At 44.1% G+C, this 254,519-nt stretch overlaps 3 protein-coding genes across 25 annotated transcripts in view; 1 reads left to right on the forward strand and 2 right to left on the reverse strand.

Annotated features, from left to right (window-relative positions):
* Positions 1 to 85,292: 85,292 nt before the first annotated feature.
* DHCR7 (7-dehydrocholesterol reductase) lies at positions 85,293 to 185,885 on the reverse strand. Of its 9 annotated transcripts, none has more exons than XM_056527927.1 (9): positions 185,739 to 185,885; positions 177,448 to 177,594; positions 96,143 to 96,245; positions 94,587 to 94,809; positions 92,349 to 92,439; positions 89,880 to 90,093; positions 87,743 to 87,947; positions 87,397 to 87,528; positions 85,293 to 86,278 (listed from the first exon to the last, which is right to left on the reverse strand). In XM_056527927.1, the coding sequence occupies exons 2-9, from the start codon at positions 177,482 to 177,484 to the stop codon at positions 85,814 to 85,816; spliced, it is 1,470 nt and encodes a 489-aa protein (XP_056383902.1). In that variant the 5' UTR covers positions 177,485 to 177,594; positions 185,739 to 185,885; the 3' UTR covers positions 85,293 to 85,813. The 9 variants fall into 9 exon arrangements, with proteins under 9 accessions (XP_056383902.1, XP_056383908.1, XP_056383907.1 ...); XM_056527933.1 differs by lacking the exon at positions 185,739 to 185,885 and adding an exon at positions 184,958 to 184,976; XM_056527932.1 differs by lacking the exon at positions 185,739 to 185,885 and adding an exon at positions 184,816 to 184,832.
* Positions 185,886 to 186,036: 151 nt separating this feature from the next.
* On the forward strand, positions 186,037 to 242,083 carry BTBD10 (BTB domain containing 10). 4 transcript variants are annotated; one of them, XM_056527938.1, is made up of 9 exons: positions 186,038 to 186,233; positions 206,566 to 206,712; positions 224,169 to 224,368; positions 231,352 to 231,637; positions 233,093 to 233,195; positions 237,536 to 237,656; positions 237,915 to 238,112; positions 240,615 to 240,725; positions 241,111 to 242,082. In XM_056527938.1, exons 2-9 carry the CDS (start codon positions 206,612 to 206,614, stop codon positions 241,419 to 241,421), a joined length of 1,431 nt encoding a protein of 476 aa, XP_056383913.1. In that variant the 5' UTR covers positions 186,038 to 186,233; positions 206,566 to 206,611; the 3' UTR covers positions 241,422 to 242,082. The 4 variants fall into 4 exon arrangements, with proteins under 4 accessions (XP_056383914.1, XP_056383913.1, XP_056383915.1 ...); XM_056527940.1 differs by lacking the exon at positions 186,038 to 186,233 and adding an exon at positions 212,220 to 212,290 and having other exon boundaries at positions 206,649 to 206,712; positions 241,111 to 242,083; XM_056527939.1 differs by lacking the exon at positions 206,566 to 206,712 and having other exon boundaries at positions 186,037 to 186,233; positions 241,111 to 242,083.
* A 6,496-nt stretch (positions 242,084 to 248,579) lies between these two features.
* The window catches only part of BMAL1 (basic helix-loop-helix ARNT like 1), a 143,813-nt gene continuing 137,873 nt past the window's right edge, over positions 248,580 to 254,519 (reverse strand). For 11 of the 12 annotated variants that reach the window (XM_056527958.1, XM_056527952.1, XM_056527954.1 and 8 more), the window contains 4 exons: positions 252,179 to 252,287; positions 251,520 to 251,613; positions 250,222 to 250,324; positions 248,580 to 249,305 (listed from right to left, as the gene is read on the reverse strand). In XM_056527958.1, the coding sequence (XP_056383933.1) occupies positions 249,145 to 249,305; positions 250,222 to 250,324; positions 251,520 to 251,613; positions 252,179 to 252,287 (467 nt within the window). In that variant the 3' untranslated portion in view covers positions 248,580 to 249,144. The remainder of the gene's footprint in view (positions 249,306 to 250,221; positions 250,325 to 251,519; positions 251,614 to 252,178; positions 252,288 to 254,519) is intronic. The other variant, XM_056527963.1, reaches the window with a different exon arrangement.

Here is a 254,519-nt window from a genome sequence, read left to right on the forward strand (position 1 = left end):
ATCAGACATCTTATGCCCTATTCTTTGGATAGGGGATAAGATGTATAAGGCCGGAATACCCCTTTAAAAGGGTACTCTGGTGGAAAACATTTTTTTTTTAAATCAACTGGTGCCAGAAAGTTAAACAGATTTGTAAATGACTTATATTAAAAAAATCTTTACCATTCCAGTACTTTTTAGCAGCTGTATGCTACAGAGGAAATTCTTATCTTTTTGAATTTCTTTATTGTCTTGCCCAATGTAGCATAGGTTTGCTATGGGGATTTTCTCCTGCTCTGGACAGTCCCTGACACGGACAGAGGTGTCAGCAGAGAGCACTGTGGACAAGACAAAAAAGAAATTCAAAAAGAAAAGAATTTCCTCTGTAGCATACAGCTGCTACAAAATACTGGAAGGGTAAAGATTTGTTTTAATAGAAGTAATTTACAAATCTGTTTAACTTTCTGGCACCAGTTGATTTAAAAAAAAATGTGGTCTATATGGCGGTTATATGTTTTCTCCTCCAGTTTATTCTATAATAAACCCTTCTGCCCTTTCTTGGACCTCATCTTATTACAACTCAGCATTTTTGAAAGATGGAAGTTCCCTTTAAACCTGAAACCATTTTATATTTATATACAAATTTCTCCGGAATAAACCCTTTAAGGATTGACAGGTTCGTTCTGACTGCTGACTTGCTCAGGGTGGCGTGAAAATTGCATCAGATGACGGGGAACATTGACCTTTTCCCTCTGCTCGGTTCCGACATTAATCATAGAATCCGCGTTCCGGGAGCTTTGATCTCCGCACCGGGAGAACCTGTCTGTGAAGGACGACCAATGTCATAAGTCAATTCTGCTCCTGACATAAAAAAAATCCACGTTTTATGAAGTCCTTGTCATTCCTCTGGCGTCAATCACTCAACGGGAAGAAGTTTAGATTTATTAAGTAGAAGGTAGAAGATGGTTTGGACAGTGTGGCGCCATTCTTGTGGCCCTATAAGGTTTGCTAACCTATGTTTCCACGTTCTTGTATTGTCTACATTACACTATATTTTTGTTTGTATACACTGAGAGCAATGCAGAGAACAGGGGGTTAACTTTTGCTAAAGTTAGGTTGCAATTTCTTTTCAGAAAAGAGCACAGAGCATGGTCACATGTCCAGCCCTTAGCCAATCTCAATATTGCTCTTACCCCCTTGCCTGGGATAGGAGGAGGGACTTTTCCTCTAGTCAGTGTAGTGGGATCTGACCTTAACCCCTTAAGGACCGGAGGTTTTTCCGTTTTTGCATTTTCGTTTTTTGCTCCTTGCCTTTAAAAAATCATAACTCTTTCAAATTTACACCTAAAAATCCATATGATGGCTTATTTTTTGCGCCACCAATTCTACTTTGTAATGACGTCAGTCATTTTGCCCAAAAATCTATGGTGAAGCGGGAAAAAAAATCATTGTGCGACAAAATTGAAAAAAAAACGCTGTTTTGTAACTTTTGGGGGCTTCCGTTTCTACGTAGTACATTTTTCGGTAAAAATGACACCTGATATGTATTCTGTAGGTCCATACGATTAAAATGATACCCTACTTATATAGGTTTGATTTTGTCGGACTTCTGGAAAAAATCATAACTACATGCAGGAAAATTAATACGTTTAAAATTGTCATCTTCTGACCCCTATAACTTTTTTATTTTTCCGTGTATGGGGCGGTATTAGGGCTCATTTTTTGCGCCGTGATCTGAAGTTTTTAACGGTACCATTTTTGCATTGATAGGACTTATTGATTTTTAAATGATATAAAAAGTGACCAAAAATGCACTATTTTGGACTTTGGAATTTTTTTGCGCGCACGCCATTGACCGAGCGGTTTAATTAATGATATATTTTTATAATTCGGACATTTCCGCACGCGGTGATACCATATATGTTTATTTTAATTTTTATTTACACTGTGTTTTTTTTTTTATTGGAAAAGGGGGGTGATTCAAACTTTTAATAGGGGAGGAGTTAAATGATCTTTATTCACTTTTTTTTTTCACTTTTTTTGTGCAGTGTTATAGGTCCCATAGGGACCTATAACACTGCACACACTGATCATTGTTATCCCATAGGGACCTATAACACTGCACACACTGATCTTCTATGTTGATCACTGGTTTCTCATAAGAAACCAGTGATCAACGATTCTGCCGGATGACTGCTCATGCCTGGATCTCAGGCACTGAGCAGTCATTCGGCGATCGGACAGCGAGGAGGCAGGAAGGGGCCCTCCCGCTGTCCTGTCAGCTGTTCGGGATGCCGCGATTAGCCGCGGCTATCCCGAACAGCCCGACTGAGCTAGCCGGGAACTTTCACTTTCACTTTTAGCCGCGCGGCTCAGCTTTGAGCGCGCGGCTAAAGGGTTAATAGCGCGCGGCGCCGCGATCGGCGCTGCGCGCTATTAGAGGCGGGTCCCGGCTTCACTATGACGCCGGGCCCGCCATGATATGACGCGGGGTTACTGTGTAACCCCGCGTTATATCAGAAGAGCAGGACCAAGGACGTACCGGTACGTCCTTGGTCCTTAAGGGGTTAAGGAGCACATAGGGGGACATGTATCAATGTTGGTGTAGGTAGACGTCTTTTTTAGATCACTTTGGTCTACCATACTTGTGCAAGGCACATGATAAATTTCGTGCAAAGTTCTAAATGTACACACAGTTCTTTTTGTATACCGGAGCTGCACCTCACAGGAAAAGTGGACACAGGGATTTTGCTCTATTGCTTTGAGGCTCGGATTTCATTGATGTTTTTTGTCCACCTGCAAAAACGCCATAGAAGTGCAGGATCTCCTCCTCTGTGTGTACAGTGTATATAGACATAGAAGTGCAGGATCTCCTCCTCTGTGTACAGTGTATAGAGACATAGAAGTGCAGGATCTCCTCCTCTGTGTACAGTGTATAGAGATATAGAAGTGCAGGATCTCCTCCTCTGTGTACAGTGTATAGAGACATAGAAGTGCAGGATCTCCTCCTCTGTGTGTACAGTGTATAGAGATATAGAAGTGCAGGATCTCCTCCTCTGTGTACAGTGTATAGAGATATAGAAGTGCAGGATCTCCTCCTCTGTGTACAGTGTGTAGAGATATAGAAGTGCAGGATCTCCTCCTCTGTGTACAGTGTATTGAGACATAGAAGCACAGGATCTCCTCCTCTGTGTACAGAGACAGAGAAGTGCAGGATCTCCTCCTCTGTGTACAGTGTATAGAGATATAGAAGTGCAGGATCTCCTCCTCTGTGTACAGTGTATATATATCTAGAATTACAGGATCTCCTCCTCTGTGTACAGTGTATAGAGATATAGAAGTGTAGGATCTCCTCTGTGTACAGTGTATAGAGATATAGAAGTACAGGATCTCCTCCTCTGTGTACAGTGTATAGAGATATAGAAGTGCAGGATCTCCTCCTCTGTGTACAGTGTATAGAGATATAGAAGTGCAGGATCTCCTCCTCTGTGTACAGTGTATAGAGATATAGAAGTGCAGGATCCCCTCCTCTGTGTACAGTGTATAGAGACAAAGAAGTGCAGGATCTCCTCCTCTGTGTGTAGAGTGTATAGACATATAGAAGTACAGGATCTCCTCCTCTGTGTACAGTGTATAGAGACAAAGAAGTGCAAGATCTCCTCCTCTGCGTACAGTGTATAGAGATATAGAAGTGCAGGATCTCCTCCTTTGTGTGTAGAGTGTATAGAGATATAGAAGTACAGGATCTCCTCCTCTGTGTACAGTGTATAGAGATATAGAAGTGCAGAATCTCCTCCTCTTTGTACAGTGTATAGAGACATAGAAGTGCAGGATCTCCTCCTCTGTGTACAGTGTATAGAGATATAGAAGTGCAGGATCTCCTCCTCTGTGTACAGTGTATAGAGATATATAAGTGCAGGATCTCCTCCTCTGTGTACAGTGTATAGAGATATAGAAGTGCAGGATCTCCTCCTCTGTGTACAGTGTATAGAGATATAGAAGTGCAGGATCTCTTCCTCTGTGTACATTGTATAGAGATATAGAAGTACAGGATCTCCTCCTCTGTGTGTACAGTGTATAGACATATAGAAGTGCAGGATCTCCTCCTCTGTGTACAGTGTATAGAGATATAGAAGTGCAGGATCTCTTCCTCTGTGTACAGTGTATAGAGATATAGAAGTACAGGATCTCCTCCTCTGTGTACAGTGTATATATATCTAGAATTACTGGATCTCCTCCTCTGTGTACATTGTATAGAGATATAGAAGTACAGCATCTCCTCCTCTGTGTGTACAGTGTATAGAGATATAGAAGTGCAGGATCTCTTCCTCTGTGTACAGTGTATAGAGATATAGAAGTGCAGGATCTCTTCCTCTGTGTACAGTGTATAGAGATATAGAAGTGCAGGATCTCCTCTGTGTACAGTGTATAGAGATATAGAAGTGCAGGATCTCCTCCTCTGTGTACAGTGTATAGAGATATAGAAGTACAGGATCTCCTCCTCTGTGTACAGTGTATAGAGATATAGAAGTGCAGGATCTCCTCCTCTGTGTACAGTGTATAGAGATATAGAAGTGCAGGATCTCCTCCTCTGTGTGTACAGTGTATAGAGACATAGCAGTGCAGGATCTCTTCCTCTGTGTACAGTGTATAGAGATATAGAAGTGCAGGATCTCTTCCTCTGTGTACAGTGTATAGAGATATAGAAGTGCAGGATCTCCTCCTCTGTGTACAGTGTATAGAGATATAGAAGTGCAGGATCTCCTCCTCTGTGTACAGTGTATAGAGATATAGAAGTACAGGATCTCCTCCTCTGTGTACAGTGTATAGAGATATAGAAGTGCAGGATCTCCTCCTCTGTGTGTACAGTGTATAGAGACATAGAAGTGCAGGATCTCTTCCTCTGTGTACAGTGTATAGAGATATGGAAGGTTTTCTTGAAAGGAATTTTTTACCAAACAGATTATAGAAGTTTCTCTTTGGATTTTCTGCGCCAAATTTGTAACAACTGACAAAATATCTGGATTGTTACAAAATCTCATCCTCTTGTTGTTCCAGTATAAAGTGTCTCCAGCCCGTCCCATTAATTAACAGATATGAATGTATTTGGCGGCAGAGACAAAGGATTAAGTGTTCCTCATTACGCTCGCCTATTTATAAATGCTAATGAATTTACACTGACGGCTGCGCCGCTGATCCGGGGGACGCTTCACATTTTAGGATAAACTGAAATCCAATACTCATTACAAGCTTTCATTTTAAGTCGCAGCGGGGGATTGTTCATCAGAGATCCATCTACGGGGCCGAGACGGAACTGATTATCCCAACCAACCGCGCGCTGACCGCCATTGTTGGGGTGTCGCGTACTGCGCAGAACATTAATAATAACATGCAGCGTCTGCAGTATTGATGAGATTGTTATCAGAGGGTCAGTCTCACTTGACTAACCACCTTTACTATTAGGGTAGCTATAAGGGGTGCCCATAGATCCCCCTGACATATAAATAGACATCAGTATTAGAAATGGCACATGGTAGGTACGGGGCACTGTTACCGATTTTGCATTGGAATCCAGAGGAGAGTTGCACCCCCGCTTCATGTTACAGAACGAGGTCATGACCCCACATATTAGGTCCGTGTTTCCCAATCAACTGTTGCAAAACTACAACTCCCAGCATGCTCAGACACTCAGACAGCATATACTTTTACATGTATTCTGCAGGGGGACACTTGCCCGACCCTTCTCTCCTCTGACATCCAGAGTCAACGAAGGGTGGAGAGGCCATCGTACACACAGAACAGTTTTCCATCTAATGTGCCTCCAACTATTGCAAAACTACAACTCCCAGCATGCCCAGAAATCATATACTCTTACATGTATTCTGCAGGGGGACACTTGCCCAACCCTTCTCTACTCTGACATCCAGAGTCAACAGAGAGTTGAGAGGCCATTGTACATTTAGGTCAGTGTTTTTCAACTAGTGTGCCTCCATCTGTTGAAAAACTACAACTCCCAGCATGCACTTCCCATCCCTGCATACACTAGCACATGTATACTGCAGAGGGACACTTGCCCGACCCTTCTCTCCTCTGACATCCAGAGTCAACAGAGAGTCGAGAGGCCATCATACACATAGATCAGTGGTTCCCAACCAGCATGCTGGGAGTTGTAGTTTCGCAACAGCTGGAGGACTCCTAAAAAGCAGTAGTCATGGTCGCCACTTTGTCCTTGCAACCACTGTAGTGTCTAATGCGCGTTGCAACAATGAAATCAGGCATCGCCGCCCAACTGTGAAAGGCTTTTAACTGGACACAATCTAACAAGCACCGTATCATTTCCACCGCAACATCTCGCTTCGTGTTAGAACCCGAAATGACCTTTACGAGTTTTCCATCCGATTAGGACCTTAAATGGGATGCGCGGAATTCATATTAAAATCCATATTTCTGCCGCTGCGCTTAACCCCCCCCCCCCCCCCCCCCCACTATTATTATTGCGGCTTTTACCGACGGGGTGAAAAAATAATTTATTTTTTTTCCCATTTTGATTTGTTTGCTCTAACACATTTATAGAACATCCATAATTGAATCCCTTTTAGTCAAATGTAATTTCTTGTAATACGGGAAACATGTTTAGTGACCGCGGGCCGCGCTTTCTCCGGTTAACCAAAGTGATTTTAAGTTACGGAAAAAATGTCCTGAAGGTGGAAGACAAAAAAAAATGCCTGCCTCTTAATCTGAATCATCATTGTAATAGATAGAATGGAGGCGACGGGCGCCACGCGTTTTATTAGGACGTAATGACTCAAACGGGAGAAAATAATTGAATTTACGTCCTTGCAAATAAAATGGGAAATAATGTGAATATGTTTAAAATTAGGGGTGAGAAGGGGTCAGTACATTTACCTGCGCAGCTCGGATGGTACCGAAAAAATACATTCAATGCATTCAGAAAGTTTTCGTTTTTTGCTAATTTTTTGTTATGTGGCGCTTTCTCCTCATCGTTCTGCGCTCAATACCCCGTAATGAGAATGGGATAAAAGATTTTTTTTCTATTTATTTAGAAATAAAAAATAAATTAATTAATTATTAAAATGGAAAAACAAAAAATGTGCATATGCATTAAAGGGGTACTCCGGTGCTCCAGCGTTCTGAATATTTTGTTCAGAATGCTCGGAGCCTGATGCCGTGATCGTGAGGTCAGGCCACGCCCCCTCCCTTCATGTCTATGGATGACACGCCCCCTCCCGTAGACATGAATGGAGGGGGCGTGGCGTGACCTCATGAGGGGAGCGTTGCCGTGACGTCACAACCACTGCCGCAGGAACCCCGCGTTTGTTTAGAACGCTGGATGTTGCAGGAGATAGGATATGGGATAAGATGTCTAGCGGCGGAGTACCCCTTTAAGTATTCAGACCCTTTACTATGACATGTGATATTGATCTCTGGCTCCTCCCAGTGTATAACTACAATATATCCTGATCCCATAGAGATAGCAGCAGTATACAGATAGAGCTGGAGGGGAGGTGTATAACTACTATATATCCTGATCCCATAGAGATAGCAGCAGCAGTATACAGATAGAGCTGGAGGGGAGGTGTATAACTACTATATATCCTGATCCCATAGAGATAGCAGCAGCAGTATACAGATAGAGCTGAAGGGGAGGTGTATAACTACTATATATCCTGATCCCATAGAGATAGCAGCAGCAGTATACAGATAGAGCTGGAGGGGAGGTGTATAACTACTATATATCCTGATCCCATAGAGATAGCAGCAGCAGTATACAGATAGAGCTGAAGGGGAGGTGTATAACTACTTTATATCCTGATCCCATAGAGATAGTAGCAGCAGTATACAGATAGAGCTGAAGGGGAGGTGTATAACTACTTTATATCCTGATCCCATAGTTTTAACAGCAGTATACAGATAGAGCTGGAGGGGAGGGTATAACTACTATATATCCTGATCCCATAGAGATAACAGCAGTATACAGATAGAGCTGGAGGGGAGGTGTATAACTACTATATATCCTGATCCCATAGAGATAGCAGCAGCAGTATACAGATAGAGCTGGAGGGGGAGGTGTATAACTACTATGTATCCTGATCCCATAGAGATATCAGCAGCAGTATACAGATAGAGCTGGAGGGGAGGTGTATAACTACTATGTATCCTGATCCCATAGAGATAGCAGCAGTATACAGATAGAGCTGGGAGGGGAGGTATATGACTACTATATATCCCCTTTCTATAGAAATAGCAGCAGCAGTATACAAATAGAGCTGGGATGGAAGGGGTCAGGGAGCGGCCTGGAGGGATCTGATAGGTGACGATGTCATCCTGTAGTTCACGAGAAGTCAGCTGACCCAGGACTGACCACTTCCTGCGACACATTAAGCACTGTGATTTTCTGTAGGTCAGGCTGGTGATCACATGACCCAGTTATAGATGGCTCTGTAGAACTAGTGATGATGAGTTTGCATGATTTGGGCAAAAAAATCAAGCAGTGGTCTCCAACTTGCGGACCTCCAGATGTTGCAAAACTACCACTCCCAGCATGCCCGGACAGCCGTTGGCTGTCCGGGCATGCTGGGAGTTGTAGTTTTGCAACATCTGGAGGTCTGCAGGTTGGAGACCACTACCTGCCTGTACCAACCAGGGAGAAATAACAACCCTAGATGACACTATTACAGATGGCGGGTGGGGGCCCATTTGCAGGTTTTGCGCGCAGCCCCCATACGCCTCTGATGTTTACCTGCGTCATCTCACCTGGTTACAATGTAGCAGGTGAATGTAAGAAATGTGCTGTAGTAAGTGGTGGTGCCGATGCGGGAGCGGGTACATCACCCATCGCTGAGCTTTATTAGGTCTCCTCCGATTTAGTGTTGTGCGGACAAATTGTCTGATGTAACATGTTGTTCTTCCTCCACAGAACACGACATACATCAGTGAACATGAAAAAACTTCACATCCAATTCTCCAACCACCGACACCGCTGCTGCTTTATAACCGGCGCTCGCTCAGGCGGTATTATGTGCCGGCGGTAAACACCGCATGGGAAAGATGCGTATAGTGATAGAACATTTGACAGAATTTGGAGTAATTTTGGAGACATTTTGTCTGTTTTTATTTTTTTATTTGCGTATATAGAGGTTAATATATATTAGAAGAAAATAAAGGTTCTTGTGCATGCTTTGTGCTTACCTGTTGTAGCTCATGTGGCAGGTATGCAATTTCATCCATATTGGTTCCTGTATAAAAGTAGGAATTATAGTTTCATGTTGCCTACATCTCCCATGATTCTTTTGGCTTTGCAGACAGAGGGGGTGGAGTCTCATCACTGCAATTCACATAATGAGATCTACCTAATCACCTGTATAGAGCTGGATGGGGAGGTGTATAACTACTATATATCCGGATCCCATAGAGATAACAGCAGTATACAGAGAGAGCTGGAGGGGAGGTGTATAACTACTATATATCTGGATCCCATAGAGATAGCAGCAGTATACAGAAAGAGCTGGAGGGGAGGTGTATAACTACTATATATCCTGATCACATAGAGATAGCAGCAGTATACAGAGAGAGCTGGAGGGGAGGTGTATAACTACTATATATCCTGATCACATAGAGATAGCAGCAGTATACAGATAGAGCTGGAGGGGAGGTGTATAACTACTATATATCCGGATCCCATAGAGATAGCAGCAGTATACAGCTAGAGCTGGAGAGGAGGAGTATAACTACTATATATCCTGATCGCATAGAGATAGCAGCAGTATACAGATAGAGCTGGAGGGGAGGTGTATAACTACTATATATCTGGATCCCATAGAGATAGCAGCAGTATAAAGATAGAGCTGGGGGGATGGGTATAACTACTATATATCCGGATCCCATAGAGATAGCAGCAGTATACAGAGAGAGCCAGAAGGGAGGTGTATAACTACTATATATCCTGATCCCATAGCAGTATACAGACAGAGCTGGAGGGGGGGTGTATAACTACTATATATCCTGATCCCATAGAGATAGCTGCAGTATACAGACAGAGCTGGAGGTGAAGTGTATAGCTACTATATATCCTGATCCCATAGCAGTAAACAGATAGAGCTGGAGGGGAGGTGTATAACTACTATATATCCTGATCCCATAGAGATAGCAGCAGTATACAGATAGAGCTGGAGGGGAGGTGTATAACTACTATATATCTAGATATCATACAGATGGCAGCAACAGCAGTATACAGATAGAGCTTAAGGGGAGGGGTCTGGGAGCTGCTAGTTCACAGGAAGTTAGCTACATCAGGACTAGCCACTTTCTTTTGACACATTAAGCACTGTGATTTTCTGTGGGTCAGACTGGTGGTGACATGACTCAGTTACAGTAATAAAACACTCGGATGTGGCTGTGCTGGAATAAAACAGATGACGCTGTATGGTTAGTGTCGGTGAGTGTGCAAAAAAAAAAACATTAGAAAATAAAAACAATAACCTAGAGTGCTTCTTTAGGGGAAATGAAAGGATTAGAAGAAAACTAGATAAAAAAAATAGAAAATCACGAGGTTATTACACGAGGCGGTTTGTTACAGTGTGTCACCCCAGTAGTAAGGTGATTGCATGAGGAGGAGGTTTGTTACAGTGTGTCACCCCAGTAGTGAGGAGATTACATGAGGAGGAGGTTTGTTACAGTGTGTCATCCCAGTAGTAAGGAGATTACATAAGGAGGAGGTTTGTTACAGTGTGTCACCCCAGTAGTAAGGTGATTGCATGAGGAGGAGGTTTGTTACAGTGTGTCACCCCAGTAGTAAGGAGATTACATGAGGAGGAAGTTTGTTACAGTGTGTCACCCCTGTAGTAAGGAGATTATATGAGAAAGGCGGTTGTTACAGTGTGTCACCCCCGTAGTAAGGTTGGGCTAGTCAAAGGGTGGAGCCAAGGGGTGGCAATTAGAGATGAGCGAACTTACAGTAAATTCGATTTGTCACAAACTTCTCGGCTCGGCAGTTGATGACTTATCCTGCATAAATTAGTTCTGCTTTCCGGTGCTCCCGTGGGCTGCAAAAGGTGGATACAGTCCTAGGAGACTCTTTCCTAGGACTGTATCCACCTTTTCCAGCCCATCGGAGCACCTGAAAGCTGAACTAATTTATGCAGGATAAGTCATCAACTGCCGAGCCGAGAAGTTTGTGACGAATCGAATTTACTGTAAGTTCGCTCATCTCTAGCGGCAATATTAGCTTTATCCTAGGGGGGTAAAAATCCTTGCACCAGCCCTGAGGTTAATACAGATCAGTGATTCCCATTATATTCAGGTACATTGCACTCGTCCGGCTGTGAGTCACATGAGAAGAAGAAACTTTTTTGAGTAGCTTGATGTTCGCTGCCAATCAGGAGAACAAAGTCCCTTCTCATCAGGACCCCGCTATCTTCAGAGGCTGAAGTGATTGTCATCATCTGAGATGTATAGAGACAATGCTTCTCCTATATACAGCTGATTGGTACTTACCACCACGCTGGGATTTCCTGCTGAGAGAGAGAGAGTGAGAGCCGGATCCTCCCCATCTACAGCCATAGAAACCACTACAACTCCCAATATAGGAGGAAAGACCAGTCAGGGAAATGATCAATCAACGTGGGGTCGGAGAGGATTTATTATTATAACATTATATATATTATTTATTTATGTACGTATATATTTATTTATATGTAATAATCATGTTTGGAAATTTAATTCCTGACAAACTTTAAAAACCAAAAAAAATAATTGATCACAAAAATGTTTTCAAGGGGGTGATAAATAGCAATGAGGAAGCATAGAGACCGGAGATATATAGAGATCCTGCTGGTATTAGCTCGGCTGCTGGTTGGTGCTTTCCTGTACCTGAACTTTCACAAAAATTCTAAAAAAATGCCATGGTTTGGTTACATTAAAGGGGTACTCTGCCCCTAGACATGCTACCCCTATCTTGGCTGCGGCACTCCAGATATCCGGTGCATGGAGCGAACTTCACTCCGTGCCGGATGCATGGCGATGCAGGGCGCAGGCTCGTGACGTCACGGCCGTCACGCCCCCTCCCATAGACTTGCATTGAGGGGGCGTGGCCATGACATCACGAGCAGGGCATGGTGGGACATCACGAGCCTCCGGTGCTGCACCCGACGCTCTAAACGGGTGCAGCAGGGAGATTGCGGGGTCCCCAGCGGCGGGACCCCCACGATCAGACTTCTTATCCCCTATCCTTTGGATAGGAGATAAAAAGTCTAGGGGCAGAGAACCCCTTTAACCCTTCATATTGGGGAAAAGGGGATGTTTGGGTTCTCAATGTCTTTGAGCCCCCTCCATGGTGCACACTGTTTTTTCATTTTCTTTCAATTTCCGGGGTCTGTTTGCCAGCACTACACACACCTGGACTTTCTTTCCTTTACTTTTCTGGTCCATCAGAAAACAGTACCCACTCACAATTCTCCTCCACTCTGCAATGCCATGACATAGTGCTGGAGAAAGCATACTGGATTGCACAGGTTGGCACTGTACTTGGGGATGATTTACAGTATACTACCATGGATGCCATGTGTTTGGGCAGGGGGTTCATTGGGGAATTTGCTTTGTAAGATGCTATAGGAGAAAAACCGAAAACAGCAACAGGATCACAACTGGGCAGAAGTTAAATCATAAAAGCAGCTCTGGTCTAAGCAGTGAACTGCTTCTGATGATGATAATAATAAGCTCTGGACTAAGTGGTGAATGTTGCTGCTGATAAGCTATACAAGGTGCAGCTGGATAAGAGTTGATGGGTGGTCAGAGATGAGAGGGAAGCCTTGTTTTACCTTTCTGGCACAGATTCACAGATTACAAAAGCCGTTACAAAGACCAGTCTCTCTCCCTCTCTCCTGCCCATAGCACAAGTCAAGCCCTGCCCCTAAGTCCTGTAATCCTTCTTGGTGTTTGTCACGATGCCGGCTGGCAGGTAGTGGATCCTCTGTGCCAGAGAGGGATTGGCGTGGACCGTGCTAGTGGATCGGTTCTAAGTCACTACTGGTTTTCACCAGAGCCCGCCGCAAAGCGGGATGGTCTTGCTGCGGCGGTAGTGACCAGGTCGTATCCACTAGCAACGGCTCAACCTCTCTGACTGCTGAAGATAGGCGCGGTACAAGGGAGTAGACAGAAGCAAGGTCGGACGTAGCAGAAGGTCGGGGCAGGCAGCAAGGATCGTAGTCGGGGGCAACGGCAGGAGGTCTGGAACACAGGCTAGGAACACACAAGGAAACGCTTTCACTGGCACAATGGCAACAAGATCCGGCGAGGGAGTGAAGGGGAAGTGAGGTATAAATAGGGAGTGCACAGGTGAACACACTAATTGGAACCACTGCGCCAATCAGCGGCGCAGTGGCCCTTTAAATCGCAGAGACCCGGCGTGCGCGCGCCCTAGGGAGCGGGGCCGCGCGCGCCGGGACAGGACAGACGGAGAGCGAGTCAGGTACGGGAGCCGGGATGCGCATCGCGAGCGGGCGCTACCCGCATCGCGAATCGCATCCCGGCTGGAGACGGTATCGCAGCGCACCGGGTCAGTGGAGCTGCCCGGAGCGCTGCGGTAGCGAGAGAGCAGCGAGCGCTCCGGGGAGGAGCGGGGACCCGGAGCGCTCGGCGTAACAGTACCCCCCCCCTTGGGTCTCCCCCTCTTCTTAGAGCCTGAGAACCTGAGGAGCAGACTTTTGTCTAGGATGTTGTCCTCAGGTTCCCAGGATCTCTCTTCAGGTCCACAGCCCTCCCAATCCACCAAAAAGAACCTTTTTCCTCTGAGCGTCTTGGAGGCCAGTATCTCTTTCACTGAGAAGACGTCAGAAGAACCGGAGACAGGAGTGGGAGAAACTAATTTGGGAGAGAAACGGTTGATGATGAGTGGTTTAAGAAGAGAGACATGAAAGGCATTAGGAATACGGAGAGAAGGAGGAAGAAGAAGTTTGTAAGAGACAGGATTAATTTGGCACAAGACTTTGAAAGGACCAAGATAGCGTGGACCCAGTTTGTAACTGGGGACACGAAAGCGGACATATTTAGCGGAGAGCCATACCCTGTCTCCGGGAGCAAAAATGGGGGGAGCTCTTCTTTTCTTATCGGCAAACTTTTTCATGCGAGATGAAGCCTGTAAAAGAGAATCTTGGGTCTCTTTCCATATGGTGGAAAGATCACGAGTCACTTCATCTACAGCGGGCAAACCAGAGGGCAAGGGAGTAGGGAGGGGGGGAAGAGGGTGACGGCCGTACACCACGAAAAATGGGGATTTGGAGGAAGATTCAGAGACTCTAAAGTTATACGAGAATTCGGCCCATGGTAGAAGATCTGCCCAATCATCCTGGCGGGAGGAAACAAAATGTCGTAAATAATCACCCAAGACCTGGTTAATTCTTTCTACTTGTCCATTGGATTGAGGATGATATGCAGAAGAAAAGTTTAATTTAATCTTGAGTTGTTTACAGAGAGCCCTCCAGAATTTTGACACGAATTGGACGCCTCTATCCGAGACTATCTGTGTGGGCAACCCGTGAAGACGAAAAATGTGTACAAAAAATTGTTTAGCCAACTGAGGCGCTGAAGGAAGACCAGGAAGAGGGATGAAATGTGCCATCTTGGAGAATCGATCAACGACCACCCAAACAACAGTGTTGCCACGGGATGGGGGTAGGTCTGTAATAAAATCCATACCAATCAGAGACCAAGGCTGTTCGGGGACAGGCAGAGGATGAAGAAAACCAGCGGGCTTCTGGCGAGGAGTCTTATCCCGGGCACCGACAGTGCAGGCTCGCACAAAGTCCACGACATCCGTCTCCAGAGTCGGCCACCAATAGAAGCGAGAGATGAGTTGCACAGATTTCTTGATGCCTGCATGACCTGCGAGATGGGAGGAGTGACCCCATTTGAGGATTCCGAGGCGTTGGCGTGGAGAGACGAAGGTCTTTCCTGGAGGAGTTTGCCTGATGGAGGCTGGAGAAGTGGAAATCAGGCAGTCAGGAGGAATGATGTGTTGCGGAGAGAGTTCAACTTCCGAGGCATCCGAGGAACGAGAGAGAGCATCGGCCCTAATGTTCTTATCGGCAGGCCGAAAGTGAATTTCAAAATTAAATCGGGCAAAGAACAGAGACCACCTGGCCTGGCGAGGATTCAGCCGTTGGGCAGACTGGAGATAGGAGAGGTTCTTGTGATCGGTGTAAATAATAACTGGAAATCTTGATCCCTCCAGCAGATGCCTCCATTCCTCAAGTGCTAATTTAATGGCTAGAAGCTCTCGATCCCCGATGGAGTAGTTCCTCTCCGCCGGAGAGAAGGTCCTAGAAAAAAAACCACACGTAACAGCATGCCCGGAAGAATTTTTTTGTAGAAGGACCGCTCCAGCTCCTACAGAGGAGGCATCAACCTCCAATAGGAAGGGTTTAGATGGGTCCGGTCTGGAGAGCACGGGAGCCGAAGAAAAGGCAGACTTGAGCCGTTTAAAGGCGTCTTCCGCTTGAGGAGGCCAAGACTTGGGATTGGCATTTTTTTTGGTTAAAGCCACGATAGGGGCCACAACGGTAGAAAAATGTGGAATAAATTGCCTGTAATAATTGGCGAACCCCAAAAAACGTTGGATAGCACGGAGTCCGGAGGGGCGTGGCCAATCTAAGACGGCAGAGAGTTTGTCTGGATCCATTTGTAGTCCCTGGCCAGAGACCAAGTATCCTAGGAAAGGAAGAGATTGGCATTCAAACAGACATTTCTCTATCTTGGCATAAAGTTGATTGTCACGAAGTCTCTGAAGAACCATACGGACATGCTGGCGGTGTTCTTCTAGATTGGCAGAAAAAATCAGGATATCGTCCAGATATACAACAACACAGGAGTATAAGAGATCACGAAAAATTTCATTAACAAAGTCTTGGAAGATGGCAGGGGCGTTGCACAGGCCAAAGGGCATGACCAGATACTCAAAGTGTCCATCTCTAGTGTTAAATGCCGTTTTCCATTCATCCCCCTCTCTGATGCGGATGAGATTATAAGCACCTCTTAAGTCCAGTTTGGTAAAGATGTGGGCACCTTGGAGGCGATCAAAGAGTTCAGAGATGAGGGGTAGGGGGTAGCGGTTCTTTACCGTGATTTTATTAAGACCGCGGTAGTCAATGCAAGGACGTAGAGAGCCATCTTTTTTGGACACAAAGAAAAATCCGGCTCCGGCAGGAGAGGAGGATTTACGGATAAAGCCTTTTTTTAAATTTTCCTGGATGTACTCCGACATAGCAAGAGTCTCTGGGGCGGACAGAGGATAGATTCTGCCCCGGGGTGGAGTAGTGCCCGGGAGGAGGTCAATAGGACAATCATAAGGCCTGTGAGGAGGTAGAGTCTCAGCTTGTTTTTTGCAAAAAACATCCGCAAAGTCCATATAGGCCTTAGGGAGACCGGTTACAGGGGGAACCACAGAGTCACGGCAAGGGGTACTGGGAACCGGTTTTAGGCAGTCCTTGAAACAAGAGGGCCCCCAACTCTTGATCTCCCCAGAGGACCAATCCAGGGTTGGGGAATGGAGTTGAAGCCAGGGTAGTCCAAGGAGGATTTCGGAAGTGCAATTGGGGAGGACCAAAAATTCAATCTTCTCGTGATGAGGTCCGATGCACATTAGAAGGGACTCCGTGCGGAAACGTATGGTACAGTCCAATCTTTCATTGTTTACACAATTGATGTAGAGGGGTCTGGCGAGACTGGTCACTGGGATGTTGAACCTGTTGACGAGAGAGGCCAAAATAAAATTTCCTGCAGATCCGGAATCCAAGAAGGCCATAGTAGAGAAGGAGAAGGCAGAGGCAGATATCCGCACAGGCACAGTAAGACGTGGAGAGGCAGAGTAGACATCAAGGACTGTCTCACCTTTGTGCGGAGTCAGCGTACGTCTTTCCAGGCGGGGAGGACGGATAGGACAATCCTTCAGGAAGTGTTCGGTACTGGCACAGGACAGGCAGAGATTCTCCATGCGGCGTCGTGTCCTCTCTTGAGGTGTCAGGCGAGACCGGTCGACCTGCATAGCCTCCACGGCGGGAGGCACAGGAACGGATTGCAGGGGACCAGAGGAGAGAGGAGCCGGGGAGAAAAAACGCCTTGTGCGAACAAAGTCCATATCCTGGCGGAGCTCCTGACGCCTTTCGGAAAAACGCCTGTCAATGCGAGTGGCAAGATGGATGAGTTCATGTAGGTTAGCAGGGATTTCTCGTGCGGCCAGAACATCTTTAATGTTGCTGGATAGGCCTTTTTTAAAGGTCGCGCAGAGGGCCTCATTATTCCAGGATAATTCTGAAGCAAGAGTACGGAATTGTACGGCGTACTCGCCAACGGAAGAATTACCCTGGACCAGGTTCAACAGGGCAGTCTCAGCAGAAGAGGCTCGGGCAGGTTCCTCAAAGACACTTCGAATTTCCGAGAAGAAGGAGTGTATAGAGGCAGTGACGGGGTCATTGCGGTCCCAGAGCGGTGTGGCCCATGACAGAGCTTTTCCAGACAGAAGGCTGACTACGAAAGCCACCTTAGACCTTTCAGTAGGAAACTGGTCCGACATCATCTCCAAGTGCAGGGAACATTGGGAAAGAAAGCCACGGCAGAATTTAGAGTCCCCATCAAATTTATCCGGCAAGGATAGTCGTAGACCAGAAGCGGCCACTCGCTGCGGAGGAGGTGCAGGAGCTGGCGGAGGAGATGATTGCTGAAGCTGTGGTAGTAGCTGCTGTAGCATCACGGTCAGTTGAGACAGCTGTTGGCCTTGTTGCGCTATCTGTTGTGACTGCTGGGCGACCACCGTGGTGAGGTCGGCGACAACTGGCAGAGGAACTTCAGCGGGATCCATGGCCGGATCTACTGTCACGATGCCGGCTGGCAGGAGGTGGATCCTCTGTGCCAGAGAGGGATTGGCGTGGACCGTGCTAGTGGATCGGTTCTAAGTCACTACTGGTTTTCACCAGAGCCCGCCGCAAAGCGGGATGGTCTTGCTGCGGCGGTAGTGACCAGGTCGTATCCACTAGCAACGGCTCAACCTCTCTGACTGCTGAAGATAGGCGCGGTACAAGGGAGTAGACAGAAGCAAGGTCGGACGTAGCAGAAGGTCGGGGCAGGCAGCAAGGATCGTAGTTGGGGGCAACGGCAGGAGGTCTGGAACACAGGCTAGGAACACACAAGGAAACGCTTTCACTGGCACAATGGCAACAAGATCCGGCGAGGGAGTGAAGGGGAAGTGAGGTATAAATAGGGAGTGCACAGGTGAACACACTAATTGGAACCACTGCGCCAATCAGCGGCGCAGTGGCCCTTTAAATCGCAGAGACCCGGCGCGCGCGCGCCCTAGGGAGCGGGGCCGCGCGCGCCGGGACAGGACAGACGGAGAGCGAGTCAGGTACGGGAGCCGGGATGCGCATCGCGAGCGGGCGCTACCCGCATCGCGAATCGCATCCCGGCTGGAGACGGTATCGCAGCGCACCGGGTCAGTGGAGCTGCCCGGAGCGCTGCGGTAGCGAGAGAGCAGCGAGCGCTCCGGGGAGGAGCGGGGACCCGGAGCGCTCGGCGTAACAGTGTTTCTGTTATTAAATATGGACTGAGCCTAACAACAGGAAGTGAACTGCAAATTTAGTGGAAGCCTAGTGTCCGAAATTTAATAGGGATCAATATATCCATACACATGAATGGAGGGGGCGTGATGTGATGTCACAAGGGGGCGTGGCATGATGTCACGTCTTTGGCCGCCCAAACCCAGCGTTCTAAACATACTGTTTAGAATGCCGGGTGCTGCACAGAGACCGTGGGTGGGGTCCCAGGGGCCAGGATAGGGGATAAGATTTCTAGGGACGGAGTACCCCTTTAACATCATGCTGGGATTTCCCACTGGGAGAGAGGAGGAGAGAACTGCTTCACACGATTGAGTCGTATAAACGGCTGCTTCACACAATATAGGATGGAATTCTGAAAAGTAGCGAGATAGAGACTTATTTCTCGAAAACCAATCGCGGGCGTCTTAACGGCCTTTTTTTAAATATTTACTTTGTCTTAAAATTGAAAAATGTAAAAAAAAAACGAATAATCATGTCGGCAAATTTAATTCGGAAAAACCTATTGTATGTAAATGTATTTTCTTTATTGAACAACAGGGAGGGAACGTTCCCATATACGGGGACATTGGGGGAGACAGTTTTGCCTGCCGCCATCTGATTGGTTGGAAGTTGTTACATTGTTGTTTGGTGCTTAACATCCTGCTGGGATTTCCAGCTGAGAGAGAGGGGGAGAGAGCTGTTATGTGTATGGGATTTTGGGGGACTATTTGTGTGCATCTATGGACATTTCATGGCACCACATGTGCCTTTATTTTAACTTATTTACCTTCCATCAAAGTTTAGAAAAGGAAAAAAAAAAAAAAAAAAATCTCACAACATAAAAATGTAACAACCTGACAATCGTCTCTACAAAATTCAATTCCCCGAATAATTAAGAAACCCAATTTTATTTGAGAAGGATTGCATTCTTTACCGCGCCTTTCTTGTTACCTGACATGTGACGGGAGGGGGGGAGGCTGCCGGCAGAGTTTTCATTACACAGTCGTGGCACGCGCGCCCATCATTTCTGCTGATTGCGGATCGGAATTAGTCAGACTTGGTAATAAAAATGTCACTGCGCAATACTGAGCGTGGGAAATATGGATACGATACGGCGTACCTGGGGCTTGTCACTTCAAACGCTTCTACCAGCGACAAAGACTCCCAGGAATTACGTTCTGCAAGACGCCGATTAACGAGCTTTCTGCATTTTGATGATTTGTGGGAGTGAAAAATTGATTGTTTTATGGGACTCAAAGCAAAAAAACTAAAATCATATATAAAAAGAGTCAATTACAGGATATCATCAACGATATCATTTAAAGGGGCATTCCAGCTTTATACATCTTATCCCTTATCCAAAGGAAAGAGGATAAGATGTATGATCGTAGGGGTCCCGCCGCTGGGGACCCCCGTTATCTCGGTGCAGCCCCCGACATTGTGCTGAGATGGGGACGTGATGTCACGGTCACGCCCCTCAGTGACATCACGCCACTCCCCTCCATTCATGTCTATGGGAGGGGGCGTGACGGCAGTCACGCCCCCTCCCATAGACATGAATTGAGGGGCGTCACTAGGAGGCGTGGCCGTGATTTCACGTCCCCGTCTCGGAGACATAAGATGTATAAAGCCGAAATACCCCTTTAATGTGCCCCAGAATAAGGGGTAGAACATTTCTAGACCTCTTTTCTGTCACCCTGCAGTCTGGGAGTCCTGCACTTCCTGGCTGAGCAGTACTACTGATCAGTACTACAATTCCCAGAATGAATTGCCTCCCTTCTCGCAACGCTCCTGCCAGTTCCCCACCTAGAACTGTTGCAGAAAATCTCATGTCACAGCCCACTATCACAAAGTCAGTGAGATTGCAGCACCTGCTGGATTCATTCCCTGTCTAATCCTCTGCCTGTGGCATTGTCCAGCACAAGGCAGCATGCTGTTACCACACCTCGTTCTTCCTAAATGTCCCAGTAAAGATATGTATGTATATTACAGGGAGATGGGGATGTAGTTGTAGGGGCTGGGCATAGGTGATGACATCACTCAGGGGGCAGGGCTTGAGCCAAGAGTCAAGAACCAGCCACACCTCCTGATACAGCAGAGAATTATAAGTTATCTCCAGAGAGAAGGAGGAGCCGGTGATCTGCTGAGACAGCACCACACTACAATGAGAGGACTACAAAACTTCCTGTCAGGAGAGACGGAGGGGGTGGGGAGCTGCTGAGACAACACCACACTGAAAATGAGAGGACTACACAACCTCCTGTCAGGAGAGAGAAAGGAGTCAGGGAGCTGTTGATATAACACCCCACTGACAATGAGCATGCTACACAACTTCCTGTCAGGAGAGGGAGAAGACAAGGAGCTGCTTAGACAACACCGACAATGAGGGGACTACACAACTTCCTGTCAGGATAGAGGGAGGAGCCGGGAGCTACTGAGATAACACCACACTGACAACGAGGGGACTCTTATCAGGAGAGAGGGAGGAGCCAGGGAAATGCTGAGAAAACACCACTCTGACAATGAGAGGACTACACAACTTCCTGTCAGGGGTGAATCAAGCAAATACATACTAAAGCCAGTACAATATGTGATAACACCTTACTAGTAAGTTATATATCTTGGGGTCGATAGTTTTATTTTAATAAAATTTTCAGATACCTGAATACCACTGGAAAACGTTGGATAGTAGAGTGGCAAAACTCCCATCCCCCCATGCATTAAAGGGGTACTCCACTGCACCAGCATTTGAAACATTTTGTTCCGAACACTGGGTAAGGATTGCGGGGATGGTGAGCTCATGGACCACGCCCCCTCAATGCAAGTCTATCGGAGGGGGCGTGGCGGCCGCCACGCCCCCTCCCATAGACTTGCATTGAGGGGGCGTGTCGTGACGTCACTATGAGTGTGGCCATGACATCATGACCCCCGCAACCCGCACCGAGCGTTTGGAACAGAATTTTCCGAACGCTGGGGCAGTGGAGTACCCCTTTAAATGTCATCATCACATTACGGGTTGGGAAGGGGTCACCTCCGAGCCACCCCCCTTTTGGCAGCAGATGGCGCCACCTGTGGCTACTAATCATGTAGCTCCCCGACTATTTTGCTTTTTGGGCACAGACCTACTTTTTTCACAGCATAGATAAGAACAGATTTTTTGCTGCAGATTTTAGCGCAGATATTAAATTAATTCTTATAAATATTAAGAGCGAATTGAAGCGCGGCTCTCGAAGGCAACTCAGAAATACAATCTGATCCTCGCCGTCTGCTCCTTAAGATCGTAAATACTCTCGGAGGACATGTGTAAATGAGGTGATTCTTTGTCTTTGTTTAAGTGCCGAACAAGGGATTTTGTGAGTAGTAATTATCACGGCTCTTCCCCTCCCCCACCCCCCTTCGCCGCGCGCCGTATTCATCGGTTAAACCAACATATTTTATCCCGAAATTGTAGTTTTGTTTAATTAGTCATGGCTCGGGGCGCGGTAAATTAAACTTCAGCTAAACAATTGTGAGCATTGTCTTCTGGATGGCCGGAGAACGTTCGGAGAAAAACGCCGACCTTTTACTTTACGAAGACGAGAAAAATTCCGTTATCAGCGCGTGGGGAAGCGAGCGAACCCAACAATGGAAGATGAATTGTGTTACGGTAACAGCAGAAGTCCTAATGCGCTGTATATATACTTGTACTGTATAAGATTATTGTGTGCATTACTAAAACTAGAGAAACAGGGAGGCAGTACTATCTGAGCATGTATTATTTACATGGTGGGACACAGGAGGAGTGCCATCTATATTTGTAATATTTAAAGGAAGGTATAGGGTGTCAGTACTATTTGTGCATGCATTATTTACATGGAGAGACAGGGGGCAGCAGCATCATTATGTGCATTACTTAGACTAGAGAAACAGGGAGGCAGTACTATCTGAGCATGTATTATTTACATAGAGAGACACAGGAGGAGTACCATCTATATATGTATTACTTAAAGGAAGGTATAGGGTGTCAGTACTATCAGTATGTATTATTGACATGGAGAGACAGGGGGCAGCATCATTATGCTCATTACTGAAACTAGAGAAACAGGGAGGCAGTACTATCTGAGAATGTATTATTTACATAGAGAGACACAGGAGGAGTACCATCTATATCTGTATTATTTAAAGGAAGGTATAGGGTGTCAGTACTATCTGAGCATGTATTATTGACATAGACAGGGGACAGTATTATCAATATGTGCATTACTAAACTAGAGAAACAGGGAGGCAGTACTATCTGAGCATGCATTATTTACATGGAGAGAAACAGGAGGAGTACCATCTATATCTGTATTATTTAAAGGAAAGTATAGGGTGTCAGTACAATCTGAGCATGTATTATTGATATAGACAGGGGACAGTATTATCAATATGTGCATTACTAAAACTAGAGAAACATGGAGGCAGTACTATCTGAGCATGTATTATTTATATAGAGATGGGACAGTATTATCAATATGTGCATTACTAAAACTAGAGAACAGAGAGGCAGTACTATCTGAGCATGTATTATTTACATAGAGAAAAACAGGAGGAGTACCATTTATATCTATAACATTTAAAGGAAGGTATAGGGTGTCAGTACTATCTGAGCATGCATTATTGGTGCAGTATCATTATTATGTGCATTGCTAAGACTAGAAAAACAGGGAGGCAGTACTATCTGAACATGTTTTGCAACAGCTGGAGGCACCCTGGTTGGGAAACTCTGCGCTACAGACATGTAGGGAATAGTGAATTATGTCAGAGTGCCAATGGTGTACCATTACTGTGTGCATCGATCAGGCTAGAGAAACAGGGAGGCAGTATTATCTGAGCACGCTTATTTTTTTTTACATGGAGAGACACAGGAGAAGTACTATCCATATCTGTATTATTTAAAGGTAGGTATAGGGTGTCAGTACTATTTGAGCCTGTATTATTGACATAGAGAGACAGGGGGCAGTGTTATCATTATGTGCATTATTAAGACAGTTCAGTGTTTTTCCAACCAGTGTGCCTCCAGCTGTTGCAAAACTACAATTTCCAGTCCGGGCATGCTGGGGGTTGTAGTTTTGCAACAGCTGGAGGCACCCTGGTTGGGAAACACTTGCCTCAGATCTCTACCCTGTTGACCCCTTTACTGTCTAAGAACAAAACCCCTTTAAAAATGCTCCGAGACAGATCGGCCTCTTCGTCGCCATACGTGCAGAATGTGATTTGCGCCATTTATTACCAACTATTCTGTACCTGAAAATAAAAAACATAAAACGCACAATAATGTCTTGGTGAACGCAGTAAACAGCTATCATCCGGGCGCATATTGTGGGGTGAGGATTAGTGCTCGTTCTTGAACAATTCCTTTACCTTTGGGCGAGCGCTCGCGGTTATCGCCAGCACCGGTGTCGTTTTCTCTCTCCAGCTTTAATGTTGCACATAATTAATTTTTTTGCTACCTCCAGCTCCGCCATTAAATTAGTAAATTAAAATTCCCACTCGAACGGCCTTGGAATCGCGCTCCATATGGCATTGGTACATTAAGGTAATTCCGCTTTGTGGAGAAGCATTTGGGCCGCGTACGGCGCCGCTCCTTATTGGTTTAGCCAACCGGATTGGCTCAATGGAAATTTTTCAAAAGTTTACGGAATTGCAAAGGTCCAGAAACTTTTCTTGGCCAGTTAATCTAGAACAGTGTTACCCAACCAGGGTGCTTCCAGCTGTTGCAAAACTACAACTCCCAGCATGCCCGGACAGCCAACGGCTGTCCGGGCATGCTGGGAGTTGTAGTTTTGCAACAGCTGGAGGTGCATTGGTTGGGAAACACTGTACTATCGGACCCTGTCTGTCTGGGCATGCTGGGAGTTGTAGTTTTGCAACAGCTGGAGGCACATTGATTGGGAAACACTGCACTATCAAGACCTTGGCTGTCCGGCATGCTGGGAGTTGTACTTTTGCAACAGCAGGAAGCACATTGATTGGGAAACACTGCACTGCTTGGACCCTGTCTGTCTGGGCCCGCTGGAAGTTGTAGTTCTGCAACAGCTGGAGGCATGCTGGTTGGGAAACACTGCACTACTTGGACCCTGTCTGGGCTTGCTGGGAGTTGTAGTTCTGCAACAGCTGGAGGCACATTGATTGGGAAACACTGAACTACCAGGACCTTGGCTGTCCGGGGATGCTGGGAGTTGTAGTTTTGCAACAGCTGGAGGCACACTGTTTAGGAAGCACTGGACTATCAGGACCCTGGCTGTCTGGGCATGCTGGGAGTTGTAGTTTTGCAACAGCTGGAGGCACATTGATTGGGAAAAACTGCACTAAGAGGACCTTGTCTGTCTGGGCATGCTGGGAGTTGTAGTTTTGCAACAGCTGAAGGCACATTGATTGGGAAACACTGCACTACAAGGACCTTGGCTGTCTGGGCATGCTGGGAGTTTTAGTTTTGCAACAGCTGTAGACACGCCGGTTCGGAAACAATTGATCAATGGCCAGTTAATCTAGAACAGTGTTACCCAACCAGGGTGCCTCCAGCTGTTGCAAAACTACAACTCCCAGCATGCCTGGACAGCCAACGGCTGTCCAGGCCTACTGGAAGTTGTAATTTTGCAACAGCTGGAGGCACACTGGTTGGGAAACACTGCACTATCAAGACTTGGCTGTCCGGCATGCTGGGAGTTGTTCTTTTGCAACAGCAGGAGGCACATTGATTGGGAAACATAGCACCACGAGGACCTTGGCTGTCTGGGCATGCTGGGAGTTTTAGTTTTGCAACAGCTGGAGACACACCGGTTGGGAAACAATTGCTCAAAGGGAAATTTTTCAAAGTTTACGACAATAAGAAAAAAACTTTTTCCCAAAGACGTTCTGGCATTTGTATTCCTTCTCTCGGTGTCAGGTAGATATTTTTGTGTCCTTTGTTGCCTACGAGTCGCCGCGCTGCACATTTACCGATTCCTCGCTATATTATTAAATCCAGTGCAGCATGAAAAGCCGGGACGCGGGCGGCCGCCCTACAATAAACTCACGGAGGTTTTTGACAAATTGCTGGAAAGATCTTAATAAGACGCCTTCAATGACTTAATGATAGGATGTGGGAATGGAGAGGAGAAATCAAAAAATGTTTTTTTTTTTTTTGCTCTCCCCCCCCCGTCCACAGGTAGCGAAGTAATGTGGCAGTATATAAGAATATGTGCCAGCGATGGTGGGGGGCCAGGGGATGGCATCAGCAGGAAGGGCACTGGCCCACATTTATCATTGTCTTTAGACAGTTTTTTGGCCCACATTTATCTTTGTCTTTAGACTGTTTTTGGCCCACATTTATCATTGTCTTTAGACTGTTTTTTGGCCCACATTTATCATTGTCTTTAGACTGTTTATGGCCCACATTTATCATTGTCTTTAGACTGTTTTTGGCCCACATTTATCATTGTCTTTAGACTGTTTTTGGCCCACATTTATCATTGTCTTTAGACTGTTTTTTGACCCACATTTATCATTGTCTTTAGACTGTTTTTGGCTCACATTTATCATTGTCTTTAGACTGTTGTTACGCCCACATTTATCATTGTCCTTAGACTGTTTTTGGCCCACATTTATCATTGTCTTTAGACTGTTTTTGGTCCACATTTATCATTGTCTTTAGACTGTTTTTGGCTCACATTTATCATTGTCTTTAGACTGTTTATGGCCCACATTTATCATTGTCTTTAGACTGTTTTTGGCCCACATTTATCATTGTCTTTAGACTGTTTTTTGACCCACATTTATCATTGTCTTTAGACTGTTTTTGGTCCACATTTATCATTGTCTTTAGACTGTTTTTGGCTCACATTTATCATTGTCTTTAGACTGTTTATGGCCCACATTTATCATTGTCTTTAGACTGTTGTTACGCCCACATTTATCATTGTCCTTAGACTGTTTTTGGCCCACATTTATCATTGTCTTTAGACTGTTTTTTGGTCCACATTTATCATTGTCTTTAGACTGTTTTTGGCTCACATTTATCATTGTCTTTAGACTGTTGTTACGCCCACATTTATCATTGTCTTTAGACTGTTTTTGGCCCACATTTATCATTGTCTTTAGACTGTTTTTTGGTCCACATTTATCATTGTCTTTAGACTGTTTTTGGCTCACATTTATCATTGTCTTTAGACTGTTGTTACGCCCACATTTATCATTGTCTTTAGACTGTTTTTTTGTCGACATTTATCATTGTCTTTAGACTGTTTTTTGGCCCACATTTATCATTGTCTTTAGACTGTTTTTTGACCCACATTTATCATTGTCTTTAGACTGTTTTTTGACCCACATTTATCATTGTCTTTAGACTGTTTTTGGCCCACATTTATCATTGTCTTTAGACTGTTTTTTGGCCCACATTTATCATTGTAGTTAGACTGTTTTTGTGTCTAGAAAAGGCGCGTTTTTGCGCCTTTTGGTTTACACATTTCTGCAGATTTTGAGTTGCCGTCCACTGATTTTGGCAATACACATGATATGGAAGGGTTTAATGAATTAAGATAATTTGGGGAGAAGCATTTGGGCTGCGTACAACGCCGCTTATTATTGGTTTAGCCGACCGGATTACCTCAATGGAAATTTTTAGAAAGTTTACGGAATTGCAAAGGTCCAGAAACTTTTTCTTGGCCAGTTAATCTAGAACAGTGTTACCCAACCAGGGTGCCTTCAGCTGTTGCAAAACTACAAATCCCAGCATGCCCGGACAGCCAATGGCTGTCCGGGCATGCTGGGAGTTGTAGTTTTGCAACAGCTGGAGGCACATTGGTTGGGAAACAATGCACTTTCGGACCCTGTCTGTCTGGGCATGCTGGGAGTTGTACTTTTGCCACAGCAGGGGGCACATTGATTGGGAAACACTGCACTACTTGGACCCTGTCTGTCCGGGCATGCTGGAGGTTGTAGTTTTGCAAATGCTGGAGGCATGCTGGTAGCTAAATAATGCTGCAGTATATTAGAATATGTGCCAGCGGTGGCGGGGGGCCGGGGGATGGCAGCAGCAGTAAGGGCACTGTGTCTGTACTTTAAAGGGGTACTCCACTGGCCAGCATTCGGAACCAAACGTTTCGAACACTATTTTTGCGCTGCAGGGGTCGGCCACGCCTCTCGTGATGTCTAGGCCACACCCCTTCAATGCAAGTCTATGGGAGGGGACATAACGACCGTCACGTCCCCTCCCATAGACATGCATTGAGGGGGCGTGGCCGTGATGTCACAAATACTGACTGGCTTTGATCTTAGCCAAAAGGCTGAGAAGTAGTGTAGGCACAAAGATGAGATATATACAGATACTACTGTTTCCCTATTCCTCTATTTGTGTAAGCAATATATACAGATAGTACTGCATACTTGTTTCTCCCAGTAAATGAATGATAGAGATTAAGACAGTAATGTCTCCACATCCCTCTCTGGATACAATGGAGATACAGATAGTATTGCCTCTCTGTAAATGTCTCCTTGTCTCTTCCTATAAGTTACTGTATAAACAGGCAGATAATAACGGGACTCTGTCACTGTAAGTGATGTATGTAGCTACAGCTAGTACTACCTCCCTGTCTTTTCCTGTAAATGATATAGGCACAGCTAGGACTACTTCCCTGTCTTTTCCTGTAAATGATATAGGCACAGCTAGTACTACTTCCTTGTCTTTTCTTGTAAATTATATAGGCACAGCTAGTACTACCTCTGTGTCTTTTCCTGTAAATTATATAGGCACAGCTAGTACTACCTCCCTGTCTTTTCCTGTAAATTATATAGGCACAGCTAGTACTACCTCCCTGTCTTTTCCTGTAAATGATATTGGCACAGCTAGTACTACTTCCTTGTCTTTTCCTGTAAATTATATAGCCACAGCTAGTACTACCTCTGTGTCTTTTCCTGCAAATGATATAGGCACAGCTAGTACTACCTCCCTGTATTTTCCTGTAAATGACATAGTCACAATTAGTACTACTTCCCTGTCTTTTTCTGTAAATGATATGGGCACAGCTAGTACTACCTCCCTGTCTTTTCCTGTAATTGATATAGGCACAGCTAGTACTACCTCCTCATCTTTTCCTGTAATTGATGTACACACACATGGTACTGCTTCTCTTTTTTCCTGCAAATGGTATAGGTACAGATAGTACTGTCTTACTATCTTTCTTTGCGCCTGCTGGAGACACACATAGTACAGCCTCTCTGTCTCTTCGTGTGAATTATGGGGATACAGATAGAACAACAACCTTGTTTCTCGTTTTCAGTGATACAGATAGTACTTTCTCTCTGTTTTTCCTTGTCCATAATGCATGTTTAGGCTTAGATAGTATAGTCTCTATATGCAAATGACAATACAGATAATACTGCCTATGTCTCTTTTGCAAGTGAGGAAGACACAGATAGTACTGCCACCCTATAACTCCCTATAAGTGATGCAGATTTAGATGGTGCTGCTTTTTTTTCTCACCATGTCAATAATACATGCTAAGATAGTACTGCCTCCCTGTTTCTCTAGTCTCAGTAATGCACATAATGATGGTACATCCCCCTGTCTCTCTATGCCAATAATACATGTTCAGATAGTACTGCCTCCCTGTTTCTCTTGTCTAAGTGGTGCACACAATAAAGGTTCACCATATGCACTCTCACATAATTCACTATCCCCACATGTCTCTAGCGGAGTGTTTCCCAACCAGGGTGCCTACAGCTGTTGCAAAACTACAACTCCCAGCATGCCCGGACAGCCAAAGGCTGTCCGGGCATGCTGGGAATTGTAGTTTTGCAATGGCCGAAGGCACGCTAGTTGGAAAACACAGCACTAGAGACATGTGGTGATATAAAGCCATGGAAACTATTATAAGGTATTTAAAGGGGAACACTCACTAAAATATTGCAGTGACATCCGAGCTCGGAGCCCCGGCTGAGAGAACACATTTATATCCATTGATGAAATATAGATGAGAAGAAAGAAGCTGAAAGCACCGACCTTCCAGGGCCGCTCAAGTCTCCGAGCAGATGGGACGACATTTTTATTATTAATAAATAGCTTTTTGTTTTTTGCTGTTATCTCATCCAGACGACAATAAACAGATCCGCAGCTTCTCCATTATCTTCATTACTGCACCGAGTATAAGGCAACTTCATAATGGGAAAGAGTGAGCGCAGCTCCGAAGTATAATACAGGATATAACTCAGGATCAGTACAGGATAAGTAATGTAATGTATGTACACAGTGACCTCACCAGCAGAATAGTGAGTACAGCTCTGGGGTATAATACAGGATATAACTCAGGATCAGTACAGGATAAGTAATGTAATGTATGTACACAGTGACCTCACCAGCAGAATAGTGAGTACAGCTCTGGAGTATAATACAGGATATAACTCAGGATCAGTACAGGATAAGTAATGTATGTACACAGTGACCTCACCAGCAGAATAGTGAGTACAGCTCTGGGGTATAATACAGGATATAACTCAGGGTCAGTACAGGATAAGTAATGTAATGTATGTACACAGTGACCTCACCAGCAGAATAGTGAGTACAGCTCTGGAGTATAATACAGGATATAACTCAGGATCAGTACAGGATAAGTAATGTAATGTATGTACACAGTGACCTCACCAGCAGAATAGTGAGTACAGCTCTGGGGTATAATACAGGATATAACTCAGGATCAGTACAGGATAAGTAATGTATGTACACAGTGACCCCACCAGCAGAATAGTGAGTACAGCTCTGGAGTATAATACAGGATATAACTCAGGATCAGTACAGGATAAGTAATGTAATGTATGTACACAGTGACCTCACCAGCAGAATAGTGAGTACAGCTCTGGGGTATAATACAGGATATAACTCAGGATCAGTACAGGATAAGTAATGTAATGTATGTACACAGTGATCTCACCAGCAGAATAGTGAGTACAGCTCTGGAGTATAATACAGGATATAACTCAGGGTCAGTACAGGATAAGTAATGTAATGTATGTACACAGTGACCTCACCAGCAGAATAGTGAGTACAGCTCTGGAGTATAATACAGGATATAACTCAGGATCAGTACAGGATAAGTAATGTAATGTATGTACACAGTGATCTCACCAGCAGAATAGTGAGTACAGCTCTGGAGTATAGTACAGGATATAACTCAGGATCAGTACAGGATAAGTAATGTAATGTATGTACACAGTGACCTCACCGGCAGAATAGTGAGTACAGCTCTGGAGTATAATACAGGATATAACTCAGGATCAGTACAGGATAAGTAATGTAATGTATGTACACAGTGACCTCACCAGCAGAATAGTGAGTGCAGCTCTGGAGTATAATACAGGATATAACTCAGGATCAGTACAGGATAAGTAATGTAATGTATGTACACAGTGACCTCACCAGCAGAATAGTGAGTAGAGCTCTGGAGTATAATACAGGGTATAACTCAGGATCAGTACAGGATAAGTAATGTAATGTATGTACACAGTGACCTCACCAGCAGAATAGTGAGTAGAGCTCTGGAGTAAAATACAAGATATTGTGAGAATAAATATGGGGGCAGTGTGGGGGTTTACATCTCTATGGAACAGTGTTGGGGAGGGTCCACAGAGGGGGCCTACTACTTTATGGGGGCAGTATGGGGCCTTCGACTATATGGGGGAACAGAGGGGGCTTAACTACTTAATAGGGGCACTATTACTGTGTGGGGAAATACATATAAGGACTTTATGAAGAGGGTAGCATTGTGCTGGAGAAGGAGCCGAAAATGTTTATCAGGTTTTCGTGAGATAAGTCTTGGCTAGGAGAAATGTTGATGGCGGTCTAGGCCGGATAGTGAAGAAAAAGGATAGTGAGCATCCGACTTCATCTGTGAGTCAGGGGCTATAGGGTGATAAGGAGAGGAGCCGGGGGCCTGAGGAGAGAATATGGAGTAAAGACAAATATGTCACCAATATGGGCGGCTGCCAAGGGGAATTAGTGCAAAAAAAGATCGGGAACCACTGCTCTACAGCGACACCAGGTGGTAGTAAAAGAATATAAAACTTTTTTTTTTTTTTTTTTTTTAACCAAGCAGAAATTTTTTTGACAAACTTTTTATCTAGAATGACTCTCCCTGTAAGCCTTTAAATTCTATTCAAGGGTGAACATACCCTTTAAGCATAGAAAAAGGGAAAAATGGAAATAATTAAAAGGTTCAAGTGACAGTGATAGATTTGCACATTTAAAGGACATAAAAAAGGTTTTGTCCCTGTCACAGTGTTAGCGTTTCAGGATAGATAAGACAGCTATCTGACGGGGAATATTCTGATGGATCCAGCCAATATACATAAATGAATAAAGTACAAGGAAACGGCCCGAGGCGTCTCCCTCCATCAGTGACATTGACATCATGGCCTGTTCTGGTTCTATAATGTGCGCACATATCAATTACACTCCAGAAAAGTTTCTCAAGTGCATTATTTCCCTTCCTAACTTAGTTATCCAGAAAAAGAACATTTCTATAACTTCAAAAGGTTTTACCAGGTTTCGCCGCACTCTATAGTGCACCATAGGTTATTAGAGAATAATGGAGAGGTTCTTGTGTATGCCTTTTGCTCACCTGTTTTGGCTGATGTGGCAGGCGTGAGATTGTCAACCATAGTGCTAAAGTTGTTTCCTAATGCTGCCTACATTTTATTGACTCCTCTGGCTTTGCAGAGAGGGGGTGAAGTCTGATCACTGCACCTGGTCATCTAATTAGGCTGCTGGTACTATATATCCTGATCCCATAGAGATAACAGCAGCAGGGTCAGTTCACATTATGTGAGGTTTTGATCAGTTTCCTTATTTAGAGTGCATTTCATAAATAAATATTGTCATTAGGAGTAAGTGATTTGACCTATCATCACAAAATTCAAACATTTATACAGCATATTGACTATTTTTGATGCCATGTTTTTTTTAGGCATGCAATCTCCACCACAGCACAAAAAGTCAGAGGTCCAGGATAAAGTGGAAAGGCTTCCAAGTTTATTCACATGTTTTTTTTAGATTGCAGTAAAAAATTACATGTTTTTACTACTGTAGGGAATGTATATAACTACTATATATCCTAATCCAACAGCAGCAGTATACAGATAGAGCTGGAGGGGAGGTGTATAACTATTATATATATATATATATATATATATATATATATATATAAATATATATATATATATATATGTCCAGATCCCATATGAATAGCAGCAGTATAGAGATAGAGCTGGAGGGGAGGGGTATGACTACAATATATCCTGATCCCATAGAGGTAGGAGCAGCAGTATACAGATAGAGCTGGAGGGGAGGGGTATAACTACTATATATCCTGATCCCATAGAGATAACAGCAGCAGTATACAGATAGAGATGGAGGGAAGGGGTACAACTAATATTTATCCTGATCCCATAGAGACAGTGGCAGTATACATATAGAGCTGGAAGGGAGGTATATAAATGCCACATATCCTGATCACATTGAGATAACAGCAGCAGTATACAGATAGAGCTGAAGATGAGGGGTTTAACTACTATACATCCTAATCCTATAGCGATAGCAGCAGTATACAGATAGAGCTGGATGTAAGGGGTATAACTACTATACATCCTAATCCTATAGAGATAGCAGCAGTATACAGAAAGAGCTAGATGTAAGGGGTATAACTACTATATATCCTAATCCTAAAGAGATAGCAGCAGTATACAGATAGAGCTGGAGGGTTTGTGTTTAGCTACTATATATTCTGATCCCATAGAGATAGCAGCAGTATACCTATAGAGCAAGAAAGGAGGGGTATAACTACTATATATCCTGATCCCATAGAGATAACAACAGTATACAGATAGAGCTGGAGGGGAGGGGTATAACTACTATATATCCTGATCCCATAGAGATAGCAGCAGTATACAGATAGAGCTGGAGGGGAGGGGTATAACTACTATATATCCTGATCCCATAGAGATAGCAGCAGTATAAAGATGGAGCTGGAGGGGAGGGGTACAACTACTATATATCCTTCCTGATCCCATAGAGAAAGCAGCAGTATACATGTAGGGCACCTAAAAAATGCTTTAATAAAGACATAGCATGAAGACATGGCAGCTTTCTTTCAGAAACAGCGCCGCTTTTATTCATGGGTTGGTTTTTGGTATTACAACTTGGTTGCATACATGTGAACACCAGACTCAGTCCATGGCCATTAGTGATTTCTCCGAGAGAGCAGCCAAAACCTTCTAATTCCATGCGGCCCCTATAAGGACAGGTCATGTGCACAACTACCTTGTTTCTTTATTTGGATGTCGAGTCAGGACTGTCATCAGAAATATTGGGGCCCCTTACAAAGCTCAAGGCCTGGAGCAAATCCCTATAACAAACCTCTCCTGCCCAGGACAGTTCCTAAAATGGACAGAGGTGTCAGCAGAGAGCACTGTGGTCAGACAGAAAGGAAATTCAAAAAGAAAATAACTTCCTATGTATTATTCAGCAGCTGATAAGTACTGGAAGGATTTGGATTTTTTAGTAGAAATAATTTACAAATCTGTTTAACTTTCTGGCACCAGTTGATTTAAAAGAAAATGTTTGGAGTACCCCTTTAAGTACTCCAGTGGAGTACTCCTGCAGCCGGCAGACCGCTGCTCCGAGTCCCTGCTCACTGACCTCCTTTCTTCTTCCTCCGCCACAGCGCTACTGAGGTCACATGGTGCCATTGGCAGCGTACAGAGCGCAGCGACGTACCTCCCGGCGGCCATTGCTGTTTAAAAGACGCAGCGGGCGCCGGCCCCAGAGGTATGTGCTGTGCTGCAGTGTGTGACGGTCTGTTGCTGACTGACTGTACGGAGTATGTGTTGGCCCCAGCGGTCAGCGAGTGAAAGTCACTCACTGATATTAAAGAAAAAAATAAACAGGCCGGGCCCCCTGGGATTTTGGGCCCCTTACGGGGTGTCGGTTGTACCCCCCTGATGGCGACCCTGTGTGTTGTGCAGATGACATCATACCTTCCAGATTTTCTCTATAGAACCGCCATGTATGACACATTCAGCCACGTATCACCGCAGTGAAAAATTACCTTTAATGTTCAAAATGTCACAAGAAACAGCGAACAGCTGCCACCCCGCAATCTGTGAGAATACCCTCAATGTGCTTGATAAATGGCGGTAACATTCTACCGATATGTCAGATCTCACTGTCTCCTGGAAAGGGGTGAACCGTACCGCACAACTACATGTGACAGTGACATTATAGAACCTGTGAGTGTGACTGAACACTGTAACGAACACCACAGCTGTGGATAATATCAACAATAATGGTGTAATGGTCATGTAGGAGCTTCATCTAATGGACATTGTAATGTATGACCGGCCAAGGACTAAGAAATTATGCTATAATACTGCTCCTATATACAAGAATATAACTACTATAATACTGCTCCTATATACAAGAATATAACTACTATAATACTGCCCCCTATATACAAGAATATAACTACTATAATACTGCTCCTATATACAAGAATATAACTACTATAATACTGCTCCTATATACAAGAATATAACTACTATAATACTGCTCCTATATATAAGAATATAACTACTATAATACTGCTCCTATATATAAGAATATATCTACTATAATACTGCTCCTATATACAAGAATATAACTACTATAATACTGCTCCTATATACAAGAATATAACTACTATAATACTGCCTCCTATATACAAGAATATAACTACTATAATACTGCTCCTATATACAAGAATATAACTACTATAATACTGCTCCTATATACAAGAATATAACTACTATAATACTGCTCCTATATACAAGAATATAACTACTATAATGCTGCTCCTATATACAAGAATATAACTACTATAATACTGCTCCTATATACAAGAATATAACTACTATAATACTGCTCCTATATACAAGAATATAACTACTATAATACTGCACCTATATACAAGAATATAAATACTATAATACTGCGCCTATATACAAGAATATAACTACTATAATACTGCCTCCTATATACAAGAATATAACTACTATAATACTGCTCCTATATACAGGAATATAACTACTATAATACTGCTCCTATATACAAGAATATAACTACTATAATACTGCTCCTATATACAAGAATATAACTACTATAATACTGCTCCTATATACAAGAATATAACTGATATAATACTGCCCCTATATACAAGAATATAACTACTATAATACTGTCTCCTACATACAATAATATAACTGATATAATACTGCTCCTATATACAAGAATATAACTACTATAATACTGCTCCTATATACAAGAATTTAACTACTATAATACTGCCTCCTATATACAAGAATATAACTACTATAATACTGCTCCTATATACAAGAATATAACTACTATAATACTGCTCCTATATACAAGAATATAACTACTATAATACTGCCTCCTATATACAAGAATATAACTACTATAATACTGCTCCTATATACAAGAATATAACTACTATAATACTGCTCCTATATACAATAATATAACTACTATAATACTGCCTCCTATATACAATAATATAACTGATTTAATACTGCTCCTATATACAAGAATATAACTGATATAATACTGCCTCCTATATACAAGAATATAACTACTATAATACTGCTCCTATATACAAGAATATAACTACTATAATACTGCTCCTATATACAAGAATATAACTGATATAATACTGCTCCTATATACAAGAATATAACTACTATAATACTGCTCCCTATATACAAGAATATAACTACTATAATACTGCCTCCTATATACAAGAATATAACTACTATAATACTGCTCCCTATATACAAGAATATAACTACTATAATACTGCTCCCTATATACAAGAATATAACTACTATAATACTGCTCCTATATACAAGAATATAACTACTATAATACTGCCTCCTATATACAAGAATATAACTGATATAATACTGCTACTATATACAAGAATATAACTACTATAATACTGCCTCCTATATACAAGAATATAACTACTACAATACTGCTCCTATATACAAGAATATAACTACTATAATACTGCTCCTATATACAAGAATATAACTACTATAATACTGCTCCCTATATACAAGAATATAACTACTATAATACTGTCTCCTATATACAAGAATATAACTACTATAATACTGCCTCCTATATACAAGAATATAACTGATATAATACTGCCCCTATGGATAATATTAAATACTGCAGTTTCTTGCACAATACATAAGATAACCCTATAGTGGATTATACTGTATCTGACCCTGAGGCGCGGTCGCACGGTGAACACAATGTTACCTTTTCGCTCCGTTGGGTAATTTCTTCTCCATTATATCACTATCCGCGCCGTCCTTTCCCTCTGATCCCGCTGACCTAGATAAAAGCTCTAAGTGCAGGCGCGGTTACGTGCTCAGATCTTTGTCGCACTTTGGTGGGATCGGGGAGGGGTTGGGCATCCGATTTATTGAGATGAGATTTCTTGTTACATTGTATATGGTCTGATAGTAGGAGCTCCGGCCGTCACGTGTGCCGCGCTCGTTCTCTATCGCTATCTGTACGCCGCCGTCCTCCATTGTAGGATGTGACCTGTAAAGCTGTAGATGATGCTCGGTGATAGCCTACCCCCACCTTCCATTTTCCAGGGATCCCCACAGGACGCTATTTACAGGTGCAAACTGAGAATGGAGCATGTAAACACTCTCAGAGCCGCGACCCCGGGGATATTACCGTTAACTCCTTCACCATTAAAGTCCTGTATTAGACGCTGTATAGCTGCTTTATGTGGACATTATATAGCAGTATAGTGTGGAGACAATATTGAAGTGCTGTGTAGACACCATGTGGCAGAATTATTTTGGATACAATATAAAGATATTATTTAGACATTGGCTCTAAACAGAAGTATTGTATGGGCATTATGTGGCAGTATTATTTGAGCACTGAAAGGCAGTATTGTGCAGGCATTGTATAGCAGTATTATTTATTTTTATTATTATTATTATTATTTTGCATTGTATGGATGTATTCAAGTGTAAACATTCACGTAAGAAGAAGTACAAGGAAGCCTGTATGGCAGTAGTGTTAGACATTCTATAGTAGTATTATTTGGGCATTAAAAGGCAGTATTGTGTGGGCACTGTGTGGTAGTATTATTTGGGCATTGAATGGCATTATTGTGTAGGCATTGTATAGCAGTATTTGTTTTATATTTTTGCATTGTATGGATGTATTCAAGTATGAACATTTGCATAAGAAATACAAGGGACTCCATATGGCAATAGAATTTAAACATTCTATAGCAGTATTAATTGGACCATTAAAAAGGCAGTATTGTGTGTGCATTGGCTGGCAGTATTATGTGGGTACTGAATGGTACTATAGTGTAGGCATTGTTTGGCAGTATTTTTTATTTTTTTTGCATTGTATGGATATATTTAAGTATGAACATTGACGCAAGACATACAAGGAACCCCGTATGGCGGTAATATTTAGACATTCTATAGCAGTATTAATTGGGTATTAAAAAGGCAGTATTATATAGGCATTGGGTGGCAGTATTTTTTGGACACTGAATGGCACTATTGTAAATGCATTTTATGGATATATTCAAGTATGAACATTCGAGTAATGCACTAGTAGGGGGACACTTGCCCGACTCTTCTCTCCTCTGACATCCAGAGTCAATAGAGAGTTGAGACTGGCCATCCTACACATAGATCAGTGTTTTCCAAACAGTGTGCCTCCATCTGTTGCCAAACTACAACTCCCAGCATACACTTCCCATCCCAACATATACAAGCACATGTATTCTGCAGGGGGGCACTTGCTCGACCCTTATCTCCTCTGACATACAGAGTCAAGAGAGTCAAGAGGCCATCATACATATAGATCAGTGTTTCCCAACCAGGGTGCCTCCAGCTGTTGCCAAACTGCAACTCCCAGCATGCCCGACGGTCCGGGCATGCTGGGAGTTGCAGTTTTGCAACAGCTGGAGGCACCCTGGTTGGGAAACACTGTTTTAGAGAATATATTATTCAATAAGATAACATCAGATCCTTTTGTTGGTGTCCATCAGCTTCTGACTGTTCTTTAGGAACAAAACTAATCCAGTCCATTCAGATGTATTTATAGAGGGAAATATCAATTATGCAAGATGGCAAGGCTGAAACGCGTGGGGAGAGGAGAGAGAGAGAACCCTTCAAACTTCTCCCATCCTCCAAAAAAACAGCTTGTTTCTCAAGTAGCGTAAACTTTCAAACACTTCGCCTCTCGCGAACACTACAGAGATTCGGAATCCTAATCCTCATTACAGATTTAATCCTCTTTTTTTACAGAGGAAATGGGATGTATAAGTGGTTTCCCCACCGAGAGAGCTGGATCCGCCAAAAAACAGTTAGTCAGTCCTAATAGGAGGGGAGCTATTCCCGGAGGTCCCCGGAGCCGCGTTGTCCCCACACGTTACAGTCTGCTTATCTCATTGGGGGGGGGGGGGGCTTCTGAAACAATTGTTCTTCCTTTTTTTTCTAGATGAAAGCCCGACAGACTTCACAGGGTATAGAAAATGTAGAACATCAGCATCAACCTTCCTCAGGAAATAAAAGTTATTTGTTGTTGTTGTTGTTTTGATGCTTTAAAAAAAATAAAAATAAAAAAAAGTATCAAAACTACAAATTTTTCCAAAAAGACAGAACTCCCCCCTCATGCGTTTAATCTGATGCATAAACTGAGGTCTTACACCGAGGGTAAAGGGTTAACAACACAGCATTTGGTGTATAGAGAAGAATGGTGCCTTGGTCACATGATACCCCTAGACAATGATTTACAGGAGAAAAGTCCCTATCCCAGGGAAAGGGGTGAACCTAAACTTGTTAGAAACAGTTAATTAGTCTGGCTCAGGGCAAAGCCCTGATATATATATATATATATATATATATATATATATATATATATATATATACACAGTAGCAGCGTCGTCTGGCATTGCCCAGTTTTTCCTACCTAATCCTTGTGGCTGAGGAAAAGTAAACTAGGAGGAAGCTCTTGTCCTAATATCCCGATCTCATATCCTGTCCTCAAATAACATCCTCATATCCTGACCTCATATCCCGTCCTCCTATCCCATCCTCCTATCCCAACCTCATATCCTGTCCTCATATCCCATCCCTATGTCCCATCCTCAAATCTCATCCTCATATTTTGACCTCGTATCTCAACCTAATTTCCCGTCCTTATGTCCCCTCCTTATGTCCCGTCCTTATGTCCCATCCTCATGTCCTATCCTTATGTCCCATCCTCATGTCCTATCCTTATGTCCCATCCTCATGTCCCATCCTTATGTCCTGTCCTCATGTCCCATCCTTATGTCCCGTCCTCATGCCCCGTCCTTATGTCCCGTCCTTATGTCCCGTCCTCATGTCCCGTCCTCATGTCCCATCCTCATATCCTGATCTCATACCTCGTCCCCATATCCCAACCTCATATCCTTTCCCCATATCCCAACCTCATATCCTTTCCTCATATCCCGACCTCATATCCTTTCCTCATATCCCGTCTTAATATCCTGACCTCATATCCCGTCCTCATATCCCATCTTCCTATTCTGACCTCATATCCTGACCTAATATCCTAACCTCTGATCCTCATATCCCGTCCTCATATCCCGTCCTCATATCCCGTCCTCATATCCCGTCCTCATATCCTGTCCTATTATCCCGTCCTCATATCCTGTCCTATTATCCCGTCCTCATATCCTGTCCTATTATCCCGTCCTCATATCCTGTCCTATTATCCCGTCCTCATATCCTGTCCTATTATCTCGTCCTCATATCCCATCTTTATATCCCATCCTCATATCCTGTCCTCACATCCCATAGACAGCTGTTTGAGTTTCACAGCTGTTTTTTTCAACCATACCACCAATATATATATATATATATATATATACCCTGCTAAAGCTAGCTACACCAACACCTAGGCCACATGTCTAATACCTAGGTCTACAATCAATGTTCGTGTCCCTGCCATGCTGTGAGGATAACCTTCTACAAGATTCCAATCCAAGAGGGAGAACGTCATCTTCGTCAGAGAGGAGAAAGCTGAACAAGGGCTTCTCTAGACAGTAATCTCGTTACCAGCCCACGGTCTAAGTTAGTGCTGCTTGTCTGCCACATCAGGAAAACTTCCCCGGATGAACATTTCCGATTTGCCCCCCACTGAGAGAGTAAGGAGAATTCTACATTTTGCACCCTACACCACAGTGTGCTAAATTGTAAAGATCCCTCTCCGTCAATTTCAGTCACTTGGGAACCAGAGAACATAAACATCTACATTAGACATAAACATCTACATTAGACATTACGCGTAAATTTGCTCAGAAGACCCTCAAGATGACTAAATTCAGAAAACCTGCTATAAATGGATCAGTTAAAGGGACAGTGACCAAATATCCATTCGTCTTCTTTTTCAGAAGTAGGAGACTGGTAAAGAGAAGCAGCAGGATGGAAAATATGTAGAACAATGGTCTCCAAATTGTAGACCTGGAAGCTGTTGCAAAACTACAACCCCCAGCATGCCCGGACAGCCAAAGGCTGTCCGGGCATGCTGGGGGTTGTAGTTTTGCAACAGCTGGAGGTCCACATTTTGGAGACCACTTATATAGGAGGTGAAGAGGAGGCTCCCATATCCAGCAGAAGCCATTATGGCGGTCTGGGCCAGAAGTAACTAACTTACATTGTAAGCGGAGAACTATATGTATCACCTCAGAAACTGTTCTCTGCCTTATATTGGGCATGAAAGCCTCCGGGAACCATGTGATGATGGCGTCGGACTGACCGCGCCAAATTATTATACAGATCTGCAAAAGGAAAAGGTGCAAACCAAACAGAGCGGCCAGGAGTGATAGCAGATATATAGTGCGGGTCATGTGACTGAGGGGACTGCACCAAGGTTGCTTAGCAACAAGTTACTTCAAATGAAAGTGAAAGAGATTATAATAATGTCACCGAATCGGATAAATAATCAAATATTATATATAGTAATGAGACGTGTCATTATCCTGTACCCCAAGTGTTATCCTGTACCCCAAGTGTCATCATCCTGTACCCCAAGTGTCATTATCCTGTACCCCAAGTGTCATCATCCTGTACCCCAAGTGTTATCATCCTGTACCCCAAGTGTTATCATCCTGTACCCCAAGTGTTATCATCCTGTACCCCAAGTATTATCATCCTGTACCCCAAGTGTCATCATCCTGTACCCCAAGTGTTATCATCCTGTACCCCAAGTGTTATCATCCTGTACCCCAAGTATTATCATCCTGTACCCCAAGTGTCATCATCCTGTACCCCAAGTGTTATCATCCTGTACCCCAAGTGTTATCATCCTGTACCCCAAGTGTTATCATCCTGTACCCCAAGTGTTATCATCCTGTACCCCAAGTGTTATCATCCTGTACCCCAAGTATTATCATCCTGTACCCCAAGTGTTATCATCCTGTACCCCAAGTGTTATCATCCTGTACCCCAAGTGTTATCATTCTGTACCCCAAGTGTTATCATCCTGTACCCCAAGTGTTATTATCCTGTACCCCAAGTGTCATTATCCTGTACCCCAAGTGTTATCATCCTGTACCCCAAGTGTCATTATCCTGTACCCCAAGTGTCATTATCCTGTACCCCAAGTGTTATCATCCTGTACCCCAAGTGTTATCATCCTGTACCCCAAGTGTTATCATCCTGTACCCCAAGTGTTATTATTCTGTACCCCAAGTGTTATCATCCTGTACCCCAAGTGTCATTATCCTGTACCCCAAGTGTCATTATCCTGTACCCCAAGTGTTATCATCCTGTACCCCAAGTGTTATCATCCTGTACCCCAAGTGTTATTATTCTGTACCCCAAGTGTTATCATCCTGTACCCCAAGTGTTATCATCCTGTACCCCAAGTGTCATTATCCTGTACCCCAAGTGTTATCATCCTGTACCCCAAGTGTCATTATCCTGTACCCCAAGTGTTATCATCCTGTACCCCAAGTGTCATTATCCTGTACCCCAAGTGTTATCCTGTACCCCAAGTGTCATTATCCTGTACCCCAAGTGTTATCATCCTGTACCCCAAGTGTTATCATCCTGTACCCCAAGTGTTATCATCCTGTACCCCAAGTGTCATTATCCTGTACCCCAAGTGTTATCATCCTGTACCCCAAGTATTATCATCCTGTACCCCAAGTGTTATCATCCTGTACCCCAAGTGTCATTATCCTGTACCCCAAGTGTTATCATCCTGTACCCCAAGTGTCATTATCCTGTACCCCAAGTGTTATCATCCTGTACCCCAAGTGTTATCATCCTGTACCCCAAGTGTTATCATCCTGTACCCCAAGTGTTATCATCCTGTACCTCAAGTATTATCATCCTGTACCCCAAGTGTTATCATCCTGTACCCCAAGTGTCATCATCCTGTACCCCAAGTGTTATCATCCTGTACCTTAAGTGTCATCATCCTGTACCCCAAGTGTTATTATCCTGTACCCCAAGTGTTATCATCCTGTACCCCAAGTGTTATCATCCTGTACCCCAAGTGTTATCATCCTGTACCCCAAGTGTCATTATCCTGTACCCCAAGTGTTATCATCCTGTACCCCAAGTGTTATCATCTTGTACCCCAAATGTTATCATCCTGTACCCCAAGTGTTATAATCCTGTACCCCAAGTGTTATCATCCTGTACCCCAAGTGTTATCATCCTGTACCCCAAGTGTCATTATCCTGTACCCCAAGTGTTATCATCCTGTACCCCAAGTGTTATCATCCTGTACCCCAAGTGTTATCATCCTGTACCCCAAGTGTCATTATCCTGTACCCCAAGTGTTATCATCCTGTACCCCAAGTGTTATCATCCTGTACCCCAAGTGTTATCATCCTGTACCCCAAGTGTTATCATCCTGTACCTCAAGTATTATCATCCTGTACCCCAAGTGTTATCATCCTGTACCCCAAGTGTCATCATCCTGTACCCCAAGTGTTATCATCCTGTACCTTAAGTGTCATCATCCTGTACCCCAAGTGTTATTATCCTGTACCCCAAGTGTTATCATCCTGTACCCCAAGTGTTATCATCCTGTACCCCAAGTGTTATCATCCTGTACCCCAAGTGTTATCATCCTGTACCCCAAGTGTCATTATCCTGTACCCCAAGTGTTATCATCCTGTACCCCAAGTGTTATCATCTTGTACCCCAAATGTTATCATCCTGTACCCCAAGTGTTATAATCCTGTACCCCAAGTGTTATCATCCTGTACCCCAAGTGTCATTATCCTGTACCCCAAGTGTCATTATCCTGTACCCCAAGTGTTATCATCCTGTACCCCAAGTGTTATTATCCTGTACCCCAAGTGTTATTATCCTGTACCCCAAGTGTTACTATCCTGTACCCCAAGTGTTATCATCCTGTACCCCAAGTGTCATTATCCTGTACCCCAAGTGTCATTATCCTGTACCCCAAGTGTTATCATCCTGTACCCCAAGTGTTATTATCCTGTACCCCAAGTGTTATAATCCTGTACCCCAAGTGTTATCATCCTGTACCCCAAGTGTTATCATCCTGTACCTCAAGTATTATCATCCTGTACCCCAAGTGTTATCATCCTGTACCCCAAGTGTCATCATCCTGTACCCCAAGTGTTATCATCCTGTACCTTAAGTGTCATCATCCTGTACCCCAAGTGTTATCATCCTGTACCCCAAGTGTCATTATCCTGTACCCCAAGTGTTATCATCCTGTACTCCAAGTGTCATTATCCTGTACCCCAAGTGTCATCATCCTGTACCCCAAGTGTCATTATCCTGTACCCCAAGTGTTATCATCCTGTACCACAAGTGTTATCATCCTGTACCCCAAGTGTCATTATCCTGTACCCCAAGTGTCATTATCCTGTACCCCAAGTGTCATTATCCTGTACCCCAAGTGTTATCATCCTGTACCCCAAGTGTCATCATCCTGTACCCCAAGTGTCATCATCCTGTACCCCAAGTGTCATCATCCTGTACCCCAAGTGTTATCATCCTGTACCCCAAGTGTCATCATCCTGTACCCCAAGTGTTATCATCCTGTACCCCAAGTGTCATCATCCTGTACCCCAAGTGTTATCATCCTGTACCCCAAGTGTTATCATCCTGTACCCCAAGTGTTATCATCCTGTACCCCAAGTGTTATCATCCTGTACCCCAAGTGTTATTATCCTGTACCCCAAGTGTTATCATCCTGTACCCCAAGTGTCATCATCCTGTACCCCAAGTGTTATCATCCTGTACCCCAAGTGTCATTATCCTGTACCCCAAGTGTCATTATCCTGTACCCCAAGTGTCATTATCCTGTACCCCAAGTGTCATTATCCTGTACCCCAAGTGTTATCATCCTGTACCCCAAGTGTTATCATCCTGTACCCCAAGTGTCATCATCCTGTACCCCAAGTGTCATCATCCTGTACCCCAAGTGTCATTATCCTGTACCCCAAGTGTCATCATCCTGTACCCCAAGTGTCATCATCCTGTACCCTAAGTGTTATCCTGTACCCCAAGTGTCATTATCCTGTACCCCAAATGTTATAATCCTGTACCCCAAGTGTTATCATCCTGTACCCCAAGTGTCATTATCCTGTACCCCAAGTGTCATCATCCTGTAACCCAAGTGTTATCATCCTGTACCCCGAGTGTCATCATCCTGTACCCCGAGTGTCATCATCCTGTACCCCGAGTGTTCTCATCCTGTACCCCAAGTGTCATCATCCTTTACCCCAAGTGTCATCATCCTGTACCCCAAGTGTTATCATCCTGTACCCCGAGTGTCATCATCCTGTACCCCGAGTGTTATCATCCTGTACCCCAAGTGTTATCATCCTGTACCCCAAGTGTCATTATCCTGTACCCCAAGTGTCATCATTCTGTACCCCGAGTGTCATCATCCTGTACCCCGAGTGTCATCATCCTGTACCCCGAGTGTTCTCATCCTGTACCCCAAGTGTCATCATCCTTTACCCCAAGTGTCATCATCCTGTACCCCGAGTGTTATCATCCTGTACCCCGAGTGTCATCATCCTGTACCCCGAGTGTTATCATCCTGTACCCCGAGTGTTATCATCCTGTACCCCGAGTGTCATCATCCTGTACCCCGAGTGTTATCATCCTGTACCCCAAGTGTTATCATCCTGTACCCCAAGTGTTATCATCCTGTACCCCGAGTGTTATCATCCTGTACCCCAAGTGTTATCATCCTGTACCCCAAGTGTTATCATCCTTTACCCCAAGTGTTATTATCCTGTACCCCAAGTGTCAAACTGTGGACCTCCAGATGTTACAAAACTACAACTCACAGCATGCCCAGTCAGCCAATGGCTTTCCGCTTATGCTGTGAGTTGTAATTTTGCAACAGCTGAAGGTCCACAGTTTGATACCACTGGACTAGTATATAACTCTGGGATGTACCTGTGGCCCCTTTGGCACCGTGTGGCCCCGTACTGTACATAACATGAAATCACTAGACATAATGTTGCTGCCGGTAGCAGAGTCCTCCGGTTTCCTATTGTTTCGTTTATAGTAACACAGCGGTCTCCTGTATCGGGCAGCACCGTACAGTATAAAACCTCTGCCGCACATCACTCATTAAAGCGTCACCGGTGAGTCTCGCCCATCGCCCGTCTCTCACCGCTTGGCATTGTGCCCGGCAGAGTATTTGTCTAGGATTCCGCAGTCGTCTCTATGAGAAGCGGCTCCTTGGCGTGACCCCGCGTGACCCCGCGCCGCCCCGGTCCTGACAGCTCGTGTCTTCATTACTGCACAGAACCTGTTTCGGCGTCCTGCGTCTTCTGCCGTATTTCCTCCTTCTCGCTCTATGGTCGCTCTGCTGTCCCGGGCTTCATAGGCTCCGGCTGGAATCTTATTACATCCAAGACATTTCTCATTTCTATCGGTTTCTTAAAATACATTTTCTTACATTCACAGGATCCAGGTTTCTGTAAAGGACACGAACAGGCGACATTTCTTCTCTCCATTCCATGTAACATTGAAGTCAATTAGAAGCGAAGAAATCTCATATTACGTGTAAATAAAGGCCAATCAGTGTACGATGAAAAATTCTCAGGTATGTTACAATTGTATCCAGTCTAGACAATGCTCTGTGAGCTAAACATCCTGGACTCCAGACTAATACATTGTATATAGCTAGTCCTGCTCTCAGCTGAGAAGTGATAATTGTATCCAGTCTAGACAATGCTCTGTGAGCTAAACATTCTGGACTCCAGACTGATACATTGTACATAGCTCGTCCTGCTCTCAGCTGAGAAGTGATACAATTGTAGCCAGTCTAGACAATGCTCTGTGAGCTAAACATCCTGGACTCCAGACTGATACATTGTACATAGCTCGTCCTGCTCTCAGCTGAGAAGTGATACAATTATATCCAGTCTAGACAATGCTCTGTGAGCTAAACATCCTGGACTCCAGACTGATACATTGTACATAGCTAGTCCTGCTCTCAGCTGAGAAGTGATAATTGTATCCAGTCTAGACAATGCTCTGTGAGCTAAACATCCTGGACTCCAGACTAATACATTGTACATAGCTCGTCCTGCTCTCAGCTGAGAAGTGATAATTGTATCCAGTCTAGACAATGCTCTGTGAGCTAAACATCCTGGACTCCAGACTAATACATTGTATATAGCTAGTCCTGCTCTCAGCTGAGAAGTGATAATTGTATCCAGTCTAGACAATGCTCTGTGAGCTAAACATTCTGGACTCCAGACTGATACATTGTACATAGCTCGTCCTGCTCTCAGCTGAGAAGTGATACAATTGTAGCCAGTCTAGACAATGCTCTGTGAGCTAAACATCCTGGACTCCAGACTGATACATTGTACATAGCTCGTCCTGCTCTCAGCTGAGAAGTGATACAATTATATCCAGTCTAGACAATGCTCTGTGAGCTAAACATCCTGGACTCCAGACTGATACATTGTACATAGCTAGTCCTGCTCTCAGCTGAGAAGTGATAATTGTATCCAGTCTAGACAATGCTCTGTGAGCTAAACATCCTGGACTCCAGACTAATACATTGTACATAGCTCGTCCTGCTCTCAGCTGAGAAGTGATAATTGTATCCAGTCTAGACAATGCTCTGTGAGCTAAACATCCTGGACTCCAGACTAATACATTGTATATAGCTAGTCCTGCTCTCAGCTGAGAAGTGATAATTGTATCCAGTCTAGAAAATGCTCTGTGAGCTAAACATCCTGGACTCCAGACTAATACATTGTATATAGCTCGTCCTGCTCTCAGCTGAGAAGTATATACAATTATATCCAGTCTAGACAATGCTCTGTGAGCTAAACATCCTGGACTCCAGACTGATACATTGTACATAGCTAGTCCTGCTCTCAGCTGAGAAGTATATACAATTATATCCAGTCTAGACAATGCTCTGTGAGCTAAACATCCTGGACTCCAGACTGATACATTGTACATAGCTAGTCCAGCTCTCAGCTGAGAAGTGATACAATTGTATCCAGTCTAGACAATGCTCTGTGAGCTAAACATCCTGGACTACAGACTGATACATTGTACATAGCTCGTCCTGCTCTCAGCTGAGAAGTGATACAATTGTATCCAGTCTAGACAATGCTCTGTGAGCTAAACATCCTGGACCCCAGACTGATACATTGTACATAGCTAGTCCTGCTCTCAGCTGAGAAGTGATACAATTGTATCCAGTCTAGACAATGCTCTGTGAGCTAAACATCCTGGCCTCCAGACTGATACATTGTACATAGCTAGTCCTGCTCTCAGCTGAGAAGTGATACAATTGTATCCAGTCTAGACAATGCTCTGTGAGCTAAACATCCTGGACTCCAGACTGATACATGGTATATAGCTAGTCCTGCTCTCAGCTGAGAAGTGATAATTGTATCCAGTCTAGACAATGCTCTGTGAGCTAAACATCCTGGACTCCAGACTAATACATTGTACATAGCTAGTCCTGCTCTCAGCTGAGAAGTGATACAATTGTATCCAGTCTAGACAATGCTCTGTGAGCTAAACATCCTGGACTCCAGACTGATACATTGTACATCGCTAGTCCTGCTCTCAGCTGAGAAGTGATACAATTGTATCCAGTCTAGACAATGCTCTGTGAGCTAAACATCCTGGACTCCAGACTAATACATTGTACATAGCTCGTCCTGCTCTCAGCTGAGAAGTATATACAATTATATCCAGTCTAGACAATGCTCTGTGAGCTAAACATCCTGGACTCCAGACTGATACATTGTACATAGCTAGTCCTGCTCTCAGCTGAGAAGTGATACAATTATATCCAGTCTAGACAATGCTCTGTGAGCTAAACATCCTGGACTCCAGAGTGATACATTGTACATAGCTAGTCCGGCTCTCAGCTGAGAAGTGATACAATTATATCCAGTCTAGACAATGCTCTGTGAGCTAAACATCCTGGACTCCAGACTGATACATTGTACATAGCTAGTCCTGCTCTCAGCTGAGAAGTGATAATTGTATCCAGTCTAGACAATGCTCTGTGAGCTAAACATCCTGGACCCCAGACTGATACATTGTACATAGCTAGTCCTGCTCTCAGCTGATAAGTGATACAATTGTATCCAGTCTAGACAATGCTCTGTGAGCTAAACATCCTGGACCCCAGACTGATACATTGTACATAGCTAGTCCTGCTCTCAGCTGAGAAGTGATACAATTGTATCCAGTCTAGACAATGCTCTGTGAGCTAAACAGCCTGGACCCCAGACTGATACATTGTACATATCTAGTCCTGCTCTCAGCTGAGAAGTATATACAATTGTATCCAGTCTAGACAATGCTCTGTGAGCTAAACATCCTGGACTCCAGACTGATACATTGTACATAGCTCGTCCTGCTCTCAGCTGAGAAGTGATACAATTGTATCCAGTCTAGACAATGCTCCGTGAGCTAAACATCCTGGACTCCAGACTGATACATTGTACATAGCTAGTCCTGCTCTCAGCTGAGAAGTATATACAATTGTATCCAGTCTAGACAATGCTCTGTGAGCTAAACATCCTGGGTTCCTACTCATCTGTTCCTTTAGCCGTTACTGTAGTGTTTCCCACGCAGTGTGCCTCCAGCTGTTGCAAAACTACAACTCCCAGCATGCCCAGACAGCCAACGGCTGTCTGGGCATGCTGGGAGTTGTAGTTTTGCAACAGCTGGAGGCACCCTGCATGGGAAACACTGTGTCACTGACTTGCAAACCCAGCTCTGCGCATTGCCCTCTGCATTACATGTCATGTAGTCCTCCATGCCCATGACCTCCCCGTGTGCCCGCTCTGCCATACCAGCTGCTGCTGCCGCCTTCCGACCCTATAAGTGTTCGTTTTTCTGTCTCATCCGTCACTTTTTTTTTAGCGCATACTTTATATTTAATTACAGACGTGTGAAGACGGCGCTCCGGGTCTGAGAATCACGAAGGTTTTATTTTAATAGGTGAGTGCTAATACAGCGGCTGCCATCTGATGCCCCCCCCGGGGCACCACAGCAAGATCAACATCTGTCCCGCGCATCATTGTAATGCCGTCAGTTTATAGTATTTATTCCATTATTACTATAGCTATTTATTCCTGTTTACCTGCGCAGTTTTAGCGTCTCAGCGTATTAAGGCGTCGAGGTTGTGATGGCTGCCTGGGTGTGATGCATGGCATTAAGGATCTCGTTCTGATGCCACCTTACAAGGTGTACGGCAATCCGGAGCTGAAATCATAGCTCTGCTCCTGTTTACTAGTGTTGAGCGCGAGTATTCGAAATGCGAATTTTCACCGCAAATATTGGCACTTTGCAATTTCGAGAATATTTAGAACATAGATATTTATTTATTCATAATGACGAATATTTTTTATTTTTTTTATTTGAATATGCGAATATGCAAATATTCGCGAATATCGGCGCTTGAAGTCACTTGAGGACACTGATCCCTCCCTTCTTTTAGGTAAAAGATAGAATCGCGCATGCGCACTATGCGAATTTCATTACGAATTTTCGCATTGGAAAAAGAAAAGAGAACGAACATAGCGAATATGCGAATTTCACGAACATAGGGCGAATATTAGTCCATATATTTGCTAAATGTCGCGAATTTGAATATGGCCCCTGCTGCTCATCGCTGTTGTTTACCCCTTATTGATCAGGTAGAGCATTCTGGAATCACTCTGCCTGATCATAGAGAGAACTGTGTGATCATATAGTTACAGCTGCACAGTCCTCTCCATCCCCTCCCTGCACTCCTCTCTATGATCATAGAGAGAACTGTGTGATCATATAGTTACAGCTGCACAGTCCTCTCTATCCCCTCCCTGCACTCCCCTCTATGATCATAGAAAGAACTGTGTGGTCATACAGTTACAGCTGCACAGTCCTCTCTATCCCCTCCCTGCATTCATCTCTATGATCATAGAGAGAACTGTGTGGTCATACAGTTACATCTGCACATTCCTCTCTATCCCCTCCCTGCATTCATCTCTATGATCATAGAGAGAACTGTGTGGTCATACAGTTACAGCTGCACAGTCCTCTCTATCCCCTCCCTGCACTCATCTCTATGATCATAGAGAGAACTGTGTGGTCATATAGTTACAGACGCACAGTCCTCTCTATCCCCTCCCTGCACTCATCTCTATGATCATAGAGACATCTGTGTGGTCATACAGATACAGCTGCACAGTCCTCTCTATCCTCTCCCTGCACTCATCTCTATGATCATAGAGAGAACTGTGTGGTCATACAGATACAGCTGCACAGTCCTCTCTATCCCCTCCCTGCATTCATCTCTATGATCATAGAGAGAACTGTGTGGTCATACAGTCACAGCTGCACAGTCCTCTCTATCCCCTCCCTGCACTCATCTCTATGATCATAGAGAGAACTGTGTGGTCATACAGATACAGCTGCACAGTCCTCTCTATCCCCTCCCTGCATTCATCTCTATGATCATAGAGAGAACTGTGTGGTCATACAGTCACCGCTGCACAGTCCTCTCTATCCCCTCCCTGCACTCAACTCTATGATCATAGAGAACAGTCTGGTCTCATACTGTATCACACGTGATGAGCTTAGATATGGCCCCTCAGCTTACAGTACCATACATGCTAGGCTTAGATACACTGATTTGGAAAACAGTATCATGAATGCTAGGTTTAGATACACCGAGTCAGAAAATTTTTTCACACATGTTAGGCTTAGATACACCAGGAGTGAAAATAGTATCATACATGCTAGGCTTAGATACACTGAGTCTGAAAACAGTATCATACATTCTAGGCTTACATATTGTGATAAGGGCAGATGGGAGTTTTAGTTTTGCAACAGCTGGAGGTACCCTGGTTGGGAAACACTGATCTATATGTATGAAGCGTCTCAGCGGCAGCTTAGATACACTAGTTTAGTAGAATAGACCTGAGTGGTAACATCCAGTTGACATATAATAATGTAACACTGGATAAGTGTATGGCGGTGGCGGCGGCGGTGGCGATGTGAGGACGCTGCCTCATTGCGGCTGTACGGATGAATATTTCATGAGGTGATCGGCGCCGAGCGCGGAGGCCGCAGCAATAGACACAATTAATCCACAATTCACTATTGATCTATTTCACTATTTGGACGGTATCGATCGACGAACCGCCCTGTAATTTGGCAGCGTTCTTGTAACTAAGCAACAAGGCGGGACGGAGCGCGGCCTCAGGACTACACAGGATCTGCGGGGAAAAGTCTGCGGAACTTTCTGGGTAATAGAAAAATCCTGTAAAAGAACTGGAGAGGATGGGAAACAAACAAATGTGAGGAGGCACTGGGGAGGACAATGTGGAACTACAGATCCCAGCAGGTCCTGCAAAGCATTATTCTGCTGGTGAGGTCACTGTGTACATATATTACATTACTTATCCTGTACTGATCCTGAGTTATATCCTGTATTATACTCCAGAGCTGTACTCACTATTCTGCTGGTGAGGTCACTGTGTACATACATTACATTACTTATCCTGTACTGATCCTGAGTTATATCCTGTATTATACTCCAGAGCTGTACTCACTATTCTGCTGGTGAGGTCACTGTGTACATACATTACATTACTTATCCTGTACTGATCCTGAGTTATATCCTGTATTATACTCCAGAGCTGTACTCACTATTCTGCTGGTGAGGTCACTGTGTACATACATTACATTACTTATCCTGTACTGATCCTGAGTTATATCCTATATTATACTCCAGAGCTGTACTCACTATTCTGCTGGTGAGGTCACTGTGTACATACATTACATTACTTATCCTGTACTGATCCTGAGTTATATCCTGTATTATACCCCAGAGATGTACTCACTATTCTGCTGGTGAGGTCACTGTGTACATACATTACATTACTTATCCTGTACTGATCCTGAGTTATATCCTGTATTATACTCCAGAGCTGTACTCACTATTCTGCTGGTGAGGTCACTGTGTATATACATTACATTACTTATCCTGTACTGATCCTGAGTTATATCCTGTATTATACTCCAGAGCTGTACTCACTATTCTGCTGGTGAGGTCACTGTGTATATACATTAAATTACTTATCCTGTACTGATCCTGAGTTATATCCTGTATTATACTCCAGAGCTGTACTCACTATTCTGCTGGTGAGGTCACTGTGTACATACATTACATTACTTATCCTGTACTGATCCTGAGTTATATCCTGTATTATACCCCAGAGCTGTACTCACTATTCTGCTGGTGAGGTCACTGTGTACATACATTACATTACTTATCCTGTACTGATCCTGAGTTATATCCTGTATTATACTCCAGAGCTGTACTCACTATTCTGCTGGTGAGGTCACTGTGTACATACATTACATTACTTATCCTGTACTGATCCTGAGTTATATCCTATATTATACTCCAGAGCTGTACTCACTATTCTGCTGGTGAGGTCACTGTGTACATACATTACATTACTTATCCTGTACTGATCCTGAGTTATATCCTGTATTATACCCCAGAGATGTACTCACTATTCTGCTGGTGAGGTCACTGTGTACATACATTACATTACTTATCCTGTACTGATCCTGAGTTATATCCTGTATTATACTCCAGAGCTGTACTCACTATTCTGCTGGTGAGGTCACTGTGTATATACATTACATTACTTATCCTGTACTGATCCTGAGTTATATCCTGTATTATACTCCAGAGCTGTACTCACTATTCTGCTGGTGAGGTCACTGTGTATATACATTAAATTACTTATCCTGTACTGATCCTGAGTTATATCCTGTATTATACTCCAGAGCTGTACTCACTATTCTGCTGGTGAGGTCACTGTGTACATACATTACATTACTTATCCTGTACTGATCCTGAGTTATATCCTGTATTATACCCCAGAGCTGTACTCACTATTCTGCTGGTGAGGTCACTGTGTACATACATTACATTACTTATCCTGTACTGATCCTGAGTTATATCCTGTATTATACTCCAGAGCTGTACTCACTATTCTGCTGGTGAGATCACTGTGTACATACATTACATTACTTATCCTGTACTGATCCGGAGTTATATCCTGTATTATACCCCAGAGCTGAACTCACTATTCTGCTGGTGAGGTCACTGTGTATATACATTACATTACTTATCCTGTACTGAGCTGCACTCACTATTCTGCTGCTTGCCTCTTGTGAAGATGATCCTTCTCAGAATGAAAATCCAAAGATCTAGCTGTGCAGACCCTGAACAAGCAGTAGGGATTTCAGTTCTGAAGCCAGCAGAATAGTGAGTACATCATGTAAATATAATACAGGCTACAACTCAGGATCAGTATAAGATGATTCAGTAACATATATATATATATATATATATATATATATATATATATATATATATAACAGTAACATTATATGATAAACAGTTTATAGTGTTTTTACGGTTTTAACCCTTTAACAACTCCATTTTGCAGATTAAAGGGGACCGCCAAGTTCTATAGTATATTGGGATTTGGCTCCTCTTGCTATATGTGTGTTGGGCAGAAAGATCATTATTTTAGCCTAAAATGTTGCAGATTTAGAATTAAACAGATTGTGATCGGTCTTATCCGTACGAGAGATGCAGCTGCGGCAATGTGAGCGCTCAGGGACACTCAGGACTACAACACGGGACACGTCTGCCACCTGCTGGTGATTCCATGTATTTATGGGGTCAGTAAAGAAGTAAACAAAGAGGGGGAGATTTATTAAAACCCATCCAGAGGAAAAGTTGCTGAGTTGCCTATAGAAACCAATCAGATTGCTTCTTTCATTTTTAAAGAGGCCTGAGAAAAATGAAAGAAGTGATCTGATTGGTTGCTAGGGGCAACTCAGCAACTTTTTCTCTGGACAGGTTTTGATAAATCTCCCCCATAATGTATTATTACATTATATACAGGACCATATGGCGGTAGATATCAGCTGTACACAGGCTCTGTATACCATATATACGTGATTATATACAGGACCATATGGCAGTAGATATCAGCTGTACACAGGCTCTGTATACCATATAAGTGATTATATACAGGACCATATGGCAGTAGATATCAGCTGTACACAGAATGTGTATACCATATAAGTGATTATATACAGGACCATATGGCGGTAGATATCAGCTGTACACAGTATCTGTACCATATAAGTGATTACAGTTACAGCAAGGGACTCACAATTACGTCTTTTCTAATCGGCGACGTCCTCTTTAATTTTCTTCTCCGTCTGGATCAGACCGCCATGTCGATCTCTTACCATCTGCAGGACAGATATGTTAGACATTTTTCCAGTGCCCTCTCCTCCACTACACAATATTTCCATCTATAAGCCCACAAACTGTTATAAAGCTCTCCTTGGTGTCCTGCACAGTAAAAGGGCAGGTAGGTAGGTAGCCAGCCAGGTAAATAGTTAACTAGGTAGATAGATAAGGAAGCCAGATATGTAGGTAGGTGACTAGCCAGGTAGGTTGGTTGTTAGCTAGGTAGTTTGGCAGTCATGTATGCAGGCCAGGTATGTACATAGTTAGGTAGCCAGGTTTGGTAGTTTGTCCTCATATTAGTTAGGCAGGAACATAGTAGATAGTCCCTCACTTTAGGTGTAGGCAGCAGAGTTACGCTACAGTGGGTGTAGGCAGCAGGGTCCCCTGACAGTAGGTGTAGGAAGCAGGGTTCCCCCACAGTGGGTGTAGGCAGCAGGGTCCCCCCACAGTAGGTGTAGGCAGCAGGATCCCCCTACATTAGGTGTAGGCATCAGGATTCCCCCCACAGGAGGTGTAGGCAGCAGAGTCACCCCCCCCCCCCCACACCAGTAGGTGTAGGCAGCAGAGTTAGAGTCCCCCCCCCAGTAGGTGTAGGCAGCAGAGTTAGAGTCCCCCCCCAGGAGGTGTAGACAGCAGAGTTAGAGTCCCCCCCCCCCCCAGTAGGTGCAGGCAGCAGAGTTTTTCCACCTGCCCTCTTCCAAGGTTGAAAAAAAAAATTATGCTCACCTGATGTCCCACGCAGCAATCTTCTCCTCCGGAGTGCAGCAGGGGCCCGCTTCTTTCTTCCTCCACAGTTCAGGTGCCAATGAGGGATGTCATCGGCACCTGCGCTGCGTGGGGGCGGAGGTCACGTTTCCTCTATGTAGGTCGCAGATACAACTCACACAGAGGGGACGCCTTCTCCTGTATGTGCGTGTACCATACAGGAGAAGGCAGCGCTGTCTGCTGGGGATCCGGGACAAGTGTCCTGGATCCTCAAGAGCAGTGGCGGGCCCTTTACGCAGCTGGGCCCTTGGACCATGTCCGATCGGACCGGCCGGTCAGTCCGCCCCTGACCATACTGATACAGAAGAAAAGCCACTATACACAGACTAATATCCCCCCATACAGTGACCATATAGTGGTGATTACAGCACTGCACAGGCTCTGCAGATCGTATAAGTGCACTGTAATCACTTATATCAGTGCAAAATGTATCAGAGACAGAATAGTCTGGCACTAACAAGACTAGGGTGAAATGGCTACTGGAGAATGGCAACAGTATAATCCAGATAACAGATGGCAAACGGTGGTGCGTTGCCCATATAGATGAAATAGCAGAGTGACTATAGAAACAGGACAGCACTCACCATCCAACTTTAGCTTTTGTCTGTCCCGGCTGTGCTCCCCGCCTCCACCTGGGCACACACCCGATGTCATCACACGCTTGAATAAAAGCTAAAGTTGGATGGTGAGTGCTATCCTGTTTTCTATATTCACTCACTTATATCAGTGGTCTCAAAACTGTGGCTCTCCAGATGTTGCAAAACTTCAACTCCCAGCATGCTCTCTTGTTCTCTTTACCTTTTCTTCTCTATCTGGCTCAGACCACGTGAAGGCTTCATCCAACCGGGGCTCGTCCCCACCGAATCTGCCAAACATCTTAGGCTCCACACTTTTCCAGCCCCCACTACAGTCCCCACTTTTTGCCCCGAGTGGGGAGGTAATCACCATAAGGTAGATGCCCCCAGTTTGTAGACAAGCACCCCCCCCCCCCCCCCAATTAGGTTTGGTCCTCCAATGCCCATTATCTAGTATTTTGTATTTTGGTACTTTAGTCTGTACTGTCTTGTGGTTTGGCATCCCAATCCCTGGTCTCTGGTGACTTTGGTCTCCAGTCCCTGGTGTCAGGGGACTTTGGTCTCCAGTCCCTGGTGTCAGGTGACTTTGGTCTCCAGTCCCTGGTGTCAGGTGACTTTGGTCTCCAGTCCCTGGTCTCAGGTGACTTTGGCCTCCAGTCCCTGGTGTCAGGTGACTTTGGTCTCCAGTCCCTGGTTTCAGGAGACTTTGGTCACCAGTCCCTGGTGTCAGGTGACTTTGGTCTCCAGTGCCTGGTGTCAGGTGACTTTGGTCTCCAGTCCCCGGTGTCAGCTGACTTTGGTCTCCTGTCCCTGGTGTCAGGTGACTTTGGTCTCCAGTCTCTTGTGTCAGGTGACTTTGGTCTCCAGTCCCTTGTGTCAGGTGACTTTGGTTTCCAGTCCCTGGTGTCAGGTGACTTTGGTCTCCAGTCCCTGGTGTCAGGAGACTTTGGTCACCAGTCCCTGGTGTCAGGTGACTTTGGTCTCCAGTCCCTGGTGTCAGGTGACTTTGGTCTCCAGTCCCTGGTGTCAGGTGACTTTGGTCTCCAGTCCCTGGTGTCAGGTGACTTTGGTCTCCAGTGTCTTGTGTCAGGTGACTTTGGTCTCCAGTCCCTGGTGTCAGGTGACTTTGGTCTCCAGTCCCTGGTGTCAGGTGACTTTGGTCTCCAGTCCCTGGTGTCAGGAGACTTTGGTCACCAGTCCCTGGTGTCAGGTGACTTTGGTCTCCAGTCCCTGGTGTCAGGTGACTTTGGTCTCCAGTCCCTGGTGTCAGGTGACTTTGGTCTCCAGTCCCTGGTGTCAGGTGACTTTGGTCGCCTGTCCCTGGTGTCAGGTGACTTTGGTCTCCAATCCCTGGTGTCAGGTGATTTTGGTCTCCAATCCCTGGTGTCAGGTGACTTTGGTCTCCTGTCCCTGGTGTCAGGTGACTTTGGTCTCCTGTCCCTGTTGTCAGGTGACTTACGGTCTCCAGTCGCTGGTGTCAGGTGACTTTGGTCTCCAGTCCCTGGTGTCAGGTGACTTTTACCTCCAGTCCCTGGTGTCAGGTGACTTTGGTCTCCAATCCCTGGTGTCAGGTGACTTTGGTCTCCAATCCCTGCTGTCAGGTGACTTTGGTCTCCAGTCCCTGGTGTCAGGTGACTTTGGTCTCCAATCCCTTGTGTCAGGTGACTTTGATCTCCAGTCCCTGGTGTCAGGTGACTTTGGTCTCCAATCCTTGGTGTCAGGTGACTTTGGTCTATAATCCATGGTGTCAGGTGACTTTGGTCTCCAATCCCTGGTGTCAGGTGACTTTGGTCTCCAGTCCCTGGTGTCAGGTGACTTTGGTCTCCAATCCCTTGTGTCAGGTGACTTTGATCTCCAGTCCCTGGTGTCAGGTGACTTTGGTCTCCAATCCTTGGTGTCAGGTGACTTTGGTCTATAATCCCTGGTGTCAGGTGACTTTGGTCTCCAGTCCCTGGTGTCAGGTGACTTTGGTCTATAATCCATGGTGTCAGGTGACTTTGGTCTCCAATCCCTGGTGTCAGGTGACTTTGGTCTCCAGTCCCTGGTGTCAGGTGACTTTGGTCTCCACTCCCTGGTGTCAGGTGACTTTGGTCTCCAATCCCTGGTGTCAGGTGACTTCGGTCTCCAGTCTCTGGTGTCAGGTGACTTCGGTCTCCAGTCCCTGGTGTCAGGTGACTTTGGTCTCCAGTCCCTGGTGTCAGGTGACTTTGGTCTCCAGTCCCTGGTGTCAGGTGACTTCGGTCTCCAGTCCCTGGTGTCAGGTGACTTTGGTCTCCAGTCCCTGGTGTCATGTGACTTTGGTCTCCAATCCCTGGTGTCATGTGACTTTGGTCTCCAATCCCTGGTGTCAGGTGACTTCGGTCTCTGCTTCAGATAAGAAGGATCTGTAAGAATCAATGGAAACTTCTACCCTGCAAATTAAAAAAAAACAACAACCTCAGCTCTTCTGTCTTTTCATCTCAGGGTAAAACAAGCGGAGAGGAGAAGTGAAGCTGCGAATAATCGATAACGTTCCGGCTAATGAGGGCGGCCGGATCTTTGCCCTACTTTGTGGAGGATAGAAGCTGCGCTGCTGGTCCTGCGAATTATACAGAGTCTTATTTTATTAACCAGTATTATTAATTGCTGCAAAAACGTAAAAATGTATCAAATGTGTTTATTTGTTGTGATCAGCGTTTTTTGTTTCCTCATTAGGAAATAATAGAAAACACGATTAAACAACGGCGCCGCGATTACGATGTGTCTGCGGTTATGAATTACATTGTTTCCCCAAGTTAAAGGGGTACTCTGCTGCCCCAGCTTGGGGTCGTGATGTCACGGCCACGGCACGCCCCCTCAATGCAAGTCTATGGGAGGGGGCGTGGCGGCAGCCACGCCCCCTCCCATAGACTTGCATTGAGGCGGCGTGCCGTCACAAGGGGCCATGGCCACGATGTCACTGTTACGCCTAGCGCTCCGGGTCCCCGCTCCTCCCCGGAGCGCTCACGGCGTCTTTCTCCCTGCAGCGCCCCGGTCAGTCCCGCTGACCGGGAGCGCTGCACTGTCTTGGCCGTTGGGGATGCGATTCGCACAGCGGGACGCGCCCGCTCGCGAATCGCATCCCAGGTCACTTACCCGTCCCGGTCCCCTGCTGTCATGTGCTGGCGCGCGCGGCTCCGCTCTCTAGGGCGCGCGCGCGCCAGCTCTCTGAGACTTAAAGGGCCAGTGCACCAATGATTGGTGCCTGGCCCAATTAGCTTAATTAGCTTCCACCTGGTCCCTGACTATATCTAACCTCCTCCCATGCACTCCCTTGCCGGATCTTGTTGCCTTGTGCCAGTGAAAGCGTTTAGTGTGTCCAAAGCCTGTGTACCTGAAATTCTGCTACCCATCTTGACTACGAACCTTGCCGCCTGCCCCCGACCTTCTGCTACGTCTGACCTTGCCTCTGCCTAGTCCTTCTGTCCCACGCCTTCTCAGCAGTCAGCGAGGTAGAGCCGTTGCTAGTGGATACGACCTGGTTGCTACTGCCGCAGCAAGACCATCCCGCTTTGCGGCGGGCTCTGGTGAAAACCAGTAGCCTCTTAGAACCGGTCCACTAGCACGGTCCACGCCAATCCCTCGCTGACACAGAGGATCCACTACCTGGAAGCCGAATCGTGACAGTCACTTTATCCTCCTTTGTATAAGAAAACTCATCAAAACTGCACATAATGTGAACTGACCCCAACCCGCTTATGTGTCTAATCGTAATCCAGCACAATAATTAGATGACCAGGTTAAGTGATCAGACTCCACACTCCCTCTCTGCAAAGCCAGAGGATTTATGGAAATCTAGGCAAATGTAGGAAGTCATTTCAGTGATGGAATTGCAATCAATATGGCTGAAAACTCTTTGCCTGCCACATCAGCAAAAACAGGTAAGCACAAGGCATACACAAGAACCTGAACTTGAATATCAAACTGGATTCTTTTTTTTTTTTTACCGTTTTCTGCAGGTTGCTCATAGGTGACCTGTTCAGATGGTTGACAAACTATAAATTGCGCAGTCTCCAGCTCCATCCACTCAATTAATATCCGCTTGCACTTTGCTTACCCTGTTTCCGTTTTTCGAACGCTTCCCTAGACGCGCATAAATTTGCGCCACGTACTCTAAAGGCCAAATTAGTTTGTGCAGAATAGAAAAAAAAAAAAAACGGAACGAACAAGCGTCCTGTCATCAGCATAAATCCGGTCCTGCCAGGTCGGCGTGCCGGGCCTATGAGTGTTTGTCAACAGACGGGGGTAGTAGTAAGTAGTCATTATGGTCGGGGAGGTTTAATTTAATGGATAAAGACGGAGTTCTTGCTTATATCAGCAAAGCCGAAGCGCTAGCAGGCAATTTGCTCGGTATTTTTATATTTTTTTTTGTCTCCACCAGCAGCCGATGGAAATAATTACTAAGCGCCCGGCAGACGTATCCGGAGTGATAAATCTGCCGCGTTAATACACGAAGCCTCATACCACATTTTAAGTCAAAATATTTCAATATTTGTTTTTTTAATTGCTACAAAAAAAAAAAAAAAGATTTAAAAAAAATAAATAAAAATAAATATCTTGCGCCAGCAATGAGCAGAAAGTCTAATTGCTCCTCGCAGCTTCACAGAATGGATGGCGGCGGATTCGTCTCTCTTAGGACGCGTCTCATAGGATAGGACGGCGAAGTGCTGGCGATTACTCAGCGGAGTGACGCCGACGGATGGCGCCAATTAAGATGACTAAATGTCCCGCTAGAAATCGGCTGCTCTGAGCGATATTAGATATAGAATATTTGAGGAATTTTATTTCGACATAAAATGGAGCAGAGGAAAATGCAGGGAGGCAAAGTATGTGTCTGGCCGGGGACCGAGGGTTGTCCTGGCTCATCAGGGACTACAAAACAGGCCACTGGTTTATCAGGGATTATACTCTTAAATAGGTAGTAAATAGAACTGAACCCTAGTGAGTGGTGACTAAACCACCAGGTTACCAAAAGACGTGACAGTGTCCACTAGACCAGTGTTTTCCAAACAGTGTGCCTCCAGCTGTTGCAAAACTACAACTCCCAGCATGTCTGATCAGCCGTTGGCTTATGTACTACTGGCTCATCAGGGACTATACAACAGGCCACTGGTTTATCAGGGATTATACTCTTCTGTAGGCCGGAAATAGAACTGAACCCTAGTGAGTGGTGACTAAACCACCAGGTTACCAAAAGACGTGACAGTGTCCACTAGACCAGTGTTTTCCAACCAGGATGCTTCCAGCTGTTGCAAAACTATAACTCCCAGCATGCCTGATCAGCCATTGGTTTATGTACTACTGGCTCATCAGGGACTATACAACAGGCCACTGGTTTATCAGGGATTATACTCTTCTGTAGGCCGGAAATAGAACTGAACCCTAGTGAGTGGTGACTAAACCACCAGGTTACCAAAAGACGTGACAGTGTCCACTAGACCAGTGTTTTCCAAACAGGGTGCCTCCAGCTGTTGCAAAACTACAACTCCCAGCATGCCTGATCAGCCAATGGCTTATGTACTACTGGCTCATCAGGGACTATACAACAGGCCACTGGTTTATCAGGGATTATACTCTTCTGTAGGCCGGAAATAGAACTGAACCCTAGTGAGTGGTGACTAAACCACCAGGTTACCAAAAGACGTGACAGTGTCCATACCAGTGTTTTCCAGCCAGGATGCCTCCAGCTGTTGCAAAACTACAACTCCCAGCATGCCCGGACAGCCAACGGCTGTCCGGGCATGCTGGGAGTTGTAGTTTTGCAACAGCTGGAGGCACCCTGGTTGGGAAACACTGGTCCATACAGTCACCAGGATGTCCTCAAAGGCAGTCAACTCATCATACTGTACCCTCCTGCATCTTAAAGGGAACCTGTCACCTGTATTTACTGCAGACACCATTGTATCTTCTCCCCTACAGGTGATATGCGGTATTGCAGTTCAGTTACAATGACGATGAATATGGTGATGGATCGGAAAGGAAGCCGCCATGTTTTTCTAATTCTGTACACCAGGGGTACACCACTGAAAAAAAAAAAATGTAATCAACTGGTGCCAGAAAGTTAAACAGATTTGAAAATTACTTCTATTAAAAAATCTTAATCCTTCCAGTACTTATCAACTGCTGTTATGATTCTTTTTGAATTTCCATTCTGCCTGACCACAGTGCTCTCTGCTGACACCTCTGTCCATTTTAGGAACTGTCCAGAGTAGGAGAAAATCCCCATAGAAAACCTCTCCTGCTCTGGACAGTTCCTAAAATGGACAGAGGTGTCAGCAGAGAGCACTGTGGTCAGGCAGAATGGAAATTCAAAAAGAAAAGAACTTCCTGTGGGTCAAAACAGCAGCTGATAAGTACTGGAAGGATTTAGATTTTTTTAATAGAAGTAATTTACAAATCTGTTTAACTTTCTGGCACCAGTTGATTTAAAGGGGTTATCCAGGAAAAAACTTTATTATATATATATATATATATATTGTTACGCCGAGCGCTCCGGGTCCCCGCTCCTCCCCGGAGCGCTCGCTACACTCTCCCCGCTGCAGCGCTCCGGTCAGATCCACTGACCCGGGGCGCTGCGATTCCGCTTCCAGCCGGGATGCGATTCGCGATGCGGGTAGCACCCGCTCGCGATGCGCACCCCGGCTCCCGTACCTGACTCGCTCTCCCTCGGTCCTGTCCCGGCGCGCGCGGCCCCGCTCCCTAGGGCGCGCGCGCGCCGGGTCTTTGCGATTTAAAGGGCCACTGCGCCGCTGATTGGCGCAGTGATTCCAATTAGTGTCTTCACCTGTGCACTTCCCTATATCACCTCACTTCCCCTGCACTCCCTTGCCGGATCTTGTTGCCATCGTGCCAGTGAAAGCGTTCCCTTGTGTGTTCCTAGCCTGTGTTCCAGACCTCCTGCCGTTGCCCCTGACTACGATCCTTGCTGCCTGCCCCGACCTTCTGCTACGTCCGACCTTGCTTCTGTCTACTCCCTTGTACCGCGCCTATCTTCAGCAGCCAGAGAGGTGAGCCGTTGCTAGTGGATACGACCTGGTCACTACCGCCGCAGCAAGACCATCCCGCTTTGCGGCGGGCTCTGGTGAAAACCAGTAGTGACTTAGAACCGATCCACTAGCACGGTCCACGCCAATCCCTCTCTGGCACAGAGGATCCACTACCTGCCAGCCGGCATCGTGACAGTAGATCCGGCCATGGATCCCGCTGAAGTTCCTCTGCCAGTTGTCGCTGACCTTACCACGGTGGTCGCCCAGCAGTCACAACAGATAGCGCAACAAGGCCAACAGCTGTCTCAACTGACCGTTATGCTACAGCAGCTACTACCACAGCTTCAGCAATCATCTCCTCCGCCAGCTCCTGCACCTCCTCCGCAGCGAGTGGCCGCTCCTGGTCTACGCCTATCCTTGCCGGATAAATTTGATGGGGACTCTAAGTTTTGCCGTGGCTTTCTTTCCCAATGTTCCCTGCATCTGGAGATGATGTCGGACCTGTTTCCCACTGAAAGGTCTAAGGTGGCTTTCGTAGTCAGCCTTCTGTCTGGAAAAGCCCAGTCTTGGGCCACACCGCTCTGGGACCGCAATGACCCCGTCACTGCCTCTGTACACTCCTTCTTCTCGGAAATCCGAAGTGTCTTTGAGGAACCTGCCCGAGCCTCTTCTGCTGAGACTGCCCTGTTGAACCTGGTCCAGGGTAATTCTTCCGTTGGCGAGTATGCCGTACAATTCCGTACTCTTGCTTCAGAATTATCCTGGAATAATGAGGCCCTCTGCGCGACCTTTAAAAAAGGCCTATCCAGCAACATTAAAGATGTTCTGGCCGCACGAGAAATTCCTGCTAATCTACATGAACTCATTCACCTAGCCACTCGCATTGACATGCGTTTTTCCGAAAGGCGTCAGGAGCTCCGCCAAGATATGGACTCTGTTCGCACGAGGCGTTTCTTCTCCTCGGCTCCTCTCTCCTCTGGTCCCCTGCAATCCGTTCCTGTGCCTCCCGCCGTGGAGGCTATGCAGGTCGACCGGTCTCGCCTGACACCTCAAGAGAGGACACGACGCCGCATGGAGAACCTCTGCTTGTACTGTGCTAGTACCGAACACTTCCTGAAGGATTGTCCTATCCGTCCTCCCCGCCTGGAAAGACGTACGCTGACTCCGCACAAAGGTGAGACAGTCCTTGATGTCTACTCTGCTTCTCCACGTCTTACTGTGCCTGTGCGGATGTCTGCCTCTGCCTTCTCCTTCTCTACTGTGGCCTTCTTGGACTCTGGATCTGCAGGAAATTTTATTTTGGCCTCTCTCGTCAACAAGTTCAACATCCCAGTGACCAGTCTCGCCAGACCCCTTTACATCAATTGTGTAAACAATGAAAGATTGGACTGTACCATACGTTTCCGCACGGAGCCCCTTCTAATGAGCATCGGATCTCATCACGAGAGGATTGAACTTTTGGTCCTCCCCAATTGCACCTCGGAAATTCTCCTTGGACTTCCCTGGCTTCAACTTCATTCCCCAACCCTGGATTGGTCCACTGGGGAGATCAAGAGTTGGGGGCCCTCTTGTTCCAAGGACTGTCTAAAACCGGTTCCCAGTAACCCTTGCCGTGACTCTGTGGTTCCTCCAGTAACCGGTCTCCCTAAGGCCTATATGGACTTCGCGGATGTTTTCTGCAAAAAACAAGCTGAGACTCTACCTCCTCACAGGCCTTATGATTGTCCTATCGACCTCCTCCCGGGCACTACTCCACCCCGGGGCAGAATTTATCCTCTCTCTGCCCCAGAGACTCTTGCCATGTCTGAATACGTCCAGGAAAATTTAAAAAAGGGCTTTATCCGTAAATCCTCCTCTCCTGCCGGAGCCGGATTTTTCTTTGTGTCCAAAAAAGATGGCTCCCTACGTCCTTGCATTGACTACCGCGGTCTTAATAAAATCACGGTTAAGAACCGCTACCCCCTACCCCTCATCTCTGAACTCTTTGATCGCCTCCAAGGTGCCCACATCTTTACTAAACTGGACTTAAGAGGTGCCTATAACCTCATCCGCATCAGAGAGGGGGATGAGTGGAAAACGGCATTTAACACCAGAGATGGACACTTTGAGTATCTGGTCATGCCCTTTGGCCTGTGCAACGCCCCTGCTGTCTTCCAAGACTTTGTTAATGAAATTTTTCGTGATCTCTTATATTCCTGTGTTGTTGTGTATCTGGACGATATCCTAATTTTTTCTGCCAATCTAGAAGAACACCGCCAGCATGTCCGTATGGTTCTTCAGAGACTTCGTGACAATCAACTCTATGCCAAAATTGAGAAATGTCTGTTTGAATGCCAATCTCTTCCTTTTCTAGGATATTTGGTCTCTGGCCAGGGACTACAAATGGATCCAGACAAACTCTCTGCCGTCTTAGATTGGCCACGCCCCTCCGGACTCCGTGCTATCCAACGCTTTTTGGGGTTCGCCAATTATTACAGGCAATTTATTCCACATTTTTCTACCGTTGTGGCTCCTATCGTGGCTTTAACCAAAAAAAATGCCGATCCCAAGTCTTGGCCTCCTCAAGCGGAAGACGCCTTTAAACGACTCAAGTCTGCCTTTTCTTCGGCTCCCGTGCTCTCCAGACCTGACCCTTCCAAACCCTTCCTATTGGAGGTTGATGCCTCCTCAGTGGGAGCTGGAGCTGTTCTTCTACAAAAAAATTCTTCCGGGCATGCTGTCACTTGTGGTTTTTTTTCTAGGACCTTCTCTCCGGCGGAGAGGAACTACTCCATCGGGGATCGAGAGCTTCTAGCCATTAAATTAGCACTTGAGGAATGGAGGCATCTGCTGGAGGGATCAAGATTTCCAGTTATTATTTACACCGACCACAAGAACCTCTCCTACCTCCAGTCGGCCCAACGGCTGAATCCTCGCCAGGCCCGGTGGTCTCTGTTCTTTGCCCGATTTAATTTTGAGATTCACTTTCGTCCTGCCGATAAGAACATTAGGGCCGATGCTCTCTCTCGTTCCTCGGATGCCTCAGAAGTTGAACTCTCTCCGCAACACATCATTCCACCTGACTGCCTGATCTCCACTTCTCCAGCCTCCATCAGGCAAACTCCTCCAGGAAAGACCTTTGTCTCTCCACGCCAACGCCTCGGAATCCTCAAATGGGGTCACTCCTCCCATCTCGCAGGTCATGCGGGCATCAAGAAATCTGTGCAACTCATCTCCCGCTTCTATTGGTGGCCGACTCTGGAGACGGATGTCGTGGACTTTGTGCGAGCCTGCACTATCTGTGCCCGGGATAAGACTCCTCGCCAGAAGCCCGCTGGTTTTCTTCATCCCCTGCCTGTTCCCGAACAGCCTTGGTCTCTGATTGGTATGGATTTTATTACTGATTTACCCCCTTCCCGTGGCAACACTGTTATTTGGGTGGTCGTTGATCGATTCTCCAAAATGGCACATTTCATCCCTCTTCCTGGTCTTCCTTCAGCGCCTCAGTTGGCTAAACAATTTTTTGTACACATTTTTCGTCTTCACGGGTTGCCTACGCAGATCGTCTCGGATAGAGGCGTCCAATTCGTGTCTAAATTCTGGAGGGCTCTCTGTAAACAACTCAAGATTAAATTAAATTTTTCTTCTGCATATCATCCCCAGTCCAATGGACAAGTAGAAAGAATTAACCAGGTCTTGGGTGATTATTTGCGACATTTTGTTTCCTCCCGCCAGGATGACTGGGCAGATCTCCTTCCATGGGCCGAATTCTCGTATAACTTCAGAGTCTCTGAATCTTCCTCCAAATCCCCATTTTTCGTGGTGTACGGCCGTCACCCTCTTCCCCCCCTCCCTACCCCCTTGCCCTCTGGTCTGCCCGCTGTGGATGAAATTTCTCGTGACCTTTCCATCATATGGAGAGAGACCCAAAATTCTCTCTTACAGGCTTCATCACGCATGAAGAAGTTCGCGGATAAGAAAAGAAGAGCTCCTCCCATTTTTTCCCCTGGAGACAAGGTATGGCTCTCCGCTAAATATGTCCGCTTCCGTGTCCCTAGCTACAAGTTGGGACCACGCTATCTTGGTCCTTTCAAAATTTTGTGTCAAATTAATCCTGTCTCTTACAAACTTCTTCTTCCTCCTTCTCTTCGTATCCCTAATGCCTTTCACGTCTCTCTTCTCAAACCACTCATCCTCAACCGTTTTTCTCCCAAATCTGTTCCTCCCACTCCTGTTTCCGGCTCCTCGGACATCTTCTCTGTCAAAGAGATCTTAGCTTCTAAAAAGGTCAGAGGGAAAACTTTTTTTTTTGTGGACTGGGAGGGTTGTGGTCCAGAAGAGAGATCCTGGGAACCTGAGGACAATATCCTAGACAAAAGTCTGCTCCTCAGGTTCTCAGGCTCTAAGAAGAGGGGGAGACCCAAGGGGGGGGGGTACTGTTACGCCGAGCGCTCCGGGTCCCCGCTCCTCCCCGGAGCGCTCGCTACACTCTCCCCGCTGCAGCGCTCCGGTCAGATCCACTGACCCGGGGCGCTGCGATTCCGCTTCCAGCCGGGATGCGATTCGCGATGCGGGTAGCACCCGCTCGCGATGCGCACCCCGGCTCCCGTACCTGACTCGCTCTCCCTCGGTCCTGTCCCGGCGCGCGCGGCCCCGCTCCCTAGGGCGCGCGCGCGCCGGGTCTTTGCGATTTAAAGGGCCACTGCGCCGCTGATTGGCGCAGTGATTCCAATTAGTGTCTTCACCTGTGCACTTCCCTATATCACCTCACTTCCCCTGCACTCCCTTGCCGGATCTTGTTGCCATCGTGCCAGTGAAAGCGTTCCTTGTGTGTTCCTAGCCTGTGTTCCAGACCTCCTGCCGTTGCCCCTGACTACGATCCTTGCTGCCTGCCCCGACCTTCTGCTACGTCCGACCTTGCTTCTGTCTACTCCCTGGTACCGCGCCTATCTTCAGCAGCCAGAGAGGTGAGCCGTTGCTAGTGGATACGACCTGGTCACTACCGCCGCAGCAAGACCATCCCGCTTTGCGGCGGGCTCTGGTGAATACCAGTAGTGACTTAGAACCGATCCACTAGCACGGTCCACGCCAATCCCTCTCTGGCACAGAGGATCCACTACCTGCCAGCCGGCATCGTGACATATATATATATATATATATATATATATATATATCAATTTGCTCCAGAAAGTTTAACAGATTTGTAAATTATTTCTATTAAAAAAAATCAATCCTTTCAGTACTTATGAGCTGCTGAAGTTAAGTTGTTCTTTTCTGTCTAAGTGCTCTCTGATGACACCTGTCTCGGGAACTGTCCAGAGTAGAAGCAAATCCCCATAGCAAACCTCTTCTACTCTGTGCAGTTCCCGAGACAAGCAGAAATGTCAGCAGAGAGCACTGTTGTCAGACAGAAATCAACAACTCAACTTCAGCAGCTGATAATTATTGGAAGGATTACGATTTTTTAATAGAAGTCATTTACAAATCTGTTTCACTTTCTGGAGCCAGTTGATATAAAAAAAATATTTTTTTTCCTGGAATACCCCTCTAAAAAATATTTTACAGTGGAGTACCCCTTTAATTAATAAGACCTGGGGGCTCCCCCGTGTAATCGATGTTACCGCTGATAAAATCCCTTTATTGCCCTTTAAATGTCACATTTTCCGCCATTCTTTTCTTACGTGTAACATGAAATGAAATCTATCGGTTGTGGGAGAAGAAATTCACAAGACAAAGTGAGATGAGGAGCGCGGTGGCGCCGGAGACTCCGCAGATTCGCGCCCCAGACCATACAGTTGGCGTTGCCATTTGATGGTGATTTACGCCTTTTTATGGCGGTGATATATCGATGGGGACCCGGGACGGATAAAAAGAACAGACTTTTCCTTCTCGTCTGGCGGATTATAAATTCATCAGGGGCAATGGCCGTAAATTCTCCCAAAGTTGTCAATCCGGCCATAAAACGCCTCTAACTCCGAACACCAACTGGTGACATTCTCCGGAGCGACGGCGCGGCGCCAGATTATTCTAAAAACGCTGACGGAAATGTTTCCAGCTCAAGGACAAACACACAACATGACTTATGTGGCCGCCGCTCAGGATTCCGGGGCAAAGAAAAGTACTGGGGGTGGGGGGGGGGGGGGGGGCACAAACTTATAGGAAGGAACATTGTGTGATGGCAGTGTGTCCTCTTCTCTCTATATCCTGCCCATTTATAAGTAATTGAACATGTCACCCAGCTTTCCCAAGTTCCTAAATGGCAAATCCTTCATGTTATGCAGTCACACAGTTCTCATCCCTATTTTGCTGCATGACTGGAGGTGTCACTGGTGGTCACCCAGCTTTTCAAGAGAAAGATATAATTAAGAAATAGCTGGTTGGATCTTGGGTGACAGGGATGGAAAATATGATCGTCTTTCCTAGAGACCTGAATGGCAGGACACATCCTTCTGCTCCCATATTACTGGATAATTAGAGAAAGCAAATAATAATCCTACAGTCTATAATAGAAATAGATAAGATAGATATGAGATAGATATGAGATAGATAGATATGAGATAGATATGAGATAGATAGATATGAGATAGATATGAGATAGATAGATATGAGATAGATAGATAGATATGAGATAGATAGATACATATGAGAGAGATAGATAGATAGATAGATAGATAGATATGAGATAGATAGATATGAGATTAATATGAGATCGATAGATAGATAGATATGAGATAGATAAATAGATATGAGATAGATAGATAGATATGAGATAGATATGAGATTAATATGAGATAGATAGATAGATAGATAGATAGATAGATAGATATGAGATAGATAGATAGATAGATATGAGATAGATAGATAGATAGATAGATAGATAGATATGAGATAGATAGATATGAGATAGATAGATAGATAGATAGATATGAGATAGATAGATAGATATGAGAGAGATAGATAGATAGATAGATAGATAGATAGATAGATATGAGATAGATAGATAGATATGAGATAGATAGATAGATAGATATGAGATAGATAGATAGATAGATATGAGATAGATAGATAGATATGAGATAGATAGATATGAGATAGATAGATAGATAGATATGAGATAGATAGATATGAGATAGATAGATAGATATGAGATAGATAGATAGATAGATAGATAGATATGAGATAGATAGATATGAGATAGATAGATAGATAGATAGATAGATATGAGATAGATATGAGATAGATAGATATGAGATAGATAGATAGATATGAGATAGATAGATAGAGATAGATAGGATATAGATATGAGATAGATAGATAGATAGATAGGATATAGATATGAGATAGATAGATAGATAGATAGATAGATATGAGATAGATAGATATGAGATAAATAGATAGATAGATATGAGATAGATAGATAGATAGATAGATAGATAGATAGATATGAGATAGATAGATAGATAGATAGATATGAGATAGATATGAGATAGATAGATATGAGATAGATAGGATATAGATATGAGATAGATAGATAGATATGAGATAAATAGATAGATAGATATGAGATAGATAGATATGAGATAGATAGATAGATATGAGATAGATAGATAGATAGATATGAGATAGATAGATAGATATAAGATAGATAAATAGATATGAGATAGATAGATAGATATGAGATAGATAAATAGATAGATAGATAGATAGATAGATAGATAGATAGATAGATATGAGATAGATAAATAGATAGATAGATAGATAGATAGATATGAGATAGATAGATAGATAGATAGATATGAGATAGATAGATAGATGGATCTCACCAGGAATATAATTGATTAATCAGGAACTGTCTGCCTTTACTGACTCACAAGACGCGTTCACCAGGGATTTATATTTATTTACTTATCTATATTTTTAAATGTTTATTTATATTTATCTATATATTTATTTTTATTTATTATATTGATTTATATATATATATATATATATATACGGTATATAAATAAATACATAAATCAATGTAATAAATAAAGATAAATATATATAATTATTATTATAATTTTATTTTTTGCAACAATACAACTTAAAGGGGTACTCCGGTGAAAACCTTTTTTCTTTTAAATCAACTGGTGGCAGAAAGTTAAACATATTTGTAAATTACTTCTATTAAAAAATCTTAATCCTTCCTGTACTTATTAGCTGCTGAATACAACAGAGGAAATTCTTTTCTTTTTGGAACACAGAGCTCTCTGCTGACATCACGAGCACAGTGCTCTCTGCTGACGTTATTATAATAATAATGCTGTATTTATTGTTGTCCTTAGTGGGATTTGAACCCAAGTCTCCAGCACTGCAAGGCAGCAGTGCTAACCACTGAGCCACCATGCTGCCCTTAGTATACATCTGCTATGCATGGTTGCTAAAATGGACAGAGATGTCAGCAGAGAGCACTGTGCTCGTGATGTCATCACTGTTCCAAAAAGAAAGGAATTTCCTCTGTAGCATTCAGCAGCTAATAAGTACTGGAAGGATTAAGATTTTTTAATAGAAGTAATTTACAAATATGTTTAACTTTCTGCCACCAGTTGATTTAAAAGAGAAAAGATTTTCACCGGAGTACCCCTTTAAGATACATTCACCCCCGATGTGACTGCGATGTGTGAACGCGCCCTCACAGCTCTTACCCAGCTTTCCAATAAAACACAGGTGAACATAAAACCTATAAACCATTTCGCGGACGTGACTTCCATCATTTTAATAATTATTTCTCCTCGGTATAACAAAAACATTACATTAAAAACCGACAAAAAATTGTAGTTGGAAATAAGATTGTAAAAAAAAATGTCCCTTTTAATCACGGACCAAGTACAACGCCGCGATAATGGCGGAAATAAATAACAATGTGAGCAAATGAGCCGCGGGCCGCGCATTTCTGCTGCTATTCGTGTTTTTTTATTGATGGAGAAACAGATAGAAAATACAATTATTACCCCAGGAACACAGAGGAAATTTCTGCTGTAAAAGGTAAAAAATCCCAGCGGGAGGGGGGGGGAGGGGGGTTGGGGTGGTCGGGGGGCAGGGGGGGGGGGGCTAGGGGCTCCGACATTTAGCGTCCTGCAGGGGTTTTTGGTTTCGTAAGGAGAATTATTGATCCTGGAGACATCGGTCATTTTATTATGTAACTTTTTAATTTATTGTTGTTCTACCTAAACCAGCGGTCTTCAAACTGTGGGCCTCCAGATGTTGCAAAACTACAACTCCCAGCATGCCCGGACAGCCAACGGCTGTCCGGGCATGCTGGGAATTGTAGTTCTGCAACATCTGGAGGGCCACAGTTTGAAGACCACTGACCTAAACCTTGTGGAAATTTGGTAATTTCCAGGTTTTTTACACCTTAAAATGAACAATCAGTAATTAACTAATCAATAATTAACTAATCAATAATTAACTAATCAATAATTAAACCAATTCCATTTCAGGAAATACAGAAGTGGTGACATCTGATACTTCTCTACATGTCTCCAATATGGATGTTTCACCAGATAGATATTCTGCACTGTGTACTGTGTGCCACCCAGCTTTCCCAGTCTACTGAAAAGCTTCAATATGGCTGCTTCACCAGATAGATATTATCTACAGGAGACTGGGAATGCTGGGGAAATACTGTAAGCCCTGCACTGTGTACTGTGTGCCACCCAGCTTTCCCAGTCTACTGAAAAGCTTCAATATGGCTGCTTCACCAGACAGATATTCCCTATAGGAGACTGGGAAAGCTGGGGAAATACTGTGAGCCTTGCACTGTGTACTGTGTGCCACCCAGCTTTCCCAGTCTACTGAAAAGCTTCAATATGGCTAGACATATTCTCTATAGGAGACTGGGAAAGCTGGAGGAAGTACAGTACTGTGAGCCCTGCACTATGTACTGTGTGCCACCCAGCTTTCCCAGTCTACTGAAAAGCTTCAATATGGCTAGACAGATATTCTCTATAGGAGACTGGGAAAGCTGGAGGAAGTACAGTACTGTGAGCCCTGCACTATGTACTGTGTGCCACCCAGCTTTCCCAGTCTACTGAAAAGCTCCAATATGGCTACTTCACCAGACAGATATTCTCTATAGGAGACTGAGAAAGCTGGGGAAATACTTTGAGCCCTGCACTGTGTACTGTGTGCCACCCAGCTTTCCTAGTCTACTGAAAAGCTTCAATATGGCTGCTTCACCAGACAGATATTATCTATAGGGGACTGGGAAAGCTGGGGAAATACTGTGAGCCCTGCACTGTGTACTGTGTGCCACCCAGCTTTCCCAGTCTACTGAAAAGCTTCAATATGGCAGCTTTACCAGAGAGATATTCTCTACAGAATTCTGGGGGAGTACTGTGAGATGGTCACTGTGTACTGCCTGCCACCCAGCTTTAACAGTCTCCAAAAGAGCATATCTGGTAAAGCAACCATATTGGAGCTCTTTCGGAGACTTGGAAAGCTGGGTTGCACACAGTATATAGTGAAAGGCTCACAATACTTCCCCAGCATTTCCAGTCTCCTGAAGAGAGTACCTGTCTGGTAATGCAGCCATATTGGAGCTAAACAGACTGGAAAAGTTGGGTTGCACACAGTATACAGTGCAAGGCTCACAGTACTTCCCCAGCTTTCCCAGTCTCCTGTAGAGAATATCTGTCTTTTAAAGCAACCATGTTGGAGCTCTTCAGCGGACTGGGAAAGCTGGATGCCACTTAGTACACAGTGCAGGGGTCAGAGTACTTCCCCAGCTTTCCCAGTCTCCTGAAAATAATATCTGTTTGGTAAAGCAGTCATATTGAAGCTCTTCAGAAGACCTGAAAAGATGGGTGGCATGCATACTGGGTAGTAACCCTAAAGATGCCCTGTGTTACGCCGAGCGCTCCGGGTCCCCGTTCCTCCCCGGAGCGCTCGCCTCATCCTCGTTGTTGCAGCGCCCTGGTCAGATCCACTGACCGGGTGCGCTGCGGTCCCGCCTCCAGCCGGGATGCGATTCGCGATGCGGGTGGCGCCCGCTCGCGATGCGCACCCCGGTCCCCGTACCTGACTCGCTCTCCGTCGGTCCTGTCCCGGCGCGCGCGGCCCCGCTCCCTAGGGCGCGCGCGCGCCGGGTCTCTGCGATTTAAAGGGCCAGTGCACCAATGATGGTGCCTGGCCCAATCTTCCCAATTAGCTTAATTAGTTTCCACCTGTGCACTCCCTACTTATACCTCACTTCCCCTGCACTCCCTTGCCGGATCTTGTTGCCCTTGTGCCTAGTGAAAGCGTTCCCTTGTATGTTCCTAGCCGTGTTCCTGACCTCCTGCCGTTGCCCCTGACTACGATCCTTGCTGCCTGCCCCGACCTTCTGCTACGTCCGACCTTGCTTCTGTCTACTCCCTTGTACCGCGCCTATCTTCAGCAGTCAGAGAGGTTGAGCCGTTGCTAGTGGATACGACCTGGTCACTACCGCCGCAGCAAGACCATCCCGCTTTGCGGCGGGCTCTGGTGAAAACCTGTAGTGACTTAGAACCGGTCCACTAGCACGGTCCTCGCCAATCCCTCTCTGGCACAGAGGATCCACCTCCTACCAGCCGGGATCGTGACAGTAGATCCGGCCATGGATTCCGCTGAGGTGCCGCTGTCAAGTCTTGCCGACATTTTCACGATGATCACCCAACAAAATCACCAGCTGGCATACTTGTCCTCCGTGAAACAGCAACTGAAGTCACAGTTACAGCAGCTGCTGCCACTGACACAGCAGCTGCAACTGCAACAACCATCTCCTCCGCCGGCTCCTGCAACTCCTCCGCAGCAACCGGCCGCTCCTAACCCCTGCTTGTCCCTGCCGGACAATTTTGATGAGGACTCTAGACTCTGCCGTGGTCTCCTTTCTGGAAAGGCCTTGTCTGGGGCCACACCACTCTGGGACCGCAATGATCCTGCCACAGCCACAGTCCAGTCCTTCTTCGCTGAGGTCCGTGGTGTCTTCGAGGAGCCTGCCCGAGCTTCTTCTGCCGAGACTGCCCTGCTGAACCTGGCCCAGGGTGTTTCTTCCGTTGGCGAATACGCCATTCAGTTCCGTGCTCTTGCTTCCGAGTTGTCCTGGAATAGTGAGGCTCTCTGCGCGACCTTTAAAAAAGGCCTATCCAGCTACATTAAAGATGTTCTGGCCGCACGAGAAATCCCTGCTAACCTACATGAACTCATTCATCTTGCCACCCGCATTGACATGCGTTTTTCCGGATGGCGTCAGGAGCTCCGCCTTGATATGGACTTTGTTCGCACGAGGCGTTTTTTCTCCCCGGCTCCTCTCTCCTCTGGTCCTCTGCAAACCGTTCCTGTGCCTCCCGCCGTGGAGGCTATGCAAGTTGACCGGTCTCGCTTGACACCTCAAGAGAGGTCACGACGCCGCATGGAGAATCTTTGCCTGTACTATGCCGGTACCGAACACTTCCTGAAGGATTGTCCTATCCGTCCTCCCCGCCTGGAAAGACGTACGCTGACTCCGCACAAAGGTGACACAGTTCTTGATGTCAACTCTGCTTCTCCACGTCTTACTGTGCCTGTGCGGATATCTGCCTCTACCTTCTCCTTCTCTACTATGGCCTTCTTGGATTCCGGATCTGCAGGAAATTTTTTTTTGGCCTCTCTCGTCAACAGGTTCAACGTCCCTGTGACCAGTCTCGCCAGACCTCTCTACAGCAATTGTGTTGACAATGAAAGATTGGACTGTGCCGTGCGTTACCGCACGGAACCCCTCCTAATGTGCATCGGACCTCATCACGGAAAAATTGAGTTTTTTTTCCTCAGGTTCTTTGGCCCCAAGAAGAGGGGGAGACCCAAGGGGGGGGGGGGGTACTGTTACGCCGAGCGCTCCGGGTCCCCGTTCCTCCCCGGAGCGCTCGCCTCATCCTCGTTGTTGCAGCGCCCCGGTCAGATCCACTGACCGGGTGCGCTGCGGTCCCGCCTCCAGCCGGGATGCGATTCGCGATGCGGGTGGCGCCCGCTCGCGATGCGCACCCCGGTCCCCGTACCTGACTCGCTCTCCGTCGGTCCTGTCCCGGCGCGCGCGGCCCCGCTCCCTAGGGCGCGCGCGCGCCGGGTCTCTGCGATTTAAAGGGCCAGTGCACCAATGATGGTGCCTGGCCCAATCTTCCCAATTAGCTTAATTAGTTTCCACCTGTGCACTCCCTACTTATACCTCACTTCCCCTGCACTCCCTTGCCGGATCTTGTTGCCCTTGTGCCTAGTGAAAGCGTTCCCTTGTTTGTTCCTAGCCGTGTTCCTGACCTCCTGCCGTTGCCCCTGACTACGATCCTTGCTGCCTGCCCCGACCTTCTGCTACGTCCGACCTTGCTTCTGTCTACTCCCTTGTACCGCGCCTATCTTCAGCAGTCAGAGAGGTTGAGCCGTTGCTAGTGGATACGACCTGGTCACTACCGCCGCAGCAAGACCATCCCGCTTTGCGGCGGGCTCTGGTGAAAACCTGTAGTGACTTAGAACCGGTCCACTAGCGCGGTCCTTGCCAATCCCTCTCTGGCACAGAGGATCCACCTCCTACCAGCCGGGATCGTGACACCCTGATCAATGCCGATCATGGCATCTAAAGTTGAAAATGAATGTGGCGGGGGGTTTGGGGTCTTTCGTTGGACCCTTGCAGTGTAATCATGGGGTTCTGATGAGCTATAATGATGTCGGGAGGTCTCCATACCGCTTGATTGGTCCACTTCTGATACAGTCTGCCTAAGACTTCTGTAAAACTACAACTCCCAGCATGCACTCTCCATCTTTGTATACACTAGTACATGTATTCTGCAGGGGGACACTTGGCCGACCCTTCTCTCTTCTGACCTCCAAAGTCAACAGAGAGTCCAGAGGCCATCGTACACATAGATCAGTGTTTCCCAATAAGGGTGCCTCCAGCTGTTGCAAAACTACAACTCCCAGCATGCACTCCCCATCCCCGTATACACTAGCACATGTATTCTGCAGAGGGACACTTGTCCGACCCTTCTCTTCTCTGACATCCAGAATCAACAGAGAGTCTAGAGGCCATCGTACACATAGATCAGTGTTTCCCAATAAGGGTGCCTCAAGCTGTTGCAAAACTACAACTCCCAGCATGCACTCCTCATCCCCGTTTACACTAGCACATGTATTCTGCAGAGGGACACTTGCCCGACCCTTCTCTCCTCTGACGTCCAGAATCAACATAGAGTCCAGAGGCCATTGTACACATAAATCAGTGTGTCCCAACCAGAGTGCCCCCAGCTGTTGCAAAACTACAACTCTCAGCATGCCCGGACAGCGAACGGCTGTCCGGGCATGCTGGGGGTTGAAGTTTTGCAACAGCTGGAGGCACACTGGTTGGGAAACAATGTTTTATAACACCCTGTGACAGTCAAAGAGTGTCAGGATTATGCCCAGGTTTTACATACAGAACTAAACTAATTTGACAATTTCTTTTTTCTATACATTATAATATATATATTTTTTATAAATAAATAACTAAATAATTAATTCATTATTTAATTAATTCTTTAAATATATATTTTTTTTAATGTACTGTTTTATTTTTTTAATTTTTTTATATTTATTATGTTTTACTTTTTATTTGCACCCAAAAAAGCTGGAGAATTTACGTATATCCAAAAATGTAACAACTGTTTCCGTAAAATCTATAAAAAAAAAATAATAATAATAATTTTTTTATTTATTATGTTCATTTTCCTTTAACTGTAATATTTTAATTTCTTTTTTTGTTTTATTATTATTATTATTATAATTATTTTTTCTCATACGTCTTTACAAAGTTCTGATAATTTGCGCACTTTTATTATACTGCAGTTTTTTTTTTCGTTTTGTTTTGTTTTCGTTTTTTGCCCCAAGTGCTAAATACCATTCTTCTCATATTTTTTTTTTGGCGCGGCTGAAACGTTAATTTTTTATCATATTATAAGATGAAAAAGTAATTTCTTCTCGCCTTTGTCAGACAACTTTTGGCGTACATTAAAACTGATGTTGCGTGCGAAAAAATGGCAACTATTTTAATTGGAAAAAAAAAAAAAAACAAATAAGATTAAGGTTAAACGACTTGAAAATAAATTGAAGAGTTCGGCGCCGAGCGAATAAAGAAGTGGAATACTGTAACCTGGCGGAGCCATCCCCCATGATTTACATTGTAACGGCGTAATTTAATAAGAGCGGTTTTATCGGTATAACGGCGGGGGGAGAAAAAAAAAAGAAAGAGAAAGGATAAGAAATAAATTGAATTTTGGATAAAAGTGCTAATTCAGCATCTGGAAATCATGAAAATACCTTGTTTCATGGAATTGATGTAATAAAATGTTATCATCGCCTGAAACGCAGGGGATTGTGGGAAGTGCTGTACGAGCGAAAGATGGTTCATGATAAAGTCTGCTAATACGGGGGTCCGGAGTTGGGGTACATGCGCATGGCAAAGCTGCGTATACAGGACCCTTCCCGGTTAAGCGTGAAGCTCTATGGGGTCTGTGTTATATAGAGCCGCCATAATTCTTCCTGCTAGCGGCCATCTTTAGGGATCGCCAACAAATGCCAGATTAGGGGGGGACCCTCAGCTTTTGGGAGAGCAAAGGTCCAATAACAGGGCTATGGCAATCATAGACTGAAGCTGTCCCATTGACATGAATGGGGAAGGTGACTGGAAGTGCTCTGCGACCTTTTCAGAAATCATTCTATAGGGGAGGGGGAGGCTGAGCAGTGAGCGTCATCTATAAACAGGGAGGGGGGCTGAGCTCCTATTGTCTTCTGTACTAGTGTCACCTTCGCTGTAATGCTGTACAGACCACACGTAAATGCGCTCGCCATTCCCTGCCATTAACCACTTAAGTGCTGTAATGAATAGCGATGGCGGCACTAACCGATCAGGGGCCCCGCCACATGTATGCAGGCGGTCCAATCAGTTTGTTTGAGGTTCCCTAACCGGCTCCGTGCGGGTCCCCGGTAGGATCTGCTAATAGATCCTGCTGGGGCAGACTGTATTAGTAGATCGCCGATAACACCGAGTAACAATATGCAACAGCATAACATTATTCATACATTATTATCTAAAGATTGCATGTAAAAAAAAAAAACGATGGGGACTTAAAAGGTGTAAATAAAATAATTAAAAAAATAATAAAATAAAAAATGTTTTTTGAAAATCCAATACAAATACTAAGAAAAATTAAAATTACCCCATTTTCAAATGGCATAAATGTAAAAATAAATAAATAAATAAATAAAAATAAAATCTAAGTCCAAAATTGATGATTTTTGGTCACATAACATCCAGGGGAAAAAAAAATTCATATTTATGCAAAAGCGCTATCGATTTGGAAAAATAAGAAAGTTCTAGGGGGTCAGAACACAGTTGTATATTTTTTTTAAAATAAGGTCATTTTCTGGCCACACATTCCCCTTTGATATTTCACTTCGCTCAGCGCTCGGTGATGTTTGGATACCCCATAAAGGGTGGACCCCCAGCTGTTGCAAAACCATAACTCCCAGCATGCCCGGACAGCCAACGGCTGTCCGGGTATGCTGGGAGTTGTGGTTTTGCAACAGCTGGAGGTCCACAGTTTGATATCCTGTGCTCTATGCACTTGAATGTTGCTGCCACCTGGTGGTGACATTGTGTTAAGACCCTGTTCTGTCATTTTAATGAAAGGGGTATTTCAGGAAATACCTTTATTTTTATTTTTTATTTATTTTTTTCATATCAACTGGCTCCAGAAAGTTAAACAGATTTGTAAATTACTTCTATTAAAAATCTTAATCATTCCAATAATTATCAGCTGCTGAAGTTGAGTTGTTCTTTTCTGTGCTCTCTGCTGACATCTCTTGTCTCGGGAACTGCACAGAGTAGAAGAGGTTTGCTATGGAAATTTGCTTCTGCTCTGGACAGTTCCCGAGACACGTGTCATCAGAGAGCACTTAGACAGAAAAGAACAACTCAACTTCAGCAGCTCATAAGTACTGAAAGGATTAATATTTTTTAATAGAAGTAATTTACAAATCTGTTTAACTTTCTAGAGCCAGTTTACATACATATATACAAAAAAAAAAAGTATTTTCCTGGATAACCCCTTTAAGCCCATTATCTTATATACATGTACTCATTTACCTGTACATTTAGGTCCTGCTCATCATTCCGACTATAAAGCGAGCGCGGCAGGACCTCGACAGTAACAGCGGACATCAGCGATCATGTACGATCCAAACTGATCCTGGCATCTAAAGTGGTTGTGATGCTTAGATACACTCATCGGACCACAGGCATCGTGATCACGGGGGTCCGATGAGTGAAGATGGCCGCCGGAGGTCTCCTCCCCTGCTCTGTGCTGCTTCGGGGATCTTCTTGGATTAAATGCCCACACAGGCAGTCTATAGCAGTAGATTGCCGATAGCACTGATCAGCGTATGCTTATGTATAGCACTGAACAGTGATAGAAATCTGAAGATCGCTATAAATAGTCTCCTATGGGACTATTTAAAAAACATAAAGAAATAAATAAAAAGTTAAATAAATAGTAAAAAAAATAATAATAATAATAATTCGGGTCTATTCACACGTACTGTATTCTGTGCCTATTTGATGCTGCAGAATTCAGTGTAAACTAAATGTAAGAAAATCTGCGCCATTAAATGCGTGCAGGATACTGTACATATGAATAAACCCTTAAAAATGTTGAATGAGCCCCTCTCCCAATAAAAATGTAAAGAACAAAAAATAATTTCATTCATAATTAATAAACAAACATAATCTGTATAGGAACTAGTGAAATATAATGTTAATGGCCACAATTTCTGATTTGTGGTCACATCACGTCCCAGAAAAAGAAATTAAATAAAATGGGATCCAAAGGGGATCTATGCGCAAAATTAGTAAGGAAAAAAAGACAGATCCTGGCGCAAAAAAATGACCCTCATCCAGCACCGTATACGGAGAAATATCTTTATACTTTTGGAGGGAGTAATGATAATTCAAATACTTTTGTTCTTTTACCTATTAGGTCCTTCACCGCCAAAATTAACGTGAAGGACCACCTCCAAGTCCTTCATCCGGGGAGGGGGGGGGGGGGTCATTCACCGGTAATAGATTATTAAGGTTATTTACTTATGTTGGTCTGATATTTTCCTGAACGTAAATGCTACAGCCCCCCTCCGTAGCCCCCCCCCCCAGTATTCCCCCTACTTTGTGCCCCCCCCTCCCCCCACACACTTAATGTAGTCACATCCACTATAGACCCCGACCACAGAACCAGCAGAAAACATAGCGGCCGCAGTACCATCAGATGTGACTCTGATGCCCCCTAGTGCTGATGTCTTGTATTGCATTCCGGACCTAAAGTTAGATACACAACACTTAGAGTTGGCATTAGAGGGGGGGCAAACAGGGAAATTGCCTGGGCCCCCAACCCTGGGAGGGGTCCCCTGCAGTGTCCATAGAGCCAGTGGGCCGGAGGCAGTAGTTCACGGGCAGCAGCCTGTGGCTAATTCCTGCAGGCCTGTGAGGTTCTCACCACATAGCGGCTGCATTTTCGTCTAAGGCTACGTTCACACAGCGTATCTTGGTTAGACCCGCGTTCATATTGTATTCTATTATCTGTCCTGTTTGGTTCTTGGACTCTGTTCAGACTAATCCGGTTTTCGGTATTTAGTTTTCCTGTTTAGTATCTTGACCTGTATCCTCCATGTTATGGAGTTTGGCTTTTGAAGCTTCTCTTGTATCTGTCTAATGTGAATTGTGTTCTAGTATCCTGACCTGTATGGTATCTGACATCAGTTAACCCGTTCATCCCCTGCATATCCTGGTCCTGTTTAGTCCATGTTATATTTATCCCATTATTCCGTCCTGTTCATATTATCATATCTGCCGTTTGTCTTGTCTCCGGTTCCTGTACTGATTATCGGCATTCTATATCTTGCCTTGATATTTCTGTTTGTTGGTTATTGTGTTAAACGGGTACTCCGACGAAAAACATTTTATCTCCTGTCCAATGGATAGGGCATAAGATGTCTGATCACGGGGGTCCTGCCACTGGGAACCCCCCCACGATCTGTGGGCCGGCAGCAGCGGTATTCAAAACATTGAAGCTTAGAGCTTCCGTGTTCATGATGTCATGCCACGCGCCCTCCATTCATGGCCGCTACTACGTAGCTTTCACGCCTCCTCCCATAGTCATGAATGGAGGGGGCATGGCGGCTGTAGTCGCCAGTCATCCGGCACAGGATGAACTTCGCTCCATGCACGGATGACTAAGGTGTCGTGCCAGAGATTGTGGGGGTCCCTAGTGGTGGGACCCCAGCGATCACACATCTTATCCCTTATCCTTTGGATAGGCGATAAGATGTTTTTTGGCAGAGTACCTCATTAACCCCACGTGCATCCTGACTTTGTACAGTTCAGTTTATTATTTTGACTCGGACGCCCCAGCACATTAGCTCAGTGTATGGACCGTCTTCGTGGTTGTAGATCCGTCGTCTAGGGTGGATATGCAATAGAAGGGGAAATCTTCACTTCTTCCCTGCCTGGCTGAAATTGTTTCTTATTCAAGCTTTTTTGAATAAATTACTATTTAAAAGAAAAAGAAAAAAAAACTTTTCCACATTTATTCAAGAACAAGGGCCAATATATAATACCCAACTTTTCCACATTTATTCAAGAACAAGGGCCAATATATAATACCCAACTGTTTCCAGCCTGACCCAAAAAGTGGATTGGCAAGAAAACAGGTGCCATCCTTGCCATTTTCTCACATTTTCTGCATTTTGAATAAGTAACTGAGGATTTTAAGGGGGTTACTCACCATTGGGCCACTGACCTGGGGGCAGGAATTGAAATAGTAAGAGGCAAGCTCAGGAGCCAGGGAGAAATGGCTGCAATCAGCAGCCAGGACTCACCACTAATGCTGGAAAATCGTGATCATGTCGTTGTCAGCATTAACCCCTAAATTGATTGCGGTGTCTAAAAGTGCTAAAATTTGTTGCCGGTTAGCTCAGGGTGCTGATCGGGATCACTGTGCCAATATTGCAGGGTCCCAATCAGCTGAGAAGACAGGAGGGTCCCAACCTGTTTCCTCTCCGTCTGATCAGCGCTTTAAATGTGCAGGAGGCCTGAGCAGCCTGTAGTAATGGAGCGCCGATAACACTGATCAAAGCTGTGCAATGTACGCAATGGAAAGATTAAAAACAATAGTCTCCTATGGGGAATGTAAAATAATGAAAAAAAAATATTAATAAATGTTTAAGTACATTTTTGTTTACATTATCCTTTTTGAAAACTGGGAAAAAGGTGGCAATTTAAACGTCTATAAGCATGGTTATGCTCCGTCCCTAATAAACATTTTTCCCATTTTTCAAACAGGATAATGTAAACAAAAATTTACTTAAACATTTTTTATATATAAATATCTATATATATATATTTTTTTTTTTTATGGTTAATGGTGTAAACGTTAAAAACAAAAAAAAATCCAGAATAGCAAATTTTTGGTCACTTCATATACCAGAAATTTTTTTATAAAAACTGATCAAAAAGTCCCATCACAACAATGGTACCAATAAATACTACAAAATAACTATCATACATCCCTGTATACGGGAAAAATAAAACAAATTAAAGGGGTCAGAAGAGGACAATTTTAAGCATACTCGTTTTCTTACTGTAAAAGCAGTAAAATAAAATAAAATAAAAAACACTGAATAATTTGGGATATCGTAATCGCAGTCATTTTTACTGTTTTTTTTTCAATTTTACAAAAATTTTTTATTTTTTATTGTGGTTTTCCTGTAGATTTTGTGGTAAAATGAGTGATATCATTACAAAGTATTATTGGTGGCACATAAAACAAACCTCATATGGGTTTGTAGGTGGAAAATTGATAGCATGGTGGCTATTAAAAAAAAGCGAGGAGGAAAACAAAATGTGCTTAAATTTATCATATATATATATATATATATATATATATATATATATATATATATATATATATGTTGGTTGCAAGCTGCCTCAACTCATTTAATTTCAATTTAAAATAAAATAAAAATGGATTACAATAATCTTTCAAAATTATTTATTATCATTTATTCAAGAGAAATCTCAAATGAACTATAAAAGAGTCAGAGGTGAAGCAAAACTGTCCGCCCAGGAACGGAGCCACGCAAATATGGAGGATGAGGCGGGGTGTACATAGGTTGGTGTACAAATTTTAAAAAATAAATACATTTAAAAAAAAATTTTAATTAAATAAAAAACTCCTTTCAAAAATTCTTTGCTGATTAATTTCATATATATATATATATATATATATATATATATATATATATATATATATTTGCACAGGCAATAGAAAACATAAGTGCACTTCAATGCAATAGACCTGTGTTTTCCAACACAGGTCTATTGCATTGAAGTGCACCTATGTTTTCTATTGCCTGTGCACCTATGTTTCTCCAGCTGTTGCAAAACTACAACTCCGAGAATGCCCGGACAGCCTTCGGCTGTCCGGGCATGTTGGGAGTTGTAGTTTTGCAACACCTGAAGGCCTACTGCTAGGGTAACAATGATCTATGTGTGTTATGGCCTTTGGACTCTCTGCTGACTCTGGATGTCAGAGGAGAGAAGGGTCGGGCAAGTGTCCCCCAGCAGAATACATGTGCTACAGCTGGAGGCACCCTAGTTGGAAAACACTGCAATAGTTAGAAAATTTTGAGTTTTTGCAGACAACAGAAGGCCACAGTCGAGTGTTTGAAGGCTCCTTACTTTAGGGCGACATTGATATTCTGAGACCCTACTTCCAAGTCTATGGAACAAACTCATTTAATGGCGTCTTGTGGTCCCCAGTAGAACAGGCGTCAGTTATTAAAGAGGCAGTGGTCCATGTGGTCAGAGTCCTTGTTCCAATAAACCATGAACATCTGTGTTTTCCCTGGAATAATTGTTTCTTTCACATTCTAAAACACACCGGGCAGTAACCGGTACGGCACGGCATCGGTATAAAGCTTCCAGTCCTTCCCATACTTGCTGGAGCATCGGTGCTCGTCACGTATACAGCGGTGGACCAGCAAGATGGTCATGTATATAATGTAGAAATAAGGCAGGAGATGGTCAAAGCCACAGGCCAGGCAGTACGACAAGGAACCCATCAGGTCTCCTGTGTAGTTGAAATGTCGGACGACACCCCAAAATCCGGAAATCATCAGTTTGCTGTAATGCCTTTTGCCATCCCCTGAGGAGTAAGAGCATTCAATGTATTTGGGTTTTTTGCCCCAGATCACGCAGTTGCCGTTGGTGCGTCTGAACAGATCCTTCTGATGGTTAGTCATCCTAAAGATGTAGTATCCGATCAGACCGAGGAGCAAAACTCCTACCGCGGCTGTGGTGGAGAGCTGGACTGGGTTATAGACCAGATACAGGCCCTGGAGACACAAAAAATACACATTATTAATGTTCTGCCTGCGCTTATCTCAGTCACTATTCAAATAACTTACTCATATCATGTTTTTAGTTATTATATACTGCACAGATCTTCTGAGCTGCCGCACTCTCTGAATGCAGAGCTACGATCCTTGTTCATAAAACTGCTCATTACAATTATGACTCCTTAGGTAAGGCAGCAGGAAGCCTTTCTCAGTAACAGAAGTTTCCATCAGAATGGGATCGCTGCTGCCTTATCTAATGAGCAGAAATACCAGCCTCCCTCTTCACATCAGAATTAAGACTCATTAGGGCAGAAGTGAGCTCGTTCAGGTGGAAACTACTTTGCCTGAAAAAGGCTTCCTGCCGCCTTATCTAAGTAGTCAAAATTCTAATGAGCAGTATTATGAGCTCCCCCTTCACATCATTGGTCTTGTCATTAAATAAGACATTACTGAACCTGTCTTGAAGGAAACTATTGTAACTAAGAAAGGCTTCCTGATGCTTTATCTAATGAGTATGAGTCATAATTCTAATTAGCAGTATTACAAGCTTCCCCTTCACATTACTGGTCTTGCCATTAGATAAGGCAGCAGTGAGCCTGTTCTGACGGAAACTACTGTGACTGAGAAGGGCTTCCTGCCATCTTATCTAACGGTCTTGTCCTGAGCAGACAGGGAGGGGGGAACACTGATGGGAGCAATGCATTCAGTGAGTGCTACGGGACATCACAGCTTCAAGCCAGACTGCTCCAATGGTAGGGAAGATCTGTTGCACTATGGCTAATAACATTATATTAGTTAGTTGCTTAATTATACTTTTTGACACCATACACAGGTTGTTTCTTTAGACCCCATTTAGATGGAAGAATTTCCGAGGAAAATATGGCGAAAAAATTTCTCTTCAAAATTCTGTTGCAGCAGTCTCCCATTATTTTCAATGGTACACTGCTGCACAGTGCACACGGCAGAATTGGACACTCCGATTATTATTATTTTTCTTTTTTTGGGGGGATTATCCCCATTGACTTCATTTTGCTGCCAATTCAAACCAAAATCTGTATGTCCGGATACAAATTCAGCACAGACTGTAGATGACAGCACATGGTGCCCATATTTACCTGTAATGTGTAGAGGAAGGGCAGCCAGACACAATCCCCCCATCCCAGGTACCATCCAAAGTGGTCGTGACAAATGTCTATGGTCTTCAGGTACCAGGCTTCATTCCAGAAGAAGTCCACTACGTAGATGGCCTGAGGATAACAAAACCGGGCATGTCAGGTATTACCACAGTTATGTTCATCACCAACCAGTGTGCCTCCAGCTGTTGCAAAACTACATTTCCCAGCATGCTCGGACAGCCTTCTAGAGGTTTTCTACCCCCAAGCCTGAATTTGCACTAAACCTCCCGAAGAAATATACATATATTCTATGTTAGAGAAAGCAGAGACGACCGTTCACCAATACCTGCAGGATGTTGACCAGGATCATGGAGTTTGTGACCTGCCCGTACAGCTCTTGCTGCTTGGCGGCATACGACAGGTTAATTAAAGTCCAGGCGACAATTCCGGGGCGTCCATTGAAGAAGAGCTTGAAGTCAAACCATTTCCCGATGCGAGGGTTAAACTCAATCCCCATCATGTAGTCGTAGAGAATGTTACCGGTAAATTTACTGCAAACATTTAAAAAAACGTAAAAAGAAGTAAAAAAAATAAAGACATAAAAAAGGGCAAACAGATCATTTTCTTTAGTTGTATTTTTATGATAGATACTTAGAAAATTACATTTTTCTTTCTCTGTAGGGTCCATTTCTGCTGTTGCAAAACTACAACTCCCAGCATGCCCTCCCCATCCCTACTTCTACATGTATTCTGCAGGGGGACACTTGCCCGACCCCTCTCTCCTCTGACATCCAGAGTCAACAGGGAGTCAAAAGGCCATCGTAGACATAGATCAGTGTTTTCCTAACAGGGTGCCTCCGGCTGTTGCAAAACTGCAACTCCCAGCATGCACTTCACATCCCCGTATACACTAGCACATGTATTCTGCAGGGAGACACTTGTCCGACCCTTCTCTCCTCTGACATCCAAAGTCAACAAAGAGTCAAGAGGCCTTCATAGACATAGATCAGTGTTTCCCAGCAAGGGTGCCTTCAGCTGTTGCAAAACTACAAATCCCAGCTTGCCCGGACAGCCTTTGGCTGTCTGGGCATGCTGGGGGTTGTAGTTTTGCAACAGCTGAAGGCACCCTTGTTGGGAAACACTGATCTATGTGTGCAATGGTTACCATTCTAACGCAGTACATACATGTTGCCGGGGTGCCAATCGGGCAGGGGAACTATCATTGCGGCTCTAAAGTGATCGCTATTGACCACGGCACTTAAGAGGTTAATGAGGGATAACAGCGAGATCGCCGTCGTCCATCATTGACTGTGAGTGCTCGGCTACTAGGATCATGCACTGGCTTCATAGTCGGAACGCCGCTCAGGACGTAAATGTACGTCCTGGTGTATTGAGTACCAGGGCACCAAGATGTGCATTTACGTCCAATGTCCTTAAAGGGGTATTCCAGGAAAAAAAAAATTTTATATATATATCAACTGTCTCCAGAAAGTTAAACAGATTTGTAAATTACTTCTATTAAAAAATCTTAATCCTTCCAATAATTATCAGCTGCTGAAGTTGAGTTGATCTTTTCTGTCTGGGAACAGTGCTCTCTGCTGACATCTCTGCTTGTCTCAGGAACTGCACAGAGTAGAAGAGGTTTGCTATGGGGATTTGCTTCTAAACTGGGCGGTTCCCGAGACAGGTGTCATCGGAGAGCACTTAGACAGAAAAGAACAACTCAACTTCAGAAGCTCATAAGTACTGAAAGGATTAAGATTTTTAATAGAAGTAATTTACAGATCTGTTTAACTTTCCAGAGCCAGTTGATATATAAAAACATTTTTTTTCCTGGGTAACCCCTTTAAGGGGTTAAAAAGTACAAAATCATTAAATAGTAGATGTTCAAATATATTTATCTTTACCGCCATCTTACCAGTCTGCCAGTCTAGTTGGGAACAAGTAGGCTTTAATCATAATAAATATATATATATATATATATATATATATATACATACACACACATATATTTTAATACATATACATATATGTTTATATTCATTTAATTATATATTATTTATATTTACATATATTTATATATAATTAAAAAAAAATAATATATATATATATATATATATATATATATATATATGCACCGCCATCTTACCAGTCTGGTTGGGAACAAGTAATCAAAGTAATATCATACATACATATATTTTTATACATATATATTTATATTCATTTAACTATATATATTATTTATATTTACATATCATATATATATATATATATATATATATATATATATATACACACACCGCCATCTTACCAGTCTTTGTCGTTGATTGGGAACAAGTAGGCTTTGATCATAGCAAATTATATGTATATATATATATATATATATATATTTTAATACATATATATTTATATTGACTCAATTATATATCATTCATATTTACATATATTAATATATATAATGTCTATCTATACCGCCATCTTACCAGTCTTTGGCGTTGGTCGGGAACCAGTAGGCTTTGATCATCGCAAAAGTGGAGACGGAGTACCCCAGAATATTTGTGCACCATAATAAGGGGATCCAGTTGTCGATGATGATGGTTGGAGAGAACCAGTGGAAATAATAGGCGTTCGCAAACCAGACTATATGGGTCACAATCCAGGCCTGGAGGCCATTCACCTGGTATTTGTTAATGACACCTGAAGAAGACAGAATGCAGAGGTAACTGGCACAAGTGCGCTGGGTTACATGGTATCTTCGGCTGGGCAAAACCAAATTTGCCATCCCCACATACACTAGCACATGTATTCTGCAGGGGGACACTTGCCCGACCCTTCTCTTCTTTGACATCCAGAGACAACACAGAGTCGAGAGGCCATCGCACACATAGATCAGTGTTTCCCAACCAGTTTGCCTCCAGCTATTGCAAAACTACAACTCCCAGCATGCACTCCCCTATCCCCATATACACTAACACATGTTTTCTGCAGTAGGACACTTGCCCGACCCTTCTCTCCTCTGACATCCAGAGTCAACAGAGAGTCCATCGTACACATGGGCCCTCATATACTATTGCAAACCCGACATGTTTTGTCGGGTTGTGCGCCAGATTCTGTTTGCGCCAGAATTGAAAAAAAAAAAAAAAGACTAACTCTCCATTTTACTAAGAAAACCCGAAAAAGGGGCATGGCCTTCAAGGAAAGGAGTGTGGTCACTGAAAAGGGGCGTGTTCCCGACATTTTCACGAAAAAAACAACATTTTTACTAAGGTTTCCGCAGAAAATGTGGTGGATTTCAGCTGAGGAAAACCCAACAGATCAGAACATGTGTAAAAAAAAGCAAAATGCAAGGAAAATGGAAAATGGAAAAAAAATTTAAGGAAATTAAAACCCACAAAGAAACCTACACAACACTCTTAGTAAATCAGGGCCATAGACCTGGATTCCCAAGCAGTTTGCCCTCAGCTGTTGCAAAACTACAACTCCCAGCATGCCCGGACAGCCGTTGGAAGTTGTAGTTTTGCAACAGCTGGAGGTACACTGGATGGGAAACACTGGATTATTCAGTAATCAGCTCACCTGGCCCCCGTGCATGGATACAGTACACACGAAAATTTTGATCCAGCACTTCAGCACTTCCATTCACTAAAAGCGCTTTACAAGAATGTGAAGTACAAAAGCCAAGTAATTGGAAAAAAAAGAACAGATCGACGGGTTTCTAGTTATGCAAGTCCTTACTCATGATCTAAAGAACGTTCTATCCGTAGGGTATTCAACAAAGAAAATCACAACCCCCTCCCATCTTTCACTTAACCCCTAGAGGACACGCGACGTACATGTACGTCACTGTGCCCTGGTATACAGCGCACAACGACATACATGTACGTTGTGGCGGGTTTACCACCGATAAAGCGAGCTCGACCTGCACTCACTTCATAGACTGCAGGACCTGCCACTAATGGCGGACACCAGTGATCATGCTGATGTCCGTCATTAACCCTTTAGGTGCTGTGATCATGGCATCTAAAAGCTTAGGGGCAGGGGCAGGTGTTGGTGAGATCAGGATGCTCATCGGACCCCCGCAATAGATGTTTCTTTAATACGATTATTTACATACCATAATGTATTTTTTGTATTCCTGCTTTATGTTATTGCTGTTGCTTTTCTAACTTTACATTTAGGAATGTATTTAGGCAACAGATGGGAGGGGGTGGGATTTTCTTTGTTGAAGGGGTACTCCGATGGAAAAGAAATGCTTCCAAATCAACTGGTTCCAGAAAGTTAAACAGATTTGTAAATTACTTCTTTAAAAAAAATCTTAACCCTTCCTGTACTTTTCAGCTGCTGTATGCTACAGAGAACGTTGTGTAGTTTTTTCCTGTCTGACCACAGTGCTCTCTGCTGCCACCTCTGTCCATGTCAAGAACTGTCCAGAGCAGGAGAATTTTGCTATGGGGATTTGCTCCTGCTCTGGACAGTTCCTGACAGGGACAGAGGTGGCAGCAGAGAGCACTGTGGCCAGACTGGAAAGAGCTACACAAGTTCCTATGGGGCATACAGCAGCTGATAAGTACTGGAAGGATTAAGATTTTTTTAATAAAAGTAATTTACAAATCTGTTTAACTTTCTGAAACCAGTTGATTTAAAAATATTTGAGTACCACTTTAAATACCATCCTGATAGAACTTTCTTTGGATCATGAGTAAGGACAAGCATAACCAGAAACCCGTTGATCCGTTCTTTTTTCCATTCCTTGGTTATTATACTTCACATTCTTGTATGGCGCTTTTAATGGACTGAATAATATCCCTCTTTTACATTTTGTGTGTCTGTCTCATTACAGGACTTCCATGATTTGGGAATATTTCTAAACTAACCAGAATTCTAAGCCATCGTATCATTATGAAAATCTTGGTTAATAGGAAACCTCACTGTCTGGGAGAAAGAGGACTCACCGGCCGGAGTTCTCGCGCCATCTTGGACACCTCCGACATATCCTGGGAGGAATTTGTGGCAGATATCCGGAACAATCATGTACAGGAACACCTAGAACAGAAATAGGAATTTATTAAAGTCCATATTGGATCCAGAAAGGGAAAAGAATCATTTACTCATCAGGGTTTATACCAATTCTCCTATAATCTGACACAGTGTTTCCAAACCAGGGTGCCTCCAGCTGTTGCAAAACTACAACTCCCAGCATGCACTCCCCAGCCCCACATACACTAGCACATGAATTCTGCAGGGGGACACTGGCCCGACCCTTCTCTCCTCTGACATCTGGAGTCAGGGTCCCAGTAGTGTGGCGTTTTCCAAAAAGTGTGCCTCCAGCTGTTGCAAAACTACAACTCCCAGCATGCACTCCCCATCCCTGCATACACTAGCACATGTATTCTGCAGTGGGACACTTGCCCGACCCTTCTCTCCTCTGACATCTGGAGTCAGGGTCCCAGTAGTGTAGCGTTTTCCAAAAAGTGTGCCTCCAGCTGTTGCAAAACTACAACTCCCAGCATGCACTCCCCATCCCTGCATACACTAGCACATGTATTCTGCAGGGGGACACTTGCCTGACCCTTCTCTCCTCTGACATCTAGAGTCAAGGTCCCAGTAGTAAAGTGTTTTCTAACCAGTGTGCCTCCAGCTGTTGCAAAACTACAACTCCCAGCATGTACTCCCCATCCCTGCACGCACTAGCACTTTGGCTGTCCGGGCATGCTGGGAGTTGTAGTTTTACAACAGCAACAAAATTGCAACAATATTTCAATTTTCAAACCACATTGTAACAGGGGAAATGTGGCTGTGTCAGGAGTGGCTGCCATATTGCCCCGGCGTATTGACAATGTATAAATGACGGTAAAATAATTTGCGCAAATCCCACACCACCCCTAACTGCCCTGTACCTGACTGCGCAATGTTTACGTTAAAGTAAACAGCCCCACTAACAAAGGGAATCCGCAAGTTTTTAATTAAATTGCGACATTATCTATCGCTGACTATTGCGCACGTCTGCGACTTTATCGTCCACTGAATGGCCCCGTGTGTCTGAGACTTGTAGTTATCCACTATCTACAGGATAGAGGATAAGTTAAATGCTGAATAACCCCTTTAAAGGGGTACTCCGGTGGAAAACATTTTTTTTATCAACTGGTGCCAGAAAGTTAAACAGATTTGTAAATTACTTCTATTAAAAAATCTTTATCCTTCCAGTACTTATTAGCTGCTATATACAACAGACAAAGATCTTTTCTTTTTGGATTTCTTTTTTTTTTTTTCTGTCCACAGTGCTCTCTGCTGACAGATAAAAAAAAAGAAATCCAAAAAGAAAGGAACTTTCTCTGTAAAATACAGCCGCTAATAAGTACTGGAAGGATAAAGATTTTTTAATAGAAGCAATTTACAAATCTGTTTAACTTTCTGGCATCAGTTGATAAAAAAAAAGAAAAAAAAAATGTTTTCAACCGGAGTACCCCTTTAATGCTGTGTTCACACTTACTGACGCAATTTTACCAATATCTTGCAAAAATGGCGGTAAAAAAAAAAACGACGCTATTTTTACAGCGAACAGCGCAATAGCATAAAAATTGTGCGTTAATTACTGGCCTTACCACTAATTAAACGCTCATTGTGAACATAGCCTAAAATGGGGTTAAAGGGGAACTCCGCTGCTCAACAAAATGTTTCGTACGCTTAGCGCCAACGGCTCGTGATGTCACGGCCCCGCCCCCTTGTGATGTCACGCCCCAATGCAAGTCTATGCGCGACAGTTGCCACGCCCCCTCCCGTAGACTTGCATTGAGGGGGCGGGATGTGACATCATGAGGGGTGGGCCATGGTCATCACGAGCCCCCGACGCTTAATGCTGAGCAGCGGAGTACCCCTTTAAGAGGAGGATTGATTCTATGGTTAGTCACTGGTTGGAGCCATTGGCGCTATAGCGGTTTCCAAACTTAATTTTCCATATAACGGGCAAATAATTGCGCCAATAATTCGCACTCAGCTCTCTCTACTTGGCAAGTATAGCGTGCACGCCAGGTGTGCAGTTTTGTGCGCCAAACTGCAACGTAATATCGCGCTTTACAATGAGCTGGGATTTATTACAATCCTTCATAGTAAATCCAACAGACACTGAAAATTGCGCCATGTCGCGCCAAAACGCAACAGGTAGTAATTCTCCTCCGTAATCTTTAAATTACCTGAAAAGAGACCCAGGCGGCGTAGATGTAAACGGCTTTCCAGGTGATCAGCGGCGTCTTGCTCCATATATCCCACAGCTGGGTTTTACCGGAGTATAAATCGAGGACGGGGCCGGTGAGCGCGCACTGGTACTGGTCACATGACATCACAAAATAATAGACGATAAGCGGCGCGAACATCAGGAGGAAGATGACGCCTCCCAAGGAGAACCAGTCCACCTCCCTGCGAACAGACGGGACAGACGGGATGTATTATTGGAACATACAGAATATAATAGTCAACTTATTATTTTACATTTTTAGCAAAAATTTACTGTGAAAAAAAAAATTAAAATAAAAAATCGGGAAAGCACATGGCGTCCATGTTTGTTAAATGTAGGGGTCGATTGTCAAACGGAAACCAAATTCCGGCCAGTAAACCCCAGTAAATTGCACATACAGCGCTACAGTAGCACCTTGGTATTCCACCATACTCTACGGGTTTCGCAAGGATACTTCATCAGGGTATAGAATGTATCTGGGATTTTTTGGGGGACATTTAGGTTCCAAAATATGTAAAAAAAAAAAACTTACGTGGATTAATATATGTCCACAAACAACCCAAAAGAAGTCCATGAGACTTAAAGGGATACTCCGGAGGAAAACATTTATTAAAATTTTTTTTTAAATCAACTGGTGCCAGAAAGTTAAACAGATTTGTAAATTACTTCTATTAAAAATCTTTACCCTTCCAGTACAATTTAGCAGCTGTATGCTACAGAGGAAATTCTTTTCTTTTTGAATTTCTTTTTTGCCTTGTCCACAGTGCTCTCTGCTGACACCGGATGCCCATTTCAGGAACTGTCCAGAGGAGGAGAAAATCCCCTTTGCAAACCTATGCTGCTCTGGACAGTTCCTGACAAGGACAGAGGTGTCAGCAGAGAGCACTGTGGACAAGACAAAAGAGAAATTCAAGAAGAAAAGAATTTCCTCTGTAGCATACAGCTGCTAATAAGTACTGGAAGGGTAAAGATTTTTTAACAGAAGTAATTTACAAATCTGTTTAACTTTCTGGAACCAGTTGATTTAAAAAAAAAAAAAAAAACATTTTCCACCGGAGTACCCCTTTAATTTTTACTGGGAAATAAAAGTGTGTGGAACTGAGAGCTTTTTTTTCTCTATTGAAGGGACAATTTTTAAAGTGTATAAGTGCTTGCAAACCACGGTGCCTCCAGTTGTTGTGAAACTACAACTCCCAGCATGCACTCCCCCACCCCCTATACACTAGTACATGTATTCTGCAGGGGGACACTTGCCCGACCCTTCTCTCCTCTGACATCCAGAGTCAACAGAGAGTCAAGAGGCCATCGTACACATAGATCAGTGTTTCCCAACTAGGGTGCCTCTAGCTGTTGCAAAAGTACAACTTCCAGCATGCTGGAAGTTGTAGTTTTGCAACAGCTGGAGGAACCCTTGTTGGGAAACACTGTCTATATAATTTTTTAAATATATGCAATGTGGGCTAAGACTGTGACACCATCTGAGACCATCACAAGGAGCGATTGTGATTTTCTTACCAGGCTCGTCCCCATTGGCCGCTCTGATCTTTTGCGCCATTAGCCATTTTTTTGTGATCTCCTTTTGATGCGTTCTGTTTCCGCCGCTCACCCATTTTTTTTTCTACAAAAAAGAGAGAAATAAAATGTTACTTTCGCAACTGTCATGAAAAGTCCATATATAGGGAGGTAAAATCTGTGGAAATCTCAAGCAAATCTGCAGCATAATATCTTCATACACCTCCCCTCCAGCTCTATCTGTATACTGCTGCTGCTATCTCTATGGGATCAGGATATATAGTAGTTATACACCTCCCCTCCAGCTCTATCTGTATACTGCTGTTATCTCTATGGGATCAGGATATACAGTAGTTATACACCTCCCCTCCAGCTCTATCTGTATACTGCTGTTATCTCTATGGGATCAGTATATATAGTAGTTATACATCTCCTCTCCAGCTCTATCTGTATACTGCTGCTATCTCTATGGGATCAGGATATACAGTAGTTATACACCTCCCCTCCAGCTCTATCTGTATACTGCTGTTATCTCTATGGGATCAGAATATATAGTAGTTATACACCTCCCCTCCAGCTCTATCTGTATACTGCTGCTGCTATCTCTATGGGATCAGGATATATAGTAGTTATACCCCTCCCCTCCAGCTCTATCTGTATACTGCTGTTATCTCTATGGGATCAGTATATATAGTAGTTATACAATTCCCCTCCAGCTCTATCTGTATACTGCTGCTTTCTCTATGGGATCAGGATATATAGTAGTTATACCCCTCCCCTCCAGCTCTATCTGTATACTGCTGTTATCTCTATGGGATCAGTATATATAGTAGTTATACAATTCCCCTCCAGCTCTATCTGTATACTGCTGCTTTCTCTATGGGATCAGGATATATAGTAGTTATACACCTCCCCTCCAGCTCTATCTGTATACTGCTGCTATCTCTATGGGATCAGTATATATAGTAGTTATAGTAGGTAAGTGACTGTAACATTTTAGACCTCAGCTGGACACCCACCTTATCATTTATATATATATATATATATATATATATTTCCTCAGTGTTCGTCTGTCTCTTTCCTTCCATGACATTTCCCATATAGTAATTATCAGAAGCTTTTAGAGGCCTCGTCCTTCATGTACTCAGGGGTTGGGGAAGCACTTTGAGTAATGGGTTAATCACCTCCACATCATAGGGCAAAACCCATTCAGTCCTATCTATCTCTGATGCAAATGTATTCCTAATAGGATGGGGGTGGTTGTAGTCTGACTGGTGTGACAGGTTCCTGATGGTTATGATGATGTAACAATATGTGATGGAATAGATATCCTGACCCTGCACATTATTTATTCACCATCAGGGTCGGAGGCTTTTGTGCTAATGGAATGAATCCTCAAGGTCCTAAATATAGGGGTAGAGAATACGGAGGTAGCCAAGGGGACAACTTTTGACACCCGATTAATTACAGCTGTAGTGGAACCCTCAATAAGATCCTTGGGAAAACGTATCCAGTGTTTCCCAACCAGGGTGCCTCCAGCTGTTGCAAAACTAAAACTCCCAGCAAGCTCTTCCCTCCCCCCGCATACACTATCGCATGTATTCTGCAGGGGGACACTTGCAAAACTACAATTTCCAACATGCACTCCCCATCCCTGTATTCTGCAGGAGGACACTTGCCCGACCCTTCTCTCCTCTGACATCCAGAGTCAACAGAGAGTCGAGAGGCCATCGTACACATAGATCAGTGTTTCCCAATAAGGGTGCCTCCAGCTGTTGTAAAACTACATTTCCCAGCATGCACTCCCCATCCCTGTATGCGCTAGTCCATGTATTCTGCAGGGGAACACTTGCCCGACCCTTCTCTCCTCTGACATCCAGAGTCAACAGAGAGTCGAGAGGCCATCGTACACATAGATCAGTGTTTCCCAATAAGGGTGCCTCCAACTGTTGCAAAACTACAATTCCCAGCATGCACTCCCCATCTCTGTATGCGCTAGTCCATGTATTCTGCAGGGGAACACTTGCCCGACCCTTCTCTCCTCTGACATCCAGAGTCCAACGGCTGTCCTGGCATGCTGGGAGTTGTAGTTTTGCAACAGCTGGAGGCACCCTGGTTGGAAAACACTGATTTAGAGGATTAAACTTAGAGACTTGGACCTTGTGCTTTTTAATCTTTGCTCTTTTCATTATCTTCTATGCAGATAATGGATCAGAGAACGTCCGCCCTGTTATTATGTGGCTATCTGAACCCACATGGACCTGTACCACCAACCAGCAGGGCCTTACACATCAGCTAGCCTTACTAACCCCTTTCCCCCCAGCCAGTATGCACATTGTCCCAGCTTAGGTTGTGTTCACACCTTGCAGTTTGTTGTTGCCACAAGGTTTAGATGCCGGCTGCTACGCCAGTGTAGCAATATAAATACGGATAAGGGCTGTCCCTGTTATAAAAAGAACTTATTTATCAGTCTTCTTGGTTTATGACTATATGTGTATATATATATATATATATATATATATATATATATATATATATATATATACGGCTCACACAGGGGACGGGCACAAACATTTTGGAGGACAGGGGCTCAAGTAAAAAAAATAAAAAAATAAAAAGGGCACTTCTCATAAGGGTACTCCACTGGAAAACTTTATATTTTTTTTTTTAAATCAACTGGTGCCAGAAAGTTAAACAGATTTGCAAATTACTTCTATTAAAAAATCTTAATCCTTCCAATAATTATCAGCTGCTGATGTTGAGTTGATCTTTTCTGTCTGGCAACAGTGCTCTCTGCTGACATCTCTGCTTGTCTCGGGAACTGCACAGAGTAGAAGAGGTTTGCTATGGGGATTTGCCTCTTTTCTGGACAGTTCCCGAGACAGGTTTTTCCTGGATAACCCCTTTAATCCTTTCAGTACTTATCAGCTGCTGTATGCTCCACAGGAAGTTCTTTTCTTCTTGAATTTCTGTCTGACCACAGTGCTCTCTGCTGACACCTTTGTCCATTTTAGGAACTGTCCAGAGCAGGAGAGGTTTACTATGGGGATTTGCTTCTACTCTGGACAGTTCCCAAGACAGGTGTCATCAGAGAGGACTTACCAAGAAAAGAACAATTCAACTTCAGCAGCTCATAAGCACTGGAAGGATTAAGATTTTTTAATAGAAGTAATTTACAAATCTGTTTAACTTTCTCTAGCCAGTTGATATATATATATATATATATATATATATATATATATATATATATATATGTGTATATATAAAAATCCAGGATAACCCCTTTAATCCTTTCAGTACTTATCAGCTGCTGTATGCTCCACAGAAAATTCTTTTCTTTTTGAATTTCCTTTCTGTCTGACCACAAGTGCTCTCTGCTGACACCTCTGTCCATTTTAGGAACTGTCCAGAGCAGGAGAGGTTTGCTATGGGGATTTGCTCTTGCTCTGGACAGTTCCTAAAATGGACAGAGGTGTCAGCAGAGAGCAATGTGGTCAGACAGAAATTCAAGAAGAAAAGAACTTCCTGTGGATCGTACAGCAGCTGATAAGTACTGGAAGGATTAAGATTTTTTAAATAGAAATAATTTACAAATCTGTTTAACACTAGTTCTGACACCAGTTGATTTAGAAAGAAATGTTTTCCAGTGGAGTACCCCTTTAAAAAATATCTGTAAAGGCTCGTACGAATGGGCAGATTTGATAGTGAACTGAGTGCGTCTCCCGCTGCAAATTTGAATAAAGGAGGCGGGCTCTTAATTAAAGGGGCAGCTGCAGAAAAAAGGGCAAGAGCTCAAGCCCCCTTTTGAGCCTATGTGTGCGCATCCCTGGGCTCCCGTGTTCGCTATACGCGCCGTATACTGCAAGAAAAGGCTTTATAACAGTTACTTATAAAGTTTTAATAGTTTGCCCGGTTTGGCGGAGCTCTGTCTCACACGGTTCTTAGCAACGTCCTTCATCAGAAGTTTATCTCCTGCACGTTGTCTCCATGTGCGAAAGGTCCAGCAGGGGAATGTGACCTTGGGGAAGATCTGACAGCGACATTTAGGTGAAGGATTATTGCTATCTGAAGCCGTACAGACTAATTCACAGCACTGTTTCCCAACCAGAGTGCCTCCAGCTGTTGCAAAACTACAATTGCCAGCATGCACGCCCCATCTCTGTATGCGCTAGTCCATGTATTCTGCAGGGGGACACTTGCCCGACCCTTCTCTCCTCTGACATCCAGAGTCAACAAAGAGTCGAGAGGCCATCGTACTCATAGATCAGTGTTTCATAATAAGGGTGCCTCCAGCTGTTGCAAAACTACAACTCCAAGCATGCCCGGACAGCCTTTGCCTGTCCGGGCATGCTGGAAGTTATAGTTTTGCAACAGCTGGAGGCTCTTGGTTTGGGATATACTGCATTAGAACATTGCTTCCCAACCAGTGTGCCTCCAGCTGTTGCAAAACTACAATTCCCAGCATTCACTACCCCATCCCTGTATGCACTATCACATGTTTTCTGCAGGGGGACACTTGCCCGACCCTTCTCTCCTCTGACATCCAGAGTCAACAGAGAGTCGAGAGGCCATCATACTCATAGATCAGTATTTCCCAATAAGGGTGCCTCCAGCTGTTGCAAAACTACAACTCCCAGCATGCCCAGACAGCCGAAGGCTGTCCGGGCATGCTGGAAGTTGTAGTCTTGCAACAGCTGGAGGCTCTTGGTTTGGGATACACTGCATTAGAACATTGTTTCCCAACCAGTGTGCCTCCAGCTGTTGCAAAACTACAACTCCGGTTTGGAAACATGGCTATAGATTTTGCAGTTTGGCAGTGACTTGGTCCAAGGCCTGGCCAGATGCCCCATAAGGTTCTAGGCTCTCCGGGCATGCTGGGAGTTATAGTTTTGCAACAGCTGGAGGCACCCCGGTTGGCAGACACTGCTATACAGTCTGATACTGTCATCACCAACTGGGCCCTTTTAGACTGCACAGAGACACATCCCTCAGCAAAATGCACAGATCTGAGAAAAGTTGTGTAAGTGAAATGTAGAGACAGAGAATTACATAAACCAGGGCAGATCGACTACTAGTCACGGCAGAGATCACAAGACTAACACATGACCAGAGGATTGTGGGAAATAACCACAGAACGAGACGCAATGTCACAGACAGGAACATCCTGCTCTCATAATGTAAAGTAACAACTAATTATTATACTCCTGAGCTGTACTCACTATTCTGCTGGTGAGATCACTGTGTACATACATTACTTTACTTATCCTGTACTGATCCTGAGTTATATCCTGTATTATACCCCAGAGCTGTACTCACTATTCTGCTGGTGAGGTCACTGTGTACATACATTACATTACTTATCCTGTACTGATCCTGAGTTATATCCTGTATTATACTGTACTCACTATTCTGCTGGTGAGGTCACTGTGTACATACATTACATTACTTATCCTGTACTGATCCTGAGTTATATCCTATATTATACTCCAGAGCTGTACTCACTATTCTGCTGGTGAGGTCACTGTGTACATACATTACATTACTTATCCTGTACTGATCCTGAGTTATATCCTGTATTATACTATACTCACTATTCTGCTGGTGAGGTCACTGTGTACATACATTACATTACTTATCCTGTACTGATCCTGAGTTATATCCTGTATTATACTCCAGAGCTGCACTCACTATTCTGCTGGTGAGGTCACTGTGTACATACATTACATTACTTATCCTGTACTGATCCTGAGTTATATCCTGTATTATACTCCAGAGCTGTACTCACTATTCTGCTGGTGAGGTCACTGTGTACATACATTACATTACTTATCCTGTACTGATCCTGAGTTATATCCTGTATTATACTCCAGAGCTGTACTCACTATTCTGCTGGTGAGATCACTGTGTACATACATTACATTACTTATCCTGTACTGATCCTGAGTTATATCCTATATTATACTCCAGAGCTGTACTCACTATTCTGCTGGTGAGGTCACTGTGTACATACATTACATTACTTATCCTGTACTGATCCTGAGTTATATCCTATATTATACTCCAGAGCTGTACTCACTATTCTGCTGGTGAGGTCACTGTGTACATACATTACATTACTTATCCTGTACTGATCCTGAGTTATATCCTGTATTATACTCCAGAGCTGTACTCACTATTCTGCTGGTGAGGTCACTGTGTACATACATTACATTACTTATCCTGTACTGATCCTGAGTTATATCCTGTATTATACTCCAGAGCTGTACTCGCTATTCTGCTGGTGAGGTCACTGTGTACATACATTACATTACTTATCCTGTACTGATCCTGAGTTATATCCTGTATTATACTCCAGAGCTGTACTCACTATTCTGCTGGTGAGATCACTGTGTACATACATTACATTACTTATCCTGTACTGATCCTGAGTTATATCCTGTATTATACTCCAGAGCTGTACTCGCTATTCTGCTGGTGAGGTCACTGTGTACATACATTACATTACTTATCCTGTACTGATCCTGAGTTATATCCTGTATTATACTGTACTCACTATTCAGCTGGTGAGGTCATTGTGTACATACATTACATTACTTATCCTGTACTGATCCTGAGTTATATCCTGTATTATACTCCAGAGCTGTACTCACTATTCTGCTGGTGAGGTCACTGTGTACATACATTACATTACTTATCCTGTACTGATCCTGAGTTATATCCTGTATTATACTCCAGAGCTGTACTCACTATTCTGCTGGTGAGGTCACTGTGTATATACATTACATTACTTATCCTGTACTGATCCAGAGTTATATTCTGTATTATACTCCAGAGCTGCACTCACTATTCTGCTGGTGAGATCACTATGTACATACATTACATTACTTATCCTGTACTGATCCTGAGTTATATCCTGTATTATACCCCAGAGCTGTACTCACTATTCTGCTGGTGAGGTCACTGTGTACATACATTACATTACTTATCCTGTACTGATCCTGAGTTATATCCTGTATTATACTCCAGAGCTGTACTCACTATTCTGCTGGTGAGGTCACTGTGTACATACATTACTTATCCTGTACTGATCCTGAGTTATATCCTGTATTATACTCCAGAGCTGTACTCACTATTCTGCTGGTGAGGTCACTGTGTATATACATTACATTACTTATCCTGTACTGATCCAGAGTTATATTCTGTATTATACTCCAGAGCTGCACTCACTATTCTGCTGGTGAGATCACTATGTACATACATTACATTACTTATCCTGTACTGATCCTGAGTTATATCCTGTATTATACCCCAGAGCTGTACTCACTATTCTGCTGGTGAGGTCACTGTGTACATACATTACATTACTTATCCTGTACTGATCCTGAGTTATATCCTGTATTATACTCTAGAGCTGCACTCACTCTTCTGCTGTATCTGATGTACATAATCGTGGAATATGTTGAGGCTGTAGAAGTAATGAAGGTTACTTTGGTGACATTTCCCATTTCCTATGTAAATTCTGTAGCCTCAGGCAGTAAACATGCAGGAATACCACACAGGACGCCCACTGAGCAGCTATTACCAAGACAAAGAAAGAAATACAATGGAGGTGAGAACGTGCAGAGTGATGGACACAAGTGATCAGTATGTGAAGATGACACCGTGACGTGATGGAGGATTTCCTGCTCCTACATATGTGCAAATACTTGTTAGAACGTGTGAGCAGGAACACATTCATTATAATCTATCAATCTATCTCTATGTATCTATCGTCTATAGTCATGGGCGTAAATGTTGTCACCCCTGAAATGTTTCTATAAAATGAAGTATTCCTCACAGGAAAGGATTGCAGTAACACAGGTTTTGCTATACACATGTTTATTCCCTTTGTGTGTATATATATATAGATCTCCTCTCCTCTGTATATATATATATTGCAGTAACACAGGTTTTGCTATATACATGTTTATTCCCTTTGTGTGTATTGGAACTAAAACAAAAAAGGAGGAAAAAAGCAAATTGGACATAATGTCACCAAACTCCAAAAATGGTCTGGACACAATTATTGGCCCCTTAACTTAATATTTGGTTGCTCACCCTTTGGAAAAAATAAGTGAAATCAGTGTCTTCCTATAACCATCAATAAGCTTCTTACACCTCTCAGCCGGAATGTTGGACCACTCTTCCTATAACCATCAATAAGCTTCTTACACCTCTCAGCCGGAATGTTGGACCACTCTTCCTATAACCATCAATAAGCTTCTTACACCTCTCAGCCGGAATGTTGGACCACTCTTCCTATAACCATCAATAAGCTTCTTACACCTCTCAGCCGGAATGTTGGACCACTCTTCCTTTACAAACTGCTCCAGGTCTCTTATTGGAAGGCGCCTTTTCCCAACAGTAATTATAAGATCTCTCCACAGGTGATCAATGGGATTTAGATCTGGACTCATTGCTGACACTTCAGAACTCTCCAGCGCTTTGTTGTCATCCATTTCTGGGGCTTTTTGACGCATGTTTGGGGTCATTGTCCTGCTGGAAGACCCAAGATCTCGGACACAAACCCAGCTTTCTGACACTGGGCTGTACAGTGCGACCCAAAATCCATTGGTAATCCTCAGATTTCATGATGTCTTGTACACATTCAAGGCCCCCAGTGCCAGAGGCAGCAAAACAACCCAAAACATCACTGACCTCCACCATATGTCACTGTAGGCTCTGTGTTCTTTTCTTTGTAGGCCTCATTCCGTTTTCGGTAAACAGTAGAATGATTTGCTTTACCAAAAAGCTCTATCTTGGTCTTATCTGTCCACAAGACGTTTTCCCAGAACGATTTTGGTTACTCAAGTTCATTTTGGCAAATTGTAGTCTTGCTTTTTTATTTCACTGTGTCAGCAGTGGGGTCCTCCTGGGTCTCCTCCATAGTGGGGTCCTCCTGGATCTCCTCCATAGTGGGGTCCTCCTGGGTCTCCTCCATAGTGGGGTCCTCCTGGGTCTCCTCCATAGTGGGGTCCTCCTGGGTCTCCTCCATAGTGGGGTCCTCCTGGGTCTCCTCCATAGTGGGGTCCTCCTGGGTCTCCTCCATAGTGGGGTCCTCCTGGGTCTCCTCCATAGTGGGGTCCTCCTGGATCTCCTCCATAGTGGGGTCCTCCTGGGTCTCCTCCATAGTGGGGTCCTCCTGGGTCTCCTCCATAGTGGGGTCCTCCTGGGTCTCCTCCATAGTGGGGTCCTCCTGGGTCTCCTCCATAGTGGGGTCCTCCTGGGTCTCCTCCATAGTGGGGTCCTCCTGGGTCTCCTCCATAGTGGAGTCCTCCTGGGTCTCCTCCATAGTGGGGTCCTCCTGGGTCTCCTCCATAGTGGGGTCCTCCTGGGTCTCCTCCATAGCGTTTCATTTCATTTAAATGTCTACGGATAGTTCGCGCTGACACTGATGCTCCCTGATCCTGCAGGACAGCTTGAATATCTTTGGAACTTGTTTGGGGCTGCTTATCCACCATCGGGACTATCCTGCGTTGACACCTCATCAATTTTTCTCTTCCGTCCACGCCCAGGGAGATTATCTACAGGGCCATGGGGTGTAAACTTCTTGATAATGTTGCGCACTGTGGACAAAGACAAATCTAGATCTCTGGAGATGGACTTGTAACCTTGAGATTGTTGATATTTTCCCCCAATTTTGGTTCCCAAGTCCTCAGACAGTTCTCTTCTCCTCTTTCTGTTGTCCATGCTTAGTGTGGCACACACAGACACACAATGCAAAGACTAAGTGAACTTCTCTCCTTTTTATCTGCTTTCAGGTGGTATTTTTATATTGCCCACACCTGTTACTTGCCCCAGGTGAGTATAAAGGAACATCACGTGCTTGAAACAATCTTATTTATCCACGATTTTGAAAGGGGCCAATAATTGTGTCCAGACCATTTTTGGAGTTTGGGGACATTATGTCCAATTAGCTTTTTTTCCTCCTTTTTTTGGTTTAGTTCCAATACACACAAAGGGAATAAACATGTGTATAGCAAAACATGTGTTACTGCAATATATATATACAGAGGAGAGGAGATCTATATATATATATATACAAAGGGAATAAACATGTGTATAGCAAAACCTGTGTTACTGCAATATATATATACAGAGGAGAGGAGATCTATATATATATACACAAAGGGAATAAACATGTGTATAGCAAAACATGTGTTACTGCAATATATATATACAGAGGAGAGGAGATCTATATATATATATACAGAGGAGAGGAGATCTATATATATATATATATATATATATATACAGAGGAGAGGAGATCTATATATATATATATATATATATACAGAGGAGAGGAGATCTATATATATACACACAAAGGGAATAAACATGTGTATAGCAAAACATGTGTTACTGCAATATATATATATACAGAGGAGAGGAGATCTATATATATATATATATATATATATATATATATATATATATATATACAGAGGAGAGGAGATCTATATATATATATACAGAGGAGAGGAGATCTATATATATATATATATATACAGAGGAGAGGAGATCTATATATATATATATATATATATACAGAGGAGAGGAGATCTATATATATACACACAAAGGGAATAAACATGTGTATAGCAAAACATGTGTTACTGCAATATATATATACAGAGGAGAGGAGATCTATATATATATATATATACACAAAGGGAATAAACATGTGTATAGCAAAACCTGTGTTACTGCAATATATATATACAGAGGAGAGGAGATCTATATATATATACACAAAGGGAATAAACATGTGTATAGCAAAACATGTGTTACTGCAATATATATATACAGAGGAGAGGAGATCTATATATATATATACAGAGGAGAGGAGATCTATATATATATATATATATATACAGAGGAGAGGAGATCTATATATATATATATATACAGAGGAGAGGAGATCTATATATATACACACAAAGGGAATAAACATGTGTATAGCAAAACATGTGTTACTGCAATCCTTTCCTGTGAGGAATACTTCATTTTATAGAATAATCTCAGGGGTAATAATCTCATGACTCTGTCTCATATCTATCTATCAATCGCCGCAACTTGATTGCAGTTACTTCCATAACGGAATGTAGCATAGACACATAACTAGAAATATTGTTGTGGCTTCTGTGGGTCCGGCAGTCTGTAACCCAGATAGACTCTGCTGCACCCACTGCCTTATCCAGTACAATATAGGATAAAATGGGTGCAAAGCGCAGGACATATGGAAGATCTGGCGCATTGCTGGTGCGTGTAATGTGTTCTGATCTGGAGTAACCAAACCAGATGAGGATTCTGCAGGATTATCAGACATATATGGACCTAAAAATATGTATGAACCCAAAGACATATATGAGCCTAAACATATACACTGCTCAGAAAACATAAAGGGAACACTAAGACAACACAATGTAACTCCAAGTCACTGACACTTGTGTGAGATCCCACTGTCCACTCAGGAAGAACACTGATTGACAATCAATTTCACATCGAACAGACAACACGTGGAAATTATAGGCAATTAGCAAGGCACCCCCAATAAAGGAGTGGTTCTGCAGCTGGGGACCACAGACCACTTCTCAGTTCCTATGTTCCCTGGCTGATGTTTTGGTCACTTTTGAATGCTGGCGGTGCTTTCACTCTAGTGGTAGCATGAGACGGAGTCTACAACCCACACAAGTGGCTCAGATAGTGCAGCTCATCCAGGATGGCACATCAATGCGAGCTGTGGCAAGAAGGTTTGCTGTGTCTGTCAGCGTAGTGTCCAGAGCATGGAGGCGCTACCAGGACACAGGCCAGTACATCAGGAGACGTGGAGGAGGCCGTAGGAGGGCAACTGTTACGCCGAGCGCTCCGGGTCCCCGTTCCTCCCCGGAGCGCTCGCCTCATCCTCGTTGCTGCAGCGCCCCGGTCAGATCTCCTGACCGGGTGCGCTGCGGTACCGCCTCCAGCCGGGATGCGATTCGCGATGCGGGTGGCGCCCGCTCGCGATGCGCACCCCGGCCCCCGTACCTGACTCGCTCTCCGTCGGTCCTGTCCCGGCGCGCGCGGCCCCGCTCCCTAGGGCGCGCGCGCGCCGGGTCTCTGCGATTTAAAGGGCCAGTGCACCTATGATGGTGCCTGGTCCAATCTTCCTAATTACCTTGATTAGTTTCCACCTGTGCACTCCCTACTTATACCTCACTTCCCCTGCACTCCCTCGCCGGATCTTGATGCCCTTGTGCCTAGTGAAAGCTTTCCCTTGTTTGTTCCTAGCCCGTGTTCCAGACCTCCTGCCGTTGCCCCTGACTACGATCCTTGCTGCCTGCCCCGACCTTCTGCTACGTCCGACCTTGCTTCTGTCTACTCCCTTGTACCGCGCCTATCTTCAGCAGTCAGAGAGGTTGAGCCGTTGCTAGTGGATACGACCTGGTCACTACCGCCGCAGCAAGACCATCCCGCTTTGCGGCGGGCTCTGGTGAAAACCAGTAGTGACTTAGAACCGGTCCACTAGCACGGTCCTCGCCAATCCCTCTCTGGCACAGAGGATCCACCTCCTACCAGCCGGGATCGTGACAGCAACAACCCAGCAGCAGGACCGCTACCTCCACCTTTGTGCAAGGAGGAGCAGGAGGAACATTGCCAGAGCCCTGCAAAATGACCTCCAGCAGGACACAAATGTACATGTGTCCACTCAAACGGTCAGAAACAGACTCCATGAGGGTGGTATGAGGGCCCGACGTCCACAGGTGGGGGTTGTGCTTGCAGCCCAACACCGTGCAGGATATTTGGCATTTGCCAGAGAACACCAAGATTGGCAAATTCCCACTGGTGCCCGGTGCTCTTCACAGATGAAAGCAGGTTCACACTGAGCACATGTGACAGAGTCTGGAGACGTCGTGAAGAACATTCTGCAGCCTGCAACATCCTCCAGCATGACCGGTTTGGCGATGGGTCAGTAATGGTGTGGGGTGGCATTTCTTTGGGGGGGGGGGGGGGCGCACAGCCCTCCATGTGCTTGCCAGAGGTAGCCTGACTGCCATTAGGTACCGAGATGAGATCCTCAGACCCCTTGTGAGACCATATGCTGGTGCGGTTGGCCCTGGGTTCCTCCTAATACAAGACAATGCTAGATCTCATGTGGCTGGAGTGTGTCAGCAGTTCCTACAAGAGGAAGGCATTGATGCTATGGACTGGCCGCCCGTTCCCCTGAATCCGATTGAGCACATCAGGGACGTCTTAGTCCATCCACCACAGACTGTCCAGGAGTTGGCGGATGCTTTAGTCCAGGTCTGGGAGGACATCCCTCAGGAGACCATCCTCCACCTCATCAGGAGTATTCCCAGGCATTGTAGGGAGGTCATACGGGCACGTGGAGGCCACACACACTACTGAGCCTCATTGGGACTTGTTTTAAGGACATTACATAAAGTTGGATCGGCCTGTAGTGGGGTTTTCCTGTACAATGGAAAACGTTATGGTGAAATGCAATGCACTGAAAAAGCGGTAGCAGCGGACAGAGAAATCATGTTTACTTCTGCAAAATGTTACAAGTGACCGAACGGCTACAGAGTCAAGAAAATATTCTAAAGGTTTTTGCACTTTTTATCAGGATTGCACATTTAGGGATCAGTGTCAGGCTTCAGCCAGAAAGCCCCATAATAATGTAGATCAGTGGTCTCCAAACTGTGGACCCCCAGATGTTGCACAACTACAGCTCCCAGCATGCCTGGACGGTCTCCAAACTGTAAACTTCCAGATGTTATCATTGGCTGCCCAGGCATGCTGGGAGTTGTAGTTTTGCAACCACTGGAAAACACTGGTGTAGAGGATTGATCTCCAAACCGAGGACATGCAGATGTGGAGGACTTCAGTTTGAAAACCAATGCTCTACATCCTGCCGTCCTGCTGGTCCTCCCGCGGGTGTCAAACACAACTGTAAAAGTTGGGGGTCGTTTTATACACCCAGTCGTCTTATACGCCGGCATATACGGTATGTGCGACTTGTGCCGCGACCCTGGATTTAAAGCAGGGGTCTCAAACTCAAATGATCTGGGGGCCACTGGAGGTAGAGGTTGGGCCACATGTGCCCCTCTTATATAATGCCCCCTGTGCTGTGCCCCTCACATATAATGCCCCCTGTGCTGTTCCCCCCACATATAATGCCCCCTGTGCTGTGCCCCTCACATATAATGCCCCCATCCTGTGCCCCTCACATATAATGCCCCCATCCTGTGCCCCTCACATATAATGCCCCCTGTGCTGTGCCCCTCACATATAATGCCCCCTGTGCTGTTCCCCCCACATATAATGCCCCCTGTGCTGTGCCCCTCACATATAATGCCCCCTGTGCTGTGCCCCTCACATATAATGCCCCCTGCGCTGTGCCCCTCACATAGAATGCCCCCTGTGCTGTGCCCCTCACATATAATGCCCCCCTGTCCTGTGCCCCTCACATATAATGCCCCCATCCTGTGCCCCTCACATATAATGTCCCCATCCTGTGCCCCTCACATAGAATGCCCCCTGTGCTGTGCCCCTCACATATAATGCCCCCCTGTCCTGTGCCCCTCACATATAATGCCCCCATCCTGTGCCTTTCACATATAATGCCCCCTGTGCTGTGCCCCTCACATATAATGCCCCCTGTGCTGTGCCGCTCACATAGAATGCCCCCTGTGCTGTGCCCCTCACATATAATGCCCCCCTGTCCTGTGCCCCTCACATATAATGCCCCCTGTGCTGTGCCCCTCACATATAATGCCCCCTGTGCTGTGCCCCTCACATATAATGCCCCCTGTGCTGTGCCCCTCACATATAATGCCCCCTGTGCTGTGCCCCTCACATATAATGCCCACTGTGCTGTGCCCCTCACATATAATGCCCCCTGTGCTGTGCCCCTCACATATAATGCCCCCATCATGTGCCCCTCACATATAATGCCCCCTGTGCTGTGCCCCTCACATATAATGCCCCCTGTGCTGTGCCCCTCACATATAATGCCCCCTGTGCTATGCCCCTCACATTTAATGCCCCCTGTGCTGTGCCCCTCACATATAATGTCCCCATCATGTGTCCCTTACATAGAATGCCCCCTGTGCTGTGCCCCTCACATATAATGCCCCCTGTGCTGTGCCCCTCACATATAATGCCCCCTGTGCTGTGCCCCTCACATATAATCCCCCCTGTGCTGTTCCCCCACATTTAATGCCCCCTGTGCTGTGCCCCTCACATATAATGTCCCCATCATGTGCCCCTTACATAGAATGCCCCCTGTGCTGTGCCCCTCACATATAATGCCCCCTGTGCTGTGCCCCTCACATATAATGCCCCCTGTGCTGTGCCCCTCACATGTAATGCCCCCTGTGCTGTGCCCCTCACATATAATGCCCCCTGTGCTGTGCCCCTCACATATAATGCCCTCTGTGCTATGCCCCTCACATATAATGCCCCCTGTGCTGTGCCCCTCACATATAATGCCTCCTGTGCTGTGCCCTTCACATATAATGTCCCCTGTGCCCCTCATATATAATGCCCCCTGTGCTGTGCCCCTCACATATAATGCCCCCTGTGCTGTGCCCCTCACATATAATGCCCCCTGTACTGTGCCCCTCACATATAATGCCCCCTGTGCTGTGCCCCTCACATATAATGCCCCCTGTGCTGTGCCCCTCATATATAATGTCCCCTGTGCTGTGCCCCTCACATATAATGCCCCCTGTGCTGTGCCCCTCACATATAATGCCCCCTGTGCTGTGCCCCTCACATATAATGCCCCCTGTACTGTGCCCCTCACATATAATGCCCCCTGTGCTTTGCCCCTCACATATAATGCCCCCTGTGCTTTGCCCCTCACATATAATGCCCCCTGTGCTTTGCCCCTCACATATAATGCCCCCTGTGCTTTGCCCCTCACATATAATGCCCCCTGTGCTGTGCCCCTCACATATAATGCCCCCTGTGGTGTGCCCCTCACATATAATGCCCCCTGTGCTTTGCCCCTCACATTAAATATTCCCTTTTCTTTGCCCCCCAAGTTTTTAAATCCCCCCCCCTCCTGTACGATATAGTGCCCCCTGGGCCCTGAGTATACTCGTCTTACTTACAGTATGTGAGCAGTGGGAACGGGATCACAGGCGTCGGCGCGATTATGTGACGTCATTGCCCCAGGCTGCCATGGATCTCGTCCCCGCGGCTCACACGCTGTGTACTCACATGTGAGGAAGGTAGTGAATGGAGGAGCTTACAGCTTCCGCTCCACCATGCTGGAGTACGGGCGCCCCCCCCCCCCATTGCCACAACATTTTGTTCCACTGGCTGCGAATTTAAAGTGACAAACGTTAGATGTAATGTTACCATCTTCATGTCACACAGTGGCCTAAGAGTAAACCGTACAGGATCTATCAGGGTCTGAGGTCCGCGCCGCCCTGAGGGCAACGTTTACATAAAAACAACACAAAAATAAAAAACCGTGAACGCGGAGGTCCCGCTATATACATACGTCATAGAGGTTGTAATGTAGAGTATCCTAGTACGGTATAATTGTTGTTATTATAGTAAACACTACAGTATCCTAGTACGGTATAGTATCGAAAAGTGGTATAGTACAGAATACAGTACAAAGTATAGTACAGAATAATATACATAAATACTTATAGTGCAGAATAATATACATAAATACTTATAGTACAGTATAATATACAAAAATACTTATAGTGCAGTATAATATACATAAATACTTATAGTGCAGTATAATATACATAAATACTTATAGTGCAGTATAATATACCTATAAACTTATAGTACAGAATAATATACATAAATACTTATAGTACAGTATAATATACATACATACTTATAGTGCAGTATGATATACATAAATACTTATAGTGCAGTATAATATACATAAATACTTATAGTACAGTATAATATACATAAATACTTATAGTGCAGTATAATATACATAAATACTTATAGTACAGTATAATATACATTTAAACTTATAGTACAGTATAATATACATATAAACTTATAGTACAGTATATTATACTTGTTACTATTATAGTATACAGTATCCTAGTATGGTATAGTACAGTATGATATACATATAAACTTATAGTACAGTATGATATACATATAAACTTATAGTACAGTATAATATACATAAATACTTATAGTACAGTATGATATACATATAAACTTATAGTACAGTATAATATACCTATAAACTTATAGTACAGTATAATATACATAAATACTTATAGTACAGTATAATATACATATAAACTTATAGTACAGTATATTATACATATAAACTTATAGTACAGTATAATATACCTATAAACTTATAGTACAGTATAATATACCTATAAACTTATAGTGCAGTATAATATACATAAATACTTATAGTGCAGTATAATATACATAAATACTTATAGTACAGTATAATATACATATAAACTTATAGTACAGTATAATATACATATATACTTATAGTACAGTATAATATACCTATAAACTTATAGTACAGTATAATATACATATAAACTTATAGTACAGTATATTATACATATAAACTTATAGTACAGTATAATATACCTATAAACTTATAGTACAGTATAATATACATAAATACTTATAGTACAGTATAATATACATAAATACTTATAGTGCAGTATAATATACATAAATACTTATAGTACAGTATAATATACATAAATACTTATAGTACAGTATAATATACATAAATACTTATAGTACAGTATAATATACATATAAACTTATAGTACAGTATAATATACCTATAAACTTATAGTACAGAATAATATACATAAATACTTATAGTACAGTATAATATACATATAAACTTATAGTACAGTATAATATACATATAAACTTATAGTACAGTATAATATACATATAAACTTATAGTACAGTATATTATACTTGTTACTATTATAGTATACAGTATCCTAGTACGGTATAGTACAGTATGATATACTTATATAGTTATAGTACGGTATATTTTACTTGTTACTAATATATATACAGTATACAGTTATATATTCCATGCAACTCCCTTCCTAGGCCAGCAGCATATATATATATATATATATATATATATATATATATATATATACTGTATATATATAGCAGGATGTGCTGGGGCTTTTAGTCCTCCAGAGCGGAAAAGCTTCACAGCAGTGGTCTCCAAACAGTGGCCCTCCAGATGTTGCAAAACTACAACTCCCAGCATGCTGGGAGTTGTAGTACTGCATGCGTTATAAAGGTTTTATGCCATTTTTTATCTTTTATAGCTATACAGGACGGCACACTCAGGATTTCCCCTTGTGTAATCTACGCCGCAGTTTTGGATATTTTTTGCCTTAGTGATATGATGGTGTTTTTTACCTGCCGTGTGTGTCTGTGTGTCAGGGCCTGGCTCCATGCAGATCCTTTGTGCTGGCAAATAATATCTGCAGACGGCTCAGCCTCCCCCTCTCCTCCTCTCCTCCCCCTCTCCTCCCCCTCTCCTCCTCTCCTCCTCCTCTCCTCCTCCTCTCCTCCTCTCCTCCTCCCATACTGTGACACACTCATCCTTTCACCAATGACACCGGCCGCAGCGAACACATCATCTCCTCACACACATCTGGATTGGTGCAGCCGCCTGAAGCCATCTGAGACCAGCATGTTACCATAACAATAACCAGGCTTGTTATGGGGAGATCTAACATGTATATACACCGTATATATATATATAAACAATATACGATCCAACTAAATACGGTGCATACACATGCTATATATACACGTACATGATGCATATATATGGTGTAACTATATACGGTGTATATACATGTTATATATTCATACATGTTGCATATATATATATATATATATATATATATATATAAAAGGGGTCAGTACTTTGTGTAACCTGAAGAGGTGTCCTCTCCCTGAGGAAAGTACTGACCCCTTTTAAAGCCTCAGGCCTCTCACCACAGCCAAGCCAGATCACCCTGCTCTGTACTGACGAGGGGCAAGAACCCCGAAACAGCTGTCTGCAGATGGGTCAAAACTTCCCTTTTGGGGAGTAGTCTGGCTTGGCATATATCCCGTTCAGCTTTTTATATTCCTTAACAGGAGCTAAGCTGATACCAGGGAACACTACCTGAAAAGGTTGTGTAATGAGCTGCTTTGCATATTCCCCTATATATATATATATATATATATATATATATATATATATATATATGTCTACAGTCATGGCTGTAATTGTTGCCCCTGAGATTTTTCTAGAAAATGAAGTATTTCTCACAGGAAAGGATTGCAGTAACACATGTTTTGCTATACACATGTTTATTCCCTTTGTGTGTATTGGAACTAAACCAAAAAGGGAGGAAAAAAAGCAAATTGGACATAATGTCACCAAACTCCAAAAATGGTCTGGACAAAATTATTGGCCCCTTAACTTAATATTTGGTTGCACACGCTTTGGAAAAAATAACTGAAATCAGTGTCTTCCTATAAGCATCAATAAGCTTCTTACACCTCTCAGCCGGAATGTTGGACCACTCTTCCTATAACCATCAATAAGCTTCTTACACCTCTCAGCCGGAATGTTGGACCACTCTTCCTATAACCATCAATAAGCTTCTTACACCTCTCAGCCGGAATGTTGGACCACTCTTCCTATAACCATCAATAAGCTTCTTACACCTCTCAGCCGGAATGTTGGACCACTCTTCCTATACCCATCAATAAGCTTCTTACACCTCTCAGCCGGAATGTTGGACCACTCTTCTTATAACCATCAATAAGCTTCTTACACCTCTCAGCCGGAATGTTGGACCACTCTTCCTATAACCATCAATAAGCTTCTTACACCTCTCAGCCGGAATGTTGGACTCTTCCTTTACAAACTGCTCCCGGTCTCTTATTGGACGGCGCCTTTTCCCAACAGTAATTATAAGATCTCTCCACAGGTGATCAATGGGATTTAGATCTGGACTCATTGCTGACACTTCAGAACTCTCCAGACAACTCTTCATGATGTCTTGTACACATTCAAGGCCCCCAGTGCCAGAGGCAGCAAAACAACCCAAAACATCATTGACCTCCACCATATGTCACTGTAGGTACTGTGTTCTTTTCTTTGTAGGTCTCATTCTGTTTTCGGTAAACAGTAGAATGATTTGCTTTACCAAAAATCTCTATCTTGGTCTCATCTGTCCACAAGACGTTTTCCCAGAAGGATTTTGGTTACTTAAGTTCATTTTGGTAAAACGTATTCTTGCTTTTTAATGTCTCTGATGCTCCCTGAGCCTGCAGAATATCTTTGGAACTTGTTTGGGGCTGCTTATCCACCATCCGGACTATCCTGCGTTGACACCTTTCATACATTTTTCTCTTCCGTCCACGCCCAGGGAGATTATCTACAGTGCCATGGGTTGTAAACTTCTTGATAATGTTGCGCACTGTGGACAAAGATAAATCTAGATCTCTGGAGATGGACTTGTAACCTGGAGATTGTTGATATTTTTCCACAATTTTGGTTCCCAAGTCCTCAGACAGTTCTCTTCTGCTCTTTCTGTTGTCCATGCTTAGTGTGGCACACACAGACAAACAATGCAAAGACTAAGTGAACTTCTCTCCTTTTTATCTGCTTTCAGGTGGTATTTTTATATTGCCCTCACCTGTTACTTGCCCCAGGTGAGTATAAAGGAACATCACATGCTGGAAACAATCTTATTTATCCACAATTGTGAAAGGTGCCAATAATTTTGTCCAGACGAATTTTTGGAGTTTGGTGACATTATGTCCAATTTGCTTTTTTTCCTCCTTTTTTGGTTTAGTTCCAATACTCACAAAGGGAATAAACATGTGTATAACAAAACATGTGTTACTGCAATCCTTTCCTGTGAGAAATACTTCATTTTATAGAAAAATCTCAGGGGTGCCAACATTTCAGGCCATGACTGTATATGCAACACGTACGTTTATATATAGCATGTGTATGCACTGCAGAATACATGTGCTAGTGTATGTGGTGATGATGGGAAGTGCATGCAGGGAGTTGTAGTTTTGGAACAGCTGGAGGCACACTGGTTGGGAAATAATGATCTAGGCATTCTGGAATTACCTGTTAAGCAATTGCCCTATTACACATCTCTGATTTATAATGTCTATTATTCTGGAAAACCTTCTGCACCTCTACAGATATTAGTCATTTTAGCTCTTGGTGACTATTCTTGGCCTCACCCACATTTGTCTACAGGACTATAAGTATTATGTTTCTTTAGTACCTTGCCAGTATAACGAAAAGACTTCTTCTGCAAGGGAAGAAAGCAGAGGCTACATTGTCAGCTGCCAGAGGGGGGAGGAGCAGAACCTCTGCACTAACATGGCACTATGGCTGAAAAGGCTCCTTTTGCAGGGGAAGTAAGACTGGACAATATTGTCAGCTGCCAGAGGGGGAAGGAGCAGAGCCTATGCAGTAACATGGCAGTATAGCAAAGTAGACTCCTTCTGCAGGGGAAGTAACAAGGACTAAACTGTCAGCTGCCAGAGGGGGAAGGAGTAGAGCCTATGCAGTAACATGGCAGTATAGCAAAGTAGACTCCTTCTGCAAGGTAAGAAAGAAGAGGGTATATTGTCAGCTGCCAGAGGAGGAAGGAGCAGTGTCTCTGCAGTAACATGGCAGTATAGCTGAGAAGACTCCTTCTGCAGGGGAAGTAACAAGGACTATATTATCAGCTGCCAGAGGGGGAAGGAGTAGAGCCTATGCAGTAACATGGCAGTATAGCAAAGTAGACTCCTTCTGCAAGGTAAGAAAGAAGAGGGTACATTGTCAGCTGCCAGAGGAGGAAGGAGCAGTGTCTCTGCAGTAACATGGCAGTATAGCTGAGAAGACTCCTTCTGCAGGGGAAGTAACAAGGACCATATTATCAGCTGCCAAAGGGGGAAGGAGCAGAGCCTATGCAGTAACATGGCAGTATAGAAAAGTAGACTCCTTCTGTTAGGTAAGAAAGAACAGGGGACATTTTTAGCTGCCAGAGGGGGAAGGAGCAGTGTCTCTGCAGTAACATGGCAGTATAGCTGAGAAGACTCCTTCTGCAGGGGAAGTAACAAGGACCATATTATCAGCTGCCAAAGGGGGAAGGAGCAGAGCCTATGCAGTAACATGGCAGTATAGAAAAGTAGACTCCTTCTGTTAGGTAAGAAAGAACAGGGGACATTGTTAGCTGCCAGAGGGGGAAGGAGCAGTGTCTCTGCAGTAACATGGCAGTATAGCTGAGAAGACTCCTTCTGCAGGGGAAGTAACAAGGACTATATTATCAGCTGCCAAAGGGGGAAGGAGCAGAGCCTATGCAGTAACATGGCAATATAGAAAAAGTAGACTCCTTCTGTTAGGTAAGAAAGAACAGGGGACATTGTCAGCTGCCAGAGGGGGAAGGAACAAAACCTCTGCAGTAGCATAGTAGTTTATCTGAGAAGAATCTTTCTACAGAGGACCTAAGAAGAGACAATATTGTCATCTGCCAGAGGGGGGAGAATCAGAGCCTTTTTAGTAACATGACAGTGTAAATGAGAAGACTTCTGCTGGGAAATTAAGATGGGAATATATTGTCAGCTGCCAGAGGATGAAGGAGTAGAACCTCTGCAGTAAAATGACAGCTAAGAACACTTCTTCTCCAGGAAAAGTAAGGAGGGACCATATTGTCAGCTGCCAAAATGGGAAAAAACTGAGCCTCTGCAGTAATATGGCAGTATAGCTGAGAAGACTTCTTCTACAGGGAAAGTAACAAGGGACAATATTGTCAGCTGCCGGAGGAGGAAGGAGAAGAGCCTATGATGAATATGGCAGTTTAACTGGGAAAACTCCTTTAGGTGACAAAAGAAGGGGATATATTGTCAGCTGCCAGAAGGGGAAGGAGCAGAACCTCTGCAGTAGCATGGTAGTTTAGCGGAGAAGACTCTTTCTACAGAGGACCTAAGAAGAGACAATATTGGGAGGAGAATCAGAGCCTTTTTAGTAACATGGCAGTGTAGATGAGAAGACTCCTGCTGGGAAATTAAGAAGGGAATATATTGTCAGCTGCCAGAGGATGAAGGAGCAGAGCCTCTGCAATAGCATGGCAGTATAGCTGAGAAGACTCCTTGTGTTGAGGAAGTAAGAAGGGGCATTAATTTCAGCTTCCAAAGGAGGAAGGAGTAGAGACACTGCAGTAATATAGCAGTATAGCTGAGAATTCTTCTTCTACATGGGAAGTAACAAGGGACAATATTGTCAGCTGCCAGAGGAGGAAGGAGTAGAGACACTGCAGTAATATAGCAGTATAGCTGAGAATTCTTCTTCTACATGGGAAGTAACAAGGGACAATATTGTCAGCTGCCGGAGGAGGAAGGAGTAGATACACTGCAGTAATATAGCAGTATAGCTGAGAATTCTTCTTCTACATGGTAAGTAACAAGGGACAATATTGTAAGCTGCCGGAGGAGGAAGGAGTAGATACACTGCAGTAATATAGCAGTATAGCTGAGAATTCTTTTTCTACATGGGAAGTAACAAGGGACAATATTGTCAGCTGCCAGAGGAGGAAGGAGAAGAGCCTATACTGTCTATTGCAGTAAAGCTAAGAAGACTCCTTTAGGGGCCCTAAAAAGGGGATATATTGTCAGCTGCCAGAGAGGGAAGGAGCAGAACCTCTGCAGTAGCATGCTAGTTTATAGCTGAAAAGGATCCTTGTGCAGATGAAATTAGAAGGGACTATGGGGGATATTTATCAAAACCTTTGCAGAGGAAAAGTTGCCCAGTTGCCCATAGCAACCAATCAGATCGCTTCTTTCATTTTGCAGAGGTCTTTTTAAAAATAAAAGAAGAAATCTGATTGGTTGTCATGGGCAACTGAGCAACTTTTCCTCTGCACAGGTTTTGATAAATCTCCCCCTATATCACCAATGGAAGCTGCCAGGGGAGGAAGGAGTCTGGTTCTGTCCAGAGCTTGTTTCCAGCAGTAACACAAACAGGAGCACAGAAGCAAAAAAAATTAAATAAATAAATTAAAAAAATGTTAAAAAGGGAATTTTACACTAGAACACAAACAGTAAAAAAAAAAGTAAACTTCTATTATTAGCAATTTGGGACTTTTGATATGAATATGATTCATAGGATAACCCCTTTAAAAGGGAGACAGTAGTAATATTTTCCAGGGGGTCGGCGCTGGAGATACACGAGCTCTGGTCTCCAAACTGCGGACCTCCAGATGTTGCAAAACTACAACTCCCAGCATGCCCAGACAGCCGTTGGCTGTCTGGCCATGCTGGGAGTTGTAGTTTTGCAACATCTGGAGGTCCGCAGTTTGGAGACCACTGGTCTATGGGACCGGCCAGGAATAGCAATATGGTTATCTATTGGGTTGAGTTAGCTGCCCTTCCATTCACGTAGATGCAGCAAAGTATCTTTTGATGGCTATAACTAGAGATGAGCGAACTTACAGTAAATTCGATTCGTCACGAACTTCTCGGCTCGGCAGTTGATTACCTATCCTGCGTAAATTAGTTCAGCTTTCAGGTGCTCCCGTGGGCTGGAAAAGGTGGATACAGTCCTAGGAGACTCTTTCCCAGGACTGTATCCACCTTTTCCAGCCCACCGGAGCACCTGAAAGCTGAACTAATTTATGCAGGATAAGACATCAACTGCCGAGCCGAGAAGTTCGTGACGAATCGAATTTACTGTAAGTTCGCTCATCTCTAGCTATAACGCATGGTATGTATATAAATAATGTACACCCTGTACACATATTTGTTCTCATGCTCCTATTGCCCTGCGGCTAACAATGGCGTAAATTGTTCTTATTGACTCAAAATGTTTTTCTCCTATGAACCCGGTCACAGGTTGCATAAATGTGGCTCCCTCTGTGTTTGCCGCTTGCTGGAAATGCGACAGCGCCACCTGCTGTCAGAAAAGGGGGAAGGCGGCACAGTTTAACCCCTTCTGACCCAGGCCGTACATTGACAGCATGGGTCGGATGAGGACGCTAGGAAGCCATACTTGGTGGGTGCAGGCTGCTATCTGCAGCTGACACCTGCCGGTAATGACCGATATCGGTGATCACTCTGATGCTGGTCATATAGCTGTTTATATGCCGCAGTCAATAGCGATTGAGGCATATAAACAGGTCATTGGTTGTTAGCGGCCCAGTCTGCACCCCTTCAATATAATCTATGGCAGGCGGTACCAAAAGAGCAATAAAGGTAATAATTCCATGTGTTAAAAAAAAAATCAACTGGTTCCAGAAAGTTATACAAATTTGTAAATTACTTCTATATAAAAATCTTAATCCTTCCAGTACTTATCAGCTGCTGTATGCTCTACAGGAAGTTGTGTCGTTCTTTCCAGTCTGCCCACAGTGCTCTCTGCTGACACCTCTGTCCATGACAGGAATTGTCCAGAGCAGGAGAGGTTTGTTATGGGGATTTGCTTCTGCTCTGGACAGTTCCTGATATGGACAGAGGTGTCAGCAGAGAGCACTGTGGTCAGACTGGAAAGAACTACACAACTTTCTCTGTAGTATACAGCAGCTGATAAGTACAAGAAGGGTACCCCTTTAATGATCCCGTACGTGGAGCGGCGTAAACTTAAAAAAAATAAATAAATAGGAAAGAATTGCTGATTTTTGGTCACATTACATCCCAGAAAAAAAAGGAATAAGAAAAGATCAAAAAGTCACATATACCAAACAGTCACATATACAAAACAGTCACATATACAAAACAGTCACAATACACGCAACAGGCACATATGCAAAACAGTCACATATGCAAAACAGTCACATATGCAAAACAGTCACATATACAAAACAGTCACATATACAAAACAGTCACATATGCAAAACAGTCACATATGCAAAACAGTCACAATACACACAACAGTCACATATACAAAACAGTCACATATGCAAAACAGTCACATATGCAAAACAGTCACATATGCAAAACAGTCACATATACAAAACAGTCACATATACGCAACAGTCACATATACGCAACAGTCACATATACGCAACAGTCACATATACAAAACAGTCACATATACAAAACAGTCACATATACGCAACAGTCACAATACACACAACAGTCACATATACAAAACAGTCACATATACGCAACAGTCACAATACACACAACAGTCACATATACAAAACAGTCGCATACAAAACAGTCACATATACAAAACAGTCACATATACAAAACAGTAACATATACGCAACAGTCACATATACAAAACAGTCACATATGCAAAACAGTCACATATACGCAACAGTCACAATACACACAACAGTCACATATACAAAACAGTCACAATACACACAACAGTCACATATACAAAACAGTCACATATACAAAACAGTCACATATACAAAACAGTCACATATACAAAACAGTCACATATACAAAACAGTAACATATACGCAACAGTCACATATGCAAAACAGTCACATATACAAAACAGTCACAATACACACAACAGTCACATATACAAAACAGTCACAATACACACAACAGTCACATATACAAAACAGTCACATATACGCAACAGTCACAATACACACAACAGTCACATATACAAAACAGTCACATACAAAACAGTCACATATACAAAACAGTCACATATACAAAACAGTAACATATACGCAACAGTCACATATGCAAAACAGTCACATATACAAAACAGTCACATATACGCAACAGTCACTTATACGCAACAGTCACATATACAAAACAGTCACAATACACACAACAGTCACTTATACGCAACAGTCACAATACACACAACAGTCACATATACAAAACAGTCACATATACGCAACAGTCACAATACACACAACAGTCACATATACGCAACAGTCACATATACAAAACAGTCACATATACAAAACAGTCACATATACAAAACAGTCACATATACAAAACAGTCACATATGCAAAACAGTCACAATACACACAACAGTCACATATACAAAACAGTCACAATACACACAACAGTCACTTATACGCAACAGTCACAATACACACAACAGTCACATATACAAAACAGTCACATACAAAACAGTCACATATACAAAACAGTCACATATACAAAACAGTAACGTATACGCAACAGTCACATATGCAAAACAGTCACTTATACGCAACAGTCACATATACGCAACAGTCACTTATACAAAACAGTCACAATACACGCAACAGTCACATATACAAAACAGTCACATATACAAAACAGTCACATATACGCAACAGTCACATATACAAAACAGTCACATATACAAAACAGTAACATATACGCAACAGTCACATGTGCAAAACAGTCACATATACAAAACAGTCACAATACACACAACAGTCACATGTACAAAACAGTCACAATACACACAACAGTCACTTATACGCAACAGTCACAATACACACAACAGTCACATATACAAAACAGTCACATATACGCAACAGTCACAATACACACAACAGTCACATATACAAAACAGTCACATACAAAACAGTCACATATACAAAACAGTCACATATACAAAACAGTCACATATACAAAACAGTCACATATACGCAACAGTCACATATGCAAAACAGTCACTTATACGCAACAGTCACATATACGCAACAGTCACATATACAAAACAGTCACATATACAAAACAGTAACATATACGCAACAGTCACATATGCAAAACAGTCACATATACAAAACAGTCACAATACACACAACAGTCACATATACAAAACAGTCACAATACACACAACAGTCACATATACAAAACAGTCACATATACGCAACAGTCACAATACACACAACAGTCACATATACAAAACAGTCACATACAAAACAGTCACATATACAAAACAGTCACATATACAAAACAGTAACATATACGCAACAGTCACATATGCAAAACAGTCACATATACGCAACAGTCACATATACGCAACAGTCACTTATACGCAACAGTCACATATACAAAACAGTCACAATACACACAACAGTCACTTATACGCAACAGTCACAATACACACAACAGTCACATATACAAAACAGTCACATATACGCAACAGTCACAATACACACAACAGTCACATATACGCAACAGTCACATATACAAAACAGTCACATATACAAAACAGTCACATATACAAAACAGTCACATATACAAAACAGTCACATATGCAAAACAGTCACAATACACACAACAGTCACATATACAAAACAGTCACAATACACACAACAGTCACTTATACGCAACAGTCACAATACACACAACAGTCACATATACAAAACAGTCACATACAAAACAGTCACATATACAAAACAGTCACATATACAAAACAGTAACGTATACGCAACAGTCACATATGCAAAACAGTCACTTATACGCAACAGTCACATATACGCAACAGTCACTTATACAAAACAGTCACAATACACGCAACAGTCACATATACAAAACAGTCACATATACAAAACAGTCACATATACGCAACAGTCACATATACAAAACAGTCACATATACAAAACAGTAACATATACGCAACAGTCACATGTGCAAAACAGTCACATATACAAAACAGTCACAATACACACAACAGTCACATGTACAAAACAGTCACAATACACACAACAGTCACTTATACGCAACAGTCACAATACACACAACAGTCACATATACAAAACAGTCACATATACGCAACAGTCACAATACACACAACAGTCACATATACAAAACAGTCACATACAAAACAGTCACATATACAAAACAGTCACATATACAAAACAGTCACATATACAAAACAGTCACATATACGCAACAGTCACATATGCAAAACAGTCACTTATACGCAACAGTCACATATACGCAACAGTCACATATACAAAACAGTCACATATACAAAACAGTCACATATACGCAACAGTCACATATACAAAACAGTAACATATACGCAACAGTCACATGTGCAAAACAGTCACATATACGCAACAGTCACATATACGCAACAGTCACATATACAAAACAGTCACATATACGCAACAGTCACATATACGCAACAGTAACATATACGCAACAAGTCACATATGCAAAACAGTCACATATACAAAACAGTCACATATACGCAACAGTCACTTATACAAAACAGTCACATATACAAAACAGTCACAATACACGCAACAGTCACATATACAAAACAGTCACATATACAAAACAGTCACATATACAAAACAGTAACATATACGCAACAGTCACATGTGCAAAACAGTCACATATACGCAACAGTCACATATACGCAACAGTCACATATACAAAACAGTCACATATACGCAACAGTCACATATACGCAACAGTAACATATACGCAACAAGTCACATATGCAAAACAGTCACATATACAAAACAGTAACATATACGCAACAGTCACAATACACGCAACAGTCACATATACAAAACAGTCACATATACGCAACAGTCACAATACACACAACAGTCACATATACAAAACAGTCACATATACAAAACAGTCACATATACAAAACAGTCACATATACGCAACAGTCACATATACAAAACAGTCACATATACAAAACAGTAACATATACGCAACAGTCACATATGCAAAACAGTCACATATACAAAACAGTCACAATACACACAACAGTCACATATACAAAACAGTAACATATACGCAACAGTCACATGTGCAAAACAGTCACATATACGCAACAGTCACATATACGCAACAGTAACATATACGCAACAAGTCACATATACGCAACAGTCACATATACGCAACAGTAACATATACGCAACAAGTCACATATGCAAAACAGTCACATATACAAAACAGTAACATATACGCAACAGTCACATATGCAAAACAGTCACATATACAAAACAGTAACATATACGCAACAGTCACAATACACGCAACAGTCACATATACAAAACAGTCACATATACGCAACAGTCACAATACACACAACAGTCACATATACAAAACAGTCACATATACAAAACAGTCACATATACAAAACAGTCACATATACAAAACAGTCACATATACAAAACAGTCACATATACAAAACAGTAACATATACAAAACAGTCACATATACAAAACAGTCACATATACAAAACAGTCACATATACGCAACAGTCACTTATACGCAACAGTAACATATACGCAACAGTAACATATACGCAACAGTCACATATGCAAAACAGTCACATATACGCAACAGTCACATATACAAAACAGTCACATATACAAAACAGTCACATATACGCAACAGTCACAATACACACAACAGTCACATATACAAAACAGTCACATATACAAAACAGTCACATATACAAAACAGTCACATATACAAAACAGTAACATATACGCAACAGTCACATATGCAAAACAGTCACATATACAAAACAGTCACATATACAAAACAGTCACATATACAAAACAGTCACATATACAAAACAGTAACATATACGCAACAGTCACATATGCAAAACAGTCACATATACAAAACAGTCACAATACACACAACAGTCACATATACAAAACAGTCACATATACAAAACAGTCACATATACGCAACAGTCACTTATACGCAACAGTCACATATACAAAACAGTCACATATACAAAACAGTCACATATACAAAACAGTCACATATACGCAACAGTCACTTATACGCAACAGTCACATATACAAAACAGTCACATATACAAAACAGTCACATATACGCAACAGTCACATATACAAAACAGTCACAATACACGCAACAGTCACATATACAAAACAGTCACATATACAAAACAGTAACATATACGCAACAGTCACATATACAAAACAGTCACATATACGCAACAGTCACATATGCAAAAAGACACATACGCAACAGACATATATACCCAAAAAGCAATAGTCACATATACGCAACAGTCACATATACGCAACAGTCACATATACGCAACAGTCACATATACGCAACAGTCACATATACGCAACAGTCACATATACGCAACAGTCACATATATGCAACAGTCACATATACGCAACAGTCACATATACGTAACAACAGGTTCTCCTGCTCTGGACAGTTCCTAAAATGGACAGCAGAGGTCAGCAGAGAGCACTGTGGTCATGACATCAGAGAAATCTAAAAAGTAAAGCATTTCCTCTGTTGTATTCAGCAGCTAATAAGTACTGGAAGGATTGTGATTTTTTTAATAGAAGTCATTTACAAATCTGTTTAACTTTCTGGCACCAGTTAATTTCCATGGCAGTACCCCTGTAAGATAATGGTATTTTGCTCTTGTTAAAACCAATAACAATGTTATACACATGCACATCAGTTCTTTTACCACTAGATGGCGCCATCAGATGCTCTAATTGCTTATGGAAACATAAAAGCTACACGTATAATGCAAAGACAAGGATTTATTTCTTTATTTTAAATACAATACAAAATGTAACCTTTCTTATTATTTGAATAACATTCTCTGCTGTGTTACAGCTATTGATATTGATGTCGTAAATTCTATTTTCAGAGCGGCCTGGACTACTTCACTGGAGATCTGCAAGGACAGTGAACACAATAGACCCCCTGAGCTGTCATTGACTATGACAGAATATAGGCTGACAGTACAGGGCCAGATTAAAGGGGTACTCCCGTGGAAAACTTTATTTTTTTTTAATCAACTGGTGCCAGAAAGTTAAACAGATTTGTAAATCACTTCTATTAAAAAATCTTAATCCTTCCAGTACTTTTTAGGGGCTGTATAGTAAAGAGAAATCCAAAAAAGAAATGCATTTCCTCTGATGTCCTGACCACAGTGCTCTCTGCTGACCTCTGCTGTCCATTTTAGGAACTGTCCAGAGCAGCATATGTTTGCTATGGGGATTTTCTTCTGCTCTGGACAGTTCCTGAAATGGACAGCAGAGGTCAGCAGAGAGCACTGTGGTCATGACATCAGAGGAAATGCATTTCTTTTTTGGATTTCTCTTTAGTATACAGCCACTAAAAAGTACTGGAAGGATTAAGATTTTTTAATAGAAGTGATTTACAAATCTGTTTAACTTTCTGGCACCAGTTGATTAAAAAAAAAAAAAAAAAAGTTTTCCATGGGAGTACCCCTTTAAGGATGTCTAGGGAAGTGTTTCCCAAAAAGGGTGCCTCCAGCTGTTTCAAAACTACAACTCCCAGCATGCCAGAGGAGGAAGGAGTAGAGACACTGCAGTAACATGGCAGTATAGCTGAGAAGAATTCTTCTACATAGGAAGTAACAGGGGACAATATTGTCAGCTGCCAGAGGAGGAAGGAGAAGAGCCTATGCTGTATATAAGAAGACTCCTTTAGGGGACATAAGAAGGGGATATATTGTCAGCTGCCAGAGGGGGAAGGAGCAAAACCTCTGCAGTAGCATGGTATTTTATAGCTGAAAAGGATCCTTGTGCAGATGAAATTAGAAGGAACTATATCACCAATGGCAGCTGCCAGAGGAGGAAGGAGTCCTGTTGCAAAGCTGCAACTCCCAGCATGCCAGAGGAGGAAGGAGTAGAGACACAGCAGTAATATGGCAGTAAAGCTGAGAATACTTCTTCTACATGGGAAGTAACAAGGGACAATATTGTCAGCTGCCAGAGGAGGAAGGAGAAGAGCCTATGCTGTATATAAGAAGACTTCTTTAGGGGAAATAAGAAGGGGATATATTGTCAGCTGCCAGAGGGGGAAGGAGCAGAACCTCTGCAGTAGCATGGTAGTTTATAGCCAAAAAGGATCCTTGTGCAGATGAAATTAGAAGGGACTATATCACCAATGGCAGCTGCCAGAGGAGGAAGGAGTCTGGTTCTGTCCAGAGCTTGTTTCCAGCAGTAACACAAACAGGAACACAGAAGCAAAAAAAAAAATGTTAGAAAGGGTATTATACACTAGAACACTCACAGTGAAAAAATATATATAAACTTCTATTATTAGCAATTTGGGACTTTTGATATGAATATGATTCATAGGATAACCCCTTGGAAAGGGAGAAAGTAGAAACATTTTCCATTGAGCATGGGGTCGGCATGGAGTTGGCGCATGAGGTCAACGCTGGAGATACACGAGCTCTGGTCTCCAAACTGCGGACCTCCAGCAGTTGCAAAACTACAACTCCCAGCATGCCCGGACAGCCGTTGGCTGTCCGGGCATGCTGGGAGTTATAGTTTTGCAACATCTTGAGGCACCCTGGTTGGGAAAACACAGATCTATGAGTACAATGGCCTCTCGACTCTCTGTTGACTCTGGATGTCAGAGGAGAGAAGGGTCGGGCAAGTGTCCTCCTGCAGACTCATTGGCCCTGCCCCCCTGTGGACTCCATGATGAGATAAAAATGGAGTCAACAGTCTGCTCTGATTTCTTTGAGAATTTAAAAAGTGTAAAATAGATTTTAAAAAGTTTTTAAAATATATATAAGCTCCTCCCCTATTTAAAGTTTAAACACCCCCCTCTTCCCATATTATAAATAAACATAAATAAATAAACATATTTGGTATCAATATTAAAATATAATATTAAAGGGGTACTCCAGTGGAAAACAAATGTGTCAGAAAGTTATACAAATGACTTAATTAATTATATAAAAAATCTTAAACCTTCCAGTACTTATCAGCTGCTGTATGCTCCACAGGAAGTTGTGTTGTTCTTTCTGTTGTCTCTGCTGACACCTCTGTCCATTTCAGGAACTGTCCAGAGCAGGAGAGGTTTGCTATGGGGATTTGCTCCTGCTCTGGACAGTTCCTGACATGGACAGAGGTGGCAGCAGAGAGCACTGTGGTCAGACAGAAAAGAACAACTCAACTTTCTGTGGAGCATACAGCAGCTTATAAGTACTGGAAGGGTACCCCTTTAATGATCCCGCACGGAGAGCGGCATAAACATAAAAAAAAAATACCTAAGTCCAGAATTGATGATTTTTGGTCACAAAATTATTTAAAAAAAAAGTCACATAATCGTATACTATCTAGAGGAAAACTGTTGTACACAGTCTCCACCCCCCCCCCCCCTCCCCTCATAGATAAACCCCCTGTATTTAGTTGCCCCTGTGTAGGTAGTTGCTTGCTCTCTATAGTGATTCCTCCCCCCCTTGCAGGTAGTTGACCCCCTAGTTATCCCCCTTTTGGTAGTAGTTGCAGGTAGTTTGCCCTCTGTAGGTAATTTCCCTCTATAGGTAGTTTTGCCCCCAATAGGTAGGTCCCCCTGTAGGTAGATGCCCACTATAAGTAGGTATATAGGGTTGAGCTGCAATACCAGATACAGCCTAAAAGTAGGAGTGGTGCTGTTTGTAGAGAAAATGTCAGACTGTGTTCCTAATCCCAGACAAGCATTTAAGGTCTGTAAAGCGCACAGACAAGCAGTAACAAAAGAAAGACATAAAAGAATGTCTGACGTTTGACCACAATACAAAGTCACGACAAAAACATCACACAACTGTCTGGAGATTTTATTCTTCTTGTATTAAAGAGTAATTCATAACATCTGCACTCGCACCAGGTCACCTCCAGGGGTCACTCAGTCTATATTTAGGTTATTTGCTTTTTGTAAAGTTTATTGCACATTGTGTAAACTGCGGCCTGATCTGACTAATACACGAGAAAACGGCAACGCTAAAAATAGCCGAACAATACTGAGCTGTGAGGATATACATAGGAAACAGTATGGGACTAAAAGGGGTATCACAGTGTCATAGCAGAGATAGATGGATACATACAGCAACAGGAGAATACAGCAGCACACTGCCAGCACAAAGATATAGATAAAACATGAGTATATAGATACAACATGAGAAGCTATTCAGCTATGGTGCAGTAATGAAATAGTGAGATACTTAGCTTGCAATTTGGCGGCCAAATAACTTGAACCGTCCCACCACGGTAAGGTGATCTCATTGGGACGGACCCTACACTATGAATATGCCCCTGTGTGAATAGATCAGCAGGCATTGCAGGATCTAAAACATCCAAGACACCTTATATACACCTGATAGAGGTGGGTGGGGTGCAAGAACCAACATGGAGGTAGCCAATCCCCCGTATGTGTAATACAAACAAAGAATAATTTAGCCAGCACTATTGATTCCAAACTATTATACGGACCTGGCTTACAGGTGCAGGCTGCTGGGCTAAATATACAGCAACAGGAGAATACAGCAGCACACTGCTAGCACAAAGATATAGATAAAACATGAGTATATAGATAAAACATGAGTATATAGATACAACATGAGAAGCTATTCAGCTATGATGCAGTACTGAAATAGTGAGATACTTAATTTGGCCGCCACATTTCAAGCTAAGTATCTCACTATTTCATTACTGCACCATAGCTGAATAGCTTCTCATGTTGTATCTATATACTCATGTTTTATCTATATCTTTGTGCTAGCAGTGTGCTGCTGTATTCTCCTGTTGCTGTATATTTAGCCCAGCAGCCTGCACCTGTAAGCCAGGTCCGTATAATAGTTTGGAATCAATAGTGCTGGCCAACTTATTCTTTGTTTGTATTACACATACGGGGGAGTGGCTACCTCCATGTTGGTTCTTGCACCCCACCCACCTTTATCAGGTGTATATAAGGTGTCTTGGATGTTTCAGATCCTGCAATGCCTGCTGATCTATTCACACAGTGGCATATTCATAGTGTAGGGTCCGTCCCAATGAGATCACCTTACCGTGGTGGGACGGTTCAAGTTATTTGGCCGCCAAATTGCAAGCTAAGTATCTCACTATTTCATTACTGCACCATAGCTGAATAGCTTCTCATGTTGTATCTATATACTCATGTTTTATCTATATCTTTGTGCTGGCAGTGTGCTGCTGTATTCTCCTGTTGCTGTATATTTAGCCCAGCAGCCTGCACCTGTAAGCCAGGTCCATATAATAGTTTGGACTCAATAGTGCTGACCAACTTATTCTTTGTTTAGATAGATAGATAGATAGATATGAGATAGATAGATAGATAAGAGATAGATAGATAGATATGAGATAGATAGATAGATATGAGATAGATAGATAGATAAGAGATAGATAGATAGATAGATATGAGATAGATAGATAGATACGAGATAGATAGATAGATAGATAGATAGATATGAGATAGATAGATAGATATGAGATAGATAGATACGAGAGATAGATAGATATGAGATAGATAGATAGATATGAGATAGATAGATAGATAGATAGATAGATACGAGATAGATAGATATGAGAGAGATAGATAGATAGATATGAGATAGATAGATATAAGATATATAGATAGATATTTAGAAAGGGAGGAGAAAAAGGGAACAAAAGACCAGCGCACCCTGTGCCGTTACCTCGTGGGGACAAGAGAAAAAATGGGGGTGGGAAGTTGCTCACCTTATTGCGTCGCGCTGCGAGCGCGACACCGTTGTGGGCTTGGTATCGAAATAGTGTGATCCGCGGCAGCCTGTATCCTTCCGTTTCTCGAGATAGCCGAGGCGGTTTTGTCAAGATGCGCGTTCTGTGCCCATGGCAGAGGTCACAGAATAGAAAATCAGATACTCATCTGGCGCTCGCAGGATCCGTCCAGGTGGTCAATAAGGTAAAAGACTACAGGTGTGGTAAAGAGTTCAGTCTTTATTTCTTCATAAAGGACAGACAACGCGTTTCGAGGGATCGCCCCATGACCTGAGGAAGAGGGGCGATCCCTCGAAACGCGTTGTCTGTCCTTTATGAAGAAATAAAGACTGAACTCTTTACCACACCTGTAGTCTTTTACCTTATTGACCACCTGGACGGATCCTGCGAGCGCCAGATGAGTATCTGATTTTCTATTCTGTGACCTCTGCCATGGGCACAGAACGCGCATATAGATAGATATGAGATAGATAGACATGAGATAGATAGACATGAGATAGATAGATATGAGATAGATAGACATGAGATAGATAGACATGAGATAGATAGATATGAGATATATAGATAGATATGAGATAGATAGACATGAGATAGATAGATATGAGATAGATAGATATGAGATAGATAGATAGATATGAGATAGATAGATAGATAGATAGATAGATATGAGATAGATAGAAATGAGATAGATAGACATGAGATAGATAGCTATGAGATAGATAGATAGACATGAGATAGATAGATATGAGATAGATAGATATGAGATAGATATGAGATAGATAGATAGATATGAGATTGATAGATAAATGTGAGATAGATAGATATGAGATAGATAGATATGAGATAGATAGATATTAAATATAATATATTAGAAATATATTAATTTGTAAACTCAAGATACCCTAGTTTAACCTGTTACTGCATTTGCACAGATATATATATATATATATATATATATATATATATATATATATATATTCATTGAGAGAACAATATGGTCTATTGTGTTGTCTGATTCATCATTCCCTGATTCTATCTCTGGTTTCTTGACTGTCCCTATATGGAGCTATAAAATGGTCTTCAGTCCTTCACATGTGCAGTATAAATCCAGTTATTCCTAGATACATAAATATGCAGGACAACACTTTCATGTCTTTACAATTAGTTGCTAACTAGGTGGCGCTGTTGGGACAGTCCTTCCTACCGATCCATTCTTTCCATCTATCAGTATCGCTTGATATACTCTTAATATAAATGTATCTCTTGCTGCGGAACATGAACGTTTTACAGATTCTAGAAGATACTGAAGCGTCGTTCCTGCCGCTCGGTGCTCTGTGTGGTCGGCACAATGAGTCAGATACATGAAATGGTGCTAAGTGATTGTCATTCCCCTTCGTGTGAGGTAACAATGCAGGTGCCTCTGAAGGGGCCACATTGTAGCCGCTGTGTGTGTGGGACGGATACAAAGACGGGGACATATGTGCTTGTCTGTATATAGATGGTAGAGGGCAGCTTGACGCATCAGCCTGACCTTTAGCCAAAATGTGGACAACAATTTAGCAAAAGCACTTGTTAAATCTTAAGGACTCTCCGCACTATACTTCTATATAGTTCTCATTTTCTTCTTTTATATTCTTTTGTTATTTTTTTATTAGAGGCTTCGAATGGGGAAAAAACGTCAGAGCAGGGCGTGCATCCAATAAAAAGTAAAAAAAATGCTAAAGCTAATCTCTCACAGCAGTATTTTTCCACCAGAGTGCCTCCAGCCTTGGCAAAACTACAACTCCCAGTATGCCCGGACAGCCCAAGGCTGTCCGGGCATGCTGGGAGTTGTAGTTTTGCCACAGCTGGAGACACCCTGGTTGGAAAACACTGATCTATGTGTATGATGGCCTCTTGAGTCTCTGTTGACTCTGGATGTCAGAGGGGAGAAGGGTCGGGCAAGTGTCCCCATGCAGAATACATGTGCTATATATAATATGCGGGGATGGGGAGTGCATGCTGGGAGTTGTAGTTTTGCAACAGCTGGAGGCACATTGGATAGAAAACACTGATCTTTGTGTACGATGGCCTCTCGACTCTCTGTTGACTCTCAAAGAAAGAACATATCCTGCACTCACCGCACAGTACGGGTATCGCGGCCTCGGATTCCGGACCTCCTCGGATGGCGTGGGAGTGGCAGCTGCCGCTGACAGCGCTCAGAAATGGGCCGCGGGTTGTTGAACTCAGACTCCCACAGCTGCCCTTGGTCCATAGGTGGATTCAGATATAAGTTGCTGGTGCCGCTTATCTTTTGTTCTCTGGAGTAGTCTCTCTGTTGACTCTGGATGTCAGAGGAGAGAATGATCGGGTAAGTGTTCCCCTGCAGAATGCAATACAAGCCATACAACTCTAGTTGGGAAAACACTGATCTATGTGTACAATGGCCTCTTGACTCTTTGTTGACTCTGATGTCAGAGGAGAGAAGGGTCGGGCAAGAGCCCCCATGCAGAATACATGAACTAGAATATGTGGGGATGGGGAGTGCATGCTGGGAGTTGTAGTTTTACAACAGCTGGAGGCACTCTAGTTGGGAAAACACTGATCTATGTGTACGATGGCCTCTTGACTCTTTGTTGACTCTGGATGTCAGAGGAGAGAAGGGTCGGGCAAGTGTTCCCCTGCAGAATACATGTGCTAGTGGATGCACATATGGGGAGTGCATGTTGGGAGTTGTAGTTTGGCAACAGCTGGATGCACATTGGATAGAAAACACTGATCTTTGTGTACAATGGCCTCTCGACTCTCTGTTGACTCTGGATGTCAGAGAAGAGAATGATCAAGTAAGTGTTCCCCTGCAGAATGCAATACAAGCCATACAACTCTATAGAGGGGGGGAGGATGGAGCTCCGCCCACCAGCTCTTGCTGAACTGCAAATTATAGATGAAGCAGGAAGAGCAGAAATTTGCTGAAAAATACCATACACAAGTTATTTAATGGCAAAAAATAGTGCAGCTTATCCTGAAAAGTCACCTGAAATGAGATCTACATTCTAAGAAGCTGCCCTTTCTCTTCAATGACGGGATTGTTTCAACACATAGGTAGGTTTACAGCAAGAAGGTGGGGCTTAGCTAGTGCTATGAGCAGGAGAGAATCTGGACTGTGTGAATGTATCCTCAGCCTGTTTTACTCCTCCAGAGGGTGCATACTTTACCTGAAAGCCTTCTGACCACCTATTAAAGGTTATGCCGACATCCCCTGTGTAAATACTTGTTTTTTACTACTGTACGCACACAGTGCTGCTTCCTGAATGTAATCCTTTTAGCCGGCAAGTTTGACAAATCATTATTGTGAGAACTAGTTCAGAGCTCAGTGTAACCCCTTCTTTGCTGTACCCCTTCTTTACTTTCAGCTCACATAGCACTTTTCAAAGTTAGTTTATCAGTAACCAACACCCCTATCAACAGCACTATGTCATGGCATAGGAGAAAGAAGTAAGTGATGGCATGTGATTGCCCAGTAAGGGAAGGAAGTGCTTGTGTGAGTACTGCTGGCAAGTGGCAAAGCTGTGATCTTGAGAATAATTATATAAGTCAGCATTTCTAGGACTGTGCTCTTAAAACTGCAGCCCTCCAGCTGTTGCAAAACCAAAACGCCCAGTATGCCTGGACACATGCAGGGAGCTGGAGGGCTGCAGGTTGGACAGAGGATGATTACATTGATTAGCTGCATTTTAGCCAAATCCTATTACAGCATAATGTGACCTGTTGCAAACATAGAGAAAACCTCATAGATATAAATCAAGCAACGATAAATTACTATAATGTATAAAGGCAACAAAGTATTCACCTAGTATCCTAATATAAAGTATGTCACTCCAGGCCCCTCCATAGTCATGCCTGGCATGCCTCCCGACGAGCTAACGTGGATTTGCTACCATGTATGTATGACATAGTGGCCGAGGTACAAGCAAATAGAAAGTGACAACATCCCCTAGTATCCAGCGAGGGATAAATCATGTGTATACAGGAGGAATGTGCATGGGACCATGATCCTTAAAATACAGAAGACATGGAAGTGTCCATCATAGTAAGTGAACAGGGGACAAGAATGATCAGAATCTACAGTCTGCAACTAAACTTATCCAGATACCGTGAGATGGATGGAAGAACGTACAGGGCGAGAAGACGGACTCCGCAAACCTGCGTTATTCATTGGATTTGTTTTTTTATCTAATCTATCTATCTCATATCTATCTATCTATCTCATATCTATCTATCTATCTCATATCTATCTATCTCATATTAATCTCATATCTATCTATCTCATATCTATCTATCTATCTCATATCTATCTATCTCATATCTATCTATCTATCTCATATCTATCTATCTCATATCTATCTATCTATCTCATATTAATCTCATATCTATCTATCTATCTATCTATCTATCTCATATCTATCTATCTCATATTAATCTCATATCTATCTATCTATCTCATATCTATCTATCTATCTATCTTATATCTATCTATCTCATATCTATCTATCTCATATCTATCTATCTCATGTCTATCTATCTATCTCATATCTATCTATCTCATATCTATCTATCTATCTCATATCTATCTATCTATCTATCTCATATCTATCTATCTCATATCTATCTCATATCTATCTATCTATCTATCTATCTATCTCATATCTATCTATCTCATATCTATCTATCTCATATCTATCTATCTCATATCTATCTATCTATCTATCTATCTATCTCATATTAATCTCATATCTATCTCATATCTATCTATCTCATATCTATTTATCTATCTCATATCTATCTATCTATCGATCTCATATTAATCTCATATCTATCTATTTATCTATCCATCGAAGATTATATATATACATTGTTATTTTAAACAGGACAGGATTCATGCATTGCTGCCGTCCATCTCAGAACATTACACTGTTAATGATTGGATGTAATCAGGTTCCACCTTAATAAACATTTCTGGTCCATTATCATTCTGATCGTAGTATATAAAGAAGGGTTCTGGTTCTGGTTTGCTATGAGAGCATCAATTTTACTAATATAATACTGTATGTAGATATCATTGAAACACATAGGAAATATGAGGTCACTGTGTTCATACATTACATTACCCCAGAGCTGTACTCACTATTCTGCTGGTGAGATCACTGTGTACATACATTACATTACTTATCCTGTACTGATCCTGAGTTATATCCTGTATTATACTCCAGAGCTGTACTCACTATTCTGCTGGTGAGGTCACTGTGTACATACATTACATTACTTATCCTGTACTGATCCTGAGTTATATCCTGTATTATACCCCAGAGCTGTACTCACTATTCTGCTGGTGAGATCACTGTGTACATACATTACATTACTTATCCTGTACTGATCCTGAGTTATATCCTGTATTATACTCCAGAGCTGTACTCACTATTCTGCTGGTGAGGTCACTGTTTATATACATTACATTACTTATCCTGTACTGATCCTGAGTTATATCCTGTATTATACTCCAGAGCTGTACTCACTATTCTGCTGGTGAGGTCACTGTGTACATACATTACATTACTTATCCTGTACTGATCCTGAGTTATATCCTGTATTATACTCCAGAGCTGTACTCACTATTCTGCTGGTGAGGTCACTGTGTACATACATTACATTACTTATCCTGTACTGATGGTGAGTTATATCCTGTATTATACTCCAGAGCTGTACTCACTATTCTGCTGGTGAGGTCACTGTGTACATACATTACATTACTTATCCTGTACTGATCCTGAGTTATATCTTGTATTATACTCCAGAGCTGTACTCACTATTCTGCTGGTGAGGTCACTGTGTACATACATTACATTACTTATCCTGTACTGATCCTGAGTTATATCCTGTATTATACCCCAGAGCTGTACTCACTATTCTGCTGGTGAGGTCACTGTGTACATACATTACATTACTTATCCTGTACTGATCCTGAGTTATATCATGTATTATACTTCAGAGCTGTACTCACTATTCTGCTGGTGGGGTCACTGCGTACATACATTACATTACTTATCCTGTACTGATCCTGAGTTATATCATGTATTATACTCCAGAGCTGTACTCACTATTCTGCTGGTGAGATCACTGTGTACATACATTACATTACTTATCCTATACTGATCCTGAGTTATAGCCTGTATTATACTCCAGAGCTGTACTCACTATTCTGCTGGTGGGGTCACTGTGTACATACATTACATTACTTATCCTGTATTATACTCCAGAGCTGTACTCACTATTCTGCTGGTGAGATCACTGTGTACATACATTACATTACTTATCCTGTACTGTTCCTGAGTTATAGCCTGTATTATACTCCAGAGCTGTACTCACTATTCTGCTGGTGGGGTCACTGTGTACATACATTACATTACTTATCCTGTACTGATCCTGAGTTATATCCTGTATTATACTCCAGAGCTGTACTCACTATTCTGCTGGTGAGGTCACTGTGTACATACATTACATTACTTATCCTGTACTGATCCTGAGTTATATCCTGTATTATACTCCAGAGCTGTACTCACTATTCTGCTGGTGAGATCACTGTGTACATACATTACATTACTTATCCTGTACTGATCCTGAGTTATATCCTGTATTATACTCCAGAGCTGTACTCACTATTCTGCTGGTGGGGTCACTGTGAACACCTCCAAATATTGCACAACTACAACTTTCAGCATGCTCAGAAAGCTGTCCAGGCATGCTGGGAGTTGTAGTTTTATAACAGGTGGAGATCCATTTAGAGACCACTGGACTAGACCCTTCTAGTTTCATGTATATAATGAAAAACTCTACCACTTTGGAGTATATACATTGTCTATAATAATTGTAAGATCTCTGCTTGCTACCTGTAGAGACCTTCTCCTAGTTTGAGAATTGTGTCCAGTCCAGACAAACCTCTGTGAGCTAAACCCTTCCTGTCCTGACAGTTTGCTACATTGTATCAATACCTGCAGAGCCCTAGATTACATTGGATACAATTGTAACGAACATTTAGCTGTGAGAAATAATATTTCAGGATGACTTATCAGCCTTAGATGTGGCAATGATTTCCCCATGCACTGATACAAACATTTCTAACTTTAAAGGGGTACTCCGGCCCCAAGACATCTTGCAGCACCATCTGTAAGTACTGCCGGAAGCACTTGAGGCTCTCAGTCTTATGCCACCCGACCAAGGGGACCAAGTATCGTGACTTCCCGACTCCGCCCCCGTTTGACGTCACGTCCCGCCCCTCAATGCAAGTCTATGGGAGGGGGTGTGGCGGCCGCCACACCCCCTCCCATAGATTTGCATTGAGGGGGCCGGACGTGACATCACAGGGGGGTGGAGTCATGATGTCACAGGTGACGTCTTCTTATATGGGAGTCATTCACCTTCTCTTTTCTTCTCCATCTGATCCAGACCGCCGGGACGATTTCTTCCGGCCACAACTCATCTCGGCAGAACTAACATCTTAGGCTTCACACATTTCCAGCCCCCTCCTTCCCTTTTCTTCACTTATCGGGTCCCAAACAGTGAAATTCTGCCATTTTGTGTCACGCACAGTAAAGTTAGTAAAAAGTGGGTTGGTGGGGAGGCGTAGGCCAGTTGGGATAAAGTAGGTAGGTCCCCCTTTTTTAGGTAGATAGGTTGCTTCAGCAGGTAGTTTTCTCCACTAGGTAGGTGTCCCCAGTATGTAGTTTCCCTTAGTAAGCTGGCACCCCCAGTAGGCAGTTTCATCCAGTAGTTGGTTTGCCCCTGTAGGTAGCACCAAACCAGAACAGAAGAATTAAAGGGGTTATCCAGGATGAGAAAACCAGAGCTGATTTCTGTACAAAAAAAAACAGCACCACCCCCGTCTTCAGGTTGTGCGCAGTATTGCAGATCAGTTCCATTGAAGTAAATGGAGCCAAGTTGTAATACCGCACACTGCCTGAGGACAGGTGTGGCGCTGGAAGACATTAGCTGTAGTTTTCTATTCCTGGACAACCCCTTTAAGTTTGAAGTATGTTAGAAAATAGCAAAATATGGCTGAAATGATCTATTTCCAATGTGAATGCCGGCAGCTCCTCTATACATAGAGCAGGATGTACACGTTGTTCTGACACTCAAAATAGAGGAGACAACTGATCTGATGCTGAATATGAACAGGAAACACCTTCTCTATGTAGAATATACAAATTAAGAATTCTATCGGTACCGTTCTATCCCGTGTATTCCAATAATTCTGCCATAGACACACGTAAGAAGTGCCGCCTATATTTATATATATATATAGTTACCAAGGACAGAGACTACTGAGATCAGAACACCACTTCACATCTGACACTTTAAGGGGTACTCCGGTGAAAAAAAAAATGTTTTTAAACCAACTGGTTCCAGAAAGTTAAACAGACTTGTAAATTACTTCTATAAAAAAATCTTAATCCTTCCTGTACTTATTAGCTGCTGAATACTACAGAGGAAATTCATTTCTGTTTGAAACACAGAGCTCTCTGCTGACATCACGAGCACAGCGCTCTCTGCTGACATCTCTGTCCATTTTAGGACAGAGGTGTCAGCAGAGAGCACTGTGGTCATGATGTCAGCAGAGAGCTCTATATTGCGAAAAGAAAATAATTTCCTCTGTAGCATTCAGCAGCTAATAAGTACTGGAAGGATTAAGATTTTTTGTTGTGGTCTCCAAACTGTGGACCTCCAGCTGTTGCAAAACTACAACTCCCAGCAGGCCCAGACAACATAAGGGTATGCCAAAGGTTAGTGCACATTGAAAGAGCATTTCCAGGTGCTGTCCTGTGATTTCCCCGATAAGTAAGGGAAGAAAGTGCCTGTGTGAGTACTGCTGGTAAGTAGCTCAGCTGTGGTTTCAAAATAATCATGCTAATTAATAAGTATCTATGAGTCTGATACCAATTGACCAAGGTAAAATTCCTTGCTGACTCCAATATGGCATCAGAATAAATACCTGGACTATCGTTCTGTCCTTGTAAATTTTGTATCAATAACCTGAAATAAGATTGAATTCTATCTTGAATTACAAGATTTGTCAACCTCTGCTACATAGTGCATCAGGTGTGTTTCATGCTCTTGCCCAGTATTTCCCAACCAAGGTGCCTCCAGATGTTGCAAAACCACAACTCCCAGCAAGCCCAGACAGCCAAAGGGCATGCCAAAGGTAAGTGCACTTTGAAAGAACATTTCTCATTTCTAGGTGCTGTCCTGTGATTTCCTCGACAAGTAAGGGAAGAAAGTGCCTGTGTGAGTACTGCTGGTGAGTAGCTCAGCTGTGGTTTCAAAATAATTATGCTAATGAATCAGTATCTATGAGGCTGATGCCAATTCCACTATGACCGAGGTAAAATTCCGTTCTTCCTTTCCGACTCCAATATGGCATCAGAATAAATACCTGAACCAACGTTCTGTCCTTATAAATTTAAAATTCAATCTTATTACAGATTATTGATTCTATCTTTAATTTGTCAACCTCTGTTTTTTTTTTACATAGTGCATTGGGTGTTTTTCATGCTCTTGCCCAGTGTTTCCCAACCAAGGTGCCTCCAGCTGTTGCAAAACCACAACTCCCAGCAAGCCCAGACAGCCAAAGGGCATGCCAAAGGTAAGTGCACTTTGAAAGAACATTTCTAGGTGCTGTGCTGTGATTTTCCCGACAAGTAAGGGAAGAAAGTGCCTGTGTGAGTACTGCTGCTAAGTAGCTCAGCTGTGGTTTTTAAAATAATTATGCTATTAATCTGCATCTTAAGGGTTGTGGTCCTCCAGCTGTTGCAAAACTACAAATCTCAGCATGTCCGGAAAGCCAATGGCTGTCCGATCATGCTGGGAGTTGTAGTTTTGCAACAGCTGGAGGTCCACCGTTTGCAGACCACTGCTGTATACACACCATTGTCTCATTGGTAGAGGGTCCTGTTCTGTAGAGGTCTGGCCGCGCTACTGTGTACACAGGTCACCTTCATGTGATTACAGTATGCACCGGATGGCGGGGCAGCCGTGTGACTCACCGCGGAGTAGCATCTATAATATGTAAACCATTAGTCTAATCTCTGACAAGGTGATTATTAGGTCCCATCTGGAGCTTTGATGACATAAGGCTCATCTGTTCGGAGATTCCCTTCTATAAGCTTATGACACGCAGGACAGGGGGGGGGGATCCATACTGAAGGACCCTGCCCCTTTATCCTGTATCCACCATAAACACATCTTCTCCATTCGTGGTAGCAGAATCGCAACTCCATGTAGGGTCCGGGATGATAAACAGTAACACAATGAGTAAGAACATATAAAACGCAATCTCTACCATATGCCTGAAACCCAAGTACATGGAAAACCATCAATTAATACGGAGATGTCCTCCCCCCACAGATGGGATATCCCCATACTGCTACAATATTCGGACACGGAAACCCCTTTATAGTCTGTTCGGTAATGGATCCTATAATCCTAAACTCATTTGCATGGAAAATTGTGACATCAATGAAAAAAGCCAAGTAATTAACAATCTGGCAACCAGATCCATCACATAAACAACATCCTGCCGCAGGTGACGTGTTCATGGGGATGTCCTCTAATAGGATCTATTGTTAGAAGCCGCAACCGAACCCCTATAATCTGGGGAAATTAGGGGGAGTATGAGATCAGCGTTGATCAGTCATAACATTAAAACGTCAATAACATGGATGATCTGGTGACAATGGCGCCTGTCAGAGGTGGATGTGGGAGGTGCAGGTGAGCTGTCAAATGGGCACATGAATGATATGGGGCAAATAGTGATCTCCAAGCAAGAGCTTTCCAAACTTTTCATGTAGGTGACGCCATTTTTAGACATACACTTTGGTAACGTACTGTTCGCCGTACCGCCAATTGCACAACGTGTTACCAGTATCAACTACACCCTGTGCCATTTCATCATCCCCTTCATCCCCCTGTGCCTTATAATTCCTCCGCACCTTCACCCCCACCCCAAGCCACATCACCCCCTCAATTCCCACTTTGCCATTTCATTTTTCCCCTCTTATTCCCCCCTTAAAGGGGTACTCCGCCCCTAGACATCTTATCCCCTATCCGCTGCTGGGGACCCCCACGATCTCCCCCTGTTATGCCCCACCCCCTCAATGCAAGTCTATGGGAGGGGGCGTGGCAACTGCCACGCCCCCTCCCATAGACTTGCATTGAGTGAGCGGGACGTGACATAATGATGGGGCGGGGCCATGATGTCGCAATCCTTTGCCCCCTGCATTGCCAGTCATCAGGCACGGAGCGACGCTCGCTCCGTGTACCAGATGAGAGGGGGTACTGCAGGAGAAATCGCCATGGTTGCCAGAGGCGGGACCCCTGCGATCAGACATCTAGGGGTGCTGATAAGATATCTAGGGGCGGAGTACCCCTTTAATCACCCCTCTGCCATTTTATTCATCTCAGTACCATTCCCTCCCCGATCTCCCGAACCACTTGATTCCTCCTCTTGATCCCCCCATGTGAAGCTTCATTAATCCCCCCTTGAACCCCCCTAGTGACCAGCAGCAGGGGCCATATTCGATTTCGCGATATTTCACGAATATATTGACGCCTTTGGCTGTCCGGGCATGCTGGGAGTTGTAGTTTTGCAACAGCTGGAGGCACCCTGGTTGGAAAACACTGCCTTACAGGATCTACAGGATCTGCTGCTGGTGTCATTTTGCAACATCTGGAGGTCCACGGTTTGGAGACCACTGGTCTAAGGGGTGTGAAGGTGTTGAGGTTCACTGAGGGATGTGAGGATAGGAGGACCAGGACTGGCCAGTCACCTGTCAGCTTTCTAAGTGGACATCATAGCAGCCGCCATATTTATTTGTCGGATATATTTGCCATCTGAAATCTGTTCCTTTTGGATTATTTTATAGTGTTCCTAATATTTATCCGTCTTATGGCGGATGGCGGAGTGCGGGGCCTGACTTGTCCGTGATGTCACCCTTCTATAAGCGGAGCAGGAATGCTCTCCTCCTGACACCGTGACAACCATTTATCCTACATGAAAAGATTTCAAAACACTTTTAGGGCCGCGGAGATCTTGTGTAATTATCCCAGAAATGTGACACAGAGGACTGACCCCCCGTCTCTGTAAGTCACTGACTATTTGGCACATACAGAACACGCAACTCCGGGGAGGGGGGAAACGTATAACTACAGATATGAGAGAAGCACTGTAAGCGTAAAGCCCTATAATGGTTATATAGTAGTTATATTCTCGTATATAGGAGACAGTATTATAGTAGATATATTCTTGTATATAGGAGCAGTATTATAGTAGTTATATTCTTGTATATAGGAGCAGTATTATAGTAGTTATATTCTTGTATATAGGAGCAGTATTATAGTAGTTATATTCTTGTATATAGGAGCAGTATTATAGTAGTTATATTCTTGTATATAGGGAGCAGTATTATAGTAGTTATATTCTTGTATATAGGAGCAGTATTATAGTAGTTATATTCTTGTATATAGGAGCAGTATTATAGTAGTTATATTCTTGTATATAGGAGCAGTATTATAGTAGTTATATTCGTGTATATAGGAGCAGTATTATAGTAGTTATATTCTTGTATATAGGAGCAGTATTATAGTAGTTATATTCTTGTATATAGGAGGCAGTATTATAGCAGTTATATTCTTGTATATAGGAGCAGTATTATAGTAGTTATATTCCTGTATATAGGGGCAGTATTATAGTAGTTATATTCTTGTATATAGGAGGCAGTATTATAGTAGTTATATTCTTGTATATAGGAGGCAGTATTATAGTAGTTATATTCTTGTATATAGGAGGCAGTATTATAGCAGTTATATTCTTGTATATAGGAGCAGTATTATAGTAGTTATATTCCTGTATATAGGAGCAGTATTATAGTAGTTATATTCTTGTATATAGGAGGCAGTATTATAGTAGTTATATTCTTGTATATAGGAGCAGTATTATAGTAGTTATATTCTTGTATATAGGAGCAGTATTATAATAGTTATATTCTTGTATATTGCACAAAACTAGTTGCTTGCTCCTGTGCTCCTCCACGTCCCGTGCCTGTCTTCTCCAGGAACATATCCTTGGAATAAAACACCTTTTTTTATATATCATAGTCCATTGTTGGCGTGATCTCCCATTTGTTATCCACCTGCATCATTTTATAGAATTGAAGGGACGCCTACCTCCTCATTACCATTCCTTAATGCCGTTACTAACTCTTCAGTGTCTTACACCAATGACGTCATGTTGCGCATTCAGGAAAGCAGTTCTCACAATATATTTGTTTGCGTTTAGACGTATGGCGACACTTTTCAGGTTCATTGAAACGCGGACAATGACACAACAGCTGTGTTCGCAGCCTCAGGAATAAGCAAGGAGTTAGTCACGGGACACAATACACTGACTGACTGAATATGCCTGTGTTGGTAGTCAGGGATTATAAAGAAGGGAATGACGTGGGGTATAAATAGTTAAGGGGGCGCTACAGATCGGGCTGAGGTTTATGATGGGATTCAGTAGATTCAAACAGTCACAAGAAAAAAAAAGAAAGATAGCCGGCACTGCAAACATGCATACAGAAGTCCTCTTCGGACCGAAGCGGGGAGGCGGTAGATAGAACCGGGGGAGTTCAGACACTGGCCACGGACCTTATCACGCGTGATACGGTCCGTGGCCAGCGTCTGAACTCTCGCGGTTCCATCTACCGCTTCAATCCGCAGAGGACTTCTGTACCGTCTTTGGAATCCCAGCACATTGGGTGAGTGCTCCGTTACACACTCTGTACTTATTCGGATTCAGTAGATTCCTTGCTTGGTTTGCTGGGAGAATGATGGAGCTGCCTGTGGTCATTACATCGTTCAGTAGTGTGTATAGTATTGTTACTACCCAGTAGGGATCGACCAATATCGATTATTTAGGGCCGATACCGATAATCGGTGGAGGTTAGGGCCGATAGCCGATAACTCATACCGATATTCCGGGATAAATTATCGGCTATTTATCCCCCCGGGGCGACACCGCTGCAGATCATTGATTTAAAGTGGGCGCTTTAAATCAATGAACTGCAGCGGCTTTTGCGGTGCCAGAGACCGCCGACGCCACTTGCTTCCACCCCCCCCCCCCCCACCGCACACCACTGCACCCCCCCTGGCCAGAGACCGCTGCCGCCGCTGCCCCATTGCCTCCCCCATTCCTGCTTTTATAATGACCTGTTCCCGGGGCCCGGGGTCCGCGCTACTTCTGACTCCGGTGGCGTCCTCCTGAGCTGTCACTGTGTGCACTGACGGCGACGGCACGTTGAGGAAGTCACTCGTCATTGCGTAGCGCACATCGTAACACAGGACACCGCAGGAGCCAGAAGTAGCGCGGACCGCGGGAACAGGTGGTGATGGGGGAGGCAATGGGGCAGCGGCGACGGCAGTTTCTGGCCGGGGTGGTGTGGTGGGCGGTGCGTTGCGCTGCGGGCACGGCATTATTGGATTATCGGCAAGGTAATTGCCGATACCGATAATGTCCAAAATTGTGAATATCGGCCGATAATATTGGCCAAACCGATAATCGGTCGATCCCTACTACCCAGGAACCCTATTGTCTAAAAAATTTTAGTTTTGCGGCCAGAATTTGTAGAGTATTCTGTGAATGTGTCAGAGGGAGAGAGAGTGTAGACAGCGTCCTGAGCTCTGACATATTGATAGATAGATTGTATAAAACTGTTGACAAGTTTCTCTTGTTTTTCAGTCCATACCGCCATTTAGTGCCAAGATAATGCAGATATATAGTCTGCCATATATGCTTCCAATGGTTTTCTCTTGATTGGAACCGATCACTTCAGTACTTTGGGGGGTGTGATGGCTGCCCTGCCCCCTCCCATAGACTTGCATTGAGGGGGCATCACGAGCTTCCGGCCGGCATAGTTTGTTCCAAGCGCTGAGCAGCGGAGTACCCCTTAAATGTGAATGCATCCAATGTGTCTCGCCATTTTCGCGATGTTCACGATGGTAATGTTTCTTGCATGTGTTTTTTTCAGCCTGCAGCAGCCTCCACCGGGATTGATGCTGAATGGTCATACAGACGTTGACTGCTATGGTGTTCCGGGCTCGCACCTGCTTCCTGCTATGAAGTGGATCCCCTGGATACAGTCAGGAGTCAGATGTTGGCTTCAGGCTGGTGCTTTGGTGCAAAGATGAGAGAAAAGCCCAAAAACAGAATCAGACCCCATCACTGCCATCATCATCATCGGACCCCATCACTGCCATCATCATCATCGGACCCCATCACTGCCATCATCATCATCGGACCCCATCACTGCCATCATCATCATCGGACCCCATCACTGCCATCATCAGACCCCAACACTTCCATCATCAGACCCCATCACTGCCATTATCAGACCCCATCACTGCCATCATCAGACCCCAACACTTCCATCATCAGACCCCATCACTGCCATTATCAGACCCCATCACTGCCATCATCAGACCCCAACACTGCCATCATCAGACCCCAACACTGCCATCATCAGACCCCAACACTGCCATCATCAGACCCCCACATGTCCTATAATGATGGTACCCCCACATGTCCTATAATGATTGTACCCCCACATGTCCTATAATGATTGTACTCCCACATGTCATATAATGATTGTACCCCACATGTCATATAATGATTATATGACATGTGGGGGTACAATCATTATATGACATGTGGGGTACATTATATGACATGTGGGGGTACAATCATATGACATGTGGGGGTACAATCATTATATGACATGTGGGGGTACAATCATTATATGACATGTGGGGTACAATCATTATATGACATGTGGGGGTACAATGATTGTACCCCACATGTCATATAATGATTGTACCCCACATGTCATATAATGATTGTACCCCACATGTCTTATAATGATTGTACCCCCACATGTCATATAATGATTGTACCCCCACATGTCATATAATGATTGTACCCCCACATGTCATATAATGATTGTACCCCCACATGTCATATAATGATTGTACCCCACATGTCATATAATGATTGTACCCCACATGTCATATAATGATTGTACCCCACATGTCATATAATGTTTGTACCCCCACATGTCATATAATGATTGTACCCCCACATGTCATATAATGATTGTACCCCACATGTCATATAATGATTGTACCCCCACATGTCATATAATGATTGTACCCCCACATGTCATATAATGATTGTACCCCACATGTCATATAATGATTGTACCCCACATGTCATATAATGATTGTACCCCACATGTCATATAATGATTGTACCCCACATGTCCTATAATGTACCCCCACATGTCCTATAATGATTGTACCCCCACATGTCCTATAATGATTGTACCCCCACATGTCCTATAATGATTGTACCCCCACATGTCATATAATGATTGTACCCCCACATGTCATATAATGATTGTACCCCCACATGTCATATAATGATTGTACCCCACATGTCATATAATGATTGTACCCCCACATGTCATATAATGATTGTACCCCACATGTCATATAATGATTGTACCCCACATGTCATATAATGATTGTACCCCACATGTCATATAATGATTGTACCCCACATGTCATATAATGATTGTACCCCCACATGTCATATAATGATTGTACCCCCACATGTCATATAATGATTGTACCCCACATGTCATATAATGATTGTACCCCACATGTCATATAATGTTTGTACCCCCACATGTCATATAATGATTGTACCCCCACATGTCATATAATGATTGTACCCCCACATGTCCTATAATGATTGTACCCCACATGTCCTATAATGATTGTACCCCCACATGTCCTATAATGATTGTACCCCACATGTCCTATAATGATTGTACCCCCACATGTCCTATAATGATTGTACCCCACATGTCCTATAATGATTGTACCCCACATGTCATATAATGATTGTACCCCACATGTCATATAATGATTGTACCCCCACATGTCATATAATGATTGTACCCCACATGTCATATAATGATTGTACCCCACATGTCATATAATGATTGTACCCCCACATGTCATATAATGATTGTACCCCACATGTCATATAATGATTGTACCCCACATGTCATATAATGATTGTACCCCACATGTCCTATAATGATTGTACCCCCACATGTCCTATAATGATTGTACCCCCACATGTCATATAATGATTGTACCCCACATGTCATATAATGATTGTACCCCACATGTCATATAATGATTGTACCCCACATGTCATATAATGATTGTACCCCACATGTCATATAATGATTGTACCCCCACATGTCATATAATGATTGTACCCCCACATGTCCTATAATGATTGTACCCCACATATCATATAATGATTGTACCCCACATGTCATATAATGATTGTACCCCACATGTCATATAATGATTGTACCCCCACATGTCATATAATGATTGTACCCCACATGTCATATAATGATTGTACCCCCACATGTCATATAATGATTGTACCCCCACATGTCATATAATGATTGTACCCCACATGTCATATAATGATTGTACCCCACATGTCATATAATGATTGTACCCCACATGTCATATAATGATTGTACCCCCACATGTCATATAATGATTGTACCCCACATGTCATATAATGATTGTACCCTACATGTCATATAATGATTGTACCCCCACATGTCCTATAATGATTGTACCCCACATGTCCTATAATGATTGTACCCCCACATGTCCTATAATGATTGTACCCCACATGTCATATAATGATTGTACTCCACACGTCATATAATGATTGTACCCCACATGTCATATAATGATTGTACCCCCACATGTCATATAATGATTGTACCCCACATGTCATATAATGATTGTACCCCACATGTCATATAATGATTGTACCCCACATGTCATATAATGATTGTACCCCCACATGTCATATAATGATTGTACCCCACATGTCATATAATGATTGTACCCCCACATGTCATATAATGATTGTACCCCACATGTCATATAATGATTGTACCCCCACATGTCATATAATGATTGTACCCCACATGTCATATAATGATTGTACCCCACATGTCATATAATGATTGTACCCCCACATGTCATATAATGATTGTACCCCCACATGTCATATAATGATTGTACCCCACATGTCATATAATGATTGTACCCCCACATGTCATATAATGATTGTACCCCCACATGTCATATAATGATTGTACCCCACATGTCATATAATGATTGTACCCCCACATGTCATATAATGATTGTACCCCACATGTCATATAATGATTGTACCCCCACATGTCATATAATGATTGTACCCCACATGTCCTATAATTTACCCCACATGTCATATAATGATTGTACCCCCACATGTCATATAATGATTGTACCCCACATGTCATATAATGATTGTACCCCACATGTCATATAATGATTGTACCCCACATGTCATATAATGATTGTACCCCCACATGTCATATAATGATTGTACCCCACATGTCCTATAATGATTGTACCCCCACATGTCCTATAATGATTGTACCCCACATGTCATATAATGATTGTACCCCCACATGTCATATAATGATTGTACCCCACATGTCATATAATGATTGTACCCCACATGTCATATAATGATTGTACCCCACATGTCATATAATGATTGTACCCCACATGTCATATAATGATTGTACCCCCACATGTCATATAATGATTGTACCCCCACATGTCATATAATGATTGTACCCCCACATGTCATATAATGATTGTACCCCACATGTCATATGATTGTACCCCACATGTCATATAATGATTGTACCCCCACATGTCCTATAATGATTGTACCCCACATGTCATATAATGATTGTACCCCCACATGTCCTATAATGATTGTACCCCACATATCATATAATGATTGTACCCCACATGTCATATAATGATTGTACCCCACATGTCATATAATGATTGTACCCCCACATGTCATATAATGATTGTACCCCCACATGTCATATAATGATTGTACCCCCACATGTCATATAATGATTGTACCCCACATGTCATATAATGATTGTACCCCCACACGTCATATGATTGTACCCCCACACGTCATATAATGATTGTACCCCACATGTCATATAATGATTGTACCCCCACATGTCATATAATGATTGTACCCCACATGTCATATAATGATTGTACCCCACATGTCATATAATGATTGTACCCCACATGTCCTATAATTTACCCCACATGTCATATAATGATTGTACCCCCACATGTCATATAATGATTGTACCCGACATGTCATATAATGATTGTACCCCCACATGTCATATAATGATTGTACCCCACATGTCATATAATGATTGTACCCCACATGTCATATAATGATTGTACCCCACATGTCATATAATGATTGTACCCCCACATGTCATATAATGATTGTACCCCACATGTCCTATAATGATTGTACCCCCACATGTCCTATAATGACTGTACCCCCACATGTCCTATAATGATTGTACCCCACATGTCATATAATGATTGTACCCCCACATGTCATATAATGATTGTACCCCCACATGTCATATAATGATTGTACCCCACATGTCATATAATGATTGTACCCCACATGTCATATAATGATTGCACCCCACATGTCATATAATGATTGTACCCCACATGTCATATAATGATTGTACCCCACATGTCATATAATGATTGTACCCCACATGTCATATAATGATTGTACCCCACATGTCATATAATGATTGTACCCCCACATGTCATATAATGATTGTACCCCCACATGTCATATAATGATTGTACCCCCACATGTCATATAATGATTGTACCCCCACATGTCATATAATGATTGTACCCCACATGTCATATAATGATTGTACCCCACATGTCATATAATGATTGTACCCCACTTGTCCTATAAGCAGGTGTGGCAGGGTACAGTTCTGTATTTTCGTTATGGGTCATAACCAGGAGGTTCTTCAGAAGGACATAGATCGTATTACAAAGAAGCGCAGAGAACGGAAACCAGAATAAAGAAGAGCGTCTACTAAGGGGTATATGTAATTAGGCAGAACAAGAATTTACAAGTTCTTCTGAAACTTTTTTTTGTGAGACATTTAAGATTCCTGCATATTTGTCCAAAGTTCATGCCAAAGTAAGACGGTCACCGATCTAAGACGAGAGGCTGCGCAATTTCTTCATCTTAACAATCCTGAACATCCTAATCCAGGATGATCTGTAAAATACTTTTCATAGTTAAAGGGGAACTCCAGACAAAATAAATTGTTATCAAAATCAACTGGTGACAGAAAGTTAAACAGATTAGTAAATTACTACTGTTTAAAAATCGTAATCCTTCCAGTGCTTATCAGCTGCTGTATACTTTTATTTTTGAATTTCCTTTCTGTCTGACCACAGTGCTCTCTGCTGCCACCTCTGTCCATGTCAGGAACTGTCAAGAGCAGGAGAGGTTTGCTATGGGGATTTGCTTCTACTCTGGACAGTTCCTGACATGGACACAGGTGGCAACAAAGAGCACTGTGATCAGATGGGAAAGACTACATGACTTCCTCTGGAGCATACAGCAGCTGATCAGTACTGGAAGGATAAAGATTTTTAAATAGAAGTAATTTACAAATCTGTATAACTTTCACCAACTAATTTGAAAATATGTTTTTGTTTTGTTTTTCCTCCAGAGTACCCCTTTAAGGTGACAAAAGTCATATAAACCCACGTAATTATCTTGTACAAGAAGTTTCCAAGTTGTAAGTCATTCCTCAGCATTTTTATGATCTCTGCTTTCTGTCAGTGTATGGAAACATTGTTCACATGCAGAGGGTAACAACCAACACACACACATTGATCCCCAATAGTAACTGCAGAAGGAAGAACACTGTCTCTCTAGTGCAGTGTTTTCCAACCAGTGTGCCTCCAGCTGTTTCAAAACTACAACTACCAGCATGCCCGGACAGCCGTTGGCTGTCCGGGCATGCTGGGAGTTGTAGTTTTGCAACAGCTGGAGGCACATTGGCTGGGAAGCACTGCGCTAGTGCTACCTATGGTACATAGGACCTGGCACATTTGCATACTAAATGCCCCATTGAAGACCTTCCATGGATGATACAATGTCAGATACAAAGGGGATAAATCCTTAGACAGTGTAAACTATATTTATTCCATTGGTTGAGGCTGTTTGATACATTTTATGCATTTTTTAGACTTTGGCTTTATTTATTTATTATTTAATTATGTATTTATTTATTTATTTTTTATTTAAGTATGTATTTATTTAATTATGTATTTATTTATTTATTCATTTTTTAATTAAGTATGTATTTATTTAATTATGTATTTATTTATTTCAATTATTGGTTGCCTTTCTTTGCACCTAGAATGTTACTAAAACACTTGCCACAATTTTTTATTTATTTATTTACTTATTTATTCATCTTTTTATTTAATTATGTATTTATTTATTTATTTAATTATTTCAATTATTGGTTGCCTTTCTTTGCACCTAGAATGTTACTAAAACACTTGCCACAATTTTTGTTTATTTATTAATTTTCTTATTTATTTATTCATCTTTTTATTTAATTATGTATTTATTTATTTCAATTATTGGTTGCCTTTCTTTGCACCTAGAATGTTACTCAAACACTTGCCACAATTTTTTATTTATTTATTTTATTTTACATAGTGTTACATTAGAGGCAAAGTATTTCTGCTGATATCAGGAAGTATTAATTTACTGAGAGAGTAGTGGATGCATGGAATAGCCTTCCTGCAGAAGTAGTAGCTGCAAATAGAGTGAGGAGCGTAAGCATGCATGGGATAGGCATAAGGCTATCCTTCATATAAGATAGGGATAGGCATAAGGCTATCCTTCATATAAGATAGGGATAGGCATAAGGCTATCCTTCATATAAGATAGGGATAGGTATAAGGCTATCCTTTATATAAGATAGGGATAGGCATAAGGCTATCCTTCATATAACATTGGGATATGTATAAGGCTATCCTTTATATAAGATAGGGATAGGCATAAGGCTATCCTTCATATAACATTGGGATATGTATAAGGCTATCCTTCATATAAGATAGGGATAGGCATAAGGCTATCCTTCATATAAGATAGGAATAGGCATAAGGCTATCCTTCATATAACATTGGGATATTTATAAGGCTATCCTTTATATAAGATAGGGATAGGCATAAGGCTATCCTTTATATAAGATAGGGATAGGCATAAGGCTATCCTTCATATAAGATAGGGATAGGCATAAGGCTATCCTTTATATAACATAGGGATAGGCATAAGGCTATCCTTTATATAAGATAGGAATAGGCATAAGGCTATCCTTTATATAAGATAGGCATAGGTATAAGGCTATCCTTCATATAAGATAGTGATAGGCATAAGACTATCCTTCATATAAGATAGGAATAGGCATAAGGCTATCCTTTATATAAGATAGTCATAGGTATAAGGCTATCCTTCATATAAGAAAGGCATAAGGCTAACATTCATATTAGATAGGGATAGGTATAAGGCTGTCCTTCATATAAGATAGGGATAGGCATAAGGCTATCCTTCATATAAGATAGGGATAGGCATAAGGCTATCCTTCATATTAGATAGGGATAGGTATAAGGCTATCCTTCATATAAGATAGGGATAGGCATAAGGCTATCCTTCATATAAGATAGGGATAGGCATAAGGCTATCCTTCATATTAGATAGGGATAGGTATAAGGCTATCCTTCATATAAGATAGGGATAGGCATAAGGCTATCCTTCATATAAGATAGGGATAGGTATAAGACTATCCTTTATATAAGATAGTGATAGGCATAAGGCTATCCTTCATATAAGATAGAGATAGGCATAAGACTATCCTTCATATAAGATAGGCATAGATATAAGGCTATCCTTCATATAAGATAGAGATAGGCATAAGGCTACCCTTCATATAAGATAGGGATAGGTATAAGACTATCCTTTATATAAGATAGTGATAGGCATAAGGCTATCCTTCATATAAGATAGAGATAGGCATAAGGCTATCCTTCATATAAGATAGGGATAGATATAAGGCTATCCTTCATATATGATAGGGATAGGCATAAGGGTGTCTGGGCATCCTAGAGGTTGTAGTTTTGCCACAACTGGAGGCCCACTGGTTGGGAAACACAGCTCTATACGATTCCAGTACAGGAACTGCTGACAGTACAGTGCAGGCACAGGCAACCTTTGGCGCGGCAGATGTTTTAGGACTACATCTCCCATAATGCTTTAGCAACATTTTGGCTGTAAGAGCATCATGGGAGATGTAGTCCTAAAACATCTGCAGTGCTGAAGGTTGCCTATGCCTGGTATAGCGGATGGTCCATTGTCAGCGTTTGATTATAATAACTATATACAGTATATATATATTCAATATACCGCCATACAGTGAGGCTGTCATCAGTCCGGACGGTGAGGACTCTATTGCATCGCCCATCGCTGAGTATCTTGAGTCGTGTTCTATTCTCAGGGCGCGGGGACAATGTACGTTTCACATGATGGATGAGCAGGGACACTGATCAGCCCTTGGCCCCCATGGTCTCTGACTATGGACCTAAGGCTGCGGTGACATAACCTCATCATTGCAGGGGTGGTCTTTGGAACTCCAGTGGGTGTATGTGAGGGAGCCCTATAAGGTGGAGGTTGGCCCGGGCAGATGGGTGTGACAGACACTGAGAAGATATAAAGCTGGGTATATTGGCTCACATGGGCCATAAAATTACTCACACGGGTGTTTACAAAGACAGTTCATGAAATATCTGGACAACCTCAGCACTTCATCCTACACCGCTGGATCCTGACAGCAGCTCAGTGAGTACAAGACTTTACCAACATACAGATGTATAGGGGAAACGGGATGGGAAGTAGGGACTGGGAAACGGGATGGGAAGTAGGGACTGGGAAACGGGATGGGAAGTAGGGACTGGGAAACTATGGGAAGTAGGGACTGGGAAACTGTATGGGAAATGGGGACTAGGAAACTGTATGGGAAATAGGGACTAGGAAACTGTATGGGAAGTAGGGACTGGGAAACTGGATGGGAAGTAGGGACTAGGAAACTATGAGAAGTAGGGACTGGGAAACTGTATGGGAAGTAGGGACTGGGAAACTGTATGGGAAATGGGGTCTAGGAAACTGTATGGGAAATAGGGACTGGGAAACTGTATGGGAAGTAGGGACTAGGAAACTGTATGGGAAGTAGGGACTGGGAAACTGTATGGGAAGTAGGGACTAGGAAACTATGGGAAGTAGGGACTAGGAAACTATGGGAAGTAGGGACTGGGAAACTATGGGAAGTAGGGACTGGGAAACTATGGGAAGTAGGGACTGGGAAACTATGGGAAGTAGGGACTGGGAAACTATGGGAAGTAGGGACTAGGAAACTGGATGGGAAATGGGGACTAGGAAACTGGATGGGAAATGGGGACTAGGAAACTGTATGGGAAGTAGGGACTTGGAAACTATGAGAAGTAGGGACTAGGAAACTATGGGAAGTAGGGACTGGGAAACTATGGGAAGTAGGGACTGGGAAACTGTATGGGAAATGGGGACTAGGAAACTATGGGAAGTAGGGACTTGGAAACTATGGGAAGTAGGGACTAGGAAACTATGGGAAGTAGGGACTAGAAAACTGTATGGGAAATGGGGACTAGGAAACTGTATGGTAAGTAGGGACTAGGAAACTGTATGGGAAGTAGGGACTAGGAAACTGTATGGGAAATGGGGACTAGGAAACTATGGGAAGTAGGGACTAGAAAACTGTATGGGAAATGGGGACTAGGAAACTATGGGAAGTAGGGACAGAAAACTGTATGGGAAATGGGGACTAGGAAACTGTATGGGAAGTAGGGACAGGGAAACTGTATGGGAAGTAGGGACTAGGAAACTGTATGGGAAGTAGGGACAGGGAAACTGTGTTTGCATTGAGCAGCCATTGGTTAGTACTGGGCACAGATCAGGTCCTTTATTGATGTAACATTAAACTTTTTTAGGACTTTATTGCAAAGGAGAAGGGAACTTTTGGGCATGTTGGGAAAGGAAAAGTTTAAGGTGGGCAAAGCTGTCCCATTTAAAGTGTCCAACCCAGTGTTTCTGCAGGTCTGGAGTTTGGAGACCACTGCTGTAGGCCATCATGGCATGCTGAAAGTAGTAGTAGTTTAGCAACAGCTGGAGGCACCCAGGTTGGGAAACACTGGTCCAAACCTTCATTGTTTCATCTATGAAATGCAGCCTTAGCAAGAAACCTTTGTCTGTCAGGGCATGCTGGGAGTTGTAGTTTAGCAACAGCTGGAGGTACCTTTTGCTGTCCAGGCATTTAGCTGTGTAGCTATAATTTCGGGTGACTTCAGGATGCACTTCCCTGTGTGTGTACATGAGGAGCAGCATTATTTCTGGCCATTATATAACTTGTATAGGCTCTCTAATTACTTATATTGCTTTTCCTGCCCCCCCCCCCCCCCCACCATAGACTTGTATAGCTTGTCTTGAGCTCCCCCCTCTATAGATTTGTATTGCTTGTCTTGAGCTTTCCCCTCTAAAGACCTGCTTTGCTTGTCTTCAGCTTCCCCCATCGACTTGTATTGCTTGTCTTGAGCTCCCCCCATAGACTTGTATTGCTTGTCTTGAGCTCCCCCAATAGACTTGTATTGCTTGTCTTGAGCTCCCCCCATCGACTTGTATTGCTTGTCTTGAGCTCCCCCATAGACTTGTAAAGCTTGTCTTGAGCTCCCCCATAGACTTGTATTGCTTGTCTTGAGCTCCCCCCATAGACTTGTATTGCTTGTCTTGAGCTCCCCCCATAGACTTGTATTGCTTGTCTTGAGCTCCCTCCTCCCTATCCAAACACTTGAATAGCTTGTCTTGAGCTCCCCCCTCCATAGACTTATATTGCTTGTCTTTAGCTCCCCCCATAGACTTGCATTGCTTGTCTTGAGCTCCCTCCTCCCTATCCAAACACTTGAATAGTTTGTCTTGAGCTCCCCCTCCATAGACATATTGTTTGTCTTGAGCTCCCCCCATAGACTTGTATAGCTTGTCTTGAGCTCCCCCCATAGACTTGTATAGCTTGTCTTGAGCTCCCCCCATAGACTTGTATAGCTTGTCTTGAGCTCCCCCCATAGACTTACATTGCTTGTCTTAAGCTCCCTCCTCCATATACTTGTATTGTTTGTCTTTAGCCCCCCATAGACTTGTATTGCTTTTCTTGAGCACCCCCCCCCCTCCTAGATTTGTATTGCTTGTCTTGCAGACACAAGACAAAGCTAAGCTGATTTTAAGAGATTATTTTAACAGTAGGATTCCCTTGTACTCTTGACTAATGAAAAGTTTGTTCAAATGGCAGGGGTTATCCAGGAATAGAAAAACAATTCAGCTTCAGTGATTTCAATGGAACTGAGCTGCAATGCCATAAACAGCCTGAGGACAGGTGCAGCGCTGTTTTTTAAAGAAATCAAATGTTTCTATTTTTGGAAGTTTCTCTAATTCTGGATAACCCATAATTTGTTCTGAAAGGCCAATATGTCCCAAACGCGTTTTGGAGGCATGCACGCACCTTATTCATAACTAAAAGGTGCTTGCATGTGACTGAAACGTGTCAGTGACATACTGGATTATTGATAAAGCATTAAAGATTTAAGGTTCCCTATTTTCTATGTATCTGTTGTATTGTGACCTTGGTCTTTTCTCTGACTGCGTATATATGACTGTGGTCTCCAAATTGTGGACCTTCAGCTGCTGCAAAACTACAACTCCCAGCATGCCCGGACAGCCAATGGCAGTCCGGCCATGCTGAGAGTTGTAGCTTTGCAACAGCTGGAGGTCCACAATTTGGAGACCACCAATCTATCAGTTATCCTAAGAACACTAAGCTATTGACTGTCATTGCTACAGCCCATGCAAAAGTATATTATGTATATAAAACCTGGTTAGCTTGTAACCGTGTAGCTATCAAAAGGTGCAAAATATATGTATATTTATCTGGACATTTATACGTAAATATGCATCCTGGATAACCCCCTATCTTTTTTGAAAAGCCAATATCTCACCGACGTGTTTTGGAGGCGTGTACACACCTTATTCATGACTAAGCGTGCTTGACTGCACCCGAAGCACGTCAGTGACATATTGGATTGGTAATAAAGCATCAAAGACTTAATATTTCATTTTTGTTAATGTATTGTGCATCTATAACAGTGGTCTTCAAATTTAGGGAGCCTCCAGCTGCTGCAAACTACAACTCCCAGCATGCCCCAACAGCCAACGACTGGTTGGTTTGTAAGCATGTAGCTATTTATATTTGCAAAATAGATAAACAGAATATATGATAATATGTAACAATTTGGATGCTTGTACTCTGTAACCCAATGTGGAATCCCCTAAAAGAACTAAATTGTGGCCCCCGACTAAACTGTATCCTACAAAATGCGTCAACACAACACAAAATAACAGCCATCTATAAACGGCAGCAAAAAAATATTTGATAGTAAGTGGATGTTTTTGTTGCAACCTGACTCCCAGAAATGCCTCTCGGTGGAAGCTGGTGGGCAGCAGATGTAATACCTTCCCCCAAGAGAGGAGCCATGTCCAAAAAGATGGCAAAGACATGAAGTAAAAAGGCTCAGGAAAGGGGATGACATCGCCGCATCCTCTGCGGGGATCACTTTACATATTACAGCATGAACGCTGCGAGGGTTACTTTACAATATGCGGAGGATTTAGAGGGCGAGTTTACATTCCGACAACCACGTGGCCTGGGATAAGTTTAGTCTCGGGGTCATTTATAGACACAAATAGGAACAGGTTCTGCTTATAGTAAATCATTTATTATATCATCTGCCCCAAAATAGACCTAGAAATGGTCCCACGGTCTAGAAATAATGTTAATATGAGTTTCAGGGAAAGAAATAATTATTTCTTTTTATCTATTTATCGCAGTGTTTCCCAAGCAGGGTGCCTTCAGATGCTGCAAAACTACAACTCCCAGCATGCCCAGACAGTTTTTGGCAAAAAAAATTAAGGGGACACTAAGATAACACATCCTAGACCTGAATGAATGAACTAATTGTAAGAAATACTTGGGTATTTACATAGATGAATGTGTTGACAACAAAATCACACAAAAATGATCAATGGAAATCAAATTGTCTTGTATTAGGAGGAACCCAGGGCCAACCGCACCAGCATATGGTCTCACAAGGGGTCAGAGGATCTCATCTCTGTACCTAATGGCAGTCAGGCTACCTCTGGCAAGCACATGAAGGGCTCTGCGGCCCCCCCCCCCCCAAAGAAATACCACCCCACACCATTACTGACCCACCGCCAAGCCGGTCAAGCTGGAGGATGTTGCAGGCAGCAGAACGTTTTCCACAGCGTCTCAAGACTCTGTCACATGTGCTCAGTGTGAACCTGCTTTCATCTGTGAAGAGCACAGGGCGCCAGTGGGGAATTTGCCAATCTTGGTGTTCTCTGGCAAATGCCAAATGTCCTGCACGGTGTTGGGCTGTAACCACAACCCCCACCTGTGGACGCCGGGCCCTCATACCACCCTCATGGAGTCTGTTTCTGACCGTTTGAGTGGACACATGCACATTTGTGGCCTGCTGGAGGTCATTTTGCAGGGCTCTGGCAGTGTTCCTCCTGCTTCTTCTTGCACAAAGGTGGAGGTAGCGGTCCTGCTGCTGGGTTATTGCCCTCCTACGGCCTCCTCCACGTCTCCTGATGTACTGGCCTGTCTCCTGGTAGCGCCTCCATGCTCTGGACACTATGCTGACAGACACGACAAACCTTCTTGCCACAGCTCGCATTGATGTGCCATCCTGGATGAGCTGCACTACCTGAGCCATTTGTGTGGGTTGTAGACTCCGTCTCATGCTACCACTAGAGTGAAAGCACCGCCAGCATTCAAAAGTGACCAAAACATCAGCCAGGAAGCATAGGTACAGAGAAGTGGTCTGTGGTCACCACCTGCAGAACCACTCCTTTATTGGGGGTGTCTTGCTAATTGCCTATAAATACTACATACAGTGTATAGATAAATACTACAGTGCATAGATAAATACTACATACAGTGCATAGATAAATACTACATACAGTGCATAGATAACTACTACATACAGTGTCCAGATAAATACTACATACAGTGTATAGATAAATACTACATACAGTGTATAGATAAATACTACATACAGTGTATAGATAAATACTACATACAGTGTCCAGATAAATACTACATACAGTGTATAGATAAATACTACATACAGTGTATAGATAAATACTACATACAGTGTATAGATAAATACTACATACAGTGTCCAGATAAATACTACATACAGTGTCCAGATAAATACTACATACAGTGTATAGATAAATACTACATACAGTGTATAGATAAATACTACATACAGTGTCCAGATAAATACTACATACAGTGTATAGATAAATACTACATACAGTGTCCAGATAAATACTACATACAGTGTATAGATAAATACTACATACAGTGTATAGATAAATACTACATACAGTGTCCAGATAAATACTACATACAGTGTATAGATAAATACTACATACAGTGTATAGATAAATACTACAGTGTCCAGATAAATACTACATACAGTGTATAGATAAATACTACAGTGTATAGATAAATACTACAAACAGTGTATAGATAAATACTACATACAGTGTATAGATAAATACTACATACAGTGCATAGATAAATACTACATAAAGTGTCCAGATAAATACTACATACAGTGTCCAGATAAATACTACATTCAGTGTATAGATAAATACTACATACAGTGTATAGATAAATACTACATACAGTGTATAGATAAATACTACATACAGTGTATAGATAAATACTACATACAGTGTATAGATAAATACTACATACAGTGTATAGATAAATACTACATACAGTGTCCAGATAAATACTACATACAGTGTATAGATAAATACTACATACAGTGTCCAGATAAATACTACATACAGTGTATAGATAAATACTACATACAGTGTATAGATAAATACTACATACAGTGTCCAGATAAATACTACATACAGTGTATAGATAAATACTACATACAGTGTATAGATAAATACTACAGTGTCCAGATAAATACTACATACAGTGTATAGATAAATACTACAGTGTATAGATAAATACTACAAACAGTGTATAGATAAATACTACATACAGTGTATAGATAAATACTACATACAGTGCATAGATAAATACTACATAAAGTGTCCAGATAAATACTACATACAGTGTCCAGATAAATACTACATTCAGTGTATAGATAAATACTACATACAGTGTATAGATAAATACTACATACAGTGTATAGATAAATACTACATAAAGTGTCCAGATAAATACTACAGTGTATAGATAAATACTACATACAGTGTATAGATAAATACTACATACAGTGTCCAGATAAATACTACATACAGTGTATAGATAAATACTACAGTGTATAGATAAATACTACAAACAGTGTATAGATAAATACTACATACAGTGTATAGATAAATACTACATACAGTGTATAGATAAATACTACATACAGTGTATAGATAAATACTACATACAGTGTCCAGATAAATACTACATACAGTGTATAGATAAATACTACAGTGTATAGATAAATACTACAAACAGTGTATAGATAAATACTACATACAGTGTATAGATAAATACTACATACAGTGCATAGATAAATACTACATAAAGTGTCCAGATAAATACTACATACAGTGTCCAGATAAATACTACATTCAGTGTATAGATAAATACTACATACAGTGTATAGATAAATACTACATACAGTGTATAGATAAATACTACATAAAGTGTATAGATAAATACTACATACAGTGTCCAGATAAATACTACAGTGTATAGATAAATACTACATACAGTGTATAGATAAATACTACATACAGTGTATAGATAAATACTACATACAGTGTCCAGATAAATAATACATAAAGTGTCCAGATAAATACTACATACAGTGTATAGATAAATACTACATACAGTGTATAGATAAATACTACAGTGTATAGATAAATACTACATAAAGTGTCCAGATAAATACTACATACAGTGTATAGATAAATACTACAGTGTATAGATAAATACTACATACAGTGTCCAGATAAATACTACATAAAGTCTCCAGATAAATACTACATACAGTGTATAGATAAATACTACATAAAGTGTATAGATAAATACTACATACAGTGTATAGATAAATACTACATACAGTGTCCAGATAAATACTACATACAGTGTATAGATAAATACTACATACAGTGTATAGATAAATACTACATACAGTGTATAGATAAATACTACATACAGTGCACTGAGCTTCCCCTCCTGGATACATAGAAGCAGCACTTCATCCCAACCCTCTGTGATCTATAGATACATTCTGTTCATTCCATTCAGGAATACTAAGAAGAGAGTTATCTATACACCAGTCAGTACTGCTTCTAGTCACATACGCCTGACAGCAGAACTATCTCCAGTCTGCCCTATAGAAGTTATCGGAGCATTAGAAATCTATATTATTGGCCATAGAGCTGAAATCACATCAGAAGGATAAACGGACCTGAGAACTATTGCCACAGTGTCCAGATAAATCGTTATAAAACATGCAGATAATCATTTTATATAGTGTTCATATACATATCATGGCCAGATAAATACTACATACAGGGTCCAGATAAATACTACATAAAGTGTATACACAGTGTCCAGATAAATACTACATACAGTGTCCAGATAAATTTACATACAGGGTCCAGATAAATAATACATAAAGTGTCCAGATAAATACTACATACAGTGCCCAGATAAATACTACATAAAGTGTCCAGATAAATACTACATACAGTGCCCAGATAAATACTACATAAAGTGTCCAGATAAATACTACATACAGTGCCCAGATAAATACTACATAAAGTGTCCAGATAAATACTACATACAGTGCCCAGATAAATACTACATAGAGTGTATAGATAAATACTACATAAAGTGTCCAGATAAATACTACATACAGTGTATAGATAAATACTACATACAGTGTATAGATAAATACTACATACAGTGCCCAGATAAATACTACATAAAGTGTCCAGATAAATACTACATACAGTGTATAGATAAATACTACATACAGTGTATAGATAAATACTACATACAGTGTATAGATAAATACTACATACAGTGTCCAGATAAATACTACATACAGGGTCCAGATAAATACTACATAAAGTCTCCAGATAAATACTACATACAGTGTCCAGATAAATACTACATACAGTGCCCAGATAAATACTACATACAGTGCCCAGATAAATACTACATAAAGTGTATACATAGTGTCCACATAAATAATACACAGCTCAAAAAAATAAAAGGTAACACTTAAACAACACAATGTAACTCCAAGTCACTGACACTTGTGTGAAATCCCACTGTCCACTCAGGAAGAACACTGATTGACAATCAATTTCACATGGAACAGACAACACGTGGAAATTATAGGCAATTAGCAAGACACCCCCAATAAAGGAGTGGTTCTGCAGGTGGTGACCACAGACCACTGCTCAGTTCCTATACTTCCTGGCTGATGTTTTGGTCACTTTTGAATGCTGGCGGTGCTTTCACTCTAGTGGTAGCATGAGACGGAGTCTACAACCCACACAAGTGGCTCAGGTAGTGCAGCCTATCCAAGATGGCACATCAATGCGAGCTGTGGCAAGAAGGTTTGCTGTGTCTGTCAGCGTAGTGTCCAGAGCATGGAGGCGCTACCAGGAGACAGGCCAGTACATCAGGAGACGTGGAGGAGGCCGTAGGAGGGCAACAACCCAGCAGCAGGACCGCTACCTCCACCTTTGTGCACGGAGGAGCAGGAGGAGCACTGCCAGAGCCCTGCAAAATGACCTCCAGCAGGCCACAAATGTGCATGTGTCCACTCAAATGGTTAGAAACAGACTCCATGAGGGTGGTATGAGGGCCCGACGTCCACAGGTGGGGGTTGTGCTTACAGCCCAACAGCGTGCACGACATTTGGCATTTGCCAGAGAACACAAAGATTGGCAAATTCCCCACTGGCGCCCTGTGCTCTTCACAGATGAATGCAGGTTCACACTGAGCATATGTGACAGACGTGACAGATTCTGGAGACGCCGTGGAGAATGTTCTGCTGCCTGCAACATCCTCCAGCATGACCAGTTTGGCGGTGGGTCAGTAATGGTGTGGGGTGGCATTTCTTTGGGGGGCCACACAGCCCTCCATGTGCTTGCCAGAGGTAGCCTGACTGCCATTAGGTACTGAGAGGAGATCCTCAGACCCCTTGTGAGACCATATGCTGGTGCGGTTGGCCCTGGGTTCCTCCTAATACAAGACAATGCTAGACCTCATGTGTCTGGAGTGTGTCAGCAGTTCCTACAAGAGGAAGGCATTGATGCTATGGACTGGCCGCCCGTTCCCCTGAATCCGATTGAGCACATCTGGGACGTCTCGCTCCATCCACCACAGACTGTCCAGGAGTTGGCGGATGCTTTAGTCCAGGTCTGGGAGACATCCCTCAGGAGACCATCCTCCACCTCATCAGGAGCATGCCCAGGTGTTGTAGGGAGGTCATACGGGCACGTGGAGGCCACACACACTACTGAGCCTCTTTGTGACTTGTTTTAAGGACATTACATAAAGTTGGATCAGCCTGTAGTGGGGTTTTCCACTGTGATTTTGAGTGTGACTCCATATCCAGACCTCCATGGGTTGATAAAATTTGATTTCCATTGATAATTTTTGTGTGATTTTGTCAGCGCATTCAACTATGTAAAGGGGAAAGTATTTCATACGATTAGTTCATTCAGATCTAGGATGTGTTATCTTAGTGTTCACTTTATTTTTTTGAGCAGTGTCAAGATAAATGCTAAATAAAGTGTCCAGATAAATACTACATAACGTGTCCAGATAAATACTACATAAAGTGCCCCGATAAATACTATATAAAGTGTATAGATAAATACTACATAGAGTGTATAGATAAATATTACATAAAGTGCCCCGATAAATACTACATAAAGTGTCCAGATAAATACTACATACAGTGTATAGATAAATACTACATAAAGTGCCCCGATAAATACTACATAAAGTGTCCAGATAAATACTACATACAGTGTATAGATAAATACTACATAAAGTGCCCCGATAAATACTACATAAAGTGTATAGATAAATACTACATACAGTGTCCAGATAAATACTACATAGAGTGTATAGATAAATACTACATACAGTGTATAGATAAATACTACATAAAGTGCCCCGATAAATACTACATACAGTGCATAGATAAATACTACATACAGTGCATAGATAAATACTACATACAGTGTATAGATAAATACTACATACAGTGTATAGATAAATACTACATACAGTGTCCAGATAAATACTACATACAGTGTATAGATAAATACTACATACAGTGTATAGATAAATACTACATACAGTGTATAGATCAATACTACATACAGTGTATAGATAAATACTACATACAGTGTATAGATAAATACTACATACAGTGTCCAGATAAATACTACGGTACATAAAGTCTCCAGATAAATACTACATACAGTGTCCAGATAAATACTACATACAGTGTATAGATAAATACTACAGTGTATAGATAAATACTACATACAGTGTATAGATAAATACTACATACAGTGTATAGATAAATACTACATACAGTGTATAGATAAATACTACATACAGTGTATAGATAAATACTACATACAGTGTATAGATAAATACTACATACAGTGTATAGATAAATACTACATACAGTGTATAGATAAATACTACATACAGTGTCCAGATAAATACTACATAAAGTCTCCAGATAAATACTACATACAGTGTCCAGATAAATACTACATAAAGTCTCCAGATAAATACTACATACAGTGTATAGATAAATACTACATACATTGTCCAGATAAATACTACATAAAGTGTATAGATAAATACTACATACAGTGTATAGATAAATACTACATACAGTGCATAGATAAATACTACATACAGTGTCCAGATAAATACTACATACAGTGTATAGATAAATACTACATACAGTGTATAGATAAATACTACATACAGTGTATAGATAAATACTACATAAAGTGTCCAGATAAATACTACATACAGTGTCCAGATAAATACTACATAAAGTCTCCAGATAAATATTATATACATTGTCCAGATAAATACTACATAAAGTGTATAGATAAATATTACATTCATTCTCCTGATACTTAATTCAGTGTCTAGATAAGTGTTTCCCAACCAGGGTGCCTCCAGCTGCTGCAAAACTACAACTCCCAGCATGCTGGGAGTTGAAGTTTTTCAACAGCTGGAGGCACCCTGGTTGGGAAACACTGGTTTAGATACTACATAAGTGCATAGAGAAATATTATATACATTGTCCAGATAAATACAGTGTCTAGATCCTACTGATATCAATAGAAAAACGCACTGAAGTGATGTCTTATGTCTTCTTGTTGATAATACTTATCAGAGAAAACACATCAAAAACCAGCACCAAATACTGCAGGTCAGATGGAGGTTTACAGGAGCATTTAGGAGCCTCCATTTTCACATTCCTCCATTGGGCATCATGGTGGTCGGACCCCCAGTGATCACAATTTATCACCCATCCTGGGGATAGGCGATAAACCCTTTAAGTGGTAATCCCCTTTAAGCACTGACTCAGACAGAGCATCGCACACAGGTTGCTGCAGATGATTGATTTATTTCCAAATGGTCCCTTGAAAAGTGCTTAACATTCTTCAGAAACTTCAGAACCCGTCTGGTCAGTGAGGTGGCAGAAACAAATGAAATATTATCTGCTCATTTTTATGTGATGAGAGAAGCATCTGACACAGAACATCATGGTCGGGGGTCTGCAGCAAAGACAGAGATCCCCCCATGAGAGTCTGATATGTCTGCTGGGAGGAGGAATGTTCATTCTAGGGTTCTGACATTTTATTAAAGGGGTAAAAAAAACAATTTAACTGGTGCCCGAACAGATTTGTAAATTACTTCTATGTAAAAATCTTAATCCTTCCAGTACTTATCGGCTGCTGTATGCTCCACAGGAAGTTGTGTAGTTCTTTCCAGTCTAACCACAGTGCTCTCTGCTGACACCTCTGTCCATGTCAGGAACTGTACAGAATAGAAGCCAATCCCCATAGCAAACCTCTCCTGCTCTGGACAGTTCCTGACTTGGACAGAGGTGTCAGCAGAGAGCACTGTGGTCAGACTAGAAAGAACTACACAACTTCCTCAGGAACATACAGCAGCTGATAAGTACTGGAAGGATTAAGATTTTTACATAGAAGTAATTTCCAAATCTGTTTAAATTTTTGGGACCAGTTGATTTATAAACATTTGTTTTTCCCCGGAGGGAGGTGTGTGGGGAGAGAAAGAGAGATATATGAGATAGATAGATAGATAGAAAGATAGATAAATATGAAATAGATAGATATGAGATAGATAGATAGAAGATAGATATGAGATAGATAGATAGATAGATAGATAGATAGATAGATAGATATGAGATATAGATATGAGATAGATATGAGATAGATAGATAGATAGATAGGAGATAGATAGATAGATATGAGATATAGATATGAGATAGATAGATAGATATGAGATAGATAGATATGAGATATAGATATGAGATAGATAGATAGATAGATATGAGAGAGATAGATATGAGATAGATAGATAGATATGGGATAGATATGAGATATAGATATGAGATAGATAGATAGATATGAGATAGATATGAGATATAGATATGAGATAGATAGATATGAGATAGATAGATAGATATGAGATAGATAGATATGAGATATAGATATGAGATAGATAGATATGAGATAGATATGGGATAGATATGGGATAGATAGATATGAGATGTTCTTTATAGAGATTAATGTGTCTCTCCTATTAGTCTCCCCGGTATATTACATCTTGTCTGCAGTAGAAATATATATATATATACTTAGTACTCTATCATTTATAGGCATTCGGAGTATTATTTCTGTGTCCGCAGTTGTCGCTTTCTTTCCTCCTGGAATAATGAGACATAAATATGGATAATATGATTGTATTTTTCTGCAGCCGCCATGAATCTCCTGACACATTTCACCAGAATTGGGCTGATCCTGTGCGGAGCGTCGCTCTTCTCTGGATATGAAGGAAAACCGGTGACGTGAGTGTCCTGTGGGTGTAATGACCCCTCTTAATGTAACATGTCTATATATATATATATACACACACACTATCCCCGTTTTGCTGCTAATGTGCCTTCAGCTTTAGAAAAACTACAACTCCTTTAGCTGTCTGGGCATGCTGGGAGTTGTAGTTTTGCAACAGATAGAGGCGTACTTGTTGAAAAACACTGGGGCTGTGGGGGATGCTGGGAGTTGTAGTTTTACAACTGCTGGAGGTTGCAGACCTTGTGCTGTCAGTAAATGATGTTATTAAAGGGGTATTCCAGAGGGAAAAAATATTTACAAATTAACTAGTGACAGAAAGTTATACAGATTTGTAAATTACTTCTATATTTAAATCTCTAGCCTTCCAGAACTTATCAGCTGCTGTATGACCTGGAGGAAGTTTTGCAGTCTTTACATTACTTATCAGCTGCTCTATGTCCTGGCGGAGTCATGTAGTCTTTCCAGTACTGATCAGCTGCTGTATATCCTGGAAGTCATGTAGTCTTTCTAGTACTTATCTGCTGCTGTATGTCCTGGAGGAAGTCATGTAGTCTTTCCAGTACTGATCAGCTGCTGTATTTCCTGGAGGAGTCATGTAGTCTTTCCAGTACTGATCAGCTGCTGTATGTCCTGGAGGAATCATGTAGTCTTTCCAGTACTGATCAGCTGCTGTATATCCTGGAAGTCATGTAGTCTTTCTAGTACTTATCTGCTGCTGTATGTCCTGGAGGAGTCATGTAGTCTTTCTAGTACTGATCAGCTGCTGTATGTCCTGGAGGAGTCATGTAGTCTTTCCAGTACTGATCAGCTGCTGTATATCCTGGAGGAAGTCATGTAGTCTTTCTAGTACTTATCTGCTGCTGTATGTCCTGGAGGAAGTCATGTAGTCTTTCTAGTACTTATCTGCTGCTGTATGTCCTGGCGGAGTCATGTAGTCTTTCTAGTACTTATCTGCTGCTGTATGTCCTGGATTAAGTCATTTAGTCTTTCTAGTACTTATCAGCTGCTGTATGTCCTGGAGGAAGTCATGTAGTCTTTCCAGTACTGATCAGCTGCTGTATGTCCTGGCGGAGTCATTTAGTCTTTCTAGTACTTATCAGCTGTTGTATGTCCTGGAGGAAGTCATGTAGTCTTTCTAGTACTTATCTGCTGCTGTATGTCCTGGAGGAAGTCATGTAGTCTTTCTAGTACTGATCAGCTGCTGTATGTCCTGGAGGAGTCATGTAGTCTTTCTAGTACTTATCTGCTGCTGTATGTCCTGGAGGAGTCATGTAGTCTTTCTAGTACTTATCTGCTGCTGTATGTCCTGGCGGAGTCATGTAGTCTTTCTAGTACTTATCTGCTGCTGTATGTCCTGGATTAAGTCATTTAGTCTTTCTAGTACTTATCAGCTGCTGTATGTCCTGGAGGAATCATGTAGTCTTTCCGGTACTTATCAGCTGCTGTATATCCTGGAGGAGTCATGTAGTCTTTCTAGTACTTATCTGCTGCTGTATGTCCTGGATTAAGTCATTTAGTCTTTCTAGTACTTATCAGCTGCTGTATGTCCTGGAGGAAGTCATTTAGTCTTTCTAGTACTTATCTGCTGCTGTATGTCCTGGATTAAGTCATTTAGTCTTTCTAGTACTTATCAGCTGCTGTATGTCCTGGATTAAGTCATTTAGTCTTTCTAGTACTTATCAGCTGCTGTATGGTCTAAAGTAAGCCATGAAGTCTTTTTAGTACTTATCAGTTGCTGTATGTCCTGTAGGGAGTCGTGTAGTCTTTCCAGTCAGACCACAGAGTTCTACTTCTGTCCGTGTCAGGATAGGTTTGCTATGGGGATTTGCTCCTGCTCTGGACAGTTCCGGATATTGACAGAGGTGTCAGCAGAGAGCACTGTGGTCAGACTGAAAAGACTTGATAACTTCTATCAGGACATACAGCAGCTGATAAGTACTGGAAAGACTACATGACTCCTACAGGACATACAGCAGCTGATAAAGTAATGAAAAGACTACATGACTTCCTCCAGAACATACAGCAGCTAATAAGTACTGGAAAGACTACATGACTTCCTCCAAGACATGCAGCAGCTAATAAGTACTGGAAAGACTACATGACTTCCTCCAAGTCATACAGCAGCTTATAAGTACTGGAGAGACTACATGACTTCCTCCAGAACATACAGCAGCTAATAAGTACTGGAAAGACTACATGACTTCCTCCAAGACATACAGCAGCTGATAAGTACTGGAAAGACTACATGACTCCTCCAGGACATACAGCAGCTGATAAGTACTGGAAAGACTACATGACTCCTCCAGGACATACAGCAGCTGATCAGTACTAGAAAGACTACATGACTCCTCCAGGACATACAGCAGCTGATAAGTACTGGAAAGACTACATGACTCCTCCAGGACATACAGTAGCTGATAAGTACCGGAAAGAGTACATGATTCCTACAGGATATACAGCAGCTGATAAGTACCGGAAAGACTACATGATTCCTCCAGGACATACAGCAGCTGATAAGTACCGGAAAGACTACATGACTCCTCCAGGACATACAGCAGCTGATAAGTACCGGAAAGACTACATGACTCCTCCAGGACATACAGCAGCTGATAAGTACTGGAAAGACTACATGATTCCTCCAGGACATACAGCAGCTGATAAGTACTGGAAAGACTACATGATTCCTCCAGGACATACAGCAGCTGATACATACTGGAAAGACTACATGATTCCTCCAGGATATACAGCAGCTGATAAATACTGGAAAGACTACATGACTCCTCCAGGACATACAGCAGCTGATACATACTGGAAAGACTACATGACTCCTCCAGGACATACAGCAGCTGATACATACTGGAAAGACTACATGATTCCTCCAGGACATACAGCAGCTGATCAGTACTGGAAAGACTACATGACTTCCTCCAGGACATACAGCAGCTGATAAGTACTAGAAAGACTACATGACTCCTCCAGGACATACAGCAGCTGATAAGTACTGGAAAGACTACATGACTCCTCCAGGACATACAGCAGCTGATCAGTACTGGAAAGACTACATGACTCCTCCAGGATATACAGCAGCTGATCAGTACTGGAGAGACTACATGACTACCTCCAGGACATACAGCAGCTGATCAGTACTGGAAAGACTACATGACTTCCTCCAGGACATACAGCAGCTGATAAGTACTGGAAAGACTACATGACTCCTCCAGGACATACAGCAGCTGATAAGTACTAGAAAGACTACATGACTCCTCCAGGATATACAGCAGCTGAGAAGTACTGGAAAGACTACATGACTTCCTCCAGGACATACAGCAGCTGATAAATACTGGGAAGACTACATGACTCCTCCAGGACATACAGCAGCTGATCAGTACTAGAAAGACTACATGACTTCCTCCAGGACATACAGCAGCTGATAAGTACTGGAAAGACTACATGACTCCTCCAGGACATACAGCAGCTGATAAGTACTGGAAAGACTACATGACTCCTCCAGGACATACAGCAGCTGATAAATACTGGGAAGACTACATAGCTTGAGATTTTTAAACAGAAGTAATTTAAAAATCTGTATAACTTTCTGCCACCAGTTGATTCTTATTTTTTTCCTTCGGAGTACCCCTTTAAAAATGTTTTTTTTTTTTGCACTTCTTCTAGGAGACGAGCCGTGAGCGAGATGCAGCTTATGCACAACTATGGGGATTTCAGGCACACGCTGCAGAGGCAGGAATGGCTGCAGCTGAAGTTGCAGAACGTGCACCCGGCGTCCGTCAGCACCCCACAAGAAGCCACGCCCAAGGTGGCCGACAGCAAACCCCAAAAACCTCACAAGAAAGACAAGTCAGTGGACAACCGGACCAAGCACCCTGCCCACCAGAACCAGAGAACCAGCGGGAAAAAGTCTCAGCGGCACAGCGCCAAAGCCAACACGGAGAACTACCTGAAGCCCGACAGTCACTGATATTATTGGGTTAATACTGGAAATCGGATTCTTTTACACTTACCAAAATATGAAACCCAAATAGTGGCACGAATGTAATCCTAAACCCGATTCTGCTTGGGAAACCCCATAGACGGAGAAACTTGGGGACTGTATCTATATGTTTATTTCTTTTTATTTTTTTAATTTATTTTTTTTTAAACAGAAATATTTTCTTTCCAACATTCCTTTTAATATAAACAATCACAGTCCAACTTTTGTCCCTAAAATCTGTCAAGATTTTTTTTTTTATATAGTGTAGCATAGGCTACTATTAGAGAATTATATAGAGGTTCTTGTGTATGCCTTGCGCTTACCTATTTTAGCTGATGTGACAGGTTTGAGTTTTCAGCCATATTGACATCTATTCCACCACTGAAATGATTTCCTAATGGTGACTACATTTCCCATGAATCCTCTAGCTTTGCAGAGGGTGGGGTGGAGTTTGATCACTGCACCTGGTCATCTAATTAGGCTGCTGGTGCTGGGGGTCAGCCAGGTGAACTGATTAAACCAGTGTTTTCCAAACAGTGTGCCTCCAGCTGTTGCAAAACTACAACTCCTAGCATGCCCGGACAGCCTCCGGCTGTCCGGGCATGCTAGGAGTTGTAGTTTTGCAACAGCTGGAGGCACACTGTTTGGAAAACTGGATTAGACACATTAGTGGGTTGGGGGTCTGTTCGCATTATGTGCAGTTTTGATGCATATGTGAATTGACCTATAATCACTATTGAGGTGTTTATGTAGATTTGTAGTTGAATTGGAATGTACACCAAACCCCGCCCCTCTTTGATCAGCCCCGCCCCTTTTCAGACCATCAGCCTAATGTTCTGCCTCCTAATGCACATACATGAGCAGCATGGACCCCAGCGGTCCCTGCAATACAAGTCATGTGCAAGAAGGTCCGTATTGTGCACAAGACTCCTGCAGTACAAACATTTATTTCTATATAATCGGAGAAACGCTTCAACACCATTTTACGGTTTACATATAGATATTATCTAGATAAAAAGATAAACAGAATAGTGAGTACAGCTCTGGAGTATAATACAGGATATAACTCAGGATCAGTACAGGATAAGTAATGTATGTACACAGTGACCTCACCAGCAGAATAGTGAGTGCAGCTCTGGGGTATAATACAGGATGTAACTCAGGATCAGTACAGGATAAGTAATGTAATGTATGTACACAGTGACCTCACCAGCAGAATAGTGAGTACAGCTCTGGAGTATAATACAGGATATAACTCAGGATCAGTACAGGATAAGTAATGTATGTACACAGTGATCTCACCAGCAGAATAGTGAGTACAGCTCTGGAGTATAATACAGGATATAACTCAGGATCAGTACAGGATAAGTAATGTAATGTATGTACACAGTGACCTCACCAGCAGAATAGTGAGTACAGCTCTGGAGTATAATACAGGATATAACTCAGGATCAGTACAGGATAAGTAATGTAATGTATGTACACAGTGACCTCACCAGCAGAATAGTGAGTACAGCTCTGGAGTATAATACAGGATATAACTCAGGATCAGTACAGGATAAGTAATGTATGTACACAGTGATCTCACCAGCAGAATAGTGAGTACAGCTCTGGAGTATAATACAGGATATAACTCAGGATCAGTACAGGATAAGTAATGTAATGTATGTACACAGTGACCTCACCAGCAGAATAGTGAGTACAGCTCTGGAGTATAATACAGGATATAACTCAGGATCAGTACAGGATAAGTAATGTAATGTATGTACACAGTGACCTCACCAGCAGAATAGTGAGTACAGCTCTGGAGTATAATACAGGATATAACTCAGGATCAGTACAGGATAAGTAATGTAATGTATGTACACAGTGACCCCACCAGCAGAGTAGTGAGTACAGCTCTGGAGTATAATACAGGATATAACTCAGGATCAGTACAGGATAAGTAATGTAATGTATGTACACAGTGATCTCACCAGCAGAATAGTAAGTACAGCTCAGGAGTATAATACAGGGTATAACTCAGGATCAGTACAGGATAAGTAATGTAATGTATGTACACAGTGATCTCACCAGCAGAATAGTGAGTACAGCTCTGGGGTATAATACAGGATATAACTCAGGATCAGTACAGGATAAGTAATGTAATGTATGTACACAGTGACCTCACCAGCAGAATAGTGAGTGCAGCTCTAAATAATACAGGATATAACTCAGGATCAGTACAGGATAAGTAATGTAATGTATGTACACAGTGACCTCACCAGCAGAATAGTGAGTGCAGCTCTGGAGTATAATACAGGATATAACTCAGGATCAGTACAGGATAAGTAATGTAATGTATGTACACAGTGACCTCACCAGCAGAATAGTGAGTACAGATCTGGGGTATAATACAGGATATAACTCAGGATCAGTACAGGATAAGTAATGTAATGTATATACACAGTGACCTCACCAGCAGAATAGTGAGTGCAGCTCTAAATAATACAGGATATAACTCAGGATCAGTACAGGATAAGTAATGTAATGTATGTACACAGTGACCTCACCAGCAGAATAGTGAGTACAGCTCTGGAGTATAATACAGGATATAACTCAGGATCAGTACAGGATAAGTAATGTAATGTATATACACAGTGACCTCACCAGCAGAATAGTGAGTACAGCTCTGGAGTATAATACAGGATATAACTCAGGATCAGTACAGGATAAGTAATGTAATGTATGTACACAGTGATCTCACCAGCAGAATAGTGAGTACAGGTCTGGAGTATAATACAGGATATAACTCAGGATCAGTACAGGATAAGTAATGTAATGTATGTACACAGTGACCTCACCAGCAGAATAGTGAGTACAGCTCTGGAGTATAATACAGGATATAACTCAGGATCAGTACAGGATAAGTAATGTAATGTATATACACAGTGACCTCACCAGCAGAATAGTGAGTACAGCTCTGGAGTATAATACAGGATCTAACTCAGGATCAGTACAGGATAAGTAATGTAATGTATGTACACAGTGACCTCACCAGCAGAATAGTGAGTGCAGCTCTAAATAATACAGGATGTAACTGTTTCTGCAGACTGTATCTGTATATAAACCGTAGACCGGTGTTCAGGCTTTAGTACCAGAGCAGTATACAGTATATACTTGAATAGAACCTTCTGGAGATACGGTCTCTTTCATTTCCTTATGGCTTTATAGTATTGGCTGATATAAGGTTTTATGTAACATTTACCTGATCTGATGTTTCTTTACCTTGTATAATCTCCTGTAACGTTTCCTTGTATAACATTTACATTCCTTTAGACGTAGTGGGATTTTCGTGTTAGCAGCGGCGTCTCGGACTCCTCCAGTCGCGTCTATGTCATCACATTTTTCGAGTCCGAGTCATCTTCATTTCCACTGAAACAAGACATTTATTTTTTATTTTTTTGTGGTCATGTAAAAAAAGCACTTTAATTGTATTTATTTTTTGTAATGTAAAGTACTTAGCATAACTTATTGTTTCATATTTTTCTATTCTGTAACAAATAAAATAGATATTTGTATGGGAAACGTTGTTGTTGTGTAATTCCTGCAGTAGTGATTCTCATGACCCCTCCACATTACACTGTGCTTATTCTTATCTGACAGGAAGTTGTGTAGTCCTCTGATTGTCAGTGTTGTGTTGTCTCAGCAGCTCCCGACTCTTCCCTCTTCTACTGACAAGAAGTTGTGTAGTCCTCTCATTGTCAATGTAGTGTCTCAGCAGCTCCCGACTCCTCCCTCTTCTACTGACAAGAAGTTGTGTAGTCCTCTCATTGTCAGTGTTGTGTTGTCTCAACAGCTCCTGACTCCTCCCTCTTCTACTGACAATAAGTTGTGTAGTCCTCTTATTGTCAGTGTTGTGTTGTCTCAGCAGCTCCCAACTCCTCCCTCTTCTACTGACAATAAGTTGTGTAGTCCTCTCATTGTCAGTGTAGTGTCTCAGCAGCTCCCGACTCCTCCCTACTCTACTGACAAGAAGTTGTGTAGTCCTCTCATTGTCATTGTAGTGTCTCAGCAGCTCCCGACTCCTCCCTCTTCTACTGACAAGAAGTTGTTTAGTCCTCTCATTGTCAGTGTTGTGTTGTCTCAGCAGCTCCCGACTCCTCCCTCTTCTACTGACAAGAAGTTGTGTAGTCCTCTCATTGTCAGAGTAGTGTCTCAGCAGCTCCCGACTCCTCCCTCTTCTACTGACAGTAAGTTGTGTAGTCCTCTCATTGTCAGTGTGGTTTTGTCTCAGCAGCTCCTGGCTCCTCCATCTCATTTGACAGGCAGTTGCGTATTCCTCTCTTTGTCAGTGTAGTGGAGTCTAGCGTTGAGCGCTAATATTCGAAATGCAAATTTTTACCGCAAATATCGTCACCTTGCGATTTCGCGAATATTTCGAATATAGTGATATATATATTCGTAATGACAAATTTTTTTTTTTTTGCGAATATATGCGAATATGTAAATATTCGTGAACATCAGCACTTCCAGTCAGAGGACACTGATCCCTCCCATCTTTTTAGGTGAAAGATATAATCGCGCATGCGCACTATGCGAATTCTATCACAAATTTTTGCATAAAAAAAAAACATAGTGAATATGCGAATATAGGACGGATATTCGTCCATATATTCGCGAAATATCGCAAACTCAAATATGGCCTATGCTGCTCATCACTAGTGGTGTCCCAATACATAAGAACCCCCTGCAAAATGACTTATTTGGGTGTATGAACATAGTGCCCTCCCCATAGGATAGGGCAGTGTTTCCCAACCAGGGTGCCTCCAGCTGTTGCAAAACTACAACTCCCAGTGTCTCAGCAGCTCCCGACTCCTCCCTCTTCTACTGACAAGAAGTTGTGTATTCCTCTCATTGTCAGTGTTGTGTTGTCTCAGCAGCTCCCGACTCCTCCCTCTTCTACTGACAAGAAGTTGTGTAGTCCTCTCATTGTCAATGTTGTGTTGTCTCAGCAGCTCCCGACTCCTCCCTCTTCTACTGACAGCCTACGGCTGTCCGGGCGTGCTGCGAGCTGTAGTTTTGCAACAGCTGGAGGCACCCTGGTTGGGAAACACTGGGATAGGGGATAACATTTTGGGGAGTTTTTCCCCTACTGTATATCCCATTGACATTTTGGGGAGTTTCACTACAAACAAGTATAAACTTGTAATTGTGATGTCGTCAGGTTTATTGTGGTACGCGCACAGCAGGCGCATACTTGCAGCGTTTTTACCACGAGATAACAAGAATAACATATGACACATGTTACCGAAAATAGAAGCCGGGCGAGAGCAGCGGGAGAGGAATTGCATAACCTGCAATCCAGGCGGCTTAATATAGTGTTGTCACCCAAAAATGATTACTTGTAATATGTAATGTACAGCGCATATACACAAAAGTGTGAAATAAATCAATAATTATATATACATATATATACACAAGTGTGAAATAAATCAATAATTATATATACACACATACATACACAAGTGTGAAATAAATTATAAATCATTATATATATATATATATATATATATATACACACACAAGTGTGAAATAAAGAAATAATTATAAATCATTTATATATATATATATATATATATATATATATACACACACACAAGTGTGAAATAAAGAAATAATTATAAATCATTTATATATATATATATATATATATATACACACACAAGTGTGAAATAAAGAAATAAATAAAATAAATAACTATATATATATATATTATTATTATTTATTTTTCCTCAAATATAAATTTCATAAATTACAATTTGGGATCACCTATGGATCTCTTAGTTTTCCAGGTGTTGCCTCGGCTTCACATTAACCTGATTCTGTTCACTTAGCAAAGTGTTCCCCAGCCTGTGGCTCTCCAGCTGTTGCAAAACTACAACTCTTTATAGATTTAGATACACTGGCTGAGTAGATAGAATCGCTAATGATGAGCTTAGATACAATGGCTGATCAGATAGTGTCACTAATGATGAGCTTAGATACACTGGCTGAGCGGATAGAATCACTAATGATGAGCTTAGATACACTGGCTGAGCGGATAGAATCACTAATGATGAGCTTAGATACACAAACTGAGAGGATAGAATCAGTAATGATGAGCTTAGATACACCGGCTGAGCAGATAAAATCCCTAATGATGAGCTTAGATACACTGGCTGAGCAGATAAAATCCCTAATGATGAGCTTAGATACACTGGCTGAGTGGTTAGAATCACTAATGATGTGTTTAGATACACTGGCTGATCGGATAGAATCACTAATGATGAGCTTAGATACACTGGCTGAGCAGGCAGAATCACTCATGATATAAGGTTAGATACACTGGCTGAGCAGATACAATCACTCATGATAAGCTTAGATACACTGTCTGAGCAGGAAGAATGATGCATGATAAGGTTAGATACACTGTCTGAGCAGAAAGAATGATGCATGTTAAGGTTAGCTACATTCCTGATAGGCTTAGATACACAGACTGTGCAGACAGAATGATTCCTCATAAGCTAAAATACACTGACTGAGCAGATAGTATCACTCATGATAAGCTTAGATACATTGGCTGAGGAGATAGTATAACTCATGTAGGCTTAGAACAACAGCAGAGCAGATAGTATCACTCGAGATAAGTTTAGATACACTAGTTACAAGGGGTACTCCCCTGGAAAACATTTTTTTTTTAAATCAACTGGCGCCAGAAAGTTAAGCAGATTTGTAAATGACTTCTATTTCAAAATATGAATCCTTCCTGTACTTATCAGCTGCTGTATGCTCCACAGGAAGTACTTTTCTTTTTGAATTTCCTTTCTGTCTGACCACACTGCTCTCTGCTGACACCTCTGTCCATGTCAGGAACTGTCCAGAGCAGGAGCAAATCCCCATAGCAAACCTCTCCTGCTCTGGACAGTTCCTGACATGGACAGAGGTGTCAGCAGAGAGCAATGTGGTCAGACAGAAAAGAAATTCAAAAAGAAAAGAACTTCCTGTGGAGCAAATAGAAGCTGATAAGTACAGGAAGGATTAAGATTTTTAAATAGAAGTCATTTACAAATCTGTTTAACTTTCTGGCACCAGTTGATTTATAAAAAAAAAAATAAAAAAAATAAAAGAAGTTTTCCTGTGGAGTACCCCTTTAAGCAGATAGTATGACTCTCTATAGACTTAGACACACTTTATGATATATATATATATATATATATATATATATATATATATATACATTTTTGGGTAACCTATGGGATCTCTAAGTTATCCAGGTGTTGCCTTGCTTCATATTAACCTGATTTTGTTCACTAAGCAAAGTGTTTCTCAATCTGTGGTTCTCCAGCTGTTGCAAAACTACAACTCCCATCATGCCCTGACAGCCTGCGGCTGTCAGGGCATGATGGGAGTTGTAGTTTTGCAACAGCTGGAGAGCCATGGGTTGGGATACACTGCCTTATGTATAGATTGCTATAGTGACTGTGCGTGTATCTGGTCCTTACACTCTCACACATCAGTAATGAGCAGTATGGTCCACTAGGGGGCAGCGCTTATTCAGACACATTAGTGATACAGTTTATCAGGTTTATTATTGTGAGATGGCAAAACAAAAAGCAAAAAATAGACACAGGAAGCGATGACGTCAATTGTTACGATAAATCTGATAAACAGATCAAAGTGATCCGTCCGGGAAGAGATCGGCGTGAAAGGTGCATTGTGTGGGAAAAAGCTTCATAGGAATTGGCTCCTAGTAAGGGTGCAAAGGTTAGATACACTAGCTGTGCAGATAGTATCACTCATAAGTTTAGATACACTGGCTAAGCAAATAGAATAACTCAAGATAAGCTTAGATACACTGGCTGATCAGATAGAATCACTAATGATGGGCTTAGATACACTGGCTGAGTAGATAGAATCACTAATGATGAGCTTAGATACACTGGCTGATCAGATAGAATCACTAATGATGGGCTTAGATACACTGGCTGAGTAGATAGAATCACTAATGATGAGCTTAGATACACTGGCTGAGCAGATAGAATCACTAATGATGAGCTTAGATACACTGGCTGAGCAGATAGAATCACTAATGATGAGCTTAGATACACTGGCTGATCAGATAGAATCACTAATGATGAGCTTAGATACTCTGGCTGAGCGGATAGAATCACTAATGATGTGTTTAGATACACTGGCTGATCAGATATAATCACTAATGATGAGCTTAGATACATACACTGGCTGAGCGGATAGAATCACTAATGATGAGCTTAGATACACTGGCTGAGCGGATAGAATCACTAATGATGAGCTTAGATACACTGGCTGAGCGGATAGAATCACTAATGATGAGCTTAGATACACTGGCTGAGCAGATATAATCACTAATGATGAGCTTAGATACACTGGCTGAGCGGATAGAATCACTAATGATGAGCTTAGATACACTGGCTGAGCAGATAGAATCACTAATGATGAGCTTAGATACACTGGCTGAGCAGATACAATCACTAATGATGAGCTTAGATACACTGGCTGAGCGGATAGAATCACTAATGATGAGCTTAGATACACTGGCTGAGCGGATAGAATCACGAATGATGAGCTTAGATACACTGGCTGATCAGATAGAATCTCTAATGATGAGCTTAGATACAGTGGCTGAGTTGATAGAATCACTAATGATGAGCTTAGATACACTGGCTGATCAGATATAATCACTAATGATGAGCTTAGATACACTGGCTGATCAGATAGAATCACTAATGATGGGCTTAGATACACTGGCTGATCAGATAGAATCTCTAATGATGAGCTTAGATACAGTGGCTGAGTTGATAGAATCACTAATGATGAGCTTAGATACACTGGCTGATCAGATATAATCACTAATGATGAGCTTAGATACATACACTGGCTGAGCGGATAGAATCACTAATGATGAGCTTAGATACACTGGCTGAGCAGATAGAATCACTAATGATGAGCTTAGATACACTGGCTGAGCGGATAGAATCACTAATGATGAGCTTAGATACACTGGCTGAGCAGATAGAATCACTAATGATGAGCTTAGATACACTGGCTGAGCGGATAGAATCACTAATGATGAGCTTAGATACACTGGCTGAGCGGATAGAATCACTAATGATGAGCTTAGATACACTGGCTGAGAAGATAAAATCACTAATGGGGAGCTTAGATACACTGGCTGAGCAGAAAGAATCACTAATGATGAGCTTAGATACACTGACTGAGTGGATAGAATCACTTATGATGAGCTTAGATACACTGGCTGAGCAGATAGAATCACTAATGATGAGCTTAGATACACTGGCTGAGCGGATAGAATCACTAATGATGAGCTTAGATACACAAACTGAGAGGATAGAATCAATAATGGTGAGCTTAGATACACTGGCTGAGCGGATAGAATCACTAATGATGACCTTAGATACACTGGCTGATGATAAGCTTAGATATACTGGCTGAGCAGACAAAAAGACTCTTGATAGACTTAGCTACACTGGTTTAGCAGATGGAATGACTTATGATAAGTTTAGATACACTGGCCGAGCAGATAGAATAACTCAAGAAAAGCTTAGATACACTGATTGAGCAGAAAGAATACCACATGATAAACTTAGATACACTGGCTGAGCATATAGAATCACTCATGAGATGCTTGGATACACTGGCTGAGCAGATAGAAGCACTCATGATAAGCTTAGATACATTGACTGAGTAAACAAAATGACTCAAGATAAGCTTAAATACACTGGCTGAGCACATAGAATACTCATGATAGAAAGATACACTGGCTAAGCAGATAGAATGACTCATGATAAGCTTAGATACACTGGTTGAGCAGATAGTATGACTCATGATAAGCTTAGATACACTGGTTGAGCAGATAGTATGACTCATGATAAGCTTAGATACACTGGTTGAGCAGATAGTATGACTCATGATAAGCTTAGATACACTGGTTGAGCAGATAGTATGACTCATGATAAGCTTAGATACACTGGTTGAGCAGATAGTATGACTCATGATAAGCTTAGATACACTGGTTGAGCAGATAGTATGACTCATGATAAGCTTAGATACACTGGTTGAGCAGATAGAATGAATCATGATAAGCTTAGATACACTGGTTGAGCAGATAGAATGACTCATGATAAGCTTAGATACACAAGCTAAGCGGTTAAAATGACTCTTTATAGACTTAGATACACTGGCTGAGCAGACAGTATCACTTAGATATCATAGTATCATAAGAAATCATACACTGGCTGAGCGGATACAATGACTCATGATAAGCTTAGATACACCTGCTAAGCATATATTATCATTCAGGAAAAGCTTAGATACACAATCTAAGCAGTTAAAATGACTCTTTATAGGCTTAGATACATTGGCTGAGCAGACAGTATAGCGCTTAGATATCATGGTATCATAAGAAATCGTACCTGATGGGCTTAGATACACTGGCTGAGCAGACAGTATTGCTTAGATATCATGGTATCACAAGAAATCATACCTGATGGGCTTAGATACATTGGCTGAGCAGACAGTATCGCTTAGATATCATAGTATCATAAGAAATCATACCTGATGGGCTTAGATACATTGGCTGGGAAGACAGTATCGCTTAGATATCATAATATCATAAGAAATCATACCTGATGGGCTTAGATACATTGGCTGAGCAGACAGTATCGCTTAGATATCATAGTATCATAAGAAATCATACCTGATGGGCTTAGATACATTGGCTGGGCAGACAGTATCGCTTAGATATCATAATATCATAAGAAATCATACCTGATGGGCTTAGATACACTGGCTGGGCAGACAGTATCGCTTAGATATCATAGTATCATAAGAAATCATACCTGATAGGCTTAGATACATTGGCTGAGCAGACAGTATCGCATAGATATCATAGTATCATAAGAAATCATACCTGATGGGCTTAGATACATTGGCTGAGCAGACAGTATCGCTTAGATATCATAGTATCATAAGAAATCATACCTGATGGGCTTAGATACATTGGCTGGGCAGACAGTATCGTTTAGATATCATAGTATCATAAGAAATCATACCTGATGGGCTTAGATACATTGGCTGAGCAGACAGTATCGCTTAGATATCATAGTATCATAAGAAATCATACCTGATGGGCTTAGATACACTGGCTGAGCAGACAGTATCGCTTAGATATCATAGTATCATAAGAAATCATACCTGATGGGCTTAGATACATTGGCTGAGCAGACAGTATCGCTTAGATATCATAGTATCATAAGAAATCATACCTGATGGGCTTAGATACATTGGCTGAGCAGACAGTATCGCTTAGATATCATAGTATCATAAGAAATCATACCTGATGGGCTTAGATACATTGGCTGGGCAGACAGTATCGCTTAGATATCATAGTATCATAAGAAATCATACCTGATGGGCTTAGATACATTGGCTGGGCAGACAGTATCGCTTAGATATCATAGTATCATAAGAAATCATACCTGATGGGCTTAGATACATTGGCTGGGCGCAGCACTAGTATAAACAGATGTACATTGGGGAGAATGATCAAACCCTGTGCAGAGGAGCAGTTGCCCATAGCAACCAATCAGATCCCTGCTTTCATATTTAAAAAAGGTAAAAGCTGGAATCTGATTGGTTGCTACGGGGAACTGCTCCTCTGCACAAGGAGATACACTACCCCTGGGGTTGTCACGTGATCACTATCTCTATTCCCCGCCCCTCAAACTGTCACTAACAACCGTGACGTCACAGACTGGAATCACGCGAGAGTTCGCCTCTGCGTGAGATTTTGCCATTAGCTTTAAACGACGCTCCGCAGCTCTCGCGAGGTTTTCCTCCCCGCAGGGCCATTAGCTGGTTCTCGCGAGATTTGGCGGACAGTGTTTGCGGTGACGCACGGAGGAAGCCTCCCGGTTTTCGTTACACGGAGTCCGGAGGGAGCGGCCCTGATGGAGCCATAGGGAGGACGGAAGGTGAGAGTGCGGGGCCCAGGAGGGAGGGATGCGGCACTGTAGTGAGGAGACGGCGCGGGCTTGTTATTGATGGCCTGGGTGGAGCTGTGTGAGGATGAAGGGGGACAGGATGGAGGATGATGGGGAGGGGGGACAGGATGGAGGATGAGGAGGAGGGGGGGGGGGACAGGATGGAGGAGGAGGAGGAGGGGGGGGGGGACAGGATGGGAGGAGGAGGAGGAGGGGGGGGGGACAGGATGGAGGATGAGGGGGGGGGGACAGGATGGATGAGGGGGGGGGGACAGGATGGATGAGGGGGGGGGACAGGATGGATGAGGGGGGGGGGACAGGATGGAGGAGGAGGGGGGGGACAGGATGGAGGAGGAGGAGGAGGAAGGGGGGACAGGATGGAGGAGGGGGGGACAGGATGGAGGAGGAGGAGGGGGGGACAGGATGGAGGAGGAGGAGGGGGGGACAGGATGGAGGAGGAGGAGGGGGGGACAGGATGGAGGAGGAGGAGGGGGGGGACAGGATGGAGGAGGAGGAGGGGGGGACAGGATGGAGGAGGAGGAGGGGGGGACAGGATGGAGGAGGAGGAGGGGGGGACAGGATGGAGGAGGAGGAGGGGGGGACAGGATGGAGGAGGGGGGGACAGGATGGAGGAGGAGGAGGGGGGGGGACAGGATGGAGGAGGAGGAGGGGGGGACAGGATGGAGGAGGAGGAGGGGGGGACAGGATGGAGGAGGAGGAGGGGGGGACAGGATGGAGGAGGAGGAGGAGGGGGGGACAGGATGGAGGAGGAGGAGGAGGGGGGGGGACAGGATGGAGGAGGAGGAGGAGGGGGGGGACAGGATGGAGGAGGAGGAGGAGGGGGGGGACAGGATGGAGGATGAAGGGGGGGGACAGGATGGAGGAGGAGGGGGGGGACAGGATGGAGGGGGGGGGACAGGATGGAGGATGAAGGGGGGGGACAGGATGGAGGATGAAGGGGGGGGACAGGATGGAGGATGAAGGGGGGGGGCAGGATGGAGGATGAAGGGGGGGGGCAGGATGGAGGATGAAGGGGGGGGGGCAGGATGGAGGATGAAGGGGGGGGCAGGATGGAGGATGAAGGGGGGGACAGGATGGAGGATGAAGGAGGGGGACAGGATGGAGGATGAAGGAGGGGGACAGGATGGAGGATGAAGGAGGGGGACAGGATGGAGGATGAAGGGGGGGGGACAGGATGGAGGATGAAGGGGGGGACAGGATGGAGGATGAAGGGGGGGACAGGATGGAGGATGAGGGGAGGGGGACAGGATGGAGGATGAGGGGAGGGGGACAGGATGGAGGATGAGGGGAGGGGGACAGGATGGAGGATGAGGGGAGGGGGACAGGATGGAGGAGGAGGGGGGGGACAGGATGGAGGAGGAGGAGGGGGGACAGGATGGAGGAGGAGGGGGGGGACAGGATGGAGGAGGAGGGGGGGGACAGGATGGAGGAGGAGGGGGGAGGAGGGGGGGGGACAGGATGGAGGATGAAGGGGGGGGGACAGGATGGAGGATGAAGGGGGGGGGACAGGATGGAGGATGAGGGGGGGGGACAGGATGGAGGATGAAGGGGGGGACAGGATGGAGGATGAGGGGAGGGGGGACAGGATGGAGGAGGGGGAGGGGGACAGGATGGAGGAGGAGGGGGGGGACAGGATGGAGGAGGGGGGGCAGGATGGAGGAGGAGGGGGGGGGACAGGATGGAGGAGGAGGGGGGGGGACAGGATGGAGGAGGAGGGGGGGGGGACAGGATGGAGGAGGAGGGGGGGGGACAGGATGGAGGAGGAGGGGGGGGGGGGGACAGGATGGAGGAGGAGGGGGGGGGGGGACAGGATGGAGGAGGAGGGGGGGGGGACAGGATGGAGGAGGAGGGGGGGGGACAGGATGGAGGAGGAGGGGGGGGGACAGGATGGAGGAGGAGGGGGGGGGGACAGGATGGAGGAGGAGGGGGGGGGGGGGACAGGATGGAGGAGGAGGGGGGGGGGACAGGATGGAGGAGGAGGGGGGGGGACAGGATGGAGGAGGAGGGGGGGGGACAGGATGGAGGAGGAGGGGGGGGACAGGATGGAGGAGGAGGGGGGGGACAGGATGGAGGAGGAGGGGGGGGGACAGGATGGAGGAGGGGGGGGGCAGGATGGAGGAGGGGGGGGCAGGATGGAGGAGGGGGGGGGGCAGGATGGAGGAGGGGGAGGCAGGATGGAGGAGGGGGGGGCAGGATGGAGGAGGGGGGGGCAGGATGGAGGAGGGGGGGGGGCAGGATGGAGGAGGGGGGGGGGCAGGATGGAGGAGGGGGGGGAAAGGATGGAGGAGGAGGGGGGGGGGCAGGATGGAGGAGGGGGGGGAAAGGATGGAGGAGGAGGGGGGGGGGACAGGATGGAGTAGGAGGGGGGGGGACAGGATGGAGGAGGAGGGGGGGGACAGGATGGAGGAGGAGGGGGGGGGACAGGCTGGAGGAGGAGGGGGGGGGACAGGCTGGAGGAGGAGGGGGGGACAGGATGGAGGAGGGGGGGGACAGGATGGAGGGAGGGGGGACAGGATGGAGTAGGAGGGGGGGGACAGGATGGAGGAGGAGGGGGGGACAGGATGGAGGAGGAGGGGGGGGACAGGATGGAGGAGGAGGGGGGGGGGACAGGATGGAGGAGGAGGGGGGGGCAGGATGGAGGAGATGGAGGGGGGGGACAGGATGGAGGGGGGGACAGGATGGAGGAGATGGAGGGGGGGGACAGGATGGAGGAGATGGAGGGGGGGGGACAGGATGGAGGAGATGGAGGGGGGGGGACAGGATGGAGGAGATGGAGGGGGGGGACAGGATGGAGGAGATGGAGGGGGGGACAGGATGGAGGAGATGGAGGGGGGGACAGGATGGAGGAGATGGAGGGGGGACAGGATGGAGGAGATGGAGGAGGGGGGGACAGGATGGAGGAGATGGAGGAGGGGGGGACAGGATGGAGGAGGGGGGGACAGGATGGAGGAGGAGGAGGAGGGGGGGACAGGATGGAGGAGGAGGGGGGGACAGGATGGAGGAGGAGGAGGAGGGGGGGGACAGGATGGAGGAGGAGGAGGAGGGGGGGACAGGATGGAGGAGGAGGAGGAGGAGGGGGGGACAGGATGGAGGAGGAGGAGGAGGAGGGGGGGACAGGATGGAGGAGGAGGAGGGGGGACAGGATGGAGGAGGAGGAGGGGGGGACAGGATGGAGGAGGAGGAGGGGGGGGGACAGGATGGAGGAGGAGGAGGGGGGGGGACAGGATGGAGGAGGAGGAGGGGGGGGGACAGGATGGAGGAGGAGGAGGGGGGGGGGGGACAGGATGGAGGAGGAGGAGGGGGGGGGACAGGATGGAGGAGGAGGAGGGGGGGGGACAGGATGGAGGAGGAGGAGGGGGGGGGACAGGATGGAGGAGGAGGAGGGGGGGGGACAGGATGGAGGAGGAGGAGGGGGGGGGGACAGGATGGAGGAGGAGAGGGGGGGGGACAGGATGGAGGAGGAGGAGGGGGGGGGACAGGATGGAGGAGGAGGAGGGGGGGGGACAGGATGGAGGAGGAGGAGGGGGGGGGACAGGATGGAGGAGGAGGGGGGGGACAGGATGGAGGAGGAGGGGGGGACAGGATGGAGGAGGAGGGGGGGGACAGGATGGAGGAGGAGGAGGAGGGGGGGACAGGATGGAGGAGGAGGAGGAGGAGGAGGAGGAGGGGGGGGACAGGATGGAGGAGGAGGGGGGGACAGGATGGAGGAGGAGGGGGGGACAGGATGGAGGAGGAGGAGGGGGGGACAGGATGGAGGAGGGGGGGGACAGGATGGAGGAGGAGGAGGAGGGGGGACAGGATGGAGGAGGAGGAGGAGGGGGGGACAGGATGGAGGAGGGGGGGACAGGATGGAGGAGGAGGAGGAGGGGGGGGACAGGATGGAGGAGGAGGAGGGGGGACAGGATGGAGGAGGAGGAGGAGGGGGGGACAGGATGGAGGAGATGGAGGAGGAGGGGGGGGGCAGGATGGAGGAGGGGGGGGGCAGGATGGAGGAGGAGGGGGGGGCAGGATGGAGGAGGAGGGGGGGACAGGATGGAGGAGGAGGAGGGGGGACAGGATGGAGGAGGAGGGGGGGACAGGATGGAGGAGATGGAGGAGGAGGGGGGGGGCAGGATGGAGGAGGGGGGGGGCAGGATGGAGGAGGAGGGGGGGGCAGGATGGAGGAGGAGGGGGGGGGGACAGGATGGAGGAGGAGGGGGGGGGACAGGATGGAGGAGGAGGGGGGGGACAGGATGGAGGAGGAGGGGGGGGGGACAGGATGGAGGAGGAGGGGGGGACAGGATGGAGGAGGAGGGGGGGACAGGATGGAGGAGGAGGGGGGGGGGCAGGATGGAGGAGGAGGGGGGACAGGATGGAGGAGGAGGGGGGACAGGATGGAGGATGAGGGGAGGGGGGGGGACAGGATGGAGGATGAGGGGAGGGGGGGGGACAGGATGGAGGAGGAGAGGGGGGGACAGGATGGAGGAGGAGGAGGGGGGCACAGGATGGAGGAGGAGGAGGGGGGGACAGGATGGAGGAGGAGGAGGGGGGGGACAGGATGGAGGAGGAGGAGGGGGGGGACAGGATGGAGGAGGGGGGGGGGACAGGATGGAGGATGAGGGGAGGGGGGGGACAGGATGGAGGATGAGGGGAGGGGGGGGGACAGGATGGAGGATGAGGGGAGGGGGGGGGGACAGGATGGAGGATGAGGGGAGGGGGGGGGCAGGATGGAGGATGAGGGGAGGGGGGGGGCAGGATGGAGGATGAGGGGAGGGGGGGGGACAGGATGGAGGATGAGGGGAGGGGGGGGGACAGGATGGAGGATGAGGGGAGGGGGGGGGACAGGATGGAGGATGAGGGGAGGGGGGGGGGACAGGATGGAGGATGAGGGGAGGGGGGGGACAGGATGGAGGATGAGGGGAGGGGGGGGACAGGATGGAGGGGGAGGGGGGGGACAGGATGGAGGGGGAGGGGGGGGGACAGGATGGATGGGGGGACAGGATGGAGGGGGAGGGGGGGGGACAGGATGGATGGGGGGGACAGGATGGAGGGGGAGGGGGGGGGACAGGATGGATGGGGGGGACAGGATGGAGGGGGAGGGGGGGGACAGGATGGAGGATGAGGGGAGGGGAGGGGGACAGGATGGAGGATGAGGGGAGGGGGACAGGATGGAGGATGAGGGGAGGGGGACAGGATGGAGGATGAGGGGAGGGGAGGGGGACAGGATGGAGGATGAGGGGAGGGGAGGGGGACAGGATGGAGGATGAGGGGGTACAGGATGGAGGGGGATATGCTATGTATGGTGCTGCAGCTTCCATAGGCTTAAAGGGGTACTCCGGTGGAAAATATTAATTTTTTTTTTTTGTTTTGTTTTTTATAAATGGACTGATGCCAGAAAGTTAAACAGATTTGTAAATTACTTCTTTTAAAAATCTTAATCCTTCCAGTACTTATCAGCTGCTGTATGCTCCACAGGAAGTTCTTTTCTTTTTGAATTTCCTTTCAGTCTGACCACAGTGCTCTCTGCTGACACCTCTGTGCTTGTCAGCAACTGTCCAGAGCAGGAGAGGTTTTCTCTGGGGATTTGCTCCTACTCTGGACAGTTCCTAAAATGGACAGAGGTGTCAGCAGAGAGCACTGTGGTCAGACAGATTGGAAATTCAAAACTTCCTGTGGAGCATAAATCAGCTAAGTACTGGAAGGATTAAGATTTTTAAATAGAAGTAATTTACAAGTCTGCTGAACTTTCTGCCACCAGTTCATTTATTTATAAAAATATATATATTTAAAAAAATTCCACCGGAGTACCCCTTTAGTTGGAGTAGATTTTGGAGATCGGTAATCCCTGTTTGTACCTCCATTGAGTGGCGCAGCTCTCCCCCCTTCCCTGAAGCTTTATGTTCAGTATATAGAAAACTTGTTAAGCACACGTCTCTTGTTTGTTGCTTTTCCTAAACTGTGGCCCTCCAGATGTTGCAAAACTACAACTCCCAGCATGCCCGGACAGCCAACGGCTGTCCGGGCATGCTGGGAGTTGTAGTTTTGCAACATCCCGAGGGCCACAGCCATGTAGTAGTTAGGACTGGTTCACGCCACATTTTTGCAGTACAGTTTCCCGTATCAGGTTTTAAAAAAAAAACTGATTCCTCAAAACCGGATTAAACTGTATCAAGACGTGTGCACAAATTATAATCCGTATACGGTTTGAAAAATGATGTCCGGTTGCATCCGTTTTTTTTAAGAAAAAAAAAATATACGTTTTTAACTTTTCATTCCATTTTGAATAAAGTTTCACTTGTTTGATTGAAATTCCAAGAAGAAAAAAAACGTACAAAGTCAAAAACCGTACATATGTATGGTTCTTATTGACTCCCATGTAAAAAAAAAAAAAAAAACCCGGGACCAAAAACCGTGGTACGCTGCGGTTTTGGGTACGGGGAAAAAAAACTGACAAAACCGTACAGGATGCAAAACGGACACAACCTGATGCATCTTTTGGCGTACGGTTTTCAATACGGTTCCGTACGGTTTTCACATTGAAAATATATACAGGAACTGTACTGCAAAGACGTGGTGTGAATGCCGCCTAAGGGTGCGTTCCCACTTGCGCAAAATTTACGGCAGCAGCGTGAAATACGTTGCGTATTCCTTGCTCACTATATACACAGGTCTTTCCGGCAGCAGCTCTACGTGTGTAGTGAGTTTTGGAGGCGGGGCCTTGTGCCAACGTGACTGACGCGCGGCTCCGCCTCCAAAATTCCGCCGCTGGAAAGCCCTGTGTGTATAGTGAGCAAGGAACATGCAGCCTATTTCCCCGCTGCTGCCGTAAATTTGGCGCAGCGTGAAATACGCTGCATATACGCCAAGTGGGAACGCACCCCACGTTTTTGCTATACAGTTCCCGTATACGGTTTCATGTTTAAAACCATATAGAAAAACCGTACGCATTGACTTAACATTGTAAACCGTACGTCAAACGCATCACCGGCTTTAGTCCGTTTTGCGTCTCATACAGTTTTGTCCATTTTTTTCCCCTCTGTACCCAAAACCGTAGTCTACCACGTTTTTTGGTCTGGGTGGAAAACCGTATTAAACCGTAAACCGTTTTTTTAACATGGGAGTCAATGGGAACCGTACAGAACCGTATGTGTGTACGGTTCCATACGGTTTTTGACTTTGCACTGTTTTTTTTTTTTTCCTTGGAATTTCAATCAAATAAGTGAAACTTTATTCATTATGGATTGAAAAGTTAAAAACGTATGTGTTTTTTTTTTCTTAAAAAAATGGATGCAACTGGACACCATTTTCCAAACCGTATACGGATTATAATTTGTACAGTTTAAGCTTCATTTACATCTCGGTTGCCGTATCCTGTTTCAGCAAAAAAAACGTATTGAACCGTATGCGTAGACATTACATTGACAACCGTATGAGAACCGTAGCATCCGGCTGCGTACGTTTTGCTTCATTTACGGTTGTTTTTTTTTCCGCACACACAGCTGCAGTCTACTACGGTTTGAAGTCCGGTTGAAAATCCGTATCCAACCTGTATACGGTTATTTTAAAAATGGAGTTCTATGGTAACCGTATTGAACCGTATGTGCGTACGGTTACATCTGGTTTGCACAATACTGTTTATCTTTTTATATTTTTATTTTTTATTTTTTTTGGAAATTCAATAAAAAATAACTTTATTTAAAATGTTGACAAACATAAAACCGTATCCGTTTTTTTTTCAAGGAAAACTTATTAAAACCTATGCAAACGGACATCTGTTTACGGTTTAATAACGTGAGGAGGCATATACGGTTGCATACGTTTCGCTCCGGTTTGGCGACATACATTTTTTGTACAGAAACTCGATACTGGACCCGTATTGCAAAACCTGATACTGGACCCGTATTGCAAACACGTGGTGTGAATGCCGCCTTAGATGGCACTGACGGGCAGGACATAAACTATGAAGGTCTATACCGTACTTTGTATGTGGTGTCACGTTGTATCTGAGCAGTTGTGTGACCCCGTTTCCCTTTGGGGGGGGGGGGATCCTTCTGCCCCATGACCTTGGCCCAGGATCAGGCTTCCTGTTTTTTATTTTTGTTTTATTTTCTTACCTCTTTTTTCGGGACAGTCGGGCTGCGTAGTATTGTGCGGCTTTTCTATTGTGTCTGTAACACTTTATTTTGGCTTTATAAGGAAATGAGAAATCATCCGCACAATGGAGAGCGGGAAGTGCGAGCTTGAGGACGTTATAAGGAGGATTGTTTCGGGACGCGTTTGATCTTCGCTTTATGGTGCGGCTTTGTTTTTGTCTTTACACGTAGCCTTGTAAAGACAAAAGGGGTACTCCGGTGCAAAACAATTGTTATTATTATTATTTAAATTTTTTTTCAAATGAACTGGTGCCAGAAAGTTAAACAGATTTGTAAATTTCTTTTATTTTAAAATCTTAATCCTTCCAGTACTTATCAGCTGCTGTATTCTCCACAGGAAATTGTACAGTTCTTTTCTGTCTGACCACAGTGCTCTCTGCTGGCACCTCTGTCCATGTCAAGAACTGTCCCGAGAAGGAGCAAATCCCCATAGCAAACCTCTCCTGCTCTAGACAGTTCCTGACATGGACAGAGGTGTCGGCAGAGAGCACTGTGGTCAGACAGAAAAGAACTGTACAACTTCTTGTGGAGCATACAGCAGCTAGTAAGTACTGGAAGGATTAAGATTTTTAAATAGAAGCAATTTACAAATCTGTTTAACTTTCTGGCACCAGTTGATTTGAAAACATTTTGAATTTTTTTTTTTCCATCGGAGTACCCCTTTAAGGTTTTTTATATGAAGTCTGGGCTGTGGTTGCAGCGTGGCAGCATTGATGCTGGTTCATAAACGTTATATCTGTGTTTTCCAACCAGTTGCAAAACTACAACTCCCAGCATGCCCTCCCCATCCCTGCTTAGACTAGTACATGTTCTATTATGTAGGTGGGCACTTGCCCGACCCTTCTCTCCTCTGACAAATGGAGTAAACAGAGTCTAGAGGCCATTGTGCACACAGATCATTGTTTTACATCCAGCGTGTCTCCAGCTGTTGCAAAACTAAAACTCCAAGCATGCCCAGACATGCCAATGACTGTCTGCTCATGCTGGAAGTTGTAGTTCTGCAACAGCTGGAGACACCCTGGTTGGGAAACACTGCATTATAATGGAGATAGTTTATCTCCCAGGCAGCTCAAAAGCTACAGGTTGCAGATCATTATTGTAATGCATGCACTCATTGTTAAAAGGGTACTCCGCTGCTCAGCGTTTGGAACAAACTGTTCCGAATGCTGGAGACGGCGCCGGGAGCTTGTGATGTCATAGCCCCACCCCCTCATGACATCACGCCCCACCCCTCAATGCAAGTCTATGGGAGGGGGGTGTGACAGCCATCACGTCCCCTCCCATAGACTTGCATTGAGGGGGCGGGGTGTGACATCATGAGAGGGCGGGGCTATGACGCCACGAGGTTCTGGCTTCTGTATTTGGAACAGTTGTAATAGTATTAAAGGACATCTGCAGCGGTACAAACACTTATCCCCTATCCTCAAGATAGGGGATAAGTGTCTGATCGCGGGGGGTCCGAACGCTGGGGCCCCCTGTGATCTCCTGTACGGGGCCGCAGCTCTCCTGTGTAGGGGGCGTGCCAGCCGCAGCATGACGTTGCTGCCGGCACGCCTCCTCCATACATCTCTATGGGGGAGGCAGCATTCGTGCCTCCCCGCCTCCCCCAATAGAACTGCATGGGGACGGGGAGGAGACGGGGCGTCACTGTCAACCTCTAGGTCGACGCTACGTCACCATGGGCGCTAATGCCGGCACCCTGTTAGGGAGATCGAGGGGGGTCCCAGCAGTCGGACCCCCCCGCGATCAAACACTTATCCCCTATCCTGTGGATAGGGGATAAGTGTAATTCCGCTGCAGTTGTCCTTTAAAGGGGTACTATGGTGGAAAACATTTTTTTTTTTTAAATCAACTGGTGCCAGAAAGTTACAAACATGTGCTGCTCTGGACAGTTCCTGACACGGACAGAGGTGTCAGCAGAGAGCACTGTGGACAAGACATAAAAGAAATTAAAAAAGAATAGAATTTCCTCTGTAGTATACAGCTGCTAAGTACTGGAAGGATTAAGATTTTTTTAATAGAAGTAATTTACAAATCTGTTTAACTTTCTGGCACCAGTTCACTTAAGAAACCCCTTTAATTCACCTATTAGCCAGTCCTTTTTTAGTCACCGATATGACGGGAAACACTGATAAAGTCCGGGCAGGTTCACTGAACCTATATCATACTACAGTAGAATCTCCCAATAGCGGACAGTCACGGGGAATAAAAAGTGTCGGGCATTGAGAGGTGTCCAAAAAGGCTCAAGATTTAAAAAAAAAATCTTAATCCTTCCAGTACTACTTAGCTGTTGTATGATCCACATGGAGTTCTTTTCTTTTTGAATTTCCTTTCTGTCTGACCACAGTGCTCTCTGCTGACACCTCTGTCCATTCTAAGAACTGTCCAGAGCAGGAGCAAATCCCCATAGAAAATCTATCCTGCTCTGGACAGTTCCTAAAATGGACAGAGGTGTCAGCAGAGAGCACTGTGGTTAGACTAGAAAGAAATTCAAAAAGAAAATAAGTTCCTGTGGAGCATACAGCAGCTAAGTAGTACTGGAAGGATTAAGATTGTTAAATAGAAGTAATTTACAAATCTGTTTAAAGGGGTATTCCGCCCCTGGCATCTTATCCCCTATCCAAAGGATAGGGGATAAGATGTTAGATCGCCGCGGTCCCGCTGCTGGGGACCCCTGGGATCGCTGCTGCGGCACCCCGCTATCATTACTGTACAGAGCGAGTTCACTCTGTGCGTAATGACGGGCGATACAGCGGACGGAGCAGCGTGACGTCATGGCTCCGCCCCTCATGACATCACGGCTCCGCCCCTCATGACATCACGGCCCGTCCCCTTAATGCAAGTCTATGGCAGGGGGCGTGATGACCGCCGCGCCCCCTCCCATAGACTTGTATTGACTGGGGCGGGCCAGGACATCACGAGGGGCGGAGCCATGACGTAACGATGCTCCGGCCCCTGTATTGCCCGTCATTACGTGCAGAGCGATCTCGCTCTGTGCAGTAATGATAGCGCGGTGCTGCAGCAGCGATCCCCGGGGTCCCCAGCAGCGGGACCCCGGCAATCTGACATCTTATCCCCTATCCTTTTGAATAGGGGATAAGATGTCTAGGAGCGGAGTTCCCCTTTAACTTTCTGGCACCAGTTGATTAAAAAAAATAAATAAATAAATAAATGTTTTCCAGTGGAGTACCCCTTTTTGAAGTCAGTTGCATGCTGGGAGTCATTCAGTGCATGCTGGGAGTTGTAGTTTTGTGACAGTTTAGAGCCCACTAGTCTGATCTTCTTTCTCTCCCAGTCCTTTCCATAGGACATTAGTGGCGTTGAAGGTGTTTGTTGGCTCCTCTACCTTTCGTGCTGACACCGTGTATGTTTGAGGGAGTCTGACAGGATAGCCGATGGCTGGATGAGCCTATATGTAACGTGTGTGTGTGTGTGTGTATGTATATGTGTGTATATATATATATATATATATATATATATATGTCCTATACATAATGTATGATCACCTTAGGCGTTCTAGCATTCTTTCCCATGTTGTTCTGACTTTTAAACTATTGTAGTCATTCGAACAATGTGACGTAATGAGAAACGTTCAGCCTCTGATCCTGCGGCCTCGCCCAACATTTTTTGCATTGGTTACAAGGTCACAATTTTGCTTTGATTCACACAGACCAGTGTGTCCCGACCAGGATGCCTCCAGCTGTTGCAGAACTACAACTCCCGGCATGCCCGGACAGCCAACGGCTGTCCGGGCATGCTGGGAGTTGTAGTTTTGCAACAGCTGGAGGCACACTGGTTGGGAAGCACTTCTGTAGATTCCGGAAGCCCATGAAGTCATAAGGTGAAGTAATGGGCTTCTGTACAATTCCTTTGGCTGTTTGGGCATGCTGGGAATTTTAGTTTTGCAACAGCTGGAGGCACACTGGTTGAGAATCACTGCTTTTGATTCCGGAAGCCCATGAAGTTCTAAGGTGAAGCAATGGGCTTCTGTACAGTTCCTTTGGCTCTCCGGGCATGCTGGGAGTTGTAGTCTTGCAACAGCTGGAGGCACACTGGTTAGGAAGCACTTCTTAAGATTCCAGAAGCCCATGAAGTCATAAGGTGAAGCAATGGGCTTCTGTACAATTCCTTTGGCTGTTTGGGCATGCTGGGAATTTTAGTTTTGCAACAGCTGGAAGCACACTGGTTAGGAAGCACTGCCCTAGACATACATGAAGGCTGTCCAGGCATGCTGGGAGTTGTAGTTTTGCAACAGCTGGAGGCACACTGGGTTGGGAAACACTGCTTTTGATTCTGCTTTTGATTCCGGAAGCCCATGAAGTCCTAAGGTGAAGTAATGGGCTTCTGTACAGTTCCTTTGGCTGTCCTGGCATGCTGGGAGTTGTAGTTTTGCAACTACTGGAGGCACACTGGTTTGGAAACACTGCCCTAGACATACATGAAGGCTGTCCAGGCATGCTGGGAGTTGTAGTTTTGCAACAGCTGGAGGCACACTGGTTGGGAAATGCTGATCTATGTGTACGATGTCCTCTCGACTCTGGATGTCAGAGGAGAGAAGGGTCGGGCAAGTGTCCCCCTGCAGAATACATGTACTAGCGTATAAGGGATGGGGAGTGTATGCTGGGAATTGTAGTTTTGCAACAGCTGGAGGCACTCTGGTTTGGAAACGCTGATCTATGTGTACGATGGCCTCTCGACTCCCTGATGACTCTGGATGTCAGATGAGAGAAGGGTCGGGAAAGTGTCCCCCTGCAGAATACATGTACTAGTGAATACAGGGATGGGGAGTGCATGCTGGGAGTTGTAGTTTTGCAACAGCTGGAGGCACTCTGGTTGGGAATCGCTGCTTTAGATTCTGAAAGCCCATGAAGTCCTAAGGTGAAGCAATGGACTCCTGTACAAATCCTTTGGCTGTCCGGGCATGCTGGGAGTTGTAGTTTTGCAACAGCTGGAGGCACACTGGTTGGGGCTTAGCAATCTTTGTGTCAGCGGGATGTATATTCATTCTGTTGGTCAGGACCTATTGTTCTGGACTAATAGTGTTTCTTGTAATATGAGGACAGAACCAGAGGGGACCCCAGGCAGAGCGCGTCCTCTATGACCTCTATATGGCATATTGGGGGGGGTTGTCCTCCCTATAAATGTTTACCTGGGATATAAGGGAACTGCGGAGCTTCCACTATAGACTGTAGGACGCTGTTTGGTGGAACGTGCTCCGGCTCCGGAGGAGGATAGTTCTGCACTGTGGGGAGACGGGTCACAATGGAATCCTATAGAAAATAATCAGACATGTAGTGAGGTGCAGTATAGGCCTCGTACCAAAATACAGCCATCGCATGAGGCCTTATACCATTGTCTCCAGCTGTTACAGAACTACAACTCCCATCATGCTTTAACAGTCCAAGACTGACGTGTCATCATGGAACTTGTCATTTTGCAACAGCTAGAGTTCCTGCAGCTGGTAGGGCATGCTGGGAATTGTAGTTTTGCTACAGCAGGAGAGCTTTTGGGTGTTGGGGCATGCTGGGAGTTGTAGTTCTCCAACACCTTAAGAGCCTGTGATTGTCTTTTTGCAACAGCCCAGCTTGGTTAACCCCTTCCTGTGAGATTGCATGGTATCCTGTATCCATGGCTAGTGATGCTACAGGGGAATCTTGTGCATTACACGGCGCCTATAGGTCAGCCCCCCCCCCCCCTATATACACCTCACTGATTCCTTCTGCGCTTCAGGCGGGAGGTCACCTCTCCTCTGCCGTGTGGGCGGCATCACTCAGACTCCTGATGTCCGGCAGATGGAGACGTCTATTTGTGTTTTGTTTTTTTCAGTATAATGCCTGGTGGAGACACAACTGCTTTAAAGGGGGGCTCCAGGAAAAAAAACTATATATATATATCTATTTCTCAACTGACTCCAGAAATGTAAAGGAAAACTGTCAGCTTCCCCCCCCCCCGCACTAACCTGCGGTACTGGCTGGTAGTGCAGGCGACGCTGATCAGTTTGATGCCAACCGTGCCCGGATACGTCCAGCCAAAATCTTAGATTTTCTGTATATGCTAATTAGGTGCTAACTGGCACAGGCGGGGTTACTGGCACTCTGATGTCAGCGCTGCCCATCTCATCAATATTCCTCCCCTCCCTCTTCATTACAGAGTGGGGAGAAGAGGGAGAAGCGAAGGGAGGGGAGGAATATTGATGAGATGGGCGGCGCTGACATCAAAGTGCCAGTAACCCCGCCTGTGCCAGTTAGCACCTAATTAGCATATACAGAAAATCTAAGATTTTGGCCGGACGTATCCGGGCACGGTTGGCATCAAACTGATCAGCGTCGCCTGCACTACCAGCCAGTACCGCAGGTTAGTGCGGGGGTGGGGTGGGGGGGGAGCTGACAGTTTTCCTTTAGGGTCTATTCACACGTACAGGATTCTGAGCAGATTTGATGCGAAGGATTTTCTGCTGCAGATTTCACTGTAAACTAAATGACTGATCAGCTACAAATCCTGCGCATCAAATCTGCCCAGATTACTGTTCGTGTGAATAGACCCTTACACAGATTTGTAAATTACTTCTATTAAAAAAAAATTCTTAATTTTTCCAGTAGTTATCAGCTGCTGAAGTTGCGTTCTCTTCTGTCTGACAACAGGGCTCTCTGCTGACACCTCTGCTTGTCTCAGGAACTGTTTTAAGCATTAGAGGTTTGCTATGGGGATTTACTCCTACTCTGGACAGTTCCTCAGACAGACAGAGGTGTCGGCAGAGAGCACTATGGTCAGACAGAAAAGACCAACTCAACTTCAGCAGCTGATAACTACTGGAAGGATTAAACATTTTTGTTATAGAAATAATTTACAAATCTGTTTAACTTTCCGGAGCCAGTTGATATAAAATTATTTTTTTCCTGGAGTACCCCTTTAAGGTTCTCTTTTGGGGCACATCAGGATTATTTTCTGGGCCGCCTTATATAGAACAGGTGAGCTCGGGGGGGATTTGGGTTCTTAATCTGGTGAGGATCTGTCTCAGACAGGGGTCAGACCAGCACATCCACCAAAGTGCTAAAGCTGATAAAGCGGTTTGACCTAAATAGTGGCGTTTTAGGTGGAGTCCGGAGCGATGACTTCTTCAGCTTGTGATCTGTCATCTGGCTCGGACGCTTCCGGTTTTGCCAAGTATTAGGGCTCCTCCACATTCACACGGTGGAACTCCGTTTGCGGCAGGGATTTCGCTAGGAATTCATCTGCCCAGAGAACAAACATGTTCACTTTTTGGGTGGAATTTAGCTGCGGAATCCCATAGAAGTCAATGGGACTTCCACTTCTGTCCAAAATCACTTTAGCGCAATAGCGGCAGAAATAGAGGAAACATTGCCCATAGCAACCAATCAGATCACTAATTTAAAAAAGGTCTCTAAGGAATAAAAAGAGAACAGGGCATGCTGGGAGTTGTAGTTTTCCAACAGTTTGTACTAAGGCTAGATAAGGGTTGATACAGAGATTTGTCTCCTTTTTCTGGATCAACACTATAGGGCAGTGATCTCCAAACTTGACCTCCAGCTGTTGTTAAACAGCCATTGGCTGTCCGAGCATGCTGGGAGTTGTAGTTTTGTGACATCTGGAGGTCCACAGTTTGGCGACCACTGCAATAGGGGAGTGTTTCCCAACCAGGGTTCCTCCAGATGCTGCAAAAACCACAACTCCCAGCATGCCTTGACAGTTGTTGGCTTGGCCATACATGCTGGGAGTTGTTGTTTTGCAACAGCTCAATGTTTACGGTTTTGTGACCACTGGTATAGGGCAGTGTTTGTCCAACCAGGGTGCCTCCAGCTGTTGCAAAACTACAACTACTAGCATACCCGGACAGCTAACAGCTATCCGGGCATGCTGGGAGTTGTAGTTTTGCATCATCTGGAGGTCCACAGTTTTGAGACCACTGGAGTAGATCAGTGTTTTCCAACCAGGGGGCCTCTAAATATTTCAAAACTACAATTCCCAGCATGCCCGGACAGCCAACAGCTGGAGCCACTCTGGAGTCTACTGGTATAGGGCTAGGTTTCATAACCAGAGTGCCTCCAGCTTTTGCAAGCCTACAATTCCCAGCTGTCCGGGCATGCTGGGAGTTGTAGTTTTGCAAGGTCAACAGTTTGGTTGAAAACATAGCCCTATGCCAGTGGACTCCAGACTGTGGACCCTGCAAAACTACAACTCCCAGCATGCCTGGACAGCTGGAAATTGTAGGTTTGCAACAGCTGGAGGCACTCTGGAGTCTACTGGCATAGAGCTATGTTTTCAACCAGAGTGCCTCCAGCTGCTGTCCGGGCATGCTGGGAGTTGTAGTTTTGCAACAGCTGGAGGCACTCTGAAAACATAGCCCTATTTCAGTAGACTCCAGAGTGCCTCCAGCTGTTGCAAAACTACAAATCCCAGCATGCCCGGACAGCCAACTAGACACACACGCTGCCAGATCTGGCGGTATTACTTAGTTCTAGTAGTGGCTCTGTTCACATTGCATTTAACCCTTCTGTTATTCTGCAGGAATTGTTCATTTCAGTTAGGATATAAAGCACGGCATGCTGGGAGATGTAGTTTCTATTCCCTGCTTGCAAACAGAGATCTTGAACCACGGTTAAGAATTTAAAGCATTGTGCACTTTGAAACGTTCCGCAGGGCATGCTGGGGGTTGTAGTTCTGCAACAGCTGGAGGCACACTGCTTTGGAAACACTGAGATGGGGGGGGGGGGGGGGGAGTTTGCACGGAACATCTGCAGATGGGAACGTCTATAAATGGCCCCAATACTAAGTAGTAAATTGTAACCATCTTATCACAGTGTAACGATACTCTCTACAACACCTTTTTAAAGGCAGTGTTTCCCAACCAGGGTGCCTCCAGCAGTTGCAAAACTACAATTCCCAGCATGTAGCGCCTGCTGCTTTGTTTTATGACGGCGGCTCGCGTTGATGTTCTGGGTGTGACTTGTTTTGTATATTATTTCCTATATAATTGTTACTGATTGCCGGGTTATTAGCCGGGGAGTGTGAAACGTGAACGCACCATTAGACGCGGTTTACAAGGCGCCCCACGCGGGACTTTATTATGGAGGTTCCTAAAGAGCCCAATTCCTTATTAGTGTTTTCCAACCAGGGTGCCTCCAGCTGTTGCAAAACTACAACTCCCAGCATGCCCGCACAGCCTTCGGCTGTGCGGGCATGCTGGGAGTTGTAGTTTTGCAACAGCTGGAGGCACCCTGGTTGGAAAACACTGCCTTATTAGATGGTAGGTCAGTATCTTATTACTGTGTGCTATAAAGAGAAATCCTATTAGAGCAGTGTTTCCCAACCTGTGTGCCATCGGCTGTCCGGGCATGCTGGGAGTTGTAGTTTTGAAACAGCTGGAGGCACACTGGTTGGAAAAGACTACTTTAGATTCTGCAGTATAGCTTTGTCCTTGGCCTGGCCGGAAGCCCAATATAGTTCTGGTATGAAGCTATAAGGGTCCTGTACAAAGCCGTTGGCTGTCCAGGCATGCTGGGGGTTGTAGTCTTTCAACAGCTGGAGGCACCCTGGTTGGAACACACTGCCTTATTAGATGGTAGGTCAGTATCTTATTACTGTGGGCTATAAAGAGAAATCCTATTAAAGCAGTGTTTCCCAACCTGTGTGCCAAAGGCTGTGCAGACATGCTGGGAGTTGTAGTTTTGCAACAGCTGGAGGCACCCTGGTTGGAAAACACTGCCTTATTAGATGGTAGGTCAGTATCTTATTACTGTGTGCTATAAAGAGAAATCCTATTAGAGCAGTGTTTCCCAACCTGTGTGCCATCGGCTGTCCGGGCATGCTAGGAGTTGTAGTTTTGAAACAGCTGGAGGCACACTGGTTGGAAAAGACTACTTTAGATTCTGCAGTTTGATTTTTGTCCTTGGCCTGGCCGGAAGCCCAATAAGGTCCTAGTATGAAACTATTAGGCTCCTGTACAAAGCCTTTGTCTGTCCAGGCATGCTGGGGGTTGTAGTCTTTCAACAGCTGGAGGCACCCTGGTTGGAACACACTGCCTTATTAGAGTGTAGGTCAGTATCTTATTACTGTGGGCTATAAAGAGAAATCCTATTAGAGCAATGTTTTCCAACCATCGGCTGTCCGGCATGCTGGGAGTTGTAGTTTTGCAACAGCTGGAGGCAGAAGGGTTTGGAAACGCTGCTCTATCTGTACAATGGCCTCTTGACTCTCACTACAACTCTCAGCATGCCCAGACAGCCATTGGCATGTCTGTGCATGTTTGGAATTGTAGTTTTGCAACAGTTGGAGACACGCTGGTTGAAAAATACTGATTTGTGTGTACAATGGCCTCTAGACTCTTTGTCAGAGGAGAGAAGGGTCGGGCAAGTGCCTCCCTACAGAATGGAACATGTACTAGTCTAAGCGGGGATGGGGAGTGCATGCTGGGAGTTGTAGTTTTGCAACTGCTGGAGGCACACTGATCTATGTGTACAATGGCCTCTCGACTCTATGTGGACTCAGGATGTCAGAGGAGAGAAGGGTCGGGCAAGTGTCCTCCTGCAGAATACATGTGCCTGTGTATGTGGAGTGCGTTCTGGGAGTTGTAGTTTTGCAGCAGCTGGAGACTATTAGGAAACACTGTATTAGAGGCATTCCAGCCAGGCTTAGGACAAAGTCAAACTGCAGAATCTAAAGCAGTGTTTTCCAACCAGTGTGCCTCCAGCTGTTGCAAATCTAAAACTACCAGCATGTCCACACGGGCATTGGCTTATCCTTTGATCTCTAAGATCAGTAAACCCCAACTTGTGGCTTTCTAGTAGTTGCAAAACTACAACTCCCAGCATGCACTCCCCCATCCCTGTATATACTAGCACATGTATTCTGCAGGGGGACACTTGTCCGACCCTTCTCTCCTCTGACATCCAGAGTCATCAGAGAGTGCAGAGGCCATCGTACACATAGATCAGTGTTTTCCAAACCAGTGTGCCTCCAGCTGTTGCAGAACTACAACTCCCAGCATGCACTCCCCCCCTCCCCAGCATGCACTCCCCCATCCCCTGTATACACTAGCACATGTATTCTGCAGGGGGACACTTGTCCGACCCTTCTCTCCTCTGACATCCAGAGTCATCAGAGAGTGCAGAGGCCATCGTACACATAGATCAGTGTTTTCCAAACCAGTGTGCCTCCAGCTGTTGCAGAACTACAACTCCCAGCATGCACTCCCCCCCTCCCCAGCATGCACTCCCCCATCCCCTGTATACACTAGCACATGTATTCTGCAGGGGGACACTTGTCCGACCCTTCTCTCCTCTGACATCCAGAGTCATCAGAGAGTGCAGAGGCCATCGTACACATAGATAAGTGTTTTCCAAACCAGTGTGCCTCCAGCTGTTGCAGAACTACAACTCCCAGCATGCACCCCCCCCCCCCCAGCATGCACTCCCCCATCCCCTGTATACACTAGCACATGTATTCTGCAGGGGGACACTTGTCCGACCCTTCTCTCCTCTGACATCCAGAGTCATCAGAGAGTGCAGAGGCCATCGTACACATAGATAAGTGTTTTCCAAACCAGTGTGCCTCCAGCTGTTGCAGAACTACAACTCCCAGCATGCACCCCCCCCCCCCAGCATGCACTCCCCCATCCCTGTATACACTAGCACATGTATTCTGCAGGAGGACACTTGTCCGACCCTTCTCTCCTCTGACATCCAGAGTCATCAGAGAGTGCAGAGGCCATCGTACACATAGATCAGTGTTTTCCAAACCAGTGTGCCTCCAGCTGTTGCAGAACTACAACTCCCAGCTTGCACTCCCCCATTCCCACATACACTAGCACATGTATTTTTCGTGTTTAGTCTCATAGCCTTATCATTGGGTCCGACCATCTGATGGGGCCAGAATAGTTTTGTATTAGGAAATATCCGTGTAAATTCTTGGTTCACCCCTCGTGTGTCGGCTTCTACCATCGCAATAAACAATCGCTCATCGTTGTCTCGCTGCTTTTGTCCCCGTTACCATCTCCCCCCATTTCCTTCCTGCAGTCTCCATCCATGTCCTCAGATCCCCATAGGCTTGATATATATATATATATATATAATGTGTTTTTATTACTAACCATGCGCTTGCTTTCCCTCTGCATGGCTTTCTTGTATTATGATCAATGCTGCTGTGTTATATAGGTCATGTGTGCTTGCGGACGAGTAGTGTGAGGACGCTGGGAGTGGCATGGCAGGACGTCCCCATCCTTATGACAGCAACTCCAGCGATCCAGAGAACTGGGATCGGAAATTGTGTAATAGACCTCGTAAACTGTACAAACACTCAAGGTAGGTACCAACCGGCCGCAAGTCATGTCCATAGTCCACTCCATTCCCTCCTAGACACATGGTGATGGTCATTCACCAGTGTTTCCCAACCAGGGTGCTTACAGCTCTTGTGAAACTACAACTCCCAGCATGCCTAGACAGCCAACGGCTTTGTACAGGAGCCCCATAGCTTCACCCTAGGACCTTATTGGGCTTCCGGCCAGGCCTAGGACAAAGTCACACTGCAGGATCTAATGCAGTGTTTCCCGACCAATAGGCATCCAGCTGTTGCAAAACTACAAATCCCAGCATGCCCGGACAGCCAACGGCTGTCCGGGCATGCTGGGGTTTGTAGTTTTGCCACAGCTGGAGGCACCCTGGGTAGGAAACACTAATATAGAAGCAGAAAAAACGAAAACTATGGATCCGTCACAAAAAGGACACCTATGACACTCCGAGAACCCTATTAAAGGGGTACACCAGTGGAATTTTTTTTTTCTTTTTTCTTTATTTATTTTTTTTAATTATTTTTATTTAAATCAACTGGTGCCGCAAAGTTACAGATTTGTGAATTACTTCTATAAAAAAAGAAAAAAAAATATATTAATCCTTCCAGTACTTATCAGCTGCTGTAAGTTCTTTCCATTCTGATCACAGTGCTCTCTGCTGCCACCTCTGTCCGTATAAGAAACTGTCCAGAGAAGAAGTTATCTATGGGGATTTGCTCCTACTCTGGACAGTTTCTGACACGGACAGAGGTGTCAGCAGAGAGCACTGTGGTCAGACTGGAAAGAATTCCAGAAATACAACTTTCTGTGGATCATACAGCAGCTTTTAAAGGGGTACTCCACTGGAAAACGTTTTTTTTTTTTTTTTTTAAATCAACTGGTGCCAGAAAGTTAAACAGATTTGTAAATTAGTTCTATTTAAAAATCTTAATCTTTCCAGTAGTTATCAGCTGCTGTATGTTCCAGAGGAAGTTCTTTTCTTTTTGAATTGCTCTCTGCTGACACCTCTGTCCATCTCAGGAACTGTCCAGAGTAGGAGAGGTTTGCTATGGGGATTTGCTCCTACTCTGGACAGTTCCTGACACGGACAGAAGTGGTCAGACTGAAAAGAATTCCAGAAAGAAATAAACAACTTTATGTGGATCATAACAGCAGCTAAGTACTGGAAGGATTAAGATTTTTAAATAGAAGTAATTTACAAATCTGTTCAGCTTTTTGGCACCCGTTGATAATTTTTTTTTTCCACTGGAGTACCCCTTTAAGTTCCTCCAGATGAAGAAAAAATTAGCCATATCGGAGCCTCCAACGCAAAGGTAAACAGTGCATGCTGGGAGTTGTAGTTGTAGTTTTGCAACAGCTGCAGTCCCCCTGGTTGGGAAACGCTGTCATTCACAGTCATTGGTGCGTCTGCTCTCCTTTGTGCTTTATTTCATTGCTCTTTTTCAATGGTATTATTTGTGGTTTGTCTTATTTTTTATTTTACATCATTTTAACCCTTTCTTTTCCCCTTCAGGTTTTAGGGCAGAGTTGTTGTCCAGCATTGGAAAAAACATGAATAAAGTTTGATATCGTAGCCCAACTCCAATGAAGTGAGCTGCAGTACCATATACAACCCCTGGAAGGGTCCGACACGGTGTTCGGAAGAAGCGGCCATGTTTCTCCAATCCTGGACAACACCTTTTTAAAGGCAGTGTTTCCAAACCAGGGTGCCTCCAGCAGTTGCAAAACTACAGTTCCCAGCATGTAGCGCCTGCTGCTTTGTTTTATGACGGCGGCTCGCGTTGATGTTCTGGGTGTGACTTGTTTTGTATATTATTTCCTATATAATTGTTACTGATTGCCGGGTTATTAGCCGGGGAGTGTGAAACGTGAACGCACCATTAGACGCGGTTTACAAGGCGCCCCACGCGGGACTTTATTATGGAGGTTCCTAAAGAGCCCAATTCCTTATTAGTGTTTTCCAACCAGGGTGCCTCCAGCTGTTGCAAAACTACAACTCCCAGCATGCCCGCACAGCCGAAGGCTGTGCGGGCATGCTGGGAGTTGTAGTTTTGCAACAGCTGGAGGCACCCTGGTTGGAAAACACTGCCGTATAAGATTGTAGTTCAGCATCTTTTTACTGTGTTCTATAAAAAGAAATCCTATTAGAGCAGTGTTTCCCAACCTGTGTACCCTCGGCTTTGCGGGTATGCTTGGAGTTTTAGTTTCGCAACAGCTGGAGGCACCCTGGTTGGAAAAGGACTACTTTAGATTCTGCAGTATGACTTTGTCCTAGGCCTGGCCGGAAGCCCAATAAGGTCCTAGTATGAAACTATAAGGCTCCTGTACAAAGCCTTTGGCTGTCCGGGCATGCTGGGAGTTGTAGTTTTGCAACAGCTGGAGGCACCCTGGTTGGGAAACACTGCCTTTAAAGGGGTACTCCACCCCTAGACATCTTATCCCCTATCCAAAGGATAGGGCATAAGATGTCTGATCGTGGGGGTCCCGCCGCTGGGGACCCCCACAACATAGCATGCGGCACTGTTTCTTCTCCGGAAGCACTGGAGGTTCTGGGTCCTGACCACGGGAACGGAAGTCCTTGACGTCACTACTCCGCCCCCTGTGTAACGGCATGCCCCGTCCCCTCAATGCAAGTGTATGGAGGGGGAGACGAGAGCTCAATACAAGTCTATGGAGGGGGAGACGAGAGCTCAATACAAGTCTATGGAGGGGGAGACGAAAGCTCAATACAAGTCTATGGAGGGGGAGACGAGAGCTCAATACAAGTCTATGGAGGGGGAGACGAGAGCTCAAAACAAGTCTATGGAGGGGGGAGACGAGAGCTCAATACAAGTCTATGGAGGGGGAGACGAGAGCTCAAAACAAGTCTATGGAGGGGGGAGACGAGAGCTCAATACAAGTCTATGGAGGGGGAGACGAGAGCTCAATACAAGTCTATGGAGGGAGGAGACGAGAGCTCAATACAAGTCTATGGAGGGGGAGACGAGAGCTCAATACAAGTCTATGGAGGGAGGAGACGAGAGCTCAAAACAAGTCTATGGAGGGGGGAGACGAGAGCTCAATACAAGTCTATGGAGGGGGAGACGAGAGCTCAATACAAGTCTATGGAGGGGGAGACGAGAGCTCAATACAAGTCTATGGAGGGGGAGACGAGAGCTCAATACAAATCTATGGAGGGAGGAGACGAGAGCTCAATACAAGTCTATGGAGGGAGGAGACGAGAGCTCAATACAAGTCTATGGAGGGAGGAGACGAGAGCTCAATACAAGTCTATGGAGGGGGGAGACGAGAGCTCTATACAAGTCTATGGAGGGGGAGACGAGAGCTCAATACAAGTCTATGGAGGGGGAGACGAGAGCTCAATACAAGTCTATGGAGGGGGAGATGAGAGCTCAATACAAGTCTATGGAGGGAGGAGACGAGAGCTCAATACAAGTCTATGGAGGGGGAGACGAGAGCTCAATACAAGTCTATGGAGGGGGAGACGAGAGCTCAATACAAGTCTATGGAGGGAGGAGACGAGAGCTCAATACAAGTCTATGGAGGGAGGAGACGAGAGCTCAATACAAGTCTATGGAGGGAGGAGACGAGAGCTCAATACAAGTCTATGGAGGGAGGAGACGGGAGCTCAATACAAGTCTATGGAGGGAGGAGACGAGAGCTCAATACAAGTCTATGGAGGGAGGAGACGAGAGCTCAATACAAGTCTATGGAGGGGGGAGACGAGAGCTCAATACAAGTCTATGGAGGGGGAGACGAGAGCTCAATACAAGTCTATGGAGGGGGAGACGAGAGCTCAATACAAGTCTATGGAGGGGGAGATGAGAGCTCAATACAAGTCTATGGAGGGAGGAGACGAGAGCTCAATACAAGTCTATGGAGGGGGAGACGAGAGCTCAATACAAGTCTATGGAGGGGGGAGACGAGAGCTCAATACAAGTCTATGGAGGGGGGAGACGAGAGCTCAATACAAGTCTATGGAGGGAGGAGACGAGAGCTCAATACAAGTCTATGGAGGGAGGAGACGAGAGCTCAATACAAGTCTATGGAGGGGGAGACGAGAGCTCAATACAAGTCTATGGAGGGAGGAGACGAGAGCTCAATACAAGTCTATGGAGGGGGGAGACGAGAGCTCAATACAAGTCTATGGAGGGGGAGACGAGAGCTCAATACAAGTCTATGGAGGGGGGAGACGAGAGCTCAATACAAGTCTATGGAGGGGGGAGACGAGAGCTCAAGACAAGTCTATGGAGGGGGGAGACGAGAGCTCAATACAAGTCTATGGAGGGAGGAGACGAGAGCTCAATACAAGTCTATGGAGGGGGAGACGAGAGCTCAAAACAAGTCTATGGAGGGGGGAGACGAGAGCTCAATACAAGTCTATGGAGGGGGAGACGAGAGCTCAATACAAGTCTATGGAGGGGGGAGACGAGAGCTCAATACAAGTCTATGGAGGGGGAGACGAGAGCTCAATACAAGTCTATGGAGGGGGAGACGAGAGCTCAATACAAGTCTATGGAGGGGGAGACGAGAGCTCAAGACAAGTCTATGGAGGGGGAGACGAGAGCTCAATACAAGTCTATGGAGGGGGAGACGAGAGCTCAATACAAGTCTATGGAGGGGGAGACGAGAGCTCAAAACAAGTCTATGGAGGGAGGAGACGAGAGCTCAATACAAGTCTATGGAGGGGGAGACGAGAGCTCAATACAAGTCTATGGAGGGAGGAGACGAGAGCTCAATACAAGTCTATGGAGGGGGAGACGAGAGCTCAATACAAGTCTATGGAGGGGGGAGACGAGAGCTCAATACAAGTCTATGGAGGGAGGAGACGAGAGCTCAATACAAGTCTATGGAGGGAGGAGACGAGAGCTCAAGACAAGAAATACAAGTCTATGGAGGGGGAAGGAGAAACTTCTGCCCACCACCTCTGGGAGAACTGTAAATTACAGATAAAGGCTTCAGAGCAGAAAACTTGTTAAAAAAAACTTGCCGGCAGTAAAAAAATAAAGCTGTACATACCTTCCTCCGCTCCCGCGGGGCCTCCGGTAACCGGCTCCGGTCTCCGCCGCGATCCTCTTCCTGGTTGCCGGTGGTCGGATGAATCTTTCTGCGCTCAGCCAATCACCAGCAGCAGCGAAGTCCCGACTCGGGCGGCAATAGGCTGAGCGGCAGTGTGAGAACGCTTCAGGACACAAAATTCTTCACTGCACCGGTACCTGCTGCCACCGCCGAAAACATCACACTGCCGCTCAGCATATCGCCGGCCGAGTCGGACTTCACTGCGGCTGGTGATTGGCTGAGTGCAGTATGATTCATCCGACCACCGGCAACCAGGAAGAGGATCGCGGTGGAGACCGGAGCCGGTTACCGGAGGCCCCGGGGGAGCGGAGGAAGGTATGTACAGCTTTATTTTCTTTACTGCTGGCAGTACGGGGGACAATTTTTATATTCTGGAGTTCTCCTTTAAATGCATCACCATAGCATACTTTTAACCCCCGGTTCTGTTTGAGTGATGTACAGAGCGCTCTTCCCTGTCTCCAAATGTGGTGCAATTCTGTTGCTCGGCCCCGCCTCCTTGACACTTGAGCCTGGTGAGAAAAATCAATGTTTTAAATTGAGATAAATCCCTCAATACTAACAAAGGTATGTTTGTTCTGTCACCTATCTGACACGGTCTGTAGCTCCTACCATTTATATCCGTCAAAAGGCTGTCCGGGCATGCTGGGAGTTGTGGTTTAGCAACAGCTGGAGGCACCCTGTTTGGGAAACACTGCTATGGCCCTTTGGTCCCTTTTATGGATAGACCATGGTCTGCACACATGCATTGGACTCTGTCTAACATGTGGCCCTTGGGTGAAGTCAGTGCCTCGCCCAGGACCCCCTGGTTTGGTAGATTAACCACTGCTGCTCCAGACTGTTTAAGAAGAAATTTTATAATTAATACATAGTGTGTGTGTGTGTGTGTGTGTGTATATATATATATATATATATATATATATATATATATAAATATATATATATATATAAATATATATATATATATATATATATATATATATAATATATATATATATATAATATTTATATTATTATTTTATTTTAAAAAAATTAATTAAAAAAATATATATTTCTGAAGCCTTTATGCGGGTGTATATACATAGTGTTGCGGTGACGTTATATCGGCATGTCACTAATGGCTCGGCACAGCATGAGGCCATCATACGTTATTACCTATAACACAGCGAAGAATGCGGCAGGAAACGTGACTCACGAGGCCAAATATCACCCGCGTCTATGATTACTCCCAGCATAAAGTTTTTACCATGTGGTGAGCGGTAACTTAAGAGTCTGGACGTGTAGGTCTGTACATTAAATTATACACTAAGGCCTGTAATGTCCGTTTCCAGAGGTCGTGGTGCCCTTTGACCTCACTGGTGTATAGGATTTAGGTGTTCAGGCCGGGATCTGTTTACTATGATCTCATGTTATTGTGCGTCATACGGGATCAGGATTCACTGAGAACCTGCCAGCACTTGGTCCGTACCCGGTTTGTCTCCAGTTGTTGCAAAACTACAACACCCAGCGGTGTTATAGATTTGCAACAGCTGGAGGCACCCTGGTTGGGAAGCGCTGCTGTCAGGCTTTCAGGGCATTATAGGAATTGTAGTTCTTCCAACACCTGGAGAGCATGCTGAGTGTTGTAGTTGGATGGAGGTACATTGATAGGATTGCAATAGCTAGAGCAGCATTTTCCAACCAACTAAGGCGGCATTCACACCTCGTTTATACATTACGGGTGCCGGATCCGGCTGGGGGAGGGGCAAACCGAGCTCTCCCGTACCCCAGCCGGACCAGCGCTTAAATCCATTTACTTTAATGAGCCGACCGGAGTCAAACGGTGACTCCGGTCGGCTCATTTTTGACCCGTATCCGGTTTTGTGACCGGACCTAAAACCGTAGTATGCTACGGTTTTAGATCCGGTCAGGAAACCTAATGCCTAATATTTGCAGGCTTCTTTCATTACCCCCAAAAACGGGATAGACACAGGCCTGGTAAACATAAAGTGTAACACCGCAGTATGGGGGGAGGTATTGAATGCATCTCATATATTGGCCCAGGGGTAGCGGAGGGGGAATAAGGGCACAAGGGGAATAAGATGGAGGGGGGGATAATGATTACCCCCCCCCCCCTCCATATTAATCCCCTTGGGCCATTATCTTTCTCCCCCCCCCCCCCTCTTATCCCTTTTTGCCAGGGGTCTAAGTCTGTTTCCACCTTTTCCAGTCAACTGGAGCCCTTGGAAAGCTGAACTAATTTATGTAGACTAAAGTAATCAACAGCCGAGCTGCGAGGTTCCCTACGAGCCAATTTACTGTTCGTTCGCTCAACTCTACTGTAAAATCACTGTAAATAGCTGAATGCAGCGTCCAGTCCTCAGGGCATTCGCCGTGTGGGAATGTACACAAAGGCAGTTTTCGGATTAGTACAATGTCTTTCAACCGGTGGGCCTCCAGCTGTTGCAAAACTACAACACCAAGCAAGTCCAGACCTTGTGACCATAATACCGATACAAATGTGCATGAGTCCATATTATGTGAATTTAACCCTATGCACATACTGCTTTGTCATTGGGAGTGTAAATGGAGCAGGCGCCGCCACAAGTATTCTACACGCTCATCCATCATGTCGGGGAGGTTGTAGTTAACAGCTCTGTGGCCGGACTTGGATCAGTGTTAATAGTTTGCGGTGTGTGTGTGTACCTGCTGATGATACTTTGCTCTAGTACAGTGTTTCCAACCAGGGTGCCTGTTGCACAACTACAACTCCCAGCATGCACTCACCATTCCCACACAAACGAGTACATGTATTCTGCAGGGGGACACTTGCATGACTTTCTCTCCTCTGACATCCAGAGTCAGCAAAGAGGCCATTGTACACATAAATCGGTGTTTCCTAACCAGTGCACCTCCAGCTGTTGCAAAACTACATCTCCCAGCATGCTCTGCCCATCCCCAGATACACTAGTACATGTAGTCTGCAGGAGGACACTTGCTTGACCCTTTTCTCCTCTGATGTCACAGAATCAATAGAGTTGAGAGGTCATCATACATATAGATCAGTGTTTTCCCAACCAGTGCACCTCCAGCTATTACAAAACTACAACCCCCAGCATCCCCTCCTCATCTACCCATACACTAGTACATGTATTCTGCAGGAGGACACTTGCCCAACTCTTCTCTCCTCTGACATTTCCTCAGAGTTCCTCATGATAAACCACCCTCTGCCTTTTAATTTTATTATTCTTTAGTCTTCTACCTTGATATTTCTCTATATTTTCTGCTCAATCTCAGATTCACAGACTGGGAAGTGATGTTCCCCAGCAGGCGTGACATCATCTGAAGCCGTACAGGGGAGAACTTCCTCCCTCACTCTGCTACACACAACCCAGAGCAGTTCAGTGTGAGATGAGCTATGATTGGTTAAGGCTACACACATCCCCCTCAGCATTTCCTGACTTTGGACTTCTGCCAGGCCAGCAAGAGTCCAAAGTCTGTGCAAGAGATTGGGGGGTGGGGGTGGAGAGAGAGAATGTGCTCTGGACAAGTAGGGAGACACCTAGTGGCAGTTTTTTTTTATTTTATTTTTTTAACACAAATAATACATAGAAAGCATTGTTTAAAAAATAAAGTACATTAGAAAGATTTTTTTTTTCCCCATAAAGTGCAATAGCAAAAATTTGTGTTTATGATAATGCCCATTTAACAATCAATAGGCCATCGCACACACAGAGCAGGGTTTCCCAACCAGGGTGCCTCCAGCTGTTGCACAATTAAAACTCCCAGCATGACCGGTATACTACAGTTTTAGTTTCGGTCACAAAACCGGATACAGTACAAAAATGAGCCAACCGGAGTCGCTGTTTCATTCCAGTCGGCTCATTAAAGTAAATGGATTTCAGCGCCGGTCCGGCTGGGGTACCGGAGCGTACGGCTTTCCTCTCCCCCAGCTGGATAGGCTGAAAATGAGGTGTGAATGCAGCCTAACAGTGGTGCCCGATGGACCCCATTGACTATATTGGGGTCCATCAGGAACCGCTGTTGCCGGTTGCGCCCTGTCAAACTAAAAAATAAATAAAGATTTGACGGCCATTCTTGACGGGTCGCAACAGCAGTGTGAGAAAAGCCTTTCATCCAGCTGTTGCACAACTACAACGCCCAGCATACCCTTACAGCTCCAAGCTTTCCAGTCATCCTAAAACTACTACACTCATCATGCCCTTACAGCCACTGGCTCTTTGACTCTTGTAGAACTACTACACTCATCATGCGATTACAGCCACTGGCTCCTTAGCCCTTGCAAAACTACAACACCCAGCATGCCCTTACAGCAACAGGCTCATCAGCCTTTGCACAGCATGCCCGAACAGCAGCAGTCTTTTCACCCGTCGCACAACTACAACACCCAGCATGCCCTTATAGCACCAGACTTTCCTTCTTTTTGGAATACTACAACTCCCATCATGCCTTGGCCCCCTACGCGTTCTCCAGCCCTTGCAGACTATACGTTGTATTCTGATTTTTCTTTCTCATCCCTGCAGTTAGTTGTATTCCAGACATGCTGGAAGTTGTAGTGCCACAGGTTTGGGGGGGGGGGGTCACAGCCCTATCCGGGTGAGCACACCCCTAGTTTACTGCTTTATCTCACACTGTAGCATTCTCTGTATTCATCCGGGAGTCTTGTCCTGATACTTTTCTACAAAATGTATCTCTTTAGTCCAGGCTCACAACCATTTGCCGGACTGGATACATTATAATAATCTCACCTATAAACAGCCTCTAGAGCGGTGTTTCCCAACCAGTGTGCCTCCAGCTGTTGCAAAACTACAACTTCCAGCATGCCCGGACAGCCGAAGGCTGTCCGGGCATGCTGGGAGTTGTAGTTTTGCAACAGCTGAAGGCACACTGGTTGGGAAACGCTGATCTATATGTACGATGGCCTCTTGACTCTCAGTTGACTCTGGATGTCAGAGGAGAGAAGGTCGGGCAAGTGCCCCCCTGCAGAATACATGTACGAGTGTATGTGGGGATGGGAGTTGTAGTTTTGCAACAGCTTGAGGCACCCTGGTTGGGAAACGCTGATCTATATGTACGATGGCCTTTTGACTCTCAGTTGACTCTGGATGTCAGAGGAGAGAAGGTCGGGCAAGTGCCCCCCTGCAGAATATATGTAGCTTCTCAATTTTATTGTATTTATTTTTAGTTTTATTATAGTCTGCTCTTGTAGACTATACGTTGTATTCCCATTTCCTTTCTCATCCTTGCAGTTAGTTGTATTCCAGACATGCTGGAAGTTGTAGTGCCACAGGCTGGGGGGGGGGGGGGGTCACGGTGTAGTGCCATGTTTTGTGTTAGGTCTTGTAACACATTCCATGCCAAAATATGGCGCTACGACGGCCCTGCGATTCTCTCCGCTTCTGTCAATGAACTGGAGCCGTTCTGCGAGTGACGGAGCTTTCAGTCATTCTTTCGAGTAATTTGCGGCAGATCCGACGAGTTCTACTAGAAAATCCTGTTAGGCTGGAAACAGCTTCAGAAATCTCCTCCGCCCCCCCCCCCCTCCCCTCCTTCCTGTCCGTATTCTGCCTGTCACCATGGGACATCCAATAGCAGCCGGCTGGTAAAAAGCAGCCGTAATGGGGTGGTGGTGGTGGAGACGTCAGCCCCGATCACTACGCCAGGCTGAATCACCGATTGTGTGAAAATGATTTGTATTAATATCTGGAGAGGCGGCGGCGACTGAACAGCTGAGGGGGGTAAAGGAAGGCGAATACGGAAGATCCGGGCGCCGCAGTAAGGAGAGGCAATATGCTGAAGTTTCCAGGGAATGCTCAGGGATGCTGACCCGGCTTGTGGACACTCATTGTTCCTTGCCACTCGATTCCTTTGTGCTCTTGTAGCCAAGATTCTCCCGTGCATGAGTGGTCTGGGTGTAAGGTGCGTATGTGTCCTGGTCGGGAAGAGTCGCCGCTTCTGGTGCCCGAGATTATAGGCTGCCTCTTCTTTTATCATCTAGTGCTCCCTTCTTTGTTCAGTTTGTCACTTTTTAGCCTGCAGTCCCTGCTGTGGTGCTATTTATTTATTTTTATTTATTGATATTATACAATTTTTTTTTATTTTAGGTATTTTTATTTATAGTTTTTAATTTATTTGCATATATAATTTTATATTATACAATTTTTTTTGTTTATATATTGAAATTATCCATTGTTTATTTTTTATTTAGATTTTTTTGCATAATATATGTGTGTGTGTGTGTATGTATAGAGATATATATATCTATATCTATATATCTATATAATCTATATATATATATATATATATATATATTTATATATTATTTTTTGTTTTATATATTGATATTATACATTGTTTATATTTTATTTAGATTTTTTTGCATAATATGTGTGTGTATATATGTGTGTGTGTGTGTGTGTGTGTATATATATATATATATATATGTATGTGTGTGTGTGTATGTATAGATATCTATATATCTATATATATATATATTTTTTTTTGTTTTATATATTTTATATATTGATATAATTTTTTTTTTAGATTTCTTCAGTTTTTTATTTGCATGCACAATTTTATTTTCTATATATTTTTGTGTATATATATATATTGATATTATACATTGTTTTTTTTATTTAGATATTTTTTGTTTTTGCGCATATATATTATACATTTTTTTTTATTGTTTATATATTGATATGATAATTTTTTTTTCTTTAGATATTTTATTTTAGTTTTTATTCGCCTATATATTTGTTATACTTTTTTGTTATAGATTTATTTTCTTTATCTATTGATATTATACATTTTTTTTTATATTTTGTGTGTATATGTGCGTGTATATATATTTATATGTGTATATATTTATGTATGTATGTTTGTGTGTGTGTGTATATTATATATTTACATTTATTTAAAAAAAAAAATTTTATTCATTTATTTTGTAAATTTTTAATTTATTATTTGGTTTATATATTCATTTTTTTATTTTATTTGCTAAAGGCATTTTTATAGTAGGTGAATGCTCAGTACTGATGGTGACTGACTGACCCTTGCATGTAGTCTGGGTATTATGATGCATTTTTGAATTATGTTTTGTGACTTATTGCCAGGTTAAAGTGTTAATAATAACCTATATTAGCGTGCCTCCGGCTGTTGCGAAACTACAACTCCCAGCATGCCCGGACAGCCTTTGGCATGGTTTCCCCCAGTGTGCCTCCAGCTGTTGTAAAACTACAAATTCCAACATTCAAAGACAGCCTTTGGCTTAAAGGTTTTTTATTTAATGAACTGGTGCCAGACAGTTTAACAGATTTGTAAATTACTTCAATTAAAAATCTTAATCCTTTCAGTACTTATAAGCAGCTGTATGCTACAGAGGAAATTCTTTTCTTCTTGAATTTCTTTTTTTTTTTTATCTTTTCCACAGTGCTCTCTGCTGAAACCTCTGTCTGTAGCAGCATAGGTTCTCCTGCTCTGGACAGTTCCTGATGTGGGCATCAGGTGTCAGCAGAGAGCACTGTTGTCAAGACAAAAAAGAAATCCAAAAAGAAAAGAATTTCCTCTGTAGCGTACAGCTGCTAAGAAGTACTGAAAGGATGAAGATTTTTAATAGAAGTAATTTACAAATCTGTTTAACTTTCTGGCACCAGTTCATAACATTTTTAATAAAGTTTTCCACCGGAGTACCCCTTTAAGTTCCTTACTTTAGAGCATTGTTTCCCTAATCAGTGTGCCCCCCGCTGCCTTAAAACTACAACTCCCAGCATTCCTGGATGGCCATACAGCATTGCCTTAAAGCATTGTTTTCCCACCAGTGTGCCTCCAGCTGTTGCAAAACTACTATTCCCAGCATGCCTGGACAGCCTTCGGAGGAGCCTGGAGGCTCTTAGTTTGGGAAACACTGCATTAGACCATTGTTTCCCAAGCGGTGTGCCTCCAGCTGTGGAAAAACTACAACTCCCAGCATGCCCGGACAGCCGAAGGCTGTCCGGGCATGCTGGGAATTGTAGATTTGCAACAGCTGGAGGCACACTGGTGGGAAAACAATGCTTTAAGGCAATGCTGTGTGGCCGTCCAGGAATGCTGGGAGTTGTAGTTTTGAAACAGCTGGAGGCACACTGGTGGGAAAACAATGCTTTAAGGCAATGCTGTGTGGCCGTCCAGGAATGCTGGGAGTTGTAGTTTTGAAACAGCTGGAGGCACACTGGTGGGAAAACAATGCTTTAAGGCAATGCTGTGTGGCCGTCCAGGAATGCTGGGAGTTGTAGTTTTGCAACAGCTGGAGGCACACTGGTGGGAAAACAATGCTTTAAGGCAATGCTGTATGGCCGTCCAGGAATGCTGGGAGTTGTAGTTCTGCACTAACTGGAGGCACATTGGTTGGAAAACACTGTTAGCGGTTGTCGCACATTTGTAAAGAAGCTCTCGTTGCCCTGACTGTAGACTCTTTTTGGGTGATTTTTGTGCCCTGTCCTGGGACTCTGTGCTGTCGTTATAGGAGGTCCCCGCTTCTCACGGTCCTGTAATAAGTCCCCGTTCTCTCTTATCTCCATTGTTCTCCTTTGTGTCTGCTCTCGTATCAGGGCTGCGCTCTTCTTAATCTACTTTACATAAAGCACAGAGCAGACGTCTGTCCGGCCTCCTCTCATATGGTGCTGTCTTTCAGCCTCTTTTCTTCTTTTTATTTATTTTCCTGCTGATCACTTTGTTCTGTGCCAGAAAATAGGGAAATCTGTCCACCCACCCACCCCGAAAAGGAGGAGGAGGGGGGAAAATATATTAAAAAAATTAATAAAAAAAAATATATATATATATGCGTATGTGTGTAATATATATATATATATATATATATATATATATATATATATATATAAAAAATAAATAATAAAATAAAATAAAAATATATATATTATAATTAAATTAAAGAGAATATATATATATATATATATATATATATATATATAATCATATATATCTTTGAAAAAAAATTTGGGTGCACTTGTCTATCCCTACATTGTAACCCATTAATAGGGAGAAGTATCTGGTGGGGATTTGGCCGCCGGGATCACGTGACATTTGGGGTCTCTTGTCCTGTCATGTGACAGACGAACGAGCATGCGGACTCCACTGAGGCAGATAGGAGAGTATACAGTGTTTACTGATCCCATCAGGTCTATAAGTAAATGTATTGTCAACGAGAAGGTATCCCTGTCCTTGTGATCCGGTCAGACTCCCCCCACTGATCAGATCAGTGTTTCCCAAGCAGTGTGCCTCCAGCTGTTGCAAAACTACAACTCCCAGCATGCCTGGACAGCCGATGGCTTTGTACAGGAGCCCCATAACTTTCATCCTAGGACCTTTTATTGGGCTTTCGACCAGGCCTGGGACAAAGTCAAACTGCAGAATCTAAAGTAGTGTTTCCCAAGCTGTGCGCCTCCAGCTGTTGCAAAACTACAACTCCCAGCATGCCTGGACAGCCAAAGACTTTGTACCGGAGCCTTATAGCTTCATACTAGGACCTTATTGGGCTTCCGGCCAGGCCTAGGACAAAGTCACACTGCAGAATCTAAAGCAGTGTTTCCCAACCAGTGTGCCCGCAGCTGTTGCAAAACTACAACTCCCAGCATGCCCGGACAGCCGTTGGCTGTCCGGGCATGCTGGGAGTTGTAGTTCTGCAACAGCTGGAGGCACCTTGATTGTGAAACACCGGATCAGATACTAAGGACCGATCAGGTAAATCAGCGATTGCTTAATAATCCTGTCACAGGGCTCGGTCATCGTGCGGGCAGGGTGATCGCTGGATCGGTCTTGCGGCCTTTTGCTTCAATCATTCGTCATCTGCGCGTCCCCTATTACAGAGGGCGATGTGTAGGCCGCAAAATGAGTATTCAAAAGGGCGAAACCCTTCTCTCCGCTGACGAACAAGCATTGGCCGATCGCTGGACCCATGAGACGGTGTTCATACGTTGTGGTTATTGAGCCGTACCGAAACTAATTACCCCTTGCCGTTTTGCCGCGCTTTACGAAAAGTGACTGAAATCGCGCTAAAAAGATGCTATTTACTGCAATTATGCAAGTCGGGCAAAATACGCATAATTTTTTACAGCAGTTTCGGCCATTTGGCGGCAAAAAATGCATGCAGCAATTTGCCGGCAAGTTTTGGAACCAATGTGTGAACCCAGCCAGTTATTGCCACGTGTAATAGCGCCCCTGTTCGGTGGATGGGTAATAAGGTACAACCTTGGGATTACCCCATTGAAAGGGTTAAAAAATAAAATAAAAATCAACTGGTGCCAGAAAGTTATACAGATTTGTAAATTACTTCTATAAAAAAAAAATCTTAATCCTTCCAGTACTTATCAGCTGCTGTATATGCTCCACAGGAAGTTGTGTAGTTCTTTCCAGTACAAGCTTTGGGATTACCCCGTTGAAAGGGTTAAAAATAAATTCAAATCAACTGGTGCCAGAAAGTTATACTGATTTGTAAATTACTTCTATTAAAAAATCTTAATCCTTCCAGTACTTAGCTGCTGTATGCTTCACAGGAAGTTGTGTAGTTCTTTCCAGTCTGCCCACAGTGCTCTCTGCTGACACCTCTGTCCATGTCAGGAACTGTCCAGAGCAGGAGAGGTTTGCTATGGGGATTTGCTCCTACTCTGGACAGTTCCTGACATGGACAGAGGTGGCAGCAGAGAGCACTGTGGTCAGACTGGAAAAAACCTACACAACTTCTTGTGGAGCATACAGCAGCAGCTAAGTACTGGAAGGATTAAGATTTTTTTTTTTTTTAATAGAAGTAATTTACAAATCTGTAGATCTTTCTGTTACAAGTTTATTTTAAATGTTTTAACTCTTCAGGGTCTGTCGCATCGGGTATCGGTGCCGAAAAGTCAGGGTCACTGCTCACCTGATCTGCGTAATCTCTGCATAGAGCCTTGAACTACTGTAAACCATCTGCTGCTCCTCGGAGCGCTCGTGCGTCACTGCAACCCTCAACATCATGGCGGTAGTAGTCCATTTCAAGGACCATGATGCTGGTCAGTGTGAATGCTGACGTATTCTTTGCATTTGTCGCCTCTGTTCACCTACCAGACGTTACGTGTAATAGATTTGGTAAATATCAGCAGCTTAGCAAATAGAAATATGTATTCAAGCTGCGTCTATTGTACCTTCTAGGCCAGTGTTTCCCAACCAGCGTGCCTCCAGCTGTTGCAAAGCTGCAACTCCCCATCATGCATGGGTTTTGTATGCTTCAGTCTTATGCCCCCTGATGAACTTCCGCCATTCTTAGAGGGAGAAATGCGTCGGGACAAGGTGTTGATTGGATGGGAATTTAAAATTTACCACCACAATTGGGGAGAAATGTTTCTCCTTCTAGAGTCCCTCCAGCTGTTGCGAAACTACAACTCCCAGCATGCAGGGGGGCACTTGCCCGACCTTCTCTCCTCTGACATCCAGAGTCAACTGAGAGTCAAGAGGCCATTGTACGCATAGATCAGGGTTTCCCAACCAGGGGTGCCTCCAGCTGTTGCGTAACTACAACTCCCAGCGTGCAGGGGGGCACTTGCCCGACCTTCTCTCCTCTGTCATCCAGAGTCAACTGAGTCAAGAGGCCATCGTACGCATAGATCAGTGTTTCCCAACCAGGGGTGCCTCCAGCTGTTGCGTAACTACAACTCCCAGCATGCAGGGGGGCACTTGCCCGACCTTCCTCTCCTCTGACATCCAGAGTCACCTGAGAGTCAAGAGGCCATCGTACGCATAGATCAGTGTTTGCCAACCAGGGTGCCTCCAGCTGTTGCAAAACTACAACTCCCAGCATGCCCGGACAGCCTTTGGCTGTCCGGGCATGCTGGGAGTTGTAGTTTTACAACAGCTGGAGGCACCCTGGTTGGGGAAACACTGTTGATTGAGCTGTTCATTTCTTTAAAGGCGTACCCCTCCTCTGGACATCTAAGATGGGGACCCCCGCGATCTCCCTGCTGCACCCGGCATTCGTTTAGAGCGTCATGTGCAGCGCCGGAGGCTCGTGATGTCACGGCCGCGTCCCCTCAATGCAAGTCTATGGGAGGGGGGGGGGGGGGGGGGGGTGACGTGACCATGATGTCACGAGCCTCTGCATCGCCAGTCATCCGGCACCGGATGTTTGGGGTGCCGCAGCCGAGATTGTGGTGGGACCCCTGCGATCAGACATCTTATCACCTATCCTTTGGATAAGGGATAAGATGTCTTGGGGCAGAGTACCCCTTTAAATGCATTATTTCCTCTCCTCTCCTTCTTTCTGTCTCTATTGATGGTGACTTTTCCGTTTTTGCGTCCTGGCTTGTCTGACTTTTTTTTTGTGTTTTATGCCGTTCTAACATACGCGCATGCGCTCTCCTTTTTTTCCAGCACTCCGTCTCGAGGAGCTAGAGCAGGCGCTGGCCACACAAAGATGAGTCTCCATGGTGCCAGCGGCGGTCACGAACGTTCCCGCGATAGACGTCGTTCCAGTGACAGATCCCGAGACTCGTCCCACGAGCGAGGAGGAGAGAGCCAGCTGACCCCCTGCATCCGAAACGTTACCTCCCCTACTCGGCAGCATCAAAGCGGTAGGTCTGCGGGTTTTGTTTGTCGTTTTTTCTTATTTTCATTGATCGTAACGCGATGCAGAAGGTAGAAGGCTTGGAATACATTGTTTCACTTCATTTATCTGCCTGAACCCTTCACACCGCCCGGATCTTATTATGGTGAATAACAGCCTATAGGGTGGATTGTGGGGAAATTTCGTGCCTTCTGTTTTCCTGTACAGTAGTGTTTCCCAACCGGCATTGTTGAAAAACTACAAGTCCCAGCATGCCCGGACAGCCTTTGGCTGTCCGGGCATGCTGGGACTTGTAGTTTTGCAACAGCTGGAGGCATCTTGATAGGGAAACAATACTGTATCTGAAGCGATTAATACATTAATAATGTCTGGTGACTTTTTCCATTGATACATCTGTAGGTTATATTTGATTATATTTGAATATATTTGTATCCTCATATTGTGAGATCCCTTGTGCTGCACTAAAGGCTTCTTAGCGCAGTGCATCACTAACCTTTATTATTTTTGTGTGTGCCGACCATTGTGCTCACTCACTCTGTAACTGCATTGTTATAATACACTAATGCAGAATCTAAGGAACAGTAGTGCAGAACACAGAACCTCATCATAGTACATAGTACACTCCTCTGCAGCTGCATAACTATATAGTGCTCCCCTCTGCAGCTGCATAACTATATAGTGCTCCCCGCAGCAGCTGCATAACTATATAGTACTCCCCTATTCAGCTGCAGAACTATATAGTGCTCCCCGCAGCAGATGCATAACTTGATAGTGCTCCCCTCTGTAGATGCATAACTATATAGTGCTCCCCTCTGCAGCTGCATAACTATATAGTGCTCCCCGCAGCAGCTGCATAACTATATAGTACTCCCCTATTCAGCTGCAGAACTATATAGTGCTCCCCGCAGCAGATGCAGAACTATATAGTGCTCCCCTCTGTAGATGCATAACTATATAGTGCTCCCCTCTGCAACTGCATAACTATATAGTGCTCCCCGCAGCAGCTGCATAACTATATAGTGCTCCCCGCAGCAGCTGCATAACATTATAGTGCTCCCCTCTGCAACTGCATAACTATATAGTGCTCCCCGCAGCAGCTGCATAACATTATAGTGCTCCCCGCAGCAGCTGGATTACTATATAGTGCTCCCCTCTGCAGCTGTATAACTATAGTGCTCCCCTCTGCAGCTGTATAACTATAGTGCTCCCCTCTGCAGCTGTATAACTAAATAGTGCTCCCCTCTGCAACTGCATAACTATATAGTGCTCCCCACCGCAGCTGCATAACTATATAATGCTCCCCGCAGCAGTTGCATATTTTTTATAGTGCTCCCCGCAGCAGCTGCATATTTTTATAGTGCTCCCCTCTGCAGCTGCATAACTATATAGTACTCCCCTCTGCTGCTGTAGAACTATATAGTGCTCCCCACTGCAGCTGCATAACTATATAGTGCTCCCCACTGCAGCTGCATAACTATATAGTGCTCCCCTCTGCAGCTGCATAACTATATAGTGCTCCCCTCTGCAGCTGCATAACTATATAGTGCTCCCCTCTGCAGCTGCATAACTATATAGTGCTCCCCTCTGCAGCTGCATAACTATAGTGCTCCCCTCTGCAGCTGCATAACTATATAGTGCTCCCCTCTGCAGCTGCAGAACTATATAGTGCTCCCCTCTGCAGCTGCAGAACTATATAGTGCTCCCCTCTGCAGCTGCAGAACTATATAGTGCTCCCCTCTGCAGCTGCAGAACTATATAGTGCACTGCTGAACTTTGTAGTGCTCCCCTCAGCTGCTGCAGAATGTCTTAAAGGAGTACTTTGGGATTTTAAAACTTATCCCCTATCCTAAGGATGTTTCGTACGGGGGCCCCGGCTCTCTGGCCAAATAGCGCGTGCCGACCACCTCACGAAGCTGCGGCCGACACCCCCCTCACTGCAGCTGTATGGCAGAGCTGGAAATTGCCGAATGCAGCGCTCCGGCTCTCCCATAGAGATGTATTGAGGGGGCGTGTCAGCCGCTGCGTCGTGTGGTGGGCAAACGCCCCGTACAAGAGATCTCAGGGGTCTCAGCGGTCGGACCCCCCCCCCAACAATCTGACACTTATCCCCTGTGCTTAGTATAGGGCAGTGGTCTCCAACCTGCGAATCTCCAGATGTTGCAAAACTACAACTCCCAGAATGCCCGGACAGCCATCGGCTGGGAGTTTTAGTTTTGAAACCTCTGTAGGTCCGCAGGTTGAAGACCACTGGTATAGGGGATATGTTTTCAGATACTACAATACTCCTTTAATAAGCATCCACTTAGCTCCTGCAGAACATCTTAATACTCGCCCCCTCAGCTGCTGCAGAAATTCCACCTCGGTTACAAAGTCTCTTATAAACTGCAGAATTTCCTGCCCCAAGTTGTCTTTGTCGTCACTTCTGATACATTCTAACTTTATTGGTAACATTTTTGAATAGTTTTCTACCATGTTCCCCATAATGGTTTCCTTCTGGTCCCCGGATATATTGCTGTGATCCTTCTCTTCTCCATGGTAACTGCATCATTACGTGACTGAATCCCACGATTCCACAATGGGCAGAGCTCTGTAGTATAGGAAAGTGTTCGTATGGACCCAAATTCTAGTCAGTTGGACCCTATTCACACAGCAGAACTTCCGCTTGTGGAATTCTGTCTCAGATTAAAGCCCATTAAGTGCGGAATCCCAGAGAAGTCTATATGGGAGGGCGGAATCCCAGAGAAGTCTATATGGGAGGGCGGAATCCCAGAGAAGTCTATATGGGAGGGCGGAATCCCAGAGAAGTCTATATGGGAGGGCGGAATCCCAGAGAAGTCTATGGGAGGGCGGAATCCCAGAGAAGTCTATATGGGAGGGCGGAATCCCAGAGAAGTCTATATGGGAGGGCGGAATCCCAGAGAAGTCTATATGGGAGGGCGGAATCCCAGAGAAGTCTATGGGAGGGCGGAATCCCAGAGAAGTCTATATGGGAGGGCGGAATCCCAGAGAAGTCTATGGGAGGGCGGAATCCCAGAGAAGTCTATATGGGAGGGCGGAATCCCAGAGAAGTCTATGGGAGGGCGGAATCCCAGAGAAGTCTATGGGAGGGCGGAATCCCAGAGAAGTCTATGGGAGGGCGGAATCCCAGAGAAGTCTATGGGAGGGCGGAATCCCAGAGAAGTCTATGGGAGGGCGGAATCCCAGAGAAGTCTATATGGGAGGGCGGAATCCCAGAGAAGTCTATGGGAGGGCGGAATCCCAGAGAAGTCTATGGGAGGGCGGAATCCCAGAGAAGTCTATATGGGAGGGCGGAATCCCAGAGAAGTCTATATGGGAGGGCGGAATCCCAGAGAAGTCTATGGGAGGGCGGAATCCCAGAGAAGTCTATGGGAGGGCGGAATCCCAGAGAAGTCTATATGGGAGGGCGGAATCCCAGAGAAGTCTATATGGGAGGGAGGAATCCCAGAGAAGTCTATATGGGAGGGCGGAATCCCAGAGAAGTCTATGGGAGGGCGGAATCCCAGAGAAGTCTATATGGGCAGGCGGAATCCCAGAGAAGTCTATATGGGCAGGCGGAATCCCAGAGAACTCTATATGGGAGGGCGGAATCCCAGAGAAGTCTATATGGGCGGGCGGAATCCCAGAGAAGTCTATATGGGCGGGCGGAATCCCAGAGAAGTCTATATGGGAGGGCGGAATCCCAGAGAAGTCTATATGGGCGGGCGGAATCCCAGAGAAGTCTATATGGGAGGGCGGAATCCCAGAGAAGTCTATATGGGAGGGCGGAATCCCAGAGAAGTCTATGGGAGGGCGGAATCCCAGAGAAGTCTATGGGCGGGCGGAATCCCAGAGAAGTCTATGGGCGGGCGGAATCCCAGAGAAGTCTATGGGCGGGCGGAATCCCGGAGAAGTCTATGGGCGGCCGGAATCCCAGAGAAGTCTATGGGCGGGCGGAATCCCGTAGAAGTCTATATGGGAGGGCGGAATCCCGGAGAAGTCTATATGGGAGGGCGGAATCCCGGAGAAGTCTATGGGAGGGCGGAATCCCGGAGAAGTCTATGGGAGGGCCGGAATCCCAGAGAAGTCTATATGGGAGGGCGGAATCCCAGAGAAGTGTTTATATGGGAGGGCGGAATCCCAGAGAAGTCTATATGGGAGGGCGGAATCCCAGAGAAGTCTATGGGCTTTAATTTTAAGGAAGAATTCCGCAAACAGAAATTCTGCCGTGTGAATAGACCCCAATTCCTTCTGTTTGATTCATCCTCTTCCCCGTATATAAAATGGACCCATCCTTTCAATACTGAGTTGCACGTTCTTGTTTTGCGCACTGGAGACTGTAAAGCTATATAGGACTTATTGGATTTCAGGGGAAGGTGCGGACATCTGCCGGAGCCCGGGATTCTGCTGTGTAAGCGCTATGGATTGTCTGCGATGCACTTTCTTATATTTCTTATTTCTGCGTCTATGTCCTCGCAGCCGTTTTCTAGTGTTTGGTATATTGTGTGCAGCGAATATACACGGAGAAGTATACGGACAAATCTATTTTAGGGTTTGACCCTACAGGCTCGTCCATTGCGAACCATAAACAAAATACCCATAAAACCCAGCAGACACCATAGAAAAATAAACGGATTTACCAAGGAGCGGAGTGAACGTTCACTGTAGTTAGGCGTCATTCACACTAGATTAATGTTCGTATCACTGTTCACACTGAGGAATTGGAGAGGAATTGACTCTCTTAATACCCCAGGATGGGAAGATAGAAATGACATGGACAGATCTGCAATGATTGCCCGGGTTTTGATATTTACTCTTTAAGCATCTTTCTACTATACCATGTCCTCTAATTTCTGGGCTATTTATGCTCTTCACTCTTATGCCCCCTGATGAACCTCCAACATCCTTCAGGTAGAAATGCGTCGGGAAAAGTTCTTGATTGGACAGGAATGAATAAACTTTAAGCACCACATTTAGGGTATAATATTTCACAAGCTGTAGTGTGCCTCCAGCTGTTGCAAAACTACAACTCCCAGCATGCCCGAACAGCCAACGGCTGTTCGGGCATGCTGGGAGTTGTAGTTTGGCACCCTGGTTAAGAAACGCTGCCCTTGTGTATATTTGACACTTCATCAGCACGATCCCCTTGCGTGACCAACCTTTAGGTTATTTCAGGAGAGGGGGGGGCGGTTGCAGGTTATTCCAGCAAGACTCTTGGATTTAATTACATTTTATTTTTTTTTCTCCCACAATTGATTTACAAGATCTTATTATTCCGTAGTCGTCAGAGCAGAGTCTGTTAAATTAGATCATTATGGGATCATCCTGTAAGTAAATCTCAGCGCCAGGTCCTGGGGACTGCGCCCTCCCCACCTCCGCAGTCAGATGACACTAATGATGGCGACACGGTCAGCAGTCTCCTATGTAGTATAATACAGGCGCAATTCTGGCCCTGACCTCTAGTCTGGTGATCTGTGATGGGTTTGCAGACCCTGCGGTCGGGCCAGGACCTGCATCTTTTAGTACACTTGTTTGAAACCGGCCTAATACAGAGGCAAGTCTGCCTATCCAATATGGCCGCCTAGATCGCTAGGTCTGTGGTCAGACTGGGGATCGCAGTGGAAAGATGGGACCTGTATTATACAAAATTGTGCTATACCTGTGTGTATATGGATGCTGCTGCTTCTAGACCAGTGTTTCCCAATCAGGGTGCCTCCAGCTGTTGCAAAACAAACTCCCAGCATGCCCGTACAGCCGTGGTCTTGGTAATTCAGGCTGGCTGGGCATGCTGGGAGTTTGTTTAGCAACAGCTGGAGACTCCTTGTTTGGTAAACACTGCCTTAAAGTGTTTTGCCAACCAGTGTGCCCTCAGCTGTTGCAAAACTACAACTCCCAGCATGCCCAGACAGCCGGAACTACAAAGACCATGGCTGTCCGGGCATGCTGGGAGTTTGTTTTGCAACAGCTGGGGGCACACTGTTTGGGAATCAAGCTCCCAGCATGCCCTTACAGCCATGGTCTTGGTAGTTCCGGCTGTCCGGGCATGCTGGGAGTTGTAGTTTTGCAACAGCTCGGGGCACACTGGTTGGAAAACAACGCTTTAAGGCAGTGTTTACCAAACAAGGAGCCTCCAGCTGTTGCAGAACTCAAACTCCCAGCATGCCCGGACAGCCTTTTCTACGGAGACCCTGGTTGTCTAGGCATGCTGGGACTTGTAGTTTTGCAGTAGCTAAAGGCACACTGGAAGGGCAGCCTCCAGCTGTTGCAAAACTACAACTCCCAGCAGGCCCAGACAGCCGTGGTCTTTGTAGTTTAGGCTCGAAGGGCATGCTGGGAGTTGTAGTTTTGCAACAGCTGAAGGCTCGCTGATTGGTAAACAATGCTGAGGTAGGTGCAGTGGTCTCCAAACTGGATCCTAACAACCGATGAGCAGGGTTTCCCAAACAGGGCGCCTCCAGCTGTTGCAAAACTACAACTCCCAACATGCCCGGACAGCCAACGGCTGTCCGGGCATGCTGGGAGTTGTAGTTTTGCAACAGCTGCAAACATACTGGTTGGCAACACTACTGTGGTTTGACTTTGTCCTAAGCCTAATAAGGTCCTAGGGGGAAGACGTTGGCTGCCCGAGCATGCTGGGAGTTGTAGTTTTGCAACAGCTGGAGGTCACACAAGTTTCCTCATATTTTGCGTTGATTATTTTTAGTTCTCTTGATGCATTTTCATCTTTTTTTCCCCCCCCATAAGCTCAAGCTCCATATTTTGTAATGCATTATGGGTAAATCATCCAAATAGATAACATTTATTCTCTTTGTACCAGGCACGAGGGTGTGGGGGGGGGGAGGGGGTCACTTGCTGGAAGCGACGGCGCCTTAAGTGCTCGGTAACCCAATTACCGTACACCAAAGTTTGGCGCTCTCGCCCCGCACCTGCCATGTGTCTCGCTTCCAGTCCTCGTACTTTAACGGAAAGACTTGATATATTTTCTCTTTATAGATCGAGAGAAGGAATACTGTTCGTCCCGGCCGAGCAGCCCCCGCCCTCAGAAAACCTCCCCCAACGGTTCCGGTAGTAGCGTCGGCCTCAGTAGCCGCAACAGTAGCCAGTCCAGTTCGGAAGGGATTTGTAAGACTGCTGGGGAGATGGTGTTTGTGTACGAGAATGTAAAGGAAGGAGCGCGGAGCATCCGCACCGCCGAGAGAGTCACCCTCATAGTGGACAACACCCGCTTTGTTGTAGACCCGGCCATTTTCACCGCGCAGCCAAACACAATGCTGGGCAGGTTGGTATTTTATTTTTATTTTTTTATTTTTGCATTTCTTTCGGTCGCTCTCAGGCCGTCCTCTTATGTCGCTGCTGTGGTGTCTTCATTGCACAACGACTTTATATGTAAATGTTATGTAACAGAACCCAGGAGCTCAGACCTTCTATAATACAATTGTATTAATAAAAAATTTTTGGTTAAATCAACTGGTGCCAGAAAGATAAACAGATGTGTAAATTAGTTCTATTTAAAAAATCTTAATCCTTCCAGTACTTATTAGTTGCTGTATGCTACAGAGGAAGTTATTTTCTTTTTGAATTTCCTTTCTGCCTGACCACAGTGCTCTCTGCTGACACCTCTGTCCATTTTAGGAACTGTCCAGAGCAGAAAAAAAAATCCCCATAGCAAACCTCTCCTGCTCTGGACAGTTCCTGACGTGGACAGAGGTGTCGGCAGAGAGCACTGTGGTCAGGCTGAAAGGAAATTCAAAAAGAAAAGAACTTCCTGCGGATTGTAACAGCACCTGATAAGTACTGGAAGGAATAAGATTTTTTAATACAGTAGAAGGAATTTACAAATAAATTTGTGGAGTACCCCTTTAAAGGAGATCTGCAGCCCTAGACACTTAGCCACAGTGTCTGATAGCAGGTATCCAACCACAGGGACCCCCCACGATCCCCCGTACGGTGACCCAGCACTGCCGCAGCTAATGCGCGTGTCGTTGACCTTACTGAGGTCAGCCACACGCCCCCTCCTTACAGCTCTATGGGAGAGGTGGGGAGGCACGAATGCTGCATCTCCTCCTCTCCCATAGAGATACATGGAGGGGGCGTGTCAGCCGTGGCGTCGTGCTGCGACTGACATGCCTTCTGCACAGGAGAGCAGAGGTGGAGCCCGGGGGCCCGTACAGGAGGTCGCGGGGGGTCCCAGCATTTGGAACCCCCCCGTGGTCAGACACTTATCAGATAGGGGATATGTGTCTAGGGCTGCAATCCTGTGATTGTGGGGCTGTGAATTTCAAACAAAATGGTTCCAAAGACTGAATATTAAAACTTTTTTTTTTTTTTTTTTTATTGTTTGTAAAAGTGAATACGCCCCTCCCCCCCTCTAATAAAAATGTAACTTTCCAAAAAAAGTTAAAGAAAAAGTTTTAAAGGAAGTCTGCAGCCCTACATAACATAACATACTGCACCCGCTACGGCTTCACATTTTATGTAGGGCTGCAGGCCTCCTTTTAAAACTTTTTTTTTTTTGGAAAGTTACATTTTTAATACAGGGAGGGGGCTTATTCACTTCTACAAAAAATAAAAAAAAAGTTTTAAAGGAGGCCTGCAGCCCTACATAACATATAACCAAAATGTGAAGACGTAGCGGGGGCAGTATGTGCGCAGGAGCTGTGTTGCTTTAGTTGCTCCTTTCTCGCCTCTTTCTGCCCAATGCGCTCAGCTGAACAGTTTCCATCTCGTTGTGCAGGATGTTTGGATCGGGCAGAGAACACAATTTCACCCGTCCCAATGACAAGGGGGAGTTCGAGGTGGCCGAGGGGATCAGCTCCACTGTGTTTCGGGCCATTCTGGTGAGGATTTGTCGCTTTTATTCTATCTCGGACTGTTCTCACCTTTTTTTCGATCTGTATCTGCCAAACTTCTCCTTTTGGGTTTCCGTCCCTACCTTTTTATTTATACGTCTTATTTCCTGAATCTGTGTTTTTTTTTTTTTTATACTTTTTTTTAATTTCATTTTTGTGGTTTATTTTTACTGCATCTGCTCTAAAAAAAAAAAAAAGCTAAACAGACCGATCAGTAGGGCAGACAGTGGGGTTTATTAGGGCCGTAATGATTTAGTGAAGAGGCGACCGGTGATATATTTAGTCTTGGGTCTTGGGTATGGGGTGTGACGAGAGGTGAATGATGTAACCCGGGGTGTGACTGGGGTTATCTGATAGGTCATCAGATACATATGCAATACATCTGGTGTTATTTTATGCAGGCAGGTGACACACCGACCCATAGGCCCATCTTGTAGTGCAGAGAGGTCCGTCACGTCATCACTATAAATTATTATAAAGTGGTTTTCTACCAGGAACCGAAAAAATAAAAAATATGCTGCAGTACCAAACACTGACTGTTACACAAGTGGCGCTGTTTTCTGGGAATTTTTTTTTTTTTTTCTAATCTAAAAAATTTTAGGTTATATGTACAATTCTTTCTTCTTGATGAATATAAGCATCTACTAAATCAGTGGTCTCCAAACTGTGAACCTCCAGCTGTGGCAAAACTACAACTCCCGGCATTCCTGGACAGCCAATGGCTACTTTTAGGGGCCCCATAGCTTCACCCTTATTGGGCTTCCAGCCAGACCTAGGACATAGTCAAACTGCAGGATCTAAAGCAGTGTTTCCCAACCAGTGTGCCTCCAGCTGTTGCAAAACTATAACTCCCATCATGCCAAGATGGCTACAGCTTTGTACAGGAGCACCAGAGCTTCACCCTAGGACCTCATTGGGCTTCTGGCCAGGCCTAGGACAAAGTCAAACTCAACCAGTGTGCCTCCAGCTGTTGCAAAACTACAACTTCCAGCATGCCCGGACAGCCAACGGCTGTCCGGGCATGCTGGGAGTTGTAGTTTAGCAACAGCTGGAGGCACACTGGTTGGGAAACAGTGGTCTAGATGACTTGCTAGCTGTGTAGTGGGTCCAGAAAATCCATGCAGCTATTTCTGGGCCTCTCCAATCACAATGGGGCTATTTTAGGGTTTCCCTTTATCATCATTGTCCTTTTTAGGCTGCGCCATAAATTGCTGCTTGTATGTTGCGGTGCACTTAACAGTATGAGATTTTTTTGGCAGAGCGGCCATTTATATAATCTCGGCACTTAAGCCGCAGTCGGGAGACTTTACATCCTAGACGGAGATGTCCATTCCTCAGCCGCATTGTAGAGGATCAATGTCAGGCGGCTGCTGCTTTACCCGTTCTTTGTCATCAGCATTTGGTCTCCAACTCCCAGCATGCCCGGCAGCTAGAGATGAGCGAACTTACAGTAAATTCGATTTGTCACGAACTTCTCGGCTCGGCAGTTGATGACTTATCCGGCATAAATTAGTTCAGCTTTCCGGTGCTCCGGTGGGCTGGAAAAGATGGATACAGTCCTAGGAAAGACTCTCTTAGGACTATATCCACCTTTTCCAGCCCACCGGAGCACCTGAAAGCTGAACTAATTTATGCAGGATAAGTCATCAACTGCAGAGCCGAGAAGTTCGTGACAAATCGAATTTACTGTAAGTTCGCTCATCTCTACCAGCAGCCAAAGGCTTTGTACAGGACCCCCATAGCTTCACCCTAGGACCTTTTTGGGCTCCCGGCCAGGACTAGGACAAAGTCAAACAGCAGAATCTAAAGTAGTCTTTCCTAATCATTGTGCCTCCAGCTGTTGCTGAACTACAACTCCCAGCATGCCCGGACAGCCAACTGCTTTGTACAGGAGCCCCATTGCTTAACCCTAGGACCTTATTGGGCTTCCGGCCAGGCCTAGGACAAAGTCATACTGCAGAATCTAAAGAAGTGTTTCCTAATTAGTGTGCCTCCAGCTGTTGCTAAAGTAAAACTCTCAGCATGCATTGACAGCTTCAATGTCCTTTACTATCAGGGCATGATGGGAGTTGTAATTTTGCAACAGCTGGAGATCCACAGTTTAGAGGCCACAGTGAGGTTCTCCAGCCCTTGAGCTATCACAAAACTACTACTCCCAGCATGCCCTGACAGCCGCAAGGCTATTAAGCTGTTGCAAAACTGCACTTACTGAATTTCCTTCGGCTGTCAGGGCATGCTGGGAGTAGTAGTTTTGTGATAGCTCAAGGGCTGGAGAACATCATAGTGGCCGCTAAACTGTGTATCTCCAGCTGTTGCAAAATTACAACTCCCATCATGCCCTGATAGTAAAGGAAATTTGGCTGTTGTAGTTTTGCAACAGCTGAATAGCCTTGAGGGGCTGTCCGGACATGCTGGGAGTTGTAGTTTTGCAACAGCTGGAGGCACCCTGGTTGAGAAACACTGCTTTAGATTCTGTAGTTTGACTTTGTCCTAGGCCTGGCTGGAAGCCAATAAGGTCCTAGTGTGAAGCTATGGGGGTCCTGTACAAAGTCGTTGGCTGTCCGGGCATGCTGGGAGTTGTAGTTTTGCAACAGCTATGGAGTCTTTAAAGGAACGGTTGTAGGTTTGTAACATCCCAGAGAGACTTTAGGCTGTCACAGAATGTTGAGAGTTGTAGTTTTACAATAGCCGATAAGCCTTTAGCTGTCTGAGCACGATGGCAGATGTATTTTAGCAACAGCTGGAGTGCCCCTAGTTGTCAGGGCATGATGGGAGTTGTAGTTTAACTACAGCTATAGAGTTTTTGACTGTCCTGGTAATAAAAGGAGTTGTAGTTTAGCAACAACTTTTAGTAATTTTTGGTTGTCTGTGCATATGGATGGTTGTAGTTTTGCAAAAGCTGTCGAGTCTTCGGCTGTCAGAGCACGATGGAACTTTTTTTTGCAACAGCTGGAGGCACACTGCCTGGGAAACACGGCTTTAGATTCTGCAGTTGGACTTCCTAGGCCTGGCCGGGAGCCTGATAAGGTCATAGGGTGAAGCCATGGGGCTCCTGTACAAAGCCTTTGGCTGTCTGTATATGCTGGGAGTTGTAGTTTTGCACAAAGATGTAAAGCTACAGGTTAGGGAACAATATCCTATAGGATGAGCGCAGACGGATGCCTCTGGCCCTTTAAGTGCACTCACCATCTGGCAAGTTTCTTCTTCGATATAGTTATTTTGCAGACAGTCCAGGACTAATCGAGACTTATTATTTTCCCAAAAACCATTGCTAATCACGAAGTTGTTTGCGTTCTTGCCCGGTTATGAGTAAATCATTCAGTCTGAAGGGAGGGGGAGCGAGCGAGCAGGATCGTATTGTCTGCCTGGCGTCTCCAGCACTGCTTGGTCCTAGATATCTATACACCAATTTATTACAGATCGGCTGAGGCTGGAAAGACAAGTGGGAAACTGTGTTTTAATATAGCGGAGATTAAAGTTCCTTGTGCAGAAGCCAGTGGTGTGAACGAGGCCAAAACTGCTGAGACTGATCATATACAAAGGATCCTGCTAGATCTCTCTTCACTCTAGTGGAAGCATTTTTCTCCAGATTCATTCTTACGATCCAGTGTTTCCCAACTGGGGTACCTCCAGCTGTTGCAAAACTACAACTCAAAGCATGCCCGGACAGCCAATGGCTGTCCGGGCATGCTGGGAGTTGTAGTTTTGCAACAGCTGGAGGCACCCTGGTTGGGAAACACTGATCTGTGTGTGTAATGGCCTTTCAACACTCTGACTCTGAATGTCAGAGGAGAGAAGGGTCGGGCAAGTGTCCTCCTTCAGAAAACATGTGCTAGTGTATGTGTGGATGGGGAGTGCATGCTTGGAAACGTAGTTATGCAACAGCTGGAGGCACCCTGGTTAGAAAACACTGATTTATGTGTACGATGGCCTCTTTGTTGAATCTGGATGTCAGAGGAGAGAAGGGTCGGGCAAGTGTCCCCCTGCAGAATACATGTACTAGGGAATGGGGAGTTTCGAAACAGCTGGAGGCACCCTGATTGGGAGGCAAAGGCTATACGGTGACAGTTTATACTAAGGGGTGGAGAAAAGGGGACAGTGTGTATGTAAAAAAATTTTTATCCATAAACCTTAAGTTGCTGCATTTGTCATAGGTTCCTCTGGTCGCTATGTTTATCCTTTTTATAATAAATATATTAAAGAAATAAAATAAATAAATTTATAAATATTATTTTTTTTTAATTAATTTTTATGGGTTTTTAATTTTTATTTAATTTTTTTTATTTTTTTGTAAAAATCTTTTTTTGTACATTTTTTTTTATTATAAGGATTATTACAAGACCGGGATAATTCGCTGTCCAGACGGAATCTCTATCCCGGAGCTCAGAGAGGCTTGTGACTATCTGTGTATCTCGTTCGAGTATAGCACTATCAAATGTAGAGACCTCAGTAAGTATCTGCCGGAAGCTTCCGTACCTGTCCCGCTCTTCCATCTCACGTCTCCTCCTCGTGTGGCAGCAGATAAATGATGCAGTCACCATCTTTGTGACCTCCTCTTCTCTCACATTCTGCGTCCTGTGCCTTTAATTCTGTCTGATCTTTTATGTTTTTTGTTTGCAGCTTGTTTGTTTTTTTTGTTGCACATGTTGATCCCCGGAATGTTTTGCGCTTTGTGTGATGTTCCTCACGTCTCTTCCATACGTACAGGTGCCCTGATGCATGAATTGTCCAATGATGGCGCCCGCAGACAGTTTGAGTTTTACCTGGAGGAGATGATTCTGCCCCTGATGGTCGCCAGCGCTCAGAGCGGGGAGCGGGAATGTCACATCGTGGTGCTGACCGACGACGACGTGGTGGACTGGGACGAGGAGTACCCTCCGCAGATGGGAGAGGAATATTCTCAGAGTACGGACAGTAATATTACACTTTGATGTGTTACGTGGTTGTTACTTTTATTTATTTATTTTTTTAAATGCTCCGATTTCTAATGGCTACAAATGACTAAAAACATTGTGATGGGAGGGGCAGGGAGAGGAAGGGGAAGAGAGAGAGGAGAGGAAGGGGAAGAGAGAGAGGAGAGGAAGGGGAAGAGAGAGAGAGGAGAGGAAGGGGAAGAGAGAGAGAGGAGAGGAAGGGGAAGAGAGAGGAGAGGAAAGGAAGGGGAAGAGAGAGAGAGGAGAGGAAGGGGAAGAGAGAGAGGAGAGGAAGGGGAAGAGAGAGAGGAGAGGAAGGGGAAGAGAGAGAGAGGAGAGGAAGGGGAAGAGAGAGAGAGGAGAGGAAGGGGAAGAGAGAGAGAGGAGAGGAAGGGGAAGAGAGAGAGAGGAGAGGAAGGGGAAGAGAGAGAGGAGAGGAGAGGAAGGGGAAGAGAGAGAGGAGAGGAGAGGAAGGGGAAGAGAGAGAGGAGAGGAAGGGGAAGAGAGAGAGAGGAGAGGAAGGGGAAGAGAGAGAGAGGAGAGGAAGGGGAAGAGAGAGAGAGGAGAGGAAGGGGAAGAGAGAGAGAGGAGAGGAAGGGGAAGAGAGAGAGGAGAGGAAGGGGAAGAGAGAGAGAGAGGAGAGGAAGGGGAAGAGAGAGAGAGGAGAGGAAGGGGAAGAGAGGGAGAGGAGAGGAAGGGGAAGAGAGAGAGGAGAGGAAGGGGAAGAGAGGGAGGAGAGGAAGGGGAAGAGAGAGAGGAGAGGAAGGGGAAGAGAGAGAGGAGAGGAAGGGGAAGAGAGAGGAGAGGAAGGGGAAGAGAGAGAGAGAGAGAGGAGAGGAAGGGGAAGAGAGAGAGAGAGAGAGGAGAGGAAGGGGAAGAGAGAGAGAGAGAGGAGAGGAAGGGGAAGAGAGAGAGGGGGGAGAGGAAGGGGAAGAGAGAGAGGGGGGAGAGGAAGGGGAAGAGAGAGAGGGGGGAGAGGAAGGGGAAGAGAGAGAGGGGGAAGGGGAAGAGGGGAGAGGAAGGGGAAGAGAGAGAGAGGGGAGAGGAAGGGGAAGAGAGAGAGAGGGGAGAGGGGAGGGGAAGAGAGAGAGAGGGGAGAGGGGAGGGGAAGGGGAAGAGGCAGGGAGAGGGGAGGGGAAGGGGAAGAGGCAGGGAGAGGAAGGGGAAGAGAAGAGGCGGGGAGAGGAAGGGGAAGAGGCAGGGAGAGGAGAGGGGAAGGGGAAGAGGCAGGGAGAGGAGAGGGGAAGGGGCAGAGGCAGGGAGAGGAGAGGGGAAGGGGCAGAGGCAGGGAGAGGAGAGGGGAAGGGGCAGAGGCAGGGAGAGGAGAGGGGAAGGGGCAGAGGCAGGGAGAGGAGAGGGGAAGGGGCAGAGGCAGGGAGAGGAGAGGGGAAGGGGCAGAGGCAGGGAGAGGAGAGGGGAAGGGGCAGAGGCAGGGAGAGGAGAGGGGCAGAGGCAGGGAGAGGAGAGGGGCAGAGGCAGGGAGAGGAGAGGGGAAGGGGCAGAGGCAGGGAGAGGAGAGGGGAAGGGGCAGAGGCAGGGAGAGGAGAGGGGAAGGGGCAGAGGCAGGGAGAGGAGAGGGGAAGGGGCAGAGGCAGGGAGAGGAGAGGGGAAGGGGCAGAGGCGAGGAGAGGGGAAGGGGCAGAGGCAGGGAGAGGAGAGGGGAAGGGGCAGAGGCAGGGAGAGGAGAGGGGAAGGGGCAGAGGCAGGGAGAGGAGAGGGGAAGGGGGAGAGGCAGGGAGAGGAGAGGGGAAGGGGGAGAGGCAGGGAGAGGAGAGAGGAAGGGGAAGAGGCAGGGGAGAGGAGAGTGGAAGGGGCAGGGGGAGGCGGGGGGAAGGGGCAGGGGGAGGAGGGGATAGGAGAGAAATTTATTTTTTGCAATGTTATTTTTTGTTACAATGCTGTTACTACTTACAGTAATGATTATTAAAAGTATATTGATGATAAAAATAAAATGGTGATAAAATTATATAATAAAAATAATAAAATTGAATTTTTTCATGTATTAATATATATAAATTACAATAGTAATACATAAAAATCATTATGCAGAATATTAAAATTATTATACATATTGTTTTTATTTCTTATTTTTTTTTGCACGGACAGATGCTTTAAGGGGATTGTCCCCCCTCAAAACCGCACTACTCTAGTCCACAGGTTGTGTGTAGTCTGATGGAGCCGAGCTGCAATACCAGACACAACCTGTGATCAGGAGCGGTGCTGTTTTTGCCATACAGGTCAATAGGTTGTGACTGTAATGCAGTTGGCTGCTTCATTCACTTGAATGGAACTCTGCTGTAATACCCCACACAACCTGAGGACAACAGTGGCGCTTTTTTATTATCTATTTTTATTTATTTATTTGGAGGAAAGCATCTGTGTTGATATAATCCTGGACCCTTTTAACTCTCCCACTGCATTATGGGAGCTCGGCTGTTTGTGTTTCCCGATTGAAGCTTTGATTATATTTTGTATTTATATATTTTTCTTCCAGTTATTTACAGCACCAAGTTGTACAGGTTCTTCAAGTACATAGAAAACCGAGATGTAGCAAAGTCTGTTCTGAAGGAAAGAGGCCTTAAAAAGATCCGACTCGGCATTGAAGGTGAGACACCCCCCCCCCCCTAACAAACTGGATGCCATACTCTGCGCCCCATAGGATGACATCGGAGCACAGTGCTGTGCAGCATAGGCCATTATTAGAGAATGTAGGGGTTCTTGTGTATGCCTTGTGATTACCTCTTTTAGCTGAAGTGGCGGGCATTGGGTTTTTCAGCCATAATGATTTTCAGGGGAGGTGTGTAATTACTATATATCCTGATCCCATAGAGATAGCAGCAGTATACAGATACGGCTGGAGGGGAGGTGTATAACTACTATATATCCTGATCCCATAGAGATAGCAGCAGTATACAGATAGGGCTGGAGGGGAGGTGTATAATTACTATATATATCCTGGCACCGTGTAACCTCTTACTACTTATTCCCAGGTTATCCAACATACAAGGAGAAGGTGAAGAAGAGGCCGGGGGGTCGGCCCGAGGTCATCTATAACTATGTGCAGAGACCCTTCATCAGGATGTCCTGGGAGAAGGAAGAAGGGAAAAGCCGACATGTGGACTTCCAGTGCGTGAAAAGCAAATCCATTACAAACCTGGCCGCAGCCGCCGCCGACATCCCACAGGACCAACTGGTGGTTATGCACCCGACACCTCAAGTAGACGAGCTCGACATCTTACCCAATCACCCCACCCCGGGCAACAACGACACAGAACCGGACGGGCAGAACTCCACCTTATAATCCAGGCCTCACTACAGGACGTTCGCTGAGTCTGTGACATCCCGAGACTGTCTAGGCGGCCGCAGCCCAGTTCCACCAGTCACTGGTGCCGATTTTTTCTTTCTACAATCATTACAAAAAGGGAGGGGCGAGCGGCGCCACCTACAGGACGTGTAATATACCAATGAGCTGTTTTGGTTGTGCAGTGTGGACTTTTCTTTTACTGACCAAAGCCGAGGTTCCCGCTGTGTCGTGTTTCTGATGATGTTGGCTGTCTATTCACTCCTTCACCCTCACATTGTAACAAACCCCCCGCTCTGCGGCTGGAGGCGATCACAGGGTCCCCCTCTATCATAGTGGCACTTTATGGATGGTTTCAGATGGTGTTTGTAAAGTTATTTTATAGTATATTAGTACAAAGTGCATCTATAAAAAGAAGAAAAGTTTATTATGTTTGGATATTTAGTGATCTTATTAATCCCTCCCATGTATTCACTGAGCACAGGCGGGCGGTGTCCCCTCCTCCAGCGCTGGAGATGACATTTACCCCTCCGATCAGATATTGTGAAACGGCAGCGGCCGGAGAGTCAGTCAATGGGGCTTGGAGCAAGCGATGCCTTAAACCTCACAATCTTTCCTGGACCTGGTTTACCAATAAATGATTGTATGTTTTGCATTGAAATAAAATGTCATTATTTTAAGTCTTCTGGGACTGTCGTTTGGGGGCATTTGTCATGTGGGGGCAAGAAGGACTTGTGATGTTTGTGTTAAGCTTAAGGGAGAACTCGCGTTACTAAAGCAGGTAACATGTTATAGAGCAGGAGGAGGAGCTGAGCAGATGATATATACAATACAGTACAATCTGCAGACCTCATGTTATAGAGCAGGAGGAGCTGAGCAGATGATATATATAATACAGTACAATCTGCAGGTATCATGTTATAGAGCAGGAGGAGCTGAGCAGATGATATATATAATACAGTACAATCTGCAGGTATCATGTTATAGAGCAGGAGGAGCTGAGCAGATGATATATACAATACAGTACAATCTGCAGGTAACATGTTATAGAGCAGGAGGAGCTGAGCAGATGATATATATAATACAGTACAATCTGCAGGTATCATGTTATAGAGCAGGAGGAGCTGAGCAGATGATATATACAATACAGTACAATCTGCAGACCTCATGTTATAGAGCAGGAGGAGCTGAGCAGATGATATATACAATACAGTACAATCTGCAGGTAACATGTTATAGAGCAGAAGGAGCTGAGCAGGTGATATATACAATACAGTACAATCTGCAGGTATCATGTTATAGAGCAGGAGGAGCTGAGCAGATATATATAATACAGTACAATCTGCAGGTAACATGTTCTAGAGCAGGAGGAGCTGAGCAGATGATATATACAATACAGTCCAATCTGCAGGTAACATGTTATAGAGCAGGAGGAGCTGAGCAGATGATATATATAATACAGTACAATCTGCAGGTAACATGTTATAGAGCAGGAGGAAAGGTGTACTGTATTGTATATATCACCTGCTCTAGAACATGTTACCTGCAGATTGTACTGTATTGTGTATATATCATCTGCTCAGCTCCTCCTGCTCTATAACATGATACCTGCAGATTGTATTGTATATATAATCTGCTCAGCTCCTCCTGCTCTATAACCTAATACCTGCAGATTGTACTGTATTGTATATATCATCTGCTCAGCTCCTCCTGCTCTAGAATGATACCTGCAGATTGTACTGTATTGTATATATCATCTGCTCAGCTCCTCCTGCTCTATAACATGTTACCTGCAGCTCTGACTGTATTTTCAGTGTTCCCCTTTATTGAACCCCACAGTAGATGCATTATGTATTCTGCTCACATTCACCTTTTTACAGGTTCTAACAATCTGTTCTCTATATGGCTTCAGCACTTAGCGCTCAGTTGTTTACAAGTTTTCCCTCCCTGAATATTTAATATGGAGGTGCTGCCCCCTGCTGACTATAATAAGGATTTGCAGCACTGTACAGTAATAACATCCTTTAAGCAGCCGCTGCATTGTGAGCGGGACGACCCAAACAGTCTCGTGTTGCCCTTAACAACCAATCACAACTTGGCTTTAATTTTACCATAGATCATTAGATATAAAAGCTGCGCTGTGATTGGTTGTTATGGGCAACACGAGACTGAATGGGTTTCAAGCAAATGGCTAAATCTGTGCCCTCACGGCTGTGTTCACACATGGCATTTGCGCTATTTTTACAGCGCTTTTGGAAAATTGGGGTTCATTTTTTACCACTGTGTAATTGCGCCAGGCTATGTTGTCATGTGGCAATTAATTAGCGGTACTGCGTCGGTTTTCTGGGACTTGCGATTGCGAAAATTGTTGCAATTGTCACAGCCCGGCGCCACTTTCTATTTTGTACAATTTTCACATTTTCTGCTTGCAAAGTATCTGAGAAATGCGTGTACATACCTCTGTACGGTAAGTTTTCAATCCACTATCCACAAAAAAACTGATTAGCAGCGCATGTGGCATTTAAAAATCAAATGATGCCTTTATTTTATGCAGCCCCATGACTGACCCTATAGAATTATAATTAGCCGTTATTAGTTATATTAAACGGAAGCAAAATATGCTTGTGTGAAAGCTTTCTTAAAGGGGTACTCCGCTGCTCAGTGTTGGGAACAAACTGTTCCAAATGCTGGAGCCGCCAGCTAGTGTAGTCCCGCCTCCTCATGTCACGTCCTGCTCCCTCAATGCAAGTCTATGGGAGGGGGTGTGACACTGTCACGCTCCCTCCCATGGACTTGCATTGAGGGGGTAGGGCTATGATGTCACGAGCTGTTGGCGCCAGCGTTTGGAACTGTTTGTTCCAAATGCTGAGCAGCGGAATACCCCTTTAAAGGGGTACTCCGCTGATTAGGGTTTGGAACAAACTGTTCCAAACGCTGGAGCCGGTGACATTATAGTCCCGCCCCCTCCCATAGACTTGCATTGAGGGGTGCAGTGTGATGTCACGAGCTCCCGGCTCCAGCGTTCGGAACAATTTGTTCCAAACGGTGAGCAGCAGAGTACCCCTTTAAAGGGGTACTTGGGATAAGATGTTTAGAAGCAGAGTACCCCTTTAAAGTACAAAATGTTCCAAACGCCGGGAGCTTGTGATGTCATAGTCCCGCCCCCTCAATGCAAGCCTATGGGAAGGGGCATGATAGCAGTCACGCCCCCTCCCATAGACTTGCATGGAGGGGGCGGGACTATGATGTCACGAGCTCCCGGTGTTTGGAACAGTTTGTTCCAAACGCTGAGCAGCAGAGTACCTCTTTATGTTAAGGACACACCGGAGATCTAAACGCATCCTGAAGGGACTGGAGGAAACAATCCTGTCTGGTATTTGTGCATACACATACGATGAACTGTTTCTATAATTTATACCTCACTATTAACCTTATTTAAGACTTATTAGTGTCTGTCTGAGAAATCAAAGCACTATGTATACTTATTGAAACAGTAGTCGGACCCAATGGCTTTGCTGTATTTTTGATTATTCTGATGTTTGACTTATCAGATTGTGTGTCAAGGAGATATTTGATTGGACCACTACTGTTCCCCTGAGGAAGCTGCTTTATGCAGCAGAAACATGTTGGGCCATTTACACATTTGGTACAATTGGCACTAGATCATATTTGAATATTTTATTGGGGTCACAGAATTGGTGTATTTTAGCCAAGAAACTAGTAAAAGTTATGTTTTAGATAGGGATCGACCGATATCGTTTTTTTTTAGGGCCGATACCGATAATCTGTGGAGGTTAGGGCCAACAGCCGATAACTTATACCGGAATATCGGTATAAGTTATCGGCTATTTATCCCCCTGCGACACCGCTGCAGATAATGGATTTAAAGCGGGTGCTTTAAATCAATGCGCTGCAGTGGCTTTTGCGGTGCCATAGGCCGCCGCCGCCACCCGCTTCTCTCCCCCTGCCTGTCCGGGGGTCCTGAGACCTATCACCGCCACACCTAGGAGTGCCTACAGCTGTTGAAAAACTACTACTCCCAGCATGCCTGGACAGCCAACAGCTGTCCAGGCATGCTGGGAGTTGTAGTTTTGCAACAGCTGGAGGGCCTACTGTAGGTATAGTATATTATACAGACCCCAGTCCATCCCAGAACCCTCACTCACCTTCCCAGTTGCTGCAGGGACCGTCCGGGGAGGGTGGTCCGGCCCATCCATCCTTCCTGTAGTGTCCGGTGGCATTCCAGGTGGAGGGTGAACCGGTCCGGGCTGTACTTCTCCGGGGGTGCTCTTCTCCACTCCGGGCAGGCTCCGGCCTAGTAACGCTGCATAGACGCCGCTACGCACCTGACGTAGCGGCGTCTATGCAGCGTACTAGGCCGGAGCCTGCCTGGAGTGGAGAAGAGCACCCCCGGAGAAGGACAGCCCGGACCGGTTCACCCTCCACCCGGAATGCCACCGGACACTATAGGATGGATGGTCCGGACCACCCCCATTACGGGTAAGTTAAATTTTTTTTTATTGACTCGGAGGGTGGGGGAGGGGCCCGACTGGTATAGCGGTATGGGCAAAAATCCATACCGTGGGAGAAAAAAAAAACGGTATCCGGTTCATACCGGTATACCGCCCAGCACTACGGTGGGGGGTGCGACGCGGTGCGGGGGGCAGGGCATTATTGGCAAGGTAATTGCCGATACCGATTAATGCCCAAAATCGTGATTAACGGCCGATAATATCGGCCATACCGATAATCTGTTGATCCCTAGTTTTAGAGCACTTCCTATGGTATGTCCCCCTTGTTGGGGATAAGATGTCTGACTGCTGGGACCCTCCGATCTCCGGGCCGGTAAATTTAGAGCTTCCTTTTCAGTTCCATCACGTCACACCCCCTCCATGTCTATGGGAGAAGGCGTGACGGCTGTGGTCATCCGGCATGGAGCGGAGTTGGGTCTGTGCACCAGATGGCCGGGCAGCTATGCCCTCCCGCAATCGGACATCTTATCCTTTGACTAGGATAAGAAGTTTACAGGCAGAGTACCCCCTTTAAAAGGTAAGGTCAACCTGTTGTGGCTGTGCCTGCAGCTCAGACCCACCTTGTTTCGCACCATAGCGTTGTGGTTTCATCAAGTGATATGTCACATCCATTCTGCTAACACTGGAATATCCTGACTGCTGATCACCCAAACACTAAGGCCAGGTTAACACTGCGAACTCTCCGGCCTGAGATTCCGAGTGCAGCCAGCGCCGACTGATTTAGGAATTTTCCGGGTGGCAAGTTCGCCTGGAAACATCCGCAGCAGAATCCCGTCCGCTCCGACATTCCGTAGTGTGAACTCGGCATTACTTTCTGTGATTCCTCGCAGCAAAGTCTCATTGTTTTAAATGGGATTTCTGTGCTGGAAACATCTGCCATAAAAAAAAATATACGATTCCGGCCTCTGCAGAATTAACGTGTCCATTCTTTCTGCAGTATCTGCTCGGAAATGCATTGCCGTCTATAGAGACACCACTTTCCCAAGCGGTCCTAAGCCGTGGCATTTTTCCGGGCATATATTCTGCAGCGCAAACAGCTTTACAGGCCATTTGTGCGTCTCTAAGAAGAACGAATATGCAAAGCTGCTCCCTCACCACCTTTTCCAGGTAAGATTTTCCTTAAGTCAGTATTTTACTTCAACTAGAAGCCTTAGAACATGAATGGGAATACAAGTCAAGCCAGAGATCACTACAGGAGAAAAATAAAACTCACCTGTCATCATATACACTGCCTGTTGCTACCAGCATGCCCGGACAGCTGTTGGCTAACCTGGGAGTTGTAGTTCTGCAACAGCTGGAGGCTCGGATTGTTAAACACTGCTAGAGACTTCACAGGAAGTGAGACCTCTAGGGGCAGGCACTTTATTTTTTTATAATATAAATAAAAAATACTAAAATGATGTGCTCAGATAAAATTTGAGTTGGAACGACGACAGCTGTCCAGGCATGCTGGGAGTTGTACTTTTGCAACAGCTGGAGGCACACTGGTTGGGAACCACCGCTCCATGGTATCCATAGCTGTAATAGAAATGGTCTCTCCATGTGATTATACATAGCAGCTGAAGTGTACAGCATGGTGATCAGAGAGAGAGAATGCTTTGAGTGTTGCGTCTTGTAACTCTAGGACAGTGTTTTTCAAATAGAGCGCCCTCTAGCTGTTGTAAAACTAACTCCCAGCATGCCCTGCGACTTCAAAGAAACTTTGAAAGAAGGGAGACCTCTAGTGGCTGGCACATAATTATGTAATATATAATTAAAATTAAGCTATTTATAATTTATATAAATATATAGTATTTATGTAATAAAAAATAATATATTTATATAATTATGTATAAATATATTAACATTCATATTTACAATATATAAAATAATTTATATTAATTTATAATTTTATATATTACATAATTATATTTATATAAAATATAATTATATATTTATATAATAACTAAAAATATTTGTGTAATATATAAATATTTACAATATATCAAAATATATATTTGTACTATAATATATTTTATATAAAATATATTATATAAAATATAATTATATAATTTTATATATTTATATATTACATAATTATATATTTATCTATAAATTATAATTCAGTTTAAAAAAAAAGTGCTCCTATGTAACGTAGAAGCACATTTTATTTAAAAAACTAAACAAATTCTATTAATATATTTTATAGATATCAATTCTATTTAATTATAATTTATAGATATAAAAATATATTAAATTAATTATAATATTTATATATAATAACTAGAGATGAGCGAACTTACAGTAAATTCGATTCGTCACAAACTTCTCGGCTCGGCAGTTGATGACTTTTCCTGCATAAATTAGTTCAGCTTTCAGGTGCTCCGGTGGGCTGGAAAAGGTGGATACAGTCCTAGGAGACTCTTTCCTAGGACTGCATCCACCTTTTCCAGCCCACCGGAGCACCTGAAAGCTGAACTAATTTACGCAGGATAAGTCATCAACTGCCGAGCCGAGAAGTTCGTGACAAATCGAATTTACTGTAAGTTCGCTCATCTCTAATAATAAGATATTATATTATATACATCGTCACAAGCGCAAAAGTTAAAGTTGAAACGACGACCACCATTTTGACGGCGATTGTAATAGTTTTCATTGCTACAAAAAATTCAGACAAGACAATCCGCTATAGAACAATTAAAACGATTTTAAAAAATAATTAAACTATTACACTGTACCATGTATAGCAATAAAGGATTCTTACAATAAAACATCTTTTTTTTATACAAGTAAAATATAAAGAAATATCCATGGAGGGAGCTCTGCAGTGTTCACCAGACGTCTTGAGAAAAAAAACAAAAAAAATAAAATATATGACAATAAATTCGCTGACACCGATCGCCCATTTTGTACAAGGATTGAAAAATAAAAAGCGTCAGATCTCAAAATATACAATTAATGCAAAAAGCTATACAGCACGAGGTGGATCACTGGAGCGGGGGGGAGGGGAGGGTCCTCTAACACAGCAGAAAGTAAGTGGTGGGGGGCTCTGATATGGCTTCATGACGTACGAGTGATCTTGGGTCCGGTACCTCTTACGGTCTGAGATGCTCTGCAGGCCAATGTGGCATTGAAGTAGTTGGAGCTTCCATAATGCACTTTGATGCTGCGGATGGAGGGGGAGGGTAATAAAATAAACTATCTAGTCCTTTTCACAACGGCCATGGCAAGTCACTGAAATCTACGGGACCCCCGAGTCCTGCGTCGGCCTCCAGGAGGCTCATGATGACCGCCATCGCCGCTTCGTCATTGGAGGGACTGCTCGACCCGTGGTCCGTTTCAATCATGTCCATCCCCATTTGGGAATTTTCACCTGTATAGAGGGAGGAAAAGAAGAAAAAGTCTGCATTAGAGAAAGATGGGCTACACCAGTGCACCTCCAGCTGTTGCAAAACTACAACTCCCAGCATGCCCGGACAGCCAAAGGCTGTTCGGGCATGCTGGGAGTTGTAGTTTTGCAAACAGCTGGAGGCACACTGGTTGGGAAACACTGACCTACGTGTACAATGGCCTCTCGACCCTCTGTTGATTCTGGATGTCAGAGGAGAGAAGGGTCGGGCAAGTGTCCTCCTGCAGAATACATGTGCTAGTGTATGTGGGGATGGGAGTTGTAGTTTTGCAACAGCTGGAGGTGCATTGGATTGAAAACACTGATCTACGAGTACGATGGACTCTCGACTGTTGACTCTGGATGTCAGAGGAGAGAAGGGTCGGCCAAGTGTCCCCCTGCAGAATACATGTGCTAGTGTATACAGGGATGGGCAGTGCATGCATGGAGTTTTAGTTTTGCAACAGCTGAAGGCACACTGGCTGGAAAACACTGATCTATGTATAAGATGGCCTCTCGACTCTCTGCTGACTCTGGATGTCAGAGGAGAGAAGGGGGTCGTGCAAGTGCCCCCCTGAATAAAAATAAACAAATTTTTTTTAAAAAGTAAAATTTTAAATATAGTTGCTTTCTTCCAAAACCAGCACCATTCTTGTCCCCAGGTTGCATGTGGTACTGTAGCTCATTTCAATTCAAATGAATGGAGTTGCAATACCACACACAACCTGAGGACAGGTGTGGCGCTGTTTTATTTAGAGCTACGTGTTTTTTAATCCTGGATGACCTGTTTAATTTAGACATTGGCCCACATCAAAGTACTGCAGTTTATACAATCCCATTTTTTTTTAGGATTTTTTTTTTTACCCTGTAAAATGGAATTGTTGCCCTGTGTGTTTTTTACCGAGCATGGAGGAGCTGTCCGAGTATGGGAAACCGGAGTTATCCTGCAGCTGTCCTGTACCCATTCCAGAGATCGGGAGATCCATGGTGCCGCCATTCATTATCTAGGAAGATAAAGAAGAAATGGTATATACATACGAAAGTGACTGGTGGAACACAGGACAGTTGTGATGTAAGAATAAGGCGCGAGTTACGGTATATTCACACAGTAGAATGGTTTGGATGATCCAGAAGAGGATTGGGAGAAGGTCATGTGGTCAGATGAAACCAAAGTAGAACTTTTTTGGTAAAAACTCAACTCGTCGTGTTTGGAGGAGAAAGAATGCTGAGTTGCATCCAAAGAACACCATACCTACTGTGAAGCATGGGGGTGGGAACATCATGCTTTGGGGCTGTTTTTCTGCTAAGGGACCAGGACGACTCATTCTTTCCTTTACACGGATCAATGGGGCCATGTATCGTAAGATTTTGAGTGAAAACCTCCTTCCCTCAGCAAGGGCATTGAAGATGAAACGTGGCTGGGTCTTTCAGCATGACAATGATCCCAAACACACCACCCGGGCAACGAAGGAGTGGCTTCATAAGAAGCATTTCAAGGTCCTGGAGTGGCCTTGCCAGTCTCCAGATCACAACCCCATAGAAAACCTTTGGAGGGAGTTGAAAGTCCATGTTGCCCAGTGACAGCCCCAAAAACATCACTGCTCTAGAGGAGATCTGCATGGAGGAATGGGCCAAAATACCAGCAACAGTGTGTGAGAACCTTGTGAAGACAGAAAACATGTGACCTCTGTCATTGCCAACAAAGGGGATATAACAAAGTATTGGGATGAACTTTTGTTATTGACCAAATACTTATTTTCCACCATAATTTGCAAATAAATTCTTAAAAAATCAGATAATGGGATTTTATGGATTTTTTCCTCATTCTGTCTCTCATAGTTGAGGTTATAACCTATGATGATAATTACAGCCTCATCTTTATAAGGGGGAGAACTTGTACAATTGGTGGCTGACTAAATACTTTTTTTGCCCCACTGTGTAATGAGAGTATATATATATATATATATATATATATATATATATATATATATATATATATATATATATAATATATTTTAAGATTCATATTTACTTTTCTAAATAAAATATCCATAAAATAATGTTATTTATGTATTTTTTTTAACATATAATCTGTTTGTCTGTCTATACACACACACATATACATTTAAATTGAGATTACACATATATTATATAAAAATCTATTATGTCACATTATTGACAGTCTCCTGGACACATTACCTTTTTACCCCCAGGGGATGAGGCGTCCGGAGGGGGGGTGCTGGTGATGTTGAGTGGACTGGACCCACAGCTTGATGGTGAAGACCCTCTTATCCTGTACATAAGAAAAACAAACAAAAAATTACCCAATGGAGAAACTCCAGTATGCGTCATGGGTTTATAGAAAATGCTGTCTGAGGCTTTACCTGGATTCAGAATATTATTCTTCAGAAAAAACTGTCTCTATACTAGTGTTTCCCCAACCAGGGTGCCTCCAGCTGTTGCAAAACTACAACTCCCATCATGCCCAGACAGCCGAAGGCTGTCAGGGCATGCTGGGAGTTGAGGTTTTGTAACAGCTGGTGGCAACCTGGATAAAAAAAAAAAATGGTATTTACAAGCTATTTTGGTCACAAAATACTGGTAGTGTACATAAACGGCCACAAGGTGGCAAAATTGTTATGTGTTTCTTGTGCATTATGCAACAATACCTTCAATCAAATTTACCAAAAATGGTCACTGCTGCCTAATCTAAAGTTTACTCGGTCTGAGCCCCCTACTGGTCAACTCCCCACCCGTATTTTGCAAAAAGTATTTGCGTGACAAATCAGCCATGTTTTCTTTAATACAGGGATTGTTTGTCCTACAATATACAGCGTATATACATTTACAGTAATCACCTGTGAATTTCCATTATCTCCTCCGCGATCATTCTACCAATCTTGCCGGCTCCAGCTCTGGTTCCTCCAGGAATGCCAGGCACTGTCGGATGGGTTCTCTTTGTGCCACCTGATAATTTAAAAAGGAAAAAATTGCAAATATTCTAATATAATATAAATAATACACACAGTCATGGCCGTAAATATTGGCACCCCAGATAATTTTTCTAGAAAATTAAGTATTTCTCACAGGAAAGGATTGCAGTAACACAGGTTTTGCTATACACATGTTTATTCCCTTTGTGTATATATATATAGATCTCCTCTCCTCTGTATATATATATATATATATATATATATATATATATATATATATATATAGATCTCCTCTCCTCTGTGTATATATATATTGCAGTAACACAGGTTTTGCTATACACATGTTTATTCCCTTTGTGTGTATTGGAACCAAACCAAAAAAGGAGGAAAAAAAGCTAATTGGACATAATATCACCAAACTCCAAAAATGGTCTGGACAAAATTATTGGCCCATTTCAAAATTGTGGAGAAATAAGATTAAAGAAGCATCACATGCTTGAAACAAACTCACCTGTGGCAAGTAACAGGTGTGGTCAATATAAAAATCACACCTGAAATCAGATAAAAAGGAGAGAAGTTCACTTAGTCTTTGCATTGTGTGTCTGTGTGTGTCACACTAAGCATGGACAACAGAAAGAGGAGAAGAGAACTGTCTGAGGACTTGAGAACCAAAATTGTGGAAAAATATCAACAATCTCCAGGTTACAAGTCCATCTCCAGAGATCTAGATTTGTCTTTGTCCACAGTGCGCAACATTATCAAGAAGTTTACACCCCATGGCACTGTAGCTAATCTCCCTGGGCGTGGACGGAAGAGAAACATTGATGAAAGGTGTCAATGCAGGATAGTCCGGATGGTGGGTAAGCAGCCCCAAACAAGTTCCAAAGATATTCAAGCTGTCCTGCAGGCTCAGGGAGCATCAGTGTCAGCGCAAACTATCCGTCCACATTTAAATGAAATGAAACGCTATGGAGGAGACCCAGGAGGACCCCGCTATGGAGGAGACCCAGGAGGACCCCGCTGTGGAGGAGACCCAGGAGGACCCCGCTGTGGAGGAGACCCAGGAGGACCCCGCTGTGGAGGAGACCCAGGAGGACCCCGCTGTGGAGGAGACCCAGGAGGACCCCGCTGTGGAGGAGACCCAGGAGGACCCCGCTGTGGAGGAGACCCAGGAGGACCCCACTGTGGAGGAGACCCAGGAGGACCCCACTGTGGAGGAGACCCAGGAGGACCCCACTGTGGAGGAGACCCAGGAGGACCCCACTGTGGAGGAGACCCAGGAGGACCCCACTATGGAGGAGACCCAGGAGGACCCCACTATGGAGGAGACCCAGGAGGACCCCACTATGGAGGAGACCCAGGAGGACCCCACTATGGAGGAGACCCAGGAGGACCCCACTGCTGACACAGAGACAGAAAAAAACAAGACTACATTTTACCAACATGAACTTGAGTAACCAAAATCCTTCTGGGAAAACGTCTTGTGGACAGATGAGACCAAGATAGAGCTTTTTGGTAAATCCCATCATTCTACTGTTTACCGAAAACGGAATGAGGCCTACAAAGAAAAGAACACAGTACCTACAGTGACATATGGGGGAGGTCAATGATGTTTTGGGTTGTTTTGCTGCCTCTGGCACTGGGGGCCTTGAATGTGTACAAGACATCATGAAATCTGAGGATTACCAATGGATTTTGGGTCGCACTGTACAGCCCAGTGTCAGAAAGCTGGGTTTGTGTCCGAGATCTTGGGTCTTCCAGCAGGACAATGACCCCAAACATACGTCAAAAAGCCCCAGAAATGGATGACAACAAAGCGCTGGAGAGTTCTGAAGTGTCAGCAATGAGTCAAGATCTAAATCCCATTGATCACCTGTGGAGAGATCTTAAAATTACTGTTGGGAAAAGGCGCCTTCCAATAAGAGACCTGGAGCAGTTTGTAAAGGAAGAGTGGTCCAACATTCCGGCTGAGAGGTGTAAGAAGCTTATTGATGGTTATAGGAAGAGTGGTCCAACATTCCGGCTGAGAGGTGTAAGAAGCTTATTGATGGTTATAGGAAGAGTGGACCAACATAGCGGCTGAGAGGTGTAAGAAGCTTATTGATGGTTATAGGAGGAGTGGTCCAACATTCCGGCTGAGAGGTGTAAGAAGCTTATTGATGCTTATAGGAAGAGTGGTCCAACATTCCGGCTGAGAGGTGTAAGAAGCTTATTGATGGTTATAGGAAGAGTGGTCCAACATTCCGGCTGAGAGGTGTAAGAAGCT

Source organism: Hyla sarda, chromosome 6 (assembly GCF_029499605.1).
Source record: "Hyla sarda isolate aHylSar1 chromosome 6, aHylSar1.hap1, whole genome shotgun sequence".
Lineage (NCBI taxonomy): Eukaryota > Metazoa > Chordata > Amphibia > Anura > Hylidae > Hyla > Hyla sarda.

Coding starts and splice junctions, on each gene's coding strand:
- DHCR7 (XM_056527927.1), bottom strand. CDS start 177,484: ATGTTATACAAGGAAACGTTACAGGAGATTATACAAG. Junction 90,094..92,348: donor TGGCGCGAGAACTCCGGCCG/GTGAGTCCTCTT, acceptor TGTCTTCTTCAG/GTGTCATTAACAAATACCAG. Junction 87,529..87,742: donor TCCTGGTCAACATCCTGCAG/GTATTGGTGAAC, acceptor TGTTATCCTCAG/GCCATCTACGTAGTGGACTT.
- BTBD10 (XM_056527937.1), top strand. CDS start 217,585: ATGCTCAGGGATGCTGACCCGGCTTGTGGACACTCATTGTTCCTTGCC. Junction 224,369..231,351: donor TACTCGGCAGCATCAAAGCG/GTAGGTCTGCGG, acceptor TTCTCTTTATAG/ATCGAGAGAAGGAATACTGT. Junction 240,726..241,110: donor GATCCGACTCGGCATTGAAG/GTGAGACACCCC, acceptor ACTTATTCCCAG/GTTATCCAACATACAAGGAG.